Source organism: Lepidochelys kempii, chromosome 4, assembly GCF_965140265.1.
Source record: "Lepidochelys kempii isolate rLepKem1 chromosome 4, rLepKem1.hap2, whole genome shotgun sequence".
In the NCBI taxonomy this organism is placed as follows: domain Eukaryota; kingdom Metazoa; phylum Chordata; order Testudines; family Cheloniidae; genus Lepidochelys; species Lepidochelys kempii.
Genome location: NC_133259.1, coordinates 113,774,789 through 114,063,146, shown reverse-complemented (window position 1 = coordinate 114,063,146; position 288,358 = coordinate 113,774,789). Strand labels below are relative to the sequence as shown.

The following is a 288,358-nucleotide window of genomic DNA, read 5'->3' as shown; positions in this document are numbered from 1 at the left end:
TTCAGCAGGTGGGTACTGAAGTTGTAAGAACGCTTGATAGAGATCTTGTAGGTGTTTGTCTCTGTCTGAGGGGTTGGAGCAAATGCGGTTGTATTGTAGAGCTTGGCTGTAGACAATGGATCGTGTGGTGTGGTCTGGATGAAAGCTGAAGCCACGTAGGTAAGTACAGCGGTCAGTAGGTTTCCGGTATAGGGTCGTGTTTATGTGACCATCGCTTATTAGCACCGTAGTGTCCAGGAAGTGGATCTCTTGTGTGGACTGGTCCAGGCTGAGGTTGATGGTGGGATGGAAATTGTTGAAATCATGGTGGAATTCCTCAAGGGCTTCTTTTCCATGGGTCAAGATGATGAAGATGTCATCAATGTAGCGCAAGTAGAGTAGGGGCATTAGGGAACGAGAGCTGAGGAAGCGTTGTTCTAAGTCAGCCATAAAAATGTTGGCATACTGTGGGGCCATGCGGGTACCCATAGCAGTGCCGCTGATTTGAAGGTATACATTGTCCCCAAATGTGAAATAGGTATGGGTGAGGACAAAGTCACAAAGTTCAGCCACCAGGTTTTCTGTGACATTATCGGGGATACTATTCCTGATGGCTTGTAGTCCATCTTTGTGTGGAATGTTGGTGTAGAGGGCTCCTACATCCATAGTGGCCAGGATGGTGTTTTCAGGAAGATCACCGATGGATTGTAGTTTCCTCAGGAAGTCAGTGATGTCTTGAAGATAGCTGGGAGGGCTGGTAGCCTAGGGCCTGAGGAGGGAGTCTTCGTAGCCAGACAATCCTGCTGTCAGTGTGCCAATGCCTGAGATGATGGGGCATCCATGATTTCCAGGTTTATGGATCTTGGGTAGCAGATAGAATACCCCTGGTCGGGATTCTAGGGGTGTGTTTGTGCGGATTTGTTCTTGTGCTTTTTCAGTGAGTTTCTTGAGCAGATGCTGTAGTTTCTTTTGGTAACCCGCAGTGGGATCAGAGGGTAACGGCTTGTAGAAAGTGGTGTCGGAGAGCTGCCTAGCAGCCTCTTGTTCATATTCTAACCTATTCATAATGACAACACCACCTCCTTTGCCAGCCTTTTTGATTATGATTTGATTTTGATTATGATGATGACAATTGGAGTACACTATCCAATCGTACTCTGCAATCTAGGAAAGCATTAACATTGCCACCATCTGTTTTCACCCTGATTGCAACATTTTGCCAGTCATGTATTACTAAAATGCTGACAATCTAATACAAGGCATGCACTGAATGTTTGATCCTGTTCTTATCATGCTCACAATAGACTGAGATGCAGTTCTTAGTTTACCATCACAAATTGAAATGAAAGAGTCTGATTTCGCAACATCACTTTCATGTTCCAGTGGATCTCAAGAACTGTTTTCATTGGACCAGTTCCTCACCAGTGTACATACTAATGTAACACTTGGTTTGATGAAAATTAAACAAATTGTACAAAATTATATCCACCTGCTTTGTTTGTCACAAATATGAATTTTAGTAATAGGTGTGTATACAGCCATCCCATGTGGATATGGAGAGGAATTCAAATGCAGTATGTGGAAGCCACTGTATATTAAATATTAGTCATTTTTATGAATCAGAGTGCATATCAATCCATCAATGTGTAGTGCTCTGATTTCTAATATATCAGTATAATATTACTTATTCCTTGACTAGATCTGTGATTGTTTTCTTCACTGGTTACTGTCATAGAAAGCACGACTGTTTCTCAATCTCATTTGTCTCATTTTCAGGACAATACACACTGATGGATATCTAGTTATTAATTAAGTGCTGACAGTAAGATCAGTGGCATGCAAGACAACAAAATGAAGATTGCCTTCATTGAAGAGTGCACAGTTTAAATCAGAACTTTTTTGAGAACTTTGACATATTTCACATTTACCGTTTTCTCCAGTCTTTTAACCTTTTTTAGCCATGTCCTGACTTCATATTTCTACATGTAAGAATAATGCAAAGAACATATGACATTGGGAAATGTATCTTGGTACTGACCAATAAGAAAGATCTAACAATCTGAAAAATTAAATATCTGTGTGTGTTCGTGTGTCCGTGTTTAATGCATTGATCAAGTTTGTGTTTGTATCCCACTAGTGGCTGGACACTTAGAGTTGAACCAGAACTGCAGCCAAGCCACTGCTGATGAAAAAGCCACTACACGGGGTTGTTTTCATACATAAGTGACATTGTGAACACTCTCCCAAAGGTTTAAAGGCTTTTCCCCATGAACCTGGTCAAAACAAAGTTGGTTTCATGTTAGCACTGATTGGTGGATACCAACTGGTCAGTCCATTCAGGAATTTGGACACATCAGATCACCAAAAATGGAGACTTCCTCTTCAACAGGGAGGTGATAAACCAAGTTAAACACAAGTGCTCTGGGTTTTTAAGGTGTAATAAATAATCCAATGTAGATGTGATTAAAGCAAACCCTAGTGACTACTTTTGTTAGCTATATATTTAAAAGTGGTGTCTTTTCTCGAGTGTATGAGGACATTCTGTATCTCAGAAGAGCAGTACAAGATATTCGTGGCGAGAGTCCAAAAACCCAGACAGGCAGACACAAGGATTTTGGGTCAAATTGCAATATCTTCCCTTCCTTCTGCAAGAGGCCATCTTGTAATGCTGGATGGCAAAACAGAAACTGACTAGTCTGCATCAGCAACTCTGTGTACCAGAACTGTCTGGCCCATGGAGCTACCATTAATCACCTAAACTTGTCCTGTCTAATCTTTCTGAGCATGAAAGGAATTAATGAGATAGGAAGAAAGGTATAAAGGAGCCCTGTGCTCCAATTCAGATGGTCTCTGCTCTAGAGCCAATTTAGTTAGTGTTGGTTTTGATGGTGAACAGATCTATTGAGGGGAATGGGCAGATGATCCCATTTGTTGACTCTGAAATCCACTGCACACTGCCTCAGGAACCATTTCTGGGTTGGCTATCTGCTTGTATATTGTCTTCCATGAGATGCAGAGGTACTGGAGAGATGTGGTGCTCTATGCACCCCGTCATCACGGCGGTTGTCCCTCTGTGTAGGGTGTGGAAGTGAGCCCCTCCTTGCTTGCTTATATAGTATATCACTGTGGGGTTGTCAATTAGTACCTGCACTACTTTTCTCTCTACTGGTGGCAAGATGAATTTTAGCTCTGGACAGTGGGTGTTCCCTCCAGTGGTGATGGCTCTCCCGTCTTTGTCTGTGCCTGCCGACCCACTGCAGTTCCAGTCTTACTGCCACGGCTTCGTGGCACAGCCCTCTGGCCATGTCACAATCTGGGTTTCCCCCTTCTGGGGGACTCCTTCTGCAACAGTCTAGCCTCTCCTCTTAGTGGCTTGGCAGTCCATAGCCTGGCCTCCTCTTCAGTGGCGAGTGTGAGTGGGGGAATCTAGGCCTGCCCACTATGCTGGGTCCCAGCCTAGGGACCATGTAAACAACAGCTTCCCACTGCCCCTTTCTTTTTCCACTAGTATGTCTCAATCCCCTGGGCCACTTCCCTGCAGCCCCAGCACCTATGGCTCCTGTCCCTGGCTCCTTCACCCTCTTCCCAAGGCCTCAGGCCTGCAAGTCCTAGCAGCTCTGTTCATGGTGCTAGTTCTGCAGCCCTTTAGGAAGCCAGTCCCCTCCCCTGGGGTTTTTGCAGGAGACTCCCTTGCTCTGACCTGCAGCTTCCTTTTATATGGGCCGTCTGGGCCCTGATTGGCTGGTCCAGCCACGGCCCTAATTGGCTGCAGCCACTGCCCTAATTGGCTATTTCCTGGCAGCCCTCCACGCTGGATTTTAACCCTAACAGGGCCAGTGTGGGGCAGATGCCCTGTCACAGGGCGCCATGTAGGGTTGCCACCTTTTCCACAGACCAAAACGGGACATATTTTTGAATTAGCCTAGGTTAAACACCCATACTACTAGATCTCAGTACAAATCAATAAGATATAATTACAATATGATTATACATATTTTACTTATGTAGATATAGTTTATTTTGTAATTAAAAATACTATAGTTTCTTAAAACATAGTAATAAGATAAAAAAATTAACTTACCCAGTACTTCTTCCCTGTGTATTTTCTATTTGATTTTGTACCTTTCAGGAGTTCTTTGTTTTTCAGTACAAAGTCATAAAATTCCCCACAAGACACAATGAAGTTGAACTTGATGCAAATTTCAGACTTGACCAGGTGTGAAGACATCCGATTTTTTTCATCATTCCAAAGTTTTTGCATAATACTGAACACTCACCCCACAAATTCACTGCTGACTGGAATTGCAAAAGCACATTCTACAATTTTCAAAAGGTTTGGTGCATCACATTTGTCAAAAAATTTCACCTGTTTCTGGTCCACTGAGAGTTCATCACTGGGATCAACCTTTAGAAGTGCTTCTTTCAAGATGCAGTATTCTCTGAAAAGTTGTTCACCACCTATGTGTACATCAAAAATTCTTGGAATCTCACATAGATTCTCAAACATGAATGTGGATTTAGCCTTCAAGCTGAGAATGGCAATTTTCTATAGATATGACTCTGGTCCAAAATTAAACCGCTTCTCCAAATACTCTGCTTCTTTGGTAGAAGTATTTCATTTGAATGCCTTTTGATTGCTTGGTGGCAGATTCTTCAGTGCTTGGTTAACTTTGAAGTCAAAAAACTTTTCTGAAATGTGAGACTTTAGATTGTGTGGCACTTCGTTTAGTACACTGAAGATCTCGATGGACTGTGTGTTGTCACGCTCCATTTTCAGGATTGCAGGTTGAAATACATTCATTTAGCTCTGCTCACACACACACACACACACACACACACACACACAAAGTAACACTCATGGACACTGAGATTTGTGTTGAGATTTAACCCATCTTCTTGAGATTTCACAAAATCCCAGCTAAGTGCTGGACAGCCTTCTTCCCCCTGTTGAATAAAGTACAACTTCACTGAAGGCCAGTTCTTCAGAAGCCTGTCTACAGCTGTGGGGAAGCCACAGGGGCTGTTGGGTTCTGAAAAGGTGCAGCCCAGGTTGGGCCTGCAAACAACGCCCCCCTACTGCTTGTGGCGGGGAAGGCCAGGGGCCACAGTGATGCTGCTACAGCAGCTGGGAGTGTCCCTGCCAGAATTGGGTTTCTTCCCGCAGCCCTCCCCACTCCCCCTACTCAAGGGAAAGGGGGCTGCATATTACATGGTACTGCTGTGGTGGCTGGGAAAGGCCCTGGCTCTCTGCCCAGGCAGTCCTTCTGGAGCCAGACCTGTGGGATCAGGTTCTACCTACCACAGCCACCAGGTGGGGAGCCCAGAGGTCATGTGGTGTATCTCTGATGGTAGGGAGAGATCCTGGGTCCCTGGGTGTCCCTGAGTCTGTTGCTTTGGTCCCCTCCCCTCTCACTATTCACTGGGGAGGGTGACGGGGTCATGTGGTGCCCCTAGGGTGGCTGGGGGAGCCTTGGTCCCTGGGCAGCCCTGATAGAACTGGATCTGCTGCTTCGGCCCCCACCCCACCATGCGCACTGGAGGAGGGGCTGCAGGAGTGTCCTGCTTCTTGTGTCCTGCCATATCCCCCATCACTTCTGGCTTCTGGGATGGGGGGAGGAGAGGTGGAAGGGCTCGTGGGGGTATGGCCAAGGATATGGCCTGCAGGTGCCCACTCCAGGAGCTGCTCAGAGGGAGCCAGACAGAATGCCCAGTCCCTTCCCCCCAACTTGGGGGAAGGCGGCAGGAGTAGGGGTTCCCTTCCTCAGGCACAGGAGGGATCCAGCCCTGCCCTAATGGAGGCACTGAGAGTGGTGGCCTCAGAGGTGGGCGTGGGCTCATTTGGGCAGCTTTCCCAGGGAATTGTGGGGGAGCGCAGTCCTGTAGGAGAGGATGTGCTCAATCTCTGCAGGAATGGAGATGAGGTGAGGACAAATGGCCTGCAGCAGGTGCAGGAGGAGAGTTACAAGTTGAGGGGAGCAGCTGGGTAGGAGTTTGATGTGGACAGTTCATTTTGCAGATGCTGTTGAGTTGGAAAAGTGCCTTCTTCCTGGCTGGGATCCAGAACGCCTCATAGAGGAGGTTCAGGGAATGGATTCAGGGTCTGAGTCTGAGAATAGTGAGGGTCCAAGCTTCATAGAGGTGGATGAAGATGACGAGGAGCGGGTGAGTGGCCCTGAGCTGCACCTCACTCCTATAACCTGCTAAGGGTCCAGCAGGCATCCTCAGGATGCGATGGATTCATCAGAAGGCCGTAGATACTGAAGCAGGGGGATGCAAATCTCAGTGCTCAGGGGCAAGTGTGGCAGGAGGAGGGAGCCCTCTACACCAACATTCCTCACAAAGATGGACTACAAGCCGTAAGGAATAGTATCCCCGATAATGTCACAGAAAACCTGGTGGCTGAACTTTGTGACTTTGTCCTCACCCATAACTATTTCACATTTGGGGACAATGTATACCTTCAAACCAGTGGCACTGCTATGGGTACCCGCATGGCCCCACAGTACGCCAACATTTTTATGGCTGACTTAGAACAACGCTTCCTCAGCTCTCGTCCCCTAATGCCCCTACTCTACTTGCGCTACATTGATGACATCTTCATCATCTTGACCCATGGAAAAGAAGCCCTTGAGGAATTCCACCATGATTTCAACAATTTCCATCCCACCATCAACCTCAGCCTGGACCAGTCCACACAAGAGATTCACTTTCTGGATACTACGGTGCTCATAAGCGATTGTCACATAAACACCACCATATACCAGAAACCTACTGACCGCTATACTTACCTGCATGCCTCCAGCTTTCATCCAGACCACACCACACGATCCAATGTCTACAGCCAAGCTCTACGATACAACCGCATTCGCTCCAACCCCTCAGACTGAGACAAACACCTACAAGATCTCTATCAAGCATTCTTACAACTACAGTACTCACCTGCTGAAGTGAAGAAACAGATTGACAGAGCCAGAAGAGTACCCAGAAGTTACCTACTACAGGACAGGCCCAACAAAAAAAATAACAGAACGCCACTAGCCATCACCTTCAGCCCCCAACTAAAACCTCTCCAATGCATCATCAAGGATCTACAACCTATCCTGAAGGATGACCCATCACTCTCACAGATCTTGGGAGACAGGCCAGTCCTTGCTTACAGACAGCCCCCCAACCTGAAGCAAATACTCACCAGCAACTGCACACCAAAAACACTAACCCAGAAACCTATCTGTCATAAATATAAAGGGAAGGGTAAACAGCTTTAAAATCCCTCCTGGCCAGAGGAAAAACCCTTTCACCTGTAAAGGGTTAAGAAGCTAGGATAACCTCGCTGGCACCTGACCACAATGACCAATGAGGAGACAAGATACTTTCAAAGCTGGCGCCGGGGAGAAACAAAGGGTCTGTGTCTGTCTGTGTGATGCTTTGGCCGGGGACAGAACAGGAATGGAGTCTTAGAACTTAGTAAGTAATCTAGCTAGATATGCGTTATATTATGATTTCTTTAAATGGCTGAGAAAATAAGCTGTACTGAATGGGATGGATATTCCTGTCTTTGTGTCTTTTTGTAACTTAAGGTTTTGGCTAGAGGGATTCTCTATGTTTTGAATCTAATTACCCTGTAAGGTATTTACAATCCTGATTTTACAGAGGTGATTCTTTTTACTTTTTCTTCTATTAAAATTCTTCTTTTAAGAAACTGAATGCTTTTTCATTATTCTTAAGATCCAAGGGTTTGGGTCTGTGGTCACCTATGCAAATTGGTGAGGATTTTTATCTAACCTTCCCCAGGAAAGGGGGTGCAAGATTTTGGTGAGGATTTTGGGGCTCTTTCCTAATAAAAAAAATGGTTAGACGTTTGGTGGTGGCAGCGAAAGTCCAAGGGCAAAAGGTAAAATAGTTTGTACCTTGGGGAAGTTTTAACCTAAGCTGGTAAAAGTAAGCTTAGGAGGTTTTCATGCAGGTCCCCACATCTGTACCCTAGAGTTCAGAGTGGGGAAGGAACCTTGACAATATACTTGCAACAAAGGCCGTTACCAGCTGTGTCCACATATCTATTCAGGGGACACCATCATAGGGCCTAATCACATCAGCCACTCTCTGAGAGGCTTGTTCACCTGCACATTTACCAATGTGATATATGCCATCATGTGCCAGCAATGCCCCTCTGCCATGTACATTGGCCAAACTGGATAGTCTCTACATAAAAGACTAAATGGACACAAATCAGATGTCAAGAATTATAACATTCAAAAACCAGTTGGAGAATACTTCAATCTCTCTCGTCACTCGATTACAGACCTAAAAGTGGCAATTCAACAAAAAGAACTTCAAAATCAGACTCCAATGAGAGACTGCTGAATTGGAATTAATTTGCAAACTGGACACCACTAACTTAGGCTTCAATAAAAACTGGGAGTGGATGTGTCATTACACAAAGTAGAACTATTTCCCCATGTTTATTCCCCCCTCCCCACCCCTATTGTTCCTCACACATTCTTGTCAACTGCTGGAAATGGCCCACCTTGATTATCAGTACAAAAGATTCCCTCAACCCCCGATCTCCTGCTGGTAATAGCTCACCTTACCTGATCACTCTTGTTACAGTGTGTATGGTAACACCCTTTGTTTCATGTTCTCTGTGTATATAAAATCTCCCCACTGTATTTTCCACTACATGCATCCGATGAAGTGAGCTGTAGCTCACGAAAGCTTATACTCAAATAAATTTGTTTGTCTCTTAGGTGTCACAAGTACTCCTTTTCTTTTTGCCAATGGAGTCTCTCAGCCTTCCTCATCCCAGCCAGCAGTTGTTCTGTCCAGCTGCTGAAGCTTCCTCAACCAGCTAGGAACACCATATATTTTCCTTTGGCTTCAGCCAGCATCTGAGCTGTCCAGGCCCTGCAACTCCTTTTATATGAGCCTTCTAGGCTCTGATTGGTTGCTTACCCTGCAGCCTTTCTAGGCAGTTTGGAGGACCCAGCTCTACTTCCCTTTTTTCTGGGGCAGGGTGTAGTAGGACAGTTGGGCCTTCCAGAGGGCCTCAAAAGGCCTGGTACACCCCATCACAATCCCGCTTTTCTTCTTGGATACTACAAAGTATCTGGAGTGGAGCCCTTGCCCTATGTAAGAGGGAACTGCTTCCATAGCACCCAGTTGCAGGAGAGATTCTCCTTCTTGACCTAAGAGATCTTCGTGAAATGGGTCCCTGAAAAGAGAGGGGTGATGGAGAGGGATGGAACTGAAGTGAATGGCGTAGTCTGATGTGATGACTTCTAGCACCCATCTATCTTTAGCAATTATTCCCATGAGTGTTTGAGGAAAGACAGTCCCCAGGTGGTGGGAAGTCGAAAGATGAAACATCATAAGATTCAAGTGGCAGAGTGACTTGTAGCTCTCATCTGACATATTAAAATGGCCAGTTAGTGGAGGTTGATGGCTGGGTAGTCACAGATGTAGAAGCTGATTGTCTATTCCTTTGGAATCTAGGTCTTTTCTTATGTGGTTCTTCAGCCCTGTGATATGTTGGGAACTGGACTGGGTGGGACCTGTGGGCTGTTTATGATCTGCTGTAACTTCTTTTAGATGCAGGAGTACAGATTCCAAAAGATTGAAAAGTCACTCTGGAATCCTTTCAGAAGTGGAGGGATGCATCCATGATGGTGTTGAAGAGCTTATGGCCCTCGAACAGAAGATCCTCCACTGCATTCTGGACTATCTATGAATTCCAGAGGACTGTTACTAGGACTTGTGGTCCATCACTATGGCTGCTGCCATAAATCAGGAGGCCAGGTCTGCTGTGCCCCAGATGCCTATAATGAGGTCTTAGCAACTAGTTGGTCTTTAGGGATGAGTTTCTGGAGCAGGGGTGGCCAACCTATGGCTCCGGAGCCACATGTGGCTCTTCAGAAGTTAATATGTGGCTCCTTGCATAGGCACTGACTCTGGGGCTGGAGCTACAGGCGCCAGCTTTCCAAAGTGCCAGCGGGTGCTCATAGCTTAACACCTGGCTCTGCCACAGGCCCTGACCCCGCTCCACCCCTTCCCGTCCCCTCCCATGAGCCTGCCATGCCCTTGCTCCTCCCCCTCCCCCCGAGCCTCCTGCACACCACGAGGTGCTGGGAGAGGGGGAGCTGATGGGGGGCTGCTGATGTATTACTGTGGCTCTTTGGCAATGTACATTGGCAAATTCTGGCTCCTTCTCAGGCTCAGGTTAGCCACCCCTGTCCTGGAGCATTGATCTCTTTGTTCCGGAGGCAAATATTCAATAAAATGAGTCCACTTGTTGTAGTCTGTGAAGGCTGCTGGAATCAGAATTGCTGAATCAGAGCTGCTTAACCCACAGACTCTCCATGTAGGCTTGTATGCTGGCAGCGAGTGTCCAGACAAGAGAACTACTGCAGCAGAGCCTTTTGAAGCATTTAGGATTACAGAGAATGTAGTGACACAACTCCTCACTGGTCTGGATTGCAGCCCAGAATCTGACAACCTGTACAGGGAAGTTTCAGCACATGAAGACATGGAGGATACAAGCCTCCAAAAGCTACATCAAAGAGAAAAGAGACTTTCCATAAACTTTGAAAAATGTATTATATGTCAAGAAAATATAAAGAATGCAAAACTGTCAAAAGCCACCAGTGCTGGCCAGAATTTGGTGATGCTGGCAGCAGAAGGCAGGAGAGATGAATTGTACTGGCAGCTACTGGATGAGTTTTCTAGTTTTGATGATGTGCAGCCAATATGCTATCACAGGGGTTGCTTTCAGAAATACATAACAAAGTCTAATTTGGCACATGTCAGAGTTGTATTGAACTCACGAAAGAAAACAGATGCTGAATCTCAGAGAGCATCATGTTCACCTGCTTCTATAGCCACCTTCACTGATTGGTCCTGTTGCATTGTTTGCTTGAGAAAAACACACAAAGGCAAGAAACTTAATAAATTAGAAACATTTGAGAGAGCAACCAATCTAAGGGAGAAGTCACTTCACAGAGGAGATGATGACATGTTGTGCATATTATCTGTAAAAGACTTAATTTCTAAGAATGCAGTTTGTCACTCAAAGTACCCTTTTTCCTACTTGAATAAAACAAATCTTAAAACAAAGCCATCTAGTTATACTACAACAATACAGACACCTTATGATATTGCATTTTATTAGCTGATTGAGGAGTTAGATTGTGATCTTATGTACAACACGAAGGATTTTATCCTGTCCAAGCTGCTACAAAGCCATACTTCCCTCAGATATAGATACTGCAAGCTATTCCATGAGCAAATTGCAGGCAAGATTAGAAAAACACTGTCAAGGTTCCTCCCCCACTCTGAACGCTAGGGTACAGATGTGGGGACCTGCATGAAAACCTCCTAAGCTTATCTTTACCAGCTTAGGTCAAAACTTCCCCAAGGTACAAAATATTCCACCCTTTGCCCTTGGATTGGCCGCTACCACCACCAAACAAATACTGGTTACTGGGGAAGAGCTGTTTGGAAACGTCTTTCCCCCCAAATACTTCCCAAAACCTTGCACCCCACTTCCTAGACAAGGTTTGGTAAAAAGCCTCACCAATTTGCCTAGGTGACTACAGACCCAGATCCTTGGATCTTAAGAACAATGAACAATCCTCCCAACACTTGCACCCCCCCTTTCCTGGGAAATGTTGGATAAAAAGCCTCACCAACTTGCATAGGTGACCACAGACCCAAACCCTTAGATCTGAGAACAATGAAAAAGCATTCAGTTTTCTTACAAGAAGACTTTTAATAGAAATAGGAGTAAATAGAAATAAAGAAATCCCCTCTGTAAAATCAGGATAGTAGATACCTTACAGGGTAATTAGATTCAAAACATAGAGAATCCCTCTAGGCAAAAACTTAAGTTACAAAAAAGATACACAGACAGAAATAGTTATTCTATTCAGCACAATTCTTTTCTCAGCCATTTAAAGAAATCATAATCTAACACGTACCTAGCTAGATTACTTACCAAACGTTCTAAGACTCCATTCCTGTGAGACTCCATTCCCGGCAAAGGCAGCATAAAGACGGACCCACAGACCCTTTGTTTCTCTCCCTCCTCCCAGCTTTTGAAAGTATCTTGTCTCCTCATTGGTCATTTTGGTCAGGTGTCAGCGAGGTTACCTTTAGCTTCTTAACCCTTTACAGGTGAGAGGAGTTTTCCTCTGGCCAGGAGGGATTTTAAAGGGGGTTACCCTTCCCTTTATATTTATGACAAACACTATGGTTTTGCAATTTCATTTCATGCACAGCGTGAACAAGGCAAGACTACCATTATTCTATGCAACATAACAACATTAGCTGATGCGATCCAAGCTGCTAGTAATCTGAAGCAGGATTTTAAGTCATCCACGTGTTTTGTGGATGTTCTTCAGGTGACTGTGTGTGGTGAACAGCTTTCAAATAAACAAATGGTCTTTTATAAAGCTGCGTCAATCCTTCAGTCTGAAATAGCCAAAAAAGAAAGCCTCAGAATATGACCCAAAGCCAGGTGATCGTAGAGGTCAGCTACTTTTGTGCCCCAGTTGGTGCTGGAGTTTGTCCTTTGCTTGAAAGAGGCATATAATTCAAGCAGCAATGAGTTACCATCCTTCAGAAGACATTCACAGAAGGTGCCTCTCAGTTGCAGAGTGTATAGTATTTAAAAATTCCAGATTTTTCACACCAGTGCACATGAATCTTTTTTCTGGGGCACGGTGCTGCACAGCTATACCATGGATTTGGGGCTTACAGTTTAATTGGCATACTGCACCTTCACTGATTCTGCATCAATTATGATGAGCTGATGCGGTTCAGCACTACTGCTGCAAACAGTGAAGTAGAAAAAAGACTCCAGGGAGGTGTGTTCATTGCAAATGGAATTATACTCCTTTGTGCTGGCAGAAATCTCATCCATGAAGGAGATGATAATGTAGATGTGATGTTGCACTCCATATTTTTATAAAAATATGTTTATAAGCATGGATATGATGTAACTGGAATATGCTTTATGCAAAAGGTCTCTTGTAAGGTATCATTATAAATTTATAATCTACTGAGTGTGGTCATCCTATTTGTATGAATGTATCATTCCTGTATCTAAAACTAGGACTATGAAATATAACTCTGAAGTCCTATTGTAAAAATGCAAAATGTGGGCCATTAATGGTGATTTGAAATCTTGATGGCTCCCATTTTCCAGGACAAATGGTTGTAAATGGCTCTGTTTACTCATAAGACTTCCTGTATACCTGTGTGCCAGTGAGTGGGTAATGAAGTCTCACAGGACATATGATCATGTCACCTGAACTGGAATCCATCTTTAACCTGGTGCTTTTCCATTTAGAAGGAAGGGTGGGAACCCAGAGAGAGACGAAGGATTCCCGCCTTGTGCCAAAGCTATTAAAGGAGGTGGAACAGAACAAATGGGCTCCCAGTCATGTGGAATCCCCTGCTTTTCACCTAAGATGCCTTCTGGAACTAACAAGGTCTGTACCGGGGAAAGGATTGGGCCCAGATTAGGAAGGAGTCTAGTCTGTAAAAGAAGCTTATTGGAAAATCTCTGAGGATGAGATTTAACTGTATTCAGTTTCTTAAATGTATTAGGCTTAGCCTTGCGTGTTTTTGCTTTATTTTACTTGGTGGCTTACTTTGTTCTGTCTGCTATTACTTGGAACCACTTAAATCCTACTTTTTATTCTTAAAAAAATCACTTTTGTTTATTATTGAACCCAGAGTTAGTGATTAATATCTGGGGGAGCAAACAGCTGTGCATATCTCTCTATCAGTGTAATAGAGAGTGGACAATTTATGAGTTTACCCTGTATAAGCTTTATACAGAGTAAAATGGATTTATTTGGGGTTTGGATCCCATTGGGAGCTGGGTGTCTGGGTGCTGGAGACAGGAGTACCTGCTGAGTAGTTTTCAGTTAAAGCCTGCAGCTTTGGGGACATGGTTCAAACCCTGGGTCTGAGTTGCAGCAGGCTTGTGTGTCTGGCTCAACAAGACAGGGTTCTGGAAGCCCCAAGCTGACAGGAAAAAACGGGCTCAGAGATAGTTTCAGCACATCAGGTGACAGTCCCAAGGGGGTCTCTGTGACTGAACCCATCACAGTAGACATCAACAGAGACAACTGATGGAAAGAAAACCTTCCTGACTAGAGTGGTATTTCAAGAACAGTCTGCAGATAGTCCAGCATCACAGGAAATATCACTGAAGCATCTGAGAGAAAAGTCTCTTACTCATCTCTTATGCAGCGTGCAGCATTTGAAAAACCTAAAACACATCCAGAACCAACTTAATATGAAAACATATTTGAGAAAATAAACACTTGGCACCTACAAATGAACATTGTCTGAGATTTCTCCTGGGGTTGTTTGGGACTACTACCTACCAATATCACATGATGTTGGTATTGTTCACATGCAGATGACTCCATTTTGGACTGGTTTCAATCAGAAGCTTGTGACAAAGAAGAGCACCTACACAGCAGTTGCATATGCACCTACTGCGAATGCCAAACCAGCTGAAATGGCCACAGTCTATACACAGTGTTGAAATGTAAGGAAATGTCAGCAACTCTAGGGCAGAAGCATGCTGTTCAGACCATGGATCAGCAGCTCTATGCTGTTTCTAAGCAAGTGAAATGGACTCTCCCAAATGAACTTAGTAGCAATGTGATTCTCTGGGGTGGTTTCCTCACACTGTGCTGTTTTGTTTCATATATTGGGAAATTTTGGGGAGACGCAGGATTGCTAGACCTTCTTGTTGATTTTGATGGTCATGCAGCTTGTTCTCCAGATCAAATGCTTGTTGGTATGCAATTCACCCATGCTCTGTGAGGCTTCATTTGAGGTTCAGAGTGCTCTGTTATTTATTTGTTAAATGGCCTAAGCAGGGAGGAGGTGCTCTTTTAGTTCCAGCATTTGTCTGGAAAATGTTGACTGACATGCAAAAAGTGTTTGAGTCTGAAGCCATCAAGTTCTTACAACATGTCATTAAAGAGCTTGATGATGCTGTAACTCAGTATATGCCACCACTACTGGAGAAATTTCAGACATCGGGGAATGTATACTAAGGGTATGTCTACACTTGTAGAGCTTTTGCACTGTAAGTTTCATCAGTGATAGGGAACTTGTGACTGTAAAGCACTGGCTTGTGTACTCACCCAATTCCTCAGGCAACAGAGAGTGTTTACACTACCAGCACTTCCATCGCTGATGAGAGCAGCGCTGTAGGGCAGCTATCCCACAGTGCAGCTCTCTGGATAGGTCTTGTGGGAAGGGGGGAGTGAGCGGAGGGCATTCTGGGTCCCTGCTCAGTGCCCCGTGCTGCCCTGCTTCATGTCCCAGCAGCCCTATTACTTCCTTGTTTCTTTCGTGGCATTTTTTTTAAAAAAAACCCTGCTGTCTGCCTGCTTTCCCTGCCATATCTACAAGCAAAGGGAAAGGGAGTTTCAAACTTCCCAGGGCTTACAGTGGGAGGGGCGTCAGAGCAGCCAAGATGCTAGCCAGAGTAGTCACTTTTGGAACTTGGGATAGCCTTCAGAGGCCAAAAGGAGTTTACACTGGTAGAACATGTCTTCACTTTCACAACAGCGCAAAAAGAACAGACATAAGAGCTATATGCCTCTCGTGAAGGTGGTTTTCTTTTTGTGGTGAAACTTCTGAGTTTCACTGAAAAAAGTCATTAACAAGTGTAGACGTGCCTGCGGTTTCAGTGCAAAAAAGGGACTTTTTGCTCTTTAAATGGTAAGTGTAGACACTCCCTAAGTGTGACACTGATAGGCCAGCTCAGGTCAGAGTCTCAGAACAATTCACTTGGGTGTGAATCTCAAAGACGTGTTAAGTGTACCAATTCACTTGTATGTTAGAATAGTTCAAAGGAATGTAGTGGTATTGATTTGCTTATCTGTTTCCTGTGGTTGTTATCCTTGTACTTAGTTAGCCTTAGAGCAGAAGTATGTATTAGTGCTAAGATGAGGATATGTTTGATGTGTAAACTGCATGAAAACTAATTAATTAAGGACTGTTTCTGGCTATCACATTGTTCATGAAACTAATGAAAGATTGGCTGTAACTAAAGGCATTATGTATAATTGCCCATCAAACAGGATTGGAGCTTTGGAACTATAAATGAAGAAGCATGTTAACTTCAAATCATGGATCATTGTATTCAGCAATGGAAAATCCACAAACTTTTTGTCTGTGTTTAGTCAACAAGGGAGAGTTCCAGCTGTGATGGGAGTACTTGGCAGATTGCTTTCCAGGGAAACCAGCTATAAAAATTAACTCTGGGAGTGATTCTGTATCTCTGGGCTGTTTGGATACCTTCAGGAGGTCTTCCAGATGTAAGACAGAGATTCTCCAAAACTATCTGTGGTAACCCTGAGAGACTTACAGAAAACCAGCAGATTACTACACCTCTACTAATCATTTGGATTTACAAATTATGATTCACTTGTAATGTATTTTACCTGCTTTAACCTCTCAATAACTCTCATTTCTTTTTTTTCACTAATAAATCTTTAGCTAGTTTACTAGATAAATTGGCTTCAGTGTTGTCTTTGGTGTGAGAGCAAGAGCATCCATGATCTGGGGTAAGTGACTTGCCCTTTGGGGTCAGGAATGACCTAATGCATCGTGATTTTTGGTTTTACTTTCATCGCTTAGTCCAGCTTTTCTGGATGGCAAGATGTGCTGGAAAACAAAAGGGGACTGTCTGTGGCTCCATGGTAAGACTAATGTAGTAATCCAGGAGTGCATGCTTGTTGTTGGTTTGAAGTCTAGTTATAGAATATAGCACCAGAAGAGGGTGTCCACCCTGTTTTCTGACAGTCTGACCTGAGATAGGCTCTTTCAGTTGTGAACTGTCCCAGACACTGTGTCACTCAGTCTCCTGCATTCAAGTTCTGGGATCATTTGCTCCAGGTTATGCTGCTACTACTTCTAAATGTCCATGCAGAATGAGAGGGTGATTGGAAACTTCACCTACATTCACAGCATGCCGTGGTTCTATGCTTCTTTATTGCAAACAGGCCCTGTTATGCCAGGTGGATGCCAATCAATCTACATTCTATGTTAAATTTCCCTGAAGAAGTACACAGTGCCTTTGAATCTGAGGAATTTGTTGTACATCAGACTCCTGGTTCTTTCAGGAAAATCTGGAGTGACATGGGAACAAGAAAACTGTCATCAAGGACTCAAAGGGCAGCAGCGGGATTGTAGGACTGACAAGAAAGAAGCATGCCCTTGTCAGATGGAGTGTCACAAGACATGTCCTGTGTGAATATGCAAAAGCTATGAAAAAAAGAAGTGGCCTAACAAGTTCAGTAGTGAAGACAAAGTCCACAAATAAGTCTTTGCTTCTTCACTGAAAAGTGATGAAGAGCATGTTACTGTTCTTACCAACCATGGCATTAACAATATGACAAGCCCATTTGACTCTGAATCATATCCAGAGCTGCTTATCATCTTATTTACCGGAATACATGTAACATCATCAGACATACAAGAGCCTCTGCTGAAGGTAGCAGATGTTGGTGAAGAACAAACGGAGAGATTTTTAAGAGGTGCACTTCATTCTAATGAGACATGTCGCTTCTTTAGTCCATTCAAGAAATCTGGCACCAACGCATTTACTGACATGGCCAAGGAGACCAGATTTAAGTTTGGCAAGGAAGGGGCAATAACAGCAGCTATCAGTCCAGAAATTTTTTTCTGTCCTTAGCAAGATGCAGAGATGATATTTCAATGGCAACTGTTTTTAGTCACCTAATAGGACCTGTGCCTGTGTCCCCCCTCTTCTGTGCTGGTGGAACAATGAGAAGAATAGACAACACTGAAGTAGAGCATCAGATGGAAGATCAAGCTGAAGAATCTACGAGCTAAGAGCATGCAACAAAGAAACCACAGTGTACATCAGAGATGCCTTGGCTGTCATGGAAATGATGTCTATAGACAAATTCCACACATTCTTTGAATTGACTGCTGAGTACTTGAGGCAGGTCCTCAAAGAATTTGACCGAGCTAATTCTGTAAGTGATGTCTTTGACAGATATGACAACACTGTAAAACTGCATAAAGACAACACCAGACAGGATATAAGGTTGTGTGCAAGAAATACCCGTTGATTGGTGGTGTCCCTGTGCATCCATGAAAAAAGTTTCTAAATATGGCATCCAACAAGCAGTCACTTGTAAAATTCCTCTGTGGATATATGGTTCAAAATGCATCTCAGTGTGTAGGAGCACACCCAACACAAACACCCCTCATTGGAGGCTTTTCCAATGGTGAAGTAGGAAAGTCCATCACCAGCATGGGAAGCATGTATAAGAAGCTTGGGGAGGCTAAGCCTCCCCAAAATAATTTGTCCAGATTATCAGCAAAAACAAGGCTGACCATGCAGGGAACAAAAGCCAGATGCAGGTCACCTCCCTTTGGAGGATCATCATTTGCATTGTTTTTGGCTGCAGGGAGGTGCCTCTCTTCCTATTCCTGCCTTTGGTAATTGTAACTTTAATAAAACCTGTAAAATGGATGAGAGCTTGTACTTGTGAATGTATGTGTGGTCACTACCCTTGGTCTTTGTGTGTTCTTAAAGACTCTAAATCTGAAGCAAGTAGCAGAGGTGACTTTCACTCCGTTAAGCTTGAAACTGTAGCCACCAGAGCTGAACCCACGGTGATGAAATACAACATTATAAAATTCACTTTAAATAAATAAATGGCTACACCATGAGGAAGAGGACTTGTTAGTGGATGGTATTGCCTCTTTGTCAGTCCTCGCTTCTTGCCCCTTAATAGGTTCCTGATGAGGTGGAGAGGGAGGGAGAGTCCTGAGAAATAGATGGCTACCTCTCCTGATAGTCTCTCCTGTGTGAGGGTGCCCTGTTGCACTGGTCCCCATATGTGGCCCAGGGGTTCCAAAAGGGCAGTTGAGGTGGGGCATAGGAGAAGAGCATTGTGGTTTGAGCATTGGCCTGCTAAACCCAGGGTTGTGAGTTCAATCCCTGAGGGGGCCATTTAGGGATCTGGGGCAAAAACTGGGGATTGGCCCTGCTTTGAGCAGGGGGTTGGACTAGATGACCTCCTGAGGTCCCTTCCAATCCTGATATTCTATGATTCTATGATACATAGAATATGAATCTGCTGAAGGAGTCACGTGTTTGGTTCCTGAAGACCCCCTTTCTGAGTAGATCTCATGGCTGAGGATATGAGGGGATAGGAAGTAGACCTCTGAATGGAGCTGTTCAAGTCTGAAGAGATGTTACCCCTATCTTGAAGAGGGAGTTATCTTTCCAGTACTGGTGAGTGCAATGGCCAGTGAAGAGATTCAGGCTCCTTGGAGACTGGAGGTCCCTTGATAACAGGAACCTGGTGCCATCTGTTCTGATGTGGGATGCTGGAGAACTGATTCAGATATTATAGTCAGTGGCGCCAAGGATAGCAAGCCAGACTCACCAGAATGTCCCCTATCTAAGTTCCCTCTAAGCTGCACAGTGTCATGGCCTATCAAGGGCTGTGCAAGCGCTCAGGGCTGCAGCAGGGAGAGGTGCCTCTTCCCAGCCCCAGCCCTGGATCTGCTGCGGCTGGGGAGAGATGCTCTCCCCCTGCCCTGGAACTGCTGCGGCTGGTGAGAGGCGCCTCTCCCCTGGCCCCAGCCCCAGAGCTGCCACAGCAGGGAGAGGCGCCTCTTCCTCCAACCCAGGTGATGCTGCAGGAGAGAGGGCTGCGGGGAACCCGCTCTCCCCGTGTTGGACCCGGGGCAGCCTGAACCTCAAACTCCTCATCCCTGGCCCCACCCAGAGCCCACACCCCCAGCTGGAGCCCTCATCCCCCTGCACCCCAACCCTCTGCTCCAGCCCAGAGCCCACTCCTGCACCCTGAACCCCTCATTCCCAGACCCACCCCAGAGCCCTCATCCCCAGCTGGAGCCCTGACCCTCTGCTGCACCCCAACCCTTTGCCCCAGCCCTGAGCCCCCCTATACTCCGAACCCCTCATCACCACCTCCACCACACATTACCTCATTATTGGTGCACACAGCAAAATTCATTCTGCATATGCGTGGGAAAAATTAGAGGGAACATTGTCCCCTATGCTTGTGTTCTGCTGGTGGAGTGGGTACCAGGGGATCTGATGCTGGCACTGTCCTCTTTGAGATGGTAGTGACTGGCTGGTTTTAAACAGGGTGCTGCCATTGGTGCTGGATGGGGATGCATGTCAAGAGATTTTGTAGTGCAGGAAGCATAATACGTTTTCTTGGTCAGCACAGGAAACTCAGTACTGGTGGGTCTAAAAGTCTCAACTGTACCCACTCCAAAAAGTGAGGTCTCCTTGGTGGGAGACATCTGAGGTGATTTTCCCCTTCAGTACCTCCTGCGACACTATATGATTGAAACATGACCATTTATATATTAATATTGCCACTGTTAGACAACTGCAATAAATCTTATGCAAAGTATGAAATGTAAGGTGTGAATGGAAACGTTATGATGTGTGAATATGATTATCATATTTGTATGCATGTATCATCTTTGTATCTAAAGTGATGAATATTCACTATGTACCAGTATTTCAAATGTGTTTGCTCCTGGGGTAACACCCACAAGGCAATTTACATCCACTCTGCCCAGCACATTGTGAATGGACCATTCAAGTTGATGGCCCATCAAAGAACACTTAACTGCAACAATAGGCCATAGAAGAAATTTAGCCAAAATATGGGTAATGGCCGCTCCTATGAGTCATCAAAGCATGCGAGGACATGTGACTTACTCATGTGACCCTGGACTCCATCTTGTGCATGTAATTTTCCACAAACTAGGACTGAGAGTAGTCCCTCCACACGGGAAAAGGTATAAAAGACCCTGGAAGCATCTCCATTTTGCTTCTTTCCTGCTCTGATCTCTGGACTAGGGACTTACACTGAAGGGGGCATTCAAACCAACGGAGTGAGGACCTTCCAATCTTTTGGAAGTTACCAGAGACTTTACAAGCCAGCAGTTTATTCCATAACTGCTACAAACCTGATCCAAGAACTTTGAAATGATTGTATGTATATGTGATAGGGTGTATCAACACTGCATTGGCCCCTCAAGGGTTAAGTGTGCACTGCAGGCTGGGGAAGCCATGCCCCTCCATCTCTGCTGGGCATGCTCAGCCTGGAGATAGGGTATAAAGGGAAGCAGACCAGCTCAGGTGGGTGGACCACCGAAGAGGGTGGAAGCGTATTGCGAGCCCCCTCCACAGAGCTGCGGAGCCCCCAGTTCACAGAGGCCAAGCATGCCAAACCCCAGGTGGACACCAGATGGCCAGCAGAGACCTGGGAAGGGACTGAGTCACTGCAGATCTCACCAGCAGACAAACCCAGAGGCCCAGAAGACCCATGGACTACTGTACTGGGAGACCGAGTAGGAAGTGGCCCAGGGGAAATAGGTACTGGTCCAGTTGTAGGACCGGGAGACCCATCAGCCTGTTTTGGTGGGATCCCTGCTGACCCAGTGGTGGGACACCACTGCTAGGGCCCTGGGTAGGTCCCCCTATCCCCTGCTGCCAATCCCCAAACCAGGGTGGCAGCTCCCCCACATAGGCCTAGAAGCTTGTGGTTGTCTACAGTGTACCAGAGTCAGAATGCTAGATTACTCAGACTGTTTGTTTGCTCCTCCACCCTGCCTGAGGCCCTGAGCCTCCCACCATCCGCCCGACTGTTTGTTTGTTGCTCTACCCTGTTTGAGGTCCTGAGACCCCGGGTGATGGCCCAATCTATCCTGACTACCAGGTCACTCTGCCCTGAGAAGAAGGGTAGCCCAAGGACTCTGACCAATAGGTCACATTCTCTCATTTGTGGGTTAGGCCATCACAGACTTGAGCAGGTGGGGCATAAGCTCCCTGCTGACTGTATGTGACCAGACACCCCTTGATGGGGTGTATCTACCTCACATCAGAATATGATTTCTTTGGCCATTTTAACTCTCTCTTTTCCTCTTATAAATAAATCTTTAGATATTATATTCTAAAGGATTGGCAACAGCGTGATTATTGGTTAATACCTGAGTAATATATTGAGCTTGCTATGTGGCTGATCTCTTGGGATTAGAAGGACATTTTCTTTGATTAAACTGGTTTTAAATAACCACTCACCATAAAGTCTAGTGTCTGGGTGGTGAAACAAGGGCTGGGATGCCTAAGGAGACTGCAGTTTGGACTTCTTGTTAACCAGTATGATGAGACAGAAGTTTATTTTTGTTTCTGGCTTGGTATATCTAATAAGAGAATAACCACCAGTTTGGAGCGAGAAACCCTATTTCGCAGGAGTTTGTCCTGAATCTGGTATCCTCAGCTGTGACCCAGAGGCACGGTGACACCTCCCTAACTGGAGGCCTAGGTCTCTTCTTTTTTGAGGTCTTAAGCTAGTCTCTGGAGCTGCCCTGTGGTTTTTACCTGTTGGAGCTAGAGCCACAGTGGAAGTTGAAGATGACTGGCTGACTGACCCTATTGTACAGGACAGGTAGTCAAGCCCTGAGTCAAAGAAAGGACTCATCAAACAAACCATCAGGAGAAACTTACCCTTATCTTCCCTCATTTTCCTCTGCTTCTGAATCTCATGCAGATCTTGTATTTTGACAGGATATGTGTCCCCTCCAGACAGTGGAGACATCTGGAATGACCATCACTGAAACAGATTCTGTGAAGGTATGCCAGGGTTTAAAACTTGGGGGTTTGGGCATACTGTACAAAAAACCTAAAAACCGTAGGGGGTGGTAGTGAGCCCTGACTGCGGAAGGATCGGAGGGTATGGGGAGCGCCCCCAAAATACACAGAATTATGTGCAAAGGTGAGTAAATCAAGAAAGCCTAAAATTAAAAATATGATACAGGACAAGGAAGTAGCTTAGCTAAAACTTGGGAAAGCACTAACTAAGCAAACACCCCAGGTTCTATCTCAGGCTTCAAGTGCTTGAGAAGAAATTGGACTGACAGTGGCTTCACCCTGAATTATTTGCCCTCAAGTTGGACATGAGTGTATTCAGAGCCCAGGTGCAGACCATGTGCACACTGCTACCAAGAATCTCCAATCAGAGGAGCAAGGAGTGTTCACACACCTGGAACATCTATAGGAACAATTACTCAAAGAAGAATATAAATATCATAATAATTTCAGAGGCAGTGATATATTATCATGTTCATTGCACATTTTATTCCATATTAGTAGGAAGACGGCCATTGTGCAAGAGAAACTAAGAGCACTATGACCTTGCATCACTCTATCTCATTAGTGGTCTCTGGTCAGGGAGCAAATTTAAGAGGGAGCTTGTTTTACACACTTTCCAATTACGACTTGTGGAAGAAAACAATGAGCACTTTTCACAGGGTATTTGCACATAAATATGCTACCACATTTACATTATTGTGTGCTCAGCACACCTATATGATTCCTGAGCAGTGATGACTTGCACAAGGGCTGATGGGTTTGGAGAAAAGAAAAAAATGACAACCAAACAAATGCCGGAAGTAACAGATAGTAGGTCATGATTGTCATTTTGGTTGTTTCCTTGGTGGACTCTACAGCCAAAATATGGCAGAGGCTTTTGGCTAGCACTGCATAAGTACTTTTCTGGTTTTTGCTAGAACAGTCCATCTAGCAAGACCCCAAACCAAGGACTGTAAGTTTTATATAGACACCATTACTAGAGCAGATTAGTGAACTGTGATTATTATGTAGCCAGACATACTCAGATTTGTGTGGAATAGGATTTCTATTTTCATTGTTATTCCTGTGATGTTCCTCATAGTAATAATTGACAACAGGTTACTATAATGATTGGCTGTATTTGGGGAAATTACAGGTGCCATAGATGAGTAATTTATTACCTCTTGTGGAGGCATGGTGACTTCTGTACTGTTGTCTGTCTACTTCAACATCAAACTAGTGGGGGGTGTTTGATTTGTGTATAGGAAATAGTGACTTCTCCTTACTGACATCACATAATCCCTTGAAAATACTGCTGTGCATATGATGAAATATGCCACTCTACACAATCAAATGCTTTTTTCTACAGCTATCAAGACTATAATACAAATCTATTTTTATTAGAGATTGTTTAATAGAATCAAATCTCCCAACCTGATCTTTGTTCATTACAGTAGATAATATACTTTTTAATCCTCTGGTCAAACTCACAGTTTTGATTCTGCATTATTAAAAAGTTTGCTGTCACAGGTTCGCTATCACAGAATGTCTCCTCTTGGCCGGTCACAACACTGCAAATGTTCTGGATCTCAATTCCCCCTCTTGTTACCAGTCCATCCTGCCTCCCAACCCAGTAGAACAGACACCACAGCTTATAGTTCTGCTGGATGACTTTTCCTCAGGCTGTCACTTTATTGTCCAATGGTAAAACAAAGCAAGTTCAGCTACATCAGTTAGTCCATTACCTGCTTTTCACCCCAAAGTTCCCTTCTTCATTCAAGGCTTATGCTATAATTAAAGCTACATTTGTGTCACGGAGGTCACGGAAGTCACCGAAGCTGTGACTTCCAGAGACCTCTATGACATTTTCTGCTTCATCCCCTGGGTCTGCGGGATTGGAGCTGGCAGCCAGTGGGGCCCCAGCAGTATTCCAGTGACAGGCGACAGCCTCCTCAGGGTCCCCCTGCAGGTTTTCAGCAACACTTCACAGCCTCCTCAGGGTCCCCTTGAAGGTTTCTAGCGACAGGCAACAGCCTCCTCAGGGGGGTGCTCCTCAGGGTTCCAGCGACTGGGGACAGCCTTGCGGGGGGAGGGGGGAGGAAGAGGATGACCCTACAGCTCCCAGTCACCATGGAGGCAAAGGAACCATGGAGCCGCAGCAGCAAAAGTCACAGACAGGTCATGGCTTCCATGAATTTTGTTTTATTGCCTGTGACCTGTCCGTGACATTTACTAAAAATAACCATGACAAAATCTTAGCCTTAGCTATAATCAATTGGCTAAGACTCTCTTGGTCTACAGGCTGCTTCTCTCATTTATAGTTGGGTCTTCTCCCAATTATATCAAGTTGCTTCCATTCACATTTCATCCTTAGATCCAGGGGCCCGTTCAGGAGTCTACAGTCTTCCTGCCGTCTTCTTCTCCAGCCCATCCTGTACTCCTGTTTGTGCCTCTCTGCTCCCAGAGCAAGGGCCTGCAGAGAGATTTCCCTTCTCCATTCCCCCCACCTAGTAGCTTCTTTTCTTTCCTTTCATTAGCATCAGGTGTCCATCATCAAGCCCAGCTGGGAGGCCCTACTCTGTCAAAGGGGTTCATTTCCTTTAAAGTAGTTAATCTCCCTGTGACAATTGCTACTGATAAAGAACATAATTGTGAATATTTCTTTAGATTTGGTGTACTTATCACTTTACACTCATTTTAAGAAAAGAGGTAATTTAAAAAAAATAACATTTAATAAATGAGTTCCTTTCTTGGAGCTCCTACATAACTTCTTGGTTGGGCCATCTGATCTAGGGGTCTTTCCTCCATTCATTATTTAATAACTTTTCTATTTCATGTTCTATACCTTTCTAATAGAATTTCCTTAAAAAACCTCATTTATTTGTAACTTTAGGTAATTTGGGTGATTGACTAATCAGTTTGTGGGTCACTTTAATCTATTTTCACTAGTAAAAGGTTCTTCATAATATGCTTGGAATTTTTCTTCTATGCCTATATATTTCATAATTAATTGACTGTCATGGATATCTTTAAGCTTTTAATATATGTTGTAGATTTAGATCTCTTTAAATAAATTTAGCCAACATTTTTCCCAGTTTATTTCCCCACTCAAAATATTTTCCTTAATTTTTAAAAAAATAACATTTTCTGTTTCTCCATGTGTACAAAATATCTAAATCGGTTTGTTTTGATCTTTTCTTTTTCTCATGCTAAGCTGAATAGGAAACTACATATTCCCAAAGGACTAGTTTCATTGTCTTCCAAAGCAGTGAGTGGGGGATTGAATTGCTGTATTTCATTTCTAAATATACATTTACTGTTTCCTTTTTAATAGTTACATTCTTTTATGATGGCAAAGCACATTATCAAATATCCATTGGCTAGTTTGAAGATCTGAATTTCTGTCTATATCTCCCAATGGTGTGCCATGATATTTTTTTTTGTAAGTCATGCAAAAACTTTTAAGATGACAGATTAAAAAGATGTTTTTCTAATATACACATAGCAGTTAATAAACTTAATGCATTCATTTTGGCAAATACTAATAGTCAAATATAGTGATAGCTGAGAATATACAAATATGTGATTACCTAATCTTTCTACTGAAATTGAAAATCCATTCATCTATCTTTTTTGAGAAACTCCTTGGTGACCAAGTCATAAAAATCTGATAAGCTAAGCAGATACCTAATCAGTTTCTTTTTGATATTCAGTAAAAAGTCAAGTTGGACAGGTGTTCACCTCCCTGGGTGTTTCATGTGAATATCTTAATGTGCATTAAAGTTGATAAAGACCTTGCCACTGTGGCTGAAGAGTACAGAATAGTCAGAATTAACGCAGCCAACTTGTTGACCTTAGAGAAGCAAGTATGTAAATCCAGCATATAAATAGTTTCATTTATGTTCAAATTAACCTTTCCCTTGCAGCTGTTCTGAGTTGTACAGAGCTCACACAGTTTGGGACACAAACAGCTAATGTAAAAAAATATTCAGATAAGATCCTATCAGAGATTCAAGAACATCAACCTGAAAATATGTCTGGAGCTCCTTGAATCTTTTTAGATTCAGCATATGGACAAATTCAAATTTCTCTCCACTCCCAAATCGTACTGATAGCTATTCACTGATATTGTCAATAACCTCAAAGAAGAGACACATATATGTTGCTTGGCCTTCCCTTGCTCTTTTTCCCAAGATTCATATGTACCTAGCTCTGACACCTCTTCCCAAAACTCATCAAAAGTTTGTCGCTTTTGGTGAATTTTCTCTAATGTCTTACAAATCTGCTGAATACAAAATCCAGTGTCATACATCGTGCTCTGAAGAATGTCAAACACCACTTCTGTCACTTCAAGGATTTTGTTGCAGAGGCAAAGGAGAAACAAAAACTGAAAATCATCAAGGATGGTCAGAAAACTCTTGGCTGAGGAAAAAGACAGCATTCCAGTCTGCTGGGTTTTGTGCAACACTTTTGAAAAGTTTGATCAGAGCTTTTCTGTTCTGCTTAACAATTCAAAACAGAGGACAAGATTTAAAATATGAGCACAGCAATGAACAAAAATTGCACAAGGGAACTTTTCACAAACACATTTCTGAAGCCTACTTACATCACCTGCCATTATTGCTGTACCATCATATGTCTGAGCTACTAATTTATCACCGGATTTAAACTTCTGTCATACCATTTCAGCATGCTGGCAAAGGTCAGCTGTAGTTAAATTGTTACTAACTTCAGTAAAACCAACAAAGCATTCTATAGCATCGCCATTCTTGGTCACTTAATGCAGTACAGTCGAAAGCTAAGATTTATTGGCAATAGCTGAAGTTTTATCAAGTAAAATAGCAACAAATGGTACTTTCTCAATTTATTTGGCAATGGCATTAAGTTGGGCATTACTTACTGCTTCGACGAGGTCATTCTGAATTCTGTTCGATGTTGCAGAAAAAGCATTAGAAATTTACAGATGCTGCTTGAATAAAGCATTGAACTCACTAATTCTAAGGTTTCTCCATAATTGCCCTGATTCAGGGAGTTATGCCCAGCTCTTGTTCTCCAAGATGACATACAACAAGAATTAATCTTTGCAAAGTAGCCCAATTCTGACAAACTTTTTCATTGTGTTGTCTCACAGCAATTATGCCTTGCTCATCTAACTGAAGATCAGTGGGAACTTGTCCAAATGTTCATAACTGTATACAGACTGCTAGGTTTTGCCAGCTAGTTTCAGGATGTCTGCGGACATTGTATAGTTTGTTTAGGTCATTGTATCTTGCCTTATTCTACATCTTCTTTTCATTGAATAAAAAGTAGACAGGGCCAACAGTATAGCTTGTTTGTTTCTGCACACCCACAGTTCCATTCACATTTGTACACCACAGTGCTTCACTGAAATACCATTTCAATTCTTTTTCTGCTTTTCAGTAGGTACTCTCTAATTCCAATTTTGGTTTTGGCCTTTTATTTCTTATTTTTTATTGTTGAATAATCTCTTGCACTAAATGATTTAGTGACCAAATTTGCACTAAATTTTCCATCCTGATGAAGAGGTCCTGCCGTTAGCTCTGTTCTAGCACAGATGATTCAGTTCTTCATTTGTATGCCTTAGCTACTTTTTCCAATGCACAGCCAGTCAGGAAATCAGCTGCCTGCAGAGTCATGTTGCCTAGGCAATGTGATACAACTTGAAGCATTGCATGCCTTGCCAGCAAAACAAGAAGACATCTTATGTGAACAGATTCATTACATGCAGGGCTTTCTTATTCTTGCAGAATAAAATATTTTTTTGTGAATTTTCAGGCATGCAATGCATGTGTTTCATGCACAGAAAGTATGCCACGATACGTCTGTAGGTATTGAATTGTGATCTGAAATCATGGTACTTCCTATCTGTAGCTGAATTACATTTTGAAAAACACCCACAGATGGGTGGAGAGAATTAAATACTTTTCATCAGTATTTGACATGTGGTAGTGAAATGTGTATCTCTTATAATAGATGCAAATGTTTCCAGAGATCTTTCCATTCCAAATCTTTTGCTTTATTTGAATGGGATTCTGTTCATTGCATTGTCTAAATGATAGCTAAATCTCCAGCACATATAATATGGCTCCTACCTATATTTACTATATTTGTGAAGCCTTCATCATGGGAACTGGGGACATGTATTAATGCAGAATGTGATGGGGTAGCTGCCTGTCACTAGCAGAAAAGGGGTTAAAAGCAGCCAATTAGAAAGGGGCTGAGAGGAGTAGCCAATTATGGCCTGGCAGGCTCATATAAGAAGGGCTGCAGGGCAGAGCAGAGTTCAGTAGCTGCCTGGAGCATGAGGAGGGAAGATCAGCCTCCTAGAAGGAGGAAGGAGTGCCAACACCCTGGACAGAGGAGTGCTGCCAGCAGGGACCAGGGAAGCTAGAGAGAGCTCCTGGCTAGCTGCTAAAACAGGCAGGCTGAAGCCCTGAGGTAAGGTCAAAGAAGGTGCCAGGGGCAACGGGGAAGTGGCCTAGGGAAAGGTACAGAGATGTTGGAGGAGACCCAGCACGTGCCTGCCATCTACAGGGTCCCAGGGCTGGGACCCAGAGTAGTGGTTGGGCCCAGGTCCCCCCTCTGGGAAGTACTACTGAGGAAGTAGCCAGACAATTGGCTGTGACTGCCACTGAAGGAATTGGCTGGACAGTTGACTGCAGTTCCCCTGGAAGGGGGAGAACTGAGTGTGACACAGCCGGACTGCTGTGTCCTGAAGAGGACACCACAGTCCTTGGGGTGACACAGGTCCAGGAGCTGAGGTGATGGTGGGTGAGGGATATTCATCCTTTGTAATTTGACCTAGTTTCCACTTTTTGTAGGACTCCTTTTTGATTTTTAGATCATTGAAGATCTCCTGGTTAAGCCAGGGTGGGGAGGAGCCGATGGTTGTGGTATATGTAGGTACCAATGACATAGGGAAGGATAGGAGAGAGGTCTTGGTGGCCAAATTTAGGCTGCTAGGTAAGAGATTGAAGTCCAGGACCTCCATGGTAGCATTCTCTGAAATGCTTCCAGTTCCACACACAGGGCCAGTTAGACAGGCAGAACTGCAGGGTCTCAACGCATGGATGAGATGATAGGGTAGGGAGGAGGGGTTTGGATTTATTAGGAACTGAGGAAACTTTTGGGAAAGGGGGAGCCTATACAGGAAGGATGGGCTCCATCTAAACCAAAATGGAACCAGATTGCTGGCACTTAACATTAAAAAGGTCATAGAGCAGTTTTTAAACTAAGGGCTGGGGGAAAGCCGACAGGTGCAGAGGAGCACGTGTTTCGGACAGACATATCCCTTAGGGGTGGATCTATTAATGGAGATTCTCTATGTCCTAGGAGGAGGAGGATAGAAGATGATAAAATACAGGTAGGATCTGATGAGAAACAGACAAATAAAAAAAGTCCCATTCAATTACATTATGTAATGGCAGAAAGCTAAAAAGAGACAAGTCTTTAAAGTGCGTATATACCAATGCTGGAAGTCTAAATAATAAGATGGGTGAACTAGAGTGCCTTGTATTAAATGAGGATATAGATATAATAGGCATCACAGAAACTTGGTGGACTCAGGATAATTAGTGGGACACAGTAATACCAGGGTACAAAATATATGCAAGGACAGAACAGGTCATGCTGGTGGGAAAGTGGCACTATATGTGAAAGGAAGCATAGAATCAAATGAAGTAAAAATCTTAAATGAACCAAACTGTACCATAGAATCTCTATGGATAGTAATTCCATACTTGAATAATAAGAATACAGCAATAGGGATGTATTACTGACCACCTGACCAGAATGGTTATAGTGACTGTGAAATGCTCAGTGTGGAAGTGGGGAAAAAGGGATAAAGGGAATTTGGATGCAGGCCTCTTAGTTTTCTCTGAAATGAGCAGGAGTCAGGCTAACTCTAACCGTCCTAACGCGAGACTGGGCGAGTGGGAAGTGAGTGGGAAAGAACTGTAAGAGATGTTGTTTGACCTTGTGTAAGATAAGAATGGAATGTAGACTATAGCAGAAATTGCTGAGAAAAATAAGATATCAGGAAGGAATATGTATAAACAAAGTGCAGCTGTCGATCATTACTGTATGTAACAAAAGGTATAAATGCTGGCCCTAATTGTTTACCTTTAGAGAGACCTGCCTAGACAGGGTGAATCCCTGTCAGTGTGCACTCTCTCCTCCTTGCAATTGCTTGAGAATAAAGACTGTCTCTGACTTGCTGCAATCAACCTAAGAGTGAAGATTGCGTTTCTTCCACAGATTAGAATGGCTATTAAAATTTAAAAAATCAATAATAATGGGGGATTTCAACTAGTCACCCCAGGAAGGGAAGAAGAGATACAGTTTTTTGACACCTTAAATGACTGCTTCTTGGAGTAGTTAATCCTAGAACCCACAAGGGGAGAGGCAATTCTTGATTTAGTCCTAAGTGGAGCACAGGATCTGGTCCAAGAGGTGAACATAGCTGGAGCGCTTGGTAACAGTGACCATAATATAATTAAATTTAACATCTCTGTGGCTGGGAAAACACAACAGCAGTCCAACACTGTAGCATTTAATATCAGAAAGGGGGACTACACAAAAATGAGGAAGTTTGTTAAACAGAAATCAAAGTACAGCGCAAAAAGTGAAATTCCTGCAAGTTGCATGGAAACTTTTTAAAGACACCATACTAGAGGCTCAACTTAAATGTATACCCAAAATTAAAAAAACATAATAATAGAACCAAAAAAGTGCCACTGTGGCTAAGCAACAAAGTAAAAAGCAGTGAGAGGCAAAAAGACATCCTTTAAAAAGTGGAAGTTAAATCCTAGTGAGGAAAATAGAAAGGAGCATAAACTCTGGCAAATGAAGTGTAAAACTATAATTAGGAGGGCCAAAAAAAGAATTTGAAGAACCGTTAGCCAAAGATTCAAAAAGTAATAGCAATTTTTTAAAAAGTATAACAGAAGCAGGAAGCCTGCTAAACAACTAGTGGGGCCACTGGATGATCAAGATCGTAAAGGAGCACTCAAGGATGATAAGGCCATTGCGGAGAAACTAAATGAATTCTTTGCATCGGTCTTCAGGGCTGAGGATGTGAGGGAGAGCCCCAAACCTGAGCTATTCTCTTTAGGTGACAAATCTGAGCAACTGTCCCAGATTGAGGTGTTATTAGAGGAGGTTTTGGAACAAATTGATAAATGTCAGACACATAAATGAACATAATTTGTTGGGGAAGAGTCAACATGGTTTCTGTAAAGGGAAATCATGCCTCACCAATCTACTAGAATTCTATGATGGGTCAACAAACATCTGGACAAGGGGGATCCTTTGTATCCTAAGTATAGTGTACAGGCGAATCTCATCTTACGCTGGGGTTACGTTCCGCAGTCAGCGCGTAAAGCGAAAATCGCGTATAGTCAAAATTACATTGAGTGTAATGGTGGGAGGAATCACCCGCACTACAGGTACAGTATTTCAATTGTTATTTTTCTCTGTTTGTTTTTTTTCCAACTGTGCAAAGCTGAATTCACGCATGCTAAATCCGCATAAGATGAGACTCGCCTGTATCCCAAACTGCTTGAGGCTTTGGGTGTGGCCACTCCCAGCCGGCCATGACTGACAGGTTTGATTCTGTTTCCAAAGAACTGCAAGCAGAAGTAAGAGCCATTGCAATAACTCTAGTGGGAAAGTCCACAGAAGAAAGGATATTTCCACATAAGTTAAGACAAATTTTCCTATAGCTATACTGTGAATTTATAGAGTGAATCCATTCATTCAAAGTGCCCCCAAGGTCCACTTCCTCCAAGTTTTATTCCTGAGGAATTGCTAACAGGAAAGTGCTTTTACATCATGAGATGAAAAAAAGTAAAGTGAAGAAGTAACTGTTCAGTGTAAATCCCAGTCTATGTTCACTAAACCTGACATTCTAGCTTTTAAAGGCATTTTTACTCCTGATTAGCAAATTAGCTGTTATAATAGGTGTCAAGGTTCCCTCCCCACTCTGAACTCTAGGGTACAGATGTGGGGACCCACATGCAACCCCCTAAGCTTGTTTCTACCAGCTTAGGTTAAAAACTTCCCCAAGGCACAAATCCTTTGTCCCTGGACGGTATGCTGCCACCACCAAGTGATATAGACAAAGAATCAGGAAAAGAACCACTTGGAATTCCTATTCCCCCAAGCCCTACACCCCCTTCCTGGGAAGGCTTGAGAATAATATACCAACCAAATAGGTAAACCAGATTCTTAAAAAACAGAACTTTATTATAAAGAAAAAAAAAGTAAAAGAAGCACCTCTGTAAAATCAGGACGGAATATAACTTTACAGGGTAATCAGATTCAAAACCCAGAAGATTCCCCTCTAGGCAAACCTTTAAAGTTAAAAAAAACAGGGATAAACCTCCCTCTTAGCACAGGGAAAATTCACAAGTTGAAAGCAAAAGTTTATGTAGCGTGCCCTGCCTTATTTACTTACTCTTTTTGCGATATTGAGACTCACTTTAGGATGGTTTATAGGAGAAGGAGTTTTCTGACCTGGTGCTTCTCTACTTCCCAAGAGAACATGCATAAACAAAGCCTTCCCCGCCCCCTCGCAGATTTGAAAGTATCTTCTTTCCCCATTGGTCAGGTGCCAACCAGGTTATTTGAGCTTCTTAACCCCTTACAGGTAAGGATGAATTCTAGGCTACCCTTAGCTGAATGGTTATGACAATAGGTTTGTCACACTGTTACTGGCCCTTTAAGGGGAATCAGAGCCAAGTCTGCTCATGACTGCACTCTGAAGGTCCACCTGAGGTTAACTGACTGCCTGGGTGGACACTTAATGGTTAATTGGTAAAATAGAATCATAGAATCATAGAATATCAGGGTTGGAAGGGATCTCAGAAAGTCATCTAGTCCAACCCCCTGCTCAAAGCAGGACCAATCCCCAATTAAATCATCCCAGCCAGGGCTTTGTCAAGCCTGACCTTAAAAACTTCTAAGGAAGGAGATTCTACCACCTCCCTAGGTAACGCATTCCAGTGTTTCACCACCCTCCTAGTGAAAAAGTTTTTCCTAATATCCAACCTAAACCTCCCCCACTGCAACTTGAGACCATTACTCCTCGTTCTGTCATCTGCTACCATTGAGAACAGTCTAGAGCCATCCTCTTTGGAACCCCCTTTCAGGTAGTTGAAAGCAGCTATCAAATCCCCCCTCATTCTTCTCTTCTGCAGACTAAACAATCCCAGTTCCCTCAGCCTCTCCTCATAAGTCATGTGTTCTAGACCCCTAATCATTTTTGTTGCCCTTCGCTGGACTCTCTCCAATTTATCCACATCCTTCTTGTAGTGTGGGGCCCAAAACTGGACACAGTACTCCAGATGAGACCTCACCAATGTTGAATAGAGGGGGACGATCACGTCCCTCGATCTGCTCGCTATGTCCCTACTTATACATCCCAAAATGCCATTGGCCTTCTTGGCAACAAGGGCACACTTCTGACTCATATCCAGCTTCTCGTCCACTGTCACCCCTAGGTCCTTTTCCGCAGAACTGCTGCCTAGCCATTCGGTCCCTGGTCTGTAGCTGTGCATTGGGTTCTTCCATCCTAAGTGCAGGACCCCGCACTTATCCTTATTGAACCTCATCAGATTTCTTTTGGCCCAATCCTCCCATTTGTCTAGGTCCCTCTGTATCCTATCCCTGCCCTCCATAGAATCATAGAATATCAGGGTTGGAAGGGACCCCTGAAGGTCATCTAGTCCAACCCCCTGCTCGAAGCAGGACCAATTCCCAGTTAAATCATCCCAGCCAGGGCTTTGTCAATCCTGACCTTAAAAACCTCTAAGGAAGGAGATTCTACCACCTCCCTAGGTAATGCATTCCAGTGTTTCACCACCCTCTTAGTGAAAAAGTTTTTCCTAATATCCAATCTAAACCTCCCCCACTGCAACTTGAGACCATTACTCCTCGTTCTGTCATCTGCTACCATTGAGAACAGTCTAGAGCCATCCTCTTTGGAACCCCCTTTCAGGTAGTTGAAAGCAGCTATCAAATCCCCCCTCATTCTTCTCTTCTGCAGGCTAAACAATCCCAGTTCCCTCAGCCTCTCCTCATAAGTCATGTGTTCTAGACCCCTAATCATTTTTGTTGCCCTTCGCTGGACTCTCTCCAATTTATCCACATCCTTCTTGTAGTGTGGGGCCCAAAACTGGACACAGTACTCCAGATGAGGCCTCACCAATGTCGAATAGAGGGGAACGATCACGTCCCTCGATCTGCTCGCTATGCCCCTACTTATACATCCCAAAATGCCTTTGGCCTTCTTGGCAACAAGGGCACACTGCTGACTCATATCCAGCTTCTCGTCCACTGTCACCCCTAGGTCCTTTTCCGCAGAACTGCTGCCTAGCCATTCGGTCCCTAGTCTGTAGCGGTGCATTGGATTCTTCCGTCCTAAGTGCAGGACCCTGCACTTATCCTTATTGAACCTCATCAGATTTCTTTTGGCCCAATCCTCCAATTTGTCTAGGTCCTTCTGTATCCTATCCCTCCCCTCCAGCGTATCTACCACTCCTCCCAGTTTAGTATCATCCGCAAATTTGCTGAGAGTGCAATCCACACCATCCTCCAGATCATTTATGAAGATATTGAACAAAACCGGCCCCAGGACCGACCCTTGGGGCACTCCACTTGATACTGGCTGCCAACTAGACATGGAGCCATTGATCACTACCGGTTGAGCCCGACAATCTAGCCAGCTTTCTACCCACCATATAGTATCTACCACTCCTCCCAGTTTAGTATCATCCACAAATTTGCTGAGAGTGCAATCCACACCATCCTCTAGATCATTTATGAAGATATTGAACAAAACTGGCCCCAGGACCAACCCCTGGGGCACTCCACTTGACACCGGCTGCCAACTAGCACCTGGCCCTAAAGAAAAGTTAGCTGGGGCTAGTTAAAGGAGGCACTCCCATGGAGACAAGAAGCTTCTGAGGAGAGGAGCTCCCAGCAGGCCTAATCAGGAATGGTCACCAGAGCAGGGAACCTGGATGGGGTAATTCTAGAGCAGGGAGCCTAGATGGTGCACTCCTGGAGACAGGGAACTCATCACAGCAGGGAGCCTACATGGTGCTCTTAGAGATAGGAGGTTCCCTCAGGCATAGCTACAGAAGGCAGGCATTCAGGAAGGGTTGGTTTCAACAAAGGGATCTCCCAAACTGTGGCAGGGAGCCCAGCCTGCCAGGAAACTACTCTCAGGTAGAAGGGGCTGACAGATGAAGGAGCAGTCCCAGTGAAAAAGTTCTCCCAGGGAAGGGATGGGAGCAACCCAGGAGACCAAACTTGGTGCGTGATGTCCCAGGGAGCTACTAGAAACTTATTCAGTAAAGAGCAATGCGCTGTCAGGAGAGGAATTGAAGCTAGCAGGATGCCCCACAGAGGCCCAAGCTCCAGACAAGGAATTCAGCCTGAGTGCACTCTGTGGCTGAAGGGCCAAAATGTCAGACTGACTAACCCCAAGGCAGAAGTTTTCCTAGTGGAATAGCTTACTGAAGGTACACTTATGTTTTGTATTGTCCTTTTCTATCAAACAGAGGAGACCCTCTGAAGAGGGTGCTCTTTAATACCTGAAAGCCTGCTCAGACTTGTTTATACCCTGGGTGAGGGTATTAAGGTGTGAGAGATTTGACTACAAGGTTCCTGCACTTTTTCTGAGAGGTTGACTAGGTCTTCAGTCCCTTGGTTCTTCTACACAAAGGAGCATCTTAACTCATATCTCCTCTCCAAAAAGTGTAATCAGTTGTAATCCCATCCAAGGGGGGGAAAAATACATTAAATGTACCATATGTGACCTGTGGTGCTCAATGAAGGAGTAGGGATATTGAACCAATTACCAGTCTGCAATTCTGCCAGTGATTTAAGAGGGCATATGATCTGTAAGTATCATTCATATTCCATTACTGTACTGTATTAGTTTGTTCATCATACCAAATATGTAAGCACTTTGGAATTGTCACTTGAAATTAAATTTAACATGCTCAGGTTTTTTCCCCCACACCACACCACACCGATTCAGATATATATTCTATTCTTCAGTGTGTACACTGTACTTAGATGGCAACTCCATCTAAAACAATGTGTAACAAGATGTGTTAGGTTTGCTTTTATATTCCTTGTATCATATCAGTTTAAGTTCACTGTGGAAGAACTGTCACTGAAAATTAAGACCAACAAATATTCTGCCTCTATTCCAATTCCATATTCAACTTTATGTTGTAGTGTAATATTGTAATTCTACGAGACCATAATACCAGAACAGGGAGTGCAACCAATATTTTACATTAGTTTGTGTTCGGTTCCTTTCACTGTGTTCAGGTTCAGTTCTGGTTCAAGCCACCACAAAACCCAACAAAAAACAGTTCAGTTACCAGTTAGGACTGATTCAAATCAAATTTCAACCTTGGAAGTAAATTCAAAAAAGATAATTGAAAATTAACATTGAAACTATTTTGATTTTTAACCATTTATTTTTTAACGTTAACCTTGTAAGTTTTCCTAGTGTTGCCAATAAACACATTTTTAATGAACAATTTGCTTGCGTGAATTAAAACATCTTATAATCTTTAGACCTCTATGTGAAAGGATAAATTTGAGACCTGACAATGCTTTTTCAACACTCATTTGTGTTGCTGGAGCTGCCAGTACAACTTTTGCCAGTTAGAACAGGTCAGGCATGAAATTTTTATGAGGTTCCCAGTAGTTTAATATGTTTTTGTTTTTAGTGAGACGTGGCCCAATCCTTTTTTGGACTTTCTTTCATCCAGATAGCTCTTTCTTTTTGAGCATGTCATTAGCTTTAAGAAGTTGTTCTAAATCATCCTCTGATCTTTCAATTTCAGATGTGTCTGACATTGATTCAATCACATCATTATTTTTGACTTCTGACTGAAGCATTTCCATTTTCATCCACATTTTGGTTAAATGAAATTTTGCCTTGACTTTATGCTTCTGACAGTAGGAGTTGATATTTAGAATCAACGTATATACAGGAGAGAATGGTGGTATTTTCAAACAGATTTTTTGTCTTGCTTTTTCACTGAAGACAGAAGGATTCAGTAAAAAGAGATTTTTTATGTTTCCAGTGGGCATTTTAACCAAGCACCACAAACTCATCCGTGGCCAGAATATTTGTTTCACTTTAGCAGGCTTCAGTGCAATTGTGATGCCTTCTTATGACACTCCATTCTGTTTTGTTAGGTGAAGCTTATGGTTTGAGGTGGCCATGTCCTGGCAGAAATCCCTGAGCTCCAAGAACAACGAGGAGTCCGTGTGGCACCTTAGAGACGAACAAATTTATTTGGGCATAAGCTTTCGTGGGCTTGAACCCACTTCATCAGATGCATGGAGTGGAAAATACAGGAGCAGGTATAAATACATGAAAAGATGGGAGTTGCCTTACCAAGTGTGAGGTCAGTCTAACGAGACAATTTATTTAACAGCAGGATCCAAGGGAGGAAAAATAACTTTTGAAGTGGTAATGAGAGTGGCCCATTTCAGACAGTTGACAAGAAGGTGTGAGTAACAGTAGGGGGAAATTAGTATTGGGGAAATTAGGTTTAGGTTTTGCTCAAGCATGTCATAAGTTGAATGCCATCTGGTAAGACGATCTAAGATAAGGTATTTTAATTTTCTAATCACTACCAATATTGTTTGGTTTCTCAATTTTTTACAGACATATCAGCTTCATGTCAGAGATTATACATTCCTTCAAAGAGTCTTCACCTGCAAGCTGCAGTACCTGGGCACAACAGTGAACTCCCTTTAATGTTATACCCATGGCCCCAGCAGATATACTAAATCCAGCTTCTTCAACAATATGCATCAGATCATTTTGATCTTGGTCCACAGTCTTCTTGATCATCTTTCCCAGAGAGTAAATTGTGTTTCCCCTTCATTCTGAATTTTTTGTTCTGCTTCTTCAGTTTTCTGGTTCTCAGCTGTTAACTTCTCTCCTTTCACTATGTTTGCTGCATTATGTGTTGTGATACAATATATATGCCTTGGATTGCTTGTGTGGGTACCAACAACTTCAAGAGCAATTGATTTTAAATATTCAGAAGTGTTTCTTTGCTAGAGTCCAAAGAGCAATTTGTCCTGCAATAATATACTGAATATTAACCCCTAAAAGAAATCAGGGAGGCACAATCCACTTTCAATTAAATTAGTCTTAGTTTCTTTTTTGATCCCTTCCTGAATGGTGGCTGCTACAGCAGCAACTTTGCCTCATATGTTTTTAGCATCCAGTGTAAGTTTCATCCCCAGGCCTTTCAGAACCAGATCAACAGTTTTGTGAAATTCTGAATCCTCCATTAGTTTAAAATTACCTTCCATTTACAGTGACTAATTCTAGGCAAGCATCCAGTAAGGTAGCTTCATCAATTGTTAATGTAATTCGTTATGAACATGGAATCCAAAGTAACTTGTTGTAGGGTGGTCATGGCTGTCCCTCCCCATCCATCTAGGAGGACGGCTGTGCCTCTAGAGGGGCACAGTTCAGGGGGAATAGCACCAGGGTCTCTGACACTCAGCGGGGTAGCACAGTTAGTAGCCTTGGAGCCCAGGCCCGCAGGCTGGGCGGGGCCCCAAAGGGTTAGGGCACTCTGGCCTGTAGTCAGGACAGAGCAACAAATTCTATAAGCCCAGGCCCTCAAGCAGGGTGAGGCAGTAAATAGGAGGTCCTGGCTGTGGCAGACCACTGACAAATGCAGACTTCTTGGCCTAGGGCAGGGAGCCTGCTCCCCTTGAGGGGGGGAATTGACTGGGTGTAGGGGTACCCAGGACCACCCAACTCCACCGGGTCCCAGCCCAGGGCCCTAATTATGGCAGACTGGTCCGCCACTGAGTCAGCGGGGAATCTGTCTGCAACATGCTGGCCGGCTGTCAGTCAGCAATGCAGCCAAACTATATTCGGCTTCCCATGGCTACACTCTCGTTCGGCTACCTCCTACACTCTCGTTCAGGGGGTATCTGGATCCTGGGCTGTACTTTGTCTCGCCAGGGTAAACAGCTAATGGCAGCCCCAACAGCTCTTTGGTGTGTCCAGGGACTGGCAGCTCCGGCAGTCCTCCTGGGTGTCTGGCACTGTAGCAGCCGCCATCAGGTAGGAGCTCCAGCAGCAGGTGGGAGATGTCCTTCTCCTCCAGTGGCTCTTCTCCAGCTGAGCTGGAGGGCCCGCCTTTTATATTTCTGGTTCCTGTCCTGCCCTCTGCTTCCAGTGGGGTGGGCATGGGTGTCCTGGCTCTGCCCATCAGGGGGCAGTCCCAGCTGTCCACCCATCTGTCCCGGCTGTCCACCATGTCCCCTCGCTACACTTGTGTTGTAACAGTCTCCTTGCTTGTGGGTTCATCAGGAGTGCATGCATGGTGTGGTTGTTTATTATTATTATTCTGTAATTTTTTTTCTGAAGAAAGTGCAGCATATTTCTCAGGGTGGTGTATTTGAATGTGCCTTTCCAAGTTGGTGACATAATTTCCTGACATGATTAAATGTCACTCTAATTCTGCAACTTGACAGATATTCTTTTTATACTGTCATATTTGAAGAACTTTGTTATGGAATTGTGTTGGTTTCTCCCCAGGATTAATTCTTAATCGCTGTAATAAATTACAACAGAAATATATATTTTTATAAATAAACCAAGGTAATAGTGCAGCTCTGTTGCATATTTTCAGAATCTAATTAAGTATAAAGAAAAGGAGTACTTGTGGCACCTTAGAGACTAACCAATTTATTTGAGCATGAGCTTTCATGAGCTACAGCTCACTTCATCGGATGCATACCGTGGAAACTGCAGCAGACTTTATATACACACAGAGAATATGAAACAATACCTCCTCCCACCCCACTGTCCTGCTGGTAATAGCTTATCTAAAGTGATCATCAGGTTGGGCCATTTCCAGCACAAATCCAGGTTTTCTCACCCTCCACCCCCCCACACAAATTCACTCTCCTGCTGGTGATAGCCCATCCAAAGTGACAACTCTTTACACAATGTGCATGATAATCAAGTTGGGCCATTTCCTGCACAAATCCAGGTTCTCTCACCCCCCTCCCAAAAAACCACACACACAAACTCACTATCCTGCTGGTAATAGCTCATCCAAAGTGACCACTCTCCCTACAATGTGCATGATAATCAAGGTGGGCCATTTCCAGCACAAATCCAGGTTATAGTCTCTATATTCATAGAATATCAGGGTTGGAAGGGACCTCAGGAGGTCATCTAGTCCAACCCCCTGCTCAAAGCAGGACCAATCCTCAATTTTTGCTGCAGATCCCTAAATGCCCCCCTCAAGGATTGAACTCACAACCCTGGGTTAAGTAGGCCAATGGTCAAACCACTGAGCTATCCCTCCCCCCATTTCTCACACCCCCCCACCCCCATACACACACAAACTCACTCTCCTGCTGGTAATAGCTCATCCAAACTGACCACTCTCCAAGTTTAAATCCGAACTTGGAGAGTGGTCAGTTTGGATGAGCTATTACCAGCAGGAGAGTGAGTGTGTGTGTGTGTGTATGGGGGTGGGGGTGTGTGAAAAAACCTGGATTTGTGCTGGAAATGGCCCACCTTGATTATCATGCACATTGTAGGGAGAGTGGTCACTTTGGATGAGCTATTACCAGCAGGATAGTGAGTTTGTGTGTGTGGTTTTTTGGGAGGGGGGTGAGAGAACCTGGATTTGTGCAGGAAATGGCCCAACTTGATTATCATGCACATTGTGTAAAGAGTTGTCACTTTGGATGGGCTATCACCAGCAGGAGAGTGAATTTGTGTGGGGGGGTGGAGGGTGAGAAAACCTGGATTTGTGCTGGAAATGGCCCAACCTGATGATCACTTTAGATAAGCTATTACCAGCAGGACAGTGGGGTGGGAGGAGATATTGTTTCATATTCTCTGTGTGTATATAAAGTCTGCTGCAGTTTCCACGGTATGCATCCGATGAAGTGAGCTGTAGCTCACAAAAGCTCATGCTCAAATAAATTGGTTAGTCTCTAAGGTGCCACAAGTACTCCTTTTCTTTTTGCGAATACAGACTAACACGGCTGTTACTCTGAAACCTGTAATTAAGTATAGTTGTGTTTTAGCAAAGTAGTGGCAAAAAATATGAGAAGCAGTTCAGAGAGGGGTGATCTTGAGTCATGACCGATCCATGTGAATTCATTTAACTTGCAAACTTTTGCAGAGGTTGTTCTGACTCTGGACTCTGCCTTTCCAAAATGCAAGCTGCTTCTCAGATTCCTTGCCAGTGCCACTCCTTTGCTGATACTCTAGCAGTGTATGACTGTGGAGGAGCTTCAAGTGGGGCAGTTGGAGGGAGGAGCCACTTTTATTATTTTGTTATCTTGTTTTAGAATGAAAATAAAATCATAGTCGTTTTTTAAAATATTGAGCTTAAAAATGCTGAAACTTTAATTTATCTGGTATCCCAATTTTTTTGTTAAGTCCAGGTTCAGTAGGTAGCACAAAATTATGGTTCAGGTAAAAAATATGGGTTTGAAATGGTTCTCTGGTTCCAGATTATTATTTAAAATAAAAACAACAGGTTAGCTAGCCCCAGATGCTTGTGCTCGCTTCTTTTAGAGAAATGTGGAATGAAATGTGACTAGGAGATGGTTTGGATACAAAGCATGGCTGCTCACTGCCCTGCTATTAGATTGTTTAATTCATATAATACATATTAGGGGCTGATTCTCAGTGATTTTTCCCCTTTAGCAACTAAATTGTGCTAAAATATATGAAGAATTGACTATATAATTCATGTTCCTTTACAAAGAATGGTTAGTTACCCCACAGTAACTATGGTTCTTTGAGATGTAGTCACTGTGGATCCTTCTGAAAGTACCTCATGCATGCGAGACTGCCTGCAACCATACCCCAGTTCCTTGCAGTTAAAAGCCTGTGTAGATGAGGACTCTGAAAAAGCAGGAATGGAGGATGAGTTGTGGAATCCACACTGACGACAACAGCTCAAAGATCAACAGTAGGGTAAGTAACCATTCTTTCTTGCTGAAGTATGTGTCAGTGTGTGGATCCCACTGTAGGTGACTGGCAAGCAGTGCCCTTCTCAGGAGGGGATAGTAAGCAGTCTTGGCTTCATCAGTTAATCAGAGATTGAAGCACTGCTGTTCTGAAAATGGCATCTGCTCTGACAGCTATGACGAGTGTATAATGCTTAACAAGGTCAGTGGGCTGATCCCCATGACTGCCTTACAAATCTCAGAGACTGGCACATTTCTGAAGCAGGCTTAAGACCTTTCCTGTGCCCTGGTAGAGTTTGCCTTGATACTCAGGTGAAGAGGCTCGCCAACCAGCTGATAACATGTGTAAATACACTGAGGTATCATGGTGAGATTCTCTGGGAAGAGATAGCTTGGCCCTTCAATGCACCAGAAATATCCATGAAGAGGAAGGGAAAGAGTCTGAAAGTCTTGGTCCTATTGAAGTAATAGAGCAGGGCCCTAGAAATGTCCAGGGTATGAAGCTTCATTTTTCCCAATGAGTGCAGCTTTGGGAAGAGGACTGGTAAGGTAATATACTGGTTCAGGTGGAATTCTGAGACCATTTTAGGGATAAATTTTGGGTGTGGTTTCATCACCACCTCGTGGAAGAATGTGTGGGCCTGCAACTCACTGGCTTTCCATGAGAAATACTATTTTAATGGTGAGGTAGTATAATGAGCACTCTGATAATGGTTTGAAGGGTGTCTTCATGAGCTGTAGAAGGTCAAAGTTGAGATCTCACATGGCAGTCAGGTCTCCTACTGGTGGGCAGGTACAAAGAAGGTTCTTGTGTAATTTCAACATCATAGAACGTGAAAAGACTGGATGTGACTGTATCAGAGCATGGCATGCTGATATTGCTGCCAGGTGGACTTTAAGAGAACTAAATACTAAAAGTCCTGCTTGCTTCAGAAGCAGTCTGTAGTCCAGAATCTTTGGTATTGGGAAATCTTTTGGGTTCACTTTATATTGGGTTATAAGCCCATATGGAAAATCTTTTCCACTTGAAGGAATAAGTCTTTCTGGTGGAAGGTTTCTGGCTTTGTGAAAATAATCTTCTGAACCTGCAGGAAGCAGTCTCAGTTGATCCAGCTCATCCAGCCAACATTTAGGTTGTCAGGTGTAATGACTGTGAGTTTGGGTGCAGTATCTGGGTCTGTGATATCTCCAGACAATCAGAAAGGTGTATGGGAGGCTGTCTGGACATTTGCAGGATGTCAGATAAGCAAAACTGCCTCAGCCAATAATGGGCTATCTTGATCACTGTAGCTCTGTCCGATATGATCTTGGATATTATCCTGGAGATCAGGAGAATAGGTGGGAAGGCATATAGGAGCTTGATACCACTGAAAACAGAAACATAGAAGGGAGCCAGGGCTCACAGCTCTTTTGGAGCAGAAGTCCTTGGCAGTTGATGTCCACCATGGCAAAGAGATCTATGGTGGGTGTCCCTGAGTGGTGAAATATTGGGTCTGGAATGGATTTCCACAGTGACCAGTTGTAGCTAGTTACCACATTCCTGCTCAAAGTCACTTAGGTCATTGCTGTCTCCCAGAAAGCAGAGAGCCAGCTGGGTTAAGCTGTGCTGATGGCACCATCCCCAGAACCTGATTGCTTCCAGACAAATCATAGGACACCTCCTTGTTTGTTTATATAGTGTGTTGCTGCTGTTTTGTCCATCAGGATCACCATTGTAGAGTTCTGAAGGAAAGGTAAGTATCCATCCAGGCTAGCCTGATGGTTCTCAATTCCAAGATGTTTGTGAAACACTTGAGATCATCCCAAGACCATGAGCCTTGCATATAAGATGTTTCAGGTGCTTGCCCTAGCCTGTCCTTGACACATCTGTGAGCAGCATCCTCACTGGGGAGGGAACTGTCTCTTGTTCAGAGGGTTATGCAACCACCGAAGCTCCTGCAGGACTTGGAGCGGGACTGCAACTTGTTTGTTTATATGATGCCTGGATGGGGAGTAGATGGTCCTCAGCCATTACTGCAGAGGGCCACAGGCAAAGTCTGGCCAGCAGCATCGCATATGTATATGCAGGCAGGTAGCCTAGGAGCCCCAGACACATACAGATTGTTGTTGCCTGTCTTATCTGTATGTCACGTACTACCAACTGAGGGGACTAGAATCTGTCCTGTGGCAGAAAAGCCTTTGGCAAATTGGAGTCAAGTAGAGTTCACTAAGGGTCCCAAGTGAGAAAATAGGGAAAGGATATGATCTAAAGTTGTTTTGGTCTCATTGAGACCTGCCTGTGGTCAGCCGGTTGCCTACATATGGGAAGATGAGGATTCCTTGTTTCCTCACATGTACCACTACTACAGCCAGGAATGTGGAGAATACTCTTAGTGCCATGGAGAGTCAGATGGGCAGAACTCTGAATTGATAATGGTCAGGTCCCATTATAAACCTGAGGTACTTCCTGTGAGCCTGGTGGATGGCTATGTGGAAGTATGCATCCTGGAAGTCAAGAGATGCAAACCAGTCTGGATCTTGAAGAGCTGTAATGTTGGAGGCAAGCTTTATCTTCCTGAACTTGAGGTGGTGTATGAATTTGAGTCTTCTCAAGTCTTGAATAGGATGGAGACCCTTCAAAAGAAGGAATTATGGGGAGTAGAATTCTCTTCCTGTTTTCTCAAAGAACCTCCTCTTTCGCTCCTAGATCAAATAATGAGGCCTTTTCTGTTTGCAAAAAGTTCACGTGAGCAGGGTCCCTGAAAAGGGATGGGGAAGGGGGTGTTTAAAGAGTAAAGAGCAGAATTGGATGGAATAGCCATGAGTGGTGATCTGTAATACTCATATGTCTGATGTCACAGGAGTCCATGCCCAAAGGAATGGGGTGAGGCAGCTTCTGAATATCAAGCTCTGCGGACTGGTTTGAGTGAGGCTCTTGACCATCTTGTCAAATCTGCTGATGTGTCAATACAACAGATTGTGGGGCAAAGCTGAGGAAGGTTGCCACCCTTTATTGTACGTTGGGTATTTCTTATTCTGGTATTCAGTCCGTCTACGGTGAGACAGTGTCCGCTGTCTCTGCTGAAGTGATGGTTTGAGTGGTGCACTTCTCAGTAGGATGGAGGAGTGTGGCTCCCCAGGGAACATAAAGTCATTTTTTTCAAGTGCCATTTTGTCTAGAGTTTAAGTCACCTGCCTTCTGGATGGAGCATTGGAGGATGTGAGCTTTACTATAAAAAAGATATTTGAGCTCAGTTCTTCTGGATCCAGTTCCACTTTCATGATTACTCCAGAAGGTGGAGCTTCAGCCTTTTATCTTTGGCTTGTGGGTCCTCGCGATGAAGAAGAGGCAGACTGAGCCTGTGTGAGATATGGGATTCTTCCAAGCAGAACACACATCTTCTGTGCCATCTTTTAAAGAAATCAGTCTATCACAGGAAGGACAAGGTTTCAAGCCTGCAGGTTCAGAGTCCATCATTTCTAAGTCTTTCTGCAGGTGTGTCTTTACGGGGACAAAAGATCTGCTATAGTTGATCCAAAAAGCACTAGAACAGAATAAGGTGACTAAATTAAAAGAATAAGGTTGTTCTGATGATTTTCGAAGGTGTTTAACCTGAGCTAAGATCTAGTGGATTGGACAGCAGCTAAATTCTGACTTGCTGCCACAGGTAGTAAGAGTGAACTGAGGGAGGGTTGTGGCTGCTCTGTCCTTTATGCGCTCATATGGGACCATGAGAAGGCAAAGGGCACACGTGAGGCCCCGATGGACACTGTTAATAAAAAAAATTCCAGTCTTGCAAGCATGAGAGACTTGCACATCAACAGTGGGATCCACACTGACACATACTCAAAGAAGAACAGTATGTTGCACTTTTATAGAATCTTCCATTAACAGAGCACTATATGCCAAGCCAAACTATGAGGAGAGGCTGAGGGAGCTGGGATTGTTTAGCCTGCAGAAGAGAAGAATGAGGGGGGATTTGATAGCTGCTTTCAACTACCTGAAAGGGGGTTCCAAAGAGGATGGCTCTAGACTGTTCTCAATGGTAGCAGATGACAGAACGAGGAGTAATGGTCTCAAGTTGCAGTGGGGGAGGTTTAGATTGGATATTAGGAAAAACTTTTTCACTAAGAGGGTGGTGAAACACTGGAATGCGTTACCTAGGGAGGTGGTAGAATCTCCTTCCTTAGAGGTTTTTAAGATCAGGCTTGACAAAGCCCTGGCTGGGATGATTTAACTGGGAATTGGTCCTGCTTCGAGCAGGGGGTTGGACTAGATGACCTTCTGGGGTCCCTTCCAACCCTGATATTCTATGATTCTATGATTCTATGTTCAGGGCAGGGGCTGTCTATTACTATGTGTATATGCAGTACAATCTCATTTGGGGCATATAGATTCTGCTGTAATACAAAGAAATCATTCTTCCTTCTCATCACCAATGGTGTACCATCTCTATCAATTTAGTAGATGCTGCAGCAGAAGTATTTTCCCAGTTCCTGATGCCTTCTTCAGTGATAATGAAATCCTGTCCCCAACACAGGGGACCCATTGTGAACTGGATGGTGGTGGTCCATACCTGATGTGCCTGCTAAGAGAAGCAGCCTTTCAGCATCCTTTGAAGCCCTAGTGGACAGGGATGGGATGGGGGGAGGAACAGCAAAAAGTAGGAGTGGTACTTCCCTTCCAGGTGGTAGGGTATTAAGGATAAGACAGTGCAGACACTATCAGCCCAGTTCCAGAACGTTTGTCTGAATGCGGGCTAAGGTTCATGTAACAAATGTACTGAACTCTGGGCTTTTGAATTGGCTTTAGTTTCTTTATGAACCATTCACACACCTCCAGTAGCAACAGCTCAGTTCATATCTATAGCAGTTAGACCAATCTAGCATATTTTTCAGTTTAAGTAGTTCATCAATATCTCAGATTAGTATGAATGTAGTCTTATTGTACAGCTGAAGCAGAACTAATTTTGCTTTTTATTAACTCAGGTTTTCCTCTTCCTGTTTTTGCCACAACTCAGAGGAAATGGTTCTGATGTGTGTGTGTCTTGTACAGAAGCTTTGTTCTGCATCAGCAAGCCTAACTAAATTGCATCCATCCAGATATACAGTGGCCAAATCCAGCAATCTAGTTGAATCCCCTTTAACATACTGCTGCAAACCATGTGACAAAACAGCAAAACATGACACTTCAAGTGACATTCTGGGTTTTTCAAAATTTCCATTAAAAAGTCTTGTGCTAAATTTTAAGGGCAAAATTATGTAGTAACAGATGATACAAATGAATGGTTAGGAGTTCCTGTTTTTGTTAACAAATGTGATAGCTGATGTGGCAGAATCCATTTTCTGAGTTAAAAACATTTGGATACTATGGTGCTGGGGGCTACAAAGACAGCATAGACAGAAAATCATTTAGTGAACCTAAAACCAAATATAGCACACAACTTGCTAATGTAAAAGATAACTGTCCGCAGGTGAAATTTACCTGCTTTAGTTTTAGGTTACATTTCAGGCCTGAGGGGCAGATTCTCAACTGTATAAATTGTCATAACTCTAATGACTTTAAGGGACCTCTGACACTTTCAGGAGTAGCTCCTCAGCTGGTCTAAACGCTGTCCAGATTTGTGAACCTGGGCTGAGTTCATTGAAACTTCTGCCTCCATGGCAGGAAATTAAGATTTCAGCTGTGCATACATTGGATAGTTTTACATTTACTTGCAGCCTTTGAGTTCTTTTGTTCAAAAGTAGTGAAACTCAGGGGTGTGGAAACTGTGTAATGTGCAATTGTTTCACTCCTTATGCAGATGAGTCTTCCTGCCTTTGGTAAGGCCTAGAATTATCAGATTCACTTTATTCCCTTGGCATAATAAAAATCTGTGACTCTTTTCTAGGCACATTGCTTAAGGCACTGTGAATAAATCAGTATTTAACAGTTTACCCACTTCCAGGCAGTGACATAGTAACCTCTCTAATCAAAAATGCCCAAATCTACACTAGTTGAAAGCTACTGGCCAGTGAATATAACAGCCTTGTGACTGTATAAAGAATGGAGTAAATCTAATGCTTCCAGTTTGTAGGAGATATTTGCTCATTTCAGAGATTATAGAGATGAAACAATTAAACAAGCTTTGTGCTGCTGGGTATTGTTTCAAATTTGTCTCTTAAAGCTGTCTTTACTGGCTTGCCTTTGCATCAGCAATATATCCAGTATAGTGATGAGATTAAATGAGAGTTATTTGAGCTGCAGCTGCATCTGTCTCACAAGCAGCTTCCATAAATAACTCAGCTTACTGATTAAGATAATTACCTAGGTCAGTTTTAAATGATTGCTTCTCTGGTTGCTAGACCCACAGCAGATATCCCTATGAGATAAGGGAGCAGGGAGATACCGGACACAGTGTTGGTATATAATTCACAAATACTCTTTATTGCTTACAAAATAAACCACTCACTCCACATTCATAACTCAAGCATACTACACCAGAGTCTGAAGATCAGAATTGATGTCCTGATGGCCAGTTGACGTTCAGTCTGATCAGAAGATGCGGGGAGCCAGCATTACCACATCTTAATCCAAACAGGGCTCTGGATCCACAAACGACTCCAAATAGCAAGTGTATCGAACATCATTTATAATCCACTCCGTCACGTCATCAGTTGTCTGGGCAATTTCAAAGAGACAGTTCTGAGCAAACTGCAAAATCCCAAGATGTTTAGAAACAGTCACAGGCCCAAGATGTTCCTCTTTCCCCAGTTCTTGTTTACAACTGCGGCAGATATATTGCAACAGGTACATTGTCATGGCAATGCCCCCAATGTTATTTCCTTATCTGGTATTTCTCCATCTTTCTCATAACAAAGTTATTTTTCACAAACAGCTCTTGACCACTTAAAACCTCAAATTCTTGCTTCGGTTGTCAGCACGCAACTCACGTCAAGCACACTTCATCCACGCTAGGTCTATAACGTATTACATGGATATATGGCTTATATATTTGGGGAATGATCCAAAACCCATTGAGAATCAATGGAAAGACTATGAGCTTCAGTGGGTTTTGAATCAAGTGCTTGGAGCTCTCAATGAAGATTTCATTTGAGGGAAGCTTTCATATATAAGAAGAATTTAGTCACAAATCCAACAGTTTGTTTGATCACCTGACAATTATATTCAAACCCTCTGTGACTTTGTAGATACTGGGCTGAATTTAGTCCTTATGATTTTTCTAATTCAGTATAAGGAAATATCTCAATTATAAATCAAATAAACTGTAATACAAGCTCAATACACCTGGTAGGTTAGCTGTGATCCACCTGATAAGACAAAATGTAGAAATGTATACCATGCAAGTCAGTTATTCTCACCAATTCCCATTGAGCATGAGGCTTACCCCTTCAAGGCTGATTTAAAAAAAATACTTCGAAATTTAGTTGGAGACTACTTGTAAACAGTTTAACAGGCAGTGTTTTTTAACAAATAAGAGTGATATGTACTGAGGGCCAAATTTTTAAAAGTATTTAGGTGCCTAAAGATTCAGATAGGTGCCTAGTGGAATTTTCAAAAGCACAGTTTTCAGATGGGAGTTAGGTGCCTAGATGTTTTTGAAAATCCCACTGGGTGCCTATCTGAATCTCTAAATACCTAAACACCTCTAAAAATCTAGTCCAGAGAGCTTAGTAGACAAAAATGGCAATAGCTTAGACAAACCTGATTGTAGAGTAGATACTGTTCCAGAGCTCTGGCACATAAGTCTTCTTTTTTCAGGGAAGTCTCTCGCTGATTTCAAATGATAAAGACAAGGTTTGTACCTCTGTCTCTGAAGAAGACCAAAATGTGCAAAGCTGCAGGCCTAAAGTTAAGCTACTAAATCCATATTTGTGAACTAAATGAAGATGGCCTGATTTTCAGAGGTAGTTAGCACTGGAAACTGTCATTAGAGTCAATACGTGATTTTAACTGAGGCCAAACTTTTAGCAATAGTGAGACAGAATAGAATGTAGGATTGAAGTGAAGACTGCTTCGAAGGTATTTGCTTTAAAAATGAATCTCTTTTTTGAACTGAGTTTTTAGTTTAATTGAACAGTTAATAAGTTGGAAAATAACCAAGAAAAGATAATACAGGAAAAAAAAATCAAACAATGAGAGAATTGGAGGGTTGTTTCCTTATTAAAATGGGGACAGTACTAAGAAGCCAATAAAGTTTACAAATAGCTGAAGGGAGGGAAAGTAATTATTTAGGCTGGTCCATGAAATTAAGCAGTAGAAGGAAAAGTGAAATGAACCAATTCTAATTGGGAACACTAATGAAAGGGAAGGGGAATTCTCATGGTGAACACTATTCAACAGTGGAATAGTTTCATATGACAGAGTGGAAGCCTCATTGCTAATGTCATTAGGGAATGGGAAATATAGGGAACAATCCTGCACTTGTAGTAGAAGGATTGTTCATTTGACCCAGATGGCCCCTGATCCTGCAAAAAGTGATGCATATGCTTAATTTTATGCACTCTGAGCAGTCCCATTGATTTCAGTGAGAGTACTCAGTGTATAAAGTTAAGCACATACATAAGTATTTGCAAGATCAGGGTCTAGGACTTTCTCTACTCTAATTTCTTTGATTGTTCTTGAATTCTGATTATTGATGCTATCAGATGGATAATTATAGGCTGAAGATGGAAGACTGTTTTTTCCTTGAAAGAAATACCAACTTGCAACTGACAGGAAATGTGTTCTCATCTTGGAATCACATGATTTGACTAGAGATTTCCTTGTTGCTAGCCTCATTATTTTTAAAAATAATTTATTGCAACTAAAAAATCTCTAAATGTGCCTACTGAGACATCAGATTGTCTTCAAAAAGCCAAATAAGATCAATAGGCATAATTCAAAAGATTAACTGAATCCATTATCAGCTAGAAGCCAATTAATTGGTATTTCAGTTAAAACCAAAAATCTTTTCTATAATTGTATGCATTTTCCAGTGATAATTATAAGACTAATAATGCCTAGAAAAACTAAATCACTCACTCTAAAATACATTTTAGACATTCTAAGAGGCAAGCAGTTTTTATCTAGCCACAAAAGAAGCTGTTAATTTAAAATTAAGGTGGCTCAAGCATATTTCCATTCAACATAATCAGTAAGGCCTAGGATCCTCATTTCCACTGAATGCATCCGATGAAGTGAGCTGTAGCTCATGAAAGCTTATGGTCAAATAAATTTGTTAGTCTCTAAGGTGCCACAAGTCCTCCTTTTCTTTTTGCGAATACAGACTAACATGGCTGCTACTCTGAAACTTCCATTGAAGTCACCGAAGATTGGAGCCTAAATACTCTTGTGGATCTGGGTGTAAGGCTCTGATTCTACAACCACTTGAACACATGATTAACTTTGAAGTCAATGGGTTACTCATATGCACAAAGTTAAGCAAATGCGTGTTTGCAAGACTGGGGCCTAAAAGTCTAGGAAGTCATTATTTAAGGTAATGTTAAGAAACTCACCTATCCACATACTGCCAACTTTGCTATTGCACAACACACACACAATCACAACTTTTTCTCTTCCAGTACAAACCTATGTCACTCAGTCCATGCTCCCAGTTTTTCAAAATCAACATAAACTACTTTAATTATCACCATATAATTTTTCGAAGTATATACATTCTGACAATGTATGATTTCTCAGCTTCTGAAGTATCTTCATATGCTTTAAACAGCCATAGAGTTTACTACACTTTTTTTGCATCATTTCACACATTCTCAAGAAACAAACTTCTACTTTTGCTTATAAAAACCCCAAACATATTTGTGGCCTCTTCAAAACACCATTTACATATCTGTATTTATTTTAAACTGACATTTCTCAAAGTCAGAGTTACATGCTTCAAGAGCTGAGTACTTCAGGTCTGAGTTAAGGTTGTGCATTTAATTTTTATGTACTTTTAAAAAAATCACTTCAGAGCTGTGCAGAACATATGCTGGAAAATGGTGATTTTATTAACAAAGCTCTCTTATACTGACTTTCCTTGCATAAAAGTAGAGCTGGGTAAAAAAAATAAATCAGACATATAGTTTATTCCCTGAAAAATGCAATTTTGGTTGACCCAAAACTATTTGTGAATTTGATATAAATTTACCAAATAGTTTTGGCAAAATAAATAAATAAAATTAAAAATACAACCAGGACTTAGGCACAATTTACAAAATGAGAAGGAGGAGCCTGCCTTATACTTTTAACCTACTGGTTAGGGAACTCAGATGAGATGCAGGAGACCCAGACTCAGTTCTGTCTGACGTCGAGCAGGGATTTTAATGGGGGTCTCACATTGCAGGAGAGCGTTGTAGCCACCACAGTATGGGATATTCTGGTGTGCATGTTGAGGGAAGGGAGGAAGAGATCTCAATCTTTTCGCCTGAAGCTGTTTCACCCTGTATACATAAATAGTCATTGACACAGGGATTTGAACTTAGATCACGTACATTGCTAGAGACTACCCTAACCCCTGGGCTAGGTCAGCCTAATCTGGGTCCTTTTTTCTTTTTGTCACTTTCTCTTGTTGAAGCTGTTCCACTTTGTACAAAAATACTTGAATAGTCATTAGGCCAGAGAGTGAGCCTGACCATGATGCAATAGCCTAGTGATTAATGCACTCAGTAGGGAAGGGAGAGCTCCAAGTTCATGTCTTTAAGTCCAATGCTTATTTAGTTATGTATACACACTAGAATTGCTTCAGCAGGAGATATTGAGAGAGAACCACAGCATGCTATCCCAGTGCCCAGCTAGCTCTGTTTAGAGACATAGTTTCAAACTTATGCATGACCTGGCTAATTTTTAAAAGAACGCTGCAGTGAAAAGATTGACTAAAGAAAAATTATATTGATCAGTTAAATAAAAAATAACTGCAGTGTACAGTAACAGTCGCAACTGCAAAGTGCATGGTTTTCACTGACTTAGTTATATAACTGTGTGTGGGTGCTGGCACTGTATCAAATAACATTGCCAGAAAAGAAAGTGTTCTTCTACTGCTGAATTATAGATAAGTTACAAATGAACAGCTCTGATTTGCTTTCTTTGCTTGTTTCTGTTTCTTTGCTTAATAACTTCTGAAAATATCTAACACTCCTAGAATAAGTTTCATGGGACTGCCTTGGGCTGGAACTGTATTTGCACAAATGCACAAGGTACAGATGTGTCCCATAGGCTCACATGTCAAGAGAGAGGAATATGACACAGAGTTTTATACAGAAACCAATGCCTTATACTTTGACTACTGGGGGGCATGGATCAGTGTTCATGTCATGCCCCCATCAGTACCCAGCCTGGACCGGGGAAGCTAATGATCCAATCAGTGGACCTCATTCAGTGATGAATCCTGGTCAAATGCCTCCTGAGGCACATTGCACATATACTAAGAAGACGACTAACTATTCATAATATATCTTAACCCTATTTTCATCCTTTCCCATGTATGGTTTGCAGGCTCCAAGGGAGCACTACAGAAGTAATATATTGGAAGTTTAGTATAGCAATGGATACTGTGTGTCTCAAAGACTCACTTGAAATATTGAGTCATTTGGCTTGTATAAGCACACTGTCAGGGGAACAAGAAATTATTAAATGACCACATAGCAGTGGGCAAAGTATCAAGTAGGGGGAAGGCTAGGGTTAAATTTCATTTTAGTTAAAGGTGACCTGCAAAGTAGGAAAAAATATTTTGTGCACTTTTTTGCCATCACTATAATTAATAAAGGTATGAAAGACTTCTTGAAAGACATCTTTTAACCTTAAAAAATTCAAGTAATCATGGAGCCTTCTCCATATAAGAACCTGAATCAAAGTCTTCTTTTTTGATAAAGATCATTAAATACATTGTTAAAGGCAACATGCAAATATAAGAAAACAAATCAGATTTGTGACCCTTTTTTCTTTAGTATGAATACAGAAGGCTTGAAGGGAAGGTTTTGTATTATTTTCTCAAAACAATAGAAATTCACATTAGGGAAATCTATGTATTATGACATCCCAAATACCAAGGAAGATAAAAGTGATCAAGGGGAAAATTATTTTTATACAGTCTCTTAAAGCTCTGAAGTGTTAGTCTTTTTGTTATTTAATTAATATGTTTGATAAACAGTTGGGAGAAAACATTTGTTAAAGATTCCACACCAATACTCCATTGCTGTGGAACCCTGCCTCTTGAAGGCACTGAACGCACACAGTGGATAGATGGAATGAGCAAAAGCTCCATCAAGCTTTGCCTCATTCCTTACACACCTTTACATTCAATGTGGAATGCGGAAGGGAACCAAAGCCATGCATCATTCCATATATACCTTCACAAATCATATCCAGCAGATTGCTTTGTCATTTCTTACCATCATAAAGGCCTGGATCTTGTCAACATTTATTGAAATGAATGGTCCTATTGGAGTTCCTCAGATGAATAAAGTTACTGACATGTGCAGCATCAATCCCTTTGATTAATAGTAGAGTAGTAGTAGTAGCAGCACTTCATGTTTATTTAGGTGCCCTTTCAGTAACAGGGTGAGGGGGGTAAGTTATATACAACCCATATCACACTCTCCTTTCCTGACCTCAGCTTAGCTCTTTGGTGAAGCACAGGCCAATAATTCTGTTTTCTCAGAAAGCATTACACAGAGTTCCACCCCAAGCTATGGTATTCAAAACCCTAAATGCAGGTATTAGTAATGGCTTCAAAGAGAGAACATCTCATAACTGCTTAGTTTACAAACATCTAATATGAAAAATAAAAATTGTAAACTTTATTTAAATACCTTTGAATAACTTTAAACAAAAGCTATTAAATAGTTCCTTATGTAGACCTCTACCACTTCGCTGCTGTTACATACGTTTCAATGTAACATTTCAACATAACATTTATACTTCTGTAATTTAGCACACACATTCTATCCCTTTAACTTTCAGAGATTATTTCTCAGTCTCTAGAGGTTGGCCTTAAAATGTAGAGTGTGCCACTTACATTTCTTCAGATCTTGAGAAGAACTGGAGCGCCACTTCTTTCTCTTCCAACCACTTCCAGTCTTGTCAGAAAAAAAAAATGTCTAGGCTTCCTTCCAGCTCGCAGCATCCCAGTTCTTGGGTTAATAGCTGATTGGTCTATGGTGAGATAGGATAGCTGTAGCCCATATCCACAGTGGTAAATGTACTGAGCTCAACATATAAAAATATCTATTCCTTAGATCTCTGTGGGGCGCTATTCTTCCCCAGTGATTCCAGATGAATCAAATAATCTACAAACTCTCACCTCACTGAGCTCTGCTTCTATACTGTACTCAAATTTAAAGCATCTAGCTAAAAGCTAAACGTAAATTCTGTAAACTCTGAACCTGAGGGGTGACAAATACTTTCTTCTCAGCTTCCCCTCTAGATCCATAAAATAGACCACAGTGGACCATATGGACCAAAGTCTACTCTAAGGGGTTCCCTAATAAGTAAAGGCTGATTTAACACCCACCTGTATCCAATATAGTACAGGTATTGGGACAAACCTTGACAGCAGACACATCTCTTCGACCTGCATCCATCAGCCACTGAGTCCAATAGGGCTATGTCTACAGTAAAGACCTTATGGTGGCACAGCTGTACCCAGTGCAGCTGCGCTACTGTAAGTTTTCTTGAGTAGCCACTCTATGCCAACAGGAGAGAGCTCTCCCATCAGCATAATTAAATGCCCCAGTGAGCAGCGGTAGTTCTGTCAGCAGGAGAAGCACTCCCACTGACATAACCCAGTGCACACTACCACTTATGCTGGCAAAACTTGTGTCACTTAGGGGTGTATTTTTTCACATCCCTGAGTGACATAAGTTTTGCCGACGTAAGTGATAGTGTACACATGGCCTAAAAATTTAACTCTTATGTTTATAAGCTCCCTCTTGCTCTGATTGGAAGATACAAGACTGCTTGTTTTAACAAAAGCTTATAGAACAATTAGTAAGAATGCCTAGTAAGTGCTATGACACCCTGGCACCTCAATATTCACTGTCATGTAATTAGGATATGTTTTGTACAAAGTATGCCTTGTGAGGTATCATTCTAAAAGTCTTGATCTACCAGACATTAATATGTCATTGGATAGTATGTGCTATCGTCATATGCGAAGTTATGAAATTTGGCTATGTATGTGTTACTGAAACACGTTGTGAGGTTGAAAACACCCACAACCAGCCTTTCAGGTACAACAGTAAAAAGGCCAAACAATGTTAATGGCTTATTGAGGAAATGTACACAAGCACAAAGATTACCCCAGGAACTGTGTACAACAGAAATTTCTCAGAGATAGCACTACACAATAGGAACTGTTTGACCCAGGTCACAGTAAAAGAGCTTCCCAGCAAGTGGGAAGAAGATATTAAAAGGGGACAATGACATCATGATGGAACCTCAGTCTCCCTACAAAACACACCTGGAAACACCTGAGGGGCAAGGAATGAACTGTGGGAAGTGATGGTCCCAGGCTAGAGAAATTTTTAGCCTGTGTATAAAAACTTGGGAAAGCCAAGGCAACTTGTGCCTTAAGAATCTCCCAGCCTGTTTATCACTCAGGGTGAGAATTTCCTAATTTATATCCTACTTACTAGTGTGTTTGTGGTTTTGTTTATTTGCTAGGTAATCTGCTTTTGTCTGTTTGCTATCACTTTTAATCCCTTAAAATCTATCTTTTGTAGTTTTTTGTTTTGTTTTGTCTAAACCAGTGTGTGTGGAAATCCTAACTTGGGGCAGAAAGCTGTGTATATCGCTCTCTCCCCATTGAGGGAGGGGACAAATTTTATGAGCTTATGCTGTACAGTCCCATATACACCACGGGACGGCATAATTTTGGGTTTACGCTCCAGAGTGGGGTGCGTGCCTTAGCAACTGGGAGGTGCCTTAGCTGAACTTTCCCGTGCAGAACTGATCTCAGCATCTGTGTGTGAAGCTGCAGCTGGGTGTATCCCTGTGTGTATGCTGGTGAAAGAGCAAGATTGGCAATTTATCAAAGCACCACAGTGTGAAAAGGAACCCAGGCTGGTGGGTCAGGCAGGCTCAGTGGAACCTCAGTTCCAGGTGGCACAGCAAGGGCAGGGGACCCATCACAAGTGCCACACCCTACTTTTGCATGTTTGAGCCCTTCTAGCTGCGTTGCACTCTTCTACTCTTTGCTAGTGTGCATAAACACAAAAGCGTCAAATAAAAATTTATATATCTTTCCTACTCCTACTCCCCCTGTCTTTGGACTTAAAAATCACAGGCTGCAGTATAAAGCATGTGAATTATATTAGCTGTTTTAGACAGAGACCATGGGTGAAATCCTGGCTCCACTGAAGTAAATGGCAAAACTCCCATTTCCTCCAGTGGTGAGGGTGGGACAGGATGACTGCTTATTTTTTTGGTAGTGTTCCAAGCACAACTAAGATGCTATCTATAAAATAAATGAATAAGATAATGAGAGGGAAAGGGGAAGGGTTTAAAAGAAAAGATAAGCAGTCAAGTTTTTGCCATATTTAGTTTTAGGAACAACAGGACAGCCACTGGAAGATGTCTAAAAAACAGGAAGATAAATCCACCATCATTCAACCCAAAACAAATCAACTCAAATTTCATTTTTTAAACACCATAACAGATGTTAGGGATATAGATGCTAAATTGTTCTATAAAATACACAATAATAAACTATTTGTTTCATCATCAGGAGTTTCACATATTTGTTAAATTAAAAAAGGGAAAATATCTGTCATAACTGAACAGTCTTCAACACTGATAGCAAAAGGGCCATATCAAGCTGTTCTTTTACTCCTATCAGATGAAATAATTTGCACAGAATGATTTAAGCCTCTCTCTCTCTATCTTCTAATAGAAATGCCTCAATCTCAGATCTATGTATTGAGGAGCTTTTACTGTTTTTCCTTCTTATTGTTTAGTATTCATATTACAATAGTACGTAGAGACCCCAGTCAGGAATCAGCTTCCACTGTATTAGGTAGAACAAACACAGCCTCTACTCTAGAGAGCTTACAGTCTAGGATTATGACAAGATGAAGCAGGTATATAAACAGGCAGGGCCAATTAGAGGAGGGGCCAGGAAGGCATTTGGCCTGGGCCTCAAGCTCAAAGGGGGCCTCAAATTTAGACACTTGTTAATTTTCTGGCATTTGATAAGTTTTGCAACTTGTTTTTATGCGCATCCTTATTGGACGAAAATGTGACAAACTCTCTCAGCTTAGAGCTGCAAATTTAAGCAAATAAGAGATGTGATTTGCTAAAAGACATAATCTTTTTGTTAACTGATATAGATTTGTCATATTAAAGAGTTAAAATGTTCATGAATATTAATAAAAATAAAAATTAATAAAAATCGGTTCTGATGGCACAAGATTAGACCATGATGAACGTGTCCTCTCAGATCAGTTGATTATATAAACAAACCACTACTAGTAGGTGGTGCTGGATTAAGTGCGTGTTGAAAGGTAGAGAATTGTTACATTTTAGCGTCTGTATAGTTTTACGTCTAGTTGACTAAGGAATCATTTATGTGTGAGAATTCCTCATTATTATCTTCATATGGTAGCTAAAAGAGATGACTGATTGGTTGGTTGAGTCCTACCTTGGTAGCTTCGCCATCATCATAGGCTTTTGTAGTCTATAGGCCCAGATTCAAGGTGAAAATTTGTGAGGACAATGTTGTACAGTGAGTTTCATGAGGACACACGTTTGAAATTTTTGGACATTATCCCTCTGTCTGTGTCTGTGTTTACTATATATATATATGTTTACTATATATATGTTTACTATATATATATATATATATATATATATATATATATATATATATATATATATATATATATGTAAGCAGAGTCAGGATGAGCTCCACCCTGACATCTGGTGGTGAGGTGTGGCAAGTTGTGGAAAAGAACTTCAGGGGCTGATCTCATTTGCATAGGCACACCCACCCTGCCTAGAATGAGGCCATAGCTGCCCAAATGGTCACTTTGGCTGTTGTGGGATCCCCAGTGTCTCTGTTATTGGGGCAGGAAGAATAAATTGTTATTACCCTGATTATGGGAACTGTGCTTGGAACTGTACTTGGCCTTTTGTTATGATGGAGGGACTCACCATCAACTAAGTAGCACTCGCTAGGTAAGGGACATGGGTTCCAAAACTCTGTGAATTGAGAGAGGCTTGAGACAGGTATTAGTACCTGGTGGTGTTGGCCCCTTTGTGAGGGCCTGAAACACCAACTGCACCTCTGTCTCTCTCCACTGTGGAATGTCAGAGCTAATTTTGGGTCTATTAAGAGTCTTGCTACAGGTACTGTGTTGAATTCACTTTGGCCTTATGGTGCACCAGCATTAAGGCTCCCACTACTATGAGCTGAAATCACTGAGCACTGTGTCAAGTAGTGGGGAGCCGGAAGATCTAGAGTGCAGTTTGTGGATAGGCTGGTGGAGTGTTCGTGAGACGGCGAGGTGAGCTGTGCAGAGCAGAGCTGTTCGTGAGACGGCGGAGCGTTCGTGAGACGGCGAGCTGAGCTGTGCAGAGCGGAGCCGTTCGTGAGACGGCGAGCTGAGCTGTGCAGAGCGGAGCTGTTCGTGAGACGGCGGGGGCGGAGCGTTCGTGAGACAGCGAGCTGTGCAGAGCGGAGCCATTCATGAGATGGCGGAGTGGAGCCCTGTGGGGCAGTCAACTTCAGGTCACGTAAGGTGCCTCTTACCTCTTTTCCCTCACACAAAGGCACATTTCTAGCCAGACTGGGGAGTAACACTCTGCAGATGAACTTTTGAACTCTGGGGCTGGACTTTTTGGACTTTGGGTGATTTGTGGATTGCTGGACTCAAGAGATGTTTGGGTTCTGGCACTCAAGAACCTGAGGGAAAGGATGTGGCCCAATTTGCTGGGGTGGGTCTTTGCTCATGGTTTGGTTAATGAACACTAGTTGTGGTGTTTCCCCAATTTAATGCTGATGTCGTTTACCTCATGTTATTAAAGATTCTCTGCTACATCGAGACTCTGTGCTTGCGAGAGGGGAAGTATTACCTCTTTGAGGCGCCCAGGGGGTGTGTAAGATTTTCCCAGGTCACTGGGTGGGGGCTCGAGCTAGTTTTGCATTTGCTTTGATGAGAGGGAACCCCTGTGTAACGAACCCGGCCCTTGCTGCTATCAACTTGGCCTGGCAGAAGGGTTACATATATATATATGTCATCCCTTTGTCTTCAGTTCAGCCTGTTATATTATATCTTGTGTACTTGAGTTTTGATCCAGTGATACGGATAATAACCTGACTGTTTCATTTTGTGTTCTTAATTAGTATTCCTTCAACAGCAACAGGAAGATGTAGATCTTATGCAGCAAGAGCAATTAATGTGTACTACAGGTTTGACTGTGACTGACATTGGAGTTATTGACAAGAGCAATGCTACCCAAATGCAATCTTTTCTTCAAATTAGTTGTTTTGAAATTCCAAGTAATATTCCATGAGATGCTGATAATCATGCTTTCCCTACTCATCTGCTGACAAAAACTCTTCCAAATGGTGAGACCTGCACAAGAGACTGGTTATGCTGGAGTATGGAAAAACAACCTATGTACTGTGCACCCTGCTTCATTTTGAACAAAAGTGCTGCAAATGCATCAGTTCTCTCTGATCAATCAGGATGGAGCATCAACGGAGGTTGGAGGAAGTTGAAAGACCAAATACCATCACATGAGAGTTCAATGTCACACAAAGAAAACTATGTTGCATGGAAATCAGCCAGTAGGGCAGCATCAGCTGAAAGTTCAGTTGAGAATTTACTCTTGACTGAACTCTCTACAGAAACTAATAACTGGAAAAACTTCTTGAGCGCATCCTGAATGCCATCCTTTTTCTTTCTGAGCAAGGATTGGCTTTCTTTGGTTCCAGTCAACGTACTGGTGATCATGCAAATGGAAACTTTCTAGGCACGGTTGAGTACCTCAGCAAATATGACCCACTTTTATCAGAGCATGTTAAACGTGTTTGAGACTTGCAAGAGAGCAAAAGCGCATGCAAGTCCATTATCTCTCCACACTCATACAAAACAAGTACATTGACCTAGTTAGGTCATTCGCACAAACAACAATTCTTGATGAGATTTGAAATGCCAAATATTTTTCAATCATTGTTGATGCCATTCCAGATTGTTCTCACAAGGAACAGACTGCTATGGTTATTTGATATGTTAAGATTATAGACAGCTCAAAATTTTCAATTGAAGAAAATTTTTGTTTGATAATTTCATGAGAAAAACTGGAAAAGAAATTGCTACTCAGGTACTAGGAATTCTAGAAGGTTTTAAGTCAGATTTTCAAGTCTGCATTGGTCAAGCCTATGACAATGGATCTAATATGGCTGGGAAATACAAAGGTGTACAAGCAGTTCTGCCTGAGCATAATTCAAACTGTATTTTCTCCAGCTGTGGAAATCAAACCTTGTAGGTGTTGACAGTGCTGAATCATGCAAGGAGCAATTACTTACTTTGGAACTGTTCAGCAAATGTACAATCTCTTCAGTAGCTGTCCACAAAGGTGGGAAATTCTGAAGCAATATCTTCCTGTTTCACTGCATGAGATATCCAAAACTAGATGGTCTGCATGGATTCATGGTGTTCAACCAGTTGCACAGCATTTGAATTCAGTGAGAAAGGCTTTAAATGAGCTTGAATCTCTCAATCTCACTGCACAGGCTCGAACTGAACTTCAGTCTATTCAGAAGCACATGTCCAAATTTGAATACATTCCGATGTCATCTTTGTGGATGAAGCTACTTACAATGATCCACAAATTAATCTAGTAATTGAAGCATGCAATGCTACACTTGATGTTGAGAGGGATAACACTGAAAATCTTATCAATGACATTTAACAGATTCATGAACAAGGGGATGTGATCCTGACTGAGTCCAAATTAGCAGCACAGACTATTGGCATTTAATCTGAGTTCTCCACCAATCACAACTTACCTATTGAATCCAATGCCGAGCAGCATTATAGGGGCAATGTCTTCCTTGTCATCATTGACTGTATTCATTCAGGTCTTACATGTCGATTTGAGTCACTGCAACTAATTTGTACCCTTTTTAGGTTTCTTTGGCAGTTCAACAGACTGAGTAATGAAAATCTATTTTCTGCAGCTGAACAATTTCAGCAAAGTACAACAAACAAACCTCAAAAGATCTCAGTGATGAGGTCATCTTCCTCAAATGAATATATTCCACAAACTTTAAATTGGATTGTAAGCCAAGGGAATTGCTTCAAGAAATACTCAAACTTGGACTCTCTGGAGTGTTTCCTAATATCACAATTGCATTGTGTATTTTTGTCAGTTTGCCTGCATCAGTGGCTTCAGGTGAACGAACCTTTGCTTGCCGTGCTTAATATCAACTGTGACATGGCATGAAAGCTAGATTTTTCCTCAATAATTAGTGCATTTGCACAGAAAAATGCTAGACAAGCATTTGTTAAACAAAAAAGTATTCAAATTATGTCTCACTCTTTTTTTGGTGCGTTATTTTGTTTTCATGTGTCGTCATTTTTTATTTTTATTATGGCTAGGGGCCTCAAAAACTGGAAGTGGCCCGGGACTCTCTGGACCTCTGAGACAGCCTGTAAACAGGCAAATGGGACTGGAGTGGGTAACAGTAAAGAAAGTTATATTTGCATTAATTAGTAATCTCGATGGTCAAAGTACTCACAAATGACCACTAGCCTAAGCAAAGTGGTTTTACTTCTGAAAACAGTATGCTTAAGCTGCACTGAATTGGGAATACTCCCATATTATTGCCTGTTTGTTACACATTACACAAAATGAAATCAAACTCATTAATGGTATGGAGTGACCAAAGTTTATAAATGAACCAAGTTTACCAAAATGAACTGATTATCTAAACATCAGACTAAGGGGTCACTCAGTGACCTCCTGGCAATGTTAATGTGGTTTTTGTATATTTATTTGTTTAACTCTTATCCAAAATGTTTATGGAACTGCTTATAATTTATTATTATATTATATATAAGGTGTCTAATTTTCTGTAAAATATACATAGAATCAAATAAACTGATGGATGACAAAAATTTCTAACAATGCAGATTAAATGGTTGATAAATTATGTTTGCAGTTAAATACTCATAAAAACTAACAAAAACAGGTTATAATCCCATAATTTAGGCATTTAGTATCCTCAGAGTAGGACACCAGGTTAAAAAGAAACAACATCAGAAGAGAATGAAAGCTCCTCTGGATCTCATCAGTTTTGTTTTTAAATAAACTGGTCAGATCCTGAATAGAGAAAGGAGGAGTATTTAAGCAGAGAGACAGTGGTAGTGAAGACTTGTCAAGGATTAGAGACACAAGAGAAGGGAAATAAGATTGCTCAACCATGACTACAGCACAGCTGAAGGAAGAGGACAAACTTAAATTGGAGGAAGGTAGCAATGTCATCAGACTTCTTCCAGAGGAGCTCAGGAAAGGGTGAGAGAGGAGAGCAGGAGTGGAGACAACAAAGGTGAGGAAAATGCCATCTCTAAAATTTGAAAGGAACAAAATGGCAAAGTGTGGAAAGGGCAGTGCTGATGGTAGAATCAAAAAGAGTGAAGGGGAACCAGGGAAGGAACAAAGAGGTTGACAGCATCACACTGATAGATGGAAGTCATGGAAGGAGCATAGGCAATGATGAAGGAGATAGGTAGAGAGAATGATATATCATGGAAATTACTGCAAATAATATTTTTCTCTCTGATGGTCCAAAGAGGTCCAGAGCTGGAGATCAAAGAAGGAAATGAGAAACAGGAACTGGGAGGCAGCTGAGTGTGATTCCTTCATCTGAAGGTTGAAGTCACACAGAAGAATTAGAGAAATAGGGATAACTAGGCACCACATTCTTACAGGAAGGTGGAAAAGAGCTGGATTGGATGCAGCTGGAAGGTAGCAAGAAAGACACAAAATGACCTCCAAACTAGAGTTGGTTGAATAACTGAATAGCCATTGGAGCAGAGAAAAAAGTGAGATGGATTCTATAGCCTGGAAGTCGGGGGCTGCATTCAGGATGTCATAGAGTTTAAGACCAGAAGGGATCATCAGGTCACCTAATTTGACCTCCTGTCCAAGTCCCTGCTGCAATGACTATTTAATTATTTATATATGGGGTGGAACACCTTCCACAGGAAAGACTGAAACAGCCCCACACCAGAATGTCCAAAAGCTCAGTGACTCTTCTGTAGTGTGGGAAACAAGTTCAAACCCTTTCTCCGCAGCAGATAAAAGGGTGAGACTGAACCCCTGTCTCTTACATCACAGCTGAGTGCCCTAACCATTGGGCACTAAAAGATATAAGAAGGGCTCTTCTTCCAGCCATTTTGTGACCCCATCCCAAAACATCAAAATGTTTCAGCAATGCCAAAATGGACTGTTTTGTTTTGACATTACTGAAACATTTCAGTTACATCAAAACTATTTGGCAAACTTAGCATGAACTTGTGAATAGTTTTGGGTTGACTGAAACTGCATTTTTCAGTGAATAAATTTTGCAGAAAAACCCACCCAGCTCTACTCCAAATTATCCATTACAGTGGCCATTTTGATTCCAACATTCTTGAGTTTAGTTTGATTTTATTTAAATACTTAGTGGACTATACTGCCTTTGATATAGACAGTTGTCTCATTAATTCCACTGTGAGTTAGATATGCATATTCAGGCAAGAATAGACTCCAGGGTAAAGATACACATTTAATCACTGTTTTAATATCAGATAAATGATTCCCTTTCTGTTGTATGAAACATGATTTTTTCATTTTGCATCATCTCAGATTTATCTAGATTAATTTCATATTTTCATCATTCGTATGACTAAGAGGGCTTTAATTATGTGAACTACTGCTAGCTTGTGTGCCAGACTCTCAGATTTTGATTAAAAGAAACGTCTAACCCTTCTGGTTGTGAAGAAAATCTTGAAACTGTCAACCAAGTGTAATCAGTGTAGTGATATTTGCAGAGAAATTGAAACAATACCTCTGTGAGTTGTGAATTGCCCCCTGCCCCCACTGATCTGCCTCTGTGGACACATCTACACTGAAAAAAACAAAAACAAACCATGGCAGCAAATGCCAGAGCCCAGGTTAACTGATTCAGGCTTGGGGGGCTAACGCTATGGAGCTAAAAATAGCAGTGTAGACATTCTTGCTCCAGCTGGAGCCCGGGCTCTGAGATACCTCTCCGCCATGTCTCAAAGCCCAGGCTCCAACCCAAATCCAAGCATCTACACCGTTAGCCCTACAGCACAAGCCCTGCAATCCTGAGCCAGTCTGTGAGGCTCACACTGAAAACAAACAAACAAAAACAACAACAAAACCAAACAAAAAACACAGCAGCATCTGTACCCTATGACATCATCAATGGCAATTCTTGTGATGATTATTTATCAACATTTTTAACTTTTTCACATCAAAATGATACCAGAGAAACTCCATATTAAAGTCCCCAGACTCCATTTTGTATCCCTGGCTTCCATTTTGAATCAGCAGGAGTCATTCATTAGATGGAACTATAGAAGTGACAGGAAAACCAAATTGGTGGGGGAAAAGGTGGTAAACAAGAAGTCAGTGGGTGAAATAATGATCACAAGTCTAAAAATAGAACTGACTGTTAGAAGGAGCAGGTAAACAAGTAGGATGACGTCACGCATCTAAAGTTCTGACCGAAGGGTATGAAAGTCAGCTGGCAGTTGAGAGACAGACAATAGAGACGGTGTGGAGAGAAAGAGACGTCTGAGAGAGGAGATCCAGAGAGAGAAGCTGAGGAGAGAGAGAGAGAGAGAGAGAGAGAGAGAGTGCACAGTCAGTGCAGCATAGTCAACGAAGTAAGTCTGTCAGACAAAGTTATAGTTATAGCTACAGTACCGAATAGTGTTAGTGTACGTGTGTGTGCATGTGTTAATAAAGATATATGTTGTGTTGTGAAAGGAATTTATACATGTAAGACCTAAAGAACATTTAAGAACTGCTGTCAGCGACCTGTGAAGAACTGGCCATTGGAAGTAGGGCACAGCCACTTAGCATCATTTCAAATTATAAGACAGTATGGTTTGGGGTGCTCTTTAACTCTTGTAAGGGATTAGTGTTTTAGATTGTTATTGTGCTAAGGATTTGTGTTAAAGGGGGCCTTGTTTTGGAACACTGCTTGCGTCAATCATAAAAGGAGGGCTGTATATGTGTCCTCTGGGGATAACAGGTCTGAGCTGTTCTGAGGAGTTTCTGAAACAGGGAATCCCTGGCAAGCCCAAGATATTCCTTAACCACCCTGGAGACCCATGCCTTAGGAGAACAGATTGGTGAACAGGTGGGCTGTTTTGAGGGAAGCCTTGGTAAGTCTGGAAGGGGGCAATAGGTAAGATATTCTAAGGGGTATCTAAATTCTGTTTTTGGGGTAACAAAAGTATGTAAGAAAGATCAGGGAGGGTAGCCCCTCATTTTAGTACTGCCAGTAGGTAGCAGGTACAAGGGTAGCAACATTCTCTTCTCTCCTCCCTCTCTCACTTGAAGAGCCAAAAAGCGCAGCAAGCATCTGAGCCAAATCTAAGGGAGCCCAGCAGAGGCAATGTGTATATCTGGATCTTACTGAGGGTTAGCTAAGCCCTTGGTTCCCAAGGAAGTCAATGGGAACTGAAGGACACTTTGCCCCTCACAAAATACAACTCCGTATAAGTCCCAGTCATAGGACCTATTCAACCAAAATAGATATTTGCTAAATTGAATATAACCTTGATCAGGTGTATGTGAGCCAATGGTGCAGGTAAGTCAGTATGGCCAGGTATGCTGGACCATTAAGACAATACGCCGTACTGGAAAGACACATTTTCAAGAATGAATTGTAGAGCCCTGCATGGATACAAATTTATACCTGTGGATGCAGATATCTGGGGATAGAAATCGGTACCCGCAGAACCGCAGGGCTCTCCCAGGAACCGCAGCAGCAAAAGGAGCAGAATGCGAGGCCGCCGCTCTCAGGAGCAAGTGCCCTGCACCAGAAGCTCCATGCCCCCAGCCCTGGCTTCTGGTGGGGCTGTGCAGATCCCAGACAGGAGATGTAGCTGTGTGAAAGAGCTGGCGGCAGTACAGCCGTGCCAGAGGAGTTGCTGGCGCGGGGCATTGGCTCCGGGGAGCAGTGGCCCCACGTTCTGCTCCTGTCACCGCTGCAGTTCCGCAGATACACATTTCTACCCATGAATATCCACATCTGCCAGGTATAAATTTGTAAAATTCAAAAAAGAACTAGATAAATTCATGGAGGATAGGTCCATTGATGGCTACTAGCCAGGACGGGCAAGGATGGTGTTCCTAGTCTGTGTTTGCTAGAAGCTGGGAATGGGCAACAGGGGATGGGTCACTTGATGATTCCCTGTTCTTTGACCACTGTTGGGAAGACAGGATAATGGGCTAGATGAACCTTTGTTCTGGCCATTCTTATGTTCTTATGTATCTGCACAGGGTTCTAGTCACAGAACATTTTTTGTGAGGGAGAGCGGGGTCAGTACCATACTGGTAAGAGTTAAAATCCCCTTGCACCACTGATGTGATCTTATGTAGTGACAGACTCTATTATAAGGTGAAAATTCTCGAAAAGGACCATGTAGCCCAAGTAAAAATTGGCTTCGTCTTGAAATAGAGTAGTGAGATACCCAATTTCACACCTTACCAGAGATGTAATGTTTTGCGGGAGAAAATGTGTTGCAGTTTTGTAAAACCCACATTTTTGTGCCAATTTCCAGTGTCCCTTTAAATGAAATTTAGATTTGGTTGGAAAATGCCTGAGAATAACATGTAAGAAGAGCTGTTTTGACAGTTTCCACTACAAATAAAAAGTTAAAGCATACATCATCCTGTTACTGAACTCTAATTAAAGGGCAAATCCTGCTCATCACCCTACTGCGTAGTCCCATTGAAATACACGTTGATAAGTGTTATGCATGAGTCAATGGCAGTGATGAGATATTTAAAAGAGCAATTGCAATAACATACTACTGTAATACGATCACCTTGGAATAAAAATAAAATAACCTTTCCTCATGCTATTACTGACAGCTTTTTCTGATGTGACCATCTTTGATTTTGGCAGAAACCTTATTTCTGGGAATGCTCATCATCTGAGCCAAAATTGTGGTTAACATTTTAACAAATGAAAATGTAAGACTACATACAAACATATGAATATGCAGGGTAAAATATCTGCATAAACTTTATTCTCATATTTCCATGTATACTGTTCCTTTTGGAAGTATTTTTGTGATATTTATAGAGATACTATAATGCATTTCAAAATTCGCTTTAATTCACTTAACTGCTGATTCAGTTGTACATTTTTGCATGTATTCATGTTGCACACCATTGTGCTTTAATACTGCAGAACATCTCTATATAGTGTGTCATGCTTACTACTTCTTCCCCTCATGAGAAATTATTTTTAAATGTTGTTTTAGATGTAAAGAACAGTAATGTACCTGATTATTTAAAATGACAGTGAAGTGCCCAGTGCTTTGCAAATGTATATTTATAAACAAATGCATCTGTACAAGAATCACAGGAAAAAGAAAGACTAAAACGGGGGCAATACAAAACTAAACGTCCGTTTGTGAGTTTGTAAGAGAAATGTAACATCTCGCTGATTTTACACTTGCTACATGTTCTGAATTCACACTATTTCCCTGACTGACTTTACTTGAACCCACTATTCTGCCACAGTGTTCCTTTGTTTAAATAATTATTTTACTCCCCAGGGAAGCTACAGTGAATCGCCTTTTGCAACAGATTGTTTTCATCCCTATTATGCCCCTCCATGTATCAAGTAGGCGCCGCAACCTCGAAAGCCACCATGTTACAGGCCCATGCGAAGGGAACACTGTAGACTCTTTCGAACACACTGTTACCCAGCCCCAGCGGCGGGGCTGGGCCTCGCCGGGCGCGCAGAGCGCCCCGCGCGCCCGAGCAGAGCTCTGCCAGGCCCAGCGGGCCCGTGGAGCTGACCCTTGCGCAGCCCGTAGGGCAGGAGGCTCAGAAGCTCCGTCAGCCCTGGCCCTGGGCAGCCCCACGTGGCACTGGCAGCCCGCGCGCCCGCCTCTCGGCGCGTTCCAACAAGACCCTCTGCCTCTGCCGCCGCCGCGGCCCGCCCCGCTCCCGGCGGCTCTGTAGAGCTCTACTCTCCCACGGGCGGGGCGGCGGCGCTGGCCAATCGGGCGGCGCGGCGGCTGGGGGGGCGCTGAGGTCAGTTCCGCTGTACGCTCGCTGGCTGCTGCGCTCGGCGCAGGGCGTGGAGCCGCGTCGGCGCGCTCTGAGCGCGCGTGGGGGGCGCAGGCTCACCCACCGAGGGTAAGTACCTGGCAACGGGGCGCTCTTGCTCCCCCGAACCCCCCCGGGAGGCGTAGGCGGGCGGATGGGGGTCGCTGCTGGCAGCTCCGCGGCAGGGAGGCGGGGGGCGTCTGAGCTGCTGGGTGAGCTGTGGGTATTCGGGGTCCGCAGCTCCCCCCTTTGTGACCCGAGGTGGGGGCTGTCCTAGCCCCCCTCTCTCCCTCCCGGGCGGAGGCAGCCCCTCGAGTAGGCCCCAAGGGGGCACCCTCCCTATCCCGCCATAGGGGGAGGGTGCGTCCTCCCTTTCCGTCGTGGGAGGAGTCCCCAGCAGCGGGACCTGCTGCCGCCCCGAGTCCTGCTGTTCCAGCTCCCGCCTCGTCACGGGCGGTGGAATGGGGGTCCCCCTAGCTGCGGTCACGGGCGGTGGAATGGGGGTCCCCCTAGCTGCGGTCCAGGCGGGGCTGCACTCGTCGCTGCGGGGGTGGTAGGACTTGCTGCTGCCGCACTCCGTGCTGGCTGTACTGCCCTCGCTGGGCCGGTCGGAGCATTGCGGGGATTAGTGGGAAAAACCTTCCCCCTCCTATCCCCTTCTTATTTTGTAGTTACAGGCGGCGAGAAATGTCTCCTTTCCCCAAGGAAGGGATCAGGGACCCTGCTTTGAGCCTTGCAAAGTGCAGGGAGGGAGCAGGCTGTCTGCTCTAGTCGGTTCCCAGTAACGTTTCCTTGGGCGCACAGCCCACATGGGTGCAACTTCTGGCTATTCAACAATTTTGTGTGTGGCCATGGGGTTAGGCTTTTTCTGAGCCCTTCCATCGACACTTACTCTGTTTTCCCAAGATTACTATTGAATCTTTTGTCTTGGTACTGAATAGGAACTTTGGTTAGTGGTTCTGCTACTGAGGAAGGTTTAGTACATGGCATTAATACACAAATTAACAATAAAATACTATGGGGAAGAGCTGGAATAGATCATAGAATCATAGAATATCAGGTTTGGAAGGGACCTCAGGAGGTCATCTAGTCCAACCCCCTGCTCAAAGCAGGACCAATCCCCAATTAAATCATCCGAGCCAGGGCTTCGTCAAGCCTGACCTTAAAAACTTCTAAGGAAGGAGATTCCTTTAATGATTAAATGAAATCTGTTCTATCTGTAATTTGTTTCAAAAGAAACTCCCCTAAGACAGTAGTAGAATTAATATATTTCCTCAAAGGATTTAAACACAAATAGTGATTTATAATTAATATGCTGTAGGGAATAATCCTGCATTAACTCAGATTTGGCTAAATGTCTTGCAGTATATTTTCCAATAGCAAATTTCCATGCTGCTACTAAGAAGACTGTGAGTGGGGCTACTCATGGTAGTAAAATGTTTCCAGGGTCTGGGTCTAAGAGATACATACTTTTAAAATTGGATACCCTTCACCATACCCTTGGTTCTCTGTTTTCTTCAATGCCATGCTTCTTTACTGTATTCTTATTAGCCCTTACTTATTAGTAAGTATAGAATAGTATAATATTAAATCCTGGTTAAACAAGCTTAGACTATTGAAGGATTATTTTTATGGGCATAAATGTGTGCAACAGAAAACTCTGATATTTAATTTTAAAGGCTGGCAATTATACATCTAATCATAAACAAGTGTAGGTATCTCAAGTACCTTTTACAAAGGTAACTATAGGTGCAATAAATATTTAGCATGTCAAGGTGCGTGTGTCAGGTTACTGCAATAGGACTACTCTAGTTTTCTGCTTGAGGTTGATAGCAGCATTTTGTAAAAGGTAAATTGAGGGCCCTGTCCTTCACTGAACGATGTGGTAGACCCCTGTAGTTCTCAGTACAGGATTGGGGCTAGAATACTGTGCAGTGCGTTTACAATACATTCTTGTTTTCATGGGACAAAATACATTTAAGCTATGCTTTAAAAATGTCCAGTTTGTTTTTAACTTAATATTTTGTATAATTCACGTTATAGGAGGTCCCAATAAATTGTTCTGCATATAATTCAAATGGAGATTTTTTTTTACATGTTGGCAGGATGTGAAATAATATAAAATAATTGTATATGTTATAATAAAGGCAAGCTTTAAAAACTGGTGTATGGTTTTTGCTTTTTAAAAAATCTGGTGTATTGATATTTCTGTTTATTTTTAAAGAGAGAAGAACTTTGAACTCCACATACATTAAGTATTGTGCTACATGGCTAGAAGTTCATTTGGAAACAAAATATCCTCTACACCATTATTTCTGCCAAAGAAAGTTCCATTGGTATAATTTGCTGGCTCACTTGCTTTTTAGTACAGTATTGTTTCTGAAAATTTATTAATACTTTTCTACATCTTTTGAAGGTAGCAGTTAGAACTGAAAACAGTATTCCAGGAGATTTATATTACAACATTATAACATTTTCAGTATTCTCTTCTCTTCCATTCTTTAAATATTTTCTTTGCTATATGGGCTGCTGCTGGACATGAGCAGAGGTACAAAATGATGCCTTTGGATTTTATAGTCATCCGTACTTTTCTGTGCTCTTTTGGGTTATGCTGCACTTTGAAGAAACTGTTTCCTTTAGTTAACCTTCTGCATTGTATCTCTATGAATACTTTGAAGAGTATAAAGGTAGGCTACAAAGTGTCCAGTTTTTCTACATACTTTGTCATGCTGGTGTGTAGTGAATGGTCAGTATGTTGCCTCCTGAGACTGTGTGGATTTGCACAATTCATAGTCACCATGTTCTGGAATATTCTCACATCTTATTAAAACATCTATATTTCTCTTCTTCTCATTCATTCTATCCCACACAATGACAAAATGGAACCCTTCACACCAAAACCTTCCAGATTGGACTTTCAGCACTCAAGAATAACCAGTGATGGGACTTGGCAAAGAAAACAGGGCATGTCATTAAGACGACAGATGGCTGTTTAATCTTTTTTTTCCCCAGAACACTATTTGAATGATTCTTTTTATTTTCATTCTCTTGATTCTAATACAAATTTAATTTGAACATGGGGTTTGCCACATGCTTAAATACAGGATTTCTTCTAAATATAAGGTCTGTTCGGTTCAGAAAACTCAATAGGGACAATAGACTATCGAAAATATCCCAGTTCAGTTTCTACTGTATCAGACTTTCAGCTTTTCAACTGATAGCGCAGTTGTATGTCTATTAAATCAAAATGATCTTTAAATAGTTTTGTTGCAAAAAAAACTTCAAAATCTCTTGTGTTCTGCTAAGGCCTGCCTCTTTGATATACTTTTGTTCATTTTTTCATATTTTGTGAAAATTGCCTTGCTAGGTTTTTTTAATAGCATAGGAAAACACTTGAGTTTTTAATGCTCTTTTTTGTGATCATGTAATTGGCAGCTGAAGCCAGAAGGTTTTGTTTCCCTATTTGGTTGAGTGCAATTATTTTGTCTATGGATGGTTGCACATAGTTTTTTTTTTTAAAAACGCTTAGGATTGGCAATGAGAACATTTATGTTCATTTCATCCTTGCTATTGAGATAAAGTTTCATTAAGATTTCAGTGCTGCAGACAGCATCAAAACAATTGTGTGGATGCAACAGTTTTGAAGAAAATGTATTTTAAATTTAACACCAATATAAACATCAAGTAAAGTGCTGTATCATCTTCTTGACCTGAAACACAGCAGTACGCCTGTCATATTTATGTCCAAAAGAAATAAAGACTTGGATGCAAAGTGTCTTGCTCATCTTCAACCTCGATGAGACAGACGTGATACTAGTATGAAGAGAGACGAACCTATGTGGGACAAATAGGAATTTTCATCTAGTTCTCTAATGAGGGCACATACCCTCCAATTATCAATATTGTCAAAGCATTGGAGTCATAAAACCTACTCATAGACATCCAGATGGCTGTACAACAGCCAACCTTTGGCTGCGCAGGAGTCTAATATTGCTTCCAGATGTGAATTTAGCTACAGTTATTACCACATGAGACTGGATTGCTACATTTTGGCTTCATCCAAAAGGCTATCAGCAAACTACAGTTTTATTCAGCACATACCGCCTAATCTGCTAAGTGGAGTGAACCAGTAAAAGTACGTAACACAGTACTATTAATTATATTGGCTGCCATTTGATTTTCATAAAAATTGAGGTAATTCCTCAAAGCCCTGGATGGACTTAAAACCAAGATATCTTTGAGAATCAATCCCTTTCCATGGCAGTATTTCCTAAGAAGACTAATGGATGGAACACAGATTCAAGATCAAATGAACTCACAGTGCATTCACAAGGAAGGTCTCTGGAACTCATTCCGACCAAAGTTCAGGCTGACACTAAGACTTACATCATTGTGTAAAAGTGTCCTCTTTCACACGGGCATTGCCTTCATATGATATTACTAAGTAATTCCAACATCATGCTCTTGGGGCAATAGCCCAAACCTTACTTACCTATAAGTAAGCAAGGGGAGGGGAGAGGGTGACTCCTGACGGTTATGTTGCTATGCAACATCATCTAGAAATGTCTCCGTACCTAGATAAGCATTATGCAATGGCATCTTCATATATAGAAATGCTTGTACAGGGAAGATGTGAATGGATTTTACATGTTGCTTCTTGGGTAGGTGCGACACAGAAGGAGAGTCTCAATCATTAATCTTTATTGAGCTTTGTGCATGCTTTGAGGACAAAACTTTTTATTTTTTAACATATAAGCTTTCTCGCAATCTAGGCAACAGCTGAGGATCAGATTCTATTTACATGAAGTTTAAAAACCACAGGAAAAAAACTCCTTTGCTCTTTGTTGTTGTTCAAAGAATTTTGGAACAATCAGGTTGTGACATACATTTTGTTTAGGAGTACTAGTGGCACCTTAGAGACTAACCAATTTATATGAGCATAAGCTTTCGTGACCTATAGCTCACTTCATTGGATGTGAGCTGTAGCTCATGAAAGCTTATGCTCAGATAAATTGGTTAGTCTCTAAGGTGCCACTAGTACTCCTTTTCTTTTTGTGAATACAGACTAACACAGCTGCTACTCTGAAACCTGTCATTTTGTGTAGGCTAATGCTACATGGTTTGCCATTGTCCTCCATCTTCTGTCCCACTGTGTTTGTGTGTTTTTTTTCCTTTTCTTACCTGTTGCATCTTGTGTATTCAAATTAGATTGTAATCTTTTCAGGGCAGGGATCGTATGCCTATGCATAGAGCCCGGCATGGATACAAATTTATACCCACGGATGCGGACAGCCATGGATATAAATCAGTATCTGCAGAACCACAGGGCTCTCCTGGGAACTGTAGTGGCGAAAGGAGCGGAATGTGGGGCTGCTGCTCCCAGGAGCCAGTGCTCTGTGCTGGCAGCTCCTCTGGCGCGGCTGTACCGCCCTCAGCCCCACCCATTGAGGTGGTCATCAGGCTCACCGGCAGCCATCCCTGGTCGCGCTCTTGTGTTCAAGTGGCACGCACACCCCCAGACAGAAGACGCAGACAGCTGCATGGAAGGGATGGGAGCAAGGCTGGGGGTGGTACAGCTGTGCCAGAGGAGCTGCCAGAGCAGGGCACTGGCTCCTGGGAGCGACAGCCCCACGTTGTGCTTCTTTTGCCACTGTGGTTCCCGGGAGAGCTCTGCAGTTTCACGGATACTGATTTATATCCGTGGATATACATTTGTATCCATGAAGAGCTCTACCTATGCAGTAACTAGCACAGTGGGGATTTGGTTTTGACTTGGGTCTTTGTGCAGCACTGCAATACAAATAATAAAAAAATGTACATCAAATAAACTGGTTTGTCCTTATCAGTGGTAGGATTGGCCAACTGTAAGCTACATGCTTTTTTATGATTATCCAAATTTATTTTGATTAAAAACTTTGACACTGACTAAGAGAACCTTGCTTTAGTGAGGTTACATATTTGAAGCATTTCCAAATAGCTTAAAAATCCCCTTGGTGTAGATAAACTCATGGTAATTAGGAATGTGATCTTGATGGATAACAAATACAAAGACTATTGAGGTAGATTTGAATGAGTAAGGGCAGAAAATTTTAGACCTACCTCTTCTCAGTCCTCGGCATAAACAAGACATGGAAATGTATTCTAGTGTCCATTTGATAATTTGGCTTTTGCTCTCAAATGACAGAGAGGTTTCTCTCTGCTTCAGTAACTTTATGTCAAATTTCATTTTTTTTAAAGAATTAAAAAAAATACATAGGAGAAAATACCATAGAACACTGTATTGTGTGAATTTTATATAATACAGATTATAGCTGCAAAATGTAAGCACCTGTGAAAGAATACATTGAGTACACTTTCATGGTTGTATGTACTATATGCCTAATAAAGCAGAGAAACAGATTTGCAAACTGTATTTCAACAGTCAGCTATTTTTATTATATTGCAAATATTTACTTACCAAGTAACAACAATTTTTCAAAGTGTTTTTTCACTAACTGACCCAGTCTTTCGCTTTTATTTTTTTAGTGCTGCAAGTTGAGAGAATCCAGTAGAGAACTGAAAATAGAGTTTTATGGTTTCAGAACTTGAAGCAATACTTATTCATAAAGATAAAAATACACACTCTCCAGAGCAGTTGCCTGAATGATAACTAAGCAACACATTTGAGAGACTGTCACTATAAAAATTGTTTGTGTCCATTGCCATTGTATTTGCCTAAACTGGCAAGAGCCACTTGTTTTGAAATGCAGATAAAGAAAATGAGGGAAATTTTACCAAAACTGTATACAAGCCAAGTTAATGACATAAATAATTCTTTGACTACATCTCCAAAGCAAGCCAATGAGGATGAAGCAAATCAACCAAAAGGGACTGAAGGCCAGAACTGTGTCTATCAAGGGGATGAAGCTGAGGATAAGCTGCCATTGGTCCTTTGTATAAAGTGCAGAAGCGTGCAGAAACTTCCAGTGCCTGACTTACTAAAGCATAACAAACCCAGACAGACTGAAGACAAAAGTTTCATTTGCTGCAGGTGCAGTCTGAATACGCCACCGACTTTCCATTGTGTAGCTGACAGTGCCACTGCCATAGATTTAGAAAATCAAGAAAAAACATCCCGAAGTAAAACTCAGAAAACATTTAAAGTAAAAAACTTTCAACCAGACAAATATTACTGCGATAAATGTCGATTTTCAACAAAGGATCCTTTGCAGTATAAAAAGCATGTCGTTCAGCATGAAGAGATTAAATTTGTGTGCGCCCACTGTAGCTATGTATCCTACACCAAAGGAGAATTCCAACGGCATTTGGTGAAACATACTGGAACTTTTCCATATCAATGTGAATACTGTGAATACGGTGCTGTTAGGCATGATTATATAGTAAAACATACCAGAAGAGTACATGAAACAGTTACTGAGAAGGGGCCAATGAATATGGTTACAAAACAAGAGCAAAAGAGATCTTGCTTACCAAAGAGAAGCACTTTGTTTTCTGAAAAGCAGAAGTGTGATCAAAAAATTCCTCTTCAGAATGAGCCTTCAGATTTATCATCAAGTACAACTTGCAGCAAAATGCAAGATGAAATGAACAAAACAGTTTGTTTGTCTGACGATGTAGAATGTAGCCTAGGTACGACATCAGTCCAAGATAAAACTGTATTGGAACCAGCTGAAGTAAACATATATGAGAACCAAAATGTGGAAGTTGAAGTTTATTCTCCAAAAAAAGAGCCCATACAGCCAGGAATGCCATTAACAGTGATTGCACCTTCAGAACTTGTAGTTCCTTCTAACTGCTTAGCTCAGTTATTAGACATAAAAATAGTGAATGGCACACAGCAGTTGGTTCTTAAACTTATTCCTCTGAAAGAAACAAGTAATAAACCTATAAACTGTAAAGAAGAGGAACTCAGGAATCAAGGTGCAGAACAAACAGAGAAAGGAAAAAGAATAACTTCTGTTGCTCAAAATGAATTAACCACTGAAGCAACTGTAAATTTATCTAGTGTTAGTAACGTGCTTGCTTCGGATAATAAATACAAAAAGAACTCTGAATGTCTTAATTCCTCCAATTCTGACTGTAACTCAAATGTACCTAGGCAGGATAAATCAAAAATAAGTTGTCCTAAATCCTCAAATAAGGAAAAATATGCAAAAAATGATTTATACTGTTCTAAAGAGACCCTGGACATGTCCACACGTGCATATGCTGCTTCCTCTGAAAGTGATAGATCCCAGACTGTTTTGTTGCAGGCGGCTCAGAAGAGCAACAGTTCCTCTTCATCTCCTGCCCTTGGAGAAAAGGACATATTGCCTTTTAACGGTGATGACAAAGAATGCAGGAGCCAGATCATTAGCTCTCTGGAAACACATTTGTTTGATACCTGTTTGGTTAAAGAATCTTTTAAAACTTCTCAAGGATGGGGAGAGTTCTCTTTAAATAAAAGTTCATGTTTAGAGGAATCAAGTGTTGGCTTAAGTAAATTAAACAGAGAGATCTCTGATTGTCAGAATAATCCTTTAGAAGCTTTAGAATTGCAGAATGTAGAAAATAAGGACAGCCCTTCTGAGGGTCCTGTCATTTCATCTGTATTTTCCCTTAGCTCTGGGGCTGAAAACATCCCAGAGGGAATCAAGTGGGATAATACTGCATGCAATAAAAAGTCAACAACAATGTTGTGTAGAAAGATTGCTCAGTTGATGTCCGCTGCGGAGTGTAATGTGAAATCTACATTGGTTGCTTCACCTATGCCTGTTAGATGTTGTGCTTCTAATAAGAAGATGCCTTTGCCTCGGGAAACTTTAGCAAACTCTGAAAAAAAAGTCCCTGCTACTGAATTGGAACAATTTGCATCTTCACTTCAAACACCACAGAATGGTGGGATTGGTAATGAATTGTGTAATAAACAACCATCACAATCACGGTCAGCTACAACAAAAGCTAAAAGTAGAATGACTAAAAACACTCACATTGCTACTCCAGTGTTCATTCCAAAAGGGACAGTGCTGAAGGTCCTGAATGTCACTAGGAGTGAGAACACAAAAGAAGAAGGAGATAAGAATGAAATGTCATCTGCTACGATGTGTTGTAACGAAATGTTTCTACCACGACCAGTTCCTTTCAGCATTTCTGAGAAACTAAGCAGTAACCTACCTTTGCCAAATGAGAGTGAACTTAATGAGCAGTCCAGAAATCAAAATATGTCACTTAGGCACAGACCAAAAAGAGAGGCTAATGCAAAAAGTAATAGCAAACAAAATTTTATACTACTGCATCAAAAAAGTGATGAGCTAAGTAAGCAGAGCAAACTTACTTCAAAGGATCAACTTGGACCCAAAAATAAGGTAAAACAAGCAAAGTCCAGGGATTATTTGTCTAAGAAGAAAACAAGAATTTACTCAGAAACCAGTTGCATTTCTGAGGCGATGCCTCTTTTGACAGCAAGGCGTCTTAGGCTTGTACCACTTAGAGAACATCAGTTGATAAAATGTCCTCGTCGTAACCAGCCTGTAGTTGTATTAAATCATCCTGATGTTGATTCAGCAGAGGTAATTAATATAATGAAAATTGTCAACAAGTATAAAGGCAATATTGTGAAAGTTGTTTTATCAGAAAGAACGAGTAGTTGTCTTGGTGTGAAACAGTATAATAAACGGCTTACATTTCAGAACTTGGAAACAACAAGCCAAATGAAAAAGCAGAACTTTTTAAAAATGAAGCTAAAAAAGACCCATAAAAACAACTACCGGGTAGTGGAAACTTCACCAGCTAAAACACTGCAGTGTATGTTTAAGTGTTGGTTTTGTGGAAGGATATATGTAGACCAGGAAGAATGGATAAGTCATGGACAGAGACATTTGATAGAAGCAACCAAAGGCTGGGATGTTCTTTTTCTTCCTCTAGAAAGCCACAAGTGAGAAACTGTCAGTTTACTGCTCTTATTTTAACATGAGTGCCATTAATTTGTTTGGAAAGGGAGACAGTAAATATTTTACTGGAGGGTTTTTATATTTGGCAGGTGGGATTGTGGTAATAGGAATTATAAACTGTATGAGAAGCCACTCTTGAGCACTAAACACTACATAGCACTTGGATGCCTGAAATAAGTGTTATGGCTATCCCTTGCTTTTTTGAAAGAGACCTGGAAATGATTTGCTCTGAAAACATTCTAGTGCAGTTCTCTTCACTAGGACACTATATGCAGTAACGTTATGTTGTGAGGTCAATAGGGATTTAAAATATCCAACTATATGACCTGTGTGAAATTAATTGAATTCAGTCTGAATTTTACTACTACAGCTTAATGGTTCAGAGGTCAGGCATAAGTCTAATGAAGAGTATCTTTGACTCTTACGAATAAAAAAAGTGTGCATCATAATTTAGTAGCAAATTTAAAAAAAATGCCATAGTGGGGAAAAACTGGTGCTGAATCTGATTAAACTCCAATTTTAAGGAACAGAAGTAACTCCCCACTGACTTCAGTGGAGCTACAACAGTGTAAATGAGGAATTGGTGAGATCAGAATCAGACCCACAATGTGGAGTGGCAAGGAAAGCTTAATTCTGTGTTGTACAGTCAGGGGCCAAGTTGTGTCTTGTGCCACACAAGTGTAAGAGCAGGAAGAGGACACAGGTGACTACTTATTGTGCAAGCAAGCAGAAGCTCAACTTAAAGTGCATGAAATGAGGTCTGGCTTCTTTACTGGCTGGCATGATGTGATTCCGATGGATTGTGCATGCTGTAGGGCATAATGATCAGTGCTATGTGTAATCCGATTAGAAATGTATACTTTCAGGATAGAGCCTTTAACCAGGACCCCAGCCAGCCTAGCAGCTAGTGCATAGATAGGAAGAACTAGCTGGAGAACCAAACTGCTGCCTTGAAAAAGAGAGATTATGTTGCAGAACTCTACATTGCCAGTACCTATCCACATTTTCTGTAGAATCTTTGTTTTGACATCCTAAATTTGAAGATTTTGCATGTTAGAATCTACACATGTAAGCCTCAATTCAGCAAGCTACTTACTAATAATAATAATAAGCACATGGCTAATCAACTCCCATTGATTGCTGTGTGACTACTCAGTGAAGTCAATAGGATGATTCATGTGCTAAGTGCCTTGCTGAATGAAGGTGAGTTTTTAGTGGGGAAGGAGGATGGTTGATAGTGAAGTTTAATAACTGGCCACTGTACATGTATAGAATTTTCTCGGTTATCTTGTCACAAATTGTAAACCATTTTATTTTTTTAAATTTCATGTACAGCAAGTGATGAATTGAGCACATATTTTGCAGTCACATTTCTACAGGTAAAAAAATAATTAATTTGATGCTGGAGATATATTATACATTTGAATTTTGTATAAATGCCTGTAGTTCCTAATTGTTAACAGTGGAAAAACACATTTTGTTAAAAAAACAAACAAAAAAAAAAACAAAACAAAAAACCCCACAACCCCTCCAGCCCCCGCAACAACCTACTAATCTGGGAATATTTTTTTGTTTTTTTTATACTCTAGAAAATTAAACATGGTTTTGATAAGGTATGTACTATATCTGTATTGAAATGTAAATATTTTGAAACTATAAAGCACATCTTGAGACTTGGGTCTAATTTACAAAAACAGTTATGTGAAACTTTTCTGTCAGACCATTTTGCAATACAATATTAAAATCTTTAGATATTTGGTGCTTTCAGAAAGGAGATCTTGTATTACTTTGCAACTTTTTGTATCATAGTGAAAGGCTAAACTGTTCAATGGAATACAGTTTGTATTATCTCTGTTTTTTTCAGTAATTAAATGACCGTTCTTATTTTGAAACAGGAATTTATATTTTTTTAGACTGGTACAGTAGAGATTTTCACTTTGTGTTCTTTGAAGCGAAACATCATGTTTCAGTTTTTTAAATTGTGAAAATAGTTTCAAATTCTAAATCTGTCATATCAGATTTTAATAAATATTGAAACTGCTAACATATGAAAAACCACTCGTGGCCAAATTCGTTCTCACTTACATTCATCCACCCAGGCAGATGTTTGAACCTACTTGAGTTTCTGTAGAAGCTGTTAAGGAAATACTTTTGAATCCTCTGTTTGTTTGGCAAAATATGACTGACATCTTTTAATCTTTAATCAATTTTGTATTCTTAAAAATTGTGTTGCGTGCAGGATTATAAACAGATTGTAGATGGTTTAGGGTGTTTTTCTTTGCTTATTTTAGTAAACAAAGACTGTTCTTTGTATCTCATTTGTTAATCTACATGTAACTGTTCTCGTATTAAATTTACAAAATATAAGTGTTTTTGTATTAACATGAACATTTTTAGTAAATTGAATTGTACGGTGGATATAAAAATTTGACAGCAGATCTCATGCCTTTTTCTCTTGCCAAGGACATCCAAATTCTGGCCAGATGGGGGTGTGGTCTAAATTTTTTATTTATTTATTTATTTATTGATGTAGTATTGTATTTGGATAGTTTTCCTTCTGGAATTTTAATAGTTTTGTGACTTGAGATAAAGAGTGTGACCCAGATTCTCTCTGTCCTGAGCTTCATTTGATGGAGTATGTTCCAGGAGAGAGGCTGTCTGGGAGTTGGTTATGGCTTTCAGATTCTCAGAGCAGATCTGCACCTTGATGAGCCCAGTAGAAGTTAGAACAGGGGTTGGAATACCCTATTTGGGTTCTATAACAATTTTCTTCCTGCATCCTGTCAGACAAGATACTCTTTCTTGTTCCTGATTTGTTAAAGGACCCATGACTGATTCTGTTTTCTATTACATTTTAATCATCAGAAACAAGGTTTGCCCTATACATTCAAGCTGAATTTAAACTACAGTATGCATCTGATGAAGTGAGCTGTAGCTCACGAAAGCTTATGCTCAAATAAATTGGTTAGTCTCTAAGGTGCCACAAATACTCCTTTTCTTTTTGCGAATACAGACTAACACGGCTGTTACTCTGAAACCTACAGAAACCTTATAAATCTCAAATGGTGTGTGTAAAATCCTTTTTGTACAAACTTTAGTGTGTGTATTTTTAAAGAGGCCAGAATTATGCTCTAGTCTAGTGCCTCTTGACTATGATTTTCTCTCAAGTTTGCAAAGGATATGAATTCAGTGGAACTAATTGCGTGAATAATCTTACCTCCATAAGGGTTTGAAGAATTGGGAATTAAATGCAAGCCTCTGTTGCTGGAGCTAAAGAATAATTACTGTTAAGTCTTACTACTAGGGATGACTATCTCATGGAGGCCAGCCCTAAAGTCTGATCCAGTGGTTGTTGAAGTCTGTTGAAAGACTGTAATTGATTTCATGGATATTGGATTGGTCCCCTACTGAGCAGGTGATTCCATTGTTTAAAACCCACTTGTAGTCTGCACCAGTAGTGAAAAGGTTAAACAGTATAAGTGCCAAGTTAGATGCAACTTCTCTGAGTTTAAATGCAGGAATATTTTGTAATGAAATTCTAATATATTACATTGTTTTGTTTCATGGATTTATTTTGTATTCCTAGTGACTTTTCAAATAACAGAGAGGTTTTGTTAATATAAGCAATCAAACAATTTATCAATTATCAGCAAGACAGGGAAAATATTGCTCAGAAGTTAGCTGCTGTTCATACCTTTTTGTGCAGTTGTACTATGACATTTGTACATGCCGGAACACCCTTTAAAATTAAGTAATATACAGAAGTGAAACTTCAAATAATCACGCACAGCAGAGTACAATTTGATCTAGTCTCATATATGAGAAATCACATTTCATAGACTTTTCTCAAGAATTAGAACTCTTCATTGTATTCATGTTGAACACAAATCTAATCTAATTTCTACACAGATTTTAAATATTAAAGTGTTCTTATTTTTACATTTATACAAACAGATTGAAATCACTTAGGGTAAGAAGCATCTTCTGTTCAACTTAAAAGGATGTGTTAGGTAACATTGTTCTCTCTGGATTCCAGACTTATCCTTTCCATCAATAAGTGTAATGGGAACACATGTGTAGAAGTCAATGATTTCTTGCACAGAATCAAACTTCTGAAAAACATTAAACAATGAACACAGAAATGCTGAAAATCCTTATCTTCTGATATGAAACAGGTAAGAAGAACCAAAGCAATGACCACATATAAGAAATAACACCCCCCCCCCACCTCTCCCACACATACTCCCACCCCATTTCATCCCCTTTGTACCTCCAGTAGTCTTCCCTGCTTAATATTACACTGGGTACACAGTAGCTTTCTTTTTTAGGGGCAGAGGGTTTTAGACCCTTGGAATGTAACCTAAAATCCAGCAAACAGCAACATGTGTGTGTTTTTAAAGTGTGGCATTGTCCATAAGGGATAAAACAATTGATTTATTTATATATATATAAAATACACACACACACGCACATTCCTAATCTATTATTTACTGAACTATCTAAAAAACTAAAATTGACATTCAGTGCAGGATACTTCAGGCTGTTATGAGGAAAGTAAGATAAAAACATCCTCCTCCTCCTTTTTTTTTTTTTTTAAAAACTAACCAGTTGGGAATATCTTGTGAGGTGCTGAGCATCTCCCACCCTCGTTAACTTTAATGAGATTTGAGAATGCTTAGTAGTAACTCCCAGAAGATGCTTGGCTCGTTGTACGATTGGGCCCTCAGGTGAGCTCAATTTAATATACAAAATATGTATGTAAATGTGTACAGCTGTGGCTTAATTGCCAGCAAAAGGCACCAACAAAATTATGATTTTAAATTTGGTTTGTTTTCTCTTTTGCTTGTATTCATTGCATTATGGCTTTGTACCAATTTAACTGCATGATGTTTTAGACACATGGTGTTGGTCACCGTGCTGCTAATAGAGAGGTAACAGTTTTCTAGGATAAATCCAAACTCTAGTCAATACAGTTTTTTTTCATAAAGAGACGTAAGGCCTAATGGTATCCTTGGATAGATGCTTAAGTGGAATCGATTCCTTCTCAGAAAACTTCCCAAGGAAGAGTATGAAAAAGAACATATATGATAAAATCTACATTAGTTAACAACTAACAATCTTTATATGAAAGATCAAAACCAGTATTTGGGATGGAAAAGAGTTTAAAAAAATAGGTAAAATAAATTGATCCAAAAGTGAAAGCATGCTGCAGAAAAATTCCATCAGAAGAGAGTTATCCTTTAAAGAAGTGAAGATGCGGAATTGGAGAGAGGATGTCAAAGTACAGATTTTGAATACTAGGGCTGCATCTGTTTTTTTCCTTCTGTCTCCCAGATACAAAAATGGAATTAACCTTATCTTAACAATATATTCATTTGTACCAAATACCTCTGAAAAGCATTTAAGCAGACAGGGAAATTACAGACTGCAATTTTACTCTAATTGTTGAAGCCTTATAAATGTTTTAACCTCTTTGAGACAAACTGAGAAGAGAATAAACAAGGAAGAGCAGCTTTGGAATCCTTCTGCTTACTCCATCTGAAATGCAGAGGCAGCTCTGATGAACAGTACACGGTGCCTCTGATCCTTCACTGTACCTGCATCTCTACCCCAGTTCAGTGCATCAGTTCCCTCCCCCCTTTCCCAAGGCAGGTGCTGGTGTGATAAAAAGAAATGCTTCTCTTGGGCGTCTCTCTTCTCTGGGGCTTCCTAATACTGCAGAGAAATGCTGTTCAATAGGAGACTTTAGTCAATTTCCATGTTGGTTTCTGGGAAAGTTATTTTAGTTAAGTTTAAAAACAAAGCCAAACATATATAGCCAACATTAAAATGGAGGATTTAAGCCTCCTGCCCAGGTCGTCTGCCCCCGGGAACTAGCCAGGCAGAGAATTGGTGGCTTTACACAGAAAGGACGTTTGCCAGGATCCGGCAGGATTTCCATGCTGAAAGTTATAGATTTACTTTGTTAAAACCAACCAGTCTTATACACTATGGTGATAAGAACCAAGAGACTATTCAAATGCTTATTTTTGAAAATGGAACAGCATTGTAATCTGAGTACTTTTGATGCAGATCCACAGTCTAGGGTGGGCATGTGCTCTCTGTGCACAGATTAGAACCTACTTATGAGTTCTGACTTTTGGGTCTTTCCATTAGCTGAGATGACAAGGTTGATATGTCTACCTTCCCACTTCTATCAAATCATTGTAAGATTTTTTTCCTCAAAGTTGTTTGCATTTATGAGATCATATTATAAGTCTTTCTTTTCCAATGTACTAAAATGTTTGAAACTTGGTAGCTCTCTGTACCATTGTGTAATAGTGCTCTGTACTGCCAGTGTCATTCCATTCTCACTGTGGTCCCAGAGCTAGGAGGCTCAGATCTGAAAAGAGTCAGCACTTTAGAGTGCCTCACAACCAAGACAAGTGGGCTCCAGCAACACCTTGGTGATGAACCTTTTGAATCTGAGGGATAGAACATTTACATTCTTGGAGTGGATGGTCCCTTTAAGAGCTGAGTGCTGGCTGGAATCTACACTGTGATTATTAAGGTATTCTAACTGTCTACTTCCAAGTCTAACTCAATGTGCCTGAGCTGGGATCCTTTCCTCATTGCTAAAAATGCATCCGCTGAAGGGAATCTGCCCTTGGAACTCAGGCCTCAAAAGTGCTGTCAGATGCATAAAGTAAAAACTGAAAAAATAGCGAAAATTATTTTAAAAAAAATTGTACATGTCATTTGGAACCACGTGGATGAAACTATATAGGCCAGAACTGTTCTTACTCAGGAAAAATTCCTGATGGTTTAAAATGGGAATTTGAGCATGCAAGATTAGGCCCTAAATTACTCCTGTGACTTATTTGTCAGCATTTCAAGCATTTACTATTTGAAATGAAAAGATTTGAAATGAAACTTTTAAAGAAACACCTAACAAGTTAGTCTTCTTTATGTTAGGTTTTGTATAAGAACATAAGAATGGCCATACTGGGTCAGACCAAAAGTCCATCTAGCCCAGTATCCTGTCTTCTGACAGTGGCCACTCCAGGTGTCCCAGCGGGAATGAACAGAACAGACAATCATCAAGTGATCCATCCCCTGTCACCCATTACCAGCTTCTGGCAAACAGAGGCTAGGGACACAATCCCTGCTGATCCTGGCTAATAGCCACTGATGGACTTATCCTCCATGAACTTATCTAGTTCCTTGAACCCTGTTATAGTCTTGGCCTTCACAACATCCTCTGGCAAGGAGTTCCACAGGTTGATTGTGTGTTGTGTGAAGAAATACTTCCTTTTGTTTGTTTTAAACCTGCTGCCTATTAATTTCATTTGGTGACCCCTAGTTCTTGTGTTAAGAGAAGGAGTAAATAACATTCCCTTATTTACTTTCTCCAGTCATGATTTTGTATACCTCTATCATATCCCCCCCCTTAGTCGTCTCTTTTCCAAGATGAAAAGTCCCAGTCCTATTAATCTCTCCTCATATGGAAGCTGTTCCATACCCCTAATCACCTTTGTTGCCCTTTTCTGAACCTTTTCCAATTCCAATATATCTTTTTTGAGATGGGGCGACCGCATCTGCATGCAGCATTCAAGATGTGGGTGTACCATAGTTCTATATAGAGAGAATAAGATATTTTCTGTCTATTCTCTATCCCTTTCTTAATGATTCCCAATGTTCTGTTTGCTTTTTTGACTGCCACTGCACATTGAGTGGATGTTTTCAGAAAACTATCCACAGTGACTCCAAGATCTTTCTTGAGTGGTAACAGCTGATTTAGACCCCATCATTTTGTATGTATAGTTGGGATTATGTTTTCCAGTGTGTATTACTTTGCATTTATCAACATTGAATTTCATCTGCCATTTTGTTGCCCAGTCACCCAGTTTTGAGAGCTCCTTTTGTAGCTCTTCACAGTCTACCTGGGTCTTAACTATCTTGAGTAGTTTAGTATCATCTGCAAATTTTGCCACCTCACTGTTTATCCCTTTTTCCAGATCATTTATGAATATGTTGAATAGGACTGGTCCCAGTATAGACCCCTGGGGAACAATACTAATTACCTAATTAATCCCCTATAGTATTTAGAGCGGTTAAGTGCAACAGGTAAATAATAAAGTAGAATATCAGATGGTATTTCACTCACATAATCTCCTCTGAGCCCTGTTCCCAATGCATATTGCTGGCTGTCTTCCAGAAAACGTATTTTAATATTGTATACCTTGTTTCCGTAATATATGACCAAAACATATGGTTCAGCACTTGATTTAGTTGAACAATCTCTGACCAAGAATGTCTCATCCTGCATGACAAATTATAACTTTAGTTATACTTGTAAATTCCAATAATGTGTTTACATAAACAGCCCAGAAGTTTGGGGTAAATTCTACAGGATTATTTAATGTGTGAACTATATAATGGAATATTGTAATCAGAATAGATCTTGTAACATACTACATATTTAAACAAGGTGTCTTATGACAATATAACATAGAGAGGATTTTTAATTAGTAAAGTTATTAGATTTAAGTAATGAATTACATATACATAGTATACTTAATCTGTATATACAATAATGAGAATTATAGTGTGATGTATATTGCAGTATTATAGAATTTTTAATGTGGAAGTACCTTTTTCATATTACAATGCTGGAAAAACTGATGCTAAGAAGAAAATGTATGCGAAGAAAGAAGAGTAAGAAGATGATGTAAGGTAGTGGGAGTGTGATACCTAGGGTATTGCATCTAAAAATAAAGTTTTGGTTCATGCACCTCAATTACACCTGGATGTAAAGTAAAGGAATTACAGGGACTATCTGTAATGGAACTTATGACACAACCATAAATTCTATATGTTGCATTGAACCTCTTAATTTATTTTGATTTAATTTTATGGATCTAGACGGAAGTACATTTCAAAATTAGATTTTTCAAATAGTATTGTATTTGCACAATTTAAAGACCTGAAAAAAGCAGTGCTGTCTATCAGACTTAATTTTATTGTAGAATTACACAGTAAGAGAATTGTGTAGGCCCCAATCCTACATACACATACTTAATGTTGCGCTCTTGAGTTGCCCCATTTGTGTCAAAAGGACTTTGTGCATAAATTTAAGTGCTTAAGGATATGTCTTCACTAACAACATTAAAGCTATTAATGTAGCTGTGTCATCGCGGCACCGGTGCTGAGAGAGAGCTCTCCCACTGCTGTAAAAAAACCACCACCATGAGGGGAGCACGGCTGCCAGCGCTGGGAGCACTGTCTGCACTGCCACTTACAGCGCTGAAACTTGCATTGCTCAGGAGGGTGTTTTTTCTGACCCCTGAGCGAGAGAGTTTCAGCACTGTAAAGTGGCAGTGTAGACAAGGCCTTCATGATTGCAGGATTAGGGCCTTTATTCTAGTGAATTCAACAGGGTTGCTCACATGCATAAAGTACCGGTAAGTCATAAGCTTAAGCGCTTGGAAAATAATGGCCTCAGATTCTCAGGTCTTCAGGGCAGACACTTCCTTCTGTGACTGGAATGTGCCTGTCACACTTTGGATGATACCATCATATAAGTAATATTAGCAGTAAAGCTATTAAGATATTCACTCAATTTTGCATTTAATTAGCCCAGTGTCTAATTAGGATCTGAACACGTCTGTAACTACTTTTAGCCACTCTAATTTGGGATTATTCAACCTCACAATAAAAGTAGTCTGGCAGGGAAAACAAAGTATGTGCCCTTTTTGACAACTGCTGTTTCACATATTTTATTTGTTGTACTGAACATTACAGTCCTGGGTGTGGATTATTTGCAGCCTATCTTGTGTGTATTTTATTTTTAACCTTCACAAAGTGTGAGGGCCACACTGAAAGTACAGTAAGAAAGACTAGAAATGTATGTTGCTAAGTAGGTACCTGTAATAAGTGTAGATATCACACAAGTTGTTTTGAGACACTGCTTGATAAATTAAGCAAATAGCTTTTATAAGATACTTCAGGAATAGTTTAGTATCAGGTAAATGACATAATAATTAGATGTACTAGGTATCCTGAACTTCATTTTTCCTGTTCAAGAAAAGTTATTAGTGTCTATGGGACTACTATTGAACCTATTGAAGTCAACAGCAAAACTTTCCAGGTCTTCGATGGTGCAAGATCAAATATTTTTTCACTGGCAGTTAACCCGAGAAAGAAAAAACCTCATAGTGATGGGTTTTTTCCAGAGGGCTGTTTTATTATTGAAGGGGAAATATTTTCAAAATCCATTTCAATGTATCTTTACATTAATGGATGTTTTCCTTAGCCCTTACCATGAGAACATTAAAAGACAAAATAGGACCCTCTTTTTGTGGTGGAGTCATAATGTCTTAGGATGAATATTGGGTGGAATTTTTCACAGGTGGCTAAAGGAGTTAGGTGCCCAACTTCTATTGACTTTAAAATGACAGAAAGGAGGGTGTGCCTTTCCCTCTCAGACTAGCAGGAGAAGTATGCTCTGAATGATGTCCTTTTTATATTGAAGTCTGAAACACATCCACATAAATACAAACCACCAATGCAACAACTCCTTGCTGAAGTTATCCCTCCCTAATACAAAGAGAAGTTTTGCCTGTGATCCAATTTATAGTATTGGAAAGCTATGTTCTGGTGAGATATCTCCCGCAGTCAGGTTGTGACAAATAGCATGCTCTTGTTAGCTGCTTTTCCTTTATACCACTCACCTGTAAGGAAAAAAAAAAAAACCCACTCCCTCTTTTGCTTACCAAACCAACTATTGTGAGGATGGCCAGTACAGTTTAGTGCTGTCAAATACAGCCAATGCAAGGGGCTTTCAGCTCTTGTATGCTGCTTCATGCTGATTTAGAGTTCTTTGGGGAAAAGTTGAGCCCTTGGAGAAACAGAAGGTCTCCCACTTACCTTGGTTTAAAAATATGCATAAAATGGCCTGAAATAATATTGCAGATTCCTTCATTCACCTATTTAACAGGAAACCTGTCTACAATATTTAAATGATAAATAAGGCTGGTTTCAGGAGAGCTCTAATTTTTCCCACAAGTGCAGAATGAATTTTGTTATGTGCACCAATACGAAGGTGATGTGTGACACATCACCTTCGTATTGGTGTACATAACAAAATTCATGTGGTGGGGATGGGGTCAAGTGTGGGAGGGGGCTCAGGAGTGTGGAAGAGGGTTGGGCTGCAGGGATGTGAGGGATCCAACTGGGGGTGTGGGCTCTGAGGTTGGGCTGGGGATGAGGGGCTCAGGGCTGGGGCAGAGGGTTGGGATGTGGGCTCTGGGGTGGGGCTGGGCCAGAGATGAGGAGTTTGAGTTTGGGAGGGTGCTCTGGGCTATGGTAGGGAGAGAGGACTTCCCTCAGCTCTCCCTCCCCACAGCAGCATCTGGGATGGGTTGCGGGGGAGAGGTGCCTCTCCCTGCCACAGCAGCTCTGGGGCTGGAGCCGTGGGATAGGTGCCATGGCCGTGGCAGGTCCGAGCCAGGGCTGGGTTTGGGCCAGGGGAGGGGCGCCCCTCCCTTGGCCGTGGCAGGTCCAGGGCTAAGAAGGGTGCCCCAGCCGCAACAGGTCTGGACTGGCGCTGGGTTTGGGCTACCCCTCCCTGAGCCATGGCAGGTCAGGGGCTGGGTTGGGGCCGGGGGAGGGGCACCCTTCCCCTGGCCGTGGCAGGTCCAGGCCGTGTGAGTTGCCTGAGTGCCTGCACAGCACTAAATAGGCTGCTGCATGACCACATGGTTTAGAGAACTTACTTATTTATTTAACAAGCAATAGCAGTACTGATGCTGCTGTATCTAGCCTTGTTGTTGGAGAAAGAAGGTTGGTGAGGTAACTTTTACTGGTAACTTTCTGTTGGTGAGAGACAAGCTTTCAAGCTTACACAGAGCTCTTCAGGTCTGGGAAACTAACTGAGTCACAGCTAAATACAAAGGGAAACAGATTGTTAAGCATAAGTAGTTAAGACATAATTCAACGGACTGTGCTGGTTGTATTTGGATTTTTCTCTGAGACCTTTTCCATTCTGTTCCCAATAAATGAGCTCGAATCTGGGCTTGTCACTGATGTGTTTTTAAAATTGACATTCAGCAAAATTACCCTTAGGTGATCAAGGTCAAATGCAGTGGCGTGGGTATAGAGATTTACCACAACTCCAAAGCACATAATACATTAATTTTATATAGAGACTAATGTGTCCTCATTACATAAATTCTAAACTGACCACAAGCTACAAAATATGCTAGTAAACAAAGCTGCAGATGCAAACTTATCACACATTCCTTTTTAAAATTATTTCTTTATTTACTAACTACATGTTTACAGGACCATTTGTGAATTCATGCTTTGTCCATTGTTAACCTCTTTTTCCTTACTTTGACTTACTGTTTTCTTTCTTTCAGAGTAGCAGCCATGTTAGTCTGTATTCGCAAAAAGAAAAGGAGTACTTGTGGCACCTTAGAGACTAACAAATTTAACTGAGCATAAGCTTTCATGAGCTACAGCTCACTTAATTGGATGCATTCAGTGGAAAATTACTGAATGCATCTGATGAAGTGAGCTGTAGCTCATGAAAGCTTATGCTCAAATAAATTTGTTAGTCTCTATGGTGCCACAAGTACTCCTTTTCTTTTTGTTTTCTTTCTGGTTCATGCAAGGCCAACAGTTGTATTCTTGGTCTCCAAATCTGTGTCAGCTGGAGAATCTGTGACAGTCAACAGGAAATATGGCAATGCATAGTTTCTTGCAAGACCCTGGCAACTTTAAATTTCCTGCTGCTGGAGATTAACCCTGTAATTCCTTTCAGGAGTGTATTTGTGGGACATTAGATGAAAGATTTTTTTTTTTTTTTGGCAACAGTACCCATTTTTTAAGAGTACTGCTTTTTTTCCTGAAGAAAGACTGTTTTAATTATAGTACATCCATGTGCAGAGATGTATGTCATGTAATATTAGTGCCTTTGTCTTGTAGTTTTACAGCAATGATTTCAATTCCTGCTTTTGGTTCCCGATTATGATTCATTTAGTATGTTTATTTTTTCCCAGTCTGTCATGTTTTGGCTTGGTTAAAGAGAGGTTCTAGCAGTAGGGATCATGTAAGAGAGGACTGAGCTACATTTACGATTTGAGGAACCTTGCATAATGTTGACTTTACCCTGCGTGTTTTAAGATTATGCAGATGCAGCAGTTGGAGGAGGTGAACGATAGGGAACTCAACCCCAATAGTAAAGAATTTCACTAAAGAAATCATTAGTGTTTCCTCTTGGGATTAGGTCCTGTGTAACAGGATGGTCTGTCCTTTTATGGGTCAGGGAGGCTGGGGAGCAGACAGCCCTATTCTAGCAAGGAGCCTGGAAGGCAGGTACTGGGAATCATCCAACCTAGCTAGGCAGCATCAAGCGACTGGGTCTGATGACTTCCAGCTAAGGAATATAAATGAGGGCCTGAGCTCCATGTGGGAGCCTGAAACCAGAAGAGGTCTGAGAGAAGATTCCTGAAATTGCAGCTGGGGACGGCAAGGTGGACTTAGACAGGCCGAGTGGAGTTTCTGACCAAAAAGTTGCTGAAGGCCAGTAGGCTTTGGGGCTGGTTTGAGACTGGATGCTGTTACTTTATGTTATGACTCCTTGTTTCCTTTTGTTGAACAAAGAACAGAGCCCTGAGACTATGACTGTGAACAGATCTGAGCACTGCTGATTGTCTTTCCTATGCTGGTGATTGAGTCCACCACCTTACATACCCTTTCTTAGCTTCTCTCCCCTCCTTTCCACATTGTCACTTCTAATTCTTGGTCCTTAGTCTGTCAAAAAGTGTCACAAGTGCCTCCTCTGAGGAGCAAGCAATAGTCAGGAGCCTCATGAGTGATACAAATTAACTAGGGCTATCCCTCAAAATTGGGGCCCTACCTGACCAGGGCCCATGAGTAGAGCCTTGCAAATCTGCGGATATCCGTGGATGCGTGTTTGCAGACCGCGGATGGATGCAGATCCAAATTTTGTATGTATACAGGGCTCTACCCATAAAGCTTGCCCTGATAGCAGCATACTTCTGGTACTGTTCTATTTAAAGGAAAATGTTGGTTTGCCTAGAAATAAATAATGTTGCTAAAATAAGCATATTTAATCCAGGACAAAATATGGCAGTGTACTATGGTGTGGTATTCTTTCCTTAGTCCTGATCCAGCAAAGCATTTAAGCACATTAATATACGACACAACTGCAAGATGTGTGTGTATTTTTATGAGTATCCGTATATTAAAAATCCCATAAAAATAGGCCCATTGCAGCCCTGAGGAACGGTGTAACTCCCTTTAATATTGTCTGGAATGTAAATCAGCAAAGAATTTGGCCATATATGTTTGTTTGACTGATAGTATGTAAATTACAGCTTCTGAAATAAATATAATTAACAGCTGTACAATGAAAAGTCAGAAGTGATTAAAAAAATGTTGCCAACTCGGTTCAAATACGCTGTACCAAATTAGACTGCTACATAGTAAATCTTGTTTTTCTCCAAGAGATAAACCCATTGCTTTAAAGATTAGTGATACTCACGGTGTTCTCCTGTAACAAAGCCTCTTCTGCTTTCTGACGATCAAATTCTCCAATATACCAGTCATATTTATTTAAATCCTGAAATGTGAGATGTTATGCATAGTATATAGCAATGAAGTACAGTTTGCAGAAGCAAAAGCCAATGAAAATATACTGATTAGATACAGTTTGCTTTTGAAGGAGAACAAGTTGTGGCCAAAATAATTTATCTAGTAGTATAATTACATTAAGGAAAACCTTTTTTTAAAAATCTGTGCTTAAAGTTAGGCATAATAAATCTGTAATTGGCTTGATTTTCGGAGCTACTAATTGTGACACTATCAGACCATGTGCCAAAGTCCCCCGTCTCAGTTAAACACTGACAAATACGTAGCTGGAATCAGTCTGGCTCACCTGTGTGTTAGTGTTGTTAAAATGAGTAGAAGAATTTATAAGACTGTGTTTGGACTGCCTGTTGAATGCTTGTGAGTTGCTGTGTGAATTAATCTCACTTATAACATCTGTATCCCATACTATAAGGGAATATTTGAGTGGTTGTATTGTGAACTTCTGTGACTGTATAAATCACCAGGCAGGAGAGAGACATAGTGCGAAGAGCTGATCTTCAACAAAAGGTGTTATATGCTGCCCAAAAGGGAAGATCCATCGACACTTGGTGGACTATTGTGGAATGTTAAAGAGGACAAAGAACTTTGTTGCTGTGCCTCCCCACCCCAATGAAGATGAGTCATGCAAATAGTTTCCTCCCATCAACTGAGTTTTTCACCTCAGAACATGAGAGAGAAGGGGGATAAAAACCCCTGAGAAGAAGGAACTGTTTCTCTGTGCTACTTGGACTCTGTGGGGGCAAGGTTTTCTAGGCATAAGCAAGAGATTCCCCAGCTGCTTAGCCTGGGTTAACCCAAAAGGACATATAGAGCTGTGGCTCCCAAGTGGGGATCCGCGGCCCCTCAGCCGATTTCAGGGGAGCTGCCAAATGGGTCCGCCTGGAACTGAAGCCCGAGCCTCACTGCCCAGGGCCAAAGTTGAAGCCCAGACCCTGCCAGGTTTACACTGAGTAAGTAAAACAAAAATAATATTCAGGGTTTTTTTATTTTTGTACCTATCTTATGCGTTTGTTTTTTTATATTATATCTCTGTGTATGTTTAACTGTATAACTATCAGTTTAATACAACTTTTAATCTACTGGATATGCAGAAAATCAGTTGTTGTGGCACAGGTGGGCCGTGGAGGTTTTATAGCATGTTGGGGGGGCCTCAGAAAGAAAAAGGTTGAGAACCTCTGAAATAGAGTTTGCGTATTATAGAAGCTTCCATTACCTTTGGAAACTTAGATATAGGAGTTACAGTCTTATGTTTACCTACTTTAACATTGTAAATAACGATTGCTTCCTTCTCCTATTTAATTATTTTTTATACAGTTTATTAAAGGATTGGCTACAAGCATTGTCTTTGTGAGATCTAAGTTGCAACTGGCTTGAAAATTTACCATTTATTCCTACCCTTTGTTCCCTGTCTTTTAACCAGTTCTCTTCTCCCATGACATCTTAATTTACGTAAGAGCCTTTGGTGAGGGACCTTGTCAAAAGCTTTCTGGAAATCTAAGTACACTATGTCCACTGGATCCCCCTTGTCCACATGTTTGTTGACCCCCTCAAAGAACTCTAATAGATTAATAAAACATGATCTCCCTATACAGAAACCATGCTGACTTTTGCGCAACAATTTATGTTTTTCTATGTGTCTGACAATTTTATTCTTTACTATTGTTTCCACTAATTTGCCCGGTACTGACGTTAGGCTTACCAGTCTGTAATTGCCAGGATCACCTCTTGAGCCCTTCTTAAATATTGGTGTTACATTAGCTATCTTCCAGTCATTGGGTACAGTAGCTGATTTAAAGGACAGGTTACAAACCATAGTTAATAGTTCCGCAATTTCACATTTGAGTTCTTTCAGAACTCTTGGGTGAATGCCATCTGGTCCCGGTGACTTGTTACAGTTAAGTTTCTCAATTAATTCCAAAACCACCTCTAGTGACACTTCAATCTGTAACAATTCCTCAGATTTGTCACCTACAAAAGATGGCGCAGGTTTGGGAATCTCCCTAACATCCTCAGCCGTGAAGACTGAAGCAAAGAATTCATTTAGTTTCTCTGCGATAACTTTATCGTCTTTAAGTGCTCCTTTTGTATCTTGATCGTCCAGGGGCCCCACTGGCTGTTTAGCAGGCTTCCTGCTTTTGATATACTTAAAAACATTTTGTTATTACCTCTTGAATTTTTGGCTAGCTGTTCTTCAAACTCCTTTTTGGCTTTTATTACATTTTAATTTGGCAGTGTTTATGCTCCTTTCTATTTACCTCACTAGGATTTGATTTTTTAAAAGATGCCTTTTTATCTCTCACTGCTTCTTTTACATGGTTGTTAAGCCACGGTGGCTCTTTTTTAGTTCTTTTACTGTGTTTTTTAATTTGGGGTACACATTTAAATTGAGCCTCTGCTATGGTGTCTTTGAAAAGTGTCCACGCAGCTTGCAGGGATTTCACTCTAGTCACTATACCTTCTAATTTCTGTTTAACTAACTTCCTCATTTTTGCATAGTTCCCCTTTCTGAAATTAAATGTCACAGTGTTGGGCTGTTGAGGTGTTCTTCCCACCACAGGAATGTTAAATGTTATTATATTATGGTCACTATTTCCAAGCGGTCCTGTTATAGTTTCCTCTTGGACCAGATCCTGCGCTCCACTCAGGACTAGATCAAGAGTTGCCTCTCCCCTTGTGGGTTCTTGTACCAGCTGCTCCAAGAAGCAGTCATTTGAAGTATCAAGAAATTTTGTGTCTGCATTTTGTCCTGAGGTGATGTACCCAGTCAATATGGGGATAGTTGAAATCCCCCACTATTATTGAGTTCTTTATTTTGATAGCCTGTCTAATCTCCCTTAGCATTTCATTGTCACTATCGCTGTCCTGGCCAGGTGGTCTATAATAGATGCCTACTGTTATATTCTTATTAGAGCATGGAATTACTATCCATAGAGATTTTCCCCACAGTTCGACATTGGTGAGGCCTCATCTGGAGTACTGTGTCCAGTTTTGGGCCCCACACTACAAGAAGGATGTGGAAAAATTGGAAAGCGTCCAGAAGAGGGCAACAAAAATGATTAGGGGACTGGAACACATGACTTATGAGGAGAGGCTGAGGGAACTGGGATTGGTTAGTCTGCGGAAGAGAAGAATGAGGTGGGATTTGATAGCTGCTTTCAACTACCTGAAAGGGGGTTCCAAAGAGGATGGCTCTAGACTGTTCTCGGTGGTAGCAGATGACAGAACAAGGAGTAATGGTCTCAAGTTGCAGTGGGGGAGGTTTAGGTTGGATATTAGGAAAAACTATTTCACTAGGAGGGTGGTGAAACACTAGAATGCGTTACCTAGGGAGGTGGTGGAATCTCCTTCCTTATAAGTTTTTAAGGTCAGGCTTGACAGAGCCCTGGCTGGGATGAGTTAGTTGGGGATTGGTCCTGCTTTGAGCAGGGGGTTGGACTAGATGACCTCCTGGGGTCCCTTCCAACCCTGATATTGTATGATTCTATGGAACATGTGGATTCATTTAAGATTTTTATTTCATTTTTTATTCTACATTTTCTTTCACATATAGTGCCACTCCCCACCCCATACGACCCGTTCTGTCCTTCCAATATATTTTGTACCCCAGAATGATTGTGTCCCATTGATTGTCCTCACTCCACGAGGTTTCTGTGATGCCTATTATATCAATATCCTCCTTTAACATGAGGCACTCTAGTTCACACATCTTATTATTTAGACTTCTAGCATTTGTGTACAAGCACTTTAAAAACTTGTCACTGTTTATTTGTCTGCCCTTTTCTGATGTGTCAGATTCTTTATGTGAATGTTTCTTGTCTGATATGGCCCATACTTTATCCTCTTCCATCCTCTCCTCCTGACTAAAACCTAGAGAATCTCTATCAATAGACTCGCCTGTCAGAGAAGTCTCTGTCCAATCCACATGAGCCTTTGCAGCAATCGGCTTTCCCCCATCTCTTAGTTTAAAAAGGTTGCAGAGCAGTTTTTAATGTTAAGTGCCAGCAGTCTGGATCCACTTTGGTTTAGGTGGAGTCCATCCTTCCTGTATAGGCTCCCCCTATCCCAAAAGTTTCCCCAGTTCCTAATAAATCTAAACCCCTCCTCTCTACACCATTGTCTCATCCATGCATTGAGACTCTGAAGCTCTGCCTGCCTACCTGGCCCTGCAATGGAACTGGAAGCATTTCTGAGAATGCCACCCTAGAGGTCCTGGATTTCAGTCTCTTTCCTAGAGAATGTTCTATTAGAGTATGGCTAATTGCTTCTGCTTTGACTAAGCGAAGCATGCATGGACATGTGACTCTAAATTCCATCTTGTCACCTGTAATTTTCCACAAACTAGAGCAATGGATTTCCCTGCATTTGGCAGAAGCTTTAAAAGGCCCTGGAAACATCTCCATTTTGCCTTTCCTGCTCTGATTTCTGGATTATGAACTATACTAATGGGAACATTATAACCAACGGGCTGAAGACCTTCCAATGATTTGGAAGCAACCAGAGGCTTAACTGAAGCCAGCAGTTTATTCTATCACTGCTACAAGCCTGATCCAAGAACCTTGCATTTATTGTATGTATTTGATTCCTTAAAACAATTTTAACTTTCACCTTTCTTTCTTTTTACAAATAAACCTTTAGATATTAGATACTAAAGGATTGGCAACAGCGTGATTATTGGGTAAGATCTAAGTTCTATATTGACCTGGGTATGTGGTTAGTCCTTTGGGATCAGAAGCACCCTTTGGTTGATGACATTGGTTTTAAATAACCACTCATCATTAAGTCTATTTGTTTTTGGTGGTGATACAAGGACTGGAATACCTAAGGAGACTGCTTTTCTGATGGCTTGTTAACCAGTGTGGTGAAACAGAAGTTTACTTTTGTTGCTGGTCTGGTATATGTTATGGATGAATAACCACCAGTTTTGAGGTGTATCTGCTCCATTTTTCAGCAGTTTGTCCTGAATTTGATATTCTCAGTTGTGACCTATGGAGAGTTGGTAACAGGAGTAACCGGAATATTGCTTGTGGCACCTTAGAGACTAACAAATTTATTTGAGCATAAGCTTTCGTGAGCTACAGCTCACTTCATCGGATGCATTCCGATGAAGTGAACTGTAGATCAAGAAAGTTTATGCTCAAATAAATTGGTTAGTCTCTAACATGCCACAAGTACTCCTTTTCTTTTTGCGAATACAGACTAACACGGCTGCTACTCTGAAACCTGAATATTGCTGTGATTCTTGGTGTAAGCCATCTGTTACAAAGATATGCTCACCTGGGTGGCAAGATAGATTTGAGTACTTGACTGGGGACTCTGTGACTCCATATTTAGGCTATTCTATCACCTGAGAAGTTTATACTTTGATTATTGATTGGTGAAATCGAAGTACAGAATTTACAACCAATTTGCAGTTTGTTCCCTGGTTTTTAACAGTCTTCCCTGAGGTTGGTATTCATGCTCATGACAAGCAGCATTACACTAAGCACCCACAGTTTCCAGGCCACTTAGGTGCCTAGATGGAGTTAGCCTACAACTATTGTGGCTATGTCAGTGTGTACACATACAGAATATACAGTGATAACACCTTTTTGCTGTGTGCTTGTACAGCAACCAGCACAATAGGGCCATGGTCTATAACTGGGGCACCATGGTAATACAAATACTATATATTACTACAACGACATCTCTTTGATAAGAAATTGATTCTTTAATGTATCAGAAGGTTGTTTACCTTTTCAACAGGCTTCGTAAGATGCGGTGTTGGCAGGTTTACATATTTATATTGTGATCTACATTCAGAAGGCTTGAGCTTTCCTGGAGATGGTGACCTCTCAATTGAACAGTTTTGTATGTTTAATCTGGATCCTGTAAACATAAATTATTGGGATAAAACCCATGTTGTTCTGTACATCAACCATCACGTCATTTTGCCGGCATATGTGCCTTATTGAAAATACCTTAAAGCGTAGTGTTTATTATTTGAAAATGCAGTTTTGTGATCACATTTAAAAATAAAGGGGCCTGATTCTGATCTGGCTGATACGGCTATAACTCGACTGATTTCAGAATCAGGCCCAGTGACATTTTCCAAGGATTCCTTTTTTACTTCACTCAAGGTTCATGCACAATGAAAGTCACTTGCAAATATTAACTATATACTACTTATTTACAACATCATTTCTAAGGGCCCCATGGTCAAAACAGTGCTTTAGCAGAAAATATTTATGGCTATCTATGTGCTATAAAGGTAACAACATTTTATTTTACCACATTTTATAGTGCTTGATTTCCATGGATCTACGTTTGTAGCCTTAGCAGTGCTTGGTCTGGGGTACATTAGAGCCATTCACAATCCCACCATTTGGGGATGCCTCTTCTGTCCACCCATCCACAGGAATCTCTAAATGTTCAAAAAAAGAAAAGGAGGACTTGTGGCACCTTAGAGACTAACCAATTTATTAGAGCATAAGGTTAGTCTCTAAGGTGCCACAAGTCCTCCTTTTCTTTTTGCGAATACAGACTAACACGGCTGTTACTCTGAAACCTGTCTAAATGTTCAGGATCTCTGCTGCTCTACTTAATATGGGTCTTCCCAATGAAGTCTATGAGCTTTGGATCAGGCCCTGTAGTCTGAGTTCAGAGAAGTGACATCTGCTACCTGTTGCACAGCTGGAAGGCGTGAAAAGCTGTCATACATTTCTAATTTTCACTAATTAGACAACAGTTAATGTACAGATAATATTGGAATAAAACTGGGTTATTGTAACAATATTTAAAAACATATCACGAGCATGTCTCATGTCACAAATATTTTGTTTGTTTTGAAAAATGCCATGTGGAAAGGGGTACAATAAATGATTACAAGACAGGAAAAGAAAAATGTGATTATCTAGATCTTCCATCTTTTCTTTCTGGGGTCTATCACACGGGCCTTGTCTGTTTACCCAATCTGTATTTCATTGTATTTTATCTGTCTTTCTTGCACTATCAGTTTATTACTGTTCTGACCATATTGCATGCTGGAATAACAAAGACACCCAATCTTGAAAACAATTTATTTGACAGAAAAGTAATAGTTTTCATGTGTTTAAAATTAAGGCATCTTTTGTGCATGTATGTACCACTTTCTGGCTTCTAACAGCATTAAATTTATTTTTAAAGACATGAAACAATGCCCATTGAAGTCACTTGGAAGTCTCCTTTTGTCTACAGTGGGCATTGGATCAGTTCCTAAATGAAGGCTGTGAGCCAAATGTTTAAAAGGTCTGGAACCAGCCTATAATTTTGTGTCTGCAATCAATTGTGTGTGCCAAATTGTGGCTATGTCTACGTATCCAGTTTGCAGCTGGTCACTAGATACCAAAGCTCTGTCATCTGCATCCACAGTTGATTGTAGGTACAGAACTAGTTGCTGCTTTCTGGGGGGGAAGGCAGCCCTATAAGCAAGATTTCATATGCTCTACATTGAATTTATTGCTGTGAAGTCTCCTGCTTTGAATGGAACTGTGGTGCAGCCTGGAAATTCTGATGCAGCGCTGGGTAATTTTTTTTTTAAATGGGATTCTGATTGATTTAAATATAATAATTAGAGCTGCTATTTAAAATTTTTTTAAAAAAAATATTTTTGTTTCATTTTTATTTCCCACAAGAAAAAATTGATTTTTGACCAAAAAATGCCTCCAGAAATCCTTGAAAAAAGTTCACTTTTTTTTATTAACACTCAGAAAATTTCAACCAAAATGACATTTTCCATAGGAGTTTGGTGCCTAACCTACTTAGTTAGGTACTTTTGAAAATCCCACTAAGGTCCAGATTTTTAAAGGTATCCAGGCACCTAGAGAAATCAATGAGAGTTAGTCATTTGGAAGTTTTTGAAAATCCCCCTAGATGCCTGTCTGCATCTTTAGATACGTAAAACCCTTTAAAAACTTGGCCCTTTGGTCTGTTGGAAATGGGACTTAGGAGCCTAAGTAACGAAGCACTTCTGAAAATTTGACCGCAGGTCTAATAAAAATACATGAAAACATTGAATTTTTTCCTGGTGGTGTTTATTTTTATAGTAACTTTATCTTATGCAGCCCCTAAATTCAGTGTGACTCAGATTTTTGTGTTGGCAAGACATCAATGCATTTGCAAAAGTAGTCAAGGAAGAAGATAAAGGTTTTGGTAGCTGGGTAGAGATAAGCTGGAGCATTTACCACCAGGCTCACTTCCTGCAAAACGTAAGAACTGACTGAGCCCTACCCTGCTTAACTTGAGAAATCTGATAACAAAGGCTTGTTTGTCTGCTGCAATATTAATGCAATAAAAAACTCTGTTAATAAAAAGAAAACAAATTAAAGCCACTTCATTCTTATTTATAAGTAATCTATCTTGTGGTTCTTATACGTTAACCCAAAGACTGTTCATACATCAGCCTGTAAATGTAGAGACAATACAAAGAGATATTCCCTTTAGCAGGTATTTGTGCCTGAAAGACATCCTGCCTACATTCAACTAATTACAAACTGATCGTAAAGTCTTCTGCTTAGACAGTAGGGGTCCCATTCTTTTATAACCAACCCTGGAGAGTAGGTGATAACAATAACCCTGCTCACATTCTATCTAGCTACCTAATTAGATAAATATGTGGCTCCGATCCCCATAATAGCTGACTGCTTTTCTAAGGTTGAAAGAAAGAGATATTTTGTTCTTTCTTCCTTGCCTGTTTGGTTAGTAGAGGGTTTTTGGTTTTTTTTAGTGTGTGTGTGGTGTTATGGGAACATTACTGTAAACAACAATCTTACTAACCAGTAAGTAGGGATGAGCCAAATAAAATTTTGGGGTCACATAAAAATTGGTCTTCATTTTACCAACACAGGTTATCCAGGGGTGATAGTGGACAGCGGGTTTGATCTGTTTGCAATGTGATTTGGCAATAAAAAGGCCTATGCTTTTATGAAGAAGCCTCCTTTTCTGATTGGAGAAATGAGTATTTCTCTCTGTGTGACTCTGAGGAGACTGCTCTTGAATGATGCATTCAGTGCTGGTAATCAGAACCAGAAAGATGCAGAGAAAATGAATAGAACTGAACAAAGCTGTCACAGGTTTCAGAGTAACAGTTACTGGGCCAGCCACACCGTAGACCACTCTTTATCCCTCTTGTGTGTACCCCTCAGTGCACCCACTTAGACTGGATCTTTGGGCCTCCCTGTTCCCCAGCCATGTTTGCTGAACAAAGCGCAGTTTGGGCTCCAGTTCCAGCAGCTGACACTCCAGGCCAGGATTCAGTAGCTGCTGAGCAATTTACTCAGCCCCAGCATGAGTTTGCAAGCTTGCCCCCCTCTGGGCAGGGGTGGGTGGATGGGTGTAAACAGTGTGTCTCCCTCCTGGCCAGTGGAGAAGGAATAAAAACAGCATGGCCCCCTCCCAGCGTCTTGCTGTAAGCGGCTGGCCTGCGAGGGTGGGGGCCTGGAGGGCAGGCAGCCCAGATGTGCCTACCTTTAAGATGCAATACAGGCACAGTATAGTACTTGGTTTTTCTTTTATTTTTTTTACTCTGTTGATGCCTGATTGGTTACTTCCGGTTTCACATGGTGTTCGGTTGACTGGTCAGTCCGTGACTCTGGTGTTCGTATCTTTGAGGTTCTTCTGTTTTTCCCCTTGCCTACACCTTAATCTTTCCTTAAAAGAATCTGTAAATTCCCCTCAGCTCAGCTAATCCCCGCCTGTGGTTGGGAGAAGCAGACTTTACTGCTTTCAGCATGCTCTCTCTCTCTTTTGTGTGTCGCCTTGTATGACTGTCCTCTCACTGACGCTCCCTGGGGTTGCCTGAGTTATCTTATCCACACTTTCTCCTTTTTGTAGGCCCAGAGCCATGTAATGGTTAAGTATCTCCTTTGTCCTGAGCTTAGCCTTGGAAAGAGTAAGCTATTTTTAACTTGGATAGAGCCACATAGAGGGCATCCCCAAATAAACAGCTTCCCTAGTGTTTCCCCAAGGACTCATATCTGTGTCACTGTTTTACTTTAACAACCCTTTTTGATCTTAACTCCATAGCAAGTAACTCGTCATAAACAAACACATAGGCACTCATTATATTAATCAAAAATAATACAACTATTTTCTAGTTCATCATAGAAGTATTTGTACATATATTTGTGTGGACTAGGACTTATCCATTCCTGTTTTACAGGGGTTTTTTGTATGGAATCTTAGGATTCTTACCTGAGCCTTGAAAACTTTTACTACTCAGCATACAAGGAGGGCTAGGAGAAAGTAGTAAATAATGTTAAGTAAGTGCAAATGCTCAATTTGTTATGGATTGTGATATTGCATATATGCAAAGATGAAAAATATGGAAAGTCTAAATGCCATTGAGTTCCATCAGGGATGAATTTGTATTAAAATAATCTGTTTAAACATTAAGAATGAAGACAAGGAAAGTGTGAGATGAATGTAGCATGAAAAAATTTCTAAGTTTGAGCTCTAATGACTACAAAGTGAAATTAAAAAGTGTTAAAGGTTGGTGCATAGGAACCACAGTCATAGAATCCTAGAAGTGTAGGACTGGAAGGGACCTCAGTAGGTCATCTAGTCCAGTCCCCTGTATGCAAGACAGAACTATGTAATAACTAGACCATTCTTGACATGTGTTTGTCTAACTTGTTCATAAAAACCTATTATGAGGGAGACTCCCTAGGCAATTTATTCCAGAGCTTAACTACCCTGAGAGTTAGGAATTTTTTTTGAATGACCAACCTAAACCTCCCTTGCTGCAATTTAAGCCCATTGCATCTTGTCCTATCCTCCGAGGTTAACTAGAACAATTTTCACCCTCCTCCTTGCAACAACCTTTGTGTTTGAAAACTGTTATGTCCCCCCTCAATCTTTTCTTCTCCAGACTGAAAAAATTGGTTTTGTTTAATCTTCCCTCATAGGTCATGTTTTCTAGACTTTAATCATTTTTGTTGCTCTCTTCTGATCTTTCTCCAATTTGTCCACATCTTTTCTGAAATGTGGTACCCAAACCTGGTTACAATACTTCAGTTGAGGCCTTATCAGCATGGAGTAGAGTGGAAGAATTACTTCTTGGGTCTTGCTTACAACACTCCTGATACATCCCAGCATTATGTTCACTTTTTTGATAACACTGTTACACTGTGGGCTCATATTTAGCTTGTGATCCACTATAACCCTCAGGCCTCTTTCTGCAGTACTCTTTCCTATGCAGTCATTTCCCATTTTGTGTGTGTGTGTAATTGATTGTTCCTTCCTAAATGGAGTACTTATTGAATTTCATCCTATTTACTTTTTGACCATTTCCCCAGTTTGTCCAGATCATTTTGAATTTTAATCCTATCCTCCAAAGCAACCCCCACCAGCTTGGTATTATCCACAGACTTTCTAAGTGTACTCTTCTCAGCCATGATCTAAATCATTTTTATCTAGATATTGAACAGAGTCAGATCCAGACCAATCCCTGCCAGATGCCATTCTATATGCCCTTACTGCTTAACTGTGAATCACTGATGATTACTCTCTGGGAATGTTTTTCCAACCAGGTACATACCCACCTTATATTAGCTCCATCTACATTATATTTCCCTAAGTTGTTTATGAGAAGGACATGTGAGACAGTATCAAAAGCCTTACTAAAATCAAGATATATCACATCTACTGCTTCCCTCCATCCACATGTCTTGTTACCCTGTCAAAGAAAGCTATTAGGTTGGTTTGATATGATTTGTTCTTGACAATGATTGTATGTTATATAGCTATGTTAGAGACAGAGACTGCTCACAAATAAATACCATGGATTAGAAAAGTGGAAGACTCATCACTTTGGAATTTTTTATTGTGATGCATGGCTAGAAAAGGTTAAACATCCTGCAAAATAAACAACCCTGAAAAGACATGTGGAGAGATAATGTTTTTGTGTATTTACATATATATGAGTTGGGTGGACAATGTAATCAGCGGTCCCTGTCTATGCTGTATTCTGATAATTAAGAGATCAGAAGAACATCCTAGCATTTAAATAAATTGTAAACACAGAATATCTCTGTATTCATCTCTCTTTGAAATGTATAGCAAATAATCTGTGAATGGTGGAGGAACAAGCAAATTGCCTTATGTTAATTCTATAGTTAAGTACCAGTAATGGACCTCCTTCAAAGTCATCCTAATTGCCTTTTGTTCCTGGAGGAACTCCCAACTTGTCAAAGAGGACATGAAATTGTATACAAGATCCTTGGGTCCTGATTCTGTCATCTCAGATCTGCTTTGGCTTCATCAGGTGAAGTTTGAGTCACAAAACTGAGGTCCTAGTTATGCTGGTATGCCCTGAACATATTTGGACATTGGGCTATAACTGATGAACTATTTCTAAAAGAACTCTTTACAACTACAAAGCTCATCATCTCTGTTATGAATCTGAATCTTAAGAATTGAACTCATGTCTGTATGTATATTGATTTTTTTTAAACCATACTCTCTCTCTTGTTTTTAATAAATTTTAGTTTAGTTCATAAGAATTGGTTGTAGAATTTGGGTAAGATTTGAAACATTCATTAACCTGTGAGGTAATGTGTCTGATCCTTTGGGATTCGTAGAACCTTTTCTTTTATATGATGAAATAAGATTTTCAGGAATCTTCATATTTGACTTAGGTGGCTGGATCACTTTAAGGAAACTGTGTTGTTTGGACTTCTGAGTAACCAGTAAGGTAATAAAGAAGCTGTTTTATACTGGCTTGGTAAATCTAAGTATTGGAATATCCACCAGCTTCTAGGGACTGTCTGCCCCATTCTTTGCAGTTCACCCTAATTGAGTGATCATAGCTGGCCCCCATTGGGACTCTGGTCACAGTATGCTGTATATATTAAAGACAGAGACTGCTCACACATATATACCATGGATTAGAAAAGTGGAAGACTCATCGCTTCAGAATTTTTTTATAAAAAACCGATTGGCTAAAGCAATAAAAACTATACTATAGGGAACAACTCTGCACTGTAATTGGTAAATAATAGGGCCTCATTCAAAGCCTGTTTAATGGTAATCTCTCCATTGGCTTTGGATCATGTTCTAAATTTGGTGATAATATAGAATCATAGAAATGCCGGACTGGAAGGGACCTTGATAGGTCATCTAGTCCAATCCCCTGCACTGAGGCAGGACTAAGAATGATCTAGACCAGTGGTTCTCAACCGATTTACCATTATGGGCCGCATATGCAGCTCTCTGTGTTATGTGGGTTGCATCTACACAATATATATATATATATATTACCTGTATGGCCCTGAGAATGTCACTTGGGCCTCAGCTTTGTTCTGATTGGGCCGCAAGTGGCCTATGGATTGAGAACCACTGATCTAGACCATGCCTGACAGGTGTTTATCTAACCCGTTCTTAAAAACCTCCAGTAATAGATATTCCACAACCACCATAGGTAACTTGTTCAGGTGCTTAATTACCCTTACAGTTAGGGAGTTTTTCCCCATGTCTTGCCTAAATCTTCCTTGCTGCAATTTAAGCCCATTACTACTTGTCCTGTCCTCAGCAGATAAGGAGAACAATTTATCACTCTCCTCTTTATAACTTTTTACATACTTGAAGACTGTTATCATATACTCCTTCAGTCTTCTCTAAAGAAACCCATATTTTCAATCTTTCCTCATAGGTCACGTTTTCTAGACCTTTTAGTCATTTTTGTTGCTCTCCTCTCTATATGTGATAGTTGATTATCTCAGTTTGTGGGGGTTCATAAAACTTTTCCATCAGTTTGTGCTTCTTATGGATTCACATTCCCTGACTTTTGCTCTGAGTTTTAGGTTTGAATGATCTCAAATACAAAGTGCAACTCAATCAAGTTTCACTTGGATTCACACAGGTCACAAGGGTGACTCTGTATCAAGCAAAAGAAAGCCACAGCTTGATTTTTCAGAAATCAAGTTAAGCTTGAATTTTTGGCAGTAAAGTCACTGTGCCAAATTCAATCCTAATGTAAACAACCTACGACACATCACTGACGGAGGACTACCTCTGTAATACAGGGGAAAAACATTATGGACTCTCATACCTCTGCATGATTGTATTTTAGGGAACCCTCTGAACAGGAACATTTCCTTAAACCAACATTTGTGCATTGGTCAAAGTTTCCCATGGGATTTTTGGCTTAAACTGGTTTTACTCATTTGTATCTTGAATTTTAACCACAAATCTCAAATAGTGCTATTGAAATCAAATCCTAATGTGTATTCAGCTTGCTGCACATGCATAGGCATTGGAGGACAGGGGAGGTCACGTGTCCCCCTGCCCTCAATCCTCCTGGCAGCCACACTTATCTGCTCAAGTACATATGTGGACTATCCTGGGGTGTGCAGAAGGGAGCTTGGGGAGTCAGTTGGAGTAATGGGGGTGGGGGAGGGAGGAAGCAGGATCCAGGGGAGGCGGGGTGATGATCGTGGGTGGGTGGGAAGTCCAGGGAGGCAGTAGGAGCCAGGGTGATGGTCGTGGGTGGGGAGTCTGGGGAGGCAGTGGGGGGCCAGAGGAAATTGGAGGATGGGGGGGAGGCAGCATGGTCCAGAGGCAATGGGGAGGGGTGAAGGTCCGGAGGAAGGCAGCAGGGGTCAGGGCACCAAAATACAAGTTTGCCCAGGATACCATTTTTCCTAAGACTGGACCTGCCAGGGCTGGCCTTAAGGGTGGGCGACATATCAGCTGCCCAGGGTACCATGGTCAGGGGGGCGACATGGTCAAGAGGGTGTTGCTGGATGGTGCCTTGGCAGTCACCAGGAAGTTGATGGTGGCGAGGGGTGGCTTGTCGTGCCCCCACACTATCAGCAGTTACCAGTCACTTATGTGTATTCACTGCTTGGAAGACTCCTTAGTTGAATAAAGCCTGGTCTTTGCTAGTATCTGTGAAATCTATGGGCTGGTTCCAATGCAATGGGAGTCTATTGACTTCAGTTGGCATTGGATCAGGACCTGTATGTCTTTAACATTCTTTAATTTGAAAGGACCTTGACTGAATAATTGCAAATTACAGGACCACTGGTTCCATAAACCAAGAATCTAGTCACAAACAATTAAGGGCTATGTTCTGCCACACTTACTCATACTGTATAATACCTTTCTCCTCAAGTAGTTGAAAAAAAATAGGACCTGTTTTGTGAACCATTAACAGTCGGTGAGTACAAAATGCTAGTATGGTATCTTTTGAAGGACAAAAGTTAAATCATTATTTACTTCAAATTTCCCTACCCCGTCTTTTTGTGTGTCAAAAATAATTGAGAAAGGGGGTATGAGTGGTATTCAAAGAGAGGTTGAAAAGGCTTATGAGGGTTAGAATGGGGAAAAGACAGAAAAATTATAACAGATCTATACAACAGTGACTTGTCTAGAGAAGGCCAAAAAGATGTTCCTTATTAAGAAGAACAAGGCACCTTCCAATGAAAGGAACAGGGAACAAAATACAAAGAATATACAAGAAAATTTCTTCTTTACATAATATATGAAACTCACTGTCATAAGTTATTATTGAAGCACTGAATTCAGTAAGACTATAAATAGGAAGAGCATCTGTAGTTACAATAGCTTGAATTAAAATTACAATGACCATCAAATGTCGTGTTTCAGGGTGTAATTACATAATGGTATTAGAAAGTACTCATGCCTCTGTGGTATGGTACTGCATAGTTTTCCAGGTGCAGGGGTTTTTATTTCTTCTGAACCATCTAGTACAAGCTCATGCAATTCTTATATTCCTACCTGGATGCAGGATATTTTGTTTTTTGCTGTCGTGTTTGGAAAGATAATTCAACTTCCCTGCTGATATCTGGAATTTCATAAATAAGAACATATTATTCCTTTACGCATGTAAATTGCACAGCACTAAATACAAATAAGAATGCACCTAATCACAGTAATGAAAGAAGGAAATTAATCTATATTCATGTATACTACAAAGTGATTCAGTAAAAAAAGCTAATGGGCCAAATTCATCCCTGATGTAAATGAGCTAAACTATTGACATAAATGGGAATAATTTATTCCAGAGCTGACTGGCATATAGTTTACAAGGTAACATCAGAAGCTTTCCTGATACCAAACAAGGAGTAATGTAAAGGTAAGTAATGCAGAATGCTCCCTAGAAGAATACAAAATATCCTTCTCTCCCTGTAACAGATGGGTGGAATTAATCCTCATGTTAATGGACCAATGCTGTTTTCTGTGTAAGTCAATGAGAATTATGCCATTGACCTCAAAGGGAAAGAAATCAGGCCCCCCAAAAAGTAAGGAACTCTGTCATATGGAGGTATAAATGTCAGGGAATGAACAATGTATCTTCTTGTTACTTTGAAGTATTTATGCTTTTTCAGGTAGGAATTTGAAAGCACCCTAAATGAGAGGGGCACCCAAATCCATTAGAATTCAATACAAGTTGGGTACCTGGGGGCAAACTTTTAAAGGTATATAGGGACCTAGAGAGACAGATAGACCCTTCGTGGCATTATCAAAAACCTAACTCCCACTGAAATCAATGGAAGTTAGCTGCCTAGGTGCTTCTGTAAATCCCACCATGTGCCCATCTACATCTATAGACATCTAAATGTCTTCGAAAATCTGGCCTGTGGCTCCTTGAGAAATCCAAGCCTTAAATTAGATTTGACATGAGAAGTAAGTGTGATACTGTTGTTACACAGAGAGATTTTGTTAGTTCCATTTTAGAGTCCTTCTCCAGATAAGCTTTCCATCACTGTACAGGTATTCTAAACTTCTCTCTTCTCTTCTTCATGTTGTATACATGAAGGCTTTAGTTTAATACTCTACTTTTATGCATCATCCACTATGAAATTTTGGCTGTCACTTTCATTCTAAAAGAAATAATCAGAATATAAGACCAGACCCTCGGCTGCTGTATTCAAAAGATGAATTCAAAAGATGACACCAGTTTACACTATTTGAAGATTTGGCCCAGAATTTGTTGTTCTTACAATAAGAAGGAAAAAACAGGGAATCTGCAATATACTGTTAAGTACTAACCTCTTCCTTTTCCAGGTGCCTATATAGAATGATAAAATAGATAGTGAATATTGGAAGCTTTCAGTGACAATAATATACTATTTTTTATATTTGTTTACTCTACCTGCTTCTTACCACAGGACAGGTGTGATTTAGCATACCTCACTTGGGCCAAATATACTACTTGGTAAGTCAGATGCATGCCTGGTGCAACTACATTAGAGACACACCAATCCCCAACTAAATCATCCCAGCCAGGGCTTTGTCAAGCCTGACCTTAAAAACCTCAAAGGAAGGAGATTCCACCACCTCCCTAGGTAATGCATTCCAGTGCTTCACCATCCTCCTAATGAAAATTTTTCCTAATAGCCAACCTAAACCTTCCCTACTGCAACTTGAGACCATTCCTCCTTGTTCTGTCATCTGGTACCACTGAGAACAGTCTAGATCCATCCTCTTTGGAACCCCCTTTCAGGTAGTTGAAAGCAGCTATCAAATCCCTCCTCATTCTTCTCTTCTGCGGACTAAAAAAAATCCCATTTCCCTCAGCCTCTCCTCATAAGTCATGTGTTCCATCCAGTCCCCTAATCATTTTTGTTGTCCTCTACTGGACACTTTCCAATTTTTCCCCATCCTTCTTGTAGTGTGGGGCCCAAAACTGGACGAGGTACTCCAGATGAGGCCTCACCAATGTCGAATAGAGGGGAAAGATCACGTCCCTCGATCTGCTGGCAATGCCCCTACTTATAGAGCCCAAAATGCCATAGGCCTTCTTAGCAACAGCAGCACACTGTTGACTCATATCCAGCTACTTGTCCACTGTAACCCCTAGGTCCTTTTCTGCAGAACTGCAGCTGAGCCATTCCCTAGTCTGTAGCGGTGCATGGGATTCTTCCGTCCTAAGTGCAGGACTCTGCACTTGTCCTTGTTGAACCTCATCAGATTTCTTTTGGCCCAATCCTCTAATTTGTCTAGGTCCCTCTGTATCCTATCCCTACCTTCCACCATATCTACCACTCCTCCCAGTTTAGTATCATCTGCAAACTTGCTGAGGGCTCAGTCCACGCCATCCTCCAGATCATTAATGAAGATATTGAACAAAACTGGCCCCAGGACCGACCCTTGGGGCTCTCCGCTTGATACTGGCTGCCAACTAGACATGGAGTCATTGATCACTCACTACCTGTTGAGCCTGACAATCTAGCCAGCTTTCTATCCACCTTACAGTCCAGTCATCCAGCCCATACTGCTTTAACTTGCTGGCAAGAATACTGTGGGAGACCGTATCAAAAGCTTTGCTAAAGTCAAGGAACAACACGTCCACTGCTTTCCCCTCATCCACAGAGCCAGTTGTCTCATCATAAAGGCAATTAGATTAGTCAAGCATGACTTGCCCTTGGTGAATCCATGCTGACTGTTCCTGATCACTTTTCTCTCCTCTAAGTGCTTCAGAATGGATTCCTTGAGGACCTGCTCCATGATTTTTCCAGGGACCAAGGTAAGGGTGACTGGCCTGTAGTTTCCTGGATCCTCCTCCTTCCCTTTTTTAAAGATGGGCACTACGTTAGCCTTTTTCCAGTCATCTGGATCTCCCCCGATTGCCATGAGTTTTCAAAGATAATGGCCAATGGCCCTGCAATCACATCTGTCAACTCATTTAGCACTCTCGGATGCAGCGCATCTGGCCCCATGGACTTGTGCTCGTCCAGTTTTTCTAAATAGTCCTGAACCAATTCTTTCTCCACAGAGGGCTGGTCACCTCCTCCCCATACTGTGCTGCTCAGTGCAGTAGTCTGGGAGCTGACCTTGTTCATGAAGACAGAGGCAAAAAAAGCATTGAGTACATTAGCTTTTTCCACATCCTCTGTTACTAGGTTGCCTCTCCCATTAAGTAAGGGGCCCATTCTTTCCTTGACCACCTTCTTGTTGCTAACATACCTGTAGAAACCCTTCTTGTTACTCTTAACATCCCTTGCTAGCTGCAACTCCAAGTGTGATTTGGCCTTGATTTCACTCCTGCATACCTGAGCAATATTTTTATACTCCTCCCTGGTCATTTGTCCAATCTTTCTTTATTCAATGAAGTGGTTGGGGAATTTTGCCATTTCTTGACTGAGAGCAAGATAAGGAGCAATATTTCAAATCATCCTCAGTGGGCAGTGATCCAAAGCCCATTGAAATAACTGGGAGTCTTCCCATTGACTTCAATAGAGCTGGATTAGGCCCTCAGTATTAGTAACTATACAACTTGAATTAACCTTCTATATATGTCTTATGTGATGAACTGCATACTCATAGATTCATTGATTACAAGGTCATAAAGGACAATTGTGATCATCTAGTCTGATCTCTTGCATAAAAAATGCCATAGAACTTCCCTGAATTCCTGTTTCAACTAGAGCAGATCTTAGAAAAATCTTGATTTAAAAATTGGCATGATGGATGTATCCATATATGGATATAAGTGTATATATATAAATGACATGTTTACTTTGATATAATCACAAGCTAAATTCTGATCATAATTCCACCAACATCACTGAACTTTGGATTTATATAGTGGTGTAACTAAAAGCATAGTTTGTCCCGGTAATGGGCTCACTGAAACAGTGGATCAAATTCTGCTCACAGTAACATTACAACCTTTATGAAGTGAGCCATGTTGTGCCTGTGTAACTGAGATTAGCATTTAGCCAGGTGTTTCCATAATTAATCTTCCATTAAATCAAGCACCGAAATAAAATGCTTCTAAGTAAAACTGGATTTTTCTTTTGAGCCTACCTATTGATAGCGCGATTATCTTTCATTCAAAATGTATTGTATGAACAGTATTGACTAGGACATACTATGGTGCAAAAATTGAAACAATAATAATTGCTATAATAAACATAATGGATCAAATTCATCCCTGGAGTAATTCCATTGAAGTCAGTTAAATTGCATCCATGGGAATTTGACCTTTATGTGATTTTGATGTTACTTTCTTCCACTAAACATACAGGAGTATCTTCAGTAACATAAATTAATAGTAAAGAAAAGATAATACCCTCTACAATCAATATACACCTTGCACTTTGAATCTTAATTAAAAATTACTTCCTAACTACATTTTCTCATTGCTCATAAATGGAAAAGGGTTTATAGTCACACTATCTGTGTCATAGGGGTTATATTAATACAGTGTAATTTAATTTGAAATCTCTTTTCATATTGTGTAACACTCATTTGTCCTGAAAATCTGGGCTTGTCTTCATGTACAGCACTACATTGTACACCCGTGAAGATGCATCACTGTAACGGTTAGCGAAGATACTACTTCACCGTTGGTGTAGTTAATCCACTTCTGCAAGATGCGGTAGCTATGTTGATGGGAGAAGCTCTCCTGTTGACATAGCGCTGTCTACACTGGGAGTTAGGTCGGTATAACTAAGCTGCTTAGGGGTATGGATTTTTCACACCATGGAGCGACAGTTATATTGATACAGATCTGCAGTGCAGACCTGGCCTCTGTTTTTTAAACTTAAGTATGAGTATTTTTGCACCAATATTAGTGTGGCTGTCATGGGTACAAGCAGAGTAGGTTAATTACTGGAATGGGTCCCCATTTGTTAAGAATATATTCATTACTTTATTTCTGTAATGAGTCAAAATGTCAAAGAGAAGCCAGAGCAAAAAATACTAACATCTTTTTCTTTCTTGCCAACACGTCAGTTCTGAATGTTAGACATCAGTAAACTGCTGTAATAAGTAACTGTATCATAACCTGGTTTGTAATAATTCAGCAAATAAACGTGGAGTCGATAAAAATATATTAGCTGCTTTTAAAAATTAATCCTATAGATAATTGGGGTTGGATGAACTCCATATGGATAAAATAAAAAATGACCATTTTCCCCCCAAGTTGGTCTTTCTGGAAGATTATTATTATTTATTTATTTCATCTGCTCACCTTCCTGTTGTGTACAGGTAGTAGAGGATGAAATAGCAAAACCCTAGACAGAGAATATTCTCAAGGTATTTTTACCTTGGTTGGAACTAGAAAATTTCAGCTCTCATACTGCAATTTGTATTCTTGATTATTTCTACTTCAAATTATTATAAAAAGTTTATGGTTGCACAATCAAGCCTTCAGATTACATCATTCTTATCTGAGAAGGTTAATAAGGAAGTTTATTTGACGAATGGGATAGTGGGGAAATCCAAGACAAATGTGATTCTGTGGCAGTTAGTACATCAGAGTAGCAGCAAACGTCCAAAGTCTGCAAACATTCCCATGGCAGTATGGACTGCAATTGTCCCTCATTTCCCCATTTTTTTAAAAAAAGACTATTATTAGACAGGTGTCAGGATTGCCAGTCGTAGGAAAATTGAACATTTTGAAGAATCAACACTGTAAAATACATTAAAGAAAAATCCTATAAAATGTAATGTTATAGAAATGTAGTAGTATAATATAAAAATTACTGTAAAACCTATATGATTTAGTAGAGAATAATAACTTTTCTATACGGATTTGAACGATGCATAGAATTGTAGATATTATGTTCTTTTAAAATCCTATAGGATAGTTAAACCCCCCCACAAACCATAGAGAAGGTATTACTTATTATTGATTTTTATAACATTTATTAATGCAAATTCCTATTTTTCAAGCTCTATCCTTGTGTTTTCAGTTTTCTGTCTTTCAGAATATGTGTTGAACAAGGGCACAATTTATATTTTTCTGCAATAAAATTACTAATTTTTATGTGTATGTACCGCTGAACCTTCATAGACCTCTACAGCAGTTTGCGTGAATGAGACACATTCTTATCTAAATGCTCGGGAAGATAACTTTAAACCATGTGTACAAATCTCATTTAAGCAAGTAACTTTACACTGATCTGTCATTGATGGAGCAGTGGCTTTAAGACTACTACATTTTGTCTTTATTAACTTTCTATGCTGATAATGTATACAAAGATTACTACTTACTTCATTTAACTCCAGGTGTCTAGAAAAGAAAGAAATAGATGCAAAACATTTCATTATTGTAAAATAAAAATTCTGAGTACTTAAATATGTTGATGATATTATCAAAGTAAAATGAATCTCCCATGGTAAGGAGTTTTACTGCTATATAAGTTCAGAAGTTGTTTATTTTCTACAAATTCATTGGAGAAAAAAGTTATGGTTTTCCATAAAAACTGTAGCATAAATGGAATTAATTATGCTAAATGAGACATGTCCATTTGAGATGTTTATATTTTGGGAGTATATATATGTGTGTGTGGTGGTGGAGATCTGTATGCTTACAAGATTTCTTCTAAACAGTTTTCCCACCCTGTCAAAAAACATCACTAACTTTTATTTCAACTATAAATATATGTTCCCTGAAGAATGAAGGGCCATGTCTACACTATCAGTAGATCGGAGCTGCTGCAATCGATGCAGTGGGTGTTGATTTAGCGGGTCTAATGAAGACCCGCTAAATCAATGGCAGAGCGCTCTCTGGTCGATTCCAGTACTCAAGCAGAATGAGAAGAGTAAGGTAAGTCGACGGGAGAGCGTCCCCAGTTGACGCAGCACACTGTAGACACCAAAAACTTCTAAGGAGGGAGATTCCACCACTTCCCTAGGTAACCATGGTAAGTCGACCTAAGCTACGTTGACTAACTTAGGTCCATTTACTGCGGTAGTGTAGACAAGGCTGCAGAAGGGGAACCCAAGATACAAACAAGTACAGAGAAGTGGACAACTGTCATCAAGGCCCTGATTCAGCAAAACAATTAACTCCTATTGAAGTCAATGTCCTAGTGAAGTGCTTTGCTGAATAGAAATGGATTTATGCATGAGCTTAAAGTTCAGCCTTTTGGCTCTTTGTTCCAGAGCTACAGCTGATGCACACTGGAATAGCTCTTTTTGATTTCAGTGGACGATGCACCTGCTGAAGAGGTGACCTGTCATGGATAGTTGGGAGGGAGAGTGGCTCTACAAGATTTCTTACATTAACTTTTATTTATTTCATATAATAGTTGGACTAGGTGCAAAAACGGAATTGATTTCCTACTCTTTTGTCACTGGAGAGTTTAAATCTGTTTTTGATTACATATGAATTGTATTTGATGGACAAAGCCTAAGTCCCATTTAAAAACAGATTTATGACCAGAGTTTTTAAGGTATTTATGCACCTAAAGATGCAGATAAGTGCCTTGTAGAATTTTCCAGAGCATCTAGATGCCTAACTCCTATTTAAAATCACCTAGGTACCATTTAGAAAAAGACATAAGCATGTTCTTAAGTCCATTTTTGTGAAGCAAAGCACTTAAGTATGGCCTTAACTTTAGGCATATGATTAAGTTCCATTGATTTTAAGCTTAAGTACTTTGTTGAATAGGGATGGACTGCTGGGTAGTCCTTTGTAAAATGAGTTGGCACTCTGTGTCCCCTTCAAACTAAACATAGTTGGCACTATTATTGGAAGGTTCAGCAGTAGGGTGACCATATTTCTCAGAGAAAACAAGACATCTCCAGCTGCTTGCCTAAGCCCCCACCCCCATGAGACTGTTGCCTGTCGCTGGAACTCTGTGTGCCCCCTTCCCCCACTGCAAGGCTGTTGCCCCCTGCAGGGGCCCCCTCAGGAGACTTTTGCCCCAGTGGCTGGAACCCTGCTGCCCCGGGCATGCTGGAATGCTGCCTCCCCCGAGCTGTGCCTCTTCCCTGCATGGGGATGGCATCTCCGCTTGCCTTCCCCTCTCCCCCAACATGTTCCTCCATACTGCACACCACTTTTTTGACAAAAGTGGACATTTGTCCCATTTGCTCTTGCCAGCTGATCAAGTCAGCAAGAGCAAACAGGACAAATGCCTCCTTTTGAAAAAAAAAATCGGGATGGACGGGACAGGGCTTAAACAAGGGACTGTCCCCGCCAAAACGGGGTGTATGGTCACCCTATTCAGGAGGGCTGCCAAGAACTGACTGGAAATGTGACTGAACTACTATCTACACAGTAGGATCCTTGGGGCAGGGATTGTGTTTTATTCAAAGAATCATAGAATATCAGGGTTGGAAGGGACCTCATTCTCTGTGCTTGCATACCACTGTGTCCACCATCTGTGTTAAACAAAAACAATTATTATACTTAGAGATGGCTGGTCATTTTCAAAATTTCAGTGAAAGAAGTGGGACAAAATTTTCACAAGAATTTTCATGAAAATTCCACCCATTTTTCTAATTGGCTCTGTTTTTCCCAGAATCATAGAATATAAGGGTTGGAAGGGACCTCCGGAGGTCATCTAGTCCCACTCCCTGCTCAAAGCAGGACCAATCCCCACCTAAATCATCCCAGCCAGGGCTTTGTCAAGCCTGACCTTAAAAACTTCTAAGGAAGGAGATTCCACCACTTCCCTAGGTAATGCATTCTAGTATTTCACCACCCTCCTAGTGAAAAAGTTTTTCCTTATATCCAACCTAAACCTCCCCCACTACAACTTGAGACCATTCCTCCTTGTTCTGTCATCTGCTACCACTGAGAACAGCCTAGATCCATCCTCTTTGGAACCCCCTTTCAGGTAGTTGAAAGCAGCTATCAAATCCCCTCTCATTCTTCTCTTCCGCAGACTAAACCATCCCACTTTGCTTTTAGTGTTAATATCAGCTTAAGCTAACATAAGCTACTCTTTATAAAAATAATTCAAGGCTGCTAAAGAAGTGGCATTTTCTTTAATACAGTCAGGGGTCCAGGTTTCATATTTTGGTCTATTTCAAACTTTCAGGTCTTTCTTACACAATGTATCTGAGACTCAAAAATTTGTCCTTGGCAAGGTGAACAGAAAATGAAACAAACATGCTTAGTAACCATTACCTGGTGTTCTTTGCTGACATTGGAAATGTGTGAGCCTGACTACATATTTTCCTTGTTTGAGACAGCTGGTTGCTTCTCTCCGGTTCTGGGGGAAGTGGCTGATATTTCTTTGGAAGTGTCTTAAGAGGCCTAAAAAGTCAAAAATTGAATTTGAAGAGCTATTAGGATGTAAAGAGGACATAAAACAGTCTAGTAATTGCAGGTTGCCCATGTAGAGCACTGGGATTTTATTAGGACTATCTCTTATTATATATTTGAACAATGCTTAGCTGAGTAGGGCCCTGATCTTAGTCAGGACCTCTAGATGCAATCCTACCATTACATGACGAGGACACAGTACCGGGCCTACCACAATGAGGTCCCAGTCCACGATGAAGGATCCTCAACACTACCACAGCACAAACTATAACAAATATACTAATATTTAAACAGTGTTGAACACTGAAATCACTACATTTGTACGACTTTGAGTTTACTAGGATATAAATTTACTGTAGTATTAGTTGTATTCCCTATATTTAATTTAGGGAATATTATGAATACTGCAGCAATACTAACGGTTTGCAAAGCTATTTACACGTTTAATGGCATTCACTGTATGTGTAGTAAAATCAGCTTGGCAGTCCTTTCAAAAGTATATTTTATTTATGATGATTGTTAATCTTAGATGAAAACAAAAGGACCAACAAGGGAAAATTGATTTTGAATAACAAGATAAAAAAATTGCTTTATATTAGCAGAGTAGAGCCCAATCCATTTGTCATGAAAGTAAATGACAAAAATTCCCATCAAAGTTCCACAAGAGCAGGATTTAGGTCTGGAGTATATGAAGCAAATTAATAAAAGGAAAATGTTACCACGCGTTAAAATGCAATATTGTTCTATTGAACAGAACCCTGGGGCTTCATCCAGCAATCACGGAAGTCAACAGGAATCTTTCCATTGACTTCAGTGGGAGCTGGATCAGACCCCAGGTTTCCTGACTAGGGGCCTTATCCTTCTCTCATTCAAGTCAATGGCAAATGTCCCATTATCTTCAATGATGCAGGACTGGGTCCTAGGTACAAAGCTTCTGAACCTAATCCTTTGTTCTGCCTAGCACCCAACTTAGTTTTAGAATGTAGGAATGTCCCAATAATACTAATTAGATGATAATGTGTAAATTCACTTCCAAACATTTTATTGATATGACTAATTGGGGTGGGCTTGTGTACTAGTTTTATTATGACTTTACTTAACCATCCCCCAAAAAGCCATTAAGGAAACACATACATGTTCTATGTTAGAACGCTTACCTTGGAGGGGGCAAAGGGTGCTGAAAGAGAGAGGAAACAAACACGTGTAACTTTTTTTTTCTTTTCTATACGAGAGGAGGTTGGAAACTGAAGAATGTTTAGGCTTCACAAGCACAAAACTCCACATTCAATTCTTTAAGCCTTTATTTCTGCATAACACACAGACATGTCTAGCTATGGCAAAGGGCCTGCCTTTTAAAAAGACTTCCAACTCAGCTTCCATTTTTTGTGAGTGCAAATAAGTGAACCTGCTGTTAATTGCAAGGGCTAATGCTACGGTGTCAGACATAGTTCAAGCACATGACTAGATGTCTGTGGGCAGGATCTGCAGGTGCAGTTGGATCTACAAGGGCATGGTTTACAGGTGCAGAAATCTAAAAATCAACATTTGTGGGTATCATTATTTGGGGTGCACAAAGTGGTGCCTGCAAAAATGGACCCTACTTTTCAATATCAAGCCCCTAATATTGTTAATATTTTTTCAATGGAAAAAAAGACAGCCAATGAAATTGTCATTAATGAGAGAAATTATCCTTACCTGTGATCCAATTACTTTTTCTTTTTCTCCTAAATATAGGGATGATTAAAATAAATGTTAATAGACTGCTGCCCATGTATTTAAGAAACAAGCCTGTAGTTCGTTTGTTCAACACTATGAGCAAGAGATAGGGGCTAGATTGTGTCTTTAGACACAATCCTGAAGCTGTAAAATGCGCTAGTAGAGGAATAGCCCTTGAAGGCACTTAGAACCATCCCTCTAAAGTACAGTTCCCATCCTTGCTCCAAGAGCTTAATAATTTGTTGCTGACCTGCATCAGCAGCAAACTACAATATTCCTACTCCTGTCCCTATATTCCAAGTTTGAGGGAGTAAGTAGGGGGCACAGCACCCCAGACCAAGCTCTAGGTAGTGTAAGGGATGTCTCTTACTCCCTGTGTGGGGATAAAGTCAAATTCACAATCTACACAGAAGGCTGGAACAGCAATTGCTGGGGACTGCCCAGTAGTCTTGCAGTCTGGCCCTGGGATGAGGATGGATTCCACACGCCAGCTGCTCTGCACTTGACATTCACAGACCCCAAATCCCGAGGGTGGGATGGATTTAATTCTTTCTCCTTTGCATTGCACTTTTTGGGCAGCAAAGGATCATAGGTGCACACTTCTGTATGGATTTCAGGTGCACTCTGAACTTCCATTCTCAATCATTTATGCTTATCTCCATATAAGATGAGAATTAGTCTGACCAGCCGTACAGGAGCAAACATAGTCAGGTAATTGCCATGACAACAACAAAAGCTGGGACATTATTCCTCTTTATGTTTGGGTCCAGACCAGTTCTCTCTAACATCACTCACAAACAGCAGTTTATTATGTGTGCTAACTAAAGAACAATTATGGTTAAGAAGAGGAAAAAGCTTTATTTTTGTGATCTCACATTTTCAGTTGCAGAAGAAAGAGCACATATAAAATTGGGTTAATTTTTTTTTTACGAAAGTTGGTGTGACATTGGGACGTGTAGTTAAATCAAATTTCAATCTGTTATATAAAATATTTGGCATTGATATTAATGTTTCTAAAACAGTTCATAGATTATATTTTTGTTATAGTTATCAAGTTGTCTGGCATTCATTTTGTTTTGTTAATTTACATGTTAATTCTGACTTTTCCATAAGATTCTGTTACCCTAGTGAACGTACTTGCTGACTTCTGTAAATAAGACTATCAAGTCAAATCCTGTTTTCATGATTATAGTGTTTCCTGTAATATGCCTGATTACATTTTCTTCATTCTTTAATCAAGTGTTCTGCAAGCATTTAAATCACGGTATTTTACTCTTGCTGTTGTAGTTTATCTGCTTTTTTAAAATAAACACCACCTTTGTCTCCATAAAGTTCCATGAACCAACAACATAACTAAACAAAAATGAAACATAATAGACGTTAACTTATCCTGCAAGCAGTGAACCATAACAAATTATTCTGAACTGAAGTAATTATAGCTTAAATATTTAACAGTTCTATAATGAAACTGACAAAGGAATTTTGCAAGTTTGTTTGTGCAGATAAATCCCTTATGCCATCTTGTGGTCCACTGGTTTAATAGCACCAAGCAGGAATATGAATGTTGAGAAGATAGTTTTTATAACTGTGCAGTTTCTATTGTTAATTAAAGATAATAATGAAGAGTCCGATATAGGTGCCATAAGTGCTTTACAAATATATTTTAAGACACCTGCTCTAACCCCAGTCAGTCCACCCTACCCTTATTTTGTGTCATCATCACATATGTCATGGAAGCATCAGCTAAATACGTAACTTTTTTTTTTTTTTGCGCAAATCTGGGCTAAAATTTTCAAAGTGCTTAGGAGACTTCAGAGCCTAAATAGGATGGAATTTAGGCTAAGGGACATATTTTTAACAGTAAGTTCCTAAAGATGCAGATGGGAACCTGGGGGATATATGCCACCATGTGCCAGCAATGCCCCTCTGCCAAATACATTGGCCAAACCGGACAGTCTCTACGCAAAAGAATAAATGGACACAAATCTGACATCAAGCATCATAACATTCAAAAACCAGTAGGCGAACAGACCTAAAAGTGGCAATTCTTCAACAAAAAACCTTCAAAAACAGACTCCAGTGTGAAGCTGCAAAACTGGAATTAATTTGCAAACTGGATACCATCAGATTAAGCCTGAATAGAGGCTGGGAGTGGTTGGGTCGTTACAATACTAATTTCTCTCTACTGTTACTCACACCTTCTTGTCAACTGTCTGTAGAGGACCACTCTTTTACCACTTCAAAAGTTATTTTTCCTCCCTGGGTATCCTGCTGTTAATTGATTTCTCGTTAGACTGACTTAGTAAAGCAACCCTCATCCTTTCATGTATTTATACCTGCTTCTGTATTTTCACTCCATGCATCTGATGAAGTGGGTTCTAACCCATGAAAGCTTGTTCCCAAATAAATTTATTAGCCTCTAAGGTGCCACAAGGACTCCTTGTTATTTTTGCTGATACAGACTAACGCGGCTACCACTCTGAAACGTGTATCTGTGCTACAGATCTACAACTGGGAACCCCCATCCCGGAGTCAGGTGGGTTAGGTGCTTATCTCACACAAAACAGCCAAGGAGGAGTCCATCAGATAACTTTTAGCCTAGTCCTACCTCCCAGGAGTGTGTGCTAACTATTGAGATATAGGATAATCTGATGTGGGTTACCCTCAGTCTCTGCTGGTGAAGCAGTTCCATTTTGGATAAATACTTACAGTCATTTGAGTAGGGAGACTGGATCTTGGGTCATCTACCTCCCAGGTGAGTTCCTTATCCACCAGGCTACAGAGTCTGTCTCTCTTGCTTGCTCTTTACCTGCCCTCTCCCCCCAGGTCTCTTTCATAGTTCAATCCACAGTGGACCAACTTCAACATGAGAGTCTGCAGGTGATCCACATCAGACTGTCCAGAATGTTCCACGGCTCAGTGGTTAGAACACTCTTCTAAGAGATGGGAGGCTCCGTTCAAATTCCTTCTACTCATCAGACAAAGGGGGAAAATGAAATCTGTCTCTCCCACATCCAAGGGGAGAGTGCACTAACCACCAGGGAAAACTTATAAGGTGGATACCATCAACTCCTTCTCCAGCCAGACTGTGGCTACAGAGTGGCTCTGCAGTCCCTCTACTGTCAGTTGGAGAGAGGATTCCTTTTAGTCACCAGCCTTTGGAGAACTCCCCCCCACACTTGGCCTCTTTAAGGAAACTGGTGGGACCGAATGCACCCCTGTACTCACACCCTACATGCTACTGTAATAATTTTTGTACAAAATACATCGCGTGGCATGTCATTTGAAAACTAATAACTCACTGGTCAATAATATTGTGGTAAAATGTGCTTAACATTATATGTGGAGTTGTGAAGATAAGATGAAATCATCACTGAAGTGTGTTTACCAGACAGGTCTGGGGAGTAGGTAAACCTGTTTCTCAAAGACAAAGGATAAGTTGATGCCCAGTGAGGTGTCAAAGCCTATGGGCCATCACCCATCAAGTTGCTATCTTTGGTAAGGAAAGGGGGCAAGAACAAATAGATCTGCATCTTAGCAAACAACTTATAAAATCACTGAATCATTTTTCCCCTTACCATGGGAAGCAAGTCTACCTTACCTACCAACTCTGAGTTTGCTAAAGTCTGCCTTCTTGAAATCCATGATCTTTATTATGCTGTTTTCTCTCCTACCATTCCTCAGAATCATGAACTCTACCATTTCATGATCACTTTCACCAAATGCCTTCCACTTTCAAATTATCAATCAGTTCCTCCCTATTTGATATTTGTCAAAATCAAGTTTAGAACAGGTACTCCCCTAGTAGCTTTCTCCACCTTCTGAAATAAAAAATTGTCTCCAATACATTCCAAGAACTTGTTGGATAATTTATGCCCTGCTGTGTTATTTTCCCAGCAGATGTCTGGGTAGTTGAAGTCCCCCATCACCACCAAGATCTGTGCTTTGGATTATTTTGTTGTTTAAATTAAAGCCTCACCCACCTCTTCTTCCTGGTTAGGTGGTCTGTAGTAGAGGCCTACCATGACATCACCCTTGTTTTTTACCTTTTTTATCCTTACCCAGAGATTTTCAGCAAGTCTTTCTCCGATTTCCAACTTTGCAAACTTCTCCCTGACCAAACTCCATGTCTTCTTGCTCTCAGCTTGCAGATTTCTTTTGTGCTGTGCAAGTTTGTTCAGTAGCAACAGACTTTTGGTAGGCTTTGTATAATCAACTGAATGTTATTTATGATTCAATAATATTTCTGCATTCAGGGCTCAGTTTAGCATAGCACTTCCACATGTGCTTAGCGTTAAGCATATGCTTAAGTGTTTTTGCTGAATCAGGTCTATAGTTACAAGATAACATGTTTGCCCACCTGATCCAAAGTCCATTGACTACAGTTTTGAGAGGGTCAAGTACCTACACAGCAGTAGAAACTGGAGGAAATAGTGGACCATCCTCCGGTTGGGAATTTTTCCTCACCATTCTAAGAGAAAAGTTTCTTTCACTTCTTAGAGACCAATCCAAGTGTATTGCTCCCCCAGCTAGAAAGGGCTATTTGTAGTTTAAAAGCTTCTAGTACACTTTTGGGTTTCAGTCATGGGGTGACTTGGCCCCTTTAAGGGGGTGGGGCTGGTCCACACCCCAGACAATTGGCTGGGGCTGATCTGGGAAGTTTTTCTGAAAGGGTTTTTTTAATGAACAGCTGATACAATTGGAGGAGGAGTCAGGTGGGAAGGAGAAGAACTTAAAAGAGAAGACAGGAGAGTTAGAAAGGAGGCTGCAGAGAGAAATGGTTTGGTATTTCGTCTTGCTGGGAAAAGAACCACAGAGGAGATGCAGACAGTATCTTACCACGTGGGACTGGCCTGGAAGTGAGAGGGCAGCAGAGGTAAGGGAGACTCCTGAAGTAGGCCTGGGAGAAAGACAACCTCCTCCAGACAAATGGCCTAGGGTAGACCAGGGAAAGTACCTATCCTGGAGAGAATCAGACAAGGGAAAAGACCCCAGAGTGAAAGCCTTGAGTTGTCAGCAGCCTGACAGAAGCTGGGATACAGGAAGAAAGTCCCAGGATGGAGCTCTGCAGAGTCTGGGAGTGGAAGCTCTCTGTGAATGTGGGGGACAGAGGGAGAGTGAGTGGAACTATTGAGACTTGATAGCAGGGGCAGCTGGCTTCAGGCTGGAAAGAGGGGTCCCAGCAGTTCCTACCTGCTCTTCATCCTGATCCTGGGCACCCCTGTGGTCACACTTCCACCACTCCCACACATGCATTAGTTTACATGAGACCTGAGCCCCCACAATATTTCCACTGTGGGGGCACTAGCACTGTCTGCCCCCCACACCTCCCACTTTTATTGCCCCTGGAGAAAGGGGTGGAGTCTGCTGAGGACGGAGCCCTGGCAGCGTGGAAGGGTTTGTTCCTTTGAATTTGGTTTGGACTCTGCATAGTCCATGTGTGTGTGTCTGTGTGTGGGGGGACTTCAGTGTGACCAGAGGGCCAAGTCACCACACCAGACCACAGAAACTCCAAGGGTGTGAGAGAGGCAGAGTGGCTGCAACCCCATAAGGGATGCTCCAAGACAGTAAGCTTATCTACACTGGTGGAGAATGCAGGCATCTTGACTGACCGTTAAAATAAGGGAAGAATGTGAATTTGGAGAATCAGAGGTAGAACCTCAGCTGCACTGCGCTACATGGGGCCACAAGAGGGTACAGTGGAGGTCATGCTGCCACAGTTCCACAGCAATTATAAATGAGAAGAAGAGGAAATTTTTGGCTACAAAATAAGGAAGTTTCACACCAGTACAAAACTTGCAAATATATAAACCAGTAAATCAAAACTCACCTATTTGTTTGCTTTCAACATTTCCTGTAGCGTTTATAGATTTCTTTTGAGCCCCAAGTCAGAGATGAAGGAGGAAGGCACTTGACTGTATGAAATCACTCTACTGTATTGCCATTGCATATTTGTCATTAGATTGCATGGCCCAATGTACAACCAAAGCCTTGCCACAGAGCTATCAAGCATGCTCTCCCTAGGGCCAAAAATGTCTTATTAAGCCAGAGAATTTTTTAATCTTCCTTTGATCCCCAAATCAGGGTTGAAGGATAAGGGCTCTTTAATGTATTGAAATCAGTCTGTGACAGTCCCATTGCATGTTTCTCATTTGACTTCATGGCATGGTTTAAAAGTTTGTACCTTTCACCAACAGAAGTTGGTCCAATAAAAGATATTCCCTCATCTACTTTGAATATCCTAGGAACAACACAGCTAAAACAACCTGCACATACTTAAAGGTAGACATGTATTTAAGTACTTTGAAGAATTAGGTCTTAAATCATTGTGGCAATGTGGGGAAGTGAGGGCTGTTCCAAAGCTGACAGAAGGACTCCCATTGACTTCAATCAACTTCAATTAGTTTTGGATCAGGGCCATAAACAAGTTCTGTGTCATTCCATTCATTTGGTTTTCTCTTGAGCTATATCAGTGTTTGCTTTTAAAGGGTAGTTAACCTTTTTTTCCTTTTCTCTTTTGCAAACTTTATTTAGTATACTGCTGGCTTACTTGTGATTTCAGCAAAAAGTATGTTTGGCTTTATGCTTCATTTTACAGCAGGACCTAAAAGGGGAAGGGGAATACATTTTGTTTCATTTCAGGATTGATGAATTCTTTGCATTGTGTCTTCACAGCTGCTCATACATACTACTGTCTAAAACTTGGCTTTTGCACTAAATATCAAAAATGATAAAGCTAGACTTCATTTTTGTTCCTGGAATGGCAAATTGTAGATAGTCTTTGTGTAATTATCAGCACTAACACTGTTAATAGATTTGTACTTTTTAAAGAAATAAAAAAAGATTTAGCTTGAAAAAGATTTAATCCTTCCAGAGCTGACTTAGTCTCAAAGTCACAATAAATTTGGAAATATTTTTTATTTTAAACAAATTAAATATAATTTTAATATAGTGACAGAGTAAAACTGTAAATTAAAGGATCTAAAAGCTGGCCATTTCCTTTAATTTATGCAAAATGACTCAAGTGTCTGATCCTAATTAAGGCTGCGTGTCTGTCACGGAAGTCTGGGATTCCGTGACTTTCTGTGACCTCCGTGACTTTTGCAGCAGCCAGTGCAGCTGGCTCAGGGACTGTCCGAACACTTGGGCAGCCCCTGGGCCAGCAGCAGTTTGGGTGTGGGAGGGGGTCAGGGCTGGGGGTTGTGGTGCGGTGCTTACCTTGGGGCGGGGGCTCCCTGGAAGCAGCCAGCATGTCCCTGCATCTCATAGGCGGAGGGGCCAGGGAGCTCTGCATTCTGCCCCCCTGCTTGCAAGCACTGCCCCCGCAGCTTGTGGCCAGGGCAGCGCGCGGAGCCACCCTGACCTTCCCTCCTGCTAGGAGCTGCAGGGACATGCTGGTTGCTTCTGGGGAGCTGCGCAGAGCTGGGTAGGGAGCCTGCAAGCCCCTCCACCCACCTCCTGCAGCACCAGTGAAAGTCCAGGCTGTGAACTGCCTCCCCAGCACCAGTGCCAGCAGGGAACCTAGGTGGCATGCCACCACCTCCCCCCCAGCACCAGCGGGGGTCCCAAGCCGCATGCCTCTGGCTGCCCCCCCAGCACCTACAGCACCCCTGGACTGCCCCCCAAGCACCCTCAGCCCCCCTACTCAAGTTTTAGCCAGGGGTATATAGTCATGTCAGTCTGTGACCTGTCCATTACTTTTACTAAAAATACCAGTGATTAAAATGTAGCCTTAATTATCATATACAATTACCCCATAGGTAATAAATCATTGGAGGATGCATTTACAAGTATCTCTAAATTATGGGATTTTGAAATGAGATGCAGATAGAATTAGCATTAAACCAGAAGACACCAGTGTGTGGTAAATACTGATAAAGGCTGAGTTTTTAACAGCCACTCCTGGTGGCATTACAATGAAAAGAAAATTATCAGCGTATGTAGTGGAATGGCTAGGCAAAGAACCAGATTCTGTTTCGATTTGCTCCATCTGAAATCGGGAATGACTCCAGTGCACTCTCTAATTGCTCAGAAGGTGAATGTAGCAGACTTGCCACTTCTCTCTATATATTATATTTCCCCTCTCCTATTTCTTCTATCTATATCTCTGAGTTTTACACAGGGCTGGCCTGTCTCTGAGGAATGGAGAGCTAAACGGCACAACATGTACCCTCTTGAAAGTGATTACTTCAGTGTTGTTACTGAGTTGAAGCTGGATTCTCAATTGTAATATGATTTTTTAAAGTGACTGATATTTTGAAAAATATAGGCCTTTTATTTCTTCCCTGACGTATATGGTTCTTCCCCCTATATACAGCACATAAGAAAATTGCATTTCATAATTTAATTGCAAAACAAGTTTTTTTAATTGTACCTTTAACATTTGGGACTCTGCTCTCCTCTGAAAGATATCTGCATTGCTGTAAATAATATAAAATGTTTAGCTGTGATATTGGTCAGTAGTAATGGAAGTATAGCTAATAAAATTCTGCTGTTCCTGACAGAGCAAGATGACTTGCCAGTTAATGGATTTCTCCACATATATTTCCTCCACCATTACACACACTTGGCCTCTTCATACCATAAAATAGTTAACAATTGAAAGCCACTAATCTAGGCTTTAATCTATTCCATAATTGTTATTATCTCCTAGAAATCTCCTCTTGACATGACATTAATATGGCTGACACATCTGCATTCAGCACAAGTTACAGAAACAAGGAGAGCAATATTGCATGGCAATATGGCAAAGTGAGTGAAAAGCCCAGGCTAAAATATGGGTCTTAACACTGAATCGTACTGATTCAAAAAGCTGTCCAAGGATTTAGCCATGCAACTCCCATGACTTTGCACAGCATTAAGTGATACAGAAAAAGAAGGAATTATATTTGTGTATGATCTTTACTTACACCTAAGTCTCGAGGGGAGTCAGAGGACTTCGGCTGGATGATGATAGAGGATTTAGTGTTTCTAGAAATGTGAGTAGTAGCTGAATTTCCTAAATACCGTTGATCTGTGACAAAGGCAAAAAATAGAGTACATAAGAGCTGCCATACTGGAACAAACCATGGTCCATCTTCTCCAGTATCCTGTGTCTGACAGCGGCCCAGACCAGACTTTCAGGAGCATGTACAAAACATTTATAGAGTGATCCACCTGTCTTCCACTTCTGACTTCTGGTAGTCAGAGGTTTAGGGTTGCCCCGAGGGTGGGGGTTGTGTCCCTGACCATCTTGGCTAATAGCCATTACTAGTCCTATCCTCCATGAATTTATCAAGTTCCTTTTTGAACTTTTGGCCATCACAACATCCCATGGCAATGAGTTCCATATGTTAGTTATGCAATGTGTGAAAAAGTACTTTCTTGTTTGTATTAAATGAACTGCCTATTAATTACATCAGGTGACCCCTGGTTTTTGTATTGTGTGAAAGGGTAATAACATTTCTCTATTCATCTTTTCCACACTAGTCATGATTTTACAGACCTTTATCATATCCCCTCTGAGGCATCTCTTTTCTGAACTGAAAAGCCGTAATCTTTTTAGTCTTTCCTTGCATGGAAGCCATTCCATACCCTTGATCATCTTTGTTGCTCTTCTCTGAATGTTTTCCGGTACTACTATATCCTTTTTGAGATGGGGTTACCAGAAATGGACATAGTGTTCAAGATGTGGCATTATGATATTGTTTTATTTTCTATCCCTTTCCTAATAGTTCCCAAGCTAATTAACCTTTTTGACCATTGCTGCACATTAAGTGGAAGTTTTCATAGAACTCACCATGATTATCCAAAATTTCTTTCTTGGTTGGTAACAGTTTAAAACCCATCATATTTTTTTTGCCTAGTCACCCAGTTTTGTGAGATCCCTCTGTAACTCCTCACAATCTGCTTTGGAGTTAACTACCTTGAATAAATTTTATATCCTCTGCAAACTTTGCCACTTCACTTTTCCCCCCCTTTGTTCCAGATCATTAATGAATATGTAGAATAGCATCGGTCCCAGTACAGATCCTTGGGGGACCCTGTTGTTGCCCTTTTTCCATTGTGAAAACTGACCATTTATTTCTACCCTTTGTTTCCTATTTTTCAACCAGTTACTGATTCATGAGAGGACCTTCCCTCTTATCCCATGACCACTTAATTTGCTTAAGAGCCTTTGGTGGGGCACCGTATGAAGGACTTTGTGAAAATCCACGTACACAATGAGCTTGTCTACACTTAAAACACTACTACGGCCCAGGTGTGCCACTGCAGCCATAGGGCTTCAGTGTAGTCACTACCTGCGCCATGGGCGGGGTTCTCCCACTGACACAGGTCATCCACCTTCCTGAGAGATGATAGGTAAATGGAAGAATTCTTCTGTCGACCTAATGCTGTCTACACAGAGACTTAGGTCAACTTAACTATGCCAGTTGGGTGTTGGGGGGTTAGATTTTTCACAACCCTGAGTGATGCAGTTATGCCAACCTAATTTTCTAATGTAGACCAGGCCGCTATTGACTGGATCACCCTTATCCACACGCTAGGTGACTCCCTCAAATAATCCTAATAATGGAATTATAGAATCGTAGGACTGGAAGGGACCTTGAGAGGTCTTCTAGTCAGGTCCCCTGCACTCAAGGCAGGACTAAGTATTATCTAGACCAATGGTTCTCAAACTTTTGTACTGGTGACCCCTTTCACACAGCAAGCCTCTGAGTGTGACCCCCCCCAAATTAAAAACACTTAATATATTTAATACCATTATAAATGCTGGAGGCAAAGTGGGGTTTAGGGTGGAGCCTGACAGCTCGCGACCCCCCCCCCATGTAATAACTTCACGATGCCCTGAGCGGTCCCAACCCACAGTTTGAGAACCACTGATCTAGACCATCCCTGAAAGGTGTTTGTCTAACCTGCTCTTAAAAATCTTCAGTGATGGAGATTCCACAACCTCCCTAGGCAATTTATTCCAGTGCTTAATCACCCTGATTGTTAGGAGGTTTATCCTAATGTCCAACCTAATCTGCCCTTGCAGCAATTTAAGATCACTGCTTCTTGTCCTATCCTCCGAGGTTAAGGAGTACAATTTTTCTCCCTCCTCCTTGTAACAACCTTTTATGTATGTGAAAACTGTTATCATGTCCCCTCTTAGTCTTCTCTTCTTCAGACCAAAAAAAAAAAATTTCAATCTTCCCTCCTAGGTCATATTTTCTAGAGCTTTATGATTTTTGTTGCTCTTCTCTGGACTCTCTCCAATTTGTCTACATATTCCTGAAATGTGGCTCCCAGAACTGGACACAAGTACTCCAATTGAGGCCTAATCAACGTGGAGTAGAGCAGAAGAATTACTACTTATGTCTTGCTTACAACACTCCTGCTAATACCAAAAAAGTGAACATCATTCCAGAATGATAACATTGTTACACTGTTGACTCATATTTAACTTGTTATCCATTATGGCCCCCAGATCCCTTTTCACAGTACTCCTTCCTAGGCAGTCATTTCCCATTTTGTATGTTTGTTCCTTCCTACTTTGCATTTGTCCTTATTGAATTTCATCCCATTTACATCAGACCATTTCTCCAGTTTGTCCAGATCATTTTGAATTTTAATCCTATCCTCCAAAGCACTTACAGCCCTGCCCAACTTCATATCATCCGCAAACTTTATAAGTGTACTCTCTAAGCCATTATTTATAGCATTGATGAAGACATTGAATAGGACTGGACCCAGAACTGATCCTTGTGGGACCCCACTCGCTATGCCATTCCAGCATGACTGTGAACCACTGATAACTACTCTCTGGGAACAGTTTTCCAACCAGTTATGCACCCACCTTGTAGTAGCTCCATCTAGGTTGTATTTCCCTAGTTTATTTATGAGAAGGTCATGCGAGACACTATCAAAAGCTTTACTAAAGTCAAGATATACCATATCTACCACTTCCCCCTATCCACAAGGCTTGTTACCCTGTCAAAGAAAGCTCTCAGGTTAGTTTAACATGATTTGTTCTTGACAAATCCATGCTGACTGTTACTTATCACCTTATTATCTTCTAGATGTTTGCAAATTGATTGCTTATTTATTTGCTGCATTATCTTTCCAGGTACAGAAGTTAAGCTGACTGGTCTGTAATTCCCTGGGTTGTCCTTATTCCCCTTTTTTTAGATTGGCACTATATTTGCTCTTTTCCAGTTTTCTGGAATCTCACCTGTCTTCCATGACTTTTATAAGATAATCGCTATTGGTTCAGATATCTCCTTAGTCAGCTCTTTGAGTATTCTTGGATGTATTTCATTAAGCACTGCTGACTTGCAAACATCTAAGTTGTCTATGTAATTTTTAACTTGTTCTTTCCCTATTTTAGCCTCTAATCCTACCTCATTTTCATTGGCATTCATTAAGTTAGATGTTCAATTGCTACTAAACTTTTTGGTGAAAATTGAAAAAAAAAGTCAATTAGCATTCTGCTATTTCCACATTTTGTGTTATTGTTAATAGAATGGTGAAGCATGATTTCCCTTTACAAAAGCCATGTTGGTTCTTACCTAACAAATCACATTTATCTAGGTGTGTGACAATTCAATTCTTTATTATAGTTTCTACCAATTTTGCTGGTACTGAAGTTAGGGTCACTGGCTTTTAAGTGCTAGGATTGCCTCTGGAGCCCTTTTTAAAAATCAGCATTAGGCGGGATTTGATTGCAGCCTTCAACTACCTGAAGGGGGGTTCCAAAGAGGATGGAGTTAAGTTGTTCTCAGTGGTGGCAGATGACAGAACAAGAAGCAAGTGGGGGATTCAAGTTGCAGTGGGGAAGGTCTAGGTTGGATATTAGGAAAAACTATTTCACTAGGAGGGTGGTGAAGCACTGGAATGGGTTATCTAGGGAGGTGATGGAATCTCCGTCCTTAGAGGTTTTTAAGGCCCGGCTTGACAGAGCCCTGGCTGGGATGATTTAGTTGGTGTTGGTCCTGCTTTGAGCAGGGGGTTGGACTAGATGACCTTCTGAGGTCTCTTCCAACTCTAATCTTCTATGATTCTATGAACAGTACATAAGTAATTTAATGTTAGTGTACTTTGACAAGTTCAATTCAATCTTTGTCAAGTCATTCATTTATAAAGCACTACCACCTAATCATTCCAGAACATCACTTGTAGTGTACCACTTACAGCTGTGGAATAGTGTTTGTTTGTTAGCCACTTCATGGTGGCTGAGTGCCCCCAAGTATATTTGGCAGCACCTTTAAAGCTGCCAAATGTGTAAGCTACGTCTAAGGCATTTCACTGAATTCAGTGGAACAGTCATTTGAAACGTCAGCAAAGGACATGGGAGGATCCAACAACGTAGATATTAGTGGCTGGTTCAGAAACAATAAAGGATGTGCAAACCCTTCAGCTTTCCCTGCTCATCTTACTCATGCAATTAGTCCCAACCATACTCACATGATTTCGGCACATGGAAGTGGCTCCTCCAGGTATGGATCTGACCCCTTATATTGAAGAAGGGTGTCAGCTATCTTCTGTGGCTCTACACCCCATTTTCTAGGGCTCTACAGAGGAATTTCCATTGGGGATATATGTAGGGTGAGAGGGGCAGTATTAAGCAGGGAATAGGCAATCCAAGTTGGGTGTGATCAGGGTTGTGGAGGATGCACATAATTCCCCTGTAGCTCCCCAGAAATTATCTGGGAAAGGTGATAAATCCCCAGACTATATCTTTTCTATTGTGCAAACTCCACATTGGGGAATTCCCCCTGAAAGTGGGGGCTCCCTGGGCTACATAACAGTGGCCAGAGGAGTCCCTGCAAGCCCAACTCCACTGCCATGGAGTTATTGTGTTGCCTCTCTGGCCCAGAGCTGATATTGATTGAAAAAAGCCTCGAGGATAGGATTTGCAGGAGGCCTGGGCTGAGAGAGCTGTGGAGTTTATAAGCCAATTCTTTTGGGAAAAGAGGGCAAGCTCCATCTTCTGCCATTTGGGAGGAATTCTACCAGGATGTCTTTGTCAAGTCCCACTCCGTTACCCCTCAGGAGGGGGCAACTTGGCCTATTTTCTCAAAAACCTCTGCAATAGAGCAACAACAATCATAAAAGATGGTTAGAAACCCTCTCCCGACTAGTCATTTTTTTAGAAATTTCCTGCCTAAACTGCTGTCCAACACTGTTCCCTGCACCCTATATTCTTGTTCGCTATCATTTATTCAGAAGGTATAACAGGAAGTCTTTCCAATACCTATATTTGTTTCTAGTACACATTTATGCTTATCTAAAATGTGCCTACATGTTGATACACATCCATGTACATGAGCATGTTTTTCCAAGTCAGTACATTTTCTGAGTCATTAACTTCAAATGTGTATTTTTATTTCCCATAAAAGATTGCAGAATGGGGCATGAACACAAAAGTCTGTCTTTCTGAAATGTATTTTCAGATTCTTTTCTGGAATGTGGCAGCTACAGGTCATAACTGAACTAAAAATGGCTGTCTATTTGTTTAATGTGCTTTTCTTTGGATCCATCAGTCAAAATTTGCATTGTTTTCCCCAGGCAGTAACTGTACTCTAGGGTGCTCTTAGATAAGCACCAGAGGATGCTTCCAGAGGGTTCCTAACAGAAATGTTCCCATTGGCAAGCAGGGGGGGAGAAAAGATTTAATCAAGCATTTGAGTGCTGCTACTTCAAGTTTCCAAATAAAGCCTGGAAATAAGTTTAGAACTCAGCATAGTCTACCCTGAGTTGAACCCATACTGTGTTCATACACGCTGAGGAATCTAAGGAAAAAATGAGCTCAGTAATTTGATTAGGGTCCAATGTAAATCCCATTGAAAACAATGGAAAAAACTTTGGCTTCAGTGGGAACTGAATCAGGCCCCTACTTTATACAAACCTCTCCCATTTGCTGCTGTAGAATTGATTTTAGTTTTTTTAAATTTAATTTATTTGCTATTGTTGGGTGCATTTTATGTACATATTTGAGATTTCTGCCTATGGCTCTTTTTTTTTTTTTTTGCAGGAGTTTAAAATTTCTAGAAAGTAGTTATTAGGGCTGACTAGCATAGCCTGTAGGGGCCACCTTTCTTTACCCCAAATTTGACAGCGGCTTGTGTCATTATATTATAGGTAAGCACTAAAATAAAATGAGACTTGAATAGGGCCTTCTGTAAAACAAATCACTGGCTTGATTAAAATACAGAATTTTCCTACAAACAATCCTTGGGAAAATTTATTTAAAAACAAAATGCCCATTCCTGAAGGATGTGGTAGGTGCCCTTAAAATAATGTTACATTCATTCATATGCAATTGATTATCATGGCAATCACATTTTTCTTTCTATATCTTTCACCCAGTGGAGCACTTGGTCTAAATATTTTTAAAAATGACCAAACTGAGCACAATCTGGTCCTTGCTTTCCCCATTTAACCCAAGGACCCCGTTCTGTTTTAGCACAGAAGTCAATTACCTGCATACTCAGATTCTTGTATAGGTTTGGCAGGCAAAATTGTCAAAGCATGCATTGCCTCCAAGCTGGAAGTTTTTACAGTATCATAGGGATACTGTTCTTCATCAGGTACATCACGTGAATGTTCTGATTCATCCTCACCCACTTTTGCAAAATGTTTATCCTAAGCAAAAGAAAGGAAATTCAGGTAACACAGGGCTCACTTCAGGCTTGGCCAAAGTCAATGGAGTTGCATTCACTCGAATGGCTCAGGTGCATGGCTTCAGCGACCATTGATGGAGTTGGGCTGACTCCTGCCATTTCATGCCTGCAGACTGTGAACTGGGAGTTTTGTTCAACTGTTGAAGGGATGAAGATGAAAGGTTGCACAGAGTACACTGGTGCAGCAGAGTTTCTGTTTGCAGTTTAGAATTTAACTAAGGCTGCATACAAACTTAAAAGTGACTTTAATTTAAAAGTTAGTGGGACTCAGGCTCCTAAGAGGGAGATTTTCAAATAGCAGTTAGGAGTCTAATTTCCATCAACTTTTGCTGAGTATCATTTGTGCCTTTGAAAAGTCTCCCCTAAGTGCCTAAGTCACTTTGGAAATAGTAATCTGGTTCCTAAGTCACTTACTTTTGAAAATGTTACATAGAGTGTACCTTAACCAGCAAAGCACATTTTAAAAATTGTACATTTCACTGTAATATTTTCAATGTGTCATTTGTGCTATGCTGTTCAGTTACATAAATCAAGCAGCTAGGGAATAGAACTAATATTGTCACGGAGGGTATTTCTGTCCTTGGACTCTGTGAATCTGAACATCAGTGATTTATGTAATTACTCAGTCATCACAAATTGTAAAATAAAAATCTAACATTGAGAAGTCACTTTTGGTTAATAACTATTCAAATATTTGAGTCCTGAGTGCTTGCACTAGCAAATCTTCTGTTTCCAAGCAAACAAGGCAGGGCGGTGAATATTACTATATGGTAGAATTGCAATCAGCTTTCAAATTTGAATGAAAGTTCACTGCAATGTTTTTATTTGCCCAGATCTTCTGTTGGCACTACTTGGATACTAATTGTCCAATTTATAGCACATGGTCTTGCCATTCTTGTTTACACCAACTTCTATTGATTTCAGAGTGATTTTTGAGATACACAGGTAAAACAGAATCAGGCCATAGATAAGTAATTGGCTGAGTAGTCTGCTCCTGTAACCCAGCTTCAGAAGTTCCAAGCCTATCTGGAAATAACCATTTTCCATGTTTATTTGAATACAAAATTGCACATTGGAGAACAGATGCATCTTATACTTTTGTAGATTTGATACTGAATGATTATTCTAAATACAATGTTACTGAAGTTCAAAATAGAACACAGCTATATACAGAAAATGAACCATATTCTTGGTATTTTCTAAAACAAGCATTGGTCTAATCCTGCTCCCACTGAAGTCAATTTAAAGCTTTCATTGATTCCAATAGGAGCAGAGTTAGGCCAAAACTAAGCACTTTTCAAAATCCCACTCTACATTCCAGATGCTCAGGCAGAAAGGATGGTCTTCCCACAACAGCATTACAGCAGGTGACAATCTTAAATTTCAAGTCTAAGTGAAAGTAAAGTAAAATTTTAGAAAGGAAGGGAAAAAAATACTTACAAAATTAGATGTTTTTCCAGGAATATTTCTGCTCTTGCCTTCTAAATAAAGTGGTCAGAAAGATTACAGCAAATATTATATATTCTATATAGAAGAGTGATATTATTTAGCATTTTATTAAAGGGAACAGAACTTAGTTAACTGTATAATATACTGAAAATATTCACATAGCTCACATAGTGAAAAATGCCAGCTGCCCCTGAGTAGATACATTAGTAAGGAAAGAGTCTTATGGAACCTCAGACCCACCCTTATTTCATCTGCACAGAGGCTATGAAGGCCAAGTTTTTCTCAAATGGGTGCCTAAAGCTAGGTGCCTAAATAATAAATAAATAAAAATATTGTAAGTAGTTTTATGGTTCCCATGACCATAGCATCTGAGCACCTCACAGTTAGAGCTTAGAAGAAAATGGTTTTCCTGTCCCATGGATATTTTTGGGAGCTCAATTTCTTCCTGTCTCAAATCTGGACAAAAAGTTGAAATCTCAACTATTCATGAACTGAAAAGAACCCCAATTTGTTTGGTTCTGGGCAATCAAAATGTTTCATTTTGATTCACAGCAGCCCTTATTTTGGCCATTTCTGCTAGAGGCTCAAACCTGCCATTCACTCAGCTAACCTCATCACTGGCCAGCATAGGGGAAATGGAGAACAATCTCCACAGTCTCTATTGTCCCACCTAGTGTTGCTCACAGACCAGGTCAACTCCTCCTGTGTCCGATCAGGAGTTGGGGGACTGGGGGGAACCTGGGCCCACACTCTACACCGGGTTCCAGCCCAGGGGCCTGTGGATAGCAGCTGTCTATATCTCCTGTATCAGCTGCATGACAGCTACAACTCCCTGGGCTACTTTCCCATGGCCTCCCCCCCAGCACCTTCTTTATCCTCAATGCAGGATCTTCCTCCTGAAGCCTGGTTATTCTTGTACTTCTCAGTCCTCCAGCAGTACACCTTCTCACTCCTTGCACCCCCCCCACTAACTGATGGGTGGTCCTTTCTAAACCAGGTGTCCTGATTAGTCGGCCTGCCATAATTGATTCTAGTATGTTCTTAATTGGCTCCAGGTGTCTTAATTAGCTTGCCTGTCTTAATTGGTTCTAGCAGGTTCCTGGTTGCCCTAGTGCAGCTCCTGTTCTGGTCACTCAGGGAACAGAAAACTATTCATCCAGTGGCCAGTATATTTGCCTTCGACCAGACTCCTGTACGTCCACTTGTCTGGGTCTGTCACAATATGTATTGTGTTATGTAGATCCTTTGGACATTCTAACTGACCCTGACCAAAAAACAAAAGAAACACACCCTTTTATGCATCATTGTTCTTCTGTAAGTTAGATTCAATACATGATTCCAGCAACAAAATATTGCACAATGTTGCATGGCCCAGCAGATGGCATTAAATGTTCATTTGTACTGTACCTGTACTACTGTTATCTATGTTTATACAGTCATCCGTGGGGGAGGAGAAACAGACTCCTGCAAACTATGGGCCTGACTCTCCACTCACTTACACCAGTTTACTACTATAGCTCTATTGACTTCACTGAAGTTACTCCTGATTTACACCAGTGTAAGTGAGAGGAGAATCAGGCCCTACAAACATAATGATGAAAACAAACCAGTGCTCTAAAGTTTCATTCTTTCATTTTCTATTTCAAGTTATAAAAATGACTCTCTATTCCTTGAGTTCCAAGTTAAACACCCTCAACATGACAGGAAAATGAGTCACACAGATCAATATTATTGGCCACATTCTCTAGTATTACCAAATGGAATTTGGAACAGGACAAGGCAGAGGTAGCCTCATTCCCAGCATAAATTAGAGCATCATAAAGACATCAATAACTTAAATTTATACGTGTATGCCCAGAGACCCAAGCCATTCTGATAGTAAAGTGGGTGAGGTTCTGTGACCTCTAATGTGGAGGAGGTCCAACTAGATGATCGTGATGGTCCCTTCTGGCCTTTAATGTCCATGAGTCTATGAGCCTGGGATCACTGGAGCTCAGAGGCATCCCAGTCATGCCTCCTTTCTTCTCGGAACACCTCTTCTGACCATGGGTGGTGAGAATGATCACATAGAGGCACAGCGCTGGTGCTGTTCTATCTAGGGATTCCCTTTACGCAAGGAGAACCCTCAGTTTTCTGGTTAAGTTATCTGTCCAGCTCCTTTCTGCTGACTGAGTAGTGCAAATCAGCCAGTACAGGGCGGAAAATCTTCCTCTTGTATCATGATGGACTTTCAATTCAATACCTTTTCTATAGTGGTGACGAATCTTATATACAGTAATGTAACATAATCAGCACAATGTGTATTGGGGCCTGATCTTCCAAACCACCGAGCACCATCTGGAAGGTGCATGGCAATTGAGGGCACGAACACTTTTCAGGATGGTGTTCATTTATTTATTATTTGTAATGTGCTTATACCCTCAGGTCTCAGTCAGATCAGGGCCCCATTGTGCTGGTGTTGTACAAATGCATGTAGGAGACAGTCTTTGTGCCAAAGAGTCTACAATCTAATTGACCTCTTCTTACCACTGTTATTTTCATTGGAAACTGAAGACCTGGTGTAGACTTGGCATTTCTCAGCATTTTCAGGTTGGTGACCCCTTATTCAAAGTCAAAACATCTTCACAGCTCCCTTACATTTACCAAAGTGCCACGGGTTACCATATTGCACATTAGTACCAAGTATCAAAATTGCCTTTTTATTTTAAATGAGACAACAGGGAAAACTTTGATTCTGTGGTCATACTAATTAAAATAGGAGTTCACAGGGTCTGAATCTGCACCCATGGACTTCAATGCAAGAAGATCTTAGAAAGGTCAGTGATTTCATTATGTTTCTAATACTGACATCAGACAGGAAGTTGTGTTTTAATAAACAGCCCAACCTGCAGATGCTTAGCCAATCTCTCCAAACCCCTTTGATATACAAAATTGGGTTGACAATTTTTCAAGGGTAAGATTCTCTTAGGCAGTTTCTAGTTTGTCTGGAAATATCATGAAAAATGCCCATCTCATGTATTTAGGCATCTCTGTTTTAGGCCTTAGTGAGGACATGCAGGATCCTCAAAAATTATGTGGGTTCAATTCAAGGGATGAGCAGGAGAATAGGCTGGCCTCTCTTCCAAGACTACGGGGAGGAAGCAGGAAGCTGCCAGTAAGTGCCAGCTGTAGGGAGGTTTTGCTGTGATGTGGCCACTTGTTCACTTAGAAGTGAATCGAAAGAGAACACGTCACTGAAACCACCAGACAGGTTGGTTTTATTTTATCTGAGTTGGTTCTTTTCACCACAAAACCTACTTCCTATTGGTGCTGACTGGAAACATCACCTAGTGGTTAGGGGGTCCCTTCCTTCTTAATACGGGGAACCAAGGGGTTAGTTCCTTCTTAATAGGGGAACCCAGGCCCTGTGACAGTTACCAAGGTCTACCTAAAAGCACCTTAAGGCTGCCTGCCGTGGGCCACTTCCTACCCTCTTCCCTATGGTCCAAGCTTTGCAGTCTGTAGCAAAAGATAATGAAAAAAATACACTACCTACACCTTTAGCCTGTCTGAGCCCAGCAGGAAAGCTCCTCTTTTCCCAGAGAAGCTTCTACAGCATCCCTTCCTAGGAACTCCCAGGGTAGACCTTTCTCCCTGCCTTGTCAGCCCCCTTCAGAGCTGTCTGGATTCCTTTTAAGCTCCACCTCCATCTGGAGCATGCTCTGCAGCTGCAGCTGGGCATGGGCAGCTGGGCCCAGAGTTGCTCTTTAACCCCTTCAGACCTAGTGCAGGGTTTATACACCCTGTAACATCCTCTATTAAAAAAGCACTTTGATGCTATTTTAAAGTAAAAAGTAAGGGGGTGGTGGATGTACACATTTTAGCAAACGTCCTTTATGTGTGAATGTGTAACACGTGGCAAGATGCACGTGTTGTACAATAAATGTAGGGTACCGGCTTTACATCCAGCACACGTGTTTGGTTAATAGAGCCCTTGATTTCACAAAGCACTGATGTACATTCTTTTCATTAAGCATGTTCCATTGAAGTCTTGGGGTGAAATCCTGGGCCCATGGATGTCAGTGGGAATTTTCGCCACTGATTACAGTGGGGCCAAAATTTTACCCATGAAGTCAATGCGACTTAAGTACATGCTTAATGTTAAACATGTACTTAAATGCTTTACTGAATGAGGGCTAGAGAGCACCTTATAATTCGGATCAGGGCCTTATAAATAGGAGAAGTTTAATTTTTTTTTCTAAATTAAAATGGATTTTTTTTGCAAAAGGTCAATCACCCGATTGTTTTAAAAGAGATCAAGTGTTTTGATAATTTAAATCAGATCTGATGGTACAGACACCTGTGCCCATGAAACTTGGCCTAAATGGGGCAAGATAGATATAGATAAAAAGGCACTTTAAAAAAAAAGCTTTGTACATTCTTCCCTCCCATGGTTTTTAGAAACAATGAACCATTTCATTAACAATTCAATGTTTGTTGTTTTAAATCTCCATTTTATATGCAGCAGGGTAACTTATTCCGTGTGATGTAGAACTTTTTAATGCATGAGGCCACAAAATCAGTATTCTTCTTGTGTGCTGGTAGTTTTTGGCCTCATTCATTCATTGATACCTGAGTTGTGTATATTTCTTACAATAGATCAACACACCTGGGTTCTGATTCTATATTCTTTGCATATCCCAAACTATCCCAAACTATTGCTGACACCAAGGGTAATAAGAATAGTAAAAAGAAAACAGAATGAAAAATGTTATTGAGAAGAAACATGGTATAAATGGTAACACAGTTTTTTACCTCTGTGGTTTAACTCTAGCTTACTTGCTGCATTCATGTTTGGCCAAGATCTAAAGAAGTAAAAGAGAACAAATGCAGTCACCAAAATATCAAAGTTTATCAAAACCTCATTGAAGGATTAGCATAACAGAATGAGGGAACTGCTAATCATTTAAGTGAGAAAACGTTTTTGGTAACTGTGGGAAAATTGATGATTTTGGGGCCTCTTGGGTCTTGGTTGTATTGCCAGTAATATGTTGCAGTTACATAGGACCCATCTTTCCTATGCAAGAATCTCAAAGCATTTTACAAATATGAATTAATTAAGCATTGTAGGTAAATAGTATAACTCCTGTATTGGTGATTCAGTAGATGGCACTCTGCCTTCTGAATCTGATCTGATCCAGTGTCTAAACATGCGCCCCGATGAACCACCAAGATGTGAGCACAGAGGATTCATATGCACAGATCTCTCCCTTCACTGTTGGAATGATGGCTCTGTCTGTCACCCTCATCCGCCTCACCCCTTTGTATTTCAGATCTTACTGTCCCAGTACTTATATGGATCCATCATTGTAGTATGTGAGCACCTACCAACTATTAAAAAACAGGAAAATAACTATGTTTTTGAATTTAGATGTAACCAGGATTAGGAATAAATTTACACACACCCCATCACCCTACTATCTGAGCAGCTTCTCTAGGAAATGCGGAGGGTTAGCAAAATATCAGCTCTAAACTTTTGGCTCCAAACTCCCCCCTGTACTTAGAGCTGTCCTGTAGCTTCTGCTCTTTTTTGTCTTATCTCTTGTAGCAGCTACTGAACAAAAAATGAAGCTGAGTGGTTTCCTGTTTAGTGAGCTCTCTTCAAACCACACTGGATTCATCTGACCTTTAGCTGGCCAATGTTTGAAGCAGCTATACATCAATAATGAAATTCTTATAATTATTTATCAGGGCTTTAAAAATAATAAATTTACTTACCTATTCATTGGCAAAGTTAGCTTCCTGTTTTTCAGATCTGTTGGTCGTTCTACTATAGTTTTCCTGTTGACTCTGATTCAGTAGAAAATAACTTAATTAGAAAATAGTAATATGTTGGAAACAAGCTTCAATGGGAGCAAAATTAGGCCCATGTATCTTAGAAGTTTTTCAAATCTGGAAAACTATATGTATAGCTGAATGACATTTCTTCCCCCCCCACCCCATGTCTTTCCCTCTAATGGGTGGATTTGACTTTTGCCGGTTCTTGTTTTTAACAATTTAGAACCAAATTGTTCCCTATGCAAAAAGAAAGGGGGAGAAAAACCCACTGGTGACAGGAAACTTTGAATTCCAACTTCCAGTGACATCATTCCGTTAGAGTGGGGATGCATTAACTTCTTGTGGAAGGGAAAGCGAATTAAGCTACCAAAACCTATGACTATCCAGGCATGAACTCCATGCCAGAAACTGTGATTGGGAAATGGGATGGATCACTCAGAATTGACCTGTTTTGTTCATTCCCTCTGAAGCAGCTGGCACTGGCCACTATCAGGACACAGGGCTAGATGGACCATTGGTTTGACGTGGTATGGCTGTTCTTATGGACAGTGGGACACTTGCTGAACAGAAGGGCATACACATGAAGCTCTTGTCCTGATCACTCCCTTCATGGCAACATAGCTCTGCTTCCCTGCCATGCCCTTTCCACTTGCAGTTGCTCCTGAGACCCTTTGGAGTGGGGTTTCTTCTAGAAGGCAGGGAAACCCAGGTAAAATAATACTGATCTATGACTCAATCCTGCAAACTCCTGCCAGCTTAATTTCTAAAGACTACTCCCATGCTTAAAGTTAATCATGCACTCACGTATTTGCAGGAAGAGGGTCTTACAACTAACTCACTTCATGATCTCCATAGATTTCAAGGGTGACAATTCCCCTGTGAGCAGTTTTCCCTAGCTCAATTTCTGGCTTGCTCACTCCAGATCCACAGAGCCAAACAATGCAGCTTTCTTATGTAGGGTTTTGCTGTGGTCTCTGATTCGTGCAACAGAGGCACTGCTCCCTCCTTCTGCATGATAGGGAGTTCTCCATGCCATTTAGCACCCATTCACCTTTGTTGCAGAAGGGAGTATGTGGCCTTTAAGTTAATGGTAGCATTTTCCAGCGTTTGCCATCAATGATATTCATTCTCTAGCTAGAGCATGTTCAGAAATCTTAATTCCATATTTGTGACAGTGCCCTTCATTGACACAAAGTACCATCATGCCCATTTCAATTCATGATTCAAGTCACATTATTTATGGTTCAAAGATATTAAGGAAGAGGAAATGTAGGGTAGCATTAATTTTAAGTGTCCATTGACTAATGTTTAATTGCTGACAAAATGCAATGAAACACCTACAGAAATACATCTGACATTTACACTAATGCCAGCTGAATTCAGCACGATGGATTCTATTATAATAGATTATGATTAATTCATGATGAAATGGATACATAAAAGTTTCTATTCCAAAATCAGAAATTTGCCAAGAATCGTGATACTAAGGGCCATATTTTGGTACACTTACTCAAATTCAGGGGTAACTTACTTCACACAGTTCCATTGACTTCAATGGCACTACATGAGGGGTAAGGTGCAATTTACCCTGAGTGAGAATATCAGAATCTGGTTCTAAGCAATAACAGGATCAATTCCCAGCCTAAAAAGAGTTAAAGAGATTCATTTTCATTTCTTGACCTTTCTCCTAGCTCCTCACTCTCCATAAATTTGTCCCACGTGTGAACAGTGACACACAGAACAACTGGTAGTATCCCATTCAATATTATCACATCCAACTTCAGCACTTTAAATGAGTCCAATACTGGGCATTTGCTTTTTCATTAGATTGCTAATTTCCATGGATAATGCAACAATTATTCCTGTGAGTAATCTTTATTCACAAGAGATGGTACATTTCACAGTCTGGTCCAAAATGTTCACTGGCACGTTTGGGTTGGTTGAACATTATTAATTATTATTATTGTATTTATTATTTATAGTGCAGCAGCAATGAGGGGCCCCATTCATAGACCAGGGCCCCAATGTACTAGGCATAAATACATAAAAAAAGCAATTCCTGTCCCAAGGAGCTTACAATCTAAATAAAGGACAAGAGAAAACAGACAGATACACCTAACAGGTAGCATGAGCACAAGGTAACAATGACACAAAAGTAGGTCAGCAGGAAAGAAGTGGACCAAGGAACACATTTAGGATGTGGAACCAGTGCATTATGTAGTTACACTCCCAAAAAATCAATGAGACTAATCATGGGATGAGAATTACTCATGTGAGTAATGCCTGCATGATCAGGTTCCTTGATAGAAACACTGTCTCAAAAGAAACACTAGGCCATTATTTCTGCAGGGGAAATGTCTGTTTTAAACTTCACAGCTGAACAATAGTGCAAGATGTGACCAAAGGATCCTGTTTCATATCTCAGTGCCGCTTATCCTACTCCATAACTCAAAATTATGTTCAGTATAAGTGTTTACCACGGCAGTTGTTAACTAATTTCATTATTAAGACACTAGTAAAATAACTAGCTTAGGTCCTGAACTGTGGTTAAAAATGTTACACATGGTGCGTGTAGAAGTGTGATTAAAACTTTAGTGGCTTAGAAATCACAAGGTCATTTTGTTATATTGTGGTTTAGCGAGCATTGTGTTGCTCATTTCCTTTTCTGATAAAATCTTTTTTCAAACACTGTAGCTTAGTACAAGCGTTCTGGTCAGCAGAAGCATCGGTCACAGGCATTATGACTCTGATGAAGCAAAACTGAAATCAGTGGAGTTAAAGTCAATGGGACATGCTTAAAGTTAATCATAGGTAAAATTCTCAAATGCACTGAAGTCTCTTTTTCAAAAATGAGGTAGGTATGATGGCTTCCATCTTGGCTAACCCACTAAAGACTGAATCAGGGACCTTCAGAGCTAAAAGCACTGGATGCTATAGCTTGAGCTAAAGAGCCAAGATTCTGTAGCTCGGGGCTCATATCTCATAACTCATATTTTCTCTAATACACACTCACTGATGGGCCACATAGGCCCGTAGGCCCACATCCTCAAATGTATTCAGGTGTCTACCTACATGGGAATTCGGGATCTTAATACTTTTGAGGATGTGGGCATGGAGGACCTAACTGCTAACTGACTATCACTTTTTTTGAAAATGAGACTTAGGTTCCTAAGTCACTTAGGTGCTTTTGAAACGTTTTATCCTACGTGCTTACATGTTTTGCTGAATTGGAGCCTATATTATTTTTAATCCAAAAAGCTCCTTTCCCCCAATACATCAGTAATAGGATGCTCAGTGGAAAAAATATACAGAAGACAACATTTTATTCAATGTTGTGAGTAGTAGATAACATTGAATAAAACTGATGCTCAGGTAAACAAATAAAATACAATTAGAATACTGAGGCCATCAAACTGCCAATGGTTCCACCTTGGCAGACTCCAGCATCCATACAGAGTCGTGTTTTGTTTTTCACTAAGGTGAATGTTGGTATCAAGACTGATAATTTGTTAATATTTATCTCCTTTTTAAAAATCTTTTTTAAAAAACGCAAATAAACATTTGGAACAGCTTCTCTTATTAAAGCCTACTTAGCAGATTTATGTAACTGATCATTGGCAAAAAATTTAAAATGGTGATTGATATGTATGTTTTTATTTACATTGTTAGGACACTACAATGAAAGTGTGTTGGGGGTATGTCTACACGGCAAAATTTTATATATATATATGTATATACACACACACACACACACACACACACACAACTCAGCTGACCCCGACTCACACTACAGGACTAAAAATAGCAATGTAGACATTTGGGCTTCGGCTGTAGCCTGGATTCCAAGACTGTCCCCCACACTGTTGTTTCAGAGACCAGACTGCAGATCAAGCCCAAATGTCTACACTGCTCTTTTTAACCCTATAGCACAAACTTGACGCAGTTGATGCAGGTTTGTGCATCTTTTTTTACAGTGTAGCTGTACTATGGATGTCCTTGATAACATTTTAAAAGGACACACACGAATAAACAGACTCACCAGTTATCTCAAGATCAAATCAAATAACCCAGGGGTGAACAAACTTTTTGGCCCAAGGGCCACATCTGGCTATGGAAATTGTATGGCAGGCCATGAATGCTCTCAAAATTGGGGGTTGGGGTGCGGAAGGGGGTGAGGGCTCCGGCTGGGGGTGTGGGCTCTGTGGTGGGTCCAGAAATGAGTTTGGTGTGCGGGAAACGGCTCCGGGCTGGGGCAAGGATTTGGGGTGTGGGGCAGGGGAGGGCTCTGGCTGGGGGTACGGGCTCTGGGGTAGGACTGGGGATCAGGGTTTGCAGTGCAGGAGGGTGCTGTGGGCTGGTACCAAGGGGTTCAGGGGGCAGGAGGAAGATCAAGGTTGGGGCAGGGGGTTGGGGCATAGGTGGGGGTCAGGGGTGCAGGCTCTGGGCAGCGCTTACCTCAAGCAGCTCCCGGAAGCAGCGGCATGTCCCCCTTCTGTCTCCTATACAGAGGCGCAGCCAGGCAGATCTGAACACTGCCCCATCCATAGATGCCACCCCTGCAGCTCCCGCTGGCTGTGGTTCCTGGCCAATGGGAGCTGTGGGGGCAGCACTTCGGGTGGGGGCATTTTGTGCGGAGCCCCTTCACTGCCCCTACGTGTAGGAGCCAGAGTGGGGACATGCCGCTGCTTCCAGGAGCCACGCAGAGCCACAGCACATGCAGAGTGGGGCAAGCCTCTGAGCCCACTCCCCAACTGGAGTGCTGGAGCGGGACAAGCCCTGGATCCTGCTCCCTGGAGGGAGCTCGAGGGCCAGATTAAAATGTCTGAAGGGCCAGATGCGGCCCCCAGGCCGCAGCTTGCCCACCCCTGAAATAATCCCACAGGAACATAAATATAACAAAATTTAACCACCATGTTGGTTAAATGAAAATGTCAGAAGTGCCAACTAGGGACATTTCCTTAGCATTTTTCCAGAGAGTACCCTGGTGCTGAATAGCAGTAACCAGCTGCAAAAATACAAGCACGATTTTTACACTCAGAACACAAAAGGTTAGAAAAAATTAAAGCTGCTTCTATTAGGGAAACAAATCCCCAAGTATATGTGGTATGAATCCTGCTCCTCTAGTCCTCTGACAACACAGGTATTCAAAACTGACAATTAAGATACACACTACGTACTTATATCTATATTATAGCCTAATCTTCTGATTTGGAATTGCTGCAGTGAATCCAAGTCTGGCTATTTGGCACTGGATGAAAGAGATTGAAAAAAAATATCACTGTGGCTGAAGAAAAGCACAGAACTATGATAAGGTATGTTTCAAACAGCAAGTATTTTGTCATCCTGTAAAAGATGGAAATATTTTACTTAGCCTTTCTTCTTATTTCCAAATACTTACTGAAACTAGCCCTTTAAAAAAACCTGCTGCTGCTAAACACAGATTATATTATATTTCATTTTTAAAAAGCGATAGAGTGCTGCACTTTGAAACTTGGAAGGAATTTGGCATTTGGCAGTATAAAGAAGGGTCATTTTCCCTCCCAGAACTCTTCTGTCCGCACAGACCAAACTTGTTCTGCCACCAAGGAAGTGTTTCTGTCCAGGTGAGGTCAGACTCTGTACTATAATCTAGATGCACAGCATTGCAAAGCTTCCTCAGGGAGAGCATTGTACCTCAAGAGGGGAGAATGTGCATTGCATGCTCTATCATGCCTTTCAGTGATACAGTCTGTGCTCTCTCCTGGACCACCACATTGGGTTTGCTTCCTCCTTGTGCAACACCGTTTGTACAGGGATTCATTACACACAGTGAAGGGCAGTGCCAAATTTCTCCATTAATTTTATGCTGTGTATTGCTTTATGCTTAGCAACCTATATCACACCCTCAATCCAAACCATCCTGTGACACCCAATAACTTTCACAGATGTACTCAAATACTTGGCATTGTTATTACCAGCAAAGTTTGAAGCAGTAACTTCCTGACTGAACTCTTTTTGTGAGGAGTAGCATGAACCTTAGGACCTGAAAGGTAACTAGATATGCTTGGAAAAAAAATGCAGGTTAGGGGTTTGTCGAATGTGTAGTTATTACTCCTATAACTGTGTTTGTGCCAAGTGTTTTCTTATCTACAATAGCCGTTCTGTTACAGGCACAGCATAGAGAAAGGAGCTTAGGAGAACAGTGGGGAGAAATATAAATACTTATTAACTGTGATACGAACTGTCTCTGCAGTGGATCTCTGCTAAACTCACCCTCAGTCATGGATTCTGCAGAAGGATCAGGGTACAAGTGGAAGTACAGCTATCACATATACATACTTTGTAGGTTTTCTGCCCAACTAGCTAGAAGCAAAATATTTCTTTGTGAGTAAGAGAAGGAGGATTGGGAAGGGAATGTGAATAGTAGATACAATCGCAATTAAAAGAAAGAGTTGTCCAAATTCAGCCCTGCCCCGCACCACCGAATTCAATGGGAATTGCCCACTTTCTATGCTGAATTTAGCCCAATGTTGTTGTTGGCCTGATTATAATATAGTTAACGCATGTTCTCACCACTAGGTTGCTCCCACCTGCCTGAACACAGCATTGCAGGGGACTGTGCCTCTTGCTCAGCCTCTGGCCAGAGGACTTCCTCGGCCGCAGTGGCCACTTCTAGCCGGTCTCTTCCCCAAACTCCCTCATTAATCTTCTGTGTCTCAGTCCTCTGGCCAAGTCACACAACAGTTCAGTCCCCTTACGGGCTTTAGCTTTACCAAAGGTCCTTCACCTCTCCTGGGCTTGACTCAAAACAAAAGACTTTTTCACCCCTCCAGGGCTTGACTTCAATTCTTCCCCCTTGTTAGGGTATTGACCCCCCGAGACTTTTCCATGCTGGGAGTCTAAGTGCTACTTAAAATAGTCTTCCACCCCTCATGGGCTTCTAATTCACTGGTCCTCACAGACTCTAACTCGAGGCTCCTCTCCACTCTAGGGTCCCCCCACAGGAGTTAACCCTGATCCTGTAACTCTGCTTTCTGGTCACAGTGACTCACAAACTACTGGACCTTCCTATAGACCCTTCCCAGAGAGAGAGAGAACTCTCCCTAGCTCTTCAGAGGTAGGAGCATATGACGGAAGAGTAACTAATATTATACCTATATTTAAAAAAGGAAAAAAAGTGATCCAGGCAATTACAGACCTGTTAGTCTGACCTCAGTAGTATGCAAGGTTTTAGAACAAATTGTGAAGGAAAGAATAACTAAATTCATAGAGGTAAAGGGGATACAATGCAACATGAATATATCAAAGATACATAGTGCCGGACTAACCTGATTCCTTCTTTGAGAAAATACCTGATTTTTTAGATAATGGAATGCAACAGATCTAACATAGTTGGACTTTAGTAAAGCATTTGACATAATGTCACATGGGAATTTATTAGTTAAATTAGAGAAGATGGGGATCAGTACAAGCCTTGTAAGGCAGTAAGGTCAAGGAGAGAAGGTAACAGGTTGTGCTGAAGGGAAACTATTGGTCTGGAGGGAGATTTACTAGTGGAGTTCCTCAAAGATCAGTCTTGGGCCAATCTTATTCAATAGACCTGGGCACAAAAAGTTGGGAAGCATTGACAATACAGAGGAGAATCAGAACATTAAACAGGAAGATCTGGATGACCTTGAAGACTGGAGTCACAAAATGGGATGAAATTCCATAGTACACTTAAGATCTAATACTAAGAATTTCTGCTATAAGCTGGGGGCTCAACAGTTGGAAGTGACATAGCAGGAGAGAGACCTAGGATAGCTATAAACCATCAATGTGATGTGGCTGTGAAAAAGGCAAATGTGATCCTAGATGTATCAGGCAAGGTATTTCCAGCAGAGATAGAGAAATATTAATAAGATTTTACAAGGCACTGGTAAGATCTCACTTGGAATACTGGGTACCATTCTGGTCACCCAAGTTTGAGAGATGAATGTAAACTGGAACAGGTGCAGAGAAGATGGATGATCAGGTGAATGGAGGACTTATGAGAGGAGACTGGAAGAGTTTGGTTTGTTTAGTCTAACAAAAGGAAGACTGAGATGGGATTTGATTGCTTACTAGAAATACACTAGGGGGGTAAATACCAGAGAGGGTGAAGAGCTATTTAAGCTAAAGGAGAATGTTGGCACAAGAACAAATAGGTATAAACTGGCTATGAACAAATTCAAGCTGGAAATTGGAAGAAGGTTTCTAACCATCAAAGGAGTGAGGTTCTGTAACAGCCTCCCAATAGGAGTTGTGGGGGCAAACAACTTAATTACTTTGAAGAGAGAGCTGGACAAATTTTTGAGAGCAGTTGTATAACAGGTTGTTTGTGATGGAAGAGAGCAGGGCTCAACATCCCTGGGACTCACTTCTGGTTTATGTCATATGTTCCTAAACCTTATGCTTCAGGGTTTCAGCCAGCTACTAGCATGGGTCAGGAAGGGATTTCCCTCACCATGTATTCTGGGAGGTTTTTTTTTTTATCTCCTTCCACTGAAGCATAGGGTTGGCCACAGGTGGAGATGGGACATTGTGGGGTAGGTCAGGGCTTTGAGGTGGTACTGAACATTCTCTCAGGTTGGCTGGTTCTTGCTCACGTGCTCATGATCTAACTGATCACCATATGTGGCACCAGGAAGGGATTTCCCCCCTCATCAGATTGTCAGTGACCTCTTTTTTTTCCCACCTTCCTCCAGTGTGTGTGGACACAGCTCATTTGCCTGAATTATACAGGGAACGGGGAAGAGACTCTGGCCCTGGTGCACCTTAGTCCCTCCTATTCTCTGCCTGTGTCACATGATAGTCTAGTTTCCTATGGGATGTAACACTTTGATTTTATTTCAGTTCTGTTGGGTTAGCATGCAGATGTTGGGTGCTGTTGGTGGTCTATACTTTATAGCAGGTTAGCATGAATGATCTATGACTCTCTGTCCCACTCCACTGAGTTCCCAGTTCTATTTAAATAGTATTCACCCTCCTTCACCACCATAGCTGGGGTCAGTTTCTAATTAAGCCCCATTACAGCCAAGTGAGGTCACCATTTAGCTCTTCTGTTGTCATAGAATCTCAGGGTTGGAAGGGACCTCAGGAGGTCATCTAGTCCAACCCCCTGCTCAAAGCAGGACCAATCCCCAATTTATGCCCCATATCCCTAAATGGCCCCTTCAAGGATTGAACTCACAACCCTAGGTTTAGCAGGCCAAAGCTCAAACCACTGAGCTATCCCTCCCCCCGAAGCTGCTATCCCTCAGCCTCACTGAGGGACTAAGTCATAGGCAAGGCTGAGCCCAGGTCACCTCAAAGGGCTAGCCAGCTCATAGCAAATATTAATAGCCCTTCTCTAAGAATCATTGAGAGCTTGAGTCAGTGCTATTGTTCCCACTTCCTAGCCTCTGTCGAGCTTCTCAGACTCCTCCAGAACTGACTGGTAGAGAGCTTGATCTGGAATGAAGAATTCAGGTGAGACTAGGAGCTGGATAGAATTTTGTTCTTTATGACTGTCATAAATATAAAGGGAAGGGTAAACCCCTTTGAAATCCCTCCTGGCCAGGGGAAAGCTCCTCTCACCTGTAAAGGGTTAAGAAGCTAAAGGTAACCTCGCTGGCACCTGACCAAAATGACCAATGAGGAGACAAGATACTTTCAAAAGCTGGGAGGAGGGAGAGAAACAAAGGGTCTGGGTCTGTCTGTAGTCGTTTTGGCCAGGGACAAAACAGGAATGGAGTCTTAGAACTTTTAGTAAGTAATCTAGCTAGGTATGTGTTAGATTATGATTTCTTTAAATGGCTGAGAAAAGAATTGTGCTGAATAGAATAACTATTTCTGTCTGTGTATCTTTTTTGTAACTTAAGGTTTTGCCTAGAGGGATTCTCTATGTTTTTGAATCTAATTACCCTGTAAGATATCTACCATCCTGATTTTACAGGGGGGATTTCTTTATTTCTATTTACTTCTATTTTTTATTAAAAGTCTTCTTGTAAAACACTGAATGCTTTTTCATTGTTCTCAGATCCAAGGGTTTGGGTCTGTGGTCACCTATGCAAATTGGTGAGGCTTTTTATCCAACATTTCCCAGGAAAGGGGGGGTGCAAGTGTTGGGAGGATTGTTCATTGTTCTTAAGATCCAAGGGTCTGGGTCTGTAGTCACCTAGGCAAATTGGTGAGGCTTTTTACCAAACCTTGTCCAGGAAGTGGGGTGCAAGGTTTTGGGAAGTATTTTGGGGGGAAGGACGCGTCCAAACAGCTCTTCCCCAGTAACCAGTATTAGTTTGGTGGTGGTAGCGGCCAGTCCAAGGATAACGGGGGTAATATTTTGTACCTTGGGGAAGTTTTGACCTAAGCTGGTAAAGATAAGCTTAGGAGGTTTTTCATGCAGGTCCCCACATCTGTACCCTAGAGTTCAGAGTGGGGGAGGAACCTTGACATGGTGGCAGAGGTGGGATTAACCTGAAATCATTTTGAGATCCAGTTGAGATTTTTTGAACTAGAAATACAGATTTTAAAAAGGAATTTTTAGGAAGTCCAGAAAGCAGCTTTGAAACTGAAAGCAGCTTGGTTTCTCTCTGCTTTGTGGCCAAGCAGAGACAAAAGGGGATTATCTTGTGAATTGCAGGTTTTCTTTGCCTGGAGGCAGGGTACTTAACTCCTGCAGGGAAATTCACAGTCTTCCAACCCAGAGGTTTTTTTTTCTTTTCTTCCTAAAAGTAAATAGGGGGTGTGTGCTCTAACCATTTGCCTGGAGACAAAAGTGGCAGGGTTTTTTTTAGGATTTTGATTTTTTTTTTGTTTTACAAGGAGCACAGGTTTGAAAAGAAATTTTTTTTTCTTTGGGCTGGGTAAGCAGGTTTCCAAGTAGTTGGAGGTTTTTTGCTTTAATTTGGGCCCAGAGCAGAGACAAGGGAATTGTCTTTTTCTGTAGGCTGACAATCACTATCAGAGAATAGGTATTCTATTCCAGCACAGCAAAATTTTACAGCCAAGTTTTGTTTGTTTATTTCTAAACCTCGGGTGTAAAGTTAGTTAAAAACAGAGAGGTTAGAATGGCCAAATCCTCGGCTCGACTACAGCTGGAATTAGCCAAATTTCAGGCTGAGGAAAAACAAAGGGAACATGAAAGACAGATAGAACTCATGCGGCTGGAGAAGGAGGTACAGGAGGCTGCCCACAAGAGGGAAATGGAGGCAAGGAAGCATGTGGAGGAGATGGAGAGGATAAAGGCCCAGCAGAATATACCAACAAACCCTAGCAATCCTTCTCCAGGTACCACTTCCCATCCCAGAAAGTTCCCCACCTACAAGGCAGGTGATGATACTGAGGCCTTCTTAGAAAACTTCGAAAGGGCCTGCCTTGGGTACAACATCTCTACTGACCAATACATGGTAGAGCTGAGGCCGCAGCTCAGTGGACCCTTAGCTGAGGTGGCAGCTGAAATGCCTAAAGAACATATGAACAAGTATGAACTGTTTAAATCCAAGGCGAGAGTCAGAATGGGGATAACACCCGAGCAGTCTCGTCGGAGGTTCCGAGCCCTAAGGTAGAAACCAGACATGTCATTTACCCGACATGCCTACCACATTGTGAAACATTGGGATGCCTGGATATCAGGAACAAGTGTTGAATCTCCAGTAAATTTGCCCTTCCTAATGCAAATGGAACAATTCTTAGAGGGTGTTCCTGAGGAAATAGAAAGATACATCCTAGATGGGAAACCCAAAACTGTAATCGAGGCAGGAGAGATTGGAGCCAGATGGGTGGAGGTGGCAGAAAAGAAGAAAACTGGTCGCAGTTGGAGCGGAGACCAGAAGGGACCACCCCAGACCACACCCTATTACCGGGGGCCGCCCAAAGCCCCACCTACCTCCCAAAGAACCCTCCAGACCCCTTATCGTCCCACCACCCCGTTCTCCAGCAACCCACCTCGCCCCGGTGACCCGTCAGCTGGACGATGTTTTAAATGTAACGAGCTGGGGCATGTAAAGGCCAACTGCCCCAAGAACCCCAACAGATTACAGTTCATTGCACCGGAATCACACCAGAGGTCCACAGGCCCAGATACCTCCCAGATACCCTTGGAGCGGAGGGAAACTGTGAGTGTGGGCGGGAAGAAGGTCACCGCGTGGAGGGACACCGGAGCACAAGTGTCAGCTATCCATGCTTCCTTAGTGGACCCCAATTTAATCAACCCAGAGATCCAAGTGACGATTCAACCCTTCAAGTCCAACTCTTTCAATTTGCCTACAGCCAAGTTGCCTGTCCAGTACAAGGGCTGGTCAGGAATGTGGACTTTTGCAGTCTATGATGATTATCCCATCCCCATGCTGTTGGGGGAAGACTTGGCCAATCACGTGAAGCAGGCCAAGAGGGTGGGAACGGTCACCCGCAGCCAGGCTAAACAAGCCGTGGGGCCTAGCTCTGTTCCGGAAACTTCTATCAGGGCCCGGTCAGAGGTGATGGACCCGGACCCCAGGCCAATGTCTGCAACAGCAGTAGTGGATCCAGTCCCAGAGACCCAGACGGAACCAGTCCCAGAACCGGAACCAGCCAAACAACCAACACCAGACCCCATGCCAGCACTGAATCCAGTACTTGCAACCTCAACACCAGAGGGCCCCACCGAACCTGAACTGGCAGCAGCCGATAACCCTACACAAGAGGCTCAGCCGGAGCCTGAATCCCAACATAGTGCACCAGCGGAGAGCGGTTCACAGTCAACAGAAACAGCTCCATCCCCTATATCGCTTCCAGAGGGACCAAGCCTATGTCCCCAATCCAATGAGGAACTGATGTCTCCAGCATCAAGGGAACAGTTCCAGACCAAACAGGAAGCAGATGAAAGCCTCCAGAGAGCGTGGACGGCGGCACGGAGCAACCCACCGCCTCTCAGCTCTTCTAATCGATCCAGGTTTGTTGTAGAAAGAGGACTTTTATACAAGGAAACTCTTTCTGGGGGACACCAGGAAGACTGGCATCCTCAGAGACAGTTGGTAGTTCCAACTAAATACCGGGCCAAGCTCTTGAGCTTAGCCCATGATCACCCTAGTGGCCATGCTGGGGTGAACAGGACCAAAGACCGTTTGGGGGGGTCATTCCACTGGGAGGGAATGGGCAAGGATGTTTCTACCTATGTCCAGTCTTGTGAGGTGTGCCAAAGAGTGGGAAAACCCCAAGACCAGGTCAAAGCTCCTCTCCAGCCACTCCCCATCATTGAAGTTCCATTTCAGCGAGTAGCTGTGGATATTCTGGGTCCTTTTCCGAAAAAGACACCCAGAGGAAAGCAGTACATACTGACTTTCATGGATTTTGCCACCCGATGGCCGGAAGCAGTAGCTCTAAGCAACACCAGGGCTAAAAGTGTGTGCCAGGCACTAGCAGACATTTTTGCCAGGGTAGGTTGGCCCTCCGACATCCTCACAGATGCAGGGACTAATTTCCTGGCAGGAACTATGAAAAACCTTTGGGAAGCTCATGGGGTAAATCACTTGGTTGCCACTCCTTACCATCATCAAACAAATGGCATGGTGGAGAAGTTTAATGGAACTTTGGGGGCCATGATACGTAAATTCGTAAATGAGCACTCCAATGATTGGGACCTAGTATTGCAGCAGTTGCTCTTTGCCTACAGAGCTGTACCACATCCCAGTTTAGGGTTTTCCCCATTTGAACTTGTATATGGCCGTGAGGTTAAGGGGCCATTGCAGTTGGTGAAGCAGCAATGGGAGGGATTTACACCTTCTCCAGGAACTAACATTCTGGACTTTGTAACCAACCTACAAAACACCCTCCGAACCTCTTTAGCCCTTGCTAGAGAAAACTTACAGGATGCTCAAAAAGAGCAAAAAGCCTGGTATGATAAACATGCCAGAGAGCGTTCCTTCCAAGTAGGAGACCAGGTCATGGTCTTAAAGGCGCTCCAGGCCCATAAAATGGAAGCATCGTGGGAAGGGCCATTCGTGGTCCAGGAGCGCCTGGGAGCTGTTAATTATCTCATAGCATTCCCCACCTCCAACCGAAAGCCTAAGGTGTATCATATTAATTCTTTAAAGCCCTTTTATTCCAGAGAATTAAAGGTTTGTCAGTTTACAGCCCAGGGAGGAGACGACGCTGAGTGGCCTGAAGGTGTCTATTACGAAGGGAAATGTGCTGGTGGTGTGGAAGAGGTGAACCTCTCCATGACCCTTGGGCGTATGCAGCGACAGCAGATCCAGGAGCTGTGCACTAGCTACGCGCCAACGTTCTCAGCCACCCCAGGACTGACTGAACGGGCATACCACTCCATTGACACAGGTAATGCTCACCCAATTAGGGTCCACCCTTACCGGGTGTCTCCTCAAGCTAAAACTGCTATAGAACGGGAGATCCAGGATATGTTACAGATGGGTGTAATCCGCCCCTCTGAAAGTGCATGGGCATCTCCAGTGGTTCTGGTTGGGGAAATACGTTTTTGCGTGGACTACCGTAAGCTAAATGCTGTAACTCGCCCAGACAACTATCCAATGCCACGCACTGATGAACTATTAGAGAAACTGGGACGGGCCCAGTTCATCTCTACCTTGGACTTAACCAAGGGGTACTGGCAGGTACCGCTAGATGAATCTGCCAAGGAAAGGTCAGCCTTCATCACACATCTCGGGCTGTATGAATTTAATGTACTCCCTTTCGGGCTGCGAAATGCACCCGCCACTTTCCAAAGACTTGTAGATGGTCTCCTAGCGGGATTAGGAGAATATGCAGTCGCCTACCTTGACGATGTGGCCATATTTTCGGATTCCTGGGCAGACCACCTGGAACATCTACAAAAAGTCCTTGAGCGCATAAGGGAGGCAGGACTGTTAAGGCTAAGAAGTGTCAAATAGGCCTAAACAGAGTGACTTACCTTGGACACCAGGTGGGTCAAGGAACTATCAGCCCCCTACAGGCCAAAGTGGATGCTATCCAAAAGTGGCCTGTCCCAAAGTCAAAGAAACAGGTTCAATCCTTCTTAGGCTTGGCCGGTTATTACAGACGATTTGTACCGCACTACAGCCAAATCGCTGCCCCACTGACAGACCTAACCAAAAAGAAACAGCCAAATGCTGGTCAGTGGACCGGAAAGTGTCAGAAGGCCTTTAACAAGCTTAAAGCGACACTCATGTCTGACCCTGTACTAAGGGCCCCAGACTTTGACAAACTGTTCCTAGTAACCACAGATGCATCCGAGCGTGGCGTGGGAGCAGTTTTAATGCAGAAAGGACCTGATCAAGAATTCCACCCTGTAGTGTTTCTCAGCAAAAAACTGTCTGAGAGGGAAAGCAACTGGTCAGTCACTGAAAAAGAATGTTATGCCATTGTCTACGCTCTGGAAAAGCTACGCCCATATGTTTGGGGACGGCGTTTCCACCTGCAAACCGACCATGCTGCACTAAAGTGGCTTCACACCGTCAAGGAAACTAACAAAAAACTTCTTCGGTGGAGTTTAGCTCTCCAAGATTTTGATTTCGACATCCAACACATCTCAGGAGCTTCTAACAAAGTGGCTGATGCACTCTCCCGTGAAAGTTTCCCAGAATCAACTGGTTAAAATCGTCCTTGAGATGTGGAAAATATTGTTAGTCTTTATGTACTTGGTAGTATAGTTAGAGATGCATGTGTCTTATTAACTCTGTTTCCTAGAGCTCCAGGAAGAAATCCCAGCCAGTGTTTCACCCTAGCTGAGATTTGGGGGGCGTGTCATAAATATAAAGGGAAGGGTAAACCCCTTTGAAATCCCTCCTGGCCAGGGGAAAGCTCCTCTCACCTGTAAAGGGTTAAGAAGCTAAAGGTAACCTCACTGGCACCTGACCAAAATGACCAATGAGGAGACAAGATACTTTCAAAAGCTGGGAGGAGGGAGAGAAACAAAGGGTCTGTGTCTGTCTGTAGTCGTTTTGGCCAGGGACAGAACAGGAATGGAGTCTTAGAACTTTTAGTAAGTAATCTAGCTAGGTATGTGTTAGATTATGATTTCTTTAAATGGCTGAGAAAAGAATTGTGCTGAATAGAATAACTATTTCTGTCTGTGTATCTTTTTTGTAACTTAAGGTTTTGCCTAGAGGGGTTCTCTATGTTTTTGAATCTAATTACCCTGTAAGATATCTACCATCCTGATTTTACAGGGGGGATTTCTTTATTTCTATTTACTTCTATTTTTTTATTAAAAGTCTTCTTGTAAAACACTGAATGCTTTTTCATTGTTCTCAGATCCAAGGGTTTGGGTCTGTGGTCACCTATGCAAATTGGTGAGGCTTTTTATCCAACATTTCCCAGGAAAGCGGGGGTGCAAGTGTTGGGAGGATTGTTCATTGTTCTTAAGATCCAAGGGTCTGGGTCTGTAGTCACCTAGGCAAATTGGTGAGGCTTTTTACCAAACCTTGTCCAGGAAGTGGGGTGCAAGGTTTTGGGAAGTATTTTGGGGGGAAGGACGCGTCCAAACAGCTCTTCCCCAGTAACCAGTATTAGTTTGGTGGTGGTAGCGGCCAGTCCAAGGATAACGGGGGTAATATTTTGTACCTTGGGGAAGTTTTGACCTAAGCTGGTAAAGATAAGCTTAGGAGGTTTTTCATGCAGGTCCCCACATCTGTACCCTAGAGTTCAGAGTGGGGGAGGAACCTTGACAATGACATTGCAGCAGCTTTCATATCACATTCACTATTAGCCCCTGGGAAAACTTGGAAAAACATTCCTTCTAAAAGCAATTCTGCCTCATCATATATTTTCTCCTTGTGTTGTAATGTTCAAAATCATATTTTAATTTATTTTCTATTTTGCTTTTATCTCACAAATGTTATGGCTTCCAAACTTGTGTTGAGTAGCTCCTGAACAAGCTGCTTTTAGTGACTTTTTGTCAGCATTTTAAGCTGACTTGCTTAGCATTGTGCCTACTCTAGTTTGTCATCTTGGACCCAAACCCCCAAGTCCTTATTCATATGAAGGAGCTGGAGGGCTACTCACATGTGGAAGAGTTTGTGGGTTTCTTAGCCCTGGAATTCCAGAGTCAGATTTTACTAGGCCCTGATGGATTTGCTCAGTTTGTGGGAAGGATGGCAAAGCCTCAGCCTCTGTCTATTTGTATGTCCTGCAAAAAGGCTAGGTAGTACTCCAGTCTCTGTTCTCACAGGAGCACAAGGGCTACTTTTTCGCTATTCCCCCAGACATGTGTAGTCTCTAGTGACTAGTTCACGGGGGAGGGATAGCTCAGGGGTTTGAGCATTGGCCTGCTAAACACAGGGTTGTAAGTTCAATCCTCAAGGGGGCCATTTAGGGATCTGGGGCAAAAATTGGGGATTGGTTCGGCTTTGAGCAGGGGCTTGGAGTAGATGACCTCTTATGGTCCCTTCCAACCCTGAATATTCTATGAAGGTGGGCAAGAGGCAAGGCAGGTGATATGCTTCACTCTGTAAATGGTTCTGCCCAAAACAAAACAGATCAAATGAAAATCTAGAGGGGGAAAAACAGACCCTAGAGCACTCAACTTCTATTCACTCTATATACAGTGTCATAGGGCTTCTTATGCCTTTATGCTTAATATCTGCAACTCAGAAAAATAATACTGTACTGTGGGGAAAGGTATACAGTGACTTAATTTTTTTATCCTGTATCTGTGTTCATAGGTGCAAATGCCTGAGCCAAGTATGATGACTTCACTTCATTATATCACAATACTTGTGAAGAAGTCTTTTCACACCGAATTGGAGATAAGAATAGTAGTCATTTTTAAAAAAACCTTGAAAAACATTCTTTCTAAAAAATAATTATGTCTCTGTCATGTATTTTCCCCTTGTGTTACAATGTTCAAAAATATATTTCAATTTCTTTTCTATTTTGAGTACTTCCATTTTTATATAATGACTGGAGTCTCTGAAAAATTTCCCCAAAAACCAACACTCACCATTACCCTGAGATGAAAAGACTATTTATTGATTCAGGTGGATGTATTTTGGTAAAACTAGAATACATAAGCACAAATTCTTACACAGAGAATGTCATACACAGATAGGTGAGTAATAAAACAGCAGTTACTACAGATGCAGGGCTGGAATATAACAACCTGCTAATGACTTGCAAGTTTCACATGTGGCTTTGGCATTGCAATATAATATCCATAAATCTCATCTTGAAATGTAAGAATATAAGAAAATTCCCATTTTTGAGAGCGGGAGAGACTTCACTATAAGTTGAAATCTCTATGCATTTTATTTATACATACATTCATGTGTAAAGATCTTGTCACTTAGGCTAGAATCTTGAAACATAGGTACCTTTAGTTTGGTGCTTGAATCAACTTTAGGGGCCTAGAGGCTTCCAAGTTTGAAAATGCTGGCATTTGCCTAGGTATGAATTTGACCACCATCATAGTAGCTGAGTGCCCCCCCCCAAGTGTTAAAATAGTACTAACAATACCAAGCTCTTTCACTCTCCATCCCATTGCTTGTAGAAGCAAATTTGAAAAGTTAGCAGACTTCATATATGTCTGTTGTGTGGCTACTTTAATTGAGCTAACTCGAGTACCAGATCAGTGAAGCTTTGGCAGTACAAGCTAGTCTCCGAGAAATTACCCAGGGTCCTGGGAGGGCTGGTATGTCCTGCCCTCAAGCCCGTGTTGTCATGGCTTCACTGCTCCAGGTATATTAAAGCTAGCTTCGGGATGCCTACATGAGCTGCAATCAGACCCCATGATTGCAGTGTAGTTAGACTTTATGTGAAGAGCTTATTGAGGGAAAGTTAAATCAGAGTTTTGCATTTTGGCATGCAAGTGGTGAAGTTGCTCCCATCTCTTGAGGGAATGAATTCCACAGGCTAGATCTACCCTTGATGACCCGCTCGATCCCAGAACCACAGGCAAAAAATGAACAGTTCTGAGGGTAATTGAACACTCTGCAAACGTTCACAGTGAATCAGCACAACTTATTTAGCTCAGGTACATCAGTGATTAGTATGTGTGGGATGTTCGTGGTGCTAGATGGTTTTCCAAATCACACTTTTTTCTCTGCAATGTTGTGATCTAGTATTAGTACACTTTGCTAGCTGTAGCTCACGAAAGCTTATGCTCAAATAAATTGGTTAGTCTCTAAGGTGCCACAAGTACTCCTTTTCTTTTTGCGAAAACTGATAGGGAGGCTGGCTGGCTCCACACCAGCAAATTACTTTCTTGTGGCCTGTGTTGCTTCATTGATCTCTGTGTATTTCTTTGTTTCTGCATTTACATCTAGCATATGGCAACATCCAGACTGCTAGCCAAACAATTCTTAGGTGGGCATAGGAAGCATATACTGCAGTGTTTAGTAAGCACATAGGGGACAGACTGGTTGGAGAGATGGCCTAGTACTTTAACTGCACAAGCCTGCAGCTCAGTCTGCGTCCCTTCAGCCTCCTGGAAACATCTCGTTCACATCTGATATGCTCAGAATCTTAACAAGATTTAGCAGAGTCACTCTAATACTATAATTGCATCATCTCTCTGCCATGGTCATTCCTAATCTAGGGGATGATCTGAAGCCCACTGAGGTCCGTGGAAAGACTCCCATTGGCTTCAGTGGGCTTTGGATCAGGCTCCTAGTGAAGTAATACTGCAGTATTCTACAATAATGGTTTCAAACATTGTCGCTTACAATAATGGTTCTGGTGTTAAGAACTATTACTTATACAATAATGTATAAGTACAATACGTACAATAATGTAGTATATTTGTATAAGGATATGATATCTGCAGTTATGCGCTATAAGCCACAGTAAGGACAAAAACAAAGCATTAAGAACAAAGACAAAACGCTCCAAATAGCAACATATTTTTTTTATCCAAGTGTAGCAGAAGGCACAGCACTACATACACTTGACTAAACCCGACCTCTCAGACAGGAGTAAGCGATGGGGAAAATCGATATCTAACTAGGTTTGAAATATGCCAAAAGGGAAACACATAACCTGGGCAGACAGTCCAATGAATAGAAGTAGAATCAAATGCAGAAAAATAAACACAATGGTCAGATCTTCAGCCCGTGCAAATAAATTTAATTCTGTCAGATTTACAAGTGGAACTTCATTGATTTTACACCAGCTGAGGATCTCACCCAATAAGGTGCAGAGATCTAAAAGAAGTCCTTTTGACCTCCTTATCTTCTTCAATAGAACAGGGGGAGAGAGAGAGAGAGAGAGAGAGAGAATGGGGATATAATGGGCAGACATATTTTTCCTTCTTGATCATATGTCTATTCAGAGAAGCTATCCAATGAGCGCCGTATCCTCTACATCCTGATTTATGCTTCTCTTGCAACTTGTGCATTATCTTTTTTTCAAATGAGATGTTTTCTGTTAACAAAACCACTCAGGCTCATGCTGCTGGCTTCACATTTGTATTCGTGTGCATCAGTAAAACAATTTTTGCTGTCAGGATGCCAATGATAACCCAAGAGATTTTTTCCTTCTGACGGCGATGGAAGCCTAGAAATATCATATTAGAGGCACAGGGCTGCAGAGAGTCGCATACATTTTTCTGATGATGATGTCACTGAATGTAGATTTAGACAGTCATATTTTTGATTCAGCACTTCAGCATGGAGCCTGCACTTCCTTGCTGATTTCTGGCTTGTAATAAAGTGCAAGGACGGGATTATTTTTGGAAGGCAGATCCTGCTCCTAGTGTGTGGTAGTACAGCACAGGAGAAAGGCAAGGGTTGGCAATTGAAACATGCTGGGATGAGGGAGGGGAGAAGAGGAGGTTGTATAACTTTAAAAAAATTATTTAGATTAAATCCAAATAAGGCACCAAGAGAAAATGGCAGATCCTCAGCTGGTGTGAACTAAAAAAGATTCACTGACTTTTTAATGGAGCTGTACCAATTTACACCAGCTGACAGTCTGGCCCATTTTTGCATTTACATCTAGCATATGGCAACATCCAGACTGCTAGCCAAACAATCCTTAGGTGGGCATAGGAAGCATATACTGCAGTGTTTAGTAAGCACTTAGGGGACAGACTGACTTAGAATAATAATTTTCTTAAAAACATGCACTATAGCTATCTTAGGTACTTCTATGCCCCCCCCCCTTACTGTAGTATTTGAGCACCTCACAATTGTTCATGTATTTGTCCTCACAACACCACTAGGAGGTATTATTATCCCCATTTTACAAATGGGGACCTGAGGCACAAAGACTCAGGGCACGTCTACACTTTGTTTTAAAAGCAACGAGTTTCAGAGTCCAGGTCTACTGACTCTGGCTCATGCAGCCTGGGTTACAGTGCTCAGAACAGCAGTATAGACATTCGGGGTCAGGCTGGAGCTCTACTCTGAAGCCCAGGGACAACGGAGGGCTTGAAAGCCCAAGCCAAAACGTCTACACAGCTGTTTTCAGAACCCCACGAGCCAGGGCAGTGTGGACGTACCCTTAATGACTTACTGGAGGTCACATGGGAAATCTGCACAGAGCAGGGAATTAAATCTGGGTCTCCTGAGTCCCAGGCTAGTGCCCTAATCATTGGATCAACCTTTCCCCTAAATGAGAGAATCTGAGTGAGAACAAAGATGCATGGGAGTGAAAGAAGCAACATTTGCTTTTATTAGGAGTTTTTGGATGATCACTTCTTTGCAGTCAATTCAAGATTACTTGTGGGTTGAAAAAGGATGCTTTAAAAGGCGCTTTACTGTCTCTATGGGATACAGAAGGTCTCTACTTATACGCAGCAAAACTCTAGCAGAGGCAGCACTGCTCGTGCAGACTTGACTCCATGCCCCTGCCAGTGAGCCTCAAAAGGATTCCACCGGAGCTACCTCTACAGGTGAAATGGGCAATGCTGGCTCCAAACCCTCTTTGCTGAGGTTGGAAACAGTGGTACCAAGTATGTGAACTTCTGCACAATCTGAGACCAGCATCTCTTTTCCTGTTAGCCAGGGTGGCCAGCTCTCCAGCTAGGTCCATAAAATACTGGGCATCACAAAGGCTGGGTTTTAAAGATTCTTTTAGTATTTTCTGCGTCAAACACAACACTTGGAAAACCCAACAGTTCCACAAACAACATGATTCATATTAAGAAGCTCGCTCCGTGATTCTTGGTGGGTCTCCTCTCCATATCTGTCCAAGCTCAGCAGGAGCCTGGCTCCCCAAAACATCTCTCCTCCTGAGGGGGCTTGAGCCAAAGCCTACTGAAGACAATGAAATGGCTCCTACTGATTTGATCCAAAGCCTGTTTGGGTCTACAAAGCCTTCATTTATAACCTTCATTAACTCCTTAGTGTGACTTATTTATATTTTATCACATTTTGCACTTATAGATTGCTAGTTTCATTGCATGGACAATAAGGTAATGCTAAGATGGTTAGATAAAGCATCACAAAAATTAGGAAATGCAGATTTAAAATTAAAAGGTCAAGAGCTGATGCCTGCTGCGGCTCTCTTATCCAGGAATAGAGATCCAGCCCTGCTCTCACTGAAGTCAATGGTGGTTGCTGAGTGCTCAGCACCCTTGAAAATCAGGCCATTTATTTACGTGTTTAAATATGGAGGGCCCAGAGTCCAAAGGGAATTAGGGGCCTAAAATCCCAGCTTCAGGTGCCACTGAGATCAACAAAATCCTTGCTCAGCTACTGGCTACACCTGTAGCTGCCTCAACTCACTCAGTGCCCACATTTTTGCTGTAAAAGTCCCCTAGGTGCTGAAATTTCTGCCTCTGGGCAAGTGCACTACTGCCTCAGGGCAGGTGTCTTGGTGCAGTCCTCAAACCAGGTAGAGATAGATGTTCTCTCACCTATCTTCTCTAGGGGTCCTGATCCAGTAGTTGTGCTCTGAGCATATCTGACAGCACACTAAACTGGAGTGGGGGGGGGGGGTCAGGAGAAGGTGATCTCCTTTAGCCCAGAGCACTCATCTAGGATGTAGGAGATGCTGGTTCAATGCCCAACTCTGCGTGTTGAGGAGAAGGGATCTGAACAGCTGTGCTCAAGTGAGTTCCCTAACCACTGAGCTTTAGATTCTTTCTGGTGAGCTCTTTTTCCCAATGCATGTTTAATTATTTATAAAAATGGCATGCCTTCAACAAGAGAGATTGAGTATTCTGATGTGCGTTTCCCTCAACCTCTCCTGTTCAAGCTATTCCATTTTGTATAAATACTTTAAATATGCATTGGACCGAAGAGAGTGAATAACTAGATAACACACTGATCACTAGACTAAGAGGTAGGAAACCCCAGTTCAAATCCCTTCTCCTTAGCAGGCAAATTGAACCAGGGTCTCCCACATCCTGGATGAATTCCTTAACAACTGGGCTAAAGGTTATAAGGGAGGTGTCTTCCTTGGCATCTACTAGTTTAGGCAGCTCCTAAGCGATCAGGGTGGCTTTTTTGGATCCCCTTTTTAGCCACCTATCTCTCCTCGAGCATTGTTTAGGGAGCCTAGGTGCCTAACTAGGGTTTGTGAATTCCATGAGATGGTAGGGTGCCTACATGTTAGGTGTTGCAGCACCTAAGTCCCTTTGTGGATCTGGGTTCAGGAGCCTAACTTTTTGCACTCTCTTTTTTTTTTTTTTAAATTTTAGTAAGACTGTTTAGGGGCCAGGGGTGCAGCCATGAAAGGTGTGTGGGTGTGTGTGCGTGCATATCAGACATACCAGCTGAGAATCTGCCCCTCTAAATTGGTGTAGATCCATTGACCTTAATGGAGCTCTGACAGCTTACAGCAGCAGAAGTTCTGCCACCCAGACTGTAGAGAAGAATGTTATCATGGAACTATATTTTCACCATTCCTCCCGAGTGGCTGCTAATGTCACACTAGTTGTATATCAGTTACACCAGTTAGCTCAAAATGGATGTCAGATGGGGAAAACAGCCTGTCAGTCAGCATTGTAAGCACATCTTTGCCATGTCAAAGTTAAATAAAACCTAACGCTTTAGTGTCAGAACATCATCATTTCCCCCCCTACTCTCCCATTCATCCACTTCCAGAAGACCACTGGCAAATGACTCATGGTGATAGTTTATATTAAAACTTTCAAAATTAACCAGAAATTTGACATGCTTTAAATAATAACAGATAGCAGTGGAGTGGCTGTATTTCACTCTTGGGGCACTGCTGCTGTTCATAAGCCACTTGAGCTACCCTTGCATTGTTAATAATATCAGTGCAGCCACTCAAGTTAATTACAGTAGTATATTTACCCCATAGTTCTCTATTATGGCATAAGACACAGTAAGAAAGAGGGCAAGCAGATAATGCCCCCAAAGAGATTTCTTTGTCCTTGTTAAAAGGACTGGCAGAGCTTCACAGCTATAGATGAAATGTTTTACTCCATCATGAAATCAGAGATACTCTTGAATGTCTGTTGAATGGAGCAGCTGAACTGACAGCAATTCCAGCTGGCCAGGCAACAAAACATAATGCTGGAAACCACAGACAACTACTAAGAAGGGCTATTGCTTCTCCACGGGAGAAGGGGAGGAAATAGGAAGTGAAGGCTAAGTATGAAAGAACAGATTCATAGTGAGTTTGAAACTGTCCTCAATGCTCCCTTGACAGTGTGAGTAATAAAATAAAAACAGTCTGCATTTTTTACAGAGAACGGGGGGATGGGAGGAGATGCTGTTGAAAGGGGAGAATGGGGGGAGGGGGAACCTGACAATATTTAATCAAAATAAGAGAATTTAAAAAATATTCACAAATTTCATTTGTAAGAGACTAAGGCCACTTTTGATACGAGCTTTTTTAAAATAAAAAAATGTTGACCAAGTACATTCATAAATAAGAAGGGACTCTTAAGTGTGGCACTAGATAATTGGAGAAGAAAAAGCCATCACTAAAAAGTCCAACATGCAAGAAAAATAAAAAAATACTTCTTTGTTTTAAAGGTAAGTCTTGTGTCTCATTCTGTGAGCTCAGGGACCGCTGAAAATAACAGATCCAGAGCAAGTCTTTCCCCTACTCCTTGTGCCTTGCATACTGCATCCTGGAAAAATCTATAGCAAAGGCCACTCAAGTCATGCTTGCCCATCGCTTCTCTGTTTTCACAACGTTGCTGATCACTAGGTCATCCTGAGTCTGCCTTAAGTGCAGTGTCTCTGGGAGCAGCTGCTGGTGAAGAACTCCTTCACACACTTCCCCAGGTTGCAGCAGTGGCTTAAAGACACAATCTTGGCCCAACATTCCCCTCCAGTTACCATACTGTAATATATGAGGTATCATGGGTTATTTCCTGTCCAAAGTTAGGGAAATACTGCTATATCTCAGATAGCACTGTACGCTAAGTGTTGGTAAGAGCTGACTTTTTCAGTAACCACTGTACTGGATACATAGTGGTAGATGAAATCCCTAAGTATTACAGTGGTTCTAACTGTGCTAGGCAGTCTACAAACACACATTAAGGCGATGTCTATGCTGTGCCAATGTACGTTCTTTCATGTAGCCGCTCTATGCTGACAGGAGAGAGCTCTCCTGTTGGCTTAATTAAACCACCCCAATGAGGGGCAGTAGCTATGTTGGTGGGAGAAGCTTCCCACCAAGGTAGTGCTGTGCACTCTACCACTTATGTTGCTCAGGAGGCTGGAATATTCATAATCTGAATTTGAGCAACATACATTTTGCTGACAACCTGTATAAATGTAAATGTTTTTAAAAACATACTGGATTAATTCCCTTCAAATAATTAAAATGTAGCTGTATTCCCCACCCAAAACTTGTTTGTAAAACTGCGTATGAAAGTTGGAAATGGTTTCTAATTGGTTAAAATTCTATAACTGAGGTAAAATGGAAGTCTCTGCCTGAAACCTCCAGTGTGTGTGTAAGCCTGTATTTCCAATTCCATCTCTAGTCCCAATGGTGGCATCTCTGCCTTTGAAGTACTCACAGCTGGGGTTGAAACTCCTCTCTGCAGACAGAGAAGCCTGCCGTTTTAAAACACAGGCTCTAAATCTACTAGTAGTTTAGTTGAAAGTCGACTTAACGTCCATTTTCTCATTCCTGAGAATTACCCCTGTATGTACTTCAAAGACAGGTAATGATGCAGCATCTTCTGCCTTTGACATACCCGAGGATCAGCTCTCACAACAATGGGAAACCAGGGGCTTTAAAACGCAGGTTTTAAAACTGTTTGTAGCCGGGTGACAATTAGAATTGAAGATTATGGCCTCGTTCTCAGCTCCTTTCTCAATCAAAGCTACCTTTAATCTAATCTGTTTTAAGTATTTTATCCATCACCCTAGTGTGCAAGTGCTGACTAGCATTCATTGTGAGCTTTGCCTGAGCAAGGAGTAAATGTGCACTCCAGAATCAGGGCCTGCATTTTAAAACATCAGGGCTCTCTCTTCTCAGAGAGGTCCCACCTATGAGTACTTCAAAATGAGAAGCCACAGCTGGGGTTGTAGCTGAAACGGAAAGTGCTGGTTTTGTCTGACACTGGCAGTTTTAGGTATCTGCTATTTCAAGGGCTTTTTGTTCATTTGAAATGCATTTTTACAAGAAATATTATATTTGTTGGGTGTTATAGGGACACTGGCAAGCTATTGGCTACAGTTCTGATCAATGTCCCTGTTTTCCCATGGTGAACTTTATTACAAAATGCAACAGAAAAAAAAAGCAAAATGTACTATTGTGGGAACTGTGTATTGACCCCATTTCTACGCTACACCCAGCGAGTGTCATAATACTGAAAGGTAAATTGCAATGGCTAGATGGTCTCTTTGATCTCTTTTATGATGTAAAAAAGAAGCCTATAATATTTTTGATGTTTTGTTTTTCAATTTTATGTTAGAAATGTCAAGAATAGCAGGTTCTGCCTCCAATCTTTGTGCTGGAGGACTATTCTGGCAATGTTTACAGGGACATTGACAATATTTTTGGTAGAGAGTGGGAGGGAACATTGAATTTTATGCTATTTAGGCCCCAATTTTAAAAAGTAATTTAGGCATGGCTCCATTCAGCATTGCAAGGCCTAAGTGATTTAAGAGTTTAATTCTCATTTTCAAAGCTGACTTATGCACTTAAGTCTGATTGAAAATCAATCAGACTTAGGCCTGGTCTACACTTAAGAACCTAAGGACGGTCAGACCAATAGTGCATCTAACTCAGTATCTTATCTCTGACAGTGGCCACGGCCAGATGCTTCAGGGGGAATGAACTTACAAGTAAGATTGACATAGCTATGGTACTCAGGGCGATGGAGCTATGCCAACATGGTGAACATAATTGACCTCTGGAACAATTTACCAAGGGGTGTGGTGGATTCTCCATCATTAACAATTTTTATACCAAGATTGGATGTTTTTCTAAAAGATATACCCTAGGAATTTATGTTTAGGAAGTTCTATTGCCTGTATTAAAGAGGAAGTCAGACTAGATTATCACAACAGTCCCTTCTGGCTTTGGAATCTATGAATCTATATCTCCGTGTAGACACAGTTAGGTCAATGGAAGAATTCTTCCATTGATCCAGCTACTGCCGCTTAGAGAGATGGCTTGCCTACAATGATTGAAAGATCTCCTCCTGTCTCTGTAGGAAGCATCTGCATTACGGTGGTGTAGCTGCAGTGCCACACCTGTGCCATTGTAGCCACCATAGTGCAGACGTGGCCTTAGACTCCTGAGTCACGTAGGGGCTGATTTGTAAAGGTTTAGGTGCCTAGTGGGATTTTAAAAAATCAATGAGTATTAGGCACTTGGTGCTTTTGAAAATCCCACTAGGTGCCTACATACCTTATTTCCCAGTTCTACAACTGACTGCTTGGCCCGCATGGAGTCCCACTGACTTGACTGGAGTTCTGCACCACTTTGCCTAAACCCTATTAATTTCAGGATCAGAGTCATAGAATCAACACTCCCACCCCACACAAATGAGAATTAGGAAAGATGCAACTTGGGTTTCAGTCTTGTGTGATGACCAATATCTGAAAGACTGGAATGGGCCAAGTCCTCCAACCTACAGAGAGCAGCCAGAACCTGACAGTTCTAAAATCAAACACAAATAGGAAAAGAAAAAATCTGTACACTTGTTTTTTAAAAAGTGGAGTCCATATTTATACCTAATAATAGATCAGTAAAATAGATCAGGATTTTATTATTTGTTATTACTATTTTTGCATTGATTTACCCCTTTAAGGGAGACAAGTGGGTGAGGTAATATCTTTTATTGGACCAACTTCTGTTGGTGCGAGCGACAAGCTTTTGAACTACACAGAGCTGTTCCTAAGGTCTGGGAAAGGTACTCAAAAGTGTCACAGGCAAATACAAGATCAAACAGATAGCTTATCATAAGTAGCTAGCACATATTCCAATGGACCACTCAAGGTGAAGTGCCCTGTTAATACCCCGGTAGTCATAGGACAAAAAGGGGGGGGTAGTGGTTTATAGATTGTTGTAATAAGCCATAAATCTAGTGTCTTTATTAAGACCATGATTTTTAGTGTCTAGCAAAATAAAGAATTTAACTTCCCAGTCCCAGGTTTGTCTTTTGAAAGGGTTGTCGTGCAGGATGAGGACTGATAGGTCAGATATAGAGTGAACACTTTGTGAAAGGTGTTCACCCCTAGGTGATGTTGTGTATTGTCATTTATCATTTTTCTGTGTGAATTCATTTGAGAGCATAGTAGTTGTCTGGTTTCACTCACATAGTTTTTATTGGGGCATTTAGGGCACTGGATGAGGTATGCCATATGTTGTGATAGGCATATGTAAGACCCATAGATCTTGAAAGGTGTGTTGTGGGGGAGGTCTGCAGGTTTCGCATGTGTTGTTCTGGAAGGGTCTGGTACCATTTTGGGTTGGTATGTCCTGCTCTGTGGGGAGCTTGCTGCTGATTGAGTTTGTGGGGGTTGTTTGAAGGCCAGAAGGTGGGAGCGGGAAGATTTTCAAAGGCAAAACCGTCAGTCACGCACTCAGCACCCATAGAAAGCCAATTTAAATTTGGTGCCTAACTCCCATTTGTGTTTTTCAAGATCCTTCCCTTCAATAGTAACACAACAATGAAGAGGACGATTTTTGATTTCCATACTCTGTCATGTAAGCAAAACCAAATAGGAAAACTATTGCTAGACCAAACAAGCTGCAATGGATTGCGGTCAGATACACTTTAGACAGAATAGTTCAAAGGGTTTTGTTACTCTAATTGCAAATGGGGGCGACGAGAGAGACACTTATATCAGTTTTACATTATTTCACTGACTATGGCCCTGCTCCTGCATACACTGAATAACTTTAAGCACATGAGCAATTTTCAAGGGACTACTCAGTTGAGTAAAGTTACATGCATAGTTAAGTGCTTGCAGGGCTGAAATCTATAGTAGCACATGTAATAATCACTGAATTTCTATAGTTATAAAAACTGGCATGTGTATGCATAATGGTGCAGAAATATTCAGAAATGGGAATTTTTACTGAAATGCAAAATTAGAAAAATACGAAGTGTAGGATCAGACAGAGAACTGTCAACCTCAGACATTGCTAGTTAATCAGAACTGAGATTTTATCAGATACACACAGACCAATAGCTGCTTATACACCCCATAACTAGTCTTGGAAGGATTGGATTTAAATCAATAAATGTTGGTAAATGTTGATTTCACAGTACAAGCAGAAACAGTCAAAAAAATCTTTCCATCAATGATAATCGAAATAATCGATAGGCAAAGTAAGAAAAATGCTTCTTGAGAACTTATTAGAGTTTGATTTAAAGATATTTACTTTGTACATTTTGATATGTGATGTTGACAATTTGTCTTTAATGGTTCCAAAGCTTTAACTTTTTGAATCTCAATGTCTGCTGTCACTAAATAATTGTCTGACATCCCTATAATTTCATCCAACTATGAAAATTTAAAATCAATAAAGATAGAAAAATGCTTAAACCCCACAATTTTGCACAACTGTGAAAATTTAAATTGATAGAAACAAACAAAAATCTTAAAATTAAACTTCAATATTATTCACAGAGACTATTTAAAGAAAGAAAAAAAGAATTCTGCCAAGTCTACCTATACCTTGACAGCTCTTCATAACTTCCTGACATCACATTTTCCTCTCCCTGTGCCCTTAGGTACAGTAATCTGAGCAGATCTTATTGTCTAGAGTAAGTATTTTATTTTTGAGACAGCTCAGAAAATAAATATTGTGTATCCTTTTGATTAAGCTAGGATTATACCATGAGAACTGGCAACATCTCTTTTCCCCACAAAAAATATCAACAGTAAAGAGGATCACTCTTCAGACAGAGTTGACCAGTAAATGCCTGTTATTAATAATTTTTTCTCATATACTACAGAATTCAATGAAAATTCAGAGATACCTCCTGGCATACATGTTTCTTAGTTTATTACCTTAGTGTTTGTATGCATGCACACACATACACACAAAATCTATGTGGGGCATCTGATGTGAATTTTGCTGTATCTCCTTGGTGCATTTTAGTTTTAAAGTGCCAAAACAAAAAATAAAATAAAAGCTTGTAAGTTTACACTATTAAATAAAAATTACACAATGCAAATGTTGTAGCAATGGTAATTCACCCAAGTTAAATTGAAGCTAACTTGAGAGATCTACAAAATATTTGCACTGAACATCAAATCTATTTCCATGGAATCTTTGGTCAAGAAATTCAGTGGTTTTGTGAACTTTAGCCCCGGCTTACAAAAGTTTGGTGAAATACAAGCTGAGCTTTTCCACAGAAAACCTTCTTTCTTCTGGCAGTTATTATTTGTACTGTGGTGGCATTCAGAGGCACCAGTCCCATTGTGCGAGGAACCAATGGAATGAGTGGCATACTGTGATTTGGATCAGAGAATCCCAGAGCAGAGTTGGGTGACTTTTGTATTATTTTTACAATTTTTTTCCTGAAAAATGCTTTTTTTTTCAGGGTCCAACGTATTTGCCAAATTCGGGTCATATCTGACAAATTGTTTCAGTTGGGTAAAAGAAATTTCAAAAGGCTTCATTTTGACTGTTTCATTTAGAAACACTTTGTTTCAACTTTTCAATTCTAAATGGTATTTTGATATTAAATTTGGCCTTTATTCTGTTTAAACACACAATGGCCAAAACCCTGCAAAACAACTGAATTAAAATGAAAAACCTGTGAGGAAAAAATTCACTTCAGGCTAACCTGAAACATTTTGGTTAATTTATAACAATCTTTTTTTCCATTTTTGAATTTGACAAAAATATGCAAAAAATAAATGTGTTTCGGTTTCAATCGAACAGGACTATTTTTAATTTTATATTTCTGTGTGGCCCCTGAACAGAAAGCGCCACTATTTTCTCAGTTCTGCTTTAGAGCGACAAGCATCAGGTGCTATAGCTTGAACTAAAACCAGGGCTCCCTAACTGGGGCTGTAACAGACTCACTGCCTCTGTGTGAATCACAGTAACACACCCACCAATGGGCTGCACAAACAATTAACAGAGACAACCCAGCCCTGAATTATTTGGCTTCCTTCACGTCCCCAATTAATACCAGGACAATCAGGAAGCCATTAATTCAGTAAGTGCGAGTTTGGTGTTTCCTGGCAGGAGGAGCTGGCTATGGGGTGCTTCCCTTGAAGTTTAACTCAAATCTTCAAGCAAACTAGCTGATGCTTGATTGCTGCTACCAAAGTCTATGAACCAAGTTCAGTGTGTGAATCTCTGTCCACCTTCCCCTTCCCCCTCCCTCCTCCCACTCCCCACACAGCCCACTCTGGTAGTGTAAAAGTGCCTTATAGTGAATGTATGTTACATTTGCACCCCTTCAAGACCTCTTTACACTGCCAGAGTGGTCTGAAGCAGCCTCCGTGTCAAAGAGTTAGGCCCTACACACAAACAATATACCCATAGAATATACAGGAAAACATTCAAAAGCTTTAAAATAACATTTATGGGCTTGTAGTAGCAGCAACTTTCCTTTCTAGAACAGCAACAGTGTGTAGGCATGTCTAGGTGTCTGTAATGCTCCCAACACATGGATGCATGAGGGGAGAAGGGAAGTCCCTGGCCTTAGGGGCAGTATGAACAGAGGGATGATGGGAAAAGTGGGAGAAGGAAGCAAAGTGAGGGGAAAAGATACATTGGGAGAGTGTTTGATTTTATGAAAAGTGGGAAGCCAGTTATTTTCTGTCTTGGGGGACTTCTTCAGTTCAGTATTCAGGAATTAATGAGCGCCATTTCCTAATGGCTGGTATATCCATAACCCCCATCATACTGAGGTAAAAACAAATGCATTCCTTTTAGCATTTGGGGCATTCTGTTATATTTTACCAAACTGACAAGTGAATATTTAAAACTACAGTGCTGGGTACTTTCTCCTTGCGTGCTGCTGAATCCTGATGCAGCATGAGGTATCTTTAACCTGCAAATAAAGTAAATTGAGCTAACAGTGAGCACAGAAAACAGGTAAGGGATCATTAAGGGCACTGAATGGTCAGTGACTTCGTGGCACTTGGTAGCAAGTGAAACCATCATAAACTGGAGGCTTAAAGATGCAATGTCGATATGAGTGAGGCAGCGTGAGGGGAAGCTTGGATGCCGCAGTCCATAGCCACTAATCATTGCGACTGAATCAGAGGATAGATGGCTCTCTCTACAGTAGAAATAATGATGGGTCAGCTTGTTAGGGAACTGGCTGGTCTTTGGGAAGATGCAAGAAGAACAAACACAAAATAAAACCACCCTTGTGCCACTGAAAATAATGAACTTCCAAAAAGTAGCATGAAAACCAAAAGGATGGCAATGAAATCATGGCCCTATTGCAGTCATTGGCAAAACTCCCATCGATTTCAGTGGGGCCAGGATTTCTCCAGACATCTTTTGACAGGGCTAGAGAATACTATAATGGATTTCTTGCATCTTTGTCCTCTCTACTTGAATAAATGGACAACAAGGACAAGTGCAGAGCTCTGCATTTAGGACAGAAGACTTTCATGCACTGCTACAGGCTGGGGACCGACTGGCTAAGCAGCAGTTCTGCAGAAAAGGACCCAGGGATTACAGTGGTTGAGAAGCTGGATATGAGTCAGCAGTGTGCCCTTGTTGCCAAGAAGGCTAACGGCATATTGGACTGTATTAGTAGGAGTATTGCCAGCAGATCAAGGGAAGTGATTATTCCTCTCTATTCGACACTGGTGAGGCCTCATCTGGGCTATTGTGTCCAGTTTTGGGTCCCCCCCTCACTTCAGAAAGCATCTGGAAAAACTGGAAAGAGTCCAGCGGAGGGCAATGAAAATGATTAGGGGGCTGAGGCACATGACTTATGAGGAGAGGCTGAAGGAACTGGGCTTATTTAGTCTACAGAAGAGAAGAGTGAGGGGGGATTTGATAGCAGCCTTCAACTATCTGAAGGGGAGTTCCGAAGAGGATGGAGCTAGGCTGTTCTCAGTGGTGGCAGATGACAGAACAAGGAGCAATGGTCTCAAGTTGTAGCATGGGAGTCTACGTTGGATATTAGGTGGTGAAGCACAGGAATGGGTTACCTAGGGAAGTGGTGGAATCTCCATCCTTAGAGGTTTTTAAAGCCTGGCTTGACAAAGCCTTGGCTGGGATGATTTAATTGGTGTTGGTTCTGCTTTGAGCAGGGGGTTGGACTAGATGACTTCCTGAGGTCTCTTCCAACCCTAATCTTCTATGATTCTATGAAATGAATAAACAAAAATAGCAGAGGCAAGAGAGTTGGCTCCCAGCTGCATTACTGTCTGTGGTTGCAAGTGAAGAGATCTACACTTGGGTATTAGAGAGACAATGTGGGTGTGGTAATATCTTTTATTGGACCAACTTCTGTTGGCCAGAGAGACAAGCTTTTGAGTCACACTTAGCTCTTCTTCACATCTGGGTAAGGAACTAGAAGTGTCACAGCAAAATGCAAGATAGAACAGATTGTTTAGCATAAGTTGTTAGCACATATTGTAAGGGATCATTCAAGGTAGAGTGGTCAGTTAACACCTCTGCAGACATAAGACAAAAAAAGGGGGTTAGTTGGTTACAGATTGTTATAATAAGCCATAAATCCAGTGTCTCTGTTCAGTCCATGATTGGGTATGGCAGAAAAGAGGCTAAATACCTTTTAAAAGGCGAAAAGTTAGTCCTTGCCTTTGAATCTTTTAGGCTTAGACATTCTCTTCAAGGGACACTGTTAAATTAGGAGTAACTCCTAATATACCCTTCTGCCAGATATTGATAATGAAAAGCTATTTGTACTCACACATCATAACTTATATTTCCAGATTCTCTGCTAATTTGGGTGTGCTAATTGCGCCACCTCCATTAATGAGAAAAGTGTACTCAGGACTGCTGAAAACCAGGGCCCAGGGATCTCAGCTGAGAAGGAGAGACATGTGATCAAGATTTTTTTTAAGTTAGTTGGTGCTAAATTGAGGTTACAGCTGGCTTCAGTTTGTTATATTTTTAGAGCTGTGCACCAGTGTATTGATGCCCCTAATGCAGAGTGAAAACAATTCTCTAAGCATATTTAACCTTCACCTTTCCCAAATGAAAAATGAACACAAGAGGCAGTGCAGATCAGTGGATTAGCACTCAGGAGACTTGGTTTCTACTTCTGGCTCTGCCACTGATTTGCTCTATGGCCTTGGGCAAATCACTTATGTCCCTGTTTTCCCTCCTACTCTTTGTCTATCTTGTCTATTTAGATTGTAAGCTTTTCAGGAGAGACTGTATCCTGCTATGTATGTGCACAGTGCCTAGCACAATGGCACCCTGACCTCGGTTAGGGCCTTTACATGCTATCATAATACAAATAAATACGTCTACTAACAAAGATTCAGACCAAAACCTGTTTTTCCCTAAACAAAAACATCCCCTAATTATAAACTTCAAATTTCAATTGCTTTTATCTAACATATTACTTGTTTCAAGTGTTCAGATTATAGCTGTCTTCCTCTTTGTATCATGCTCATCACCATGGTACCTGAGTGCCTGACAAGAATTACATAAAGTCAACAATGCAACATCACAGAATGGCACAATGAGACCAGGAAGTCTGCTGGATAAAAAGAAGGAACTATACAACAACCCCTTTTTCTGAGGCAGTGGAAGTTTTGTCATCAGTATCAATTGAAACTAGATCACGTCATAAATTTACAATGAGAAAAATATTGTGTTCTGTATACTTTAGTACAATTATCATTTCATGCATTTTGTGTAATGTTTTAGAAAGCAAATGGCAAAATTTATTTTGGACTTTAGAGCCCAATAGAAGCCCACACAGTAAATAAAACCTGGGGTGATTGTAAAGAGAAGTATTCCTATAGGGATAAATCCAGCATTTCTTGTTTACAAAGTGCCTCCCGCTGAAGTGAATGACAGTTTGGGAAAAACTGGGAATGTAGGACTATCCCGGATGCTACTCAATTACAGGAGATTTTACTATTTAAAAAGTTCTTTGTTGGTGGGGGGAATAAACCTCACAGCAAAAATAAAACTATTAATTATCTCACAAGCTTTGGCTACAGGGTAGTGATGCTGATGTACAATCACCTTATTATCACTACACAGATGGAATAAAGACAACACAAACATTGGGATGAGAGATTGCGGGGGCAGGAAGAATGGATTGGAGAATATATACTTCTGTTTTCCTCCAGATCCCCCAGGAGGCAGAGAGAAAGTAGCAGTGATTGCAAGAGCAGTCCAGGCTGGGTCCTCCCCAACCGTTTCCCACTTAACTGGCTCTAGGTCCACAGTGGCCTCCATCTCCAGAATCATGTGAGGGTGGCGCTTCTCCCTCCACATGTCCAAGCGGTAGGGTGAGAACAGCCGTGGGCAGGAAAGCAAGCTCCTCTCTTAAGGGCTGGTCCTGCAAATACTTAAGCTTTTTTCCACTTCATCCCTTGGGCGTGGAACACTCTTCCTCAGCTAGTCCACGGAGCCATTGCCTTCTATTACGATTCCCACAAAAAGTGAGTCAAAGATATTTATTTATGTAAAAAATATCCTTGCTTCACCACGATGCACATGTGTCTCTGCTGAATAACTATATAATCTTACTGGTGTAGGCCCAGCCTCTCTCTTCGCTCAACTGTACCCTTCTGTTTTGTTGTGTCATTAGGGTCTAGGCCTGTAAACCATGTTCTACTGAGGAGACTGAGGGCTTGTCTACACTGGCAAGTTTCTGTGCACTAAAGCAGCTTTTTGCGCTCAAACTGCAGACATATACAAACTGCCAACCCACTTTGTGCACAGAAACTCTTCATTTACAATGCTGCAGAAAAAACCACCTCGACGAGAGTCGTAAGGCTATTTGCACAGAGGCTCCAGTGCTCTATTGCCAGTGTAGACACTTGATTGCTTTCTGCCCTTAATTGGCCTCTGAAGCTGTCCCATAATGCCTCAAGTGACCACTCTGCTCATTGTTTTGAACTTGACTTCCCTGGAGACATGCACCCCTTTCAAAGCACCGTTTCTGACAGCTGTTGTGTGCTGTGCTGATCTGCTCCGGGACACAAAGCAAACCATTAATGTGGAAGTTCGTGCTGTTGAACACAGAATGTTAGGGAAAAGTTAGCATATGTGCATATGTGACTACATTTTGGTTTGGGGCCCACCATTGTCTAAAAGCAAACAATCATGCACCAGGAGTGTTCCTTAGATACTGCATTCCTGTGAATCCCCCTCCCCCTTGTTTCCAGCCTGTCTCGACTCCTGGTTTCTGTTCTTTGTCTCTTCCTTACTTCCTGCCTCCTGACCTTGATGTGAGCCTTCCATCCTGATAAGAAAGGCTACTGGTGCATTGCTTTAGGACCATGTTGTGTAGTTGAAGTAATGGTTTAGCACAGGGGATGCACTTAGCAGGGATAGGTGGTGGTTAAGGGAAGGGTTTGTCTGTTGGCTAAGGTTTCCGATGCACGAGGGCAACATGCTTTGCTAAAAGGTATATAATCTCTGTATAACCTGCATTCGGGGTCCCCTCCTGATTAGCAGGGGGGCACCACACTCGAGCGTAATAAACTTAGTATCTTTGGGAACTCTGCAGTTGTGGACTTTGTTCGTGTGCCTCAGCCTAGACTCGAACTGTGCGTGACCTATTGGGTATAATTTGTATCAATTCCTGTGTGTGACCTGTGAGGTATAATTCGCAGTGGTTTATGTGCGTGACCAATTAGGTATAATTCCTAACAAGAGGCAGGTGTCCGTGAGAGAGAGAGAGGTATTTGAGAGAGAGAGCCGAGGCGGGGACTGATGGCCGGGTTTCCCCCGCCTCCTGCCTCAGGACTGGTTGCTTCCTGCCGCTGTCTGAACTTACAAGACAGCATGCTGACCCACTCTCCATCCCCCAAAGCACACTGTCTCTCTCCCCACTCCATACACACACACTCTCCCTGTCACACACGCTGCCCCATCCCATCACTTCAGTTGAAAAGCAGCTGGCAATGTAGTAGGATGCCCATGGAACAATGGGATTAGAAAACCTGCATCATGTGACGCTTTGCCTGCCCCATGAGGCATTGCAAACCCTTCCCAAAGCACCCAGTAGCACAGTGGGATAGCTACCACAATGCACGGCTGTCTTTGCCGTTGCAAGAGCTCCTAATGTAGATGCCCTCCAGCGTCACAAGGAGCACAGTGTGGACACGCAACAGCAGTTTAATTCCAGTGCTTTTATAAAAGTGGTGTAACTTGTGGCGCAGAAACTTGCCGGTGTAGACGTACCCTTACTCACATGCTTAAGGGCTTGCAGGAAGGGGACATTTAATTGTAAACTCTTGTAGGGAGATCCCATGTCTCCTTACCTCTACTGTGACGCAGTCAGTACCATGAAATTACTAATGAATGCAATGACAATGACAGGATGATAAATGTCACATTACAGTACTTACTCTCTATTCATGATTCTAGGCACCCGTTTAATACAAAATCTTCTGGTCAGTCTGTGAAGAGAAAGTCCGGTGTGAACATGAGGAAATTATTTATCTAGGTCTTTAAAAATAACAAGCTAGCTGACATATTACCATTGAATGTTGTTTTAACTTGATCAAGGGACCAATCCTACAGCTCTCTTGTAAGCAGAACTCCCCTTGAAATCAGTGGGAGTTTAGTGTAAGCAAGGGCTGCAGCAATGGGCCCTACATAATGTTAGAATAAAGCTTTTCATTTAACTAGACAGGTTCTTAATTCAAAATGTCATCTATTTTTAAAGCAGAAGGGATTGTTTTGTTTTTCAGGGAGCATCTGTTTCTGGGATGCTTTGATCATTACTGCAGGGAGCAGCAGGTGGACATTAAGGGCCATGTTTTCAAAGGCCTTAATAAGTTCTCCATCTGTACTTTTGCAGTTTAGCACCCATGCACACACACTGCTAGCATTATCATCTGTGTGCACAGGTGATGGGGATCACATGTACAATTCCACATGGATTTTTGGTAAGTGGGGGAAGAAGTGTAAATCTTATCAACTGTGTTTGAACTTCATGAGTATCTTTCAAAACTGTACAGAGGTAAGTGCTGCCAAACAACATGTGCAGGTGTATGTGTCTGTGAAGTTGCTCATTCATACAGGGGAGGCTCTTTTTGGGTTTTTTTGTTTTCATTTGGCTCCAAATACTTGCTGATTTGGCTCTTAAACTTGCTGATGCTAAAAACCAGTTGGAAGTTATCAGTCAGCTTTTAAATTGCAATCTCCTTTATGCTAATGACTATCAGTTTAGCTTTGCATCCCACTAATCTCTTCCTGGCTCACTGGTATTTCTCATGGATGCCTCACCATCCCTTAATCTAAACACAGCCAAACAATGAACTTCTAAACTTTCCATCTCACCCTCTCTCAGATTCACAACCTGGTCTTATCCACAACCTCTCCATTTTCTTCTCTCTTCAGGGCTCTTGTCAAATTGTTGCTTCTCCTCCATAACATTCTAAAACTCATTCTACTGCTCTGTTCCCACTGCCAAAAATCTGGGTCACACCACAGTTATCTCTCACACACCTGAATTAAATTAAACTCCTCTTCAATCAAGTGAACTCTGAGCATGTCAACAGGCTCCTCTAGCTCACTGTCTCTTTCCATAGAATATCTTTAAAGCTCTGAGGAGCCCTACCCCTGCCAGTTCTCATCTCTAATCATTCCATGTCTGCACTGCACTCAGTCTTTCCTCCTCTCCTTGTCTCCTTCATGTTTTTTTTTCCACTCTTTTCTCTGTGGTGTATTGAAGACACTGTTGAAATTGCAAGCGATCACTGTAAGAGTGGGTGGTTTCCTAATCCTGCTGGCATGCTGGGTGCCTTTGGAAGGAAGTATACAACCAGAGTCATTCTGGGAAAAAGTCAGTCTATGGGAAGGTGAGGTGAGTTGTGCCTTTCTGCGTTAGGGAGCAGCCTGCTGTGTGTGTCTCTGTTTTGGGGGTTCTTGGGTGTTATCATTCTGAATTCTAAGCAATAGTGTTATGCTGCAACCTTCCATCAAGAGTATTCGTTTTTATCTTACTTCTCTGTGTTTATGCTATGAACATAACTTTCTCCTAATGCCTGGAATGACATTCCTCTTCCTGTTACAAAGCATCCCCATTCTCCTCCCTTTCCCTCCTCAAAGCACTCTTGTTTTCTATCATGGACTTCCACACACTATATAAAATGGGCCAAAGTTTAATTTTTGGATTAGGATTATCAGGAATGAGGATTTACAGCTGTGCTTGCACAACCTTCAGCCAGCTGAGGAGCACACCTAGGAAATTAGCAAGCCTTCTCTTAACCCAACTGATGTCTGGCTGCTCAATATACATGCCCACAGGTGCATTTTTCCCAGTGCCTGCCTTGTTCTCAGCCTTGCTCCTGTCCTGCCCTGTCTACTCCAGCCCTGCTTTCCTACTGGCTTCCTGGCTCCTGCACCAATCACTAGACCTGATAACCTACATCCCAGGTTGTGACAACGATAAGGCCACAGAAGTACCTGAATGAATAGCGGTATTGGCTACTGCTATTCTTTGGCTATATAACCCCTTTAAGTTTCCACAAGAAACATGCCTCACTTCTCCATACAGTTAGAGACCCATTGCACATGCATGGTACTGCATTGTTTTTGCTATGGAGTCAATGGGCAAAGTCAGGAATGAGTAGGAGGAGGAATTTGTCAGTCATGTACATATTTATGTGCTATCTCTGAGTTGTCTGCCTTTATTGTACAATTTCTTGACCTTTTCATTTTAAATTTACATTGAAGACATTCTGGTACCTCCCCATAAAAATGACTAAGCTTTCTATTCAAAGAGAAATTGTTCATATACTTTTCTTTTCCTAATTTTAATTGTAGCCCACTGATATTTGTATGGAAACAAGAGTTTTGATCTGTAAAATCCACCCACTCCTGCTGTTTGCTGTGTGCAGATTAATTTAGTTAATGTTTGTACAGTTCTTGATAGATTTAAGCATTATTATTATTCCTCACCTGAAGTCACAGTCATCTGTTTGTGACAGCACAACTGGTTGGCTGTGGCTTGTGATTCATTGGAGGTGCACCAGGAGCAAATGAACCTTTAATTACGAAAGATCATGGTTTCCTATACATCTTTTATAATGAAGACGGAATGAAGAATAAAATAACCCAGGAAATATATAGTATACCAACATATTTGTGTATGAATGAAATGTTTTTCAAAATTTCCTCATGAGGTGTCAGTTTCTCTCTAATAATAATTCAGCAAGACCGACATTTAATAAAAAAATGTTTTTTGGGTGTCTCAGTTTGAACACCTTAAATGGGCCTGATTTTGAGAGGGCAGATACTCAGCATTTTCTGAAAATCAGGCCCCATCAAGTCACATACGAGGGGCCCAAAATCATTAGTCACTTATAAAAATTTAGGCCTTTAGTTCTTCTGTGAAAGATTTGTTTTCACTGTTAATCTGATGCTGAGACTATTAAAGGGATAACAGCAAGGATGGAGCAACTCATACTGTATAGACAACATATAGACATGCAGTTTTGCAAACTCTGACTTATCACGTCTCATGGTATTAGGTGCTCTTAAAGCGGCAGCTTCTGGAGCCATGTATTACATGAGACTCTATTTCCTTTCTTTTCTGTTTCTAGACCTCATGAAAATGTGAAAACTTGAAAATGTGAACTGTAAAAGCTCAAAAGGCAGAGGAGAAATCAGAGGACCCCCAAATCTCATGATTTTTGGGGAGGGAGCATCCTGAATTTGAATGCTTGGTGTTTGGCAGTATGGGATATGATAGATGAGATAGGGACAAAGATATGGAAACACCAGTAGAACTCCAATGAGAGCGAGAGCTGAGATAGGATTTGGCTGCATACTCAACTTATTTGTAGAAATGGTGCCACTGCAGTCAAAAGATTTAGTCATGAGAATAAACCAAGCAGGAATTGGCCCATAGTGGAGAACTGGCATGATGCAAACTTCCCCAGTACTCTAATAAACCACACTTATAGCATTCCAGGCCCACTGAGCTCAGACTCCTACCTTTTGCAGTATCGTATCAGGTGCTTAGAAACTATGTTGATGTCTTTTGAAACTAGATAGAAGAAATAATTTGACTTGTAATTTGGAGACGCATCTGTTAGGAACTAGGTAGAGACCACTGGATTATTTTTACGAGTGACTTGATCTAAATTTACAATTTTGGTTCTCAGTCTAGTGGAATAACCCACTGCACCAACTAGCCCTGCCCACCTTTGCTTGCTAGAGAGAAAGAGAAGGAAGAGGACAGGTTACAAGTAAGATAAATCTCTAGATAGCTGTTTAGCTTGCTTATGTTAATAAAAATGGAAAGACCCAGAGTCTGAAAAATGCTTTGTCAGGGAAAAAAACTTTTTCAAGAGGAAAAAAGAATTATTACAACTTTTGCCCTTGTCCTTGCACACCTTCTTGTTTTCTGAGTACTAGATAAATCCAGACGGTTTTATTGTACTGTTGTGATTCAAGCCTGGAATCTAATTTCTAGTTGGTTTCTTCTCTCTTATTGTTTTAGGAATGAGTCACCCAGCTGAAATTTCATTCCCTAAGATGTTGATCCTATGGGAATGAATGGGTGTCACATCACTAGAGCACCACATTCAACTGGAGCTGAAAAGTAGGATAAGTCTTCAGTAAGATAGAGAAAAACCTTCTTTAATAAAAAACCCTGCAATAATCATTGTTCTTATTATTACTATTGCAGTAGCATTAGGACCCTCAACCAAGAGAAGTGTCCCATTGTGCTAGATACTGTATAAACACATAGTAAGAAAGAGATACCCTGCACAGTCTTAATAATCAGCAAAATCTTATTGCTCCTTGAGTGACTTATGGCTCTTTAAATTAAACTGTGTAAACAGTTTTGAAAACGTGTACTGAAGTGTCACTAGTGTTAAGGAAAAGTTAGCACATGTGACTCACAAGGTATAATTCGCAACAGTTGTGTGCGTGTCCTACCAGGTGTAATTCGTAACACTAGGGAATGGTCAGGAATTGGGCCACAGCTAACTTTTATGTGAGGCTAAGCTGTTCTCAGTGGTGGCAGATGACAGAACAAGAAGCAACGGTCTCAAGTTGCAGTGGGGGAGGTCTAGGTTGGATTTTAGGAAAAACTATTTCACTAGGAGGGTGGTGAAGCCCTGAAACGGGTTACCTCGGGATGTGGTAGCATCTCCATCCTTAGAGGTTTTTAAGGCCCGGCTTGACAAAGCCCTGGCTGGGATGATTTAGTTGGTGTTGGCCCTGCTTTGAGCAGGGAGTTGGACTAGATGACCTCCTGAGGTCTCTTCCAACCGTAATATTCTACGATTCTATGATTCTGTGTATTGGTGGAGAAACACCTATAGCCAATCTCTAAAGCATTGTCCAGACATACCAGCCAAGTTGCAATTAGCAATTTGCCAGGAACTCAAAGCAGAATGAATCAATTTTTTTTTCAAAGCTAGACACTTTGAAATGTCAAATTAAAAAAAATTGGGGGGGGGGGGAGTTGCAAAAATGTTCACAATTATTTTCCCTTTCCTTTGACCAGCCCACCCAATTACATTAAATGTAGCAGCTAGTATCATAGACTATCAGGGTTGGAAGGGACCTCAGGAGGTCATCTAGTCCAAACCCCTGCTCAAAGCAGGACCAATCTCCAAATGGCCCCCTCAAGAATTGAACTCACAACGCTGGGTTTAGCAGGCCAATGCTCAAACCACCAAGTTATCCTTCCTTGTTAATATGGAGTGGCAACTCAAGAAATTTTCAAACCAGAAGCATAATGTGCTTCACCTCGAATTTTCCTTCAGTTGTCTGGCTGCCTGGATCAAGATGGAGCACTGCACTTGGACCTGCAGTCTCCATGGACTGAACCGCTCTGTTAAAGCACAGACACAGGTGTTTCATTGTACAACTTGGTGAGCACATTTTCCGCCCATGTGCATGTTAGTGTTTAATCTTTGTTTTAATGCTCTTGAAATTTGATTGGATGGATAATCTCAAATATCCTTACTCTTTGCCAAATAAACCACTCTCTTGCAATTCCAGTACACACACAAATCCTCAAGGAGTCCTTATTCAGACACACTCCCAGTGAATTTAATGAGAAGTCTGGCCAAGGACAGACTAAATAATCTGTCCCTCGGTTGCCTTCAAATAACTATCTTCAACCCTGTTTTTAACATCAGAGCCCACAGTAACAACTAAAATAACATGCCTAAATGTAGCCTGACTATTAATTAGAGATGACAACAGCGTAGAGGCAGTGGGTAAAATTTTATATGGACTCATTCAGCTCCATTGCCTTGCTTATATATTTTTTTATTGTAGAGTTTTAATGGAAAGAATTGGAAGTTGTATTAAGCAATACTATATGCCTGACACAGAAAATCTATCACAGGCCTTGACTCCAATCAAGGTGCATGGAATGTAAGTCAGCATAGTATTTGACCCTGCCACTGTCGCCCTTTCATATCTCGTATAGAAAAGTTCTACCGTATCAAGTCACAGATGGTAGAATGTAGTAGGAGAAGGATCACTTTTAGATAGTGGAAAAAACATATATATTCTATCAATTGCCACATGGTGTAGAAATTTCTTCCCATAACAATGGAAAAAAGTCATATGCAGAAGAGACAAGCTGTAGAACTTGTTTCTCTGACTGAAAGGAACCCGGTCTGTTTCTAATTTGTTTCTGGCATAATTAGCACACTGCTCAATTTATTTTAGTAACGTGTTAATTTGATTCTTCCACTTGCTAGCAATGCAGCCAGAAGCAACATATTACCAAGATGAATATATTAGTATATAACTGATAGGAGCTCCCACCAACATTTTTAAGTAAAGTTGTTTGTTGATTTAATAAAATCCTGATGTGGGGTAACTCAATTTAACTTTACAATACAGTCCTCTTTAACACATCACTTTGCAAAGAAATATAAATTAGCAATGAAATCGACACATGCAGAGAACTTAACAAAAAAGGTCTAATATTTCAGTTGATTGGAAGTGGTTACATTGATTGTCCAGTTGAAGAAGGGACTGAAAATGATTTAAAAATGCTGAAGCCTGGAGGTTTTTGACTGCAGCTGTCTTGCATATGGCAGACTACGCAGTTAGCATTTACATACCGTACAATCTTTTTTGCCTCAAGTAGCATGAGAAGTTTGTCAGGGAAGGAACAGGCCGGGTACCATAAATCATTCCCATGTTTAAAACACCTGTTTGGAGTAGAAGCTTGTTCAAAAGCAAAAGAGTTTAGGCAGAAGCAAGAGTTATTCATGTAGGTTTACCTGAAGATATGCGTGATCTGAGGCAGCAAAGCTCTGAGATGCTGTTTCCTATGAAGCAAATTCTGTGCACCATTGCTAGATGCTTTACAGAGCTGAATGGGTTTCAGTGTTATTTCTTCAGTATCAGCAATACTGAGAAATCTCCTTTGGAGAATGTTGTCTGATTTCCTGTAAAGGGCTGCCACAGGCCCAGCCACCAATCAGTAGTATGAGCTTTGACCAGTGAATACCTATTATTTCTCTTGAACAGAGAGAAAAGTAAGCACACAGCTCTTACCTCCTTTGTGCTGCATTTAACAATTCTACCCCAATGTCTGCTTTTCAAAGAGCAGCAAGTCTTAGCATGAAAGAGATGAACTTCTTTTGCCAGATATCTTTTTCAGTTTAAGAAAAAAAATGATTATCTGCTGAATTTAAACTTTCTCCTACCTTCTCAGCCTGATCAAACAGTTTATAGAATTGTTTTAAGATGTGTCTAAATATTTTAATCACTTTGTTCTCAAAAGAAATGAATACACTGGAGGGAAAATAAATTAATTCTGCTCTCAAGTGACATGGGATCTCAATAGATTTCTCTAGCAATGTGTGAGAGGAGAACTTGTCTGCATGTACTTAACTAGGAAATATTTTGCCTTATCTTCACAGCTGTTTTAAAACCAATACAGGGGAAAAAACAGATATTGTTTGCATCCAGAGCAGGTTGGACAAAAAAAATTTCCACAGAAAATTTGGGCTCTTTGGGGAGGAAAGGCAGTTCATCATGAGAGTCCATGGCCACAGTACCGCACAGAACAGGGGTGGGCAAACTTTTTGGCCCAAAGGCCACATGTGGGTATGGAAATTGTATAGTGGGCATTCATGAATTTGGCAAAAATTTGGCAGGAGGGCTCCAACTGGGGTGCAGGATCTGGGGTGGGGCCAGAAATGAGGAGTTCAGGGTGCAGGAGGGGGCTCTGGGCTGGGGCAGTGGGTTGGGGTGTGGGGAGGGTGGGCGCTACAGCTGGGGGTGCGGGCTCTGGGGTGAGGCTGGGGATGAGGGGTTGGGGGTGCAGGAGGGTGCTCTGGAATGGGACTGAGGGGTTCAGAGCGTGGGAGGGGGATCAGGGCTGGGGGTTGGAGTGCAGGAAGGGGTCGGGGCGCAGGCTCCAGGCGGCACTTACCTCAAGCAGCTCCTAGATGCAGTGGCATGTCCCCCCCTCTGGCTCCTACACAGAGGCATGGCCAGGCAGCTCTGCATGCTGCCCCGTCCACAGGCACTGGTTCCAGGCTGATGGGAGCTGTGGGGGCGGCACTTGGAGCGGGGGAAAGGTGTGGCGCCCCCTGGCTGCCCCTACACATAGGAGCCAGAACGGGGATATGCCTCTTCTTCCAGGAGCCGTTAAGAGCAACGTCTGAAGGGCCGGATGTGGCCCCCGGGCCTTAGTTTGCCCACCCCTGTCATAGAAGATATGTAGTTCAGCTGGGTTATACTACTGCATTGCCTTCTCTAATATAAACAACAGAAACAGGTATCGATATAAAAAAACAAAACCAAACAAAACCCTACCAAAACAAGACTCTCCATTGCACATGCTTCTTGTGGATGAGGACGAGAGAACAAACCACATGTGACAGATTGTGTACTCATGCTGGTTAATGCACTATGGGAAGGCACTCAAATATTATGCCGATGAACGCTGTAAAATCTATATAGATTAGAATGGAGGAGAGTGGGGGCATATGGCACCATGAGTGCATTTCTAAATTGAAATATTAATGCGTTTGGCAAAAAAACCCTGAAGTTTTTGGTTTTGGGGTATTCATTTTTTTAACGAAAAATCAATATTGTCCATGGCTAGCAAATACTTTGCAAAAAATTAATTTAAGCAAAACCATAATTGTCAGCCAGCCCTATTTATGGCTCTCAAACAGGTGCTTTATTGTAGTTAGTTGGAAGTCGTATTACACATAGTGCAATGTGTGTGACATAGAAAATCATGCCCATCACTGTGGTGTCTGGACAGAATTGTAATTGCAAAATAAATAAATAGATAAATTGAGGCCTGAACCAAAGTTCATTGAAGTCGGTGGGAATTTTGCCATTGACTTCAATGGGCTTTAGCTAGGGGCCCTAAGTATGAAGACTGTATTTTCTTCCTTTCCCAAGTAAACAGATACTGATTTTCTTCTTCCTTTTCTCTATCCTCTTCCTGCCCCTCCTTGTTACCCCACTCCTGGGAAGTTGTGGGAATGTTAACATGAAGAGATGGGTCTCACAATTTGTTTCAAAAGTGGACAGATGTGAGGGTGTTCAAACATTTTGCAGAAGAGGGTTCCATAACTGTTAGGTAGCTGCTGAGAAGTCCCTTGTACTTGTGACACACCCTCAGCATGATGAGCTCTGGTGCTCCTGTGGAAGGGAACTGTTGTGCTAGCTCAAGTTCCTGGATAAAGGGATGGTTTCTGAAATAGTCAAGCCCAGTAAATTCAGAACTGAGCTGTGTCACTATTATTCATGTTGTTTGGCTTTTCCTCAATGGCTTGTGTAAAGTTTGCACAGCTGGGCCCACGTGGTTTGAAGATCAAGATTAGGGCCTTAAATTGGATCTTGCATTGGACTAGGGGGGCACTGAAGTGAGGAACACTGGGTGGTGACTTCTCATTGCCCTGTGTTAGCTAAATGACAGGGTCCTGCATCTTGTACCATCGGATTCCATAATCGCATTCTCAGACAGGTATAGAGCATTCCAATCATTGATTCTTGAGGCGATGCACATATGGCCATATCTGCATTGGAGTGGAAGGGGTGAAGCCTCCTGCCCTACCAAAGATGGTTGTATTTTTGGCTACTAGAACTATTTGACTATCCAAAAGCAATGAAGAGCCCAGAGGGGTCCCAAGACTGTGATCAGAGAGTAGATGCCTTTGAATGAAAGTGATGTGGTATAGGTCAGTTCTTCAAAGCATATCGCCTGCTTTCCAACATTCGCTCCAACTTGCCTCAGTGTAGTTTCAGCCAGCTGCTGATTCCAGTGGGGCACTGAGTAAGCTGTGAAGAAGATGATGTTCAGTGTGAAGAAGATGTAACACGGGGCATCCCTTGAGTATTTATAGCATACAAGACTAGTAGAACCAGAAGTCTCATATACATGTTGACAAGGAGGGGAATCCTTGGAGAGCTCCACAAAAGAGTGGTCATGAGGCAGAAAAGCATTCATTCCTCTGTGAATCTTTCTGAAAGTAAGTATTAGAATCACCTAAGTGTCAGTCTGTCCATTCCTGTTAGGGCTCAGCTGAATCAGTAACCCCCCATGTTCACCTGTGTCAGAAACTGCTGACAAATCTAACGGTATGAGCATGGATGTTTATCTCCTGTCTAAAGCCAAAGAGAACTTTCCATTCAAAGAAACAGTTTCCTTTGTTGATATGAGAATACGCACAGAATGCCAAACAAGTAACCATTGCCAAGACTCTTTATTTTGTATTTCTGGTATGTGAGAATACTATGCACTATCTTTAATGATTACAGAAATTAAGGGATGTATTTCATGGTTATTATGAACACACAAAGTATTGCACACATAGTACATGCATATTTTAAAATTACCTAATGGCATTAGAGCTGGAAGACTCCTCAAAAGTGTTCAAAACTATGTGAGATACGTCTTTTGTGTTTGAGTAGATTTTTGTAATTTTAACTGGCAGCTTACCAAGATACAACTGATTTCAAGCCAATTAACTCAACAATGGGATTCTCAGAGAGGCTGCACTTGCGATCAGCACAGTTTGCTGCCAGGAAATCTGACTTGAATCTAATGAAAGTTTCTAATACTGATTAAGAAAGGAAACCTTAGAGCTGAGTGAACAGCAATAATAATAATAATGATGATATTTTATTTTAATTCAGCTAGGTCTGGAAGATGTTTGAAAATATGACCCATATGTTTGTGAACCGAGAATAATAGAAACAGAATATACCTTCATGAGTGAAACATGCCTTTCTGATTGTTAGGTTTGATATACTACAGCACAAGTCATTTATGGGTTAACCCCTTATATGTTATATGATCATCCCTACCTAATTCATGCTATTAAATGGCATAGACACTGTCCACAGGTGGAATATGTGTTTGTGTGCTGACAGTTTCGGACTTGGGCAAGCCCATTGAACTCAGTGGAAACTCCCATTCACATGAAGGGAGTTTGGATGAGTTCTGTAGATCAGAGTTCTCAAACTTCATTGCACTGTGACCCACTACTGACAACAAAAATTACTGCACGATCCCAGTGTCCTGTATTACTCTGAATTCTAGAGTCTAGAATCAGGGCCGACGTTAGGGGATAGTAAGCAGGGCAATTGCTCTTGGCCACATTCCACAGAGGGGCCAAGTTGCTCATGTGTTGGCATCTGCTCCGGGCTGTGGGGCGCGGGCTTCAGCTTCCGCCCCTGGCAGCAGGGATTCTAACAAAAGCCCTGGTGACCCCATTAAAAGAAACTCCCAACCCACGTTGGGGTCGTGACCCGCAGTTTAAGAACTGCTGCCATAGATTGTAATACTGATACCTCTAACTTACCTGCTGCTGGAGCCTTTCCCTGTAGCAAGGCTGAGCCTTTCCGGCTGCCAGAGTCTCTCCCTACAGCAGGGGAGTGGCTCTATGAGCAAGGGGGCGGTTCTGCCAACCTTTCCCTGCTGCTGGGAACTTTCCCTGAAGCAGGGAAATGACAAAGCCTTTCCCCGATGTCAGAGACTTTTCCAGCTAAAAATAGCAGCATAGTCAGGGAGACCCCCTACATGGCTCTCCATTCACCCAAACTGCATGTGCTTGAGTACTTACCCACACCCTTCAGGCATGTCTTTACTCAACGCGCCTAAACAGTGTCTCACTATCTCCATTGCTATTTATATCTATGCCGGGGGGGCTACACTGGTACATACGCTACTTGCCACTGAAAGAAGCATGCAGCGTAGACGCACCCCTGCTTCCATTGCAGACTCTGGAGTGGGCTGTACTCTAATAGGTACAGTCATTTCTGCTTATTCATGCCCCCTCCCCTCAGATTGACCCCTTCTGTCCTATTTGCCCAATCTGTCCCTGGTCCTGTCCCTGACCTGTCTCTCTTCCCCACCTGTAACCTGGTTGTGGTGAATGCTATGGGGCCTCACATTGTAACTTCGGTTTCCACAAACAGGGGGTATAGGGATCCATCAGATCTTGATCATAGAAGGTGATCTGCTTCTATAGCATCATTCTCCTTTTCTACCAATCTCACTGATACCCTTCTGTGGGGTTTAGGATTCATATGTGAGAAGGAATCAGGTTGGGGGTATGCTGGCATCTCTTTCCACTTGCTGCATGGAACTTCAGGGGAGAAAGATAATACTAACTTGTTCAGCATTAGCATACTCACTTTCTCCTCCAGGCTGTTGAATCTTCCATGCTGTTGAATCTATCTCCTTAAAGGGGTCTCTGGATGCTGTGACTGGTGGAGGGGTGAGTGGGATTACGAGATGCTAAAGATGGCCCTGGCTTCCAGTGATATCTGCCTGGATCCTGGAGCTCTCCTGTTTTGTGAGATACAGGTCCCCTATTTAAGTATATAAGCGCCTGTATGTGGATACGAGCAAATCTCAACTCCTAATTCAAAGTCATATCCAAAATACATTAAATCTTGACTTGTACAAAGCTGTTCATTATTTTCAGGTAATTATTGATGTAGGTGCTAGGAAACAAGCTTATCAAAATGTTGCATTCAGAAATAGCATCTCTTACAGGATCCAAAACTCCCATAGATTTCAGTGAGCCTAGAAGTTGGCCCACAGCAAATAATTCAGATAAAAGATGTTTTGGAAACCTGTAAAGAACTGAACAAAGTTAACATTGCCTCCCATTAAAACCGTAAGGAGACATCTCAGCAGCTAGCCTTTAGTTTTATTTTTTCAGCTAATTAAATCCCATACTGCAGAGTAATCGCATGGTGCCAGTTTCTGCTCACTGTGACACCCTAGCCTTCACCCTGCTGAGGACAGAATAATGGAATCTGACCAATATTATTTTCTTGTGCTCCTCCATCTGTCTGTCTGTATCCACAGGTTGTTTCTTGTTTTATATTTAGATTTTAAGCTTTTAGAATACAATAGAAATAAATAAATAATAATACAATAGAAATAAATAAATAAATAAGAATACAATAGAAATAAATAAATAATAAATAATAAAGAAAGCACAAAAGCCCAGCAATGGCATGTGCAAAAACCTGGTTACATTTTGTACCATTAGAAATAAAAAATTTCAAAAGGCTCAGATAATTTTATTTAGATTCCTTAGCATATTTACTAATTTACTTCGGTTAAAAAAAATCACATTAGCCGTTAGGCAAATTCCTTCCGTCTTCACTCAGACAAGTGTCCCATTGAGATAGGTGGGAATTTTGCCTGATGGACATCATCCTGTGAGGTGCTAAGCATCCTTAACTCCTATAGACTTTCTGGGTCCTGAGTAAAGTCTGCAATATTTTTAAATAATACCTCCTCTAAATGTAGTTATTGTCACGTCTCCTCCTGCTGATTCAGCATATTGTAACCCTGTATTAGCTGTGCACATGGTGATTTCAGTTTTACAGACAACTACAAGATCAAAATTCAAACTAACAGGTGATGATGGTCTGAGTATACATTGCTAGGCTGTGCTAAAGGTGAGGTCAAATTTTTGAAGATTTACTAGTATGAAGAGCTGTAAATGGCTGCCTTAACAAAAGCACTCAACAAAACAGCTGAAGCCAAGCTCTTTAGCAGTAAAACCCAACATGGTAATTTAGGTCAGCATCTTGTGTGTGGGACACAGTAGTGGTTTGAACTTTATATTTGGTTGTTTAGTTTTTTTGTGTGTTTTTTTTTTTTAAAGGTAGGGTGATTTTTCTCTTTAAAATGTTGTGAGCAAACATAGAGGTTATGAAATCAAGGGACTTTTCACTAGCTAGACCAAATTCTACCTTGATGCACCTGCTGTCTTATTATCATAACCTTTGATTCTCAGTGCACACAAAGCTCTGGTGAGACATTTGAATTCAGCAGCACCATTACAAGGTGTCTCTAAAGTGGGAGTTGTGTCCACTTTCAAGTCTTGCAACTCTCCCTCTGCTGTACTTTCTCATGGGGAACCTGCATGTGGATTTACATGAGGTAATGATGTGAGAACACCCCTTCCTAAGAGAGATGCTGCCAGAGGAGAGAGGAAGGTGAGACAACATCGTGTAGGGGCAGCACACTATGAGGAGGGAACTTTCTTCCTCCATGGATTGGTCTGCAGAGCATGGAAGCTGTACCTGGTGACCCCTCCTTTGTCTCCAAAGACCTCCCCTTTCATGGAAACATTTGTTTTTCTCCAATGGGTTTTACCATGGAGAGTAGGATATAACACATGGTGCTAATTAGGGTGTGATGGCTGCCACCTTGGTTGACATACCAGAGATTGAACTAGGGGATTCCACAGCTAAAAGCACGAGCTGCTCAAGCTTGAACTAAAGCTCCCTTGCAGGTGTAAAAACAAACTCGTATCCTCTGTGGATCAGGCACCAAGCGGGGGACCTGTAACACATACTATCCATTGGGTTGCAACAGCATAAGAAGTATGTGTAATGCAACCCATTATGTCAAACAGTGGTTTTCAGAGTAGAGTCCCTGGAACCACTCCTGGTGGCCCATAAAATGAAGTTGTTTGAGAGCTAAACAATGGAAGGATTGGGGTGTTTGAAAGGAAGATGACTCTGTGAGAGGACGTCTCTTTCAAGAAGTAGCCTGCTGAAGGAGAACCTCTGATTTGATACAATGAACAATGTTACTGGAGAGAGGGTGATCATAGCCCAAATTCAAGTAAATAATTCATTTCACCAGTTACATATGTGCAAAGACCTAATGTGGATAATACCCATGTAAGCAGTGTCAGGATGAGCTCCACCCTGACATCTGGTGGTGAGGTGTGGCAAGTTGTGGAAAAGAACTTCAGGGGCCAATCTCATTTGCATAGGCACACCCACCCCGCCTAGAATGAGGCCATAGCTGCCCAAATGGTCACTTTGGCTGCTGTGGGATCCCCAGTGTCTCTGTTATTGGGGCAGGAAGAATAAATTGTTATTACGCTGATTATGGGAACTGTGCTTGGAACTGTGCTTGGCCTTTTGTTATGATGGAGGGACTCACCATCAACTAAGTAGCACTCACTAGGCAAGGGTCATGGGTTTTAAAACTCTGTGAATGGAGAGAGGCTGAGGACAGGTATTAATACTTGGTGGCATAGGCCCCTTGGTGAGGGCCTTACATGCTAATTGCACTTCCTCCTCTCTCCACTGTGGAATATCAGAGCTAATTTTGATTCCATTAGGAGTCTAGTTACAGGCTGCTGAGCTCACTTTGGGCTAATAGTGCACCAGTACTGAGGCTCCCCTACTACAAGCTGAATTCACCAAAGAGCTGAACTGACTAAGAGCTGAAATCACTGAGCGTTGTGTTAAGTAGTGGGGGAGCCTGAAGATATATTGTGGAGCAGTTTGCGGGACGGCTGGAGTGCCTTGTGGACAGGCTGGTGGAGCAGTGCATAGGACAGCGGGAGCTGCTGGTGGGACGCGGAGCAGTTTGTGGACCGGCTGGTGGAGCAGTTCGTGGGACGGCGGGAGCTGCTGGTGGGCCGCGGAGCAGAGCTGAGCAAAGGAGTTGGTGGGGCGGCTGGCGGAGTGGAGTGGAGTGGAGTGGAGGCCTATGGAGCTGTGGGGCGGTCAGCTTCAGATCATGTAAGGTGCCTCTTACCCCCATCCCATCCCCACCCAGGTTGGGAGGTAAAGCTCCACAGATAAACTTTCGAACTCTGGGGCTGCCCTGACCAGGGACAGAGACTTTTGGGTCATTGGACTTTTGGGACTTTGGGTGATTTGGGGTTGCCGGACTCAAGAACCAAAGGGAAAGGGGCATGCCCCAATTTGCTTGGGGTGGGTTTTTTGCTCATGGGTTGTGTTATGAATCCTGTTGGTGGTATTTCCCCAACATAATGCCACATTGTTTCTCTCTGTTATTAAAAGGCTTTTTGCTACACTCAGACTATGTGCTTGCGAGAGGGGAAGTATTGCCTCTTGGAGGCGCCCAGTGGGGGTGGTATATATTTGTCCCAGGTCACTGGGTGGGGGCTCGAGCCGGTTTGCATTGCGTTATTGGAATGGATCCCCTAGATATTGAACCCGGCCCTTGTTGCTGCCAACTCTGATGGGCAGAAGGGTTACACCCATTTCTTTAATTTATATTTCAAACAATTATTAGAGCTTCTTGGCACACTTAGGTATTGTAACTTTGTTCCTTTCTTGGGTAGTTAGAACTTCTAAAAGAACATGCACAAATGGTTTCAAACATCACAAGACATTGTTCTGAAATCCTGATTTAGGACCTGACCCAAAGCCCATTGAAGTCACTGGAAAGACTCATTGACTTATATGGGTTTTGATCAGACTCCACATGGATGGCTGCTATATACTATATCCCAGAATAATTGCAGTTAAACACTTTCCATCACTCTTCCTTGGAAGAATGGAGAGAAACTACTTTGCATTATGGGATTTTATTCTTCTTAATTTTGTGTAATCGAGGTACCATGTTGTTAGGTACTAAAATAAAGTAATAAGCTGACAGACCTATATGTAGGTCGAGTATATCTATCTCCCAGTGTCTCAGAAGTTCCTTAGGCCTATATTACAAATGATAAAACAGTATTGTTTAAAACTGTGATCATGTAACAGCTTGTGAATATGACAAGAAGCGTGTGTTTGAATCCACATTCTTTTATTTATTAATATTTCACAAGTTAATGTTTTTCTTTTAAAATAATCCCCCACAGCTTCTAAAATGTTCCCTGTCTGGGAACAGGCCAAGGAAGACGCTGGTCTCAATTGCTCTGTGTACTGGGCTAGAGAGGAAAAACACTCTGTGCAGAGAGGAATGTGCCTTCAGGTGGCAAGACATAGTGTGTATATATATATATATTTTTCTCCTCCTAGTTTTTTGTTTTGCCCGTTACCTGTGTGTGCAGCCAGGTCACAGTCATAAAAAAACAAACAAACAAACCCAAACCTGTTTTTAAAATGATTTCAAAATGTAAATAAATAAACCTGCTACTCCTGGAATGTTTGGAGTTTGGTGGTAGGAGCTGGAGAATTGGATAATTTGCATTTACAGCTGGCTCTGTATTTTTAAATGCAACCTACTTCACTGTGTTTTCTAAACAACCGTAGCTAAGGAATTTTAGAAAAATAATGAGGCATTGTTGAGCCAACCATGGAAGTGAGCTCAGTGTTCCTGGGGCTAAAAGTTCTGTTTGTAATTCTGCCTGGAATCATTTCTTGGTGGGAAGCTGAATTGAGGAGAATATCTAATAGAAGAGAAAAATAAAGAAAGGAAGTGCATGGAATTGTAAAAGTGAAATAGCAGAAGTTTTAAATACTGTGGTACAGAGAATTTATTGGTCCTGAAATGTTACGTAAGTGCATATGAAGTGAATAACAGTGGTGGAAATTATCTGTTCCCTGAAAAAATGAGAGACAGAGAAATTTAAGGGGGTGAGAGAGATCAGGAAATAAGAATGATGTGGTATAAAAGTTTTTAATATTTTTATTATCTGCATTTGTGTAGGGCCCAAAATGCATTCACAGTCCCTGTCGTGAAGGGTTTGTGATCTAAGATCCCAATCCTGAAATCAGCTCTGCTTGAGCAGACCCTTCTGATGTCGATGGGTCTCCATGCAGTGGCTTAAGTGCCCACTGTTTGGGAAATGAAACGGTTGGCATTGTACAAGCCAGTTCATAATTTATTGTCTAATCCGATAGGCCCCAATTCAGCTAGGCAGTAAGGATAAACTTAAGTGAATAAGCTCTACATATGTTCTTAAGGTCAAGCAGGTACTGAAATGCTTTGCTGGTTAGGGACACAGAGCTGAATCAAGGCCCTAGAAAGGTAGAGTCTTTTGGTGAGAGACGAGCATGTGCCTCAATTATTCGGAAGCATTTTTAGAAGGTTCCTTTACAACAATTTTTAAATGTATGGTCTGCAAAGCTACTCAAATCTTCATTTTCTTCTGGGAAACTGAGATAATTATTTCATTGTTCCAGAAAACGTCCTGTTTGGCTAGATACAATAAAGCATATTTTATGCCGCAGCTTGCCAGGGACTTAACTTTGCCAAACTTCTGTCTCCTCTTTGCTAGTTTGTTCCTAAAATCTTGGAAGAAGTAAATCTAGTAGTGTTTGTACTGTGCTTGATGTCTGTGTGGCCTTTGGGCAGCCTCAAGTCTGTTTCCTTTCCTCTGAAATTAAAACAAAATTATACAATAATAGCCAATGATTTCCCTCATGACGTGGTTTGTCAGCAGGGTTTTTGTGTGCACATACAGTTGTGGGTTGTCTGGGGAAACAAGTGCCACTTGTTTTCCTCATCAAATTTTGAACAAAGGTAATATTATTTTTAAGGCTGATTGAAAAACAGGAAAATAAATTAGCAAAAAAATCCCCCTACCTTTTTATTTTTGTCAACATCCAGAAAATTTCAGTGCTGCCCCTCCCCCCCCGCCATTTTCAACCTCATGATGGGCTCCAAATGTTTTCTAGTAGTTGAGCATTGATTTTTACCAGAAAAAAAAATAGACAACACTGACAAAAGAAAAATCAATTTTCTTTTGTGATTCATTTTCGAATACCAAGTTTCCTACATTATCCGCTGCAGAGCAGATGCTAAATTCAGCAGCTGAGGACCACTGGGTAGGACCAGTCTTTCTACAAGGCTTCTGTTCATTGAGACAACTTTTATTGGCTATTCTAATTTCCCATGCACTTTCTCTTCACCAGCCATTTTCTTTCAAATTTCACTTGATGGATAACCCCATTGCAATTCTACGAATGGCAGCAATGGTGTGACCTCTTGTGCACACACGGCACTATCAGAAGCCAGTACTTTAAGCCTCTTGGGGCAGGGACCATCTGTTTGTTCTGTGTTTGTACAGCATTTAGCACAATGTGGTCCTGATCTATTATTATGCCCCCTAGGTGCTACAGCAATACAAATATATAATAATAGTAATTAATAATAAGTAATAATAGACTTGCTGTGAACTCTGTAGGAGTGATCTTTAAAGTGAAACCCTTTCAAGGTTTGCACCTGCTTATTATTCTGAGAGCTGATAAGATCACAACCAAAGGGGATGTGACTTCAGACTATCAACAGGCATATTCAGTATAGATTTAGTGTCAAAGATAATTTGGAACTAGTGTTACAAGATGAACTCAGTGACAGCCTTTCTGTCAATATTTTTACCAACTTTAAGGCCAGATTCTCTGATCCAAGATGTTGAAAAGCTAACTGCTACTAAAGTATTTGCTGCTTCTAAAATTTCCAAAACTTTTTTAAAGTCCCATATTTTGCCAACTCTGGTTGAAGCATGTTTAGCATTGTATAATTTAAGCTATTACTAAACCAAAAAACCTTTAGGGTGAGGTTAAGATTGCAGTAGCATATCAATGTTTTGAATATTTCAAGAACTAATTATTTTGCATTATATTTGTAAGCAGTGTCAGGATGAGCTCCACCCTGACATCTGGTGGTGAGGTGTGGCAAGTTGTGGAAAAGAACTTCAGGGGCCGATCTCATTTGCATAGGCACACCCACCACGCCTAGAATGAGACCATAGCTGCCCAAATGGTCACTTTGGCTGCTGTGGGATCCCCAGTGTCTCTGTTATTGGGGCAGGAAGAATAAATTCTCCCTGATTATGGGAACTGTGCTTGGAACTGTACGTGGCCTTTTGTTACGATGGAGGGATTCACCATCATCTAAGTAGCACTCGCTAGGCAAGGGTCATGGGTTCCAAAACTGTGTGAATGGAGAGAGGCTGGGGACAAGTTTTAATACTTGGTGGCATGGGCCCCTTGGTGAGGGCCTTACATGCTGATTGCACTTCCTCCTCTCTCCACTGTGGAATATCAGAGCTAATTTTGATTTCATTAGAAGTCTAGTTATAGGCTGCTGAGCTCACTTTGGGCTGACAGTGCACCAGCACTGGGGCTCCCCTACTACAAGCTGAATTCACCTAAGAGCTGAAATCACTGAGTGTTGTGTTAAGTAGTGGGGGAGCCTGAAGATATATTGTGGAGCAGTTTGCGGGACGGCTGGTGAAGCAGTTCGACACGGCGCAGTGTGTGGATGGCAGGAGCTGCTTGTGGGCCGTGGAGCTGAGTGAAGGAGTTCGTGGGGCGGCTGGCGGAGCGGAGCGCCGCTATGGAGCTATGGGGCGGTCAGCTTCAGATCACGTAAGGTGCCTCTTACCCCCGTCCCATTTCCACCCAGGTTGGGAGGTAAAGCTCCGCCGATAAGCTTTCGAACTCTGGGGCTGCCCTGACCAGGGACAGAGACTTTTGGGGCATTGGACTTTTGGGGTTGCTGGACTCAAGAACCAAAGGGAAAAGGGCATGCCCCAATTTGCCTGGGGTGGGGTTGTTTTTGCTCATGGGTTGTGTTATGAATCCGGTTGGTGGGGTTTCCCCAACGTAATGCCACATTGTTTCTCTCTGTTATTAAAAGACTTTTGCTACACTCAGACTCTGTGCTTGCGAGAGGGGAAGTATTGCCTCTTGGAGGCGCCCAGCAGGGGTGGTATATATTTGTCCCAGGTCACTGGGTGGGGGCTCGAGCCGGTTTGCATTGTGTTATTGGAATGGAACCCCTAGATATTGAACCCAGCCCTTGTTGCTGCCAACTTTGACGGGCAGAAGGGTTACATTTTTGGGGGCTCGTCCGGGATCGCCTGGGTCAGTACCCCTCGCAAGCACCTGTTGAGTGATCCACTACATTGGGAAACAATTTATATTTTTTTTTTGTTTGTGCTTATATTTTGAGGAAATTACTGTTTGTATAATGGCTAATATGTCAGGTTTGTTGGGCCCTGGCTCAGCAGCTTCTAGCTCGGAGGCTGCAGCCTCGGCTGATGATTGGACAAAAGCTCTGGGGCAAACATTGGAAAAGGTTGTGCTGCCCCATGCTGAGTCAGACTCTTGTCGTAAGTTAAGATTATTTGCTGGGGAGGAGGAGTTTGAACCCTGGTTAGAGCATACCACTGAAATGCTGCAAGAGTGGGCCGTACCAGATACAGAAAAGCGAAGATGCCTTATAGAGAGCCTTGGCGGCCCAGCATTAGATGTGATTCGCACCCTGAAGCTCATTGACCCTGGGGTCAGTGTGAAGGACTGCCTAGAGGCCCTTGAACACAACTTTGGGAGCGTAGAGGGCCCTGAAGACAGCTACTGTAAGTTCCTTAATTCCCGACAACAAAAGGGCGAGAAGGTTTCAGCCTACATACAGAGACTGGAGAGACTGCTTCAGAGAGCTGTCATGAGGGGAGCAGTGACTGCTGAGCAGATGGATCAGACCAGACTGGCTCAAATTGTAAGAGGAACTCAGTATCAGAACCCGATTCTACTTCATCTCCAGCTAAGAGAACGACGGGAACATCCCCCAAGTTACTCCCAGCTGATAAAAGAGGTCCGAGAGGAGGAAGAAAGGCAGGCTGCCAGTGAGTTTTGGGAAGCCCAAACATCGGAGCCAGCCAGCACAACACCACTGCAAATGGCCAGTGTACTGATGGTGAGCACCAGAGAGGAACTTGCCCAACAAATGCAGGTCCTGACGGAACGGATAGCTGAGCTGCAAAGTACCGTTGACCGAGTTAAGACTTCTAGGAATAAGAAGCCTCAAACTGTGGCGATTGAGAAGCCCGCACTTAGAGCCACCATCCCCCCCAGGCGAAGGGGGAAAGGTCAATTCTTCTGCTACCGATGTGGTCAGGATGGACACAGTGCTGCCAAGTGCCGTAATGAAGAAAACCCCTCCTTAGTGTATGGAAAGCTGAGGATCAGTTGGGAGAGATCCAGTAGCTGCCAGAGGGTCTGGGGACGGGGACCCCCCAGGTCTGCAGGATTTGAAGATTCCCCCAGAAAAGACTGTCCAGCTGGGATCCCTGCAGGACTGATAGGGCCTCGAGCAGAGGTCATGGTGAGGATCGAAGGGGTGGAGTGTAAAGCAGTGCTTGACACTGGATCTCAAGTGACTATTATATTTCAGTCATTCTACCAACAGATGCTTAGGCACCTGCCTATACAGCCACTGACTGGCCTTGGCCTATGTGGCCTCAGCATGGATGAATACCCCTATCAAGGGTATGTCATAGTGCACCTGGAATTCCCAGAGGAGGTTGCTGGGGTAAGAGAAGAGGTAGACACAGCTGCCTTAATATGCCCTGACCCTAAAGGGACTTCCGATGTGTCTGTGCTGATAGGGACCAACTCCAGTCTCTTCAAGGTACTCGCGGATTACTGCAGAAGGCGGGCTGGGGACCAGTACCTGAATACCCTGATGATCCATACGCTTTGTGCTGAAGCCTATAGGAAAATTGAGAGCGCTAAAAGGGACACATCTGAGCTACCGCTTGGGGCACTGAAGTACGCGGGCACAACCCCCTTAGTAGTGCCTGCAAGGACGGAGCAAGAAGTGCTTGTCATGAGTACCTGTCTGAAAGGCAGTAAAGGGACGTTAGCAATGATAGAGCAGCCGATGGGAGGAGAGCTCCCTGAAGGAGTGCTGGTCCCCAGTGGAGTCATAACCCTACCTGCTGAAGTAAAGTGCTTCTTTACTTCTTAAAGTGCTTGATAGGTTGGAGGATTATGGTCTGAAGCTTTCAATTGACAAATGCCAGTTCTGCAGAACCTCAGTGAAGTATGTGGGTCACATTGTGTCCCAAGAAGGTGTGAGTACTGATCCTGATAAAATAGAAGCACTCACTACATGGCCACGTCCAAGTAACTACAGAGAACTCAAGACCTTCCTTGGATTTAGTGGCTACTACCGCAGATTTGTGAAAAACTATGCTACGATTGTAAAGCCTCTGAATGATCTTACCAGGGGACATCAGTCCAGCAAGAACAAATCTAAGTCCAAGAATAAGGGGAGGTCCCCAAAGCCTCCTGTGCAGAGACACAATGGCCCCTTTGCACCATTTGGGCCACGGTGGGATGAGAGATGTGAAAGGGCTTTTCAAGAAATCATTACTTGCCTAACTCATGCTCCAGTCCTAGTTTTTGCTGACCCAAGCAAACCATTTATCCTGCATACTGATGCCAGTTTGGAGGGTCTGGGAGCAGTCCTGTACCAGGAAGTGGAAGGCAAATGTAAACCTGTAGCCTTTGCCAGCCGAGGATTATCTGATAGTGAAACTCGCTATCCCACCCACAAGCTGGAGTTTTTGGCCTTGAAATGGGCCATCACTGAGAAATTTCGAGACTACTTGTATGGTGCTCAGTTCCAGGTGTGGACAGACAACAATCCACTGACTTATGTGTTAACAAGTGCTAAGCTGGATGCTACAGGGCAGAGATGGGTGGCCGCCTTGGCTAGCTATGAGTTCAGCATTCAGTACCGATCAGGGAGAAGCAATGTAGATGCAGATGCATTGTCCAGGCGTCCGCAGGCTCCAGAAGTTGCTGTGATACCCACAGATGGAGTGAGAGCTATTTGCAGTGTGAGTCGCCGAGAGCCAGAGGCCCGTGAAGACTTTCAGGGATGTGTTGCAGAAGCTTTGGGCCTGCCCCCTGAATGCATGCCTTCTGCTTCGGTGAACTATATTGCATTAGACCAATCTCCTTTGCCCATGCTCAATGCGGCTGACTGGCAAGAAGCCCAGCGGCAAGATATTGACATTCGTGATACACTACTTGCCAAAAGGGAGGGGCAAAGCCCAACTGCGGTTGTCCCACCTAACCCGGAGGGTAAACTACTATTGAGAGAATGGACCAAACTAAAACTGATTCAGGGAGTGCTACACCGAATGACCACTGACCCTTTACAAAAACAACGAGCACAACTAGTACTGCCAAAAAAGTACAGAGCCCTGGCCATGAGGGCCCTGCATGATGACTTTGGGCATTTAGGGATGGAGAGGACCCTGGAACTTATTCGTAGTAGGTTCTATTGGCCCCGAATGGCTGAAGATGTTCGCAGGAAATGTGAGACTTGCGCTCGATGTGTTCAAAGGAAAACTCTGCCCACGAGGGCTGCATATCTCAAGAACATCACCAGCAACAAACCTTTGGAGTTGGTATGCATTGATTTCTTGTCTGTAGAGGTAGACAAGAGGAATGTTGGAAACATTCTAGTAGTGACTGACCATTTTACACGGTATGCACAAGCATATCCCACACGTGATCAGAGGGCCACCACCGTTGCTCGAGTATTGTGGGACAAATATTTCTCAGTCTATGGATTCCCGGCTCGGATACACTCTGATCAGGGGCGGGATTTTGAGAGTCACCTTCTGAAGGAGGTGCTGAAGATAGCAGGAATTAAAAAGTCTAGGACAACGCCTTATCACCCCCAAGGTGATCCTCAGCCAGAGAGGTTCAATCGAACCCTATTAGATATGTTGGGAACTTTGCGACCAGAGCAGAAGGCAACCTGGAGCCAGCATGTCGCATTTCTGGTGCATGCCTACAATGCCACAAAGAACGATGCTACGGGAGTCACCCCATATCTCTTGATGTTTGGGCGAGAACCAAGATTACCCATAGACTTGTGCTTTGGTGTATCAGAGGATGGAGATAGCTATGAAACTCATCAGCAATATGTATCCCGACTAAGAGAAAAGCTGCGGGATGCTTATCGCTTAGCTACCGCTGCGGCTCGGAAGAACGCAGACCGCAACAAACATCGATATGATGCTAGAGTGCGTTCGCAGGAGCTCCAGCCGGGGGACAGAGTCCTGCTGCGAAATTTGGGTATTGCTGGCAAACACAAGATAGCTGACAGATGGAAGGCAATACCTTACCTGGTGATGGAAAAGCTGGGAGATCTGCCGGTCTACAAGATCAAACCTGAAGACGGTCCAGGGCAAATAAGGACGGTGCATAGAAACCTTTTGCTCCCTGTGGGGGAATTGGTAAGCACCCCTTGTGAGATGGGCCACGGCAGGGCCGCCGGGCAGAACAGAGGTGCTAGACCAAAGCCGCCATCCAACACAGACAGTGGGCCCCCTGCAGCTAACTTACCCCTATTCTGCACATCTGAGAGTGAGTCTGAGGAGGAAGACACAACCCTGGTGTATCCTGGGATGGAGACAAGATTTCAGTCTCGATCAGCTGAACCAAACGAGAGTTTTCCCTCTTCCGCCCTAAACCCAATGGCGGAACTATTTAGGCCCCTTTCTGATACCCCGGTGCTGCTGATGAGACCCCCCTGTGATGACACACACAGGTTATTGGACAATGGGGACAGACAGGTAGAGGATGTCCTGGGCACCTTGGACCCTCCAGCGTTAGAACTAGGAGTGCAGGGGCCTACGCCAGTAGCCGAGGGACCCTCCAGGGAAGCCTCTCCATCCGTCACTCAAGAGGATGTTCCCCTTACTTCGGCAACAGAGATTCTCAATAGACGAGACAGGGTGATAAGACCAGTGAAACGGTTAACTTATGATGCACCTGGGGTGACTAGTGAGGAGCCAATACATTTAGCACACAGGCTTGTGGAAGCTAAAGTGGGCTTCCTGAGGCCCTTTGGAGGAAACCAATGAGTTGGTATAAAGGGAGTGTGATTTGTCGGGACGACAAAGTCTCGGCTGGGGGGAGGATGTAAGCAGTGTCAGGATGAGCTCCACCCTGACATCTGGTGGTGAGGTGTGGCAAGTTGTGGAAAAGAACTTCAGGGGCCGATCTCATTTGCATAGGCACACCCACCACGCCTAGAATGAGACCATAGCTGCCCAAATGGTCACTTTGGCTGCTGTGGGATCCCCAGTGTCTCTGTTATTGGGGCAGGAAGAATAAATTGTTATTACCCTGATTATGGGAACTGTGCTTGGAACTGTACGTGGCCTTGCGAGTGCTACTTAGATGATGGTGAATCCCTCCAAAAATGTAACCCTTCTGCCCGTCAGAGTTGGCAGCAACAAGGGCTGGGTTCAATATCTAGGGGTTCCATTCCAATAACACAATGCAAACCGGCTCGAGCCCCCACCCAGTGACCTGGGACAAATATATACCACCCCTGCTGGGCGCCTCCAAGAGGCAATACTTCCCCTCTCGCAAGCACAGAGTCTGAGTGTAGCAAAAGTCTTTTAATAACAGAGAGAAACAATGTGGCATTACGTTGGGGAAACCCCACCAACCGGATTCATAACACAACCCATGAGCAAAAACAACCCCACCCCAGGCAAATTGGGGCATGCCCTTTTCCCTTTGGTTCTTGAGTCCAGCAACCCCAAAAGTCCAATGCCCCAAAAGTCTCTGTCCCTGGTCAGGGCAGCCCCAGAGTTCGAAAGCTTATCGGCGGAGCTTTACCTCCCAACCTGGGTGGAAATGGGACGGGGGTAAGAGGCACCTTACGTGATCTGAAGCTGACCGCCCCATAGCTCCATAGCGGCGCTCCGCTCCGCCAGCCGCCCCACGAACTCCTTCACTCAGCTCCACGGCCCACAAGCAGCTCCTGCCATCCACACACTGCGCCGTGTCGAACTGCTTCACCAGCCGTCCCGCAAACTGCTCCACAATATATCTTCAGGCTCCCCCACTACTTAACACAACACTCAGTGATTTCAGCTCTTAGGTGAATTCAGCTTGTAGTAGGGGAGCCCCAGTGCTGGTGCACTGTCAGCCCAAAGTGAGCTCAGCAGCCTATAACTAGACTTCTAATGAAATCAAAATTAGCTCTGATATTCCACAGTGGAGAGAGGAGGAAGTGCAATCAGCATGTAAGGCCCTCACCAAGGGGCCCATGCCACCAAGTATTAAAACTTGTCCCCAGCCTCTCTCCATTCACACAGTTTTGGAACCCATGACCCTTGCCTAGCGAGTGCTACTTAGATGATGGTGAATCCCTCCATCGTAACAAAAGGCCACGTACAGTTCCAAGCACAGTTCCCATAATCAGGGAGAATTTATTCTTCCTGCCCCAATAACAGAGACACTGGGGATCCCACAGCAGCCAAAGTGACCATTTGGGCAGCTATGGTCTCATTCTAGGCGTGGTGGGTGTGCCTATGCAAATGAGATCGGCCCCTGAAGTTCTTTTCCACAACTTGCCACACCTCACCACCAGATGTCAGGGTGGAGCTCATCCTGACACTGCTTACATATTTATTACAGTAGCAAGATTGGGATCCCATTGTACAAATGCATATGAAGAGTCACTTTCTGCTCCAAAGGTCTTAAAATCTAAAGAGGAAAGACAAAGAAATAGTGGGAGCAGAAACAGAGGTGAAATGACTTGCCCAGTCAGGTATCCTATCCATGGACCACGCTGCTTCCTCTCTAAAGTGTTATCTCTAGGAAACGGATAGTTAAAATAAAATATTAGAACAGGAAATTCCAAATTAATGTTAAACCTAAAAGAACACCAAGGCTTATCTCCTTGAAGTTTTAGCCAGTTTATCAGGACTTCCCCAAAAGCCTTAGGATGCTCATTAAGGCCCCTGTGCACCACCAAACGTGGTTCGTTGACTTCCACTGCAAAGCTCATAGTCCCCTCTGTGAGCCTTGGAGGCACATGGCTCAAAAGCCCAGTTAGGCTTATTTGGAAGCGTACACACAGCATTGCTAGATTCTTTGGGCTTCTCCCTGACATACTAAATTAATTTTATTTACAATTAAAAAAAACTCTGGTGGCTCAGACCCCAAACCATCTAAAAGTTCATAGGTGGGAGAGGGATCCCCAACGAGCTAGCTAAGGTCAGTTGTGGGATTCTTGTATCCCACAGCTCTCAGAAAGCCCTCAAGAAGTTACTTCCTGATCCCGGTTCCCCAGTCCTAACCGCTGCAGCCTCTCTCCAACGCTACAGCTTCCTTAAGGCCTGTTGAAACAGGGCTCCTTTTCTATGGACCTAGGGATGACTATAGGAGGGGAACTAGATGAAAACAGGGAAGAGCAGTAGTGGGTCCTTAGAGATTTGAAATGCAAAGAGAGTTTCATTTTTTTTTAATTTTTTTTTTTAATGAAATCACACTGTTACTTAGAGCCAGTCAAAAAATTTCCGACAGAACAGTTTTCCATCGGAATATGCAGTTTTCCAAGAATGTTTTGATTTTGATGTCACACAGAATGGAAATTCTGATTGCTAAGCAGCTCTACCATGACTTATTTTTTTCTTTCTATTTGTTTACGCTGTAGTAACAAAGTAGGCAGTTTGCAGGACGAGGGAAGTATGTTCTAGAGACAAGCGTCCGCAATCTTATCTCAATTAAATCTGCATATATCCAGGGTAATACCATTGACATCAGGGCTGACACTGGATGCTCACTGCTGAAAGTTAGAACAGAATCTCCCCTGGTCAGTAAGGTTCTTTCTATATTAATCTCTTTATTAATGTTATGATTAAGAGAACGTACTTAGAGAAAATGGACACATTTTTCAAAAGGCCTACCTCCCATTTTTCAAAAAGTAACTTGGGCACACAGAAACCTAAGTTCCATTGACTTTCAGTTATCATTAGGAGCATAAGTAGAGCTGGGCAAAATTTTTTGACTCTAACTTTTTTTGATGAAAAATGCAGATTTGGTGACACTAAAACATTTCATGAATATATGTTGATTTTGGCGAATTGTTTCAGTTGGAAAAAAACTTTAAATTCCAAAAATTTGAAATGTTTAATTTCAACATTTTTTGAAAGAAATGTTTCAATTTTTTTATTTGAAATTACTTCTCATTTTGAAATTTCCTTTAATTTAATTTAATTTAAAAATAAAAAATTAAAACATGCTCAAAATCTAAATGAAGCATTTTATTTTGGGTTGATCAGAATGTTTCATTCAACCCCAAACTAATTGCTTTTGACTTTTTGATTTGCCAAATTTTTAAAAAAACTTGTTGTTGGTTAACCCCCCGATTTTTTGGAATAGCCAGCAAACTGAAAAATATATTACTTGCATAGCTCTACCCCTAGGTCACTTAGATACTTCTGAAATTTTACCCAATGCCTATAGACCAAATATTTCTGTGTGATATGGGATATGACCTATGGAATGATTAAAATAAATGAAAATATCATATGTTAACAATAATTACTAATGGTAACTGAAATGCACAATAACAGAACCAATTTACCTTTATTTTGTTGAAATATAAAGCTCAGGGTGCAGATTTTACTCCTCTTTCTGGTATGATACACTACAGTGTTTCAAAGCTGGTGACAGAAGATTCCTTTGTTCTCCATTTAATTATACTGTTCCCTAAAATTATGATCCACAGACAAGCTGTGGGAAAGTGAAACCGGTGTATTAACCATTTCCTAGGAGGCATGGTTGACTGCAACTCTTAGCCTGTTTTTTTCTCTCTGAGCTTTATAGCGTAGCTTTAACTCATCTTCAACAACTGCCTTTTGTTTTGGTGTGACATAGGGTAATCTTGATATATGCAGGTTTAACTAAGAGAGGAAAGACATTGGGGTAAAAAGGATTTTAAAAATTCCTGTATCTTTTAAAGAAATCTGACAATAACAAATAACTTATTTTAAGGTTTCAGAGTAACAGCCGTGTTAGTCTGTATTTGCAAAGAGAAAAGGAGTACTTGTGGCACCTTAGAGACTAACCAATTTATTTGAGCATAAGCTTTCGTGAGCTACAGCTCACTTCATCCGATGTAGCTCATGAAAGCTTATGCTAAAAAAAAATTGGTTAGTCTCTAAGGTGCCACAAGTACTCCTTAACTTATTTTAAGGGAAAGTAAATACTTTAAAAAGGTCAGTTATGTATACTGTATAATCCAGAAAGAGTGGGTGAGTAACATATAGATTATTAAAGATACCTTATTTTCTTGTTCACTGTAAGTTTGAGTTTTCTGGGGGGTTTTTGGCTATAGGACAAGTAAGGTACACATGGGGTTTTGGCTGGAAAGTCTAACTCATGAGTCATACAAATGGGTAAACTGAGACACAGAGAAACCAAATAATTTGCTCAAGGTCATACAGTGAATCAATGGGAAAGTGTGGGAATAGAACCAGAGAGTCCTGACTTCCACTCTGACTGCTAGACAGTGCTGCCACCAGGAGAGTATTTAGACTTGTCATGATGTCAGCCTGATATCTTTTTATAATCAGCAAATTCCCCTTTAAAACAAAATCTCCTGGAAATCTTTCCAGTGCACACTTTTCCGTATTCAGTCCAGTTCTCACGTTGAAACATGGTGTTTTTTTGGTGGCAAATCAGACTGTTGGCTAGTGTCGATGGGTGTACAGCTATGGGCACAAAACATCTGGAAGTTGTAAATCCAGAGGGGGGAAAAAAGCTCTCCTCTTGTCCTATGTAATTAAAAGCTCTTAAAATTTTATAAGATACTTTGTTCTCCAGTTGGGCATTCATTCCTTGGAAACAAAAGCTTTTTTTTTTTAATGCTTTTTTATATCCCAGTGAGGTTGCATCTAAGTGACAATAATCCTTTTCCATTCATTCCTCTCCTTTGAATGTCCTTTCCACCAAATACCTTAAACTGTATATTTTTCTCACCATTGTAGTTACCGGGGTTTATCGTAAATTCCATTTGTTGTTTAATCTCTGCCTCTAATCTTGTAAGGCTGAGTTCTGAAAGCCCCTAGGACATCTTGATCCTTGCCACACCATTTTCAGTGAAATACATAATAGTTTATGGATGGGACTTGTAAAGCAAGAAAGACAACCACAAATTTGGATGCAAACATAACATTATATGGGTGGAAATACTGTGCCAGTGTTGGCTATTTTCTTTTTTAAAAGCTGGTTTTTTAAGAAAACTTGGGTGATTGATAGTCCTTTAATGCTCTAAACACTGACCAGCAAAAAGCATAAGGCTTACATTATTTCCATTAGCAAGATGGCATTAGTAAAAAGTAAAAACCAAGGTACAGTAGTAAACAAGGTTGTCAAAATATTGGAATATTTTTAAAGGCCAGATCTACAGCTGGTATATCAGTACATGGCAGGGCACCTGGGACCTATGCATAGGTGACTCCGGAATCCCACAGATCTCTTGGGATCCACATGGTATGGGAGTGAGCCTCATGGACTATTCTGTAAGGACATGTGCCCTGCCCCAACCCCATTCCAAAGGATGCTGCTGCTGTTTTGTCCTGTGATAATCATATCAGGCCATACAGTTCGAGAGTGAATTCAGCAACCTGTACAGGCCCTTTTGTAAGGGCATGATATAAAGGGTCCAATCTGAAAAACGTGACTTTCCTTACAATGCAACATTCAAAAACATGAGAGGTGACTGCTCCAGACACATCTTGCTCAGTGGATATATCTGAGTCCATCTCTATTGATTTTCATTTCTGCAGCGTGTCCCATCCACGGTCTTTTGATAGTGGATGTTGTTTTCTGAGAAGCTTTGATATAAGAAGATCTTTAACCTTTTGACCATTTCTTTCAGCTAATATTTCCCTTGATAGGATGTTAATACCAACCATTGTCATTCCAACCTGAGCTTCCGATCTTCCAGTTTGGGCAAGATCATCTGCTACCTTGCTCCTGTATGCACCAAGTGTGATGGAATTCACTGAAAAATCAGTTTATTGCCTTGTTTTAGAACCCTCTATTTATTTCTGCTCTGCTTATTTCTTGCAGTGCAGTGAAAACAGCTTTCAGTCTTGTTGGCTGGCTGGATCAGGGAGGAACTCTTCAGAAGATCCTTGTGTAGGTTTCCTCCCCAAAAACTCCCTTGGACAGGTGTTTCCACATGAGGATGATCCAGCCATGGGCTTGCATCCTTGACCGCATGCTGATCAGATATTCTATCGAGTCTATCAGAACTAACTCAAATGCTGCATCTGTATATGAGTATGGTTCATATTTAGATGCAGTAGTCAAGTGCTACAGGGCCAATTTGACTGAAAAGAGATACCCCAAGGAATCTGAGCAGCATCAACACAGAGGTCCACCTCTGAAGCTGCTCAAGGTTTGGGATGGGAGAGAGTAAAGGAGAAGGGCTTAGTAACACCATTCTTTGAGTTTGAAGAACAGAAGCAGGAAAAGGGGGTTCTACTGGTGTAAGTGGGGATTCTGGAGGCTCTGTAGCCCGGTGGGGAGCTCTGCAGGGATCTGCTGCCTAGAAGGGTGCTACTGTTTCTCATGATCATCATCATCATGTTCCCAATAAACCTCTGGCGTTAGGAAACCAATGAAGATCCTGCACTCCTGTCTGTTTCTGGCAAGTCTTTCAATGGTTCCCCAGTTGTGTCTCAGGTTTTTCAGCAGTGCCCCACAAAAATCTCAATGTTTAACAAATTCTGTACCCCTTTTTCCTTTGTCAGCCCCTGCACTTTTCCTATGAGAAACCCATAATCCAAGGCTGCTTATGGAGACCGCATAGCCTGAAAAGTTGAGCCAGAGCATCTAGCTTCCTTTGGTGCAGCTGCTCTGCAATACAAAGGCCATGTCGACACGAGGGCACTACAGTGGTATAACTTCAGCGTTGTAGCTATACCGCTACAAGTTGGTAATGCAGACTCAGACTCCCGCAGCAGTAGGAACTCCACCTCCCCGAGCGATGGCACTAGATCGACTGAATCATTCTTCCCTTGATCTATGCCAGGGCTTAGGTTGGCATAGCTATGGCGCTCAGCATTGTGGATTTTTCACACACTGTGTCAACCTACATTTTCACTGTAGGTCAGGCCAAAGGAACATTTACTAGCCCACACAAATGAGGAGGCTTTAAACCACACACTACCTCTAAATGACTCTCTGGGTGTGAATACTTCATGGCTTCTTTAACCCCCTCTGTGCGCTATTTCAGTGGTGCTTATGCATCAGTGACGGCTCATATGCAAACCATTGGCACCTTTCACCATTACACTGTAATAATTGTGTCATTGCATGAATGGTTTACAAAAGTAGTTCTCCAGTCATCCCCCATCCTGAATTTCTTGGCACTGGGATGTCTTTGCTACTGCGTTAACGCGGGTGCTTGGCACCACAGCCTGACTGGCTTTGTTTGCCTAGCCCAGGTGGAGAAGCCACACTGCAAAGCCAGACACAAGTTACACAAGAGCTGGTGCTGCTCTTACCCATGTGTGATGCTAAAACTTCTCGGGGCATAGTCCATTGTTTGTGCTGTGGTAAGCTGAGCTGCTCTGATTCTTTCCCAGTGAATTGTGGGAGAACTTATCTGTCCCGGGCACATAGGCGGAGTTGTGGGAAGACATTGGAGGACTCCGAGCATAAAAGTGGGATGTATTAGCCACCTGAGTGAAAGCAGTATCCGAGCTTTAGCCTGCAGCCCCATACAAGTTGGATTAGTCTGGGTTGAAAGCACCACTGAACTCAGATGAGAGGTTTTTGTATGCGACCAGAAGGGACATTAGGAGCAACACCCGAGTAAGAGCTTGAGTTAACTCTCCAGTGAAGGTGTGACACAAGAGGCTACTGGAACAGCTGGCTGTGTAAGACTTGTGACGAGTATGTTTATCCAGAATATATCATCACTTTCTAAAACGTGTATTCATTTTGTTCTATTTTTAATTGTGTTAATTTTAATTAGGAGCAGGATTTCATTGTGTTGAGTCATTCTTCAAAAAATGTGAACTTCAGCTTTATATGCAGGATTAAAGATATCTGTATTCAGAGATTTAAGAACAATCAGAGTGAATTAATATTTGTGTAGGGAATAAGAAATAGCATTGGCAAAGCTTTTAAAAATTAATTAAAAATGTTTAAGCGTTTTTTATAGGTCATTTTAGTTGAATCACACTGAAGTAATGAACTATGATGAGCCAGGTTTTTAATATAAATCTGGAGCATTTGGGTATTTAAATTTTGTCCCACCTGAATATTCATTCATTCATTCCCCCGATTTTTGAAATACTTAATACTGCCTTTTATCCATACTGGGATATTCCTATTCTTGATTTTCATTGGTAGGGGATTTGATGATATTCAGAAGACTGACTCAACTGCTATTTCAGACTGTGCATTAAATAATTACTGAATTTTTAAGACCGTGTGATTTTTGCCTCTTTCCCTTGGGTGTGCCTGATGCTACAATATTTTCCAAAATTTAAAAATGGAAAAAAAAATTCCTAGTTTGCCACAAATCTGTCATGAATACAACTGGTACTAACTGAAATTGTTGCCATTTCTGGAGACACCAAGGACAATTAAAACTCTCTTATTTGGTGGTCAGGGTTGACAGGAAGCAAGTGCACAGTTTGGATTGCTGCTGCTTATGACAAACCTATTATGTCAACAAATGGAAGGCTTCAGCCTTCAAGACTGCTAGTGCTGCATCTTTCTTGAGCCCTACACTCAGTTTAAACATTTATTTATACAAGAAGTATTAAAAAAAAAACCAAACCCCATACATGATTTTTTTTGACAGCTGAGAAATTGAAGTACATGAATAAGCCAGATGCTCAGCTGCTGTAAAATTGTGAGCATAATAAGCATAATTTGGTCAGGTCACCATCCTTACTTTTGCAACAACAAAAAAATCCTTGGGATCTGTTGTATTTGTGTGTACTCGCAATCACCCACAGTCGGCAGCAACAATGAACTCTTTTATTTTGTTTTGTCCAAAACAGAAAAAGTACAGATGAACTGCCTGCTAGCAAGGAGGAAGCTGAAGTGAACCCTGAGCAAATCCCTTCCTCTGTAGACAACAGCTCATGGGTACTAACAATAGCACTCCTGGTGCTCATGTTCACCGAGATAAAACTATAGCACCCCTAATGCATACATAACAGGATGTTTAATGACCACAAAAGTAGCTTATGATGATGTATTTTCCAAAATTCAGCAGCACATCCAACAGTACAGTGACCCTTAGTGCCATGTTGCCTTATTACTATTGCAGAGGGAAGAGTCTGACTGAATCAACAAGAGCATTTTATGCAGCACCGTGAGTTTTCCTTGACTGCCTCCTTCCCAAGGAAAGTGCAGCACCTCAGCTTGTGAGATCGAAGGAGTGCACAACCCAAGTGACTGCAAGTGACCAACCATAAAAAAAATCAAGTTACCAGGAATATCGCCTCAGCCATGAAGAAGATAACTGTTTGTAGGCCTAAGTATACTGAAAGTGTGCTTTCAGGTTAGGGGAGATACTGAGAACATGATATTAAGCAAAATAAAAGCGCTGCCTGTGAGCAGTGCTGTTTTCTTTTAAGAAATTGGCCTGCAATACTGAATGCTGAGACTTGCAGGTGAGAAGAGACAATGCAGTTGGGTCCAGATTCCTGAGCTTTTATTCTTTTAAATAAATAATTCCATATATTTAGACAGTAGCTACCTCTGCACTAAATACCATGCCCAGGCCCATTCCATCAGATGGATGGCTCACAGGAATCGTTATTCATCTACTGCGGTTTTTATCTGGAATGATATTCACATGCGCAAATTAAGCATGTACTAATAAGCAAAACACACAAACATATTACTAATAAAAAATGTTGTAGATATGGCTGCAATTTGGTTGTGTAAGAGAAAGGTGGAATTATGTGGGCCATGAGAAGTGAGGTGATTTGAGGAGAGGTACAGGTGAGTGTAGATGGGGTACTGAATGACTCATTTGTTTGTTTCCTTGGTTTTCACAGTTTACCTTGATTGGACAGCAGTCTAGCAATCCAAAGCTGACAAAGTCTTTCCATCTGGATATTTAGGACTTGATGCTGTTCCTCTTGAAGTAAATGACACAGTTCAGTTTACTTCTAGGAGTGCAGGATTGGCCTTTAGTAGTGTGTATTGTACTGTGTACTTAGTCATTGGAATTTACAGATTTTCAGATGAAGAGCAATCACTTAAAAAAAAGTGTAGCCTTGCTTTACATAGTTTTGATGTTCTGAAAATGGCGCCAATACCTATGCAAAGATTTCCTCTTGATTTCTGCTTCATGCAAACTGTAATTCTATCAGGTCTTTCTGAAGTAAAAGAATGCAATGTGCACCCAAGATCAGAGTTGCTTGTATGATCTACCCAAATTCTAAAATACTGCATTTTCTCTCTCTAGCTCAGAATGCAGATTTTGCAGGTGGGTGCCACAACCAGAGATCCAAACCTATTACTCATGTGCTCTTCTTTAAAATGATTCTATATCACTAGTCTCACCATTCAAAAAAATGTTCATTTTATTAACAGAGTAAGTTATGTAACTAGCAGTGCAGGAAAGCAATACAGAACGTCTGCTAAGCATACTGAAATTACAATTATATTTGTCAGTGCAATGAGTTAATGACCTCTTTTACACTGACTTATTGACCTACCACACACTGCCACTGAGGGATTGTTAAAGCAGCCGTTATCATATATGATACTCGATGGATGAATTGCACTTTGACATGTTTATATTAAGCACGTGATTTTTTTTCAAAACTGATGATGTTTCTCTGCTGTCCTGAAGATATTTTATGCACAGTGTTATACCTTGTAAGTATAGAGAGACAGATTCATGGGGTACATTCCAGCTGCTTTGTGCCTCTCCACTATTGACCACGTTAGGATTTTGTTGAACTCTACCTTCTGAGCCACACGACTCTTTGGCCCAAATTAAGTAGTGACATAAATGGGGTAAGAACATAAGATTGTCTGTCTGTTTTACCCCTCCCCCCCGCCCACAGGGGCAGAACGATGTGATTGTGGCAGGTTTGTAAGAGAATGTCAGCTTCTGAGTAAGGGCTTGTCAACACGTGGAATTGGGAATAGCTGTTCCAGAAAAACTCCATATGTGGGCACTCTTATTCCAGAATTGGAGTGCCTCTTTCTGAATTTATTTAATTTGTGGAAGTGGATTAAGTGAAATCAGCAAAGGCAGTCTTATTTCAGAATAAGGTGTTCACACTTGGAATTATTCAGGAATACCTATTCCACTTTCAGTTCATACCGTACCTTTGTTCCAGAATAACTTTTATGTGTAGACACTCTAGAGTGGCCAGGTGCCCAGTTTTCGACCGCAAAATCCAGTCAAAAGCCCTTTTCAACTGGACACCCGAAGTCCAGTTCCTGCAGGTGGGGGAGGCACTGAGTCATCACCCACTCCAGCCCCTATTCAGCTGGGGCTGCCTTCTACCTTCATCAGGTGGCTGCAGCTTCCAGCCCTGGCTCTGCAGGCAAGTCCCTCCTGACCCATGCAGGGATGGGGAGGACAGGGGAAGAGCAATGAGCGATGCGGGGAGGGGTAAAGAGGAGCTAATGGGGGGTGGAGCCTCCAGAGGAAGGGGCAGGAGTGGGGCCTCGGAAAAGAGTTAGGGCGGGAATGAGGCCTAGGGACAGGGGTGGGGCCTGCAGGGCACAAGGTGGAGCACGGCCTCATGGAGAAGAGGAGGGGCGGGGAGGTTCCGGCACTCCTGCTGGAGTGTCCAGTTTTTATATATTACAAAATTGGCAACCCTAAGACAATCCCTTACATCAATTTGCACCGACATACAGTTGTTTACTCTGATTTGAAGTACTGATATGCAATAGGCACCATCAAGTATCACCTCTGAATTTATAAATCCAATTTTTATGTGGCTAACTGTAAATATTTGGCAAATGCTGTGTAAGACAACTGCAGAAAAGAATATTATGGGCAGGCTTTCCAAGCAATGTATTGTTGTGTTTTATTATTTGTGCTGCAGTAGTGCCATAAGGCACCAGCCATAGTGTGTTAGGCAGTATGTGTATATCACAAAAGATGTTCCCTGCCCCCAAATTGATTACAATCTAAGAATAAGATGAGAGACAGGATGTGTATTCAATAAACTGATGTTGGGAGCATGAGGTAAGTGACATGAGTACAATCAACATGACAAACAGCAGTTGAAGCATATTGTCTGGATAAACATTTTAGGCACAGAACGATATGCTCACAGTGTGTCCATTTGGTAAAGACAAATGCCACAGTGGTAAGAACAAGTCCAGTAATGGTGTATTCAGTAATGGTATGCATGTAGGCATATGAGCCTTTGTTTTTTGAAATTCTGGTCGTAAAATCACATCACTGAAATAGGTTAACAAATGTAGATATTTTTTCTCTCCCTTTAAAAGATGGGAAGTAGGGACCAGCTAGTTCAGAAGCCATGTCACCTGTGAATTAAACAAGATGCAGAGCCATTAGGAATTCAACCTGAGGTTCAAATCCTTTGACGTTGAGGATCCAGGCCAATATATATTGCTTTTTCCAATGCACAATACACTCTCTTTAATTAATCACCTGTTGCTGTCATGTCATTTATGCAGTATTATAAAGCAATGTTTGTGGGTTGAAAAGCTGAGGCCTTACTTAGTCCTTAGGTCTCTCACTAAATTCCTTCCTCAGGCAAAAATGGAGTGAAGACCTCAGTAATTTTTTCCTGTCTGTAATACTCTGCAAGGAGATTGAAAATAATTTTCCATTTGACAAACTTTGTTTTTTTTTCCTCCGCAGTGAAATTGGAATGAACATCATGGATTTTGTTTCAGGACCACAACTTCAGCTGAAATAATACTTTATCTTGCCAAAGCACATTTGCTTGTGCAGTGCACCTGCTTCATCAGTGATGTCAGCACAGCTCTGAAATCGTGATTTCCAGATAAATGCTGCTGCAGAACCAGTAGTGGGACCAGAAAATATAGGGCCAAGTGCGCCTCTCATGTTAAAAAACCATAGAAACCACAGTAAGCACTAACTGGGTGAGATAACTGGGGTAATATCTAACAGAATGTCCCCTTATGGAGGTGGTATGAGCAGTGTTACATATGGGCCCGAGGGTGTTGCCAGCAAGTTGCAGAGGCACCAAGAAGCTGTTAGAAATCTCTTTCCCAATCCTGCAGACCTCCTGGTATCTGTGTATTTCAGCGCCCAGTGAGAATTTCTGGGGTCTGACCTACTTGTTCATTGAATGGTTGAATCACAGTCTGATGTGTGAGCACACACATATGTGCAATAAATATATATCTGCTCCATCCAAAAAACTACATTAAAAGTAATGTTTAGGTCCCAAAGTAAAGCACTCAAAAATTAGGAAATGCCAGAATTATGACAGTCTTTAGTTGCATGTTCACATACTAATTTTTTTCTAGGACTCCTGCCTCAATATTTCTTTTTATCCTCTTTTATCTAAGGTATGGGCCTTGAGTGCTGTTTACTGCACACCATTCAAAACCTGTACCAAACACAAAATTAATAATTTCCTCGTGGGCATTTCTATGGTGTTTCTCCATAGTATTTGACTGCTTCACAGACATTTATCTTCACTATACCCTGGTGAATTGAAGCCTGAAATCATCAAAAGTGTCCACTAACTTTGGATGCCTAACTTAAGAGACCTAGGGAACCTGATTTTCCTGAGTACCTAGCATTTTTATACATTTGAAACACAACTCCAGTTGATTCAGTTGCAGTTGTAAGCACTCAGCCCTTCTGTAAATCTGTCCCCACACGTCTCCTGTTGGGCACCCAGAAAACGAGGAACACTTAATTAATGGTCACTTGTGAATAGTTTGGTTTAAGTGGATTGCCCAGCTTCTTACAGAAACTCTGTGACAAAAGTAGGGATTTAATTCTGGCATTTCTTAACTTTTGAGTGTTTGACAATGTAACCTTAATGTTAAGTTATTGGAAGTTTTTTGTATGTAATTCCTAATTCAGACAACAAAACAAAACAGAAATTCTATTCTGTGGAACCATATTGTTGACCCTCAACTTGGGTCATCAGCATGGTTTGAACCTTTAGTAATGGAGTAACTAACAGTTGTAGTAGTTTGGTTATGTGGAGCAGGAAAGATTTGGAAGTGTGAATTATCTAGCAAAAGGGTCTTCTTTTTTCTTTATTTTCAACATCTTCCACAATTGCACCTGACTTGAAGCTTGGCAGAATTGCTACATTTCAGGTGACACAAAAATCTTTCAAAACCAAATTGTTTGTGGAACAAATTCGGAGACATGTTTCTCCAAAATATTTGATTGCTGTGACATAGCTCTCCTTTCTCTCTGTAACTTACATGTGCTTATTCTTTCCTATTGTTAGATTTTTCAGCTCCATGACCGTGGAAGAAGTATGGGTGGATCCCTGGGCCTCCAGTGTGCTCCATGAAGGCACAGGATTCTGTACAGAATTTCTTGCACGATAAGTGCCTAAGTCTTGATATTCAAACTTCACATCAGTGCTTTGTACCTAGCATGTTGTTTCCAATGGTAATTTATTTCAGCTGCTGAATTTTTATGTAGTGTCAAAGTGTCATTTATTACAAAGTGATATTTATCTTTACTAGGAAATAGGACACTTTTTAAATGTATCTTCCCTTATCAGGGAATTTGTTTCTATAATAATTTAACTGCAAAGTAGTCATTGATTCGTTCCATGAATATTCCTTAGCGGACATAAATGAAATACTAAGAAATGATCATCCGGTATGAGCTGTGCTGCAAAATACTTGCAATTTTTGGGAAGCATTTTCCAGCTGCTTTGACTCAACAGCATTGATTAGAGATCACAAAGTGCATGCCTGGCTGGCTAGAAATAATATTTAACATATCATTTGTTTCAGAAACCATCTCTGCAGTAAGAATAATGAGGTGTGATGCCTCTAGAAATGGATGTACCAGCTATATTGTGCCTATCATGTCTTATTTCATCATGTGGAAGTGTCATGAAATAATAGTAATAAGCTGAGGAAAGAGGAACTTTTTACCAAGCTTCTGTCTCTTCTTTCAGGAGGGGCAGTTCTGTACAGTGATGAATTTCTGGCCAGCTCTTCAAATCCTTTCTGTTAGTACATGGTGATACAAGGTAGAAAGATTTGTCCTGCTGTTTATTTCACCTGCTCATGTATTAAAGACATTTCCTATCTTAAGCTGACATGAGCAAGTTCTGCCCCTATACAAATATTGACACATTTTAACACAACAGTGGAGATTAGTCTGGGACTCTGGAAATTGCTTAAGGCTGAGGTTTCTTTTCAGGAGGTCTGTTGTCTCTTTCCATTTAAAAAAAAAAGGAGGGAAGTTGATAAATGTTTGTAATTTTAGCTGTTACTCTGCACCTTGAGAGCTTCGATGGGTCAAAAAGGGAAAAAAATGGAAATAATGGCTTGATGCCCTCGAGGGTAAGGAGCTCTCTGCTCCCATCTGTTGGTAAATAGGCAGAAGAACAGCCACAGAGCTGCTTCACCTGCATAAACTAGTTCCCCAGAATTCTAGATGAATGGAAGTTCCTAAGGGGAAGGAACTCTCTTCCCTCCTCTGTTGGTGAACCAGGTGAAATACGGCTACAGAGAGGGCTTTGTTTGCATAAGCTTTCTACCCTGAATTCCTCTAGTGACACTTTGGGAGCCACCATAACTGTACACAAACTCAGAATTGGTTGCATGGTGGAACTGAACTGAGGGGAAATGAAGTGTGCATCCCTGGTTGCAAGAAGTCTGTTCAAGGGTCCTATACACGATTGTCCCATTTGCTGGGGCTCCTGTGCTGTTGAGAGAGTCTCACAATGAGAGACGATGCAAAGAGAGGACTTTGTGATGGTTGGTGATGCAGTGGTAGGGTGGCTCCTTGATAGGGTACAATGCAGAGAGGGCTCTTCACTGAAGCCACAGAAGGCCACAATAGAGCTTTGAGTGAACTCTGGTGAGGCCTCTCCTATGCAGCCACTAAATAAAGCTGAAATCACTAGAGCTGGGCTAGATGGTGGAGTCTCAGGACCAGACCAAACAGCACTTCCCAGAGGTCTGGAGACAAGCGTTCCTGGATGCACATCAGGACCCTGACTATGCTACTCACTGACACCAAACTGTGAATGGAGTTTAGTGGATGGGGAAGGAGAAAGTGACATCGTAAAAGGACATTTGCCTATTGGATGTACGCACTGGTGGGTGGGGAACAGAGCTAACAGACTCCTTCTAGAGTTACCTTGGGGGAGTGATTTACTTACATTCATTGAAATATGTGTAATGATCTGTACCTTGGGGGAACACCCAGCACCCCCATGTTCATCCTTTTAATACGATTGTGTGGTATCTAATGCAAAGTTTGTCACGTTGGGTGTCTTCGGAAGGCTCATGATGCACTGAGCATTGTTGTTATAGTAATGTTATAGGTTGTAATGTCATGTATATAGTTATGAGCAATGTTCCCTCTAATTTTTGACAGGCCATGTGTGCAAAACATTTCTTCTGTGCAAATTTTTGACAGGTCATGTGTGCAAATTTTTGTGCTTCTGTACAAATTTTTGTGCATGCAGTGTTTCGCCATGTGCACGGGGTTTAGGATCTGTGTGCGAACACACATGCGCACAGCTTAGAGGGAACAATGGTTATGAGGCTGAGAATGTGTCCTCATGGCTTAAAGCAAGCCCAGGCAAAAACTCTCCGGACGCAGAGGGGCAGTTCACACCTTATCAGGACATGTATGGGACAAACCCAGCCCAGACTCTGACAGGAACAAAGAACACTGGCCTATGCAACAACAAAGGATCTGTGGACTCTTGAGTGAGTCACCCCCTTCCTTTGGTCAGTTTGGGACTGCGATGAGGTAATGCTCACCAGACTCTGAAGGCGGGGGGGCAGGCAAAGCCAAGAGGGAAGAAAGGACATGATAAAAAGGAAAGATGTTTGCCATGCTCTTTCTCTCTTTTCCACCTACATCTACAGACGCAGCACCAAGCGACTGAAGCACTGATCAAAGGGGAGAGCCTGGCTGAAGCACAATCAGCCACCCTGTGATGAGAAGCATCTAAGTTTGTAAGGGCACTGAAAGTGTTAAGATCAGCTTAGAATGTGTTTTGCTTTTATTTCATTTGACCAAATCTGACTTGTTATGCTTTGACTTACGATCATTTAAAATCTACTTTTGTAGCTAATAAATCTTTTTGTTTGTTCTACCTGAAGCAGAGTGTTTGGTTTGAAGAGACTCCCTCCCCTTGGGATAACAAGGCTGGTACATATATGAGTTCTTCAATTTAACAAAGAAATTGATAAGTTTGCAGCGTCCAGCAGGCATAACTGGACGCTGCAAGACAGAGGTTCCTAAGGTTGTGTCTGGGACTGGAGATATTGGCTAGTGTCATTTGGTTGCACAGTCCAAGCAGCAGCTGGCCAAAAGTGCTCACTCACATAGCCGGGAGCAGCTTACATGATAGATGCTGTGCATGAACAGCCCGGGAGTGGGGGTTCTCACAGCACAGCAGGGTAAAGCTGGCACCCAGAGTCAAGGAGTGGAGTGACCTAGCAGATCACCAGTCCAGATAACACCAGAGGGGAATGTCACAAAATGTTGTTGCTGTTTTCCCAAGTTGATGTTGTGTTTCCTTTCCCTACTAATTTAGTTCCCCTTGTTTCATACACGGACTCAGTGCTTATGAGTTGGAAAGTGTTGTCTTATAAGTATACTTGGTAAGGTATTTAGTGATCCCAAAAATTCTGGGTTGTAGTTTGAGCCAGTGGTGTTTCTTTGTTCTTTATTTGAACTGGTCCTGTTACTGCTGACAACACCCAGAAGAAGGGCTACATATATGATTCAAGAAAAAGATGCTATATTGGCTTTGAACTAGTTATTTTTTCATTTTGTTGCTTGTTAGTTGATCTTTTAGACTTGTGGCAAATCTGTCATAGGTCTGATCCAGCATGGCAATTCCTATGCTCCTAATGTCCATTTAGTCCATTATTCTGTATCGATAGGTCTCATCCTGATCTGTAATAGTTAGCGATTGGCTTAAGTCCTGAACCATAAGGTTTAATAGCCCTTCAAAAATGTATGTTATAGTAAATTGTGATAACTCTGGATATTTTTAATCGATAAAGATGTCCAGTCCCTTTTTGTTTTCTTACTAAATTCTTGGCCTCAATGGGTATGTCTACACTGCATAGCAAACCCAGGCTCAGACTCGAGAGTAAGCCCCATCCCCAACCATGCATGCACAAAGCCGTCTGACTCATGCCAGAAAACTCAAGACTTGGGCCTGTGTCTTCACCGAGGGATATAGATTTGAGCCCAAGTCCCAGTGTGGCGCAGGTCCAATCGCATTTGCAGCATGAACACAGCTGAAGCCTGGATCGTCAGGCTTGTGTGTGGAGAGCCTGCCAACACTATCGCATGATCCCCTAGGTCTGTGTTTCCTGACCCTTCTACCCCAAACTTCCCAGCCAATGCCCAGGAACTGGAAACAACCTCCTGGTTCAAATTTAGCAGCTCAGAATTTCCATGCAGACTACTCAACTGTAAGCACAGTTAACCCAATGTGTTAGCTATGGCCAGAATAATGAAGAAGCTATACATCGAGCATGCCACTAGCTAGCTGGCAAGAAGAACAGCCTGATTCTGGTAAATATGTGGTGTAAGGAGGGCAACACATTTGGCCACCAGACTGCAGGCTCTAGATCTAGCACCAGCACCATGCGCTGAATCATCCTAATGTTTTCTAACTATGTTAAAACACTCATATAAATATATATCCTGGTAAGGTAAAAGTAAAACACTTCTTAAAAATATCTGGAAACATTTGGGTATTACAGGGGTGATTAGAGGTCAGATATTTGAACTATGGACCTTCCTCTGAATTTTCGACATCTGGCATTTTACATTAATTCCTTAAACAGCCTGCTTCCTAAAAAGTATTACTGCAGAAAACATACCATCAGCTAACTAGCAGTGACAGATAAAGTGTTGTTCCCAGAAGTGAAACCCAGTATAGAAAGGTAAAAGAAATGATCAGGAATGTAAATAAATGCCAATGATTAGCATCACTAATATTGTTTGTTATGTAGGAAGACTGTGGAGGAAGGTTGTGTGAAATGTTCACAAACAGATTTCACCCAAGCACAGAGGGCTCGTGCAAAGCTCTCTACCTATGCTGGGGAGGAAAGGGGCTATGTGGGAGGCAGCAGATGGAGCAGCCACATGGCTTTGTCTCCTCCTGCACGCCACACTGGAGTTTTCCATGTCAGCCCCACATAGCCAATATAGAGGGCAATGCTGGTGCAGGGGACAGGAGGGGTCAATGCTATCTGGGATTAACCTGTGCAACTAGCAGGGAGAGGGGATTTGGCTGTTGACCACACTGGCTGGAATAGCAATTACAAGAGGAGGTCTGTGTTGCAGCCCTGTAACTTGATTAGGGATGTTGGATTGGCCTTTTCCCCCACAAAACCTTTGCACGCTTCAGCCATGTAAATCTGTACAGTGTAAACAGAAACATTAGGAATTCACCTAGTTCTATTTGCTACAAACTTGAAACTCCAAGCTTTAGGGCTCTCGAGCAGGGCCCATGATTGTGTTATGGTTTCAGTGTGAAGCCAGGAGAAATTAATCTACTTCAAACAAGTTTGGGGTTAATTTGAACCTAGAACTCAAAGCAAAAGTTGAGAAGTGCAATAGTACAAATATTGAATTAAATGAAACCTTGTGAAGTGAAATGGCTGAGTTTTGTACAGCTATGCTTGATGTTACTGGACCCCTCCAGAGTATTAGGTACTAACAATCATGAAATCCAGCTGGATTTGTCTCAGAGATCTAGTAGAGGTGAAAGTCACTATGCTGTGGTGGGCCTAAACCTCCCTAACAAGGCAGACTTAGAGGTAATGATGTCAGTCATGAGATAAGAGGGAAAGCCCTCTCCCGGATCAGTAACTGGTTAAACGACCGGAAACAAAGGGTAGAAATAAGTGGTCAGTTTTCAGAATGGAGAGAGGTAAATAGTGAGGTCTCCCAGGGATCTGTAGTGGGACCAATGCTGTTACAACCTAGAGTAGAACTTCAGAGTTATGAAAACCAGAGTTACAAACTAACCAGTCAACCATACACCTCATTTGCAAGAAAACATACCATCCAGTATGAACGCAATCAGGCAGCCGCAGAGATGACAACGACAAAAAGCAAATACAGTTAAACATAAACTACTAAAAAATAAAAGGAAAGTTTAATAAAAATGATTTGACAAGGTAAGGAAACTGTTTCTGTGCTTGTTTCATTAAAATAAGATGGTTAAAAGCAGCATTTTTCTTCTGCGTAGTATAGTTTCAAAACTGTATAAGTCAATGTTAAGTTGTAAACTTGTTCTTTGAAAGAACAACCATAACTTTTTGTTCAGAGTTATGAACATTTCATAGTTACGAACCACCTTTAATTCCTGAGGTGTTTGTAACTGTGAGGTTCTATTGTAAAAAGCAGACTGTGAAGAGTTACAAAGGGATCTCACAAAACTGGGTGACTGGGCAACAAAATGGCAGATGAAATTCAGTGCTGATAAATGCAAAGTAATGCACCCTGGAAAACATAATCTCAACTATACATATAAAATGATGGGGGTCTAAAATTATCTATTACCAATCAAGAAAGAGACCTTGGAGTCATTGTGGATAGTTCTCTGAAAACATCTACGCAGTGTGCAGCAGCAATCAAAAAAGCTAACAAAGTTATGAACCGTTAGGAAAGGGATGGATAATAAAACAGAAAATATGATAATACCACTATATAAATTGATGGTATTCCTACACCTTGAATATTGCATGCAGTTCCAGTCCCCTCATCTCAATAAAAATATATCAGAATTGGAAAAGATACAGAGAAAGGCAACAAAAATGATTAGGAGCATGGAACAGCTTCCATATGAAGAGAGATTAAAAAACTGGGACTTTTCAGCTTGGAAGAGAGATAGCTAAGGGGGGGGGGGTATGTTAGATGTCTATAAAATCATGAATGGTGTGGACAAAAATGAATAAGAAAGTGTTGTCAAGGTTCCTCCCCCACTCTGAACTCTAGGGTACAGATGTGGGGACCTGCATGAAAAACCTCCTAAGCTTATCTTTACCAGTTTAGGTCAAAACTTCCCCAAGGTACAAAATATTCCACCCGTTGTCCTTGGACTGGCCGCTACCACCACCAAACTAATACTGGTTACTGGGGAAGAGCTGTTTGGACGCGTCCTTCCCCCCAAAATACTTCCCAAAACCTTGCACCCCACTTCCTGGACAAGGTTTGGTAAAAAGCCTCACCAATTTGCCTAGGTGACTACAGACCCAGACCCTTGGATCTTAAGAACAATGAACAATCCTCCCAACACTTGCACCCCCCCTTTCCTGGGAAATGTTGGATAAAAAGCCTCACCAATTTGCATAGGTGACCACAGACCCAAACCCTTGGATCTGAGAACAATGAAAAAGCATTCAGTTTCTTACAAGAAGACTTTTAATAAAAATAGAAGTAAATAGAAATGAAGAAATCCCCCCTGTAAAATCAGGATGGTAGATATCTTACAGGGTAATGAGATTCAAAAACATAGAGAACCCCTCTAGGCAAAACCTTAAGTTACAAAAAAGATACAAAGACAGAAATAGTTATTCTATTCAGCACAATTCTTTTCTCAGCCATTTAAAGAAATCATAATCTAACACATACCTAGCTAGATTACTTACTAAAAGTTCTAAGACTCCATTCCTGGTCTATCCCCGGCCAAGACGACTACAGACAGACACAGACCCTTTGTTTCTCTCCCTCCTCCCAGCTTTTGAAAGTATCTTGTCTCCTCATTGGTCATTTTGGTCAGGTGCCAGCGAGGTTACCTTTAGCTTCTTAACCCTTTACAGGTGAGAGGAGCTTTCCCCTGGCCAGGAGGGATTTCAAAGGGGTTTACCCTTCCCTTTATATTTATGACAAGTGTAATTTACTCTTTCACGTAGCACAAGACCCAGGGATCACACAATGAAATTAATAGGCAGCAGGTTTAAAAAAAGGAAGTACTTCTTCACACAACACACAGGCAACCTGTGGAACTCATTGCCAGGGGATGTTGTGAAGGGCAACACTATAACTGGATTCAAAAAAGAATTAGGTAAATTGATGGAAGATAGGTCCATCAATGGCTATGAGCCAAGATGGTCAGTGATGCAACCCTATTCTGAGTGTTCCTAGCCTCTGACTACCAGAAGCTGGGAGTGGATGGCAGGGGATGGATCACTTGATTGCCTGTTCTGTTCATTCCTTCTGAAGCATCTGGTATTGGTCACTGATTGGGGACAGGATACTGGGCTAGATGCACCATTGATCTGACCTGGTATGACTATTCTTATGTTCAGATTGCAGCTCCAGTTTCAGAGCTCTCAACTGTGGCTCCATTTCCTTCTCCATCACAGTAAATATATAGGATAATCCGCTGGGGGGCAGTTTGTAAGACATCATGGTCTTGGGTGCCAGCAGTGCAGAGACAGTACTACACTTCACATCTTCTTCACGTCCAATACAAATAGAACCATTTCCCAGCTATGCTAGTGTCTGAATGGAATCAGCACATCAGAAGAACAACTGTCTGAAACTAAAGCCAGCCATAATAGTGGTGATTCTGGTGGGAACAGAGGAAAATGTGAAGAGCTAACAAACACTATATAATCACCCTCTCTCTAAAATAGTACATAGCCTTGTCCTTTTAGACTCCTCACAGGTACTGGATACTAAATAGCAATGTCTACAAAAAATGCCTTCTTCAATGTATTCTCTCTGGAAGGCTCTGTCCCAACCTGACTAACACAGACTTGGCGATAAGGCATTCCAATCTGAGAATGAAACTACAGTCAAGAAATATCGCCAGATGGTGTAATACAGAGCAGTCCACTGGAACAATACAGGTTGTTGTAAGTATATGTTGTAGGTGTTCCGATAATTTCAATGACTCCCTATCAAGTTCCAAGGTCTTGATCTTCATTGCCCATTGATCCCATCGGTTTTAATGGGTTAAGCCTGGGCAATATCAAGAATCAGCTGGCCCCGGTGTGACCATGACATTTGTACTGGTCAGGAAAAATCAAAACTCTCTCCAACGAGTGAATCTAGTGGAAATGGGAGAAAGAGCCTTTTTGATGACGGCATGTGTTTGTGGAACTTCCTTCTATGAGGAGTAGACTGCCTTTGGTCAAAGCAAGGCCTTCCTCTTTGCCAATTTCTCCAACAACAAAATAAATAATTATGGGATGAAAAACATCTTTCTGTGTGCAGGAAAAAGGGGAGAGAAGCAAACAACTTATGGATGCCCTGGTGATGCATGTAGTATAGATAAAAGGATGTTGTAGGCTGTAGTCTAGAAACCAAGTAATTCCCATTTCATCTTGGGTTACATACTATTCCTGGCCTGGAATTACTGGGAACATAACAGATGAGTGCAGCTTTTGTGTTCATTAAATTTTAATTTGATAAAATGTCTTATGTCGCCCAGAATAAATTTCTTCAAAAATGCCATATTCTGTTCCTCTGATAAATGTCTGGTGAACCTTTTAACTGTGGTTAATTTTTTAAATAGATTCTTCTAACCCTTCAGCATAAATTGTGCAGTATTGTAGTTACCTAAAAAGTCTGAAAAGAGGTGTCTGAGACATGATGCTTCTGTTCATTAGTTCTATGGTACTTCTATATCTTAACTTTTACTATTAGTGTGCTAGATGGCTATTTACACTCATTTAAGTGATAAAGCAAATCTGTAGAGTGATCATGCTGAAAATGAACAGGAAATAATTTACAAAACTGTATAGAATATCATAGATATAATTTTATTCCAAGAGAGAGACTAAATTCCTTTTGCCTGACTGATTTTGGCTTTTATAGATAGATCCTGACTTGGACTATATGCCTGGCCAATGTGTATGGAGAGGTGAGGATTCCCTTTATAATCCTGCACAGGCTACCAGATGCTGGTCTAGGCATACAAAAATAAGTGCGCATTGTATGGCCTCTGATTCCTCTCCACTCATTCTTGCCTTCCTGGGCACAGGTGCTGAGGGATGGGCTAGCAGTGAGTGGAATCTTGCCTCTGATCCTCAGACTGCTCTGGGCAGCTGGGTTGCTGCAGGGAATATTTTAATTTGCTGCTGGCCTACGTCAGCCACAAATTACATGCCATGGAGCTAGACAAAAAACAGGGAAGGAAGTGGACCTCAAAGGGGTGTCCCGGGGCTATTGTGGGGGTGGTGCCATTTATACTGTGTTCAGGTTTGTACCTCAATGCACAGTCTGGCCCTTAATTGTTAGCTGTTAGTTAAAAATAAAGGGCCAGCCTCTGCCACCCTTAATTGCACTGAGTAATATCTTACTGAAATCAATGGGATTACTTGGGAAGTAAGGACCAGATCCTCAAATGTGCCTAATCCCCATTGGCACTACTAAGCACTATTCAGCATGAGAGAGACTACTTGGTATTAGTAAAGGCAGAAGAATCTGGCCCAAAGTAATTACATTGTTTTTTTGAAACATATTCAAATGCAGATCTGACTGAATAATTAAATTATTTGATACTATCATCTTAAAATAAGAGTTCTGAGTGGATAATGGGGTACCACTCCATTATTATTCATGAATATATGGAAGACTGTTGGGCAGTTGTGAAAATATTTCAATCCACACATTTTAATTTTAGCACAAATGATTATTCTTCCAAAAATTGTATCAGAAAGTGAATTGTTGTTCTATTAAAATGTTTGTCATCCAATCAGGGATTAGAAACAGCATCATGCAATTGAGCCTACCATGTCACAATACTAATACATAGTAAAGAATGTGGCTGAAGCAAACTGTTTAACCCATACTCTGAGAATTATTCATCCAAACTACTCTGCATATACTTACTAACAACACATCGCAGACCATACAACTATCACAGACCATACAAGTGATGTTGGGTCCAGTCAGTGTTTGAATGGGAAACTTCCAAAGAAAATCCAGGGCTACAGGAAATGGTGTCAATGATTCAGTAATTGGTGCTCTGTCCTCTAAGCCAGTACAGAGCCAGAGCAGTATAGTGAAAGAAGGAATTTTGTTGTGTGAAAGTCCAGTGTTCCAGAGACGTTAACCTCTTAAGGATTCCATGGCTTCCTTTCAAAGGGTGTGTTTAAAAGCAGTGTGAATGCCTGGCTGTGTCCTAGTTTGTGTAATTACATTCTGCCTACCTAAATTTTCCTTGCAGTTAAATCTTTTTTATTCTGCTTCATTTCCTGCCTGAGACTGGTTAGCTGCTTAATGGCACAGTAACTGGTCGTGCTGTTGTTTGTTAGTAAAGCAGAATGGGTGGCATTTAAATGGCAGCTGATGTGACCCTAGTATAGCCATATATAATGTACTTTGGGCTGAATGATATTCTGTAGAACAAATGCAGTGGTGATGCATAAAGAGATGCAAGTTATACATTTGTAAGTGGATCTGAGTCTAAAGGAACCTAACTAGGTGTAACTTGCATATTAAGAGGGCTGGAAGAAGATGTAAATTACATCTACTTAGATTTGGGGCCAGGCTTGCTAGAGTAATCAGGAGGGCATTAAACTAAAAGTGAAAGGGGGAGAGGGGAAAGAGGACAGGTATGAGCACTCAGCACAAAACTGAGATGTTGAGAATAAAATTAATCAAGGAACCAAAGGACATGAACAGAAGAAATTCTTTAGTTAATAGACTAATGCTAGCAGCCAGGGTAACAAACAGGAGGAATTGGAATTGCTCATTTATGAGAATAAATTTGATCTAGTTGGTATTACTGAAATCTGGTGGGCTGATTCTCATGACTGGAATGTTAAAATCAATAGTTAAATTTATTTAGGAAGGATCGAGTAGGCAGCGGGGAAGTGTCACTGTCAAAAATGGCATTACCTATTTCTGAGTCACTGACAATTTGGAAGAAAATGATCTTCAATGCTTATGGATCAGTGTCCTAACAGACAGCACACAATATGGGGTATTGCTTGCGGTCTGCTACAGACCACCAAATCACACTAGGGAACAGGATGACTGACTCCGAACACCCTATATATAGAGTGTAGGGGGAAAGAATAAGTTTGTGATCATGGGGGACTTCAATGTGAATGGCATATGCTGCAAGCATCAAGCGGCCAGTATTAAAAGATCTCTGGAATTTCTAAATATTATAGATGACAATTTTCTACCTCAGAAAGTGTTGCAGCCAACACAGGGGAATTCTATATTACATCTTGTCTTGACAGATAAAGAGCAACTGATCGCTGAAGTAAAATTTAATGGTAACTTAAACACAAGTAATCATGACTTGATTGCACCAGCCATGCAGGGGTCTATAGGGATGTCAATTCCTAGTGAAACTGAGAGGAGCGGGGGTTGGGACAGGTGTTGCTACCTGATGGGATGGATGCTGTCTAAAGAGTTCTAGGCACCATTTGATCCTCCCTTCTCCAGTGTTTATAGACAGAGCTGACTGGACTCAACTGAGAGTCCTCGTTTCTGCTCAGCGATTACTAGCGCTGACATCACGGAAGAGTAGGTGTGGGGATAGCGTTGCATTAGAAGACAACAAAGAGGCAACAGCTGAGAGGTCCCTACTAACCAGTGAAATCATTAAGAGCTGAAAACAGTTAGAGCTTGGCCAAGTGGTGGATGCTCTGCATGTAACATCACTGAAGTGCCAGTGAGTGGCAAGCAGCAGACGTAATACAGCGACAGAGGTGGCAGAGATAGCAGCAGCAATGAGTCAGTTTCAGCAGCACCGGGGAGAGAGGTGAACCCCCATGAATGCACCTCTCCGAACTCAGAGTCCTCACTGACCAAGGACAACCAACAGTGAGTGGGGTGCAGCAGAGGGGGACAGGGAGTGGCGTGTTGAAGGAACAGTGGTTCATTAGACATTCACACCTCAAAGCAGGAAACCGAGGCAAAGGACACTGCCTGACATAATGTGGGGTGAGTGTAATGTTTTCAAATTGTGGCTGTGGTGTTTTCCCCCAATTAATGCTGGGTTCTCTTTTCCTTTTTATTAACTTTTCTTTTGCTATACACAGACTCAGCACTTGCAAGTGGGGAAGTATTGCCTCTTAGAGGTGCTCAGGGTGGTGTTTAGTTTTCCCAAATTACTGGGAAGGGGCTTGAGCCAGTTCTATTTTGTATTATTAAGAGGAACCCCTAGATATTGAACCTGGCCCTTGTTGCTGACTCCATCTGGCAGAAAGAATACACAATGATTAGACTTGAACTCCATCTATTTTGCTTAACGAAAAGAAGGTTAAGGGGTGACTTGATCACAGTCTGTAAGTCCCTACATGGGGAATAAATATTTAACAATGGGCTCTTCAGTCTAACAGAGGAAGGTATAACACAGTCTAATGGCTGGAAGATAAAGGTGGACAAATTCAGACTGGAAATAGGATGTAAATTTTTAATGATGAGAGTAATTAATCACTGGAACAATTTACCAAGGATCGTGGTGGATTCTTCATCACTGACAATTTTTAACTGATGATTGGATGCTTTTCTAAAAAATATGCTCTAGGAATGATTTGGTCCGTGCTATATTGGAAGTCAGACTAGATCACAATGGTCCCTGCTGACCTGGAATCTATGAATCTGTGAATGTGGCCCTATAAATGTAATGGTCCAAATTCATCCAGTGAATTCATAGGAAGGATGAATTTGGACCACAGTCTATTTGTCTTTCAATGTATTCTTACTTTGATATTTTAGTGCCAAATAATACTGGTACAGTGCTAGTGAAATAAACAATGGAAATGGAAATGAAAGCAGAGTGAATGGGACATATAACTTTAATTGTAAAAAGATTGTGAAAGTATTTGATATTTTTTAAACTTTATACTTTGTATTAAGTTTTGATTAATGTTATACTCAGGCACATCCCTAATTATTAATAATTAGATAATCAGTGAAACTTTTATGAAGTAATGATGGTTCATTACTTCAGTAATTAGGTTTGAAAGACAAATTTTATGGAGGTTGGATGACTGTATTTTTTCTTTAGTTGTTATTTCCTCCTTCATCTTTGAATAATACCCGATCTTAGTGTACAAGTGTACTTACTGCGACTCCCATTTTATGGGATGAACATGTCCACTGCTAGATCTGTTCAGGGGGTGTACTATGCACCATTACATTGCTGAACAGTTCTGGTGCATACATGGCATGGGGCCATGGCTGTGCCACCTTTCTGCCCCCTTCGAGTGTCTAGTGCTCAAGGACTGCTATGACTAAATGAATTCTCTGCTCTGGGGAGCACAAAGATTTCAACTTCCCTTAGCCTTCTTGTGTGTCCGTGGATACAACATTGACGGCTGCAGCCGTCAATGACTCTCTTGTATTAGCAATATTGCTCGTGTAGCTTGTATAGTTGTACTCTGTTAGGGCTTCAGAGTAACAGCCATGTTAGTCTGTATTCGCAAAAAGAAAAGGAGTACTTGTGGCACCTTAGAGACTAACCAAGTTATTTGAGCATGAGCTTTCGTGAGCTACAGCTCACTTCATCGGATGCAACCGATGAAAAAGCAAAAAAAGCATTGAGTACATTAGCTTTTTCCACATCCTCTGTCACTAGGTTGCCTCCCTCATTCAGTAAGGGGCCCACACATTCCTTGGCTTTCTTCTTGTTGCCAACATACCTGAAGAAACCCTTCTTGTTACTCTTGACATCTCTGGCTAGCTGCAGCTCCAGGTGCGATTTGGCCCTCCTGATAACATTCCTACATGCCCGAGCAATATTTTTATACTCTTCCCTGGTCATATGTCCAACCTTCCACTTCTTGTAAGCTTCTTTTTTATGTTTAAGATCTGCTAGGATTTCACCATTAAGCCAAGTTGGTCGCCTGCCATATTTACTATTCTTTCGACTCATCGGGATGGTTTGTCCCTGTAACCTCAACAGGGATTCCTTGAAATACAGCCAGCTCTCCTGGACTCCTTTCCCCTTCAAGTTAGTCCCCCAGGGGATCCTGGCCATCCGTTCCCTGAGGGAGTCGAAGTCTGCTTTCCTGAAGTCCAGGGTCCGTATCCTGCTGCTTACCTTTGTTCCCTGCGTCAGGATCCTGAACTCAACCAACTCATGGTCACTGCCTCCCAGATTCCCATCCACTTTTGCTTCCCCCACTAATTCTACCCGGTTTGTGAGCAGCAGGTCAAGAAAAGCACCCCCCCTAGTTGGCTCCTCTAGCACTTGCGCCAGGAAATTGTCCCCTACGCTTTCCAAAAACTTCCTGGATTGTCTATGCACCGCTGTATTGCTCTCCCAGCAGATATCAGGAAAATTAAAGTCACCCATGAGAATCAGGGCATGCGATCTAGTAGCTTCCGTGAGCTGCCGGAAGAAAGCCTCATCCACCTCATCCCCCTGGTCCGGTGGTCTATAGCAGACTCCCACCACTACATCACTCTTGTTGCACACACTTCTAAACTTAATCCAGAGACACTCAGGTTTTTCTGCAGTTTCGTACCGGAGCTCTGAGCAGTCATACTGCTCCCTTACATACAGTGCTACTCCCCCACCTTTTCTGCCCTGCCTGTCCTTCCTGAACAGTTTATAACCATCCATGACAGTACTCCAGTCATATGAGTTATCCCACCAAGTCTCTGTTATTCCGATCACGTCATAGTTCCTTGACATCACCAGGACCTCCAGTTCTCCCTGCTTGTTTCCAAGGCTTTGTGCATTTGTATATAAGCACTTGAGATAACCTGTTGATCGCCCCTCATTGCCAGTATGAGGCAGGAGCCCTCCCCTCACAGACATTCCTGCCTGTGCTTCCTCCCGGTATCCCGCTTTCCCACTTACCTCAGGGCTTTGGTCTCCTTCCCCCGGTGAACCTAGTTTAAAGCCCTCCTCACTAGGTTAGCCAGCCTGCTGGCAAAGATGCTCTTCCCTCTCTTCGTAAGATGGAGCCCGTCTCTACCCAGCACTCCTCCTTCATGGAACACCATCCCATGGTCAAAGAAACCAAAGCCTTCTCTCCGACACCATCTGCGTAGCCATTCGTTGACTTCCACGATTCGACGCTCCCTACCTAGGCCTTTTCCTTCCGCGGGGAGGATGGACGAGAACACCACTTGCGCCTCCAACTCCTTTATTCTTCTTCCTAGAGCCACATAGTCCACAGTGATCCGCTCAAGTACTTCTGCCTTGTCAGCAAACAGAACAGATGAGTGAGCGAATCCAAACAGCACTCAGTCACATGATAACAGTTGATTCTGCGACCTAATCAGATAGGAAATCTTACTGCTACCTAAAGGATAGCAGAGGATAAAATAGTTCCTGGATTTCCACAGAGCTCCTATTGGAAGAGAGCAAGGAAAAATACTCTAGGATTCTATGTTGGTTTTCATATTGACAGATTTTAGAACAAGTTATTTAGAACTCTTCTACAGTACATAAAAAAGAAATTTTATATCCAAACACACACAAGTAGAGCTGGGAGGTCTTAATGACAGTGCTGAAAGTGATCAGAATATGGGATTTAAAAGCAATTTATGTTTAGAATCAACTACAAATGGCAGAAAAACAGTCTGTGTCTAGAACATAAGTCATATATTCCCTCTTACGTCTGTCCCTTAAAAATAATGGAATATTTTTTTTTACTGGAAAAATATATGTAAACAGATACTGTTACCATGTCATTAACTACCGCCATCAAAAACAACTGGAAACCTACGGGAGAAATGTATTAATACTTCCAGCAATAATCTATACGACAAATAAATAGCCCTGATGTCTTTTACAAAGATATATGAAAATACTATGCATCATTCTGAGGAATAAATTCAGTTACAGAGGTCACCCATAGAAGCTATATAAATATCTAAATGATTTAAGGTCTTTTCTGGCCACGATAGTTGTACCGCTTTAACTGGTGTAATTAAAATGGTACAACACCCCTAATGTGGACATAGTTATATCAATATAAAAATGTCCTGTATTAGTACAGCCTAGTCCCCTTCCCATATTGAAAAGGTGCTCTATATGTAAAGGTGTCTTATATAACTGTGTCCACACCAGCAGCTGTAGTGGTATTTACATTAAATCTCAGGAAAAGCTTCCTAACTGTAAGCATAGTAGGATAATGGACCAGGCTGCCTAAAGAAGTCATGGAAGCTCCTTTGTTGGAGGTTTCCAAAAAGAGGCTGGATAGCCATCTGTCTTGGATGGTTTAGACACAAAATATCCTGCACCCTAGCAGGGGGTTAGACTAGACGACCCTGGCAGTCCCTTCTAACCCCATGGTTCTATGATTCTAACCATATGATTTAAAAAAAAAATCACAGCCCTAACCCAAAATGGTGTTCTGGTAAATCAGGCCAAAGTATATGCAGTATCCCCTAGACATTCCCTGTACTAGGGAAGATTGGAAATATTTTAAAGGCAGCTGTTGCATGTTGATGGCGTGAGGGTTGATTGAATGAGGGGGGAGAATCATATAGTTTTACAGTTAATGGTGTTTCCAAATTCAAGTGGTGCTTGATGATTGGAGTCACCCTGTGGTTATTAGCTAGGGCAGGGAGCCTTGGAGACATTCAGATCTGAGCAGTGTGTTGAGTTCCTAAAGACCGGTGGCAAACAGTGGCAATCTGGATAGAACTGGAGGGAGTATGGGAGGAAGGCAGAGAGATTATATTAACTGAAGGAATGAGCAGGTAAAGCAAAGGGGAGTGTAACGAATGCAAGGAGAGATGGGGAAGAGAAAACAAACAAATAAAAGCATAAATCAGAAGCTGCTCCAGTTTGGAGGAAAGTTTTTCCCAGGAAAGATGGGCAGAGGCTTAGTGAAGAGAAGAAAAAAAATAAATAGGAAAACAAAAAGGGAGGGAAATGATAGAAACAGAGGAAAGAAGGGGAGGGAGAAAGAACTAAAAATGGCAGCAGAATCAGACTTCTGCTTTTTAAATATTAATATTTGAAGGTATTTCTCTGTAGCCTCTCTCTGATTTATCCCATTTGTGAGGTGCTGCACCAGCCATGTCCAGGAAGTCAGTACAATGACGATTGAATAGAAATGCTGATTTTTATAACTGAATGTCCACCCCTTCCCTAGCCACATCCTTCCCTGCAAAAATAAAATTAGTTTGCTGTGCTCCTCAGTCTAAGCCTTGAACTACTGGTAGCTGAGGAAGATTCCCCTTTAGCAGAAGTAGTGGACTAGGCATATATATTTAGAGAAGAAGAACCTGGGTTTTATCTCTAATGCCAAATATAATGTATGTGGTTTAGCTGACAACCAGCCTGTCTTCAGGCAATCATTAATTGTGACATATGAAAGGCAGGGGCCAAGATGAGACTAACCACTGAGTGAAATGAAAAAAAGATGCCCTTGGGTTAATCTTATAACAAGTCCTATTATATCCAGCTACTTAATTTTAAACTTAAAATTTTACAAAAGGTATGGCACCTACTACTCTTAAAAACCCATTTGTAGGCTTTAAAAAGTTGTCATTTCTTTTACTGAGCTCTCTTCCTGCCATGCTATTCAGGTCATATCTTTTCATAATTTCATTCTTCACTCTCTTCAGGAACATTTCTGACTTCAACCATCGCTTCTCGGCTCCTTGGAACTAAAATCAAAGTGTAGTGTCTGTTCTTATCAGTTTAATCTCTTTTGATGAACACTTACAACACCTGCTCTGAAGATGGATTCTCCTGCTGCCATTTTTGAAAAAAATCGATGCTGCTTTGAAGATGTATTCCGCTGCATCTTCTTTGGAAGAAAATCCTCTCTCTGCTCCTGAGACATCCCCAGCTGCATCGTGTACCGCTATGGCTGCTGCTCCACGGAAGGTCTCTTGGACAATGACTATGAAGAAGATCCTAGGTGCCTCCAGGACATTGCAGACCAGCAGCACGAAGGGGAAGAACGGTGCCTCCTCGAAGGACCCTCTCTGAGATGCTGCTCCAGAAAGATCCTGCATCCTGAGGCTGGCCTGTCGGGACATCACAACCAGAAGGAACATCCTGCCCCCGACACCGCAGCAGCACCAGCTGCTGAGGGATAGCCCCCGCACTTTCCAGGAGCTGCCAACAGAGAGCCCCCCGGCTCTCGAGCAGCACCAGCCGCCAATGGAGAGCTCCCCTGCTCTCCAGCTGCAAGATGCTCTGAGGTGACCACCTCCCACCCCTGCAGCTGCCCAGGTCCCTGACACTGGTGGTGCTCTCGCTGCTCTACACACCATCAAGGTAGGAATCCCCACAGACGGGACCAGCATCTCTCCAGAGACCATCCAGAGGGTCACCAGCACCTTGCCGGATGCCTGCCCAGCCTCAGGAACCATCCAGAGGGACCCCAGGACCTTGCCAGATGCCCACCCAGCCGGACCTCTCGACCCCACCCACCCACACCAGGAAGAACCAGCCAGCGATACCACCAATGCTGCTGGAACCCCCCCGCTGCAAGGTAATGAGGACAGCATCTACCTGCAGTACCCCCTCCCTGCGGATGTGCTCATCTGCCCCATCTGCTCTCCACCCCAAAGCTTCCACCTCCTCGGTGGCGTCACCAGGCACCTGAAGAAATGCCACAACAAGCGGGTCGCCTTCAGCTGTGCCCTCTGCAGTCTGCCCTTCGAGACACAGAAGCAACGCAAGAAGCACCAAGTCGCCTGCAGGAAACGCCTCAAGGGAACAACACAGTCTCCTGCCCCGGCTCCCAGCCCTCCTGCTGCATGCCGGCCCGCTGCTCCTGAGCCTCAACAAAGAAAACCTACCTTGCAAGCTGTCGTCAAGAAGCCTGCCCCTGTCGCCAGGCCAGTGGAACAGGATGCTGCAATCGAGAAGGTACCTGCTGCCTCAGGGAACATTACCCAGGTCCTCGCCAGCAGGAGGCCCGTCTCACCCTCCCATGTCGCCAAGCAGATCTCCATGCAGAGACAACTCAGTGCTACCTTGCCACCTGTCCAGCACGTCCCCGTCCCCAGAAGGATCAGTGCCCCACCGCGCATAGCTGCTCGAGATCCTATCACTGGAAGAGCCAGCGCCGCCCCTCGGACTGCCCTGCAAACTCCAACTGCTGAAGGAGCCAGAGCCATGTCTCAGACCACCCTACGAGCTCCAGCAGCCAGAGGAGCCAGTGCCAAACCTCAGACCGCCCTGCCAGCTCCAACCATCGGAGGAGCCAGTGCCACACCCCAGACCACCCTGCGACCTCCAGTCACCAGAGGAGCCAGCACCCGCCCCAGATCGCCCTACAAGCTCCAGATGTCACTGGAGGAACCAGCCCCGCAGCCACACCAAAGCACCAGGCCTTCATCGCCAGACGGACCAGCACGGCCCCCAAGTCCATTCTGTGGGACACTGCTTACGGGAGATCTCACAGTCCAGCGGCAACCGCCCAGGCAGCAGCCACTCATAGAAGGACCAGCGGTGTCCCAGCAACCCCCGAGCCAGACCGTGTCTCTCCGACCACTAGCAACGCCAGCATCCCGCCAGAGATCCCGCCCCAGCACCCAACCGAAGGGAATCCTGACCCACTAGATAGACAGCAGGCCAACCACGCAACAGGCTCAAAGCCTGCAACAGATGAGGTTGAGGACTCTGAGGACCAGCAGCCAATGGTTGAGGGCTGCCACTCTGTGGCAGACCGCCTGGACTGAGGAGCTACAAGCGGCAGCTTCCTTTGACGACTTCGACCGCCTCATAGACAGGCTAACCTGAGAACTGTCTGTGGAAATCACTCCCAGGAGGAGTTCGAACCAGGAGAACGCCTCGCCTGCCCACAGAACACCTGCTCCGAACCACACCACCACCACCAGGGGAGCCAGAAGTAGAGATGCCAGTTGCCGCTACGATCCAGCAGCGGCTTCAAGGATTCAAAAGCTGTACCGGGCAAACCGCTCCAAGGCCATGAGGGAGATCCTAGACGGGCCCTCATCCTACTGCATGATCCCATCTGAGCGTCTCTACAGCTACTTCAAGGATGTATTTGACCGCATAGCCCAGGACGACGTGCAGCGCACAGAGTGCCTCGACCCCCTGCCCCGTGTTGACGAAGCCGGTGTCCTGGAGACTGACTATACACCCAAGGAAGTGATGGCCAGACTCTCAAAAACAAAAAACACAGCTCCTGGGAAAGACAGCATCCCTACAGCCTCTTGAAAAAGCAAGATCCCAGCTGCCTGGTCCTCGCCACGCTCTTCAACCAGTGCAAGTGATTCTGCCAGACTCCCAGCTCCTGGAAGAAGGCCATGACAGTGCTGGTGTACAAGAAGGGTGAGTGGGATGACCCCAGCAATTGGAGACCCATCTCCCTCTGCTCCATGATGTACAAGCTATATGCCAGTTGTCTGGTGTCGCGGATCACGGCGCGGTCGGTGAGCTGGGGAGCCATTAGCTCCATCCAGAAAGGCTTCATGTCCTGCAAGGGCTGCTGTGAACACAACTTTGTCCTCCAAACCATCATTGAAATGGCCAGAAGGGCTCGGAGGCAGTGCGCAGTAGCGTGGCTCGACCTGGCTAATTCCTTTGGGTCCATGCCCCACCACCACATCTTGCGATCTCCAATGGCACAGATGGCTTCAACCTCCATGGTGAGAGGGTGAGCATTCTGGCTTACGCGGACGACCTGGTACTGACCACGGATGACCCAGAGAGCCTCCAAGGTATGCTAGACGCCACCAGTTGAGCTGCCGACTGGATGGGGTTCCGCTTCCATGCAAAGAAGTGCGCAACTTTCCACGTCGATGGCAGCCAAAGGGACTCGGTGCAGATGATGGGGTTCCAGATCCAGGGCAAGCCCGTCATCCCCCTGGCAGAGAGGCAAGCATACCAGCACCGCGGCATGCCGACGGGTTTCCATGTCCGGCAGACACCCAAGGACACCATCCAGGAGATCTTGTAGGATGCCGCCAAGATCGACGCCTCCCTGCTAGCACCATGGCAGAAGATAAATGGCCTGAACACCTTCCTGATCCCCTGCATCTCATTCGTCCTAAGGAGATCTGCTGTGGCAAAGGTACCCCTCAACAAGGCAGACAAGATCGTCCGGCAGCTGGTGAAGAAGTGGCTGTTTCTTCCCCAGAGAGCCAGCAACGAGCTGGTCTAAATTATGGCATGGCGGTGCCAACGTCCACCACATGGGTGACCTGTGTGACATTGTGGTGATCACCCACGCCTTCCGCCTGCTGATGTGTCCCGATGTCATGGTACGGAACATCGCGGCGAATGCCCTCCATGACACGACAAAGAAGTGGATCAGCAGAGCCCCCTCCAACCAAGACATAGCCACCTTCCTGAGCGGTTCCCTGGATAGCGAATTCAGACGGGATGGGCGCGACATCGCTTAACTGTTGTCCCGTGCTCGCAACACCACGTGTTGCCTGTGGAAGTGCATCGGCTGCCGCTGGAAGTGGTGAGAGGAGCGCCAGGAGCTGGGAGTCCGGGTGCTGCAGATCAGGTCCAACGACAACACCATCGTCACCCGAGCACCAGGGGCATGCTGGAGAGGACCCTGAAGGCAGCCATCCACTGGTACATGGAAACCCTGAAGCATAAACCGGACTGGGTAAAGCCTTCGAACTGACCAGCAAGTGGGACGCAAGCAACCACTTCCTTGCTGGGGGCTGCTTCACCCGTTTCGCCGACTGGAGGTTCATCCACCATGCCCGGCTCAACTGCGTCCCGCTCAACAGAGCCATCCACCATGGGAACTTAAACAAGAGTTGCAGGAAGTGCGGCTACTCCAACGAGACCCTGCCCCACATTCTGTGCGGCTGCAAGCCCCACGCCAGAGCCTGGCAGCTGCGCCACAATGCCATCCAGAACCGCCTGGTGAAAGCCATCGCACCGTGCCTGGGGGAGGTTGCCGTGAACTGCACCATCCCTGGTACTGACAGCCAGCTGCGCCCTGACGTGGTTGTCACCGATGAGGCCCTGAGAGCAAAGGGCTACGAGGTGCAGATGGATGCCCTGATCGTTGGAGTCCTGGGCGCTTGGGACCTCTGCAATGAGCGTGTGCTGCGGACCTGTGGGATCGGTCGATGCTACGCACTGCTCATGCAGTGCCTCATGGTCTCAGACACCATCCGATGGTCCAGGGACATCTACATCAAACACATCACCAGCCACCGACAGTACCAGGAGGTGTGAGCCGGAACGACATCGTGCATCAACTACAAGAAAGGGACCGAGAGACTTTTTCCATTGGACCATATGAACTGGAACCATAATTTCACTGAACATTATATTGCACCAAATGAGGGTAAATCCATCCTCATCATGGTATCCACTCATTATACTCCACACCTGAACATGGCCATTATATGAACAACATACCCTCATATCTCAAAGTCTGTACTTTGACCTGTTAACCTTTTACCCCCAATTGGGGATATTGCAGATTATGTATTCCTTATGCCACCCGATCCTAAACCGAACTTCACACCCTTTGATAATCTGTACGTTATTCCCTGATAACCAGACACTTCTATGCTTAAACTCTGTACCGTTTTCTTTTTATTTTAACATCCTCTTAACAAAATTATTAAATCTATTCTTATTAGTTTAATATCTGCTATGTCCTTTATTTGAGGACTGTATATTGAATTGATTTTTGAAACAGGGGGATAGAAGAGGAGCTTGCTCTGTCCACCCCATGCATTGACCTGGTATTGCAGGGTCTCCTGGAATGGTGCATTTTTAATTTTTTTTAGAGGGGAGGGATAGCTCAGTGGTTTGAGTATTAGCCTGCTAAATCCAGGGTTGTGAGTGCAATCCTTGAGGGGGCCATTTAGGGATCTGGGGCAAAAATTGGGGTTTGGTCCTGCTTTGAACAGGGGGTTGGACTAGATGACCTCCTGAGGTCCTTTCCAGCCCTGATATTCTATGATCTTTCTTTTGCTTTTTCTTTAATCCCTGCACATTGCAGCACCATTCTCAGAACACTTTCAAAGTCTTCTATCAAAAAGATTTGAAAACTACTTTTTTTTTAAACCACCTTATTCAGACCTGAGCAAAAACTTCAAATCCAGACTCCAGTGAGAGACTGCTGAATTGGAATTCATTTGAAAATTGGATACAATTAACTTAGGCTTGAATAGAGACTGGGAGTGGCTAAGTCATTATGCAAGGTAACCTATTTCCCCTTGTTTTTTCCTACCACCGCCCCCGATGTTCTTGTTAAACCCCGGATTTGTGCTGGAAATGGCCCACCTTGATTATCATACACATTGTAAGGAGAGTGATCACTTTAGATAAGCTATTACCAGCAGGAGAGTGGGGTGGGGGGAGGTATTTTTTCATGCTTTGTGTGTATAAAAAGATCTACACTTTCCACAGTATGCAGCCGATGAAGTGAGCTGTAGCTCACGAAAGCTTATGATCAAATAAATTGGTTAGTCTCTAAGGTGCCACGAGTACTCCTTTTCTTTTTATAATTTACAGGAATTACTTCATGCATGACTTAAATGCAGTGAAATGCAAGCTGTTTAAAAATGCCATATGATGTATTCCAGAACGCCATTGTACCCACAAAGTTGCTTGACGTCTTGTTGAAGGTCTTTGGCTGAGACGCCATCATACACCAATCTAGGGCCATCAACTCTGATGTCCTCAACTGCTGGCACAGTTTCAGGAAACATTCAATTTTCTACATAGTGATGCCAGTGTGACTGGTAGAACTGCAGCTTCTCAGCCTGGGTGCATGGCAAAAGGAGGGAGACTATATTTTAAGGGAGGAATTGCTTCTGTGAAGGGGTTCAGACTATTGCCACGTGTAAAGTGGGACATGCAGAAGAGAGGGGACACGAGAGACTCCATCTAGCCTGAAATGCTGACAAAACTTGGACTCACAGCAGGGTTAAGAATAGACTAGGGACAGGTGCATCTCACAGCTTTTATTATTTTTTGAAGATCTGTAGAACTTTTAAAAAGTAGATAGACCATGGTTAAGAAATTCCTTTGCTAAGCCTATGCACCTTCTTTCCTGACATTTAGTTCCTGAACAGGTTAAACGAGAGACCACAACCTAAGCAGAACTCTGAGGGACTGTGTGTAAGCAACAGAGGAACTGGTTCTAGGATTTAGGGAGGCAGGACTGCAGAGTCCCACCTCCCAAGGAGAGGCTCAGATGAAAGGTCTTAGATCAGCAATGTGCCTTGCAGACCCCAGAGCTAGGAACAATGACTAGACTCTGCCCAGACACAGCTGGCTTGAAAGCACATGGAATCCTGTGGTTAGGTGCATTTGCAATAGACTGCTGACCATTTTGGGGAGGACTGGGGTAGCTTGTGACAGCATGCATGGAGCATGGCTTTTTAAGGAAGTTATTGGGTTAAATAACATGTCATGTGCAGAACTGTTTGCACATGGGATTGATGTATCTAGCGCTAATTAATTCCAATCCAGAACACTTTTTCAACTGGATAATAAAATGACATGGAGAATGATCTGGATCTGAAGTAGTCTATGAAAGTTGGTAATGTCAAGGATATTCATCCATCTTTTATAAGCTCACAGGAAACAAAAATGAAATCCTCTTTTTCATATTGGCAAGTGAACTTTTTATAACTTTATAGCCATTGCTTCATAGTGAAGTGCTGTTGCAAATGGTACTCTGCCCATGAAGGATTTTTTTACTCCATTAATCTAGAGGTAACAGAAGTTTTCAGGCACAGACATACAGTTGTTTCTGTGGGCTTTGGTACATTCATGCGTTTGATTTGGACACAGTAGGAAAAGGTTCCTGTTCAGAAATGAAAAGGATTTTTCAAACTAGGTTAGCTTCTAGAGACATGAATGTGCTGTCTGGGCACAAGTCAATGACCAGATTCATTCCTGGTGTACTTCATTCACTTAAACAGAATTACAGTATAGATGAACTTGGCCCAGCGTCTTGTACTATAACTTGGTTATTTGATCTAACATAAAATATACCACCACTTTGAAGAGGAAAAAAGTGTGTTATTAATGATTCTTTGGGAGAATTAAAATTCTCATTACACATCTGTTTACATTTTCAGACACTTAAAAGCATTCATCTGTGGCTTCCCAAATCTGTGCACATTAGTGTGAACTGCATGGGCAAAGAAAGTAACCACAACCTTAAACCAATAAACAGCCCAGTAGTAACTGGTTCAGTGCAATCCTGTAAGGGCTTCTGTAAAGTCCTCATACTAAGCGGGTAGGCTGACCATAGCCTTGCCCCAAATATTGTTAAAAGGATTTGGCCACATAACTGAGGTACCATCTCAGCTAGATCATAAGTCAAAGGACACATCTTTGACTTCATCCATCCTTGTCCTTGGGTTTTGGCCATCCAAACCATTTGGATAAACATCAGACACAAGATCACGATATTTGAGCTAAGACTTCCAATAAACACAGGGCTATGTGAAGTGAAGCAGCTGATGCCCTGCACGCAGCCCTCTGCCCCACCCCCAAGATGATTTGTGGATGAGTGGATTGCTGTCAGGTATAGACATACTGCCCATGCGCACACCATCCATGGTGAATTATGGTAACCCACCCAAGGGATTTTACACCCCTGCTACAAAGTGCAGTCAAACCAGGAAATCTCTGTAGTGTGCAGTGAGGTACAGAGTGCCCTTGGGGAATGTTTTCCTTGCTTTGACTGCCCTTTGCAGTTGACCTGTAACTTTAAAACTGATTTGACCCTCCAGGGTCTGACATGTAAGCGTAAGATGGAATCTCAAGCACTTTCATCAAAGATGTGTGAATTGCCATGCCATGGGAACTGGAAAAATTAGAGGCCCTGATCCTGCAGACAATTAAGAATTTAGGGCTTGTCTACAGCAAGTTAATCTAGTTTGAAAACAGTTGCATACACATGCTGCAATCCATCATTGAGCACTAACTCTGCATTTGCTGTGAACTCTGGAGTGCCCTTGTCAAGTGGACTATGCTTGCTGCGAATGGAATTAATGTGGTCTATGGTTCGTGTGGATGTAAGTGTTGTGCACTGCTTTTTGCCATGTGTCCAATGGCTATCTCACAGTGCTCTGCAGGTCAGCCATTACTGACGCATCCGTTCACCTGTCTGCCTTCCCCTGCTCTGGTGTCAAGTTCCCAGGATGTCCCCCAACTCTCTTTAAATGCTGGCACAAAGCCAGAAGTTGCCCATTTGCTTCTGGATCCAGATGTGTCAGCAATCCTGTGATATAAAGAGAGTAGCGCTCCAGAAGGCCCACAATGTGACTCGTGCAGCTGCTTAGAGAGGTGCTGAGACCCTGGATCTCATTGCCATCTGGGGAGAAGTATCAGTGCAGGAAGCACTTGTGGCCAGCCACTGGAATAAAGATCTTTTTGGGGATATTGCCAAGCAGCTGTGTGAGCTAATCTACGACTGGGATACCAACCAGTGCTGGATAAAGAGCAAGCCGCTCAGGAGTAAGTACACTGAAATGAGGGACAAAAGCAGACAGACAATCTATTTTATGAAGTTCTCAAGGAACTCAAATATGAAATTGCAGAAATACTTAGTGTGGTATGTAAACTATCATTTAGATCAGCCTCTGTACTAGATGACTGGAAGGTAGCTAATATAATGCCATTTTTTAAAAGGGCTCCAGAGGAGACCCTGGCAATTACAGGCCATTGAGCCCTAACTTCAATACTGGACAAATTGGTAGAAACTATGGTAAGGAACAAAATTATCAGACATACAAATATGATTTATTGGGGAAGAATCTAAATGGCTTTTGTAAAGAGAAGTCATGCTTCATCATTCAATTAGAATTCTTGGAGGGAGTCAACAGGCATGTGGATAAGGGTGATCCAGTTGATATAGTGTACTTGGACTTTCAGAAAACTTTTGACAAGGTCCCTCACCAAAGACTCTGAATGAAACTAAGTAGCCAAGGGATCTCACTCAATTGGGTGATATACCTGAGACACATTGATGATATTTTCATCCTCTAGAAGATCGCACTGGCTGAGAGATGGAAGCAGTACATGGTGACCCAGAGGGAAAAAGAATTGCAACTCTCCCAGGCGATCATGGCAGTGGCCAAGGAAAGCAAAACCATGACAAAGGAGATCTTGGAAAAAGATAGGGAGCTGCAAAGGCAATTCATGGTGCTATCCTGAGCCAGAAGACTCTTACAAAACATCCTCCTGCTCAGCCAGGAGGCCTTGCAATCCTGTTAGCTAGAAGCCAGCCCTGTCCTTTAGCCCCTGGGCAAAACTGGCTACAGGGTCCAGCAGTAACTCCTCCCCATCATACCCATGCAGCACTTTTCCCAGAGGCCATTCCCCATTAAGGGACCAACATCTGCCCACTGAAAACACTGGCTCCTAGTAGCCCAGCACTCCTGATCCCTACAAAACACCAGAAAACTTCAAGCTGAGCCATTCAACTCCAGAATCCCCATGTATAAGAAGAGGCAGAGGGAAGACCTACACGTGCTTCTAATTTTAAGTGCCTCCCCTCTCCCATGTTATTTTTTACACAGTCTGCATTGTTACACTTTCCGTTTGGTTTGCACTGTTATTTTATTGAAAGCTTTGCTCTTTGTTGGGCAGTAAGTAGGTAAACAAAAAGGTATTCTTATTTCTCCATGGGTTCAATCAAAATTTTACTTTTGGCTTTGTTACTGTTTTATAACAAAAAGCATTTAAAATCCAGTTTGGTCTATTATGACTTATCACTACATGTAACACAAAAGGCTTTAAATAAAGCTAAAACGATTCATATGGTTTTGCAAAATTATATACGCAACATCTGACTTCCACCACTCAAACAATGCTGCACTGCTCACAGTCTATCCCAACCTCTCCCCTCCACAGATTAGCAGCTGGACGTACAGCTACACATATTCATGCATGAAACTCAAAATATGAACAATAGACATCCCTGAAAATATTCCCCTAGATGTTAGGCTGCTTGTACTGCTGAGTGAGTCTCTGCGTCTCAGCCTCTCACCCATCATTAGGGCTTTCCTCCTGGGTCTTATTAATATTATGCTGAATACAGCATGAAGCTATAATAGTCCCATCTTATTTTCCCCTGTTACTGCTGACAAAGAAAACCAATAGCAGTGCTGTTGGCTTTCAAAGGGCCAAATGCACACACGACCATCATTCTTCAACTGATCAGGCAATAGTTAAAATGTTCCTTCCTTCTGTCCAAGTAGACTGTTTATGTGTAAGGGGACTGTTGCCCCCTAACTAACATTCAATGGGGGTGTTTTAGTGGCTAGCTCCCAGTACTAAAAGGGGGAAGGGTCAATGGGGAATCAGGACCCTGAGACTGCCAGTCCCTAGGAGCAATGGGGAGAGGCCAGTGCTCCAGGTCAGCCTGAATGACAGGGCAGGAAGGCTAATCAGGGAGTCAGGAGGCCAGGGAAATCCTATCCTCCGTGTGAGCTGGATTTGCCTGGGTCAGACAGAGTGGGGCCAAGCTAAGGAGAAAGCAGGAGCCCAACTGAGCTGGGGAGCAGAGCTGTACCAGAGCCACAGGGACCGCAGCCCAGAGAGAGCAGACCCTGTGCTGGGAGCAGAGGTGCAGCCCCAAAGCCAGAGGCACAGCCCAGAGAGAGCTGACTTGCCCTGGGAGGAGAGTTGCAGCAACCAGGGCCAGAGGGGCCAGAGAAGCAGCCCAGGGAGCTGGAGGTAGAGCAGCAGCCGTGCTGAGACAGAGTGGTGGAGCTGGAGCAGTCCGGGGCCAGGTGTCGTGAGCCGCTGGGGAGAGCGAGGGGGGACCCTGGGCAGTGGGCCCAGCACAGGGAGACGCTTCAGCCAGGAGGTTCTGCAGGCCAGATTCGGAGGGGGATTGGTAACCCTGACAGGGCGAGGGCAACGCTGGGAAGAAGGGCCCTGCCACCTAGAGCCTGAGAGCGTGTGGCCACCACCAGAGCAAGTGTCCGACCCACAGCATCCCTGCAGCACAGCCAGGGCCTGAGAAGAAGGCCTGGGTCTTACAAGGAACAGACTGAACTGCCTGGACATTCCAGAGACACTGTTTGTGATGTTTCCTTTAACCTTTCCCATTATTCCTTATTCTTTTTAAAATTAATTGTTGATTAAATAACTTGCATTTGCTTTAAATTGTATGTAATGATCAGTGGGTCAGAGAAGTGCCCAGTGCAGAGAGAGTACCCTGCAGTGGGGACACCCTAGCCCCTGTCCTAGGTGACCACAACAGGGTGGGGGGGTCGAGTCCCCCAGGAATCCTGGGCCCAGCCTTGTTGGGATTACGAGGACTTTGCCAGACAGGAGAGTGGAAGGGGAGTCCTCAAGGGCAGGGAGGCCTCTGATCCTTTCGCTAGCCTGCTTCACCGGGGTAGCGCAGAAGCCAGGAAAGTTCCCCACAATAGCGGGACTATTCTCCTGCTTACATATGGCTTCATTAACCAGGGCATCCCAGAATAACTAGATCAATCTCCGCACCATTAATATCCATAGTGGTCCTTGGGGGAAAACCATCCTTTCTCCATGAATTTAAATAAAATGAGTTCTGAAACATGCTTGCATCATGGACCCTTCCAGACCATGCAGCATTTGTGTTTGTAAACCTGCAACAGCAGTCAACCACTCCTTGGAGCATCATGGAGAAATACCTCCTTCTATTTATAAATTCTGCAGCCTGGTGGAGGGCTGAGGGAAAATGATAAGCATATGGGTTCCATCAACTGCCTCAATACAGTTTGGGACCCCCATGCATGCAAAGCTGTCAATAATTTCCTGAGCATTATCTAACTTTATAACCCAGCTATACAGAACCTTATAATGGCATAGCCGACCTGCATGACAGTGGCTCCCACAGCTGAACTCCCAATGCCAAACAGGTTGGCTACAGACCAGTAACACTCTGAGGTGGCCAGCTTCCCCACAGGCATGGGGAGCTACACGTTTGTATGCTGCCGCTGCAGCTCCAGAGTCAGTTCTGCACAGAGCTCAAAAAAGGTAGCAGTCCCCATCCTGAAATTCTCTTGCCATTGCTGGTTATCTTGGGTCTGCAGAATGGTCGTGTCTCATCATTCCACGCTGGACCCAGAAACAGTGCTGCATGGTATGTAGTGGATCCTGGAGCCAATCCTCTAGATCCAGCAGCTCAGGGTCCTTGTCCTGCTGCAACAGCTTCATAGGGATCTGCTGCTGTTGGAGGAGCCACTGATGCTCCCATTGAATATTCTCCTGCACCAGCACCAGCTACTCAGTGGTGCAGCAAGCAAAGTCTAATGTTGAATGCGTCCAGGTTTGATGCTGTAATAGAGCCCAAGCAGCCTCTGTGTATTCACATTTGCCACTATAGCAGCGTGGTGCAATTCTGGGTCCATGCTGGCAGACAGCGATTCAAAATTGGCGCTAGCCCACCCAGAAAGGAAGGGTGGGGCGGCAACAGCAGAAACATCTTTTTAAAAAAACGTTAGAGTCCACCTGGCTTCCACTTTGCATCCCACAATTCACAGCAAAAAACAAACAGTCTCATGATGCATGTTGCTCAGCTGCAAAGCAAAGGACTCTGGGATATACCCCAAGAATGCTATTCACTCCGTTCACAAAAAATTGCTGCCAGGATGAGAATTTACAAATGGGATGCCTGTTCCGTTTTACACTATTGGTGCAATTTGCATACTGCAAGTCAAAAAGCTGTGCATTAACCTCTTGTTTAGACATATTCTTTCCTACTTTTATGCATGTGAGTAATCCCATCGATTTCAATGGAGTTACTTGTGTGTGTAAAGCTAAGCACATATCTAAATGTTTGCAGGATTGGAACCTTAGCAACAAACTGACAATTTGACCAGTCAGTGTAGAACAGTTTTTCTGAGATTCATGCATATTTGCCACAAAAATAATAAACTAGCAGACCAATGAACCACATTCAGATCTATGCAGAACTTCAGGACTCAGTCAAGAAGTCTGCTAAGCATAAGTTTTAGAAGCATACATTTTAATATGTGCTTGCCAAATATGGGGAGTTTCTGTTTTGTATACCAATTGCCATATTATTCTCCCAAAGCCCTTCCTTCTTAGGTTAAATAAAGTATGCCCTCAATAATTTTTTCATCTTGCTTGTTTCTGAAATGTAATTTCTCTTAAGGAAAAGACTTCAATAGCTCCTCACTTCTAAAGTTGCAGAATAATTAGTACATTCCACTATCAGGTGAGTATAAATCTATATTTCATGTAAATACCATATTCTATTTGAGAGCTTTCAAACTTCTCAAACAAGACATATTGTAATATAAAAATTGTATGTGGGATGCTTTAACAAAGGAAAATTATTTATTCATACTTAAATTACGCTGCTAAATCTTCATGCCAGTATCTTTAGATCAAAACAAAGTAAACTGCTCATTACCAATACTATCCAAATAAAAAAAAACAAGGTAAACATGTCAGAGGGACACAAACATTTACAATATAAAGTGACAGCTTCATGTTGTTTTATTCCATCCACATTCTATTAAGGGCTGATTTTATTTTGTATATTTCAACTAAGTCTCAGATGTTCAATGTGCAGAAGCTATTTGTCTAGTTCTGCTTTATTTATTTTCATACTTTTTTCAAGACCAGTTTAATATATTTATACTGTATAGTGTTCTGTCGTGGGCTGTTATATCAGACTAATCAATATGATATCAGAGCGCCTTGTTGAGCAATAATTTGAATTCATTTAATACTGGCAATATTTCTTAAAAACTAGAAAAATTGAGTATATTTCAATGGACCATGTAATTTATTTCTGCTTTTTAGGGTACACTCACAAAAGCCTCTCAAATGAATTGATCAATTTGAGCAAAGAGCATATTTGTTGTTTAATTTGGGGGGAAATAAGTGGGAAAATATGTTGATGCCACAGTATGAACTTGCATAGCTATGACAAATTTTATGAAATCATCCTCTCACACAGAGGAAAAAGCATGGGAGACAAGAATTGACTTCTGCAATTTGTGACACTGACTCCTAGTTGGTGCATTTCAATCAACTCCTCTTTCTCAGTTAACCCATCTGTTAAATGGAGATAATTGCCAGAACTAGAGGTCAATACAGAGGATTATATTTAGCATGGCTGTGATAATGCTGTTATAGTGAAGGCTCCATAAGAGTTTTCACTATGACCTCTTATACTCACCCACTGATAACTTTCTGAAACTTCTCCCCAAACAGTGTGTGTGTGTGGGAACCACGCTTCTACTTCCACTTCTGCTTGAAATTTAGCAGCATGGAATTTTATACAAAAAGGACTTTTCAAATGGGTGCATAATTTAATGAGAAAAAGTAATGATTGGCCAATACATTTGTGGAAAAGAAACTGTGGGGTCATGAAGTTATCCCAATGGAAGGATAATACAAAAAAAAAACAAAAAACCACACACCCACATGAAATCCCACAAAAGAAATCATGCACTTTTCCATAGCCAGGTTTGTTGCTTAATAACTAATAAGTTGCTAATACTTGTTAAGTCACTAGGTGGCAAGTGATTATATGTTTTGGAGAAAACTAAGTTGGGGTTGCTCAGTTTACTATCTCGTGACTGCATTGTAGAACAGTCTGCAATGGTTGTATTTGCATAATGTGTTAATGTTGTTCTATTGCCATTTCATCTTCATTTCACTAATGCACCACACTTTAAATGACAAACACTGCTTGTTTGTCTTCTCCCTATATGTATTAATCTAAGTACTGATTTAAGGAATTTAAGGATTTAAAAGGAATTCAACACCACACACTGATAAAGCTAAACAATTGTAATCCTGGCTTGACCAGTCAGTTACACTGGTTGTGTGAAAAGAACAGGAGTACTTGTGACTAACATGGCTGCTACTCTGAAACTGGTTTTGTGGTTGCTTTGCATCACCAGCGTGCTACAAAGCACTCGTCACACACTAATGAATTTAGCCCTAACCATTTTAACAATGGGAACCAAAACCCCCTCCATATCCCTCAGTTCAGGTCCTTATTCTACATATATATTATTGTTTGTTTAAAGATGGTCCAATATGGAAACTATGTCTATACCCCTACCTTTAACTTTAGCAGAGTCAAACATAAATATAAAAAAGGGAACATGCATACAATAAGCAAAAAGCCTCCCATAGTTGCTCGTATTCTCTACAAGGGGCTTTATCTCATTTCTCTGCTCTTCATGGTTCCTGAATGACACACAGACTTATCTTTTACCTCTGGAGACTTCTTTTTCCTGTATTTTATGATTAGTGTGTGTTTGAAAAGACAAATTAAGGTCACATCATTATTCTGCATTTATCTGTTAATGAACTGTCTTTCTCACTTATTAGTCTTGAAATACTAAAAGTCTTTTTTCTGTCTTGGTTACATTCTTCATTATTTACTGTTCCTCAATAATCCATTTCAGATGGATTCCATGTAATCTTTGCAAATTTGTCTTTTATTTTGGGAATGAATATTAACAACATTCATAATCCACTAGATATGCGAATCAAATGTGACAAAGTCAAATGCTTTATTTGTTTATTTATCTATTTTTAGTGAAACTATTTCAACCTCTACCATAAATTTGCTGTTCTGGTATTGTCTAAAAGTAATTAACTGTCACTAGCAGTTTGTGATACCCCATATGTAAGGGAAGAAATTAGTCCGTTTTATTCCCCTCTTGGGATTATCCTGCAGTAGGATTCTTACAGCTTCTTGGAGTCCCATTTACTTCCCTAGCTAGGATCAATGTTGTGATTACTTGGAGTTTCTCCCTCATTTCCTGTCCACCTGCACTGACTATTGCTATGATATAGGATCCATATAATCACTATTGGAGAGAATAGAAACTGCCAGTCATTGCAACTGTACCTCTAGGTACTTCTCTGTTCAGAACTGGCAGCAAGAAGTTCTCTCTCCACAGAGACACACACAGTCAGGTTGTTGGCTATCACTCTTGCCTTTCTGAAAAGTGTACAGGGTTTATTTGTTAATGCTTTTCTGTTGCATCCATCACCACAGTATTTGAACACCTCACATTAATGAATTAATGCATATCACTCTCCTGTGAGGTCTGGAAGTATTATCGCCTGTTACAGAAAAGAAACTGAGATAAAAATCTCTCCAAAGAGACCAGATAACGACCATGTTTCCAACAATGACAAGGTAGGAGGATGAACGGGTCTGCTCATAGAGGAATGACACAGGTCAATGGCTGATGGATAGAAGAGCACTGGAAATGATGCCCTGAATCTAAGTATTTATATGTCCTCCCATAACAGTAATATCTGAGCACCTCACTGTCCGTAAAGTATTTATCCTCTCAACATCCCTCTGGGCTAGAGAAGTACTATTACCCACACTATACAGATAAGGACTGGAGGCACAGATAGAGTAGGGCCCAAAGCCTCAAAGGTAGTTAGACTTCAAAGTTAATTTCAATGGAAATCAGGAGCCTAAATAGTTTTGAGGATCTTAGCAGAAGCAATTTTCTGGGAATTGTAGGGTAGGGGATTGAACCTGGGTCTTCAAAGTTCTAGGCTAGCACCCTGACCCCACTGTACAGGTTAATACAATCCTGGGTATTAAGGAACAATCAAGTATAAGATACAAGAAATAGAGGTACTTGGGAGCCTATTCTTAGTTGTTATGTTATCTGGGATGGTAAATAGGGACTCAGGAGTTGGGAAGAAAGCATTTTTATCACCCATTTCAGTTTGAGACTGCTCAGGCTTCTGGAAAAATGAATTTCACAGTGGGACTGGTCAGAGACCTAACAAGAATTGCCACAGTCACTCCCTTACTAGGAACTGAATACCTGTCCTTACCAAAAACCTCAAGAAGAGTGGAGCCGGTCCACCCTGGCTCTAATATTCCTAAATCAGACACCAGACCTCCAGTACAGATCCCAATTCCTTAGATCTGTAATGACTGGAATATTCTAGGATGATTGTTTTCCGTTGTTCCGGATAGATGCTTTTTTTTTTTTCCTTCAAATGTCAATTTTTTCTAGTCTGAGGAAATTGTGAAGGTTCACCCCTTTCCCAAACCATTTCCTCTACAGATCTCCCCTAGCTTTTCAAAAAGCACCAGGATCCCAACAGCAACAATGCATTGTGACATCTCCAAAGCCCATCTGCTTATGACTTTGGAGAACATTTGAATTGAATTCTAGTTCTTTAGTGACTGCCAGGAGAGTGACACGACAAGCAGCATTGTACCTGGGACCACATTTATTTGTGCTCAAACAGAAAAAAGTTATATCTACCTTTCACAAGAATTTCAATCTGCAGCATGATGATGAAAAATTACCAAAACAGCTTGAAATGCCAAGTAACTCTTCTTTGATGTGTTATCATTAGAAACATTTAAAGACTGATTACCATGTTATGGTCTTAAATATAGTATTAGAATGGGTGAAAGGCCATTTGGCATCATTTTTTGTTCATCCTATATTTTCGTCAATAGAAAAATTGGAGTTAACACTATGGTTCAGATTTTGCCATTTCTGTTCACTTTTACTCAAATGAGTGGCCTACTGATAATATTGGGACTGGTCACAGAGCAAGGAACTATTCAGTATGAGGAGAGATGGCTGAACTGGTCCCAGTATGTGATAATCCAGAACCCAGAAAGGTAGAAGTTGTGACCATAGGTAAGGCAAAGCATACATCCTCAGTCACCAGAAGGAATGGCAATCATGACTGATAAAAGTCAAATGTTCAAGAGAGGAGAGATCAGTATAAGGAGGATAATTGGCATCAGCAAGAAAAAGCAGCATAAATTTCATAGAGATGGTGTGCAAGACAGCTGTATTGCATTACAATCCTTTCATTACTTCTTCCAGAATAAGTACGTCAGACAATTCACCAGCTATATCAAATATAAACAAGCAAAATTAGTGAAACCAAGCCAAAGTATTTTAATTTTTGGAAACTACTAAAAAGGTTTTGGACTCTCAGGATGAGAATCACAATCCAAAATAGTTTGCCTCTTAATACAAACCAATTCAAAATCAGACTTCACTTTCACAGAGCTGTATTATATACACTTCAGCAGGAGCTCAGTTTTAGTATTCTAAAGCTCAAAACACAGGTCCTATATGTTTGCTGAATGAGGGTTATTATTTGGCAAGTTGCAGAAAACTACGTGTTCCAAGGCTTGCAACTATGGAAATGAAACTTCTGAATACATCCCAGAAAGAGGCTATATTGTAACAGACAGTCTGACATTTTCAAATTTGAGTGCCTAGAGTTAGGAACCTAAATCCCTATTTAGATATCTAAATATAAGTGACATGATTTTCAGAAACAAAGACTTCAACATTTGGAAATGAAGGCCTTGATCTTTGCTCAAAAGAACAGATGTCATAATATATTGGATGCACTGTTGTTGTAGCCAGTATATTAGAATCATAAAGTGGGTGAGATAATATCTTTTGTTGGCCCAACTTCTGTTGGTGAGAGAAATGAGATTGAGTTTACATAGAGCTCTTCTTCAGGTCTGGGAATTGTACTTAAAGTATCTCAGCTAAATGCACAGTCTGAACAAATTGTTTATCTTAAGTAGTTAATACATATTTCAAAGCACCATTCAAGGGGAAGTTCCTAGTTAACAACTCTCCAGTCTTAAGGGGAAAAGGAAAAAAAAAGGGGGGCTGTAGGGGGAGAGGTGGGAATTTAGTGGGTTATAGATTGTATTTGTGGCTTATTACAACCATCTCTATTCAGTCCATGATTTTTGGTGTCTAGCAAAATCTGGCTTGTCTTCTGAAGGTGTTGTTCAGGTTTCCTTTGAAAGGATGAGGATGAGGACTGAGAGGTTAATATAGAGTGATCGCTTTGTAAAATATGTTCATCCACAGTGGATATGGTGTTTTGTCTTTTATTCTATACTCTACCAGTTGGAGATGAAGATGAAAATTACTAGCAATTAGCCACAAACCATACTGACAAAAATACAAGGATCATGTATGGATGATGCATATCCTTACAATGTTCAGTTATACACAATTTAATATAAAGAGCGTGCAAGGATAACATCTAATTAGAGTACCCTGTATGGCCTATGCATGATCTTTACATCATGTATAAAGTTATCTTAGCACTTTTGCCATTATAGGGATGCCATCCTTTATCCATCTGAATTTGTTTCAGACTGTAGCATTCATTTTTTATCTTGTTTTGTTATCACATTTGCTGCCTGTCTCTTTTGCATACTACTGGCCTGAATGTTATGTTGTGTATAGTGTCTATTGTAGCATCCTTTGATGTCCTTGTGAATAAAGTTAAGAAACCTTGGGTACTATTTAGAACCTTCATGAATGGGTATAGACTATTTTTCTTGTTTCCAGAATGTTCTAAATTTGTCCATGTCTATAACTAAGGCTGTGAGTCTTTCATGAAGGTCACTGATTCTGTGACTTTCCGGGACCTCCATGACTTCTGCAGCAGCCGGTGCAACTGGCCCCAGGGCCACCTGAGTAGCTCAGGTGGCCCTGGGGCCAGCTGCACGGACCACTGCTTGGGTGGCTCCAGGGTGCTGGTCCCGGAGCAGCGGTCCAGGAGCAGCAGCAGCGGGGCCCCAGGCCGCCCCCTTCACCTGAAGAAGCAGCGGCCACAGGGGCTCCAGGGCACCCCCCGCCAGAGCAGCAGCCACAGGGCACTCCCTGCCAGAGCAGCAGCTGCACCCCCGTGCCTTCAGAGCATCTAAATTTTAGTCAGGGGTATTTATATAGTAAAAGTCATGGAGGTCATTGGCCATGACTTTTTGTTTATTGCTGTGACCTGTCCATGACTTTTACTAAAAATACTAAAAATTATAGCCTTATCTATAACTGATGTCAAAAATTTATGGCAAAAAAGAGGAAATATGTTCATCAACATAATTTCACAGATAAATCTTACTGATATTTTAAAAATCTATTGTCCTAATGACTTTTTCTCTCATATTAGTTTTGATTAAAGTTGGTTGGGAATTTTTCTGACTGAATGTTCTTCTGTCTGAAAATGCCAACTTGTTATAAGCAACTCCTTTTGTGGAGTCATTTTGGGGAAAAACCTGTCAAGGATCATCTCAATGCTGAGATATTCTATTTCAGCATTTTCAGAATGCAACTGTGACCACCCTCACTCAAGGTTGCTTGGTAGGGGATCTCGTCTTAATGGTTAGGGCTTAGGCCGGTGATGTGCAGGGGGGTTATTGATATGGGAGCTCAGGCCCTTCCACTCCATCAGGCATTAACCCAGGCCCTTGAGGGCTATCGGTGCTCTGACAGCTGGGGAAACTTCAGGTAGCCCCCTCTGGCTTAAGGTAACCCTCACTTCCTACTACCTCCCTGCAGTTTGTCCCATGGTTGCCATCTGGGATAAGGCAGCATAGGGTCAACTGCCTCCTCCTGGCCCAGCGATAGAGCGATATCATTGCTCCAACCATGTTTTGGGGTTTTTTTTGCTGTCATTCTTTAGCTAATTGCTGGGAAGTTTACAGCTGGTGTTGAAATCACTGACAGAATGGATGGAAAGCTTTTCAGGCTTAGCAGGCTGAAAGCCAAGGAGTAAGATTTCCACAACATCTATTGTGGAACTTCAGTATGCTGATGACAATGCAATCTTTGCCCACTCTGAGAAAGCTCTTCAAACTATCTTGAATGTGTTTGCCAATGCTTACACATGTCTTGGTCTCTCTCTTAAGAGGACTGAAGTGCTCTATAAGCCCTCTCCAAATGAGATATTACATGCCCCATCTACCAAAAATCAATGGAGTGGCACTGGAGAATGTTGATCATTTCCTCTACCTTGAAAGTCCTCTTTCATCCAAGGCAGATATTGATGCAGAAATTCAACATCGCCTGAGCTGTGCCAGAGTAGCTTTTTCTCATTTACGGCACAGGGTCTTTGAAAATCACAACATTAGAACAGACACCAAGCTTCTTGTTTATCAAGTGGTTATTCTCCCAACACTGTTGTATGGGTCTGAAACTTGGACAACCTATAGACACCACTTGAAAGTCCTTGAGAGGCACCTTCAACGCTGCCTTCGTAAGATTCTGAAGATCAAATGGGAAGACAGGCACACCAATATTAGTGTTCTGGAAGAGGCAAAGACCACCAGTACTGAGGCAATGATCATCTGTCAGCAATTCCCCTGGATTGGTCACGTGGTCCGGATGCCAGACCATTGTCTCCCAAAACAGATTCTATTCTCTCAGCTGAAAGAAGGGTACCGTAATGTGGGTGGACAACAGAAGTGTTATAAGGACTTGCTGAAGGACAACCTAAAAATAATGCAATATTGACATTGATACTTGGGAGACACTTGCCCAGGATCAGTTAAAATGGAATGAAGTCCTATGTGATGGTCCCCTGCATTTTGAACCTGCTTGCCGACAAGCCAAAGAGGACAAGAGGCGCAGGAGGAAGAAGAGACTGGTCTCCAGTCATGGTCAACAGCCTCCTGCTGAGCCTGAAAACATCTGCCCTCATTGTAATAGAGCTTATTAGACACCTGAGGACCCATAACTCCAACGGAAGATGATCATACTCGGTAACAAGTGATCGCCCATCATCCTGGCCCAGCTCAGGACAAGGCTTTGCCCTGCTGGTGTAGTTCATAGCAGAGGGCAATGTTTCTGTGACAGGATCCCCGGAGTGCAACCTGGAACTGTGGGAGCGCTGTGTTCCCTTAACTCTCTAGCCTGGGTCGCCTCTCACAAAGCGTGACAATCAGCAAAAACACCTCCAGGAGTTGTGATCACTCAGCATATGGCACCCCACCCCCAGTAATAATGCACAAATGCTCCCTAAGTCACTCATAAATCATACAGAGAGGCCCCAGCCAATCACCCCCACATTGCACCCCAGAAACATACCATCTTACTCAAGACTCTCTTGGACAGTGCAAGTTCATTAATAAGTTTCTCACTTCTTCAAAGGAAAGTGGATGTGCACCAGCCTTTGTAATTTGAGCTGAGATTCCTCAAATACTTTACCTAAAACAGTGTGGGTTTGGTCAAAATATAAAACAGATTATTAACCAGAGAAAGAAAGAGATTTAGCAGGGATAGAGATCAAAATTGGTTACCTAAGAAATAAAAATAGAAATGTGGTCTAAATTGTAACTTTAACAGATTAAGCAAGATTTGAATCAAGCTGTCTCACATCCTAACAGACTTTACGAGCAGCTCACAGTTCCTCAATACACAGATTGGACTCCATTTCAGCCTGGGACCAATCTTCCTAGTTCTAAGTCTTTTTTTCCAGACAGTCTTTCAGGTGTTGGGATGGGGAGGGGAGTGGGAAGAGAGAGGCCAATTGATGATGTCACTGTCCCTCTCTTACGCTGTCTTACAGCAACGATTTTTTTAGCAGCTGGAACATAGAATCATAGAACTGGAAAGTACCTCGAGAGGTAAGCTAGTCCAGCCCCCTGAACTCAAGTCAGGACTAAGTATTATCTACACCATCCCTGACAGGTGTTTGTCCAACCTGCTCTTAAAAATCCCCAATGATGGAGATTCCACAACTCCCCTAGGCAATTTATTCCAGTGCTTAACCACTCTGACAGTTAGGAAGTTTATCCTAATGGCCAACCTAAACTGCCCGTGCTGCAATTTAAGGCCATTGCTTCTTGTCGTATCCTCAGAGATTAAGAAGAACATTTTTTCTCCATCCTCCTTTTAACAACTTTTTATGTACTTGAAAACTGTTATGTCCCCTCTCAGTCGCCTCTTCTCCAGAAGAAACAATTTTTTCAATCTTCCCTCATAGATCACGTTTTCTAGACCTTTAATCATTTTAGTTGCTCTTCTCTGGACTTTCTCCAATTTGTCCACTCTTTCCTGAAATGTGGCACCCAGAACTGGACACAATACTCCAGTTGAGGCCTAATCAGCGTGGAGTAGAGCGGAAGAATTACTTCTTGTGTCTTGCTTATGATACTCCTGCTAATACATCTGTCATACAGCTGGACTCACCCAGAGGCGCCTCCTGCTGGCTGTCCTTGGGAATTAGCTCATCAGCCTCTGGAGCGCCCTTTGCCATCTGGTGATCCGCCTTACCGCTGGCCCCAGTCCCTCCCAGGACCCGGTGCCTCCTCCCACTGGGGTGCTGCCCCCTGGCAGTGAACTCCAACAATCCCTGGGGGGTCTCCCCTCCCCATGGATCCCCTACCCACTATTCCCACCTCACCTCAGTCTTGGCTACTACCAGTCATTGCTTAGCCCCATTCCCTGGAACAGACTGCAGTGTACCAGCCACTCATCTCAGGCGAGGGGGTTTGGACCTGCTGCCTCTGTCTACCCGTGGGCTGCCCCCTTGCAATCCCAGTACCTAATAGGCCCTAACCTAGGCCTCACAGCCTAGGGCTTTCCAGGCTAGAGCTCCCTGGCTTTTCCCACTCAGGCCTGCTCTAGTCTAGTATTTCTTCAGTCCCTACAGCCAGGCCCTTCCCTCTCTGAACACAGAGAGAAACTCTGGCTAAGCTTCAGCCTAGCAGCCCCTTTATAGGTCCAGCTGCAGCCTGATTGGGGTGTGGCCCAACTGCAGCCATTTCCCCAATCAGCCTAGCTTTTCTTGCCCTCAGCCCTAGCTCTCTCCCAGGGCTGGCTTTTAAGCCTCACGGGGCAGGAACGGGTAACCCTGCTCCAACATCCCAGAATGATGTTTGCTTTTTTGGCAACAGCATTACACTGTTGACACGTATTTAGCTTGTAATCCATTATGGCCCCCAGATCCCTTTCCACAGTACTCCTTCCTATGCGGTCATTTCCCATTTTGTATGTGTACAATTGATTGTTCCTTCCTAAGTAGAGTACTTTGCATTTGTCCTTATTGAATTTCATCCTATTTACTTCAGACCGTTTCTCCAGATCATTTTGAATTTTAATCCTATCCTCCAAAGCTCTTGCAGCCTCTCCCAGCTTGGTATCATCCGCAAACTTTATAAGTGTACTCTCTATGCCATTATCTAAATTATTGATGAAGATATTGAACAGAACTGGACCCAGAACCACTCCCTGCAGGACCCCACTCGTTATGCCCTTCTAGCATGACTGTGAACCACTGAAAACTACTCTGGGAATGATTTTCCAACCAGTTATATACCCACCTTGTAGTAGCTCCATCTAGGTTGTATTTCCCTAGTTTGTTTATGGGATCAGGTAGTCCTGACTGAGAAATCTCTAGGATAATTGATTTTTCTTGACAGGCCACTAATGCCTGTCTGGCTATTGATAGTTGTTACTTTGTCCCTATTGAAACGTCACTTGGGGGCATCTCACAACATATTTCAGTAACACATATAGCAAGACTTCATAATTACACATACAATAACATAATTCAATAGGATATTAATGTTCAATGAATCAAGACTTCTTAAATGATACCTCACAAGGCATACTTTGTACAAAATTCATCATCATCACATCTCAGTGGTGCTATCAGCATTCCAGGGTGCTATTCTGAGGTATAGAGCGTCACAGCTTCCCTCTCAGGATGCCTCGGGAGCAGGATCTCAGGGGCCTTTGGGCAGTTGTTTTGGGAAAGACTCTGCCTTCCCTCACCTTGTCTCCCTGGAGCTACCAAGAACAGATGTGCCCCCAAATGAGTTGCTCTCTTGCCTTTTAGCTCCTTCACCAGTGGGTGCATTTGCTACAGGTGTGGCAGGGTGGAGCTGGCTAAACCCAGAGTAATTCCTTAACTGCTTGTTGCTCAGTGTAAGGTTGCTCAGTGTAGGGTCCACCCATCATAGGAATATTTTGATTTTTCATTTCAAAAGTACTTTTCATTTAGAAATTTCATATATATATATATATAAAGTTCAAAATCAGAACAAAATATTTCAGCTTAATTGAAAAGAAAGGTTTTGTTTAACCCCAATTCTTTTTCTTCAAAATTTCATGTAGTGGGAACTTATGAAGTTTTTGTTTTCATTCCATTGCAGAGTGGGGGGAAAAATTTGCAGAACTTCCCACTAAATTGAAAACCTGGTCCCTACCCAGTTCTAGTTTTGATGCATCCACCTCTTGCTGTAATGACACAGATAAAAAATCCTAAATACACTTTTAAATGGGCGTGCTTTGACAATGTCTGCTTTTAATAACTCTCTTTAGTTTAGGATCTTTCTTTGATACTCTGAGTCTGCCTCTTTAGTGAAGTCTATGAGCAGAGCAGATGCTTTGTAGACACTTTGATTTTCTAAACCTGTTTCATTTTTCACCTCCCAACATTTACTGCTTCTGCTTTCAAATGTTTTTTTCTCCCTGCCTTATATATCTGAGATTTTGTATAAGAGGAAGTCAAGGCAGGGCACAGAACAAGAACCACATTCATACCTTTATACTGAATACCGTTCAATGCAAGGCATCCACCCACACTTCTCTAGTCCTAAGGTTCTGTTGCTTTACTTCATACTATTGGCTGTCTGGGAGGAGCAGGGGAAAAGTACACTGTCTTTTCTTTAAAGTAATTTTGCATTGAAAACAGCTTTTGTAGGTACAGCACTGCACCCAACTTCCCCTGACTGCTTCCTGATGGTAGTTTCCAGTTTCACTCTGTCTCTATTAATATGGATTCTCGGCAGTAATTTTGTCATTGTTAAGTAAATAACTCCTCCTCCCATTCTATTATACATAGATTTTGTCATGTACCAGCCCTACAGCTATCTTATATCAGCTGTTTTGGTTCTCTTAGGAATCCTGTAAAAAATGGTGGTTACCAGTTCTAAATAGTTTCACATTTAAAACAGAGGGGAAGCTTAATGGCATAATCAGTTTATTGCACTTTCCTTCCACTTATGAGCATCAGGATTCAAGTTTAGCTGGACACACAAGTGAAATGAGTTTCCTGGTCTGAATCTACTTGAGCATTTGTCCATAATATAAAATCACCTGGTAATTCACTGGGATTGGCAGGCTTTGGCTCCAATCTTTGGCAGCACAGTAGTTACTTTAAGCTACACCACAGGTGAAAAGAAGGTCTAAACCCAGAATGGGAGTCATAAATAGAATCCTCCAATGGCATAGAGGTTCCCATAGCACCTCTTTTGTTGTGGCTGGCATAAGACACATAGCCAGGAAAGCTGCCACTGTAGACATGATCCTTAACTACTCTAAGGTACACCTGGGGACCGGCACAGTGCACAGCCAGGCCAGGATCTGTGAAACACAAAGGTGATTTAAAGAAGGCTCCTTCTTCTCTCCTCCAATCTGGGCTGGGCTGAGGATAAGAACCTAGGCGTAGGTGAAGCGTATGGCTCAGAATTGTGGAAATACTTCTGAACTTTATTTTTACTGTTATTTGTAATTACATAAGAGTTTTGAAAGAATCATTACTTCAGGTTTTCATCGCACTTATGTTGATTTTACACCGGGGTCGGCAACCTGCGGCACACGTGCCAAAGGCAGCAAGCGAGCTGATTTTTAGTGGCTCTCTGCTGCCAGCTGGGGTCCCAGCCACCAGCTCCGCTCAGCCTGCTGCCAGCTTGGATGGAAGGAACCCTGGGCCGGCAACGGGCTGAGTGAGGCCGGTGCCCGGGACCCCAGCTGGCAGGGGCCGGTGGACGGAACCCCAGACTGGCAGCAGTCTGGGAGTTAAATGAACTTGCAGTCCATGAAAGGAAACAACTAGTTAATCGGTTAAATGAGATATAGTTAATCTTAACAGCATCAGGAAGTATTAACCCAAATTTAAAACTTTGTGAAACAAAAGATGTATCTGACTTCCGTTCAGGAATGAGATGTGTTTACAAAGCTTGGAGGATCTGCACACATTATGACTGGCTCTAGCTGGTGTTATCACTCTTTTGCTTTTGTGAGTCCAAAAATTCTTTTTAAAAAGAACAATGCATTTGAAGTGTTCTATTTCAGGTTTTTCTTAGGCACGGAGGAGTGCCCACCTTGCTGTGACCCTAGCTATATTTCTGGCTGCTGAATCCGATCTATATCTGCTGTAGCTGTTACAGCTGCTGCCCTAGTTGCATGTAGACTCACTTCATGGTATTTCACACTGAAGTCAGTTGTACAGTTAAGTAAGTAAATGGGATCCCAGAAACTGCCATGGCTAATGAGGAGGAAATAAATTTAAACTTTTTACTTCAGGCCCTTCCACATCCATCTGGCCTCCAACCAAAAGCATTTAAGTAACAAAAATGAAGCTAATATACTTCTCAGACATGCAGGGTAAAATTGGATCAGAGCAAACATACAAGCCCTGACCTTACAGACACTTAGGCATGTAAGTGACTTTAGGCACATGAGTAGTAATGTTGATGTAATGATTTGCCTGATTAAAGTTAACCTGGTATTTGTAGCATCAAGGCCATCATGGCATAACTCAGGAATATGGAGGAAATATACAACCTACAGTGAAATCCTGAGCCCATTCAAGTCAATTGACTTTAGTGGGTTCAGGATTTCACCCAGGGTGTTTATAGATTGAGGGATACTATATTATACATCCATGTGTAAAGAAATTCCAAATCTGTCAATGCACTGAATTAGTATTTAAGAGGGTCTTTAATATGTTTGTAGCTCTACTAAATTTGTAGCTCTACTAAAACAATAATTGTAGTAATTTCTAACAGGCAATTTGGTCAGCCATTGAGATACAGTATCAAATGTTCAACCAGCCTGTTTTGTTCACATGCACACACTGGTTTGTCCACGCAAGTTTGGTAGTATAGCTATTATAACCTATTTGTTATGTAAACACCTGTTTTTCTAAACAATGATGGGTTCTGCTTAGTTGAAGGACACAAAAAGAGGGTGAGATTCTGTGGCCTGCGTTGTGCAGGAGGTCGGACTAGATGATCATAATGGTCCCTTCTGACCTTAATATCTATGAGGCCTGCTGAAAATTTGATTCAGGGTAAAACAAAACAAAAAGCTGCAGTGGATAAACTATCAAGGGGCAGTAACAGTGAGGAAGAAGTATGACACTAGTGGTTCCTTGTGAACATATGTGTGAGATGCTATGTTCTGTCTTCTAAATGTATAATCTTTTCAGTATGTTTACATATAGATGTGGAAATGGAAATTCTATTTCTCTCTCTTGCATGTTGTTCTTATTTATTGTTATCCTAGTCCCTGGTGGAGATCCATAGGCAGAAAGAACACTCTCCCATCTCTGTCTGTGGAAAAATCAGTGAGTCAGAACTCTCTCAGAGATGACTATGCTAGCTGAAGAAGAGGTACTAATTCAATACATCTTTCTCAGCAGCCTCTGCTGGTGAGTCTCCTAACTGCAAATTAAAGCATCCTCTCTATGACCAAAAAGCATAAGGGAAGGTACTAGCACAATGAATACCTGTCTATTCTGGAGGTTGTGAGATATGTGTAATGTTTCTTTAACACTGTAGCAGGAAACCAGGCCTGGGAGGGTTCTAAGCAGAAGCTCTACATTGGAGCAGAGTGATAGAGTGTAGCTTTAGGGACAATTCTGTTTTCCTTACCTAACAATGTTCCTCCTTCAGTGTTATAAGAAAGAAAAGGAGGACTTGTGGCACCTTAGAGACTAACCAATTTATTAGAGCATAAGCTTTCGTGAGCTACAGCTCACTTCTTCAGATAGTGAGCTGTAGCTCACGAAAGCTTATGCTCTAATAAATTGGTTAGTCTCTAAGGTGCCACAAGTCCTCCTTTTCTTTTTGCGAATACAGACTAACACGGCTGTTACTCTGAAACCTGTTATAAGAAAGTTACTCTTTCTCTGATATGTGATTGTTTCTTATTGTTACATAATGGGCTCTCTCTCTCTCTCCTATTATGGGTTCAAACTAGAAGACTTAAGTGAAACCAACGCCTTACTACCATGACCTGATTGATTCTGGCTCAGTAAGTGAAACCAGGGAACTCCTTTCCCCTTTTGGGGCAGTTTTGCAAAAGTGCAGCAAGAACAAAATCAGCCCTGTTTCCCTGAAGCTGTTACAATCCATCACTGGTCAACAGCAGCTTTGTCAAATGCTTTTTGCAAAGCAGTATCACTAGAAGTAGCATGTTGCAAGAAAGGAGAAAAAGGTCAAAGCTATAAATTCAACATGCTTCATCACTTGCTCTCTCTCTGAATGTTGCAAAGGTGAGCACCAGCCGTGCTTAGTTATACAACAGGGGATTTGGATGAGGAAGGAAGTAGCAGCTGTACCAGAGAGAGAATCAGAAGCAATTAGTCTGATCCAGCCAATATGAGCCAAAATCATTGTTCTGTGATGTTCTCTTTAATATGTAGCAATTATGAAAACTAATTAACTGTAGGTGGATTTGCACCGTGTATGGGCCTGATGCTCCCATCACACCATGTTTACCTGCATATCAGCTAATTTATTATGGAAAACTTTGGAAATATTGTTATTTAGAAATAATTCCGCATATATACCTTAGAACCTCACTGCTCTTTGCTTCGGGTAAACACCAAGCCCACCCAGTTGGACTGTCAGGTTTGCAATTTCACTGAACTGCTGAACAGAAAGGTTTTCATTGCTGGCCTGGAGGAGGATCCAGTGCATGTGCCCTTGAGCTTCCCAAGGGCCAGTGTCAGAGCATCACATCACCAGCTGCCTCTCCCTCAAAGATTCAGTGATGCCCTGAAACAGTCAAGGGACATGACAGCTGCCTCTGTCATCTTCTTCAGGTTAAACTCCCATTGTTCCTGCAGAAGCTACAGGAGTGAAGAGGAACATGGCAATTGGTTTCCAGTTGGGTGCAGAGAGCTATAGAAAGGAAACCACCCTAACCTTCTCCAGTTTAGGAATAGTTCTTTGGAGAATGGAGCCATTGTTCCTGTTCTCTTGCAGAATTATGCCCAGCCACAGGTGTATAAAAAGATGGGTGCCTTGTTACTATGCAGGAGAAAATGTCACTCATCAACTCAGTCTCGCCGCTTCTACTCATAAGATGGTGGACTGGGAGATGTCCTTTTCCTCACAGCAAATGTAGTGGTCTCCACCTCAGTTAACTCTCAAGGATTGCTGTATTGTTCCTGCTTGTGTCCAGAACTGTGGGAGGTAGGGTGACTAGCTGTTCAGTAGCTGACGGGGTTTCCTTTATTTGGTGCTGAACATCCACTGACCTACACCCAACAAGGAGCTAATAAAAAACATTTGATCAGATTAAAAAATACGTTTTCAAGCAACGACCCCAAAAAGGATCATGTCCTCCGCTACAAATGTCTTGGGGTGGGGGTACCCACTAAAAATAAACTTTGACCTGTATCTTTCTTACATTTGTCCTTGAAGAGGGTAGCTATTCATCTTAGGGGGATCACGCAGTCAGTGGCTTGTTTCATACATGAGCAGTGAGTCATGTGCTGAGATCTTTTTAAAAGGCCTCCTTACCCCACTTAAGACTACATGCTAGTTTCCTCTTCATTCAAACTGCAGCGGAAGGGGTTCCTTTCCATTTAGAGCTGCAGGGAGCTATGAGAGCCTGACCCCAAGGACTTGTCTACACACGCAAGTTGTACTGCTTTCATTAAACCACATCCTTAATGTGGTGCAACCCACATCCCGCCCCCATCATGCATACAGTTATACCAGTGTGAAAGTGCTTATAGTCGTATAGCTTATTTCTGCCCAGGAAGGGGAATAAGTTATGCCACTATAAGGCACATTTAGATCAGTATAACTGGGTCCACGGTAGTGGGTTGTACCAGTACAGCTACATGGGTGAAAAGTCATACCCCTAACTGCAATAGTTATATTGGTACAAAATGTGTGTGTAGACCAGACCTAAGCGGCAGGAGCAGATGAGAGGATAACCAGCTGCAACAAAATAGTCTATTTCAAGCCACCAGTAAACTTCAGAAATGGGACGAGCGAGGTGAATTAGCACTCTCCTATCATCCTGCAAAAGCATAACATCACCTGCAATGATCCCACCCCATCAAACCTTGATAGTCTGCACACCAAACTGCTTCTGTTCTAATGTAATGCTATGTTTTCTGCATTTCTCTTCCCCTATTGTTTGAGCCTACTTCCCTCCCTTACCTGAGCAGTCCCAGTAGGTATAATGGGATTATTCATGCAAGTTAGATAAACAAGATTTGACCCTACAAGGGACATTTGCATGATAAAAGGATCTTTGTTTCTTAAAAATTAATCTCTTGCTGACACGTTTCTGCATGTTCTCGGTGCAACTGATAAATTAAATGCAGAGTACCAGTTTATTTTATATGTATAAATGCAGCAATGAAAGGATTACATTCCTTCTCTAAATATATTTATGCTGTATAGCTTCAGTTGTTGATTTCACAAGATAAAACATGTTTAGAAACTAATGACCAATTATTCTGTGCTTTGTGTAATCCCTCCAAATATTTGCATGGCTATGGATCAGGAAATGTTCCTTTTAATTGTGTTCTGTGTAACAAAATTGGTTCTTAAATAGAACTGCTGGATTTCTCTGAATTTTTTAGTTTTCTGCAATGTAATAAGAATTCTTTCATGCTCATTGGCACAGAGATACCATGCAGGGGGAATACTTATAAATATATGTATTAATAATACATTAATGATACATTAATGAATGCATTTTGTTACTTGGGAACACCATGGTAGAGGAATAAAAATGTAAGACCAAATGTGGCAATCTGACCAGAATCTGGAGTTCATTCAGCTTTATTTCCATTTTGTTTTAAGAATGTCTCTGGTTGGTTGATGTTGAATCAGAGAGCCCTTGCTTTAGAGTGAAAGCTTACTTGCCCTTTTGCAGTTGTGGGCACATAGTTCAAGAGACAGAACAGGTTTGGACACATTTCTCCAGCCAATGGCTCCCACTGCTCAGAGAAACACAATAATCACACTTAACTCTTATATAGAGTTTTTCCTCATCAGTAGATCTCAAAGCTCTTCTCAAAAGGAAGTCAGTATCATTATTTTCATTTTACAGAGGCAGAAACGGAGGCACAGAAAGGCGAAGTGACTTTCCAAAGTCACCCATTAGACCCATGGAACAGCTAGGAACACATTCCATGTCTCCTGAGCGCCCCCTAGTGCCCTCTTCACTATCCCCCACTGCTTCCTGGTGCTACTTACCTTACACTAGGACAGGGGTGGGTAAACTACGGCCCGTGGGCCGGATCTGGCATGCCAGCCATTTTAATCTGACCCTTGAACTCCCGATGGAGAGCGGGGTCTGGAGCTTGCCCTGCTCCAGCACTCCAGCCAGGAAGCAGGGTCGGGGGCTGCTCCACGCAGCTCCTGGAAGCAGCGGCATGGCCCCGCTCCAGCTCCTACAAGTAGGGGCAGCCAGGGGGCTTCACTGTGCATGCTGCCCCCTTCCCAAGCACCACCTCCGCAGCTCCCATTGGCAGGGAACTGCAGCCAATGGGAGCTGCAGGGGTGGTGCCTGCAGACGGGGCAGCATGCAGAGCCGCCTGGCTGTGCCTCCACGTAGGAGCCGGAGAAGGGACATGCCACTGCTTCCAGGAGCCGCTTGAGGTAAGTGCCACCCAGAGCCTGTAACTCTGAGCCTCTCCCCACGCCCCAACCCCCTGCCCCAGCCATGATCCCCCTCCCACCCTCCAAACCCCTCGATCGCAGCATGGAGCCCCTCCTGCACCCCAAAACTCTCAACCCCAGACCCACCCCAGAGCCCACACTCCCAGCCGGAGCCCTCAACCCATCCCCCACACCCTACTCCCCCACCCCAGCCCGGAGCCCCATCCTGCACCCTGAACTCCTCATTTCTGGCCCTACCCCAGAGCCTGCATCCCCAACCAGAGCCCTCACCCGTTCCACATTCCAACCAATTTTATGAGCATTCATGACCTGCCATACAATTTCTATTCCCAGATGTGGCTCTTGGGCCAAAATGTTTGCCCACCCCTGTACTAGGAACATGTGTGCTACAGTGACCCCCTACACAGTTGGCCACGCATGCTGACCAGTACGGAAGAGGGGCAGGGTAATAGAATCTGCCTTCTCTCTACTCTTCCCTCTCCCTTTGCATTACTTTATACCCTGGAGACATAAGTTTTCTCTGTATTCCAGAGACCATGGAGTCTGCCGGTCGGGAGAGCCCTTACTAGCTCTTCCCCACCTAACATATACAAGGGCTGGCCCTCTGTTAACTTATAACAGTATCATGAATGAAGTCATTACAAAATTCTAGGAACTGTAGGGAAGCTGAGGAAATCGAGAAATAAGCAGCTGCAGTATCTTTGACATCAAATCATTCTGTATCTTTTTATAACAGTACAGAGTAAAATGTTGAAATTAGAGATATTAGGTTTCATTATACTGGAAATTTCTCATACAAGGTCTACATTTGTTATCATGTATAATAAAACCCAGATTTTGACAGTTCTAGCTGTAACACTCCACCACTTAAACACTTGGCTGTGACTCATCATCTAGCAGAAAGAGTGTATTTGCAGTGTCTTCCCACTTTATTTCGTCTACTTACAAATTGTTTTTTTCTTTATTTAGGAAGCTTCTTGTTACCCGCATTCAGCAAATAGGATCTTATCAAGTGCATCCTCATCATCTTGGTAGAATTGATTCAGGGGCTGGATTATATACTAATTGCGATGACCTGGCAGAGAATGTGCCTGAGTTAATAAACAGGAGCTGTAACTGAATAATGAATAATTATATAATAAAACCAATCTTTGGAAACCCCTGGCAAGGTCTCATTATCAGCCTCTAACACCTACTTGATTAGGCCGTTCTCCTGTCAACAATCCAGTTTCTTACTCTCTCTCATAGGCGGTGGGTAGACCACAGGTTCAGGGAGGCTAGTCCCTGGCCTGGCCTGCCCCACTCCTTCCACCTGAACCTCCCCTTCCCCATGGCTGCCAGCACCCCCCAGGCGTGGAGCACTAGGCAGCCCCCCAGGCCGGAGCACCCTTTCTACAATAATTTATTCCATGGGCTCTCAAACTGAGGTTTGTGATCTAAGGGGTTTTGTGAATAAGCTGTGACTACAGTTGATTGGGGATTTTTCAGTTAAAAAATGCCAATTTGTTGAAACCAAAGCTGTTTGTAAGAAAGGGTCTGTGTGGAGAACATGTGGTCTGTGTTATTATTTTAGGTGTGAGGTAGGAATGAGGTAAAATATTTGGGTTAAAATGAGAGAGTGCTTTGAAGTCTAAGGCTTCTGTGAGGGCCCACTGGTTGTTTGGAGCCACCCCAAAACATTGGCTCAAAAGTCAGCATTGGGAGGAGGACTGTTGAAAGGGTGAAAGCTGGCCTACTTGAGGTGGTTTCATCTGGACTTTCTGAAGTTGCCAGGAAATGTCTCTCTAATCTCCAGAAACTGGTCCATCAGGGATTGGAGAGGTCTGGGCTGCCAAGAGGGCAGCAGTGAGACCAGGTGGGGAGAACACTGGATTGTGTGGCTTATGAGAAGGAAGCCTGAAAACTGGGGTATGAAATAAGAATTTCTGGGGCTTGAGAAAGACAGTGGATGCTGTCAGATGATCAGTAATAAAGTTCATTTGTAGGTGTTCATTGTAAATACATTACAAATTATTTAATTCAATCCAAAACGGAGCTGCAGCCTTTCAAAAACATCTGCCATACATAGCAGGAGACTTCTGCTTCTGCAAACCAGGTCCTTGTAATACGGGAACAGAGAAAGGGGTGCTCTGACTTTAGGTCTCTGACTCTGGCTTTAACCACTGGTCATGGTTGCCCACATCCTGGTTGCTGACACATGGCTTTTATATATATATGATACGGCAGTGCACTGCTACTATACTAACAGGTTTCTGTTATTTTTGAGCTCTAAAAACATATAGAGAACTATCTTAAACACTAATAGTTGTTTTAGTGGGATTAAAAATTAACACTTAGTGTACTATCAATAATTGTGGAGTAAAATTTTTTAAATAACATTCACTGAGACTTAGGAACTTAAGTCACTTTTGCAAATACGATTTAAACTCCTAGTTTTCCCCACAGCTAGAAGTTGCTGTAATGTAGCCTGGATGTATTCCCTGTATCAGAGTATGCTGCTGGTTCCTGCAAATGGCAACTTCCTCCTGAAGCTTAACCCTTTATAGCACAGCTTCTACCTCTTTCCTGGAAGACAACGTCACAGTTTTTATTCTAAGGAACAAAAGAGTAACTTTAAGTGCTTCAGCTAGAAAAGACATTTGAAGAATTAGGTGCAAATATTCCAATATTGAAAGCAAACAAACCTCTATTTAGCACCTGCCAAAGCGGTAGGACATAAGCTGTAGGTTTCAGAGTAGCAGCTGTGTTAGTCTGTATTCGCAAAAAGAAAAGGAGTACTAGTGGCACCTTAGAGACTAACCAATTTATTTGAGCATAAGCTTTCGTGAGCTATAGCTCACTCATCGGATGCATTCAGTGGAAAATACCACTGAATTTTCCACTGAATGCATCTGATGAAGTGAGCTGTAGCTCACAGAAGCTTATGCTCAAATAAATTTGCAAGTGATGTTAGATTTGCCATGGATCCTGGGGAATAACACCTGGAATTAATTAATGCTAATTAAGAGAGAGCAATCTATATCACATCTTATGTTGTATGACAGATGGGGAGGTAGTTCCAACTCATAGTTGGTGGTAGCTTATTTCTGAAGAAATCTTAGCTGAAACTTGCTGCTCTCTTACATTTATATGAACAAAACCTGTCAACTCAGAGTAAGTCTTTGATATTTATTTTACTAGGTCTAAAGTTTTTATAGCCATTAGGTTTTGAGATATTTTTGGAGTGGGCATGCTTAACCATCTTGCAATATTTTGGATTTGGAGGGGCTGTATTAGCTGATTTTTTAAATTCATGCCACAGTATTTAAAAATCAGAACTTTAAGAACTGAGATGATTTCACACGTAGACATATATGACTAGGAGGGTGGTCTGTTGTGGTTAGTAAGTATGCTGTATGTTGCTGGTTTTAATGCCATATCTCTTGCTGTCTTATCAACTGCTGGAAATCCCTGAACAGTGTTAATTCTCTCTGACTAGTGATATATTAACCTTTCTAACTCAAGAACTTTATCTCTTTCTTGTTTTTTATCAACCCGTGTGTTTATACAGGACAGATGTTTTTTCAAAGAGTTTATTTTTTTCTTCTTTTTAATAGTATAGAAAGGGTAGTAATCTGTAGTTTCTAAAACATAAATAAACATTTTGCAAAAAAGTCAGAGCAAAGTGGAAGAAAGTAATTAACATGAAAAATGTTTAAAGGACATGGTTATTTTGACTTCAGCCCAAACTTTAGGTTTTGTATAAATAGTTTAAAAAAAAACAACAACCTTCAAGATTAACAGGATTGTCTCTGAGTATGTAAAAAAATCAAAGGAAAACAGCTTATGAAACTTGAGGCTTTTAATTTTTGACCAATTAAATTAAACCCCAATGACAAAATCTGTGGAAATACAAATATGTACTTTCAAGCTTCCAAAAATCTAATCACCTATGTCTTTAGAGTAAAAATTCTGACATTGGATATGTATGCAGTTTTAACTATTTCAGTGGGAATGACTTGCACTCATTCAGAAGCAGAACTGGGCCTTTATTGTGCAAAATGTTGACACTACTTCACTGACGTAGTATGAAAAATAACGTAGAAGGCAAAGCTTGTGTTTGAATATACAAGGCATATAATTCTCTTCTTTCCTTTTGTATATACACAAGGTCAGTGTAGTTCAAACTTGTAATTTAAAAGTGCCTGTCCATCTGATTGAGCAATAGCTTCCATGCTGACTATTAATCAGCCAAAAAGACTGATATGTTGGCCACAGAAATGACCTCCTGCTTACAAATACAACTATGAAAAGGGGCTGTCTGCCAGGGCAGTGCATAAGTTCCAGAGTTAGAACATAAGAACGGCCATAGTAGGTCAGACCAAAGGTCAATCTAGCCCAGTATCCTGTCTTCTGACAGGGGCCAATGCCAGGTGCTTCAGAGAACAGAACAGGTAATCATCAAGTGATCCATCCCCGTTGTCCAGTCCCAGCTTCTGGCAAACAGAGGCAAGGTGTTGCCTATCAGCTTTCTTGGGGAACCAGGGTACAGTACCCAGCCTGTCTGACAGAGGAAAGACCTTCCCCGCTCCCCCACCTCTACTTGAACCAAAGCCAATCAGACGAAAGACTTACAAAAAGCAATGCAAAGGCAGTGGAAGACACACCGAAACCCCTCCGGATAGCATTAAGGAAACTCCCCGGCCTCATTTGCATTAAAGATGGGACAGGGAGGCATCTCCATTAGCATACAGAATGGAGAACAGAGATTACAAGGCATGAACTGCACGGAACTCTGGAACCAGAAAAGCAGGGAAGCACTGCATGATGGGGAATCTCTGCTCCAGATGTTAATGAACCCATACCTGCACACACCCAGCTCAGTAGTTATCAGACCAATTCTAGTAATAAATCCTTTATTGGTATCCAAAATACTGAAGTTGCCTAATTGCATTGTGAGCTCCCTTAAAGGGACACCACCCGTAGCCAGGAATGATCAGTTCCAATTGTCTAGTCTGAACAAAACAACTTTGGTATACTCCCTTGAGCCATCAGTTTACCCATAAACAAATCTGGTGTTTTCCCTTGAACCATTGTTCTTTCCCTACAAAAACCCCTACCCATGCTCACGTAAGTGTTCTGATGCCTGTATCCAACATCTGCATCAGTTCCATTGGGATTTCATCTACTACTGTCTGATCATGCTGGGGGCTTTGTCTGTCTCCAGCACTCCAGACCCTCAGCTACCACCACCACCTGGGAACCCTGATTGATTCAAGCTTCACTGAGTGGTGAGAATCCAGTGCTTGCGTGAGCGCTCTGTCTCTCGCTCTCTCTCTCTGACTCGTGTGATCAGTTATAGTTTTCTAAACCTGACTTTTATAATCAAATTTAAATTAGATTTAATATTATAACTGTTTTTTGTTTTGTTGGGCTCCCCTTGTATGGTTATTACCTGGCAATAAATAACTTTCATGGTTAAGCTGGTTGCTTCTCTCTCTCTCCCCGTCGTGGTGTTTTTTGGCTTCCCCATTCACTCTGCAGCAACTCTCCTCATACCTAAGCTGAAGATTCCTGTAGTGCCCAAAAATCCCGTGGGATTTTTTCATCAAGTGGGTTTCTACCAGAACAATTGTAACGTGAAAGTGGAGATAGGGACATGCTGAACTTGGGGCATATGAGGGAGGCAGCTTGGAAGTGCTTCTCGACCCAGCCTGCTGAGTCCAGGGACATATAAGGGGTCAGTGTGGGAATGCCGATTAACCCTGTCCTCTCAGATGCACTCTGTTAATATGTGTGTGCGCCTGATTCTGGGGCTGGAAGAACCCAGACCTGGGGAACCTAGGTCCTTCAGGATAGCTCCATTGGGAGGGAACTTGCAGAATGGAAAAGTAGAGCTCCATGTGAGAACACAGGTGACAAGCAGTACATTGATAGAATTACAGAACCCCCACTCCTGAAGAGTAACCCTAATAAATGAGTATACCCCAAAGTAACGGGCAAATCTGGTAACAGAGGGTCTCCGTCCCTGCCCAACTGGGCTAATAGCCATTGATGGACCTATCCTTCATGAATTTATCTAATTCTTTTTTGAATCCTGTTATCGTCTTGCCCTTCACAACATCCTCTGGCAAAGAGTTCCAGAGGTTGACTGTGTGTTGTGTGAAGAAATATTTCCTTTTATTTGTTTGAAACCTTCTGCCTATTAATTTCATTTGGTGATCCCATAGTTCTTGTGTTATGAGAAGGAGCAAATAACACTTCCTTATTTACTTTCTCCACACCAATCATGATTTGATAGTAGTCTCTTTTCCAAACTGAAAAGTCCCAGTCCTATTCATCTCTTCTCATACGGCAGTCATTCCACACCCCTAATAATTTTTGTTGCCCTCTTCTGAACCTTTTCCAAATCCAATACATCTTTTTTGAGATGGGATGATCACATTTAAAAAAATTAAGGGCCGTAGCTAAAAAAAGCGCTGCCCATATGTGAACCTAGCTAGACACAGTTGGTATGACAGTCCTTTCTTCTCTCTGCAGTTGGATTAAAATCCTGTAGAGTGCATTGATTTAAAGCACTAAACTGAATGCCACCGACAATGCATCAGACAACGTCCCAGATCAATGAACTTCCAACTTGTACTACAGTGTCTTGCTTGCAGTTCTAAAATATGGTTTAGTCAATGATGTTAACATGTGGCCTGTTTGAAGCATTCTTTGCTGTCTACCATTCAGTAATTCAGAGGGAATTCTCAGCCAAATTCAGCAATGGATAACTGACTTGTTTAAGGTTAAACGTGTTTTAAGTGTCTTGCTGAACTGGAGCCTCCGTTGCTGCAACTCACAAAGAGTTTCCATTAAAGTAAGTTGGAACTCCACATGTGCATCTAATGACAAGATCTGGCCCACTGTCTAAAATGTGCTTCAGAATCTTTTTGGACGAAAGGGACTCTCTGAGGATTATTATTTTTGTTATTAGACTGTAATGAATAAATATCAGTTGTCTGCAGAGAAGTCTATTTAGTGTTATCTTGTTTAGGATGGTTCTCAAATGTTTCCAGAAATGCTTTCTATAGTATATGTTGTTGACCCGTATAATATCTGTGTAGCAGTTTCACTTGTATTTTTATTGCATTTTCTTTAGGTGCCTAAAAGTCTTTATAAATCTGACCCTTCGGGCTTGTCTACATGGAAACTGTACTGCAGTAATTCTTCTGGCATCCATTGCCAGATCAGACATCCATTGTCTGTGGCTGCTTACTGCCTTTGGCTTCAGTTTTCTACAAGGAAAATAAAGATACAATTTAACAATGAAAGAACCCCTACAACTAATAGTGTTTGGTGAACTATAAATCAGATGCTCATTGTGGTAAACTATATTATGCAGGATTGTCAGATACTTATAAATGGACGATAATGAATAAGGATTCAGGTACAGTAGATCAGTAGAAGAAAAGTGGTAAATATGACACCATAATCTAGTTACAAAGTCTGAAGTTTCTATCAGTATCAGCACTGCTAAGACACAAGCTTTCATAGAGTTGACCATTAGTGATAATGCTGTTTTCCTCTACCATATCCTTAATAAAGAAAGGAATATTGCAGACTTGAATATTTTACTACAAACAAAACTACTGAGGAAGGGCATTAGAGATTGCCAGTGTCTACAGTTGCTTTTGAAGAAGTTACAGCCAAAGCCTATGGTTTATTTCTCTTATGTAGTTTCTTATACTATTGATCTAATCAGTCTAGGTTCTTACCATAGTCCCCATCACTGTAGTCTTTGATCCTAGTCTCATCAGGATTGTCACTTTTATCAAAGTGCTTTATTCTGCATTGAATTACGCAGCAAGTGTGGAGGAGAAAAGCACCTTCTTTGGAAAGGCCACTGGCTACGTACATTTTGTTGTGGAGCCAAAGCTATGCACTTTTGTAGAAGTAAATTACCACCTTTTGGGACAGTTTATTTGGTTGGGATTTTCTGCATTTTTTTTTCATATGTGCTGTCTTAGAAGGACTGCAACGCTACCTGTTCCCTAAATCACCATTAGTCTCCCCTTCTGTCAAAGAGGCTAGGATGAAATGTATTGAGAGTATTCTGCATTATAATCTTTCTAAGGATCATAAAACTAGTTTTCTTTTATCACTATGACAATGTGGAAGGACTACTGATTTGTCAAAGCAGCAAAGAGACAGCTGATGAAAGCAACTGAACTGGAATGATTGAATTATCTATTTCCTAAATGTTGATGTTCTATGGCAGAATGTATTTAGTTTGTCTTTTGAATAGTAACTATAGTCTGGGTGATGTGAATGTGTTTATATTCACAATGTATTCTTTGTTAAATAAGAATATTTTTTTACCAAAATATTTTATATATTGACAACAAGAGTTTGGTATTATAGTGCGCTTCCTTTCTCCTGCCAACTGGGTTTAGATGTGGTTTGAGGGGCAGGGGAAATGGAAAGAGAAGGAGAGAATGTTCTTGGGTAAAGAGCTTCCTGTAGTCCACTCCAGGGGAGACAGGTGCTTCTACATGGGGGCTCTGGCTGCATTAAAGTTTTGTTGGAATCCATTTATTTGGATACCTCTGATGCTACCATATATACACTTTACAATATAGTTACGATGAATATCTAGGTAGTCTCATTATTTTAATAGCTTTTGAAACACTAAAATAGAACTATTTCAGCCTCCTGAACAAAATGTCACAAATTTGGAAGCAAAAACAAAGCCAACACAAAGCAATCGGGAGATCCAGCATTCCTGATATCTATAAGGACTCACTGGGACTAATAAAGAGACAGAGAACATCCCAGGGTGCCACTGCAGCAAGAGATCGCAGTATGGTTCCTTGTCACTCGACCAACATTGCAGAAGTCCAATAAAAAATAAGCTTTAGAGAAGGGCTCACAGCTCAGATCAAAACTAATAATTCTATTGCCACCATCAGTAGTAAACCAGATACTGGGTAATATCCCATTAAAATGGTATTACTGAGACAAAAACCATAGCTTGAGATTTTTTCAGAACTGACTAGGGGATTTAACCACACAATTACCATTAACTGGTTGCATGGCTAAATCTCCTAGTGAGCTTTGAAAATCTCAGCCACATCTTTCTTTCTTGGTCCCACCAAAAGCTGCAAAAAAATCAAGGTGGTTTCTTGCTGCTTGTATGTGGGCCTAAAATATTAGTGTCCATTCCTCTTCATCACCAGCTTATTTGTGTGCCTCACTTTTACAGACGAAGAAGAAAACTGTAACAACCTGAAAACCCTAGAAGTAAAGATCAGCCACACGTACTACTTATGGTAAAATTTCCCAGATTCCAGGAGACAACAATGTCTTAAATGTGTCAAAGCACAAGGCCAAGTTAATCATCGATTCCTTTACTGACCAATACACGAAAGAGTAAAAGGAAGCTGGGGTGTGTGGGTGTGTGTGTGTGTGTGTGCGCGCGCTAGGGGGAGGCTTAATTTCTGCTGGAGAAACTGCATATTACACTAGCTTTGATTGCATAAGGGAGAGATGGCCCCTTAACTAAAATGTTGTGGGGGTTTTTAGTTGGCCCTCTCCCCAGTAGAGGAGAAAGGCAAAGCCTAAGTTAAGAACGTATTTGCAGAAAACACTGAGCACTGAGGGCCTGATCCAGCACAGATTGTAGACAATGAGAAGCATCTTCTTGACTTCAATGGGCATTGGATTGGCCCTTGAAAGGATGATTAAAAATGAATCGGGAAGTAACCATGCCAGGGTGGAGCAACAGAACACGTCATATAGGAGACAAGCTTTTTCCACCCTATCATTCCTACAAAGGAAATTTAACTTACTGTTAGCAGCTTCTTTAAACTGAACCCAACAAAAACACAGTGAGCAAGATTGCCGGGCAGATACTGGACTGGTCTGTCTCTTATACAATAGCAAGCTTTTGGGCAGGGGCGTGGAGGGGGAAATGAGCCATCCTAAACCAGTGATAAAATTAAATAAACTTCTCTGCAGACAACTGATATCTATTCATTCCAGTCTAATCACAAAAATAATAATCCTAACAGAGTCCCTTTTATCCAGAAAGATTCTGAAGCATATTTTAGACAGTGGGCCAGATCTTGTCATTAGATGTACAGAGACTCCAGTTCAGCAAGGAACAGAAACACACGTTTAACTTTTAGCAAGTCAGTTGTCTGATGCTGAATTTGGAATCTTCTAACTCTTATCATAATCCCAACCAAGAGAAAAGCCAAAAACTACTTGGCAAACAAGACCAGAGAATACTGATTCTACTATGAAAATTTTCTTCAGAAAATGACACTCATCTTTATCAGCTCTGCTCCCAGGGCCTATTCAGTCATGTTTGCTTTCATTAGTGGCTAAACTACACTGGCTATTGGCCATGATTCAGGAAAACACTTAAGTACATGTTGAAATCCATTCCTGTTCACTTAGGCACTTGCTCAGTTTAAAGAATGGCTCAAGACTGTTGTGATGTGAACGTGTTTTTAACTTTAAGCATGATGTTAATCATCCCTGTGCAGCACAGCACATTCCTGAATTGGGCCCACTGAGAGTACTCTGGCAGAGTGACCAATCTGAAATGTGTTTAATGACAAACTTGTGAGGGGGCCCCCAGGATATCTTCCTCAGGGGAAGAGTTTGGAATGCACCAGATTGCAAGCCAACCAAAAAAGTGCCACCTTGGCTAAACAAAGTAAAAGAAGCAGTGAAGGACAAAAAGGCATCCTTTAAAAAGTGGAAGTTAAATCCTAGTGAGAAAAATACAAAGGAGCATAAACTCTGGCAAATGAACTGTATAAATATAATTAAGAAGGCCAAAAACCTGTTCTATTACTTTTTGAGTCTTTGGCTAGCTGTTCTTCAAATTCTAAGTACATTAGAAGCAGGAAGCCTGCTAAACAACCAGTGGGGCTACTGGATGATCAAGATGGTAAAGGAGTACTCAAGGATGATACGGCCATTGTGGAGAAACTAAATCGGTCTTCACAACTGAGGATGCGAGGGAAATTCCCAAACCTGAGCCATTCTTTTTAGGTGACAAATCTGAGGAACTGTCTCAGATTGAGGTGTCATTAGACAAGGTTTGGGAACAAATTGGTAAACTAAACAGTAATAAGTCACCAGGACCAGATAGTATTCACACAAGAGTTCTGAAGGAACTCAAATAGGAAATTGCAGAGCTACTAAATGTAGTTTGCAACCTATCATTTAAATCAGCTTCTGTACCAAATGACTGGAGGATAGCCAATGTGATGCCAATTTTTAGAAAGGGCTCCAGAGGTGATCCTGGCAATTACAGCCTAGTAAGCCTGATTTCAGTACTGGGCAAAATGATTGAAACTATAGTAAAGAACAAAATTGTCAGACATACAGATGAATGTAATTTGTTGGGGAAGAGTCTAAATGGTTTTTATAAAGGGAAATCATGCCTCACCAATCTACTAGAATTCTTTGAGGGGGGTCAACAAGTATGTGGACAAGGGGGATCCAGTGGATATAGGCTCTTAAGCAAAGCAATCTGTCATGGGATAAGGAGGAGGGTCCTCTCATGGGTTGGTAACTGGTTAAAAGATAGGAAACAAAGGGTAGGAATAAATGGTCAGTTTTGCAGAATGGAGAGAGGTAAATAGTGGTGTCCTCCAGGGGTCTGTACTGGGCCCAGTCCTATTCAACATATTTGTAAATGATCTGGAAAAAGGGGTAAACAGTAAGGTGGAAAAATTTGCAGACAATACAAAACTACTCAAGATAGTTAAGTCACAAGCAGATGGCGAAGAGCTTCAAAATGATCTCTTAAAACTGGGTGACTGAGCAGCAAAATGGCAGATGAAATTCAATGTTGATAAATGCAAAGCAATGCACACTGGAAAACATAATCCCAACTATACATATAAATTAATGGGGTCTAAATTAGCTGTTACCACTCAAGAAAGATCTTGAAGTCATTGTGGATAGTTCTCTGAAAACATCCTTTCAATGTGCAGCAGCAGTCAAAAAATCAAACAGAATGTTGGGCATCATTAAGAAAGGGATAGAGAATAAGACAAAATATCATATTGCTGCTATATAAATCCATGGTACACCATGTGCAGATGTGGAATTGGAAAAGGTTCAGAAAGAGGCAACAAAAATGATTAGGGGTATGGAACGGCTGCCATATGAGGAGAGATTAATAAGACTGGGACTTTTTAGTTTGGAAAAGAGACAACTAAGGGGGGATATAATAGAGGTCTATCAGATCATGACTGGTGTGGAGAAAATAAATAAGGAAGTGTTATTTACTCCTTCTCATAACACAAGAACTAGGGGCCACCATATGAAATTCATAGGCAGCAGGTTTAAAACAAACAAAAGGAAGTATTTTTTTCTTGCACAGTAAACCTGTGGAACTCCTGGGCTCTGAAAGCCAAGACTATAACCCAGAGATAGGTACCGTAGGAAGGAGCCCAGGGAAACAGCAATAGGGTCTGAGACTAAGCAGACCTACATTGTTAGTCCTAGAGTTTCTGGTTTCAAGCTGTCCTGAAGTGGCTCAAGAGTGAGTGCTAACCTAAGGGCAGACTATTCAGAAGCACAACACAATTAGTTGTGAATTCTACACTTAGATGTCATCAACCAAGTATCAAGTGTGATCTCCTCAAACACTATAACAGCCTTAACATGGAGTCACAGACTATCCCCTTGGGTAGGCCAATCCATATTGACACTGAGGTATGCTTGCCTTTGGGATAGATGGTCCCTTACACCAAAAATCACAACAAAATTCAGGTTACTCTTAGTCCAAAAGGACCAGTCACTTACCTCAGGTCAATTACACCTTAGATCTCACACCAAAGACAATGCTTGTAGCCAGTCCTGAAGATTTATTAACTAGGAAAAGGAAATAAGAGTTATTTACAAGGTTAAATCGGTTAAGCATACACACAAATGCTTTCAAAAGGTGATAGAAGTCTTTAAAACAAAGAAGTACTATAGGTCCCTTAAGGCTAACCCAAGCTAAACATTAGGCATCTCTTTCTTATGCCTAGAAAACCTTGCCCTTGGGAATCCAAGCAACACAGAGATATAATTTATCCTTGTCAGGGATTTCTATTCCCTTTCCCCCTTCTCTGAGCTGCCAGCTCAGCCAATGGGAGGAATCACTTGCATGTCTCTTCTTCATGGGGGGGCAGAGAGGGGAAGGGAAGAGAGCAATCGACAAACTCTTTTACCCTCTGGTGTTCCACGATGGTGTCAATGGACCGTCTCTGTTGGGCAGGACATAACACCTATTCTCACAGCCCAACTCCAATGCTCCAATATTACCTTACAGTATGGGATGCAGATGTTATACATGAGATTGAATGCTTGTAAATTGCTGCAAGCATTAATAAAGTCCAAACACTAAGCACACTTTTATAACTCTTATACCTATTTTAATAATATTAATACACAAGTGAACTAGACTAATTCCAGCTGTGTATTTGTCAGGAGACCTGGGCTCCTTGGCATAAACTGGCATCTGGTTTGCTAGTGTCACACCTAGGCTGGAACCCAGAGTAGCAGGTAGGCCCAGGTTCCCCGACCAGCCACTAGTAAAATGGCACAGAACCTGGAGAAGTGGAACTGGAAGACCATCTAAGGAGGCATCTGGACAGTTTGTCTGGTGGGACTTTATGTATTCCCCTCTTTATGGGGTAACAATGACCTGGCAGGAGGGCCAAGTCTGAGACACACAGAGTCAGAGCGACCACAACACAAGCAATGGACAGAAGGGGATGCCAGATAGTGTGAGAGCTAATTCCCAGACCTAGCCACAAGAAAGTGCACCTTGTTGTGAGTGGATACCCCATTACACAGTTCTTTGTTAGATTATATTTATTCTTGGTATTATAAATAAAATGCTTTTTCACTAACTCTAAGACTCAGCCTGATATGTGCTACTAGGTTATTTAGAAATCTGACTGCTGCTTCTCAAAATGATGCTACATAATGATTACCACAAGCAACAGTATATCTCTAGGTTTCCAGTTCCTGGTGGGGAAAAAAAAAAAAAAAGACTAAAACCTTTTAACGCCAAGTCTAAAAGAGACAAGGAGTGAATAAATCCCAGATAGTCACAAAATGTGTGTGTGTGTGTGTGTGTGTGTGTGTCAGCTGTTCACCAGAGGGGGAGCAAATCATCACAGTTATGTTCAGGATACTAGTGTTAGACTTGTGTCCAGACTCCGTGAAGAACCTCTTCCTTGCTTGTGATCCTCCCACAGTTTTGAAATGGGCATTCATGTGTCCCTTATAAGTTTTTCAAACTAAGTAAACTTCATGGATACAAGTAAATCCTGCATTCTGTAAACTCCAGAGATAAATGGGCAGATCCTGATCTCTGGTACACTGATGTAAGTTCAGAGCAGGTACCACTGTAGCCAATGGGGATACTTGCATAAGTGCTCAAAAGTAGCTGATCAAGCCTGCGTGCACACACATGCCTGTCCAATCTGAAGCAAACTGTTCAGTATATGCCTGTCTTTGACTGGTCCCTCCCCTTTCATTTGTATTCTTCAACCGGCTGTGTCAAGGTTCCTTCCCCACTCTGAACTCTAGGGTACAGATGTGGGAACCTGTATGAAAGACCCCCTAAGCTTATTCTTACCAGCTTAGGTTAAAACTTCCTCAGGGTACAAAATTAGCCTTGTCCTTGAACCGTATGTTGCCATTACCAAGCGTTTTAAACAAAGAATAGGGAAACAGCCCACTTGGAGATATGTCTTCCCCCGAAATATACCCCCAAGCCCTACACCTTCTTTTCTGGGGAAGGTTTGATAAGAATCCTCACCAATTTGTACAGGTGAACACAGACCTAAACCCTTGGATCTTAAGAACAATGAAAAATCAATCAGGTTCTTAAAAGAAGAATTTTAATGAAAGAAAAAGTAAAAGAATCACCTCTGTGAAAATCAGGATGGTAAATACCTTACAGGGTAATCAGATTCAAAACAGAGAATCCCTCTAGGCAAAACCTTAAGTTACAAAATGACACAAAAACAGGAATATACATTCCATCCAGCACAGCTTATTTTACTAGCCATTAAACAAAAGGAAATTTAACGCATTTCTAGCTACATTACTTACTAACTTAAACAGGAGTTGTAAGGCTGCATTCCTGATCTGTTCCTGGCAAAAAGCATCACACAGACAGACAAACCCTTTGTTTTCTCCCCCCCACTCCAGATTTGAAAGTATCTTGTCCTCTCGTTGGTCATTTTGGGTCAGGTGCCAGTGAGGTTATCTTAGCTTCTTAACCCTTTACAGGTGAAAGGGTTTTGCCTGGGGCCAGGAGGGATTTTATAGCACTGTATACAGAAAGGTGGTTACCCTTCCCTTTATATTTATGCCAGGCTGAAATACCAGAGAGCAGAAGAGTTGTGATGGTGGCAAAGAGTAGATCTTTGCTTTAAGAAAATGAAAATTTTCTTTTAAGCCAGGATCTGATGATTGTATTTTACATTAAACACAATTTGATACAGACCAATTGGTTCTGACCAATGATTG

The 288,358-nt window shown here is 42.1% G+C and overlaps 1 protein-coding gene and 2 pseudogenes across 7 annotated transcripts; all 3 read left to right on the top strand.

The window, feature by feature from the left end:
- The first annotated feature begins 69,977 nt into the window (after positions 1–69,977).
- Positions 69,978–224,673, top strand: ZNF518B (zinc finger protein 518B). 7 transcript variants are annotated; one of them, XR_012158720.1, is made up of 6 exons: positions 69,978–70,067; positions 149,402–149,490; positions 220,236–220,465; positions 221,818–221,984; positions 222,505–222,579; positions 224,438–224,673. XR_012158720.1 is itself a non-coding variant. In XM_073342498.1 (2 exons), the coding sequence occupies exon 2, from the start codon at positions 76,721–76,723 to the stop codon at positions 79,892–79,894; it is 3,174 nt and encodes a 1,057-aa protein (XP_073198599.1). In that variant the 5' UTR covers positions 69,978–70,067; positions 76,503–76,720; the 3' UTR covers positions 79,895–82,503. The 7 variants fall into 7 exon arrangements, 1 of the variants encoding a protein (XP_073198599.1); XR_012158716.1 differs by having other exon boundaries at positions 222,338–222,579; XR_012158721.1 differs by having other exon boundaries at positions 220,236–220,480; positions 222,338–222,579.
- A 15,400-nt stretch (positions 224,674–240,073) lies between these two features.
- On the top strand, positions 240,074–240,277 carry LOC140911007 (U2 spliceosomal RNA; annotated as a pseudogene).
- Positions 240,278–244,994: 4,717 nt separating this feature from the next.
- LOC140911006 (U2 spliceosomal RNA) lies at positions 244,995–245,169 on the top strand (annotated as a pseudogene).
- The last annotated feature ends 43,189 nt before the right edge of the window (positions 245,170–288,358 follow it).

What these genes read in the sequence shown, in the direction of transcription:
- ZNF518B (XM_073342498.1), top strand. Translation starts at nt 76,721, where the DNA reads ATGCAGATAAAGAAAATGAGGGAAATTTTACCAAAACTGTATACAAGC.